At 41.2% G+C, this 288,358-nt stretch overlaps 2 long non-coding RNA genes across 2 annotated transcripts; both read right to left on the bottom strand.

The window, feature by feature from the left end:
• Positions 1-90,644: 90,644 nt before the first annotated feature.
• On the bottom strand, positions 90,645-96,665 carry LOC131406817 (uncharacterized). The gene is made up of 3 exons (XR_009220356.1): positions 96,449-96,665; positions 95,059-95,196; positions 90,645-90,903 (listed from the first exon to the last, which is right to left on the bottom strand). It is a non-coding gene; the product is annotated as an uncharacterized LOC131406817 (long non-coding RNA).
• A 33,447-nt stretch (positions 96,666-130,112) lies between these two features.
• On the bottom strand, positions 130,113-274,342 carry LOC131407446 (uncharacterized). The gene is made up of 3 exons (XR_009220492.1): positions 274,255-274,342; positions 132,776-132,925; positions 130,113-130,963 (listed from the first exon to the last, which is right to left on the bottom strand). It is a non-coding gene; the product is annotated as an uncharacterized LOC131407446 (long non-coding RNA).
• Between the last annotated feature and the right edge of the window lie 14,016 nt (positions 274,343-288,358).

Genomic DNA, 288,358 nt, shown 5'->3' with positions numbered 1-288,358 from the left:
TATCTTCTTTCTTCTAGGTTCTCTACGTGAAGTCCCTGTCATTAAGCAAAGTACCTGGACCAAAATACCTTGGCATCCTACAAAAATGCCTTTGTGGATTTATACCACTCTTAATTTTTACAGACAGCTGGCCCAAGAAACATTTATTTTTAATTGCATTACCGTCTTTCTTCCTTCAAAATTTTTCTCTGAATGTATTGCCCACATAGCCGATGTCCCCTATGCAAACATCAACAGGATAAATTCCTCTTTCAGTGGAGTTCAGAAAAAAAGTTTATCTCTATAGAGCAATTCTGATGTTTTCTTGCTATCAGACAATAAGCTTCATGCAAACCACCATTTTCCTTCTGGTTTCAGTTTCCAGAAAATTCAGGGGCAGAATTTAGTCATTGAGTTCATCTACTGTAAAGTCATTCCCTTTTGAGGGATGAAGAGATTCTTACCCTCTTTTCGCCATCCCTTTATTGCTCTATTTTGTGCAGTGTTTACTTTTTGAAGTTGTCTCAAATGCCTTTGTAAGAGGTGAGGGATAAAATTTAAACCAACACAGATCTAATTTCTGATCCTTCCTGCATGAATTCAACCTCTGTCAAGATCCAAAATCAGGGGTAACATCTCCTTGGATGTTTATTCAAACGCTATTGGCACTGGGAAAAAGTAATCTGTGTTTTACTTTCTTGGAGATACAGCCAGTAAGAACATTTGTCTGAGCAGCAATAACAATTAGATCTTAATTGTAAGGATATGTTCCGAGTAACATTCCACTCCCGAAGGGATAGGTTTGGGTAATTTGAGCCTCCGATTCATTTTGTCATCTACCATGAAAGTCGTGCTGAAGTGGCTACTGAAGTTCAAAGTGATGAAGTGGAGGTATAGATCCGGAACTTGCCTCAAATCTTTGGAGGCTCTTGGTTAAATAAAACCAGACATATGGGATGGGAACATTATTTGCTTACTGTTATATTATATTGTTATTGCATGGAATATTTGCGTAATCCATAACTATACAATGATAATTTAGTAAGTAGGGCTAGTCAGTTCGTGTAACTCTAGTATAATTTCAAAACTTTTGCTAGCCTCTCTTGGTACTGAAAATAAAATCTGAACTTCCTCTCATGGCCTGTAAGGCAAGCATGATCTACCCCTGCTTAACTTTCCAGCCTCATTTCTTTCAACTGTCTTCTCACTCACTCTGCTCCATTCATACTGCAGTCCCTTCTGCTCCTTTGACTTCATAATCTCTTCCCCATTACAGGCTCTTAGGTGCTCCCTCTTCCCTACCCCTCTCCTTTTCTCATGTCTGGTTCCTTCGATCTCAGTGAAAACAACATTACTTCTCCGGAGAAGATGTTCAATCATCTCTATCACAACACTTTCTTTTCTCCTTCCTAGCACTCGTCATGTCTGTTCTTGTTTCTAATCTCTAACCTCCAGTAGACAGTAAGCTCCATGAAGGCAGGACCTTACATAAAATTATATCCTTGCACCTGGCTCAGAGCCTTGTCCCTCATCTTAGCTTATTTTGTGGATGGATACAATTGGTCCCAAGTCTCAAATGACAGAACAATCCACAAATCAAAAACGATAGCATATTAGAGCTAGAAGAGATAATCTAGTCCTTCATTTCACAGGGAGCGGAATTTAGGCCTAGAGAGGTGAAGTAACTTATTCAAGGCATGCAGTGGTGAGACTGGACCAGGGTTCTAGTCCAGGGCTCTAATTATCTTTCAATAAATGCTCTATTTGCTCACCGCATGTCACCACTGGTCTTCCAACAGGTGAAATTTGGCCCATTTAGGATGATTAACTTGTCCTGGTTTTCCCAGGACTTTCTTGGTTTTAGCACTGAAAGTCCTATGTCCCAGGAAACCCCTCAGTCCTGGGCAAATTGAATGGTTGGTACCCTAAATGGGCCAGTGTGTGTGTTGTGGCTTCATTCCCAGTGTGTGTGTTGATGCATCCTCCTTCCTGCCAGTGTGTGTGTTACTGCACTACATGCTCAGATTGACTGAGATGGATAATTCTTCAAAAGTTGTAACTAGCAAATGATCATTGACAGAAAATCAACATGACCATGTCAGCAAACAAGCTTGAATTCAGAAACATTCTCTTTTTTATCAGAAATCTAGGGTCCAACAGTCCATTCTCTTGGGATAAATGTATCTTAGTCTGTTTGGGCTGCCATAACAAAATACCATAACTGGGTGGCATAAATAACGGAAAATTATTTTCTCATTGTCCTGGAGGCTGGGAGTCCAAGATCAGGGCGCCAGCATGGCCAAGTTCTGGTGAGGGATCTCTTCCTGGCTTGAAGACAGTCACCTTCTCTCTGTGTTCTCACATGGCCTTTCTTCAGCGTGTGTGCATACAGATAGATCTCTCTTCCTCTTCTTATAAAACCACCAATCCTATCAGATTAGGACTCCACTCTTATGACGCCACTTAAGCTTGATTATCTCCTTAAAGATCCTATCTCCAAATACAGTCACCTTGGGATTAGGGCTTCAACGTTCGAATTGGGGTCAGGAGGCACAATTCAGTCCATAGCAAAGTGCTACTATATTTCCAAGTGGTGATCACATCAAGTCTGGAACCTATACATTTACTTGTCAGTGTTAGCTTATGGCTTCAAGTTCCCTGGCACTGGGGATGGTCCTCCAACAGCAGTGACAATTCGTTTGATGCTGGGTTTTTGTTTTTTGGTTTTTTGTGAGGAAGATCAGCCCTGAGCTAACATCTGCCAATCCTCCTCTTTTTTTGCTGTGGAAGATTGGCCCTGGGCTAACATCTGTGCCCATCTTCCTCTACTTTATATGGGACGCCACCACAGCATGGCTTGACAGGCAGTGAGTCTGTGCGCACCCAGGGTCCGAACTGGCGAACCCCAGGCCACCGCAGCGGAGAGTGCACACTTAACGGCTTGTGCCACTGGGCCGGCCCCGATGTTGGGTTTTAAACACAAGCTGAGAGCAGCAACTGGTTGGTGCCCACCTCTTGCAGGCAGCAGAGGCTTGAGAAACAGAGCTGGAAGGGGGAACAGAGAACTCTGTGGAGCCTGTACTACTTGCCCAGAGTGGCAGGTTTCTGACAACAGCAGCAGTGGCAGCCTGGGAACCCCTCCCCCGAACAGGCTAGGCATGCTGTTTGCACCTTCAATGGGTGCTGTCTGCCGCTGCTGTGAAGGCCAGTCTGGTGACAGTTGGATCTGAGACAACCTCAAACCCATTTCTGCTCTCTATGTCCTTTCCCCTCCGCTTTGTTCGACGGAAACGAAGGAAATGAGGGATAGGAAGGCCTTGAGTGTACACTCAAGCCATGGCAGAATGTTTCAACCCCCTTTTATATCCATCTGGCTGTATAATGCTTCAGAGAAGAGAAACTCAAAATTTCACAGCCATGGATATCATCTGGGGACCTTGTTGAAATACAGATTCTGATTCAGTGGGTCTGGAGATCAGCATTTCTGATGTGCTCCCAGGTTTGCTGATGCTGCTAGAATGAGACACTTGAGTAGCAAGCCTTCAAAAAATATTAACAAATTGCCTCGGAAACTCTCCCTAGTTTGGTTTCTGGAGATGGAAGTAACCTAGTAGTTTCAAGTCTAGGTCTCTCTTCATTATGGCTCAAGCCTTGCTGTGGTTCACTCCTTTGCTTCCTCCTGAGATAAGCTTCACCAGGGACCCTGCTTCTCTTCCCCAGATAGCCCCCTGATCCTTGTCCCTCTCCAGCTCCTCACTCCCCGATTCTCCAGGGAAGACTATGTTTGTGGAGTTCACTTATGGTTTAGAGGACTTGGGCAGGTCTCCAAGGAGAAAATGTGAAACAGTTAATCCCAAGGAGATCCTGAATTGCTGCTCAGACCCCAAGAGGACCCAGAGCAATGCCACTGCAGAATATCAATTCACTTCTTAAAATTGTCTTGCCCAAAAGCATTCACACAACAGCTCTCAGGATCCCCAAACTGGGATGGACTACCTGAGCACTTCTGACTTCTTTGGACTTGATTTTTAGCATCTTCAATAAAACAATACACTCCTAATGATACCGACACAGAATTCGTGTATCTTGGTGGGTGAAGGATTTTAAGGTTCAGGAAATGCATCCAAATTAGACTGTTAATAATTTTCTATGCAAAATGGTCTGCAGAGAGAAACACACCAAAAAGTAGTCTGCTGATCTGCTTCCGTTTATGGTATTGTATCTTTTCTGAAAATCACAGCTGTAATGAGGAAAAAAAAATAATCTTAACAGTGACTTCAGCCAGCTAACAGGCAAATTTGAAAACTTGGAAAACTTTATCTTCAGTGCCCTCAAGGCCCTCCCCCACCATACACCTCTTTAGAATCTCTTCTTTTATGAATACCCACTTGTCTTGTTCTGTCTTTCTCCCAACTTCTTACAACTTGCTCTCAAGAAAATCTGATATCTGCGTATGAATCTGAGTCATTGCTTTTTTTTTGTTCTATCTCATGGGTGGGTTTATTCCTCATCTCTGATTATGGAAAGGAGCTGGTTGCCTGGTAAATAATTTCAGGGACTGGGTAGTTCATGGGGGTAACCTCCTGCCACTGTCTTTGAAAGGATCATTGACCATTATTGGAAGTATTGTGCTGGTGCCTTGGATTAGTCTTCTAGGACTGCCATGATAAAGTATCACACACCAGGTGGCTTAAACAACAGAAATTTATTTTCTCACAATTCTAGAGGCTGGAAATCCAAGACCAGGGTGTCAGCAGGTTTGTTTCTCCTGAGGCTTCCCTCTTTGGCTTGCAGATGGCCACCTTCTTGCTGTGTCCTCACGTGGCCTTTTCCCTCTGTGTGGGCATCCCTGATGTCTCTTCCTCTTCTTATAAGGACACCAGCTACATGGGATTAAGGCCCCAGCCTTATGACCTCATTTAACCTTAATTAGCTCCTTAAAGGCCCTATCTCCAAATGCCATCATGTTGGAGGTTAGGGCCTCAATATATGAATTTCTGGGAAACACAACTTCATCCGTAACATGCTTCTATTTATGCCTTCATCACTTATGTGACTGGTCAAGGTTTCCTTTTGGAAAATACATGAGCCTGATGCCAAATGTGTCCCATACTTTTTAATTTGTTGGCTGGTGGATTCCTGGGTGAGTTGGCTGGTAGATTCCACCCCAGTGAAGTCATCAAATGCTAAGTGCCAGCTTGTTTCTGTTGCCTTGACTCTAATCTTTTCTTGTCTTTAGGATAAAGAGAAGGGAACCTAAAGACAGCAACTTATCACTCCTCTTACACAGTCTGCCTGCCAGTTGCTTCTGTTTAGGAGGGACCTGTTGAGGCGGTAGTCACATAGTCAAAGAAGTCGGTAAAACAAAGATAATTGTGTAGGTCAATGCCTGTTTGCCCTCAAATCCATCCTCTGTCCTTCCTCTGCTCCGCTCTGTATTTCAGGGAGTCGTATTTCCCAGGTTCCCTTGCTCTCCGACTCCTAAGTAGGTCCAATCAATGGGACACACTAGTGGATAGCCAGAGGGTGGGAGCTGGAGAAATGCCAAGGTATTTCTCCCACTTGTCTCCCTCTCCACTTCCTGTTATATCTCTGGCAATACCAGTATCTCTTCCAGAGCTCCAGCTCCCACAGGGCAGCCTTCCTCTCAGAGAACCCCACTTTTGAACTCTGGTGACACCACTTCCTCATAGTGTGCCTCCAGCCCCAGATAGGGCAGCAGATTCCTGCTGTTACTAATCTCTGGGTTGCCTCACTGTCCCCTTTTAACTCTCTCAGCATTCCCACTCTGGTATAAAAAATTTCCTGAATCATATTCCTTATGCTTGAGGGTCTTAAAGCAGTATCTATGTCCTAGCTGATACAATAATCATTGTACCTACTTCACACTGTAAAAATTAAACGAATGAGAGAGTTCAGCATACAGTAAGTGCTCAAAGCATAGAAAATGTTAAAAGGAATGGTAGAGCCATTAATGAACTTTGTCATTTAGAAGAGTAATTTTAAAAATAATGAATTTCAGAGAGAAGTCAAGATGGTGGCGTAAGCAGACCCTGAACTCACCTCCTCCCGCGGACACAGCCAATTAACAACTACTCGTGGAAAAATTACCCCTGAAACAGAACTGAAAACTGGATAAGAGGAACTCCTGCAACAAACGACAATCCTAATTGAGATGGAAGAGGCAGAAATTCCCTTCTGGAGAGAAAAACGCCGCCTTCACAAGGCACAACACCTCATGGCTGCCCGAGAGCAGCCCACAGGTACGCAGCCCTCCCTGGAGGAGCGGGGCCCTGAGCCAGGGAGCGCCCCTGCTGTGGGCATTTTGTGGACCAAGCACAATCAAGACGAGTGGCATAATATCTGCCTTTGCCTGCTACTAAAACATTGGGGAGTACCCCCAGAAAAGCTGGTTCACAAAGAAATTAGAACCGGTACTTAAAGGGCCCATGCGCAAACTCACTCATTTCAGAAAGCAACCTAAAATCACTAGGAAGAAGGTGCAAAGTGCTTTGGTGAAAAGAGATTCACTTGATAGGCCCTGAGTATATCTCAGTGAGAGATGAGACCTCTCCAGAGACTGGGACATTGGCGGCGGCCATTGTTGTGGCCTGGTGTGGTCATGCTGACACAGATGCCATTGGCGTTCTCCCTGGGGCCTGCTAGCCCAGGTCTGCCCCACCCACTAGAGCACTGATTTAATCCAGCTTAGCCAGGGCAGGCAGCCCACCCTAGAGACTGGCCCCACCCAACAACAAGCCTGAGGGCAACTTGTGGGCCTGCATAGATTGGTGACTGGATTCTCTACAGAATGGCGACTGAGCCGACTTCAGTGGGGCAGAGCGTGCACAAGGAGCGAGTGGAGAGTGTGGGGTGGTGGTGGAGTGTGTGGGGCTCCCGCTGTGGAGAGACTGGGTCCACTTCAGGAGGTTGGGGTGTGCACACAGAGCAGGACTGTGTTGACAGTGTGTGGGGAACTGTGGGTGGTGGGGCTTGTCAGCTGCTTCTCAAAGACCCACATGGGGGTTTGCCCCACCTTCCAAAGCCTGAAACAATTGGGTGCTCCTGTGCCTGAGGCCAGCCCCACACAGCTGCAACCCTCACAGAGCTGACAAGAGACCTAAAGGCTGGAGGCTTATAGCAATTGTAAACCCCTGAGCCTAACAACCTGCCACGCTGGGGACCTACCCACTTAAAAGAAATACTGCAACACAAAGGTGGTATTAGAACTTGCAGCCAACTGTGCTGGGGCTCCCCACACCTGATAAAAAGACTGAAGGGCTCATGACAACTACAAGCACCTGAGCATTACAACAGCTGGCCAGGAGCATAACTCAGCCTCCTTGGGCGCCTACAGGGAGAGCAAACAGGCCACAACAGAAGGACACACATAGCCCACATAGGGGTCACCCCTGGAACATTGAGAACTGAGGGAAGCACACTGCAGACCTCCTAGGGCATCACTTATATAAGGTCACCTATCCAAGAGCAGGAGACATAGCTGACCTACCTAATACATAGACATAAGCACAGGAAAAGAGGCAAAATGAGGAGGCAAAAGAATACATTCCAAGTAAGGGAACAGGACAAAACCCCAGAAAAGGAACTAAGTGAAACAGAAATGAGCAACCTACCCGACAGAGAGTTCAAACTAAGAGTGGTAAGGATGCTCACTGATCTGGGGAGAAGAATAGATGAACTCAGTGAGAATGTCAAGAAAGAAATGGAAGATATAAAAAAGAACGAATCAGAAATGAAGAATACAATACTGGAAATGAAAAATTCATTAGAGGGACTCAAAAGCAGAGTAGAGGATACAGAAGAACGGATCTGCAAGCTGGATGAAAGACTAGAAATTACCCAAGATGAACAGGTAAAAGAGAAAAGAATTAAAAAGAGTGAAGACAGTCTAAGGGACCTCTGGGACAACATCAAGCACACTAACATCTGTGTTATAGGTGTCCTCGAAGGAGAAGAGCGAGACAAAGGGGCAGAGAATCTATTTCAAGAAATAACAGATGAAAACTTCCCTAACCTAAGGAAGGAAAGAGACATCCAGGTACAGGAAGCACAGAGAGCCCCAAACAAGATAAACACACAGATGCCCACACCAAGACACATCATAATCAAAATGTCCAGAATTAAAGATAAAGAGAGAATCCTAAAAGCGGCAAGAGAAAGACAAGTTACATACAAAGGAAACCCCATAAGTCTATCAGCTGACTTCTCAGCAGAAACCTTACAGGCTAGAAGAGAGTGGCACAATATATTTAAAGTGCTAAAAGGAAAAAACTTACAGCCAAGAATACTCTACCCAGCAAGGTTATCATTCAAAATGGAAGGAGAGATCAAAAATTTCCCAGACAAGCAAAAATTAAAGGAGTTTGTCACCAAGAAACCAATGCTGCAAGAAATGTTCAAGGGACTGATTTAAGGGGAAAAGAGAAGACCACAAATAGGAAAAATTATCTATTTCCATGATAAGAGGGTAATGGATACAAATGCACAAAAAAGAGGTTAGATGTGATATCAAAAGCATAAAATGAGGGAGGAGGGGAGTAAAGAGTAGAGCTTTCAGACAGAGGTCAAACTAAAGAGACCATCAATTCTATATAGAAGAAGCAAGGAACAGAGAAGGACTACTAAAACACTGAGGAAAAAAAAAGTTAAAAATGGCAATAAGTGCATACTTATCAATAGCTACTTTAAATGTCAATGGACTAAATGCTCCAATTAAAAGGCATAGGGTGGCTGATTGGATAAAACAACAAGACCCATATATTTGCTGCATACAAGAGACACACTTCAGACCTAAAGACACTCACAAACCAAAAGTGAAGGGATGGAAAAAGATACTCCATGCAAATGGCAATGAAAAGAAAGCTAGGGTAGCAGTACTCATATCAGACAAAAATAGACTTTAAAACAAAAACTGTAAAAAGAGACAAAGAAGGGCATTACATAATGATCAAGGGAACAATCCAGCAAGAGGATATAACACTTGTAAATATCTACGCACCCAATGTAGGTGTACCTAAAGATATAAAGCAATTATTAACAGACATAAAAACAGAAATAGACAGTAACACAATAATAGTAGGGGACTTTAACACTCCACTTACACCAACGGATAGATCATGCAAACAGAAGATCAATAAGGAAACATTAGCCTTAAATGACTCACTAGAACAGATGGACCTAGTAGATATATACAGAGCATTCCATCCAAAAACCGAAAAATACATGTTGTTTTCGAATGCACATGAAACATTCTCTAGGACTGATCACATATTAGGCCACAAAACAAGTCTCCATAAATTTAAGAAGATTGAAATAATACCAAGCATCTTTTCTGACCACAACGGTATGAAACTAGAAATCAACTATAGGAAGAAAATCAGAAAATCCACAAATATGTGGAGATTAAACAAAATGCTACTGAACAACGACTGGGTCAACGAAGAAATCAAAGAAGAAATCAAAAAATATCAGGAGACAAATGAAAATGAAAATACAAAATGCCAGAATGTATGGGATACAGCAAAAAGGGTTCTAAGAGGGAAGTTTATAGCGGTACAGGCCCATCTCAACAAACAAGAAAAATCTCAAATAAACAATCTAACAATGCACCTAAAGAACTGGAAGAAAAAACAAAGCCCAAAATCAGTAGAAGAAGGGAAATAATAAAAATCAGAGCAGAAATAAATGAAATAGGGACTAAAAAAACAATAGAAATAATTAATAAAACCAAGAGCTGGTTCTTTGAAAAGATAAACATAATTGACAAACCTTTAGCTAGACTCACCAAGAAAAAAAGAGAGAAGGCACAAATAAGTACAACCAGAAATGAAAGAGGAGAAATTACTACAGACACCTCACAAATACAAAAGATTATAAGAGAATACTATGAAAAGCTATATGCCAACCAATTCGACAATCTGGAAGAAATGGATAAATTCTTAGAATCATACAACCTTCCAAAACTGGATCAAGAAAAAGTAGAGAATTTGAACAGACCAATCACCAGTAAAGAGATCAAAACAGTAAGCAAAAACCTCCCCAAAAACAAAAGTCCAGGACCAGAGGGCTTCCCTGGTGAATTCTACCAAATATTCAAAGAAGACTTAATACCTATCCTTCTCAAACTCTTCCAAAAAATTGAGGAGGGGGGGAAGTTCCCTAACTCATTCTAAGAAGCCGACATTACCCTGATACCAAAACCAGACAATGACAACACACACACAAAAAAATTACAGGCCAATATCACTGATGAACATCGATGCAAAAATCCTCAACAAAATACTAGCAAATCACATACAACAATACACTAAAAAGATTATACACCACGATCAAGTGGGATTTATCCCAGGTATGCAAGGATGGTTCAACATTCGCAAATCCATCAACGTACTACATCACATTAATAAAATGAAGAATAAAAATCACATGATCATCTCAATAGATGCAGGGAAAGCATTTGACAAGATACAGCATCCATTTATGATTAAAAACTCTGAATAAAATGGGGATAGAAGGAAAGTACCTCAACATAATAAAGGCCATATATGACAAACCCACAGCTAATATCATCCTCAATGGTGAAAAACTGAAAGCTATCCCTCTAAGAACAGGAACCAGACAAGGATGCCCACTGTCACCACTCCTATTTAACATAGTACTGGAAGTCCTAGCCAGAGCAATCAGGCAAGAAAAAGAAATAAAAGGGATCCAAATTGGAAAGGAAGAAGTGAAACTGTCACTATTTGCAGATGACATGATTTTATATATAGAAAACCCTAAAGAATCCACCAGACAACTTTTAGAGGTAATAAACGAATATGGTCAAGTTGCAGGATACAAAATCAACATACAAAAATCAGTCACATTTCTATACACTAACAATGAAGTAACAGAAAGAGAAATTAAGAATACCATCCCATTTACAACTGCAACAAAAAGAATAAAATACCTAGGAATAAACTTAGCAAAAGAGGTGAAAGATCTGTACACCAAAAACTATAAAACATTGCTGAAAGAAATTGAAGACACAAAGAAATGGAAAGATAGTCTGTCCTCTTGGATTGGAAGAATTAACATAGTTAAGATGTCCATACTTCCTAAAGCAATCTATGGATTCAATGCAATCCCTATCAAAGTTCCAACAACATTTTTCACAGAAATAGAACAAAGAATCCTAAAATTTATATGGAACAAGAAAAGACCCCGAATAGCTAAAGAAATCCTGAGAAAAAAGAACAAAGCTGGAGGTATCACGCTCCCTGATTTCAAAATATACTACAAAACTATAGTAACCAAAACAGCATGGTACTGGCACAAAAACAGACACAGAGATCAATGGAATAGAAATAAACCCCCACATCTATGGACAGCTAATCTTTGACAAAGGAGCCAAGAACATACAATGGGGAAATGAAAGTCTCTTCAACTAATGGTGTTGGTAAAACTGGATAGCCACATGCAAAAACATGAAAGTAGACCCTTACCTTACACCATTCACAAAAATTAACTTCAAATGGATTAAATACTTGAATGTAATACCTGAAACTATGAAACTTCTAGAAGAAAACATAGGCAGTACGCTCTTCGACATCAGTCCTAGCAACCTATTTTCAAGCACCATGTCTGACTGGGCAAGAGAAACAATAGAAAAAATAAACAAATGGGACTACATCAAACTAAAAATCTTCTGCACAGCAAAGGAAACCATCAACAAAACGAAAAGACAACCTAACAATTGGGAGAAGATATTTGCAAACCATACATCTGATAAGGGCTTTATCTCCAAAATATATAAAGAACTCATGCATCTCAACAACAAAAAAACTAACAACCCAATTAAAAAATGGGCAAAAGACCTGAACAGACATTTCTCCAAAGAAGATATACAGATGGCCAACAGACACATGAAAAGATCTTCAAAATCATCAACTGTCAGGGAAATGCAAATCAAAACTACAATGAGATATCACCTCACGCCCGTCAGAATGGCTATAATTAACAAGACAGGAAACAACATGTGTTGGAGAGGATGTGGAGAGAAGGGAACTCTCATACACTGCTGGTGGGAGTGCAAACTGGTGCAGCCACTATGGAAAACAGTATGGAGATTCCTCAAAAAATCAAGGATAGAACTATCATATGATCCAGCTATTCCACTGCTGGGTATTTATCCAAAGAACTTGAAAACACCAATGCGTAAAGATACATGCACCCCTCTGTTCATTGCAGTGTTATTCACAATAGCCAAGACTTGGAAGCAACCTAAGTGCCCATCAAGGGGCGAATGGATAAAGAAGCTGTGGTATATATACACAATGGAATACTACTCAGCCATAAGAAACAATGAAATCCAGCCATTTGTGACAACACGGATGGACATTGAGGATATTATGCAAAGTGAAATAAGTCACAGGGAGAAGGTCAAATACCGTATGATTTCCTTCATTAAGTAGTAGATAATAACAACAATAAACAAACACATAGAGAAAAAATAATGAATTTATAATATATTATTCAGAAATGGAACATTAAATATATTTCTATGTATAATTCAACAATAATTCAAAGCACCTCTGAAACCCAGTTTCCCAATTCTGACTTTGGTCTTTTCTAGAAAGAAAGGGATGCAGTGGAAAGAGCCCTCGATGGGGAGTTCAAAGGTGTGGCTCTCCACCAGCTGGTTGCGTGATCTTGAGTTTCTCACCTTCCTCCGTGGGCCTCAGCCTTTACATACGTAAACTGAGGTAGTTCAATAAGATCATTTCTAAAGCCCCTGTAGTTCTAATTTTTTATGGTTCTGTAACTGGTTTAACTTATTATTCCTCTTTGGAGGAGGGTGGGGAGTAAAATATCATTATTCCTTTAAAAATAAAATGGCAGTGACTCTGAGGTCTCATATGTCTAGCCTGGTCAACAATCCAGTTTTTTCCTGGGGTTCCACCCCACTAGTATTTCTAAGGATGATACCCATTCTCTAGGAGGGTTGGCAAAACTTGTCCATGCATTAATCCAGAACAGCATAATATGTGAATTGGCAGAGAGGTAAAGGATGGGTGAGTGGAGGCAAGGGGATGAGCAAAGGGGTGGATAAGACAGCTGTACATCTCTTTCAGATGGGAGGAGCTCAGCCTGCTAGACCAAATGATGTACATGGGGAAGAGAAGGAATTATGTTTGAATAGGCAATAGAGAATATTAATTTAGAGTTTTAAAGACAGGCAAAACTAGATTGAAATCTTGGCTCTGTCCCTTACCAGCAAAGAACCTTTGGGCTATTAATTAACTTCAAACCCCAGTCCCCTTATCTGTAAAATCTGTCTAATGCAGTGGTGCTCAACTGGGTGTGATACGGAAGCCCATTCTCTCCAGGGACATTTGGCAATGTCTGAAGACATTGTAGATTGCCAGAACTGAGGGAGAGGGAGGCTACTGACTTCTGTGAGTGGATGCCAGGGATGCTGCTAACCATCCTACAATGCACAAGACAGCCTTTCACAATGAAGAATTATTTAGCCCCCAAATGTCAATAGTGCCAAGATTAAGAAACCCTGGTCTAATGATAGTACCTACTTTTTAATGTAGTATGAGGATTAAATAAGATAATGGATATAAGCTCCAGTGCATTCTATGGCACATGGTAGACCGTTTTGGTAATATTAGTACAGATGATGGTGAACTGTGAAATCTTGGAAAGTTTTAGATTTTTATGCAAGAATAAATAATCTAGGGTTAAGGTTAGAGGACAAAGGTGATTTTTTGGGATCATACTCAGAGAGGAATCGAATGAAAGGGCAGAATATCTTTTCTAACTGCGATGGTATGAAACTAGAAATCAATAATAGAAGGAAAGCTAGAAAATTCACAAATATGGGGAAATTAAACAACACACTCCTAAACAATTAATGGGTCAAAGAAGAAATCAAAAGGGAAATTAAAAAATATCTTGAAACAAATGAAAATGGAAACACAACAAACTAAAACCTATGGGATTCTTCAAAAATAGTTCCTAAAGGGAAGTTTATAAATAAATGCTTACACTAAGAATAAAATAAAGATCTCAAATTAACAACCTAAATTTACACCTTGAGGAAGTAGGAGAAGAAGAACAAACTCACACCGAAGTTAGCAGAAGGAAGGAAATAACAAAGATCAGAGCAGAAATAAATGAAATAGAGAATAGAAAAACATAGAAAAGATCAATAAAACTAAGAGCTGCTTTTTTGAAAAGATAAACAAAATGAAGAAATGTTTAATCAGACTAACTAAGAAAAGAGAAGACTCAAATAAATAAAATAAAAAATTAAACAGGAGACATTACAATCAATACCACAGAAATACAAAGGATTGTAAGAGAATACTATGAACAATTATATGCCAACAACTTGGATAACCTGGAAGAAATGGATAGATTCCTAAAAACTTACAACCTATCAAGACTGAATCATGAAGAAATAGAAAATCTGAACAGACCCATAGTGAGTAAGGAGATTGAATCAGTAATCAAAACCCTCCCAACAAAGAAAAGCCCAGGATCAAATGGTTTCACTGGTAAATTTTATCAAACACTTAAGGAAGAATTAATGCCCATCCTTCTTAAACTCTTCCAAGAAATTAAAGAGGAGGGAACACTTGTAAACTTACTTTACAAGACCAACACTACCCTGATACCAAAACCAGACAAGGATACCACAAGAAAAGGAAACTATAGGCCAATATCCCTAATGAACATATATTCATATTTCATATGAAACTGACAAACTGTTTTCTAAAGCAATGTGGAAGAGGTCCAGTTGCTCCCCATCTTCTCCAACACTTGGTATTGTCAGTCCTTCTAATTTTAACCATTGTTAAGCGTGTGCAGCGTGTCTCTTTGTATTGAGAGGAGAAAACCTTTTCCAGAGGCCTCCTAGCAGACTTAATGCACGGTCATAGCTGAATCTCATGCTATGTCTTGCAAGGGTTGCATCTCATGCCCATGCCTTAGCAAGGCCTGGGCACTTACAACCTCTGGAGTGGGAGAGGCTTCTCCAGCAAAAAAGAAGGAAAATGGAATGAGGGTTAGTTGGTTAACCAATGTGCTTCCCTGGTGTGCCATCATTCACTGATTTAGATCTACTGCAAGCTGCTGAATACAGTGATAAGGACTTGATAATTAAGTTCATTTGAAAAAGGATAAGGAAAAGTCAAAGCAGACCCAAGTTTTGAGGTTGGGTCATTAGAGACAGATGGCATTGGTGAGAAAGGTGTGGAGACAGGTTTGGTTCACACTGTTTGCAGAACCTGACTCCATTGACCCACTGCCCTTTCAATAGTTCCTGGGATTTTGAAGTACAGTTCAGTCTTCCTGGGTCTTTAAAGAACTTTGAAAGTTGTCTGGAGTGGACAAAATTACCCCTTATCCTGGGGAAATTGGAGAGAGTGTGTCCACCAGAATTAGTTGCAATCACAGCGTTAGTTCAAGGAAGAGATATAGCAAGAATCCACGTCCCTCCCCGACCCCTCTGAATCCTGATGAACACTCTAGGCCTCTTTCCTATGGAGAGAGCCTCCTGGCGGCACTGGCATTTGAATGAAAACCCCAGGAAAAGCCAGGGAGAGACTCTTTCAGTAGTTTCCAGTGTGTCCTCAAGTTTTAGGCCAAATATTTGTAGAGAAATACTGTGTCTACCTTGCTAGTACATTTCAAGTCAATCATCTTCTCCACTCTCAGAGTGTTTCAAAGGACGGTGACAATATAATGGTAAAAAAGCAATCGTTACAGTCCATGTCACAACATTAAAAATATGAGCATAATAGGAAATGGTCCCTATTAACCAGAGTTTGATCTCCATTTTCATTTATGCAGATACAAAGCGCTATTCTATTAGTAATTATGTTTTTGGCATTTCTCAGAGTTTCAAATTACTTACTGGAAATGGCTTGCTGAATTCAAATACTGGATTCTAAATTCCTTATTCATCTATAAGCCATTGCTCAACACAGATAATGGAAATGCTGCACCAGTAAGCAAGAACTTGGAATGAAAAGTAGATCATTGGAATTCAGAGTGAAGTTTTAGGATTTTGGTAACAACTTCTTACGAAAACTTTAATGGACTTGCCATGTAACTGAGATGGACTTGGAAGTTTTAGTTTATTTTTTTCACTTCTGTCATTATGGAACTGTTTATTTCTGGGAAAAATCTAGCATTTTTTTCAAGTCTTGCCAAGGATATGTTTGCTTTATTTAATTTACCACAGTGTGCTTCAGTTCAGTTTTCAAGTTTCATTATGCATATTAGTGTCTATAGCTCTGTGTGTGTGTGAGTGCACGTGTGTGCAGAAAAAGAAAGAGAGACAGTTTCAAAATTGCCTCAAGAAGATACTTAGTATCCAGCCAGTAATAACATGTGAGAGCCAATTTCCTGATAGGGAAATAGATAATTATGAGCATAAACGCAGCACTTTAGGGCTTCCTTCTCTCAAATTCCCTGGAGAACATATGTTTTCAGAACCCAGAGGGAGATTATTGCCACCTCCACTCAGCGTGGCCTCTATGTAACAGGTTGACTCCGAGATAGGGAAGAGAATCATTCCTCCAACAACCCTCCTCTCCCTACCTTCGTTAGGTAATGGCAGCTTGGACTCATTACTGTCCTACTGTAGGTGTCTACTCTGAGGGGTGTGTGTGTGTGTGTGTGTGTGTGTGTGTGTGAGATCATCGTTTTCCCAAAAACAGAGGAAAAGACACAATGCTACTCTCTCTTCCCATTACAACTGGCTTCATGTTCCTGGGTCAGGGAGGAAGGAGGCTTTTTAACCATAAGAGGGTCAGCTCTAGGCAAAATATTTACATCACCGCATTTTCATTTTTGTCCCTTCATTCTTCCCCTTCCCTTTCGCAATGTTCTGATCACATACACTCTTTCCTGCTTCACCACTCTCCCTCCCTTTCTCCATCACTGGTGGCTGGAGGGGGTCTGATTAACACAGCTGGGCAGGGATCTGATCAAGTACTAGTTCCTGTCATAGGGCTGTCTGGTTGACTTAAAGCAATGATTCTCCACCTTTTCCCACATGTGATGGATGCCACTCACATATTAGACAAACCCTGCTGAGTCTGAAGGGTTATGGGTAATTCCCAGCCTACCAGCTAGCTGTAACTCCACCCTTTTCTCTCACAAGCATAAAAGAAAATCCAAATGCAGATGCGTGAGAGAAAGCTATTGCAGGGATGATCTTGAATCTGTTTTAATTTACAAAATAAAATAATTTGCAAGCTTCATTACCTTAAATGAAATTAGTGAAAAATTACTTCTGTCCTGCCTTACCACTATAGCTCTTTGTGCTGGCCATTCTCCATTTGCCTTTCCAGATCCTCTCTCCATCCTTCCCCATTCTGCTTTGTGCCCTGGGAGGGTAATTTTTTGACCTGCTTCACCTGTGTTGCCTTGCCCTCTGGCCAATGGAGACGTCATCAGGATACTGGAGGGAAGAAGGAAAGAGAGGTTAGTGTATTTGTTCTTGTCTCTTTCTCCATTGCCCTGGGATCCTCTTCCAAAGGCCACCAAACTCTTGGTAGGCAGCCTTCTTCTGTATCTGAAACCTGAGTTCCAGCTACAGCTCTGTCAGGGATGGAGGATTGGTTCCCTCCCTGCCCCCAAGGGGGAAGAGAGGAGGGTAGATGGAGACCTCCCTTTTACTAACCGCAGGGTACTTAACCAACCCTTGTTGGTCCCTCTTAGCTTTGTTCACACCTTTGTAACAGTCCACAATTGAGTGTGCCACCGTGCCATCTCTTTCCTGCAAGAACCCTGACTAATTTCACAGTGGAGAACCAATTGTTAGTTTATTACCTCTCTCAAGAGTTTTGATGCTTAATAGGACACTTTTGTTAATAGCATAAAGACTGAAAACCCTTAATGTCCAAAAGGAATAGCCCTCATAGCTCTCCAAAGGTGGACTTGTTGGATTTTGGCAACTGAGAGTGAGCTATTTGGATGCAAGATATACCTTCTTCAATGGTAATGCCTATGTGGACTTCTCCATGAACTCTTAGGACACATTTCTCTTTCCATGCCTTTTCTCTTTACCAGGATACTCTCCCTCAATTTATTTTTTAAGGATCAAATTTATTGCCAAGAATTCATAAAGCCTTTCTTTATCCATTTTTTTCCTCCTTAATCCACTATCAAAGAGTTTACAGTAATCCTTCAGGAAACACACACACACACATACCTCTTATAACAATTATAATTTTCACATTCTAAAAATATAACTATCACTACTTGCCAGATATTGGACAATGATTTTGTTTATTATCTGGTTTTGTTCTTGTACAAACTGACATTATCACATATTAATTAAAAGCATGCCGTTGACTTTGGAGTCAGATAGACTTGGTTGGAGACTTAGATCTGCCACCAGCCCATTGTGTAATGTTCACATTATATAACTTTGCTGTGTCTCAATTTCCTGAAAGGAAAATGGGGATAACGATATTCTCACAGGATAGTTGTGAAAATTAAGCAGGCTATTTGTCTTGCTTTTTAAACATAGTGCTTGCTGCATAGTTAATGCTAAGTAAATATTAGCTAAAACAAACATACAAAGAACAGATTGTGTTGCTTCCATTAAACTCCTTGAATGTAATATCCTGTCTTCACATCTTTTTGTTCTACTCAGTAGAACTCCAGTATATGTTATGGATGGATAGATGATGGATGATGGAAGGATGGATAATAGGTAGATGGATGATGGATGGATGATGGGTGGATGGATGACACTGGCCTCAAATAAATTTTTCTTCAGGCTACTTAGACCTTATTTGGCAGAGATCACATTTTAAAATTTTCCAACCAATCCTTTGGGTCTCTAGATGTGCTTTTTTCTTTCTGCTTAATTAATTCCAATCATGGATGCACATTATTCTATTTACAGGTTATTTTTTCATTTTTTTTTTAGCAAGAAATTTAAATTCCTTCCTCTATGTTATGTCAGCTTCATTCCAGTCCTTTGGGAGCTTCACACAGGTATTTATCCCCCTTGAGGATTATTTTCATGTTTCTTTAAAAAGAAGAGGTGCAGTTCCTGCCAAAGCTAACAGCAGGGGATGGAAGACATCATTAGTTGACTAAATATTTCCACAACAAAAGTTGGGAAATTTAACCCAAGGGTATCGGTATTTCTAACCATTCTCTATGGATCAACAATTAGGCTGTGTTCATCTATCAATTATGAAATAGCCCAAAAAGAATTTGGACTTTTATTTTTGCCAAGCAACAAAACAAACTAAAAAGTATGGAAAATACCACACAAAAGCCAAGATTAATTATTTCTATGTCTATTACTGTTTTTTCCCTCTTAACCAGTCAGAATTACTTAATCCAATTCAACATTCTTTTCACTACCTACTATGTGATAGGCAGTCTGTATATCCACTAGAAGAATGCCTTTGAAATAAAATCTAGTGTAATTAAAATGATCCTTCTGATGCATTTGCATTATTCAGCAAAAGCAGATTCTTTTTTGGCCAGAATGGTCTCATCTGTGGTTGAATTCACCAGCCACAATGGCTTCAGTTTTTCCAAAGCTGGGAGAGTGGTCAGGGCATGGATTTTAGAGTCACTTTTAATTCTGGCTGCAGTTACCAACTCTATGGCTGAGCAAGTTCTTTTGTCTGTGTAAGCCTCTTTCTTCCACTGAGAAATGGGTATAATGGTATTTACCTCACTTGCAGAGTTGAGGAATGAATGCAATAGTGGGTGTGTCCGAAAAATGTCAGTTTCTCTTACCACATTGTACTCTTATGCATCTTACATGGCATCTATGACAAGCTGGAACAAAAGCAAGCACTGCATAGCTTGGTTTTTGCTTATTTATTTAATGACCACTAGAGCAGAAGTTTGACCTGATTCATTTTGTGTATCTTCCATTCCTATAAAAGAAATAACTTGGGCCTTGATATGAGCTTCTTGAAACTTATCTTTTGATGACAGGAAGGGAAGTCCTTGTCTGGACTCCTATATGTACATCTACCTCAGATTAGAGGATTACTAAAGATAGAGTGATGGCTAACATAACCCCTTAGTGTTAAGGTTCTAAATATACTAAGTTATGATGTGTTTTGTCTTTTTCTTCCTATTGGGTAGAAACTCTGACAGCCTCTCTTGGGGGAATCTCCTTTGAACACAGACAGTAATATGTGCAAGACCCCAGGCCGTGCTGGTGGACATTGAGGTACACATCACTCAGGGTGCTAACAGGCTAACTTAAGTAACAAGAATTTCCTAGAAAACTATTGGATAGCTCACATTGAGGGCCTGGAGAACGGAGCTCAGAAAATGGGGAAAAACCAAGGGAGGTTGGGCACCATCAAGATCCTGTGATAGGAACAGTCTTTCTAGACTCTGCCACCAACCTTGACACTTCTGGATAGACTTTAGGCTCCAGCACAGCTCCCATAATTAATCTCTAACTGCTCCTGTATAGGTGTATCACATTCTTGAGATTCAGAGTTCTGGGTGGCAGTATCTAATTGGCCAGTTTAGGTTACGTGACCATTCCCAACTTGCCATGGGGCTGGGGGAGGGACTAAGATCTGTAATAGAGATGGAGGGAAGAGGGGTCCTGATTCCAAGCTACCATGATTCTTTAAAAATAGGTAGGTAGTTAACAATATTGTGTTGTATCTTTGAAAGTTGCTAAGAGAATAGATCTTAAAAGTTCACATCACAAGAAAAAAAATTTGTAACTATGTGAGGTGATGGATGTTAACTAAACTTATTGTGGTAATCATTGTGCAACATACACATGTATCAAATTATTATGTTGTACACTTTAAACTAAAACAATGTTATATGTCAATTATAGCTCAACAAAACTGGAAAAAAATATAGGTAAGATGTTACAATACCTGGCAGCCAAAAATAACAAGTATCCTCTACGGAAATGTTCATCTCATCTTTCCCCCGTCCTGTTGTTTCTCTCTTACTACAGTGCCTAGCCCTGACTATTTTGGGGGTATGGTCCTTTCATAAGCTGGCATACAGATGTGCTCTTTGCAAGGGCTGTAGCTGCATTTTGATGGACATAAATTTTCTAGAATGATCTGGCTATGCAGCCTGCTTTTATCTAACTCTGACCTCTGAATTCTTGTTATGCTCAGAGCAGGGAGTTCTCTGGAAGCCAGTAAAATTACTGGTGAGCACATCCCCAGAAGTGAGGCATCCATGATGGAGATATTGCCTGTTGACTTGCTCAAATATGAAAAATGGCATATGAGCTGCTGAAATATTTGAGGACATCATATTAAAAGCTTTTTGCTTAATTTTAGGCACTGAACAATGTTTGTTTGTTTCCTTCATTCAGGCCACAGAGGATCAGTTTTACCAAAGGAGAAGAGGTAGCTAAGAGGTAAAATAGCAGCCAAACTAAAAGCACTTTGAAGAAAGTTGTTGTCCTGATAAAAGCACTCATTATCTTTGGAGTTGGTCAGGCCTGGGTTGCAGTCCCAGCCCCCAAACACTTTCCAGAACTGCAGTCTTGGGCTGGTGACTGAAACCTCCCTGAACCTCAGTTTCCTCATCTATAAAATAGAGATAACAGTGTCCCTAAAAATGGATGATTGTGAGGATTAAAGATGACCTATTGAAAGCACTCAGCCACACTACTGCTCAGCCAATGTTTGGTCCTCTCTGCTCCCTGCTCGTCCTCACTCACAGAAGAAAATAGAGAAGTCAGCATAGTTACTCAGCTGTAAAGCACAACGTTACTAGAAGCAGTTTGAGTAAAAGTCAAAAGTTAGATGTCAACAGTGAAATAAAACATCAATGTGGAGAAGAAAGGGCATTGAACTCAAGCAAAAAGGAGGCAGAGCTATGGTGTCAGCATAATTCCTGCACCGATGCTAAAGCCATTTAGCGTTAGAGTCACCAGGGATGAGAATGAGGGAGGAATCCTAGAGATAAGAGAAGTAATCTTTACAGTGCCACTCCTGTGCTCCGTGCTGGGTGCTTTACATGCGTTATCACATTTAAACTTCACACCCACCCCATGAAGTAGGTACAGTATTTCTCCCACTGCGTGGACAGTAAAATTGAGGCACAGAGAGGCAGTGAATGGGTTCTTTCTGACCTCAATTCTCTTGCTTTCCACTTGAGGTGGCAGAAAATGACCTCCTCCATCAGACCCAAAGGTTACACCTCTTCCATTCAAGAAAGCAACCAGCCCGAGGTAGGAATCTCTTAGTCCCATTCCAAACTTGGAGACTGGGTCAGGTGCCAACTGTGGTCCGGTCCAGTCAGCACTGATGAGGGCAAGCAGGGAGAGAATGGGATCCATCTAAATAAAGAAAAAGCCTCCGCCGTGTCCCCGTACATGGCAGGGGGACAGGAATCTGCAAATCCAGCAAATCCAGGAGGCCTCATTCACATTTTAGTGCTGTTAAGAAAAATAAACTAAAAGTTAGAGATAAAGCAATAGGGTAACTGCATGTCCTCTCAATGTCGCCCTTAGGCACTGTTTAACTGGCTCACTCAAGAATTATTTAATCATCTAGGATAGGAATAGGCAAACTACAACCCATGGCCATATGTTTTTGAAAATAAAGTTTTATTGGAACAACTACATCCATTTGTTTATGTATTATCTAAAGTTATTTTCATGCTACAATGTCAGAGTTGAGTAGCTTCGACGGAGACCATATAACCTGGAAAGCCAAAAATATTTACTATCTGGCCCTTTAGAAAGTTTACTGGGTCCTTGACCTGAGAAAACGTGCTTGTGTTTGAATTTGCTGTTTACTATTTGATTAGAGTCCAGATGTTCTGAAATTATATGTCTACCGGTCAGTTTGGTCCATTCATTAATTAATACATTGAATAGATTTTTGATTCATGTTCATTCTGTTCTGTATGGGTCATGTTTTTAACTTTTGGAAAGTTATACTTTGACAATTCTGAGGGGCACCATTGAACACAATGTGAATGGAGAGGGTGTAGTGATACTGGATAGCCAACACTATTGGTGCCCACTACAATATTGTACCTCTTTTAATCCCTATAAGGGAATCCCTATAATGTACCCTATAAGGTACATTAACCTACAGAATGGAGAAATTGAGATAATAGCAATATCTACCTTGTAGGGTGGTTTTGGTAGTCCAAAAAAGATAGTGCAAGTAAAGTATTTAGCACAATACTTAGTGCTTAATACTTATTCATTAAATGCTAGCTGTGATTATTATTATTAATGGTATTATCCTACATATTAGCTGTTTCTTTAGTTGAAAGTAAGTGACATTTGACTCCTATCAGCTGTAGCAAATCAAAAAAAATAAACAGGAAATTATTGGAAGAAGCATCTTGAGTTCACAGAATAAAAGCAAGGAGCTGAACCCCAGCGCCGTCTCTTCTCCACATGGTCTAAGACTCAAAGGTGTGAAAAAGCCTGTCATGTCTAAAGATCCAAGTGATTTGGTTTTGCAGGACTGTAAACTCTGATCTGATAGGGCGTCAGCCTCATACCTTCTACCCTATAAATTGAAGCAGAGACTACAACTTCCTCACCTGTGTGTCCTCATGTTGCTCAGCGCAGTGTCTGCCATGTGGTATATGCTCAATAAAAGTTTATTGAGCTAAAGTACCAGCATGTTGATGGGGATGATAAATAGATATGACTGGTAAAAAAGTCAAGATCATCTACAGGAATAGTAATATATCTGATTTGGCAGTGCAGATGGAGGCCAGGTTGGGGTGGGTGGCTTGAGTGGTAGACTAGCTCTGCTTTTCCTCTTCACGACTGTAAAATGAGACGAAGCTAACAAGCTAGCATTCCCAATACATCTTGAGTGTGCTGAAGTCATGGTTGTGTTCTCTTCTTTCTGTCATTGAAATCTTCCTTTGCTTCTGGGGGGAGTTGGGTAATGAGACCGGTTCCCCTTAACCCCTGGGGGCACAGAGTCAGCTAGCTTTATTGCATTACAGGAGCTGTCTACCCCAATTTCATTGACAAGACATGCCAGGCCTGTGCACACACCCTGATCCTTCTAATCTCTTTAGTTCCATCACCTAGACATTTTATTTGAAATTGATTTTTAAATGTCTGAGTAATTGAGGTTTATGTGTAGTTGCCTCTCTGCCACAGAGGTAAGCTGAGGCTGCTTATACCCTCATTAAACACTGATTAAAAGTGATTGCATTACTGGAGGCCCTAGTTGGTGCCATTCCTCAGGGCTCCCATCAGGTAACAGCTTCTGCACTTGGCAGATCTGAGCATCTGGAGAACAGAAGCAGTGGAGTTGGCTTTGCATCCCCTGTACATATTTTGCAGATGACCAGCTCTAATAGGAGGCTATTTCCCAGGTTTCCTGTGGGTTGCATCTCTGGGACATGTACAAGCCATGCCTGTTGAAGGCAAAATATTCACTTTTCTCCAGAATATGGGACTCTCATTGGAGTCAATCTTGTGACCAAAGTTTTGAGGTAGGAAGTCTAATTTAGTCTTTTGGTGCTGATCCTGTGTCCTTTGGTAAGTCCTGGAACCTCTCTTTCCCTTTTTTTTTACCCCCCAATGTCCCACTCATACCCTGTATGTGTGGTCCTGGACTTGTTCTTTACCAAACAAATTGGCTTTCAGATTTGGCACAAACAAGGCCTACCAGGGAACAAAAGAGACCAATAGGAAGCATTGTGATCTTAAAAACATCCTCTGTCCTCCATGGTCTTGAGAATAGCTTTGCCACTGCCCATTCCAGGAGGAATAGAGTTTTGGAGTTGGAAGTGATGTGGGGAGACAAGCTCTGACACTGAAGTCAGAAAGACCCACGTTTGAATCTTGGCTCAACCCATTAAAAGCTGGGTAGTCATAGGTGAAATCCTGACTCTCTCTTTGGTTCAGTTTCTTCATCTGTGAAATGGGGCTATCAAAACCTACTTTACAGGGTAAGCATGAAGATGTAATGAAATAAGGTGTATAAAGGGCTGGGCATAAAAGAAGAGTTCAGTCAATGTGAGTTTCTTTTTCCCTGAAGGGATTATAGAGGTCATCTAAAAAAATAAAAATAAAAATACTCCACCTGACCCTCACAGTCTTTCTTTTTTTTTTTTGGTCTTGGATTCTCCATTATGGTTCATGACATCTGAGTTCCATGACAGGGCATCAGTAAAATTCTGGAGAAAAAAGTAAAGCCAAAAGGCAGGACGTCGAGACTTCCAGCCTCTGCTGGAACACACACTATCTGGAGCAACTCGTTTTTTGTCTCTCTCATATATTGGGGTTCTATGTAATATTTCCATTGAAAAATTTCCACATATTTGAAGAAAAATTGACAACTATTACTGTATTAGAAAATTCATGGAGTTCACAAGGTAAAGTAAAACCTCCCATTTCCCATCACACTACAGTGCCGTCTCAGCACACCAGGTGGCAGAAGCTTCTTGGCATGTATGTGAGGAAATCTCACAACCTGTCTGTACTAGTGCATCACTAAAGCTTTTGCTACAGAGAAAGGAAGATGCACACAGATTCAGATAAGTAAGGGGTAAGTCTCTAGGACTTGGAGTTCCTCTCTTCTTTTAAGCCAAAACCCAGAGCAGCAGGTATCGCTCTGTGTTTTGTCATTCCAAAGTTGTCCCTAACGTATTATTAATCTCTATTCCAGCATCTTGCACTGAGCTGGGCTCTGGGTATGAATTCAACAAATGTTGGTCAATAGAGGGGTCTCCATTCCAAGTAGATCAGACCTCAGTTCTCATGGTCTGTGCTTCTCTGCCCTTAAAGGTCCAGGCAATGTATGTTCTGTGCTGAATATATGCCGAGAGAACAACTAACAGTCAGGAGAAGCTACCGGAGGAGGGAGGTAGCGGGAGGACCTCACAAAAGAGGTTATGATTGCCAGAGGGTTGGGACTTGGAAGGACAGAGAAAAGGCAAGCAATTCTTGGCAGGATCCAGAGTCATAGAAAAAGTGAGAGGCAGGACTGAGCAGAGTCTGTGGGTAAGAAAAAGATGCCCATGCTGTGAGTGAATGGGATTCAAAAGAAACGGGAAAATGTGTCTCCCCAGGTGATGCTAGAAAATGTTGGGTCCCTATCCTCACTTTTGATCAGAGAATTCAGTCACCACTAAGCAGTGCAAACAGAGATATTCTCCCCCCAGTATTTAACCAGGAAATTGTGCCCCTTCCCAAAATGAAAAGAGACATGTAGGGGCAACAGCTTAGTCCAATAAATTTATTGGACATTAGTATGTGCCTGACACTTTACCAGACACTTTAAAGTGGGCTCATTTAGCCCAAAGAGGAGCCCTATTCATAGGTTCATTTATTCATTCTACATAAATGTATTCAGTGTTAAATTTTTCTGGGCTCTGAGGATATAGCAGTGTATAGAATGCCTCAAGTCTCTCTCCTTGTGGAGCTTATGTCTACATGAGAGAGAAGAACAATGAATAAATAAACTAGCATTTGGTAGCATTAAGAAATGTCAGGTAGGCATGCTTATCCCTCCCTTGGAGGGAGGAGACTGAGGCATGGAGAACTTATGCAGAATGCCCATGGTCACCCACAGTCCACAGCAAACCCAGACATGGATGTCTTCAAATCCTGTGCTTTTAACCACAAGGCTCTTCTGTCCTTCTCATTCTCTTGGCACCATTGGAAAATTTCTAGCCTTTTCCCTTGAAATACTCTCATCCTTTAAGCCAAAGCAACCAGCCAACATCCGCTGAACACCTTTGAGAGATATACCAGGCCCCATTTCTGCGTAGGGTGATTTTGAGCTCTGTAGAGCTTACTTCTTTCCGGAGCCCTGAACACGACTTTACATTCCCTCTTCAGATCAAATCATGTCATTGCTTTTAACCCATCTCAGCTCAGCTCCAGGTATTAATTTATAGATTGTTGCTTCCAGGCCACTGCGGTGGTGTCGCTGTGACTTAATGACCTGATTTCACAGTTTTTCTGGTTTAGTCACTTACTTGAGCCTTTGAGTATTCTGCCCCGCCCCTGCTTCTTAAAGAAACACACTCATATCCCAAAACAGAAGTAAACACATTAAAGTTTGAATCTGTACAATTAGGGACAAAGTGTTCCCCCCTGCAAGCTCTGTCCTGGGAATCAATTTCCCAGTTAAGCATTTTTAAGGAAGGTTCAATTGGAGACAGAGGCAAGATTTCCCGTGAAAGTGAAGAGCCTCCAACCCCAGAGCAGAACAAATGGTACATAGGGTTTCTCAAAATGATTTCAAATTATTTACGTATTATTTATGCATGCGTCTCTCTCTCTCTCAATATAAATAAATGCCACTGAAATAAAAATTTGGGGTCTTCCAGACGGTAGGTCCAACATGAGTGTGTGTGTATCTGTGTGTGTTGGGGGATTAGGAAGAGGTTTGCGTTTCCCCTCAGTTGTAATTTTCCTCTGTTCATTAAAATGTGGCATGCATATTAAAGTGGTCCTCATCCAGAAGAGAAATCTTTAAAATAAACAAGAAAGAAAATTCTCTCTCTTCCTTAGCACTCCTTTTTAGGGAAAAAAGAAAAAGTCTTAAATACTAAGACATGCAATATTTTTAGAGGAAAAAACTGTGTTAGCCCCAACATCGAACATTCAAAAATCATTGTCTCTGTCTTTAAAGACTGACCTCCTATCTGTAAGAAGCAGACCTACAAATTCTGTAGAAAATATCAAGGAAGAGCATTGGATAAAGAAACTGAAGCCAAAGAGAATGTCCACAGTATCTCCCAGCTACAGTACACATACTTGTCAGCGTGCCTGTAGGTGCTCCTAACGAGAACACAGACCCCTTAAGACCCACACACTCAAGCCCCCCACACACACCCTCAGAACCACAAAAGTTGCCAGCTCTGTCCCCTTCAATGACGCTCAACTGCAGATGGAATAAAGACTCAACTCCTCCTCCCAACCTTCAAAGTTTCCAAAGTTGAGATCCTACCTTCCTTCTTCATTTCTGAACTTCCCCTTCCTGAAATGCACCCTCTCTCTCTCATATATCAAACTTCAACCACCCCAAGATATCACCATCTTCCAGACTCTCTGTATCTTTTCCTGCCTCTCTACTTCTCACATTATTCCCACTCTTGACATATGTTCTCTCTTCAACTATCCCCTCTTCCACCTATCAAATTCACATTCATAAACCATGATCTAACATTCAAACCTTCTAGAACTTTAAATAGAATCTCTCTAATTCTTCCTTGTCTGACTCTGCTGGGAGGTATGTGCTGCATTTAGCCAATTATGCCCTGTGTAGTTGTGAATGTATCTGTGTCTCTGTCTCCAGCATGTGAGCTCCCAAAAGACAGTCATATTTCTTACACATCTTGGCATCTCCTGTAACATCTAGCACATTTCTCACTACATGAACACTTAAAAGACTCGGCTTAACTGAATTCTGGAGGTCAAGGACAGCCTCAAAATTGTAGCCATATGGATGATAGTAATATTATTGACCCGAATGTCCATCAATGGGTGAGTGGATGGATAAACATGCTGTAATCACACAATGAAATATAATACAGCAATGAAAATAATTGAACTAAAGTTGCAGGCAGCAATCTGGATGAATCATAAAAATATAGTATCAATGAAAAAGTAAGCCCCCCAAAATTACATATAGCATGACCCCCTTTATATAAACTTAAAAACAACTTAAATAAAAGATATGCTTTTATGCATGCATAAAGATTTAATAGAACACTATAGAACAGAAAGCAAAAGAATGATGAACACAAAATTTGGATTGGAGTGGGCCAGCCGTGAACCAATGAAGAGAGTGTGTCGTGAGCCACAGATTCTGATTAATCCAATGCATGTGATGTCTATTTAAAAAACAACAACCAAAGAGAGCTAGATAAACTTTTGGCATTTAGCCATTCATGACCATTTAGAATAGAGACTTTCCTATCCACCTGTGGAATCCATCTTCTTATTTTGTTCTTAAGAGAAAGAGGAAGGGTAGGTGGGGTCTTTTTCAAATTTTCCTGTAGAATGATCTTCACTGATCCTCATACCGCACACACATATAACATCCCTTCATCTACTTTAGATTCTTGTACATTCTTAATGCACAAGTGGGCACAAAGTACTCAATAAGAGCAAAGGCACTAATTGAGTTACACAGAACTGCATTCATGCATTTATTCATTCAACAAATATTTACTTATGTATCAGGCACAGCGTTACACCCTGTATATAGAATGGTCTTCAAAATCAACATGAACCCTCTCCTCCTAGAGCTTAGAGATTAATGGAAAAGATAGGCAATGCACATAGAAACACAGGAATTGGCTATATAATTACAAACTGAAAAGCTCAGTGAAGAAGAAAAATGGGTGCCAAGAGAAAACAACAAGAACATTGTCTGTTTTGTTGTTTGAAACAGAGTTTTTAAGAGAGGGTAAGCAATGCAGAAAATAGTCTGATGTTGCAGGGGAGGCCTGCAGTTGACCATCTGTGCCCCTGCATGAATGGGTCCATCTGTCAATCTAAGGAGTGTATATCAGACTTGGCTTAGCTGAGGGATCATGATGGGTTTCTGAAGTTCTCTCACCAGCCTTGCCAATGTGGCTGCTGTTCTTGCTCTCCAGCATTTTGATTCCTGCTCACTGTGGCAGGGGAGGCATGAGAGGAGGAGAGGGATAGGATACCAGGACACAAAGGTAGGTCAGAGTAATGAGTCTGGATTTATTATGGGTTAGATGGAGGAGCCATATAGGGAGGTTAGGCAAGAAAGTAACATATTCTCATTTATATTCTTAAAATGATTACCCTGGCTGTTGTAGAGAAAATGGAGTGAATGGGGAAGAAGCAGAAGCAGGAAGTCCAATTAGGAGTGCAGAAGTCTAGAGAGGGATGATGGTGCCTTCAGCTGGGGTGGTATCTGTGGAGATGGCAAAAAGAGGGCAAGATTGGGTATATTTTTGAGATAGAGTCAATAAGGGTTATTAAAGGATTGAAAGTGAGAGTTGAGGGAAAAAAAGAGAAAACAAAGATGATTCCTAAATTTTTGGCTTAAGAAATTGAATGTTTTATGGTACCGTTTACAGAAATTGGAAAGAGTTGGGTAAAAGGAGGATTTTGGGGGGGAGGACATTGGAAAGTTGTGTTCTGCTTTTGATAAGTTAAATTTGAGATACTCATTAGACATTTAAATGTAAATTCAAGTAGGAGGTTGGAAATTTAATTTAGGAGTTTAGGAAGAAATCAGGGCTAGAGACATAGATTTGGGAGTTAACTATGCATAGATGGTATTTAAAGTTATGGACTAGATGAGATTAGCTAAGCAGAGAGGGCAGATAGAAAAGAGGAGACCCAGGATGAAGCTCTGGGGCGCTCCAGTATTTAGAGGTCAGTCATGGTTGAAAAAAGCAGAAAAGAGACTGAGAAAGCACTATCCTTGAGATGGGAGGAAATATAGGAGAGTATGGATCCCAGAAGCCAAGAGAAGAGAGAGTTTCAAGAAATAGTCAACTGTCAAATGCTGCTGAGAGATCAAGTAAAGTGAGGAAAGAGACATGCCTATTGATTGTGTTTACATGGACATTTTGGAGTTGTCTTCATGGGATGTGGAAGCAGGAAATCCAACTAAGGGGGTTCAAGGGAGAAAAGCAGATGTGGGAGTGAAGCTTTCTTAGGAATTACATTGTGTGGGGTGTTTTACAGGACAACTAACATATATCTTTAACAAGTCCATGGCATAAAAAATAATTTTTAAATCTATGTAGTGAGTACATGAGAGCTCATTATACAATTCTACTTTTACGTACATTGGAAATTTTTCATACTAAACATTACAAAACAGTTGTACCGTGAAGGAGAATGGAGAAATAGGACAATAGCTAGAGGAGAATGTAGGTCGAGGGAAGTTTGGGGGGTTTTTTAAGACTTTTTTTTAAGATCAGTTTTAGGATCACAGCAAAATTGAGAGGAAGGTACAGAGATTTCCAATATACCACCTGCCCTCACACATGCATAGCGTCCCTATTATGAACATCCCCCACCAGACTGGTACATTTGTTACAACTAATGAACATACATTGACACATCATAATCACATAAAGTTCATAGTTCACCTCAGGGTTAACTTTTGGTGTTGTATATTCTACGGGTTTGGACAAGTATATAATGACATGTATCCATCATTATGGTCTCATACAGAGGATTTCCACTGCCCTAAAATTTCTCTGTGCTCTATCTATTCATCCCTTTCCCTGCTGCCCAACTTGTGGCCACTACTGATCTTTTTACTGTCTCCCTAGTTTTGTCTTTCCAGAACGTCATATAGTTGCAATCATGCTGTGTGTAGCCTTTTCAGATTGTATTCTTTCACTTAGTGATATGCATTTAAGATTCCTCCATGGCTTTTCATGGTTTGATAGGTTCTTTTTAGTGCTAAAAAATATTTCATTGTATACATGGATGTACCACAGTTAATTTATCCAATCACCTATTGAAGGACATCTTGGTTGCTTCCGCCAACTTGTCAATTATAAATAAAGCTACTATAAACATCTTTGTGCAGGTTTACCGACTCCTTTGGGTAAACACCAAGGAGCATGGTTGCTGGATCATATGGTAAAAGCACGTTTAGTTCTGTAATAAACCACCAAACTGTCTTCCAAAGTGGCTGTATCATTTTGCATTTCCACCAGCAGTGAATCAGAGTTCATGCTGCTCCATTGCCTCATCAGCATTTGGTGTTGTCAGTGTTTGGATTTTGGCCATTCTAATAGGTATGTAGTGGTATCTCGTTGTTTTAATTTACATTTTTCTGATGACATATAATGTGGACATCTTTTCATATGCTTATTTCCCATCTGTATATCTTCTTGGGTGAGATTTCTGTTAATATCTTTGGCCCATTTTTTAATTAGGTTGTTTTCTTATTATTGAGTTTTAAGACTTATTTGTATATTTTGGATATTGAGACCTATATCAGATGTGTCTTTTCGCAAATATTTTCTCCCAGTCTTTGGCTTGTCTTCTAATTCTGTTGATATTGTTTTTTGCAGAGCATAAATTTTTAATTTTAATGAAGTCCAGTCTATCTATTATTTCTTTCATGGATCATGCCTTTGGTGTTTTATCCAAAAAATCATTACCATACCAAAGATGATTTAGGTTTTCTCCTATATTATCTTCTACGAGTTTTATAGTTTTGCATTTTACATTTAGGTCTACAGTCCATATTGAGTTAATTTTTGTGAAAGGTATAAGATCTGTGCCTAGATTTATTTTATTTTGCATGTGGATATCCAGTTGTTCCAGCACCATTTGTTGAAAAGACTCTTTGCTCTGTTGTATTGCCTTTGTTCCTTTGTCAAAGATCAGTTGACTGTATTTATGTGGGTCTATTTCTTGGCTCTCTCTTCTATTCCATTGATCTATTTTTCTACTCTTTTGCCAGTACCATACTATCTTGATCACTGTAGCTTCATAGTAAATCTTAAAGTCCAGTAGTGTCAACCCTCCAACTTTCTTCGTCTTCAATCTTGTGTTGGCCACTCTGGGTCTTTTGCCTCTCCATACAAACTTTAGAATCAGTTTGTCAATATCTACAAAATATCTTGCTGGGATTTTAATTTGGATTGCATTAAATCTATAGATTTAGAAAGTGAGAAAGTTAGAAGTTAGAAAGAACTGACATCTTGAAAATATTGAGTCTTCCTACCCACAAACACGGAATATCTCTCCATTTACTTAGTTCTTCTTTGGTTTTGTTCATCAGAGCTTTGTAGCTTTTCTCAAGTAGATCTTGTACATATTTTGTTAGCTTTATACTTAAGTATTTTATTTGAGTGCTAGTGTAAATGGTATTGTACTTTTAATTTCAAATTCCACTTGTTCATTGCTGGTATATAGGAAGGCAATTGACTTTTGGATTTTAACCTTGTATCCCACAACCTTGCTATAATTGCTTATTAGTTCCAAGAGTTTTCATTTTGCCTATTTTTTCTTTCAGATTTTTTACATAGACTATCATGTCATCTGTGGAAAAAAAAAATGTTTTATTTCTTCCTTCTAAATCTGTATACATTTTCTTTTCTCTTCTTGTTTAATTGCATTAGGAAGGTCTTCCAGTATGATATTGAAAAGGAGTAGTGAAAGGGGACAAACTTGCCTTGTACCAGATCTGAGCGGGAAAGCTTCAAGTTACTAACCATTAAGTATAGTAGTAGCTGTAGGGTTTTTCTAGATATTCTTTATCAAGTTGAGGAAGGTCACCTCTAGTCCTAGTTTACTGAGAGTTTTTATCATGAATAAGTGCTGGATTTTGTCAAATGCTTTTTTGCATCTATTGATATGATCATGTAATTCTTCTTTAACCAGTTGATATGATGGATTACATTAACCGATTTTCGAATTTTGAACCAAGCTTTCATACTTGAGATAAAGTCCACTTGGTTGTGGTGTATAATTCTTCTTATACATTGTTGTATTTGATTTGCTAACATTTAGTTGAGGATTTTTACATCTATGTTCATAAGAGATATTGGTCTGTAGTTTTCTTTCTTGTAATTTCCAGTTTTGGTATTAGGGTAAAGCTGGCCTTCTAGAATGAGTTAGGAAGTATTCCCTCTGCTTCTATCTTCTGAAAGAGATTGTAGAGAATTGGTATAATTTCTTCCTTTAACGTTTGGTAGAATTCACCAGGGAACTCATCTGGTCCTTTGAGGGAAGTTTTTAAATTGTTCTTGAAAGAAGAAATACTAGATCATTTCCGTGATGACAATGACCCAAGAGAGATGAAGAAATTGATCATACAGGAAAGACAGGGAAAAGTTGTGGTTCCAAGTACCTAAGGAGACTAGAGCGGACCAGATCAAGCCCAAGTGTCAAAGTTGGCCTCTGAATTTTGGGAACAAAAAAGAGAAAGTATAAGTACGGAGGCAAGTGAACCGTGGGTTTGGTAGTGAAGAAGATGCATTCCCTCAGGTGGATTCTGGCTTCTTGGTAACCCATGAAGTGAAGCCATCAGTCAAGGAATAGTCCACGGTGGTATGGAAGGTGAGAAGAGAAAGAAGAATGTATGAATAGATAATATGGAAAGGGGAAAGTGTAGTTGGATTGCCAAGTGGCGTTAAGGATTTATTAAAGATGTTGAGTCATGAATTGATTGCAATTGGGAAGAGTCAGCACTCTTGGTGATATTCTCTGGCAACATCCAGTTGTTTAGATGAAGACATAAAGTAAGCTGGTAGTTAGGAAACCAGGTTGAGGCTTTGCTACATACAAACATATATATTGGGAATAATAGAATGAGAGAGTTAAGATGTTTGGAAAGACCCAAATATAAGGCTGGATGATGGAATTTACATTAGCTAAGGATGACAGTAAAAACATGCAGGAGGGAGGTAATGGAGAGTGAGAAGTGTTAGCTCCATGGATTGGAGAGCTTGATGTGGCCTCCACATTGACTGAGCAGTTATCATGTGCTTAGCACTGTTTGAAGCATTTTATACATATTAACTTATCAAATTGTTCCAACAACCCTAAGAGATAGTTATTGTTATTGTTTACCTCTTAAAGGTGAGTAAACTGAAGGGCAGAGAGGTTAAATTACTTGTGTACACAGCCACAGCTGTTAAATGCTGGGATTTGAAGCCTAACATTCCAGGTCCAAAGCCCATACTGAACCACTAATGACACAGCCTCATTTATAATTTTTGGAGTGGATATTATGAAGTAGGTAAGCTGGAAGGCTAGGAGGTGGTGGTCAGAGAATGACATGCTTGATATAGAGAGTTCAAGGGTTTGAACATGAGAAAATGACTTGGGGTAGAAAAAAAGACCACTAGAGATGAGAAGGTTAAGGAATAAAGAGCCAGGGAGTTTGATGAAAGATTATCACAGATATTGAGGCCTTCAAGAAGGGTGACGAGAGGTAAGTGAACAGATTTCTTTACTGCAGTACTTCTCAAAGAGAGCTGTACGTACTGACCTATTTCAAGACATGCCAAAAGGGAGAAGCATGCCTGCATTTCTCATATATATTCACCGTGATATCCTTTATCTCAAAACGCAGAATAATGTTGGGATCTAGTCCAAGAAACAATGCAGAGAAAAAAAACTCCAGGGCAAAGCCCAGATCACATCCCCACCCCGTCCCTAATGCCCACACACCTAAACTTTACCCTCCCCTCAATTAGCCAAGAAACAGTTATGAAAATATTCATACCCCACCGAGGGGCAAGCATGTGCCTTTGAAGAATTATTCATTACAAGACTCTGAAAGTTACCATTTTCTTTCATCTGAGCAGCTTCTCTGCCCACATTGAGCTTTAGTCCAAAAGGTCAAATGAACGGCAGTTTTGAGTGCCAGGAAAATTTCAGCTGCAAGCTGCTCTCCCAAAGCACTGCAGGCCTGCTTTCCAGGCTTCAGAGTTTGAGATGAGGCAAATAATCTGCAAGATAAACATCTGACCTTCCCCCTTGCTGAAGCCAACCTGAATACTTGGTTTTTGAGATTCACTCACCACCAGTCATTTACAATTATGAAACTCTGTACTGCCCTGTACTTGGAGACCTGGGCACAGTACAAATAAATAAAAAGCAACCCATCATTTTCCTCCCATTTCCTCTGCTTTATTGGTTATTTGTTACTGTGATTTGCCATTGTCTGTTCCCAAGATGATGGATCTGTCATTAAATCCACTTCTCCCTAAGCCTTGGTCGGGAATTGAATTGACATTCCAGTGCAAACAGCCCAGCCACTGACCACAGTACAATTCCATCCACCATTATCCCATGTCCAGATTAATTTTAATCATTTGTAAACTACATATGAGTGTTAAAGTCAATAAGAAAGAGGATAATATTGGCGTTAGCAGGAATCAGTAATTCCCTCAATCCACTCCCAACCTGCCTCCCCAATGTTACATATCACTTCACCAACTGGAATGTATCTTGCCACCACAGTTTCTTGTGACTTCAAATAGGCTTAGAATGGCCATCTTTCATATTGCCGTGGGCTATATTATTATCATGGTGTTTCTGAAACATCATTCTCTCTTCTTTTTTGTTTCCACCAAAGAAGAGCCATGGAAAATATCTAATAAAAAGTATTAAACTGCAATTCACAGCTCTGGGTCAATATAAATGCTTGTCAATAACTTATAGCAAATAAACTCAATGCCACTGGTTTCTTCGCATTGTTTTGTTTTTCTAACAGCAAACCACTGCAAGTCTGTCTGTCTATCTATGTATCTATCTATCTATGTATCTATCTATCTATCGTCTATCTATCTTGTTAACAGTCATTGACAGTGCATTGGGAAACTACACTGAACACAGAATTAAGTTCAGTGATCTCATTGAATTCTGGTGTCGATATGGGATGGACTTAGAAGTGTCCAAAATATTTGTGGAAGGAAAGTCCACTTATATTCCTCCACAGGGAACTTTCTAAATCAGCTCTTTAAAATCAACTTTATTGAGATGTAAATTACAAAAAAATAAAAAGCTTATGTTTGAAATGCACAATTCAATGAGCTTTCACAAATATATAAATCCGTGCAACCACCAGCAAAATCAAGATATAAAACATTTCCGTCATCTCAGAAAGTTCCCTGATACCCCTTTCCGGTCAATGCCTACCCCCATAGGAAACTCCTATTCTGAATTCTATCTCCACTGAGTGTTTTGCGTGTCACTCACTTTATATAGAAGAAATAATATAATATGTGCTGTCTTGTATCTGGCTTCATTAGCTCTTCATAATACTTTTGAACTTCATCTATTTTGTTGTTTAGCTTTTACATTTAAGTCCATGTTTCATTCTAAATTAATTTTTATATGGTGTAAGGGAGTGGTTGAGGTTCATTTTTTGTCCAATAGGAATAAAAAAATTTTCTTTCTGTATAGAATTACGTTAGTGCCTTTGTTGAAAATCTGTTGGCCATATGTGTGGGTCTATTTCTGGAATATCTGTCATGTTCCACTGATCTAAATGTGTATGTTTACCCAATATCACACTGCCTTGATTACTGCAGATTTGTAGTAAGTCTTAAAATCAAATAATCTAGGCACTTTAACTCATTCTTCTTTCTCAAAATCATTTTGGCTATTCTAGATCTTTTGTATTGCCATATAAATTTTAGAATTAGGTTATCAATTTAAAAAAAAAAAGCCTGGTAGAATTGTGATTGTAATTTTGTTGAATCTATACATCAATTTTTAGAGAATTAACAATAACATTGTTTCATCTAATTCATGAACATGACATATCTCCCCATCTATTTAAATTTTTAATTTCTCTCAGCAATGTTTTGCAGGTGTTAATGTAGGGTTTTTGTACATACTTAGATATTTTTATGGTATTTTAAATACAATTTAAAAAGTCTTACTTTTAATTGTTTATTGTTAATATATAGAAATACAGTTGATTTTTGTATTATGACCACGTGTCCTTTGACTTCATTACATTCTTTATTCATTCGTGTAGCTATTTTTTAGGATTATTTAAGATTTCTCACGAAGACATTTATTTGTATGTGAACAAAGGCAGTTGTTTCTTCTTTTCTAATCTGTATAATTTTTTCTTGCCTATTAAACTGGCTAAGATCTCCAATACAATGTTGAATGAAAGTGAAATCTCCAATACAATCAAATCAGGTTGATTTTGACCTTTAGATATGTTGTGTTTTTGTTACTATTCAATTCAAAATATTTTCTAATTTCTCTCGGGATTTCTTATTTTATGTATTGGTTATTTAGAAGTAGGTTGTTTAATTTATAAACATTTAGGAATTTTTCTAGATATTGTATGATTATAAATTACTAATTCAATTCTGTTGTGGCCAGAGAACATATTTTATAAGATTTCTATCTTTTAAAAATCACCGAGGCTTATTTTGTGGCCAAGTATTTGGTCTTTATGAATATTCCATGTGCATTTGTAAAGAATATATTTTCTACAATGGTTGGATGTAATGTTCTGCAAGTCTCTCAATCGGGTCAAGTTGATTGACAACACTATTTAGGTTTTTTATACCCTTACCAATTTTTTTGCCTACTTGTTATATCAAGTATAGCAAAACTCCTGAGACAACTCCAACTATGATGGTAGATTTGCTCATTTCTTTGATTTTTGGCTTCATTAATTTTGCTGCTCTGTTCTTAGGTGCATAAATATTTTTAAATTTTTATGTCTCCTGGTGAATTGTAACTTTAATCATTAGGAAATGTCCATCTTTATCCATTGAGTTGTAATACTTATTATCTTGACAACTACTTGGCCAAATATTAATATAGCCATACTTACTTTTTTATGCTTACTTTTGGCCAGATATATCTTTCTTCATTCTTTATCTTTCAACTTATCTCTATATTTATATTTAAAATATGTCTCTAGTGTACAGAACATAGTTGGGACTTGCTTTTTGATCTAGCCTGCCAATCTCTGCATATTAATTGGAATATTTAGTTCATTTACATTTAATATAATTATTTATATGGTTCTGTTGAAGTCTACTAACTTGCTATTCATTTTCTATTTCTCCCATGTATGTGTTTTTCTTCTTTTGCTCATTTTCTGCCTTTTTTCTCTTAATCAAGTATTTTTAGTGAGTCATTTAGCAACATCTATTGGATTTTTAGCTATAACATTATTTTTATTTGCCATTTTAGGATTAAAAATATATAACCTTAATATACCAATGTTTGTTTAGAAATCAATACTGTATCTCTTCACAATTCACATCTGACACTTCTCATTTCCTTCTTCCCAATTCCCATTAGATGCTTCAAAATAATATAATTACATTTACCCAATCCCACATTTTTTGTGTTATTTTTGTCATATATTTTATTTCTAGATACATTATGAACCTCAAATTACAGTGTTATTACTTTTCCTTAAAATGTCAGATGTCTTTTGAGGAAAATATAGTCAGATATTTACCCAATTATTTACACTTCCAATGTTCTTCTTTCCTTCCAGTGCAGTCATGCATTGCTTAATGATAGGGATACATTCCGAGAAATGTGTCATTAGGCAATTTGTCCTTGTGTAAACATCATAGAGTGTACTTATACAAACCTAGATGGTATAGCCTACTACGCACCTAGGCTATATGGTACTAATCTTAGGGGACCACCATCATATATGCGTTCTGTCATTAAACAAAATGTCATTATGTGGCACATGACTGTATATCCAAGTTTCCATATGCTATCAGATATTTTCAGCCTGAAGAATATCTTTCTTATAGCTTGGGTCTGGTGATATGAATTCTGTCAGTCTTAATTTTTATGAAGATATCTTTATTTCATGCTTGTTTATAGAGGATGTTTTCTCTGTTACAGAATATAGGAGGTCAGATTTTTCTTTTTCTTTCAGCATTTAAATAATGTCATTCCATTATCCTCCTACTTCCATTATTTCTGATGACATCATCTATCATCCTTATAGTTCCCTTGTAGGTATTGTGCTTTGCTTTCAAGATGTTTTGTTTCTTTATTTTTGAATTTATGCTGTTTGAGTCTGATGTGCCTAGGGATGGTTTTCTTTGCACTTATCCTGTTCTGGGTACACTGAGCATCTTGGGTCTGTAAGTTGATCTTTTTCATGAAATATAGGCAGTATTTGGCCACTAATTTTCAATTTTTTTTCTGCTTTCTTGCTCTCTTCTCCTTCTAAGACTCTCATTACATGTTTGATAAGGTGTCCAAGATTATTCCAAAAGTTCCTAATGCTTTGTTAATTTTGCTTCAGTCTTTTATTTTAGACTCTGTTAAGGCAGGTCTACACTGAGCCTTATTCTAAAGTATGGTCCCTACTTTTAAGATAAAGCCTTCCTGATGTCTTAACTGAATGCTGGAGTGTTAATGAGGTTTCGCCACTCTAACTGGACTGGATCTCCAATGTTTCCCAGCACTGATTTATATCTAGAATCTCTGTTCCGTTCTTAATGCCAGTAACAGCCACTTTCTCATGTGCCTGTATGTAATCTCAACTTACACATATGCAGCCTAGCCTTCAACCAAGGATTCACCAAGAACCGCCATGCAAACTTTCACCACCGCCCACCCCCAAAGTGCAGCTTTTTTGTCTCTGATGCCTTACCTATAGCATCTAGCTCTTTCACCTGCCCTAAATTCTAAGCTTTCTTTGCTCAGTGTGACAACTGTCCTCTGCCTAGACTCCAGATCACTGTGTCAAGGTCAGAAAATTGTACCGACAGAAAGCTGGGTGATCTTGGGGCTCACCTTGTAAATTTCCCTTATTTCAGGGCTTGCAGTTTTCCGTGCCTATTGTCCAATGCCTGAGAACAGTTGCCTTATGTATGTCATTCAATTTTTTGTTTGTTTGTTTGTGTGTTTGTGTGTGTGTGTATTTTAAAGCAAATTGTGTCTAGAAAAGGGATTCCCAACAAAAATTGTTATGCATTTGCTATCTGCTTCTTCAAATTGTTTTCATAGAACCTCTAGAAAAGCATAAGATGAAATGGTCAGAGTGTTCTTGTGGGAAGAAAAAAGAAAAATTGAGAAACATTTTTGGCTTGAATCTTCAAAACGACTATGATGCTATATTTACATATCCCATCCTATGGGGCAAGACAATCTATAAATATTCTATACAGTGACTCATTTTTTTTCAATTGTCAATATTCTCTGGAAATTCCAAGATTCCATCAGTCTAAGCAGGCTAGATTTACTATTTTTGTAGCTTCTTCTAGATTTTCAACAGCAATTTCCCTCTCTGATAGCTCAGGGCCTACTTCCTTGAGATGTCAGTGCTCCTTCCTAAATGTTAAATCCAGAATGTTATAGGAGAAGGAATTGGTGGCTATTTCTTTTGAGCATTGTTTGTGAATAAGAAATACTAATATTCCTTAAACGTCTTCTCAAGCTATAAGAGTAAAGCCAACACTCTTAACTGGCTGGAGTCTCTTCTATTGTGGTGGGGGCATTTTGTTTTGTTTTGTTTTTGCTTCCAAAGTATTATTGGTTATGTATCAGGACATTTTTTAAGCAGGTTTCAGCCAGGAGCTAACTATGCTGACAGCCAGCTACTCATCAGTAGACAGCGGAGGGAAACCCAGCTAAAGATAAGAAATGCTGTATATATTCATCAGGCCAGATGGTCAAACCGGAAGGTTGAGCCACCTGAACACTCTGTGTTATTTTATTGCCCATTAAGCAAAGTGAAATTTTGCAGTAATATTTAACAACATGTTTTTCTTCTCCCTCATTTAAAACCACCAGGCCTAAAATGTGTCAAATGAAATTTCAACTCAGAATGCAGTGTGTGTTCCAGGAAATGTCACTAAGGGTTTTGAAGCAGCTGTCACTGTCATCACAGTTTTATGAGAGCAAGATTATAGAATTCATCAAGCGTTCTCTGCCTGATCAGATGAGTTGGATATATGTGAAATCTCTAGTGTTTGTTAGACTTTACTTTTACTTCAAGTCCAAGAATGAGACCATGAAAGTTCCCCCCAAAACTGTCCTTGCTAGAAAGTGATGTGAATAGAAATCATTATAGGCCTTCACATCACCTGAAACTGAAGTAAAGCCCAAACCTCAGTCCCTTCCCTTTGAGATTCTATTGCTGTCTGTGCATGCACCAGAATTAGTCTTGGGATTGAAGTTCTGTATCCCAGATCTCCCTAAAGTCTCTCTCTTTCTCCTGCGTAGAGAACACTTGTGTTTTTTTCAGGTTGATGTTCTTAAAAGCATTGTTCCCAAGAGGAGGCTGTGAATTGGCTTCAGAACTGCTGTGAAATGTCAAGGGGGCTTCTAGGATCTGGATATCTTTCATGTTTCCTGCTGCTCACCATGCAGCGTGGTTTGATCTTTCTTTCCTTTAATGGTGCTACTTCTCAGCTGCCCCTTTCCGCCTCTCTGGTTTGCATGGGTCCTGGCCAGCTCGTCACCTCAGTCGCTTTAATCTTCACTGTGAATCCTTAGTCACCTTTTAAGTGGCTTCAGGTACTAACTTTAGGGTGAACTTCTAATGTGTTTGAAAGACTGGTAGGTTTTCTTTTTCTATACTTCCAGTTTATTGAGTTAGAGATTTAAAGTATTACCCAAAGGCCAAGAGGCTCCAAGGGTTAAATAGCGAAATGAAAGAACTTTTCTGAAGTTTCAGCAAATTCTTCTGCCCAGAAAATGTAGCTGGACTCTGTATTCCTGAGTTTGGATTCTGACTAGCATCTTACTTGGGCACCCCATTCTCAGGGGCTGTTTTCCCTACTACCTCATCCTCAATGAAATTCCAGGTTGAAGACAGAATAATGAAATGAATGCCTAACTATTAATTTTATGTGCTACATTAAAATGCAGAACTTCGTTATTCATACTGATGCCATCTTCAATGACTACATTAAAGTTTCTGGTACAGATTTAATAAACTTTCTACTGCCAGCCGGGCAGAATGAGACATGTGCTAGTAACACCAAGATGAACGAGATGATGCCCTTGCCTGCAAGGAGTTTACACAGAATTCAGTGGTCCAAACAAGAAGAATCTTAAAACTGTTTTTAATGAGTCCTTTTGACTCTGCAAGAGATAGGAATCTCCAGACAGGAAAGCCTTCTGCTGGACCACATTATTTTTATACCGCCAGATGCTTCATGCCTTCCCACCTCCATTCCAGTAGCCCCAAGGCCCAAACATAATTTCCACATCTTTCCCTCAGATGTGGAGTCTTCATTTGTCCTAGCTCAATTTTCGATGGTGAAATTGCACCTACCTTTGCCATCTAATGCTCTGCCAGCATTGTGCTAACTGACCACTCTACTTCAGGGGGGAAAATTGCTTCTGCTTTCTTAGAAAATAAGGACCAAAAAGGATGCTGTGTGGATGCTTAGGGTTTCATAGGCTGTTTGACTAAGGAAAGCAAGGCAACTGAAGAAAGATCTGTGCAATGCCTGGTTAGCAAGACACTGGTGCCAGGCACTAGGGTGGATGCAAACATGAATTTCCCACGAAGCACATGAGGCTTAAGCCTCAGGGCCCCTCACCTGCATGGCTTTGGGAGGAGTCCTAGCAATGTCCCATGGTCACTCTGCATTTTTCTCTGTAAAAAAGGGGCTACCCAAATTGTGTATGCTTCTGTTCCCACAAAATCTACATCTATGTTTGTGTGTATTTAAAAAAGAATCAATAGGACATAGTCTCTGTCCTTAAGGATCTTAATTGTAGCAAGTGAAAAAAGAAAACATACATGCAACAAAATGAGGGGACCACAAACATAAGGCAGTCCTTCTATTTTACCACTGACGATTTTTTTGGTGAATTTTAGTCTATGAGTGCTTAGAGGTATAGTTGAAATAATAAATATTTAATTTCTTCATTTAAATTTAAATACTTTTAAATAAATTTAAATTCATGATACCTAATATAGTGATCAGGAAATGTTACTTTTTCTACACTCAAATTTCATGGGACAATTTCATTCAAACTTTTCACATGCAACTTGGACATCAGTGTCTTAATCATCACTAGAGTCCCTCTTTGAATCATCTAACAAAGTTTTCTTACATATCATATTCACTGCTGACTAAGTCATTTCAACTACAGCACTTTTTCATTCCATGCATAATTCTGTCACTGGAAATTCTATCCTGTACCACTAGAACCCACTGACATAATATAAGAATGTGATTTTCATTTATTCTGTAGGTATGTATTTGACATTCCCACAACTTATAATGATGATGTGTCTTTTTTAATGACTTCAAAAATTTTTTTTATAATGATAGCCACTATTTGCAACTGTGAAGATGTTCCTCCCAGGAATACTCAGTAAATCTGTGTTGAATCCCTCCTTCTGCAAACGACCTTTATAAGCATCAAGCACTGGCACTGAGGTTGTTTCAGGTTATCGGTGATTCTCAGACCTCGCTGTACACTGGAATCGTCTGGAGAGCATTTAAAAAGCACTGATGCCTGGATCCCCTTCCAGAGATTCTGATTTAATGGTCTGAGATGCAGCTTGGACACTGGAGTTTTTAAAAGTTCTCTAGGCAATCCGAATGTGCAGCCAAGGTTGAGATACACTGTCTTCCCCAAGCAGTCCTTTGTTAATCAAAATAAAATAGTTGGGAGAAGGAAGAATGTCTTAACATAAGAGACTTCATAAGGACTTAAATATGAAATAACTGCTTCTTTTTTAAGTGATAATTTAGAAAGAAATATAAATGTCACTTATATAGATATACATGTATAATATATACATATATGTGTTATACACACACACACACACACACACACACATACACAGGAACTACATTTTTAGTATGATGGATTTTTCCTATTTTAAAAGTTACACTTGTTCGTTAAATAAAATTTAGAAAAAGCCAGACTATCTGCCTCCTATGAGGATTCAAAGATAGAAGAGACTCAGGTATGACTTCTGTTAGGAGAAACTGACATCAGAGGATTTGCCTGGATAAAGAGTGAGGATTCTTGTAAGCACAGATATTAACGGGAGGCAGATGCACCAGGCACAGGAAATGAAAATGTAATACCCAAAGTCCCCCAAAATGTGGTATCTTAGAGGTGGCAATAAGAATTCCTTTTAAAAAACAAAGACAAATGTTTTCGTGATGAACAAAGCTATGTACTATCTGGCTTCTAGAGATGACCAGCACTTATAACTTACTTGGTAGTTTTTGGCATGGAAGGATAGACTAACATCTGGAAATGATGGTCCAGTCATCAAGTGTGTTATTTACTGCTTTCCCCATGACATAAATGCAATGTCCTGCCTTGACAGGCCTGAGTTCATGGGTAATGTCTTTCTTTGGTCAGTTAGGGTATTTGACTTTCTTCTCCTTTCCCGCTCCTTTGTTTTGGTTTGTAAGACCAGTTGACAGCAAATGATATAAAACCAGGAGCTGATCATCCTAAATATCTAAATTGAGAGTTACATCAAGCTTAGTCACTCCTAATATGACAGCAGATGTTTCCAGTTGAAATTCACTTAGAAATAAGAAAAAAGAGAAAACAAATGCTATGTAAGATCTACGTATTGATTTTTTGTTGTTGTTTTTGTGAGGAAGATCAGCCCTGAGCTAAGATCCATGCTCATCCTCCTCTTTTTGCTGAGGAAGACTGGCTCTGAGCTAACATCTATTGCCAATCCTCCTCCTTTTTTTTCCCTCAAAGCCCCAGTAGATAGTTGTATGTCATAGTTGCACATCCTTCTAGTTGCTGTACGTGGGATGCAGCCTCAGCATGGCCGGAGAAGCGATACATCAGTGCGCGCCCGGATCCGAACCCAGGCCACCAGTAGCGGAGCTCGCGCACTTAACCGCTAAGCCACGGGGCCTGCGCAACGTATTGATTTTCTTTGTAACGGGTACAGATAAGAAAAGAAATAGGATGAAAGTGGGAGTGATTCATGACGAATCTTGGTTTCCAACCCAGTTGGCTACATCAGCAAAAAAATAGGTAAAAGGGGCAGAGTTCAGCCTTTAAGGAGATGACAGCCTGGAACAGAAAGTAATGTATGTTTGTAAAGCACTTTACATTTATCAAAGTCTTTATTCAATCTTGCATGATATTCTTGTTAGTTGTTGTTAGTTGTCAACTAACAACTATAGTTGTTAGTTGACGAGATGATCAGTCAAGTATTGTCATTCCCATTTACAAGAAGAAATAGAGGTCAGAGAAGTTGAGTGACTTTGCCAAGGTCACAGAGCAGGAGGAGACCCAAATCTTTCAACTCTCAGTTCTGTGCTTTCTCTACCACCCATAATAGATCCCTACAGTTTCTGTTTTTCTTCTACCGGTAGCACTCATTGAATGGATACCCAGAAAGATCACCTGCCAAAAGGATGAGAAAATGTAGGAATGGATTATTTTCAATAAACTAAGAGGTTTTTCTTTATTTTAAAGATTATGTATACTTATTAAAGAAATTTTAGGAAAAAAACAAAAGACAAACACATCACTAGTTCTATCAATAATACATTTTTACTCGATATTTTTTGTATATCCTTCAGTCTTATTTTTTTTTCTGTAATTGTTATTTTCTTAATGTGGAATGCTACATTGTCTCACTTTTAAGATAGCATAAGCATTTCTCCTTGCTTTTACACAGACTTTCTGAATATTTAATGGCTCTGTAATAGTAGCTCTCATTTATGAAATGTACACTATATTCCACACACAGTGCTACAGTCTTGGTTAGATACCACGACCTTATTACACAAGAGTTTTTATAATCATTTTATAGATAAAGAAACATAAGCAAAAGCGCAACCTCCCTGTAGGTTGTAAACTAGAAGGAGTGATTGTGGAATTCATCCCCAGGGGTCTGTTAACTCCACTCTGCTACACAATTTGTAATCCAGCAGATGTCCTCTGGTTTAGTAGAACATTCCCATAGAGTTGAACATTTAGATTGTTTCTAATGTTGCCTATTACAAATAATACTGAGATAAATGTTTTAGGACTGGCGGTACTTTCTCAATTCTAATATTAACCAAATATTTCCTTAGGATAAATCATAGAAATGAAATTCCTAGATCAAAGAACATAAACAATTTAATGTGATTTAATTGTCATCCTCCTCCCCAAAGCAATATTTTCTTACAAAAGAAAATAATATTCATTTATGCTCCCAGCTGGGAGTCAGAATGCCCATCCCACAGTGCTTTTTGCCTACATTTAAGTTTATGTCAATATTTCCTTACTTTTTCCTCTCTTTTAAATTACAGGTAAAAAATATTAACTAATTTTTTATAGTTTTATTGAGGTATAATTGATATACAAAAAACTACACATATTTAATGTATGTAATTTGATAAGTTGGGAAGTATGCATACACCTGTGATGCCATCACCACAATCAAGGCAGTAAACATATCCACTACCTCCAAAAGTTTCCTTATGTACCTTTGCTTTCAGTGTGTGTGTGGTAAGAACACTTACCATGAAATCTACTCTCTTAACAAATTTTTAAGTGCACAAAATCGTATTGTTAACCATAGGCACAATGTTGTAAGGCAGATCTCTAGAACTTATTCACCTTGTCTAACTCTAACTTTATACTCATTGAACAACAATTCCCCACATCCCACTCCCTCCTTCCCTGGGTAACCACCATTCAATTTTCTGCTTCTATTAGTTTGAATATTTTATATACCTCATATAAGTGGACTCTTGCAGCATTTGTCCTGTGACTGACTTATTTTCTTTCTTAATTCATCTGCCAATGGACATCTGGATTGTTTCCATATCTTGGCTATTGTGAATAACGCTGCAATGCACCTTGGAGGACAGATATGTCTTCGAGATCCTGATTTCCATTCTTTTGGATATATACCAGAAGAAGATAACCATATGCAAGAGGATGAAATTAGACCCCCATCTTACACCATATGAAAAATCAACACAAAATGAATTAAAGACTTAAACATAAGACCCCAAACTGTAAAATTCCTAGAAGAAAACAGGGGAAAATCTTCATGACATTGATCTTGGCAATGATTTCATGGATATGACACCAAAAGCATAGGCAACAAAAGCAAAAATCGGTAAGTGGGACTATATCAAACTAAAAACCTTCTGCACAGCAAAGGAAACAATCAACAAAGTGAAAAGACAACCTACTGAATGGGAGAGAGTATTTGCAAACCATATATCTGATAAGGGATTAATTTCCAAAATATATAAGGAACCCCTCCAACTCAGTAGCAAAAAATCAAATAACCTAATTAAAAAATGAGTGAAGGACTGGAATAGACATTTCTCCACAGAAGACACGCAAATGGCAAACAGATCTACGAAAAGGTGCTCCACATCACTAATTATCAAGGACATACAAATCAAAACCACAATGAGATATCACCTCATACTTCTTAGGAAGGCTATTGTAGGGGAGGAAAAATACTTTTTTCTTCTACCCTTCTAAGTTCTCAACTGGACCCCTGTAGAAAAAGACAGATTAACAAGAGAAAAGCATACAAATTTATTTAATATACATTTTATGTGATATGTGCAAGTTCATAAGGAAATAAAGACCCAAAGAAACTGTTAAAGCTGAGTTTCTATGCTAGATTTGATGAAGAGCTGTGGAAAGATATGATAGGACAAAAGTGAGCTAAAAATGTAGCAGGGCCTGTTCATTTGGATTCCTCTCGTGTCCCTTTGTCTTCCGACATAAGGACATAAGGATGCTCCTTTCTCCAGGGTTAGGGAAGGCACTTCTCACATGAGGCTCTTATGACCTGCTTCAGGGATGGGCAGAAAGTCCTTCCTACACCTGCCATTTCTAAAATTCTTCCAGCTTGAAATATTCAATATGCTAATGTATTGTATTTGGGGGGTAGTGTGTCCTTAACCTCATCACTATTATCCAAAAAAACTAAAGATAAGTGTTGGCGAGGTGGTAGAGAAAAGGGAACCTTTGTACACCATTGCTGGGATTGTAAATTGGTGCAGCCAACTGGAAAAGAGTATGGGGATTCCTCAAAAAATTAAAAATAGCACTACCATATGATCCAACAATCCCACTTCTGGGTATTAGCTATTTATTTTAAAAGAAAATATTCTGACACATTTTGGAATACCTAAATAGTCAGCATCAGCACTTGCATTTTCATCCCAAATATACTTCTATCTCTTTTACTTGAGATTTTTTTGCTCTCCTTTTCTTATTATCATGAACAAAAATCATTCACTATTTGCAAGGCTTTATGTTTGATGATTCTGGTGGACAATTAGACATATAGCGCAATCACCAGTCTGGAAGAGCTTAATGTTTAGTTGACACATGGGAAGAAAATTGACAAAACAATTGCCCAGTGAGCACCTAGTGTTCAGAGGAGGGCAAGATTAAAGGGTCCCACCCCCTCTCTCCCTCTCTTCTCTCCCTCTGACATGGGCAAATTTTCTCCCCTCCTCCAACTTCCTTCCAAATTGCTGAGTCATGTTACTGAATAATTATGAGGCAGATGCCAAATTCCAGTATACATATGCATATATGTATATGCATACATATTTATTTTTTTATTTGAGCGGGAGTGAGTGTAGGAAGTGTGGTTGGGAGGTCTGCTTATCATTTAAGTAAAGATTCTGGAAAATTTCTTAGTATAATAGACAGTATTCACGGTAAGAGTTTATTAGAATAAGCTCAAAAGCTTTCCCTAGTGAAGCATAGCCCTTAAGAAGTGCCGATTAGGCCAAATTCAATTGCAAATTGGAAAGTGTCTGTGAGACCACAGGAGAAAAAAGGTTGCTGGGGGAGGGTTATCCTGACTGTGGTCATTACTGAAAGCAAGGACAGTAAGTGGAGCTACTAAGATGATTTAGTATTCCAGAGCAGCCCTGGGAAGAGAAGCACCCTGTGCTTTTACAAGGGCATGGTTCTGGACACAAGAAACAGCAGCTGAAAAAGGAATTACCTAACCACAGAGTGATGTCAGTTACTTTGCTGTCATTTGAATGGTGACAGGGTGAGGGAGGAGGAGCGAGTCACTAAGAGTGGAAATGGGGAGACTGAGAGGAGGGTCCAGGTCTGTTGCTATACTGGATGGGTGAGGGAGCATGTGTGGAGTGGGCTTAGGGGTCAGGGAGGGTAGCCAAAGGCAAAGGGGAGGACATGCTGAAGAGTTCTAGTCAGGGTAGGGGGGAGATGGAGACAGGAAGGCAAGCCTTTGTGAGGGTGGGGACCCCAGGTGTCCATCACACAGTCATGAGCTCCATAATTCCTCATTCCTTGGTTTACAAACTTTTACTCATCCTTCAAGCACCTGGTTGCATGTTTTAAATCTCTCTTCCTTGAAGAAGCCTGTCCTGACCCTTAGGGGACAGATTTGCTACCCTTCTAAGCCCCTCCTAGGATGCTGTATTTCCAGTACCGTCCCAGCGCACTTCACACAATGTTTTCATTGTCTTTCATCCTCTCTAGATTGTAAACTAGTGGGGCAACTGTATCCCCAGGGCTTAGCATAGTACTTGACACAAAAGGGCTTAAGAAATATTTGTTGAGTAAGTGGAGTGGTTTATGCAACTCAGTAATTCCCCCTCTAACCCACCTATGTGATCACAAGACTGCAAGCAGCCCAAGAGGAAGGCCTTGGGGGACTCACGTCCACACCTCAGTTCCTGGCATTCTATCTGGGTCCCCGCAGGCCCTCAACGATGTAACTGAACCAAACTGAACTTGTGGGAACCAGTGTCACGCGCAGGGCTGTGGCAAGAGCAAACTCAGGCAGTTGGCTCTACCTTCTTTCCCTTTTGTTTTAAAATTCCAAATCTGAATTTTCCAAAGACAGACTACAAAAGCAAAGTCCTAGAGGCAGTTTGTACCTGGTGTGCTAGTTCTGGTGAAGCCCACAGTAGGGGGAGTCAGGAGATAACCCACTGAGATGTTTTAGAATAGACAACCATATAAAAATACCTTTTCCCTCAGCTTAAGTTTTGCTGTGATTGATTTTTCACAACTTTTCTGTTTTGTAGAGAAAATATAATGCTGAGCAAAAATACTTTTTTAAGTGTGTCTATTCTGGCTAATTTGTTTGATGATATAATTAAAAATCCAATTATTTTCCATCGTTTATGAATAAAGGCTAGATTCTAGTTAGTGATGTGATCAATATTATATAGAGATCTCAGGATAATGTAAAAATCTGATGAAAAACTAGTGTAGGCCAATAAATACATATCACTGAAGAGCTGAAATTTTTAGCACTTTATTTAAAAATGATAAAAGGACTTTCCTATATCTTCACAAAATTTAATATGAGTCAGACCTGAGTTAATGATCTACACATTAGCCAAGGTCTGGATGTGAGATGCAACATCTGCTATCCCTTAAAGTAATTGTGTACTCAGAAATGTGCCTAATTAGCTAACGGATTGGTCTCTGGCATTGACATTTCCAAGGATAAATCCTAAAAGGGGCATAAAGAGTTTGTCGTGCAGGAGGAATGTGCAATTATACAATGTAAGAAAAATATCTAGATCAAGCTTTTTGTAGGCCTGAGCCATAATCTTGTATACCTGTATACTTGGATTTTTGTTTGTTTTAGTTTACAATTAATTTTGTATTGTTAATCATACAATTAATTCAAACATTCTTATAAAAATTCAAACAAATAAATAATTCTACAAAAAGATCCACTTTGCCATACCAATCTCACAGCCTTCTCTAGACATAATTTTATGCAGTTTGGTATATATATGACCAGATCTTGTTCTATTCCTTTACATGTATGTATGTTTAAATTTAGAATTGTGTATTTTTGTTTTTCTGCTTGTTTTTACATAACGAGGATAATATTATGTATTGATTTATAAATTGTGGGGTTTTTTTAATTAACAATGTCTTAGAGATCTTTCTATGGCAGTAAATACAAATCTACCTCCTCCTTTTTCATTGCTGCATAATATTCCATAGAATAGATCGTGGTATACTTCATTTAACTGTACCCTATTGACGGACATTTAGTCATGTTCAGTTTGTCACTGCAATAAACAACATTGCAACATGTACACAAGCATTATGTATTGCACACATGGGAATTGTGCACTGTGTACATATGGGGAATTTTCTAGGAAAATACTTAGATTTAGAATTGCCAAATCATAGGATATACATATTAAATTTTGATAAACATTGTGAAACGTTTCTCCAGAAGAGGCTGTATCAATCAATATCAGCACCAACAGCAGTGTATAGAAGTCTTCATCATCTTCTTCTTCCTCTTATCCTCCTACTACTCCTACTACTTTTCCTCCTTGTCTTCTAATTTTATGGGAAAAAAACTGATATTTCATTGTTGTTTAATTTGTATTTCTCTGACGATAAGTAAAGTTTCATACCTTTTCTGGCCATTTGCATTTCTTTTTCTGTGAATTACTAGCTTATATTTCTTTGCCTCTTTATCTTTTTTCTTATCGATCAATAGAAACTCTTTATATATTTTAAGTATTTACCTGCTGGACTGAAAGCAAATATTTGCAACATATATGTTATTGTATTTTAACTTAGCTAATGTCTTTTGTTAGATAATTTGTGTAGAATCAAATTAATCGACTTCTGTGTCTAACAAAATCTCCCTGCTCCAATATTTATTTTTAATTCTTTCTTATATTTTCTTTTCTTATAATTATGCTTTTTACGTTTTTATCTTTATCTGGAATTAATTTTGTACACTGTTTTAGATACAGATCACATTTTTTTTTTCTCAGATGGTAGCCAATTGCCTCAAGTTCTTTCATAGTTATGTGAAATGCTATCTCTAGAACATATTTATCTCTGGTTTATCTCTGGATTCTTTCAAGTTCCACTGATTATTTTTTAGCTATGTTTATTCCAGTACCATATCTTATTCATTATTATAGCTTTATAGTATATTTTGATGTCTAACAATTCATATCCCCATCAGTTTTCCTTTTAAAAAAATTGATTTATCTTTATACATTTTCTATTCCACAAGAATTTTAGCATTAATTTGTCAATTTCCATAAAAATTTGGTTGGGAATGCACTAAATTTTTAGATTAATTTATGAAGAATTAATTGAGTCTTCCTAAACACAAACATGGCATATTTCTATTTTATCAAGTCTTCTTTTCTGTCTCTAAGTTTTATAGTTTTCTTCATGTTCATATTAGAAAATTACATTTTATAACTATCACTATTATACAGAAAGAAATAGAGAGAGAGAGAGAGAGAGATCTGTTGAACTTGCTGAATTTTCTTGAGTTCTAATAGAAAATTCAAAGGTTACCTGACTAACTACTTAGGTTTTCATATAAATCCCAAATAATATCAGCTGTATCTCTTTCTTTGTAGTAGTTATTACTTATTTTCCATGTCTTATTACATTGTCTAGAATCTCCATTATAATGTTGAATAGTAGCAATCGTAATAGCCATAATTCTCTTATTCCTGATTTTAATAAGAATGCTTCTAATATTTCAACATAAAGTGATAAGTGCACTAGAGGTACGTAAATTTTTCTATAGTTTGTATCCCACAAATAAAAATAAATGTGTGTGTGTGTGTGTGTGTGTGTGTGTGTGTGTGGCAGCTTTAGTCTCACAGGCAGTATTGGAAAATAATTTTGGAAAACTTCCCAATCTTCAGTTACATCCTCTTAAGGAGCCGTCCAAAGCTCTCTGTGAAGAGAGTTCTAATTAACATATCCTACCACTCTTTAATGACCCAAATTGTTTTTCCGTTAACCCACAAATAAAAATCATTCCCCTTTGATTAAAATCACCAGAATTGATCTTGTTTCTGTCCTTTCCTTCTGTGTTTTAATTCTGTCACCACTTCAACTCTATGCAGCTTTAAAGCACCCTAATGTCCTCATTACATGAGCCCCTCTAGGCACCATGCCCAATCCCCTAAGAATCCCTCTTCCACTACTGTAATGACACTTGAATTTTTCAAGAACTCTTCTGAACTATGTCCAGATGGACCTGATGGTTATCTCCCTGACCCTAGAGAACTTCTTCTCTCCACATCTCTCCATTCTAGGCAGCTAGCTTTGATGTGTATACGATCTATTGTTTCATGAGTTGTCTATCAGGGTGATTCATTCTACACTCACATAGTATCACTGTATGCTTGGTACTATACTAGAATATTTAGGGGCTAACAAAGGCATAAAAGATATTGCCTTTTCTCTACAATATTTCTACAATTGCTTGTATTCTGATTGCTTAATAAATGTAAGCAGGACCTGTTTCCAAGGCTAGAAAGTTCTTGAAGGAGAGGCATTCTTGAATTAAGTCCTGAAGGGAATAACATAGATGAGTATAGAAGATCAGGAAACGTGTTTAGTTTTTAACTAATTCATCTTCATTAGTGTGTCTTTTTTAGCTGAAATCTGGATTGGGACACACATTACTACATGTCTCTCCACATTGAGGCCCTCTCTGTAATCAGACACTTAGTCACATGCCCTTATCTCCTTCTTACTCATATTCTGACAGGTGCCAAGCCAGCCTAGGGCATCTCCATAGAAAGTCCATTCCTATAATCACATTTGTCCCCATCTGGAGTATTATAATCCCCATCTAAGTGGCCTCCCTACCTCTAATTTCTCATGTCTCCAATCCATCATATACACAGCTACCATCTCAATCTTAGAAAGAAGCTTCAAGCATGCCAATCCACTCCTCAGAACCTTAATGACTCCCCATTTTCTACAAATAAGCCCAAACTTTTCACACTGGTATTTAAAATCTGGGTGACCTTTCCTACCTCTTTACAAAGAGCTTGTTTTCTATAATCCAACCACATGTAACTGTTCAACTGAGTTCTTACCATTGCTCACACCATTATATCTGCTGAAATATCCTCCTCTCTTCTTATTATTCCAAGGCCTAACTTCAATACCAAAAAATTTTCTGCATTACTTCCATCTCTCATTAATTCTGTCTTTCACTAAATTTTACAGCCCATTTAAACTATGTATGGCAATTAAACTATACTGCTGTGGTTTATTTATATGTAGCCATGTTCCTTACCCTTCTCACCTAGATTGTAAACTCTCTGAGGAAGGCATTGTTATCTGCATCATTTCTATATTTTCTTAGGATGATCACAATGCTAGAACACAAGAGGGCCTTTGTAAATTCCTTCTGGATTGAATTGATTATGCTGAATAATAAACTGAGATGATCAGAGGTCATAAATCTACCTCGGATTGGGGTAATTTCCATTCATAATATTTTGAGTTCATGGTCCAGAAGAGTATGTATAAGCCAGATTTAGGCACTGAATAAATCAAAGAGAGAATTGTCAGCTTTTCCTACAGATATGCCTAGACCTATCTTTGTTTTTTTCTTTCTCTTTCTTAGAATATCTACAACATTGTCCTTCCCTTATCTTTAGGGAATGCCACAGCTTCTTTCATTAGCATTCTAATTTTAAATTTAAAAAAAGATTCATTGGGAGAATCAGTTGCATTTCTTTTCTTTCAAATTTTAATAATACTCAGTATGAGTTCCAAGAACAAGATAAACATTGTAAACCTACAATGAGACAGAGAGAGCAGCTTGCACCTATTTAAATGTTATTCTGGGTGTTATTCAGAGATGCTGCATAGAGGATGAACACTGCCAGAACCTCACATGGCTTTTACTCTCTTTATTCTAACTGTGCCTCAATCCCAGAGAATCCCACAACCACAAATTTATGCTGTTAAAGACCAACAAGAAGGAAATGGTTAAAAGGGACTTCTGAGTTCATTGCTTTTCTTCAAGTATTTGTGAACAAAAAGTAGGAAAGAAATTCACAGCATAAGTGCATTTAGAGAAGGCTAAGAGCAGCAGAAAACCAGATGACACATTCTGGAATGGGAGCAATCAAGGTTCTATTCAATCCTTTCCCCCTACACCGTGCATCAGAGTATTTCCCCCTTTGAAACTTCTTGCACAGTTGCACAGGTGTATTTAATTCACACTGATCCACCAAAAAAAAAAAAAGAGCAAGCAAATTGTTCATATGTCAACAGCATCTAGAAATTTCAGCAAATTCTTTAAGATGCAAAGATTAAAAATAATCCACTAAGGATTATTTCCTACTATCAGGACAATGGTGATGCTTTTCAGCTGTGAATAATCTGTTGCTCTAACCATAAAGTATTTGTTGAGAAAAAAATTGTGCCTACCTCTGTGCCAGGTACAGGGATGGTATACAGCTAGGCCAGGAGTCAGCAAACTTTCTGTAAAAGGCTAGGGTGTACACATTATGGGCTTGGCAAGATATACAGTCTCTATTGCAACTACTCAACTTTGCCTTGTAGCTGGAAAGCAGCCATAGATACTACATAAGCAAAGGGGCATATCTATGTTCTAATAAAACTTTATTAGACAGACAGACAGCCTGCAGCCATAGTTTGCCCTGGGTTACATCATATGGTCTTTGACTACAGTAATCATATCTTTCTTAGTAACCATTGCATCTCCAGCATCCAGGTTAGTGTCTGACACATAGCAGATGCCAAATAAATATAAAAATTAATTAATGTTTTAAAAACATATTTCTTGTCCTCACTTCCTTACCATTTAGTTTTTCGTGGAAGATAAAAACAGGAAAATGTAGAGTAAGAACAAAAAGTTCAAGGATTGTGGATTCAAGTTTAGCTTCTTGCCTCACCATCAACTTTACCAACTCTATTGAGGGCTTATTTTTTATTTTATTTTATTTTTTTTTGTGAGGAAGATCAGCCCTGTGCTAACATCCATGCCAATCCTCCTCTTTTTGCGGAGGAAGACTGGCTCTGAGCTAACATCTATTGCCAATCCTCCTACTTTTTTTCCCCAAAGCCCCAGTAGATAGTTGTATGTCATAGTTGCACATCCTTCTAGTTGCTGTATGTGGGACTCCGCTTCAGCATACCCAGAGAAGCGGTGCATCAGTGCGCGCCCAGGATCCGAACCCAGGCCACCAGTCGCAGAGCGCGCGCACTTAACCACTAAGCCACAGGGCCGGCCCCTCAAGGGCTTATATTTTAACTGATCACGTCTCCATATCTTGAGGACTCAGTTTTCCTAACTACTGAGATATTGTGGACAGGGTATAGGAAAACCACAAAGGATGGTACAACACCCCAAGGTTAATAAGAGAAGAGAGTCACCACCTGTAAGCCCAAAAGGACAGGGTAAGAGTTATGTGAATCCTGAAGGAGAGAGTCATCTAGAACAGGTAACCATTTGAGAAGCAGTGACCTTGTTTTGCGGGACATGGCTAGATGGAGGTGACTTCACAGGGAGAGAAGAAGGGAAGCAATTCACAATCCTTACATCCCTTCCTTCCTATGATTTCCTGTTGGGGCTCCTGACTGGCTGAACTGAACCATACGCCAAAGGGCAAGGAAGCTTGTTGGTGTGGTCCACATAGATCAGCCTCCAGGGGCAGAGAGCAGGGTGAAGATGATGAAGAGCCGATCTGGAGGGACAAACAGGAGATGTCCAGTACAAATGGAGCCCAAAGGAATGGAAAGCTCATTACACTGAAGCTGTCCTCTGTGAGGGTTGTTAGGTACATCAGGGTGGCATTACATTGATTACCCACACACTCTCATTTTTCTCCTGAATGAGAGTTTCGCCACTGTCTACAAGGAAATGAATTGAGCAATTTTCTGTTCCCTGCAGTGTAAGGAAAATCTCTTGCCAACCACTCTCATTTAGCTGATGGTAGGGGTGATACCATGAGGCCTGTTTGTCTCCTTCTAAGGCAAGCAGCCAGGGAAAGAGCACTGGAGTCAGGAGTTCCAGTTCCCAGCTCTGGCTCTGCTCCTAAGTGGCTAAGTGATCATGGGGAAGTCCCTTCTCTTGGGGCTTAGCCTCACTTTCCTAATCTAAAAAAATAGAGTCATTGGATCTGATGATCTGTTGTCAGGGTTCTTAACCTAGAGTCCTCTTGAAATTATTGAAAACCTTTGAAAAATTTGTGTTTGTGCACATGAGAATTTTCCATCAGAAAAATAATGGTTCCCTTTTATCAAACACTTACTGCCAACTAGGCGCTTAGGCACTGTGCTTAGCTTGTTCTCTGAACTTCTCTCTCTCTCCCATTCTTCCTTTAGAAAATCTCATTGAATCCCCCAACAGTCTATGAAGCTCATGAGTCTTTTTCTATTTTATCTTTGAGTGACTTGGCCAAGACACATGATTAGGAAGTGTCAGAACCAGGATTCTCACCACTGTCTGTAACCCCCAAGATCATGCCCCACCTACACCCGTGTTGCCTCAACCCCATAGGTCAGACACATATGGCTAAGAATGCCAAACATTCATTTAACTGCTCCCAGAGGACAGGCCTCAGGGCAACATGGGGGGGCCATTTCGAAGAGGTCTGGGAGTTTGGTGTTGGGGACCTCATTGGTGGCTCATAATGTGGGAGAGTTTAGGGAAGGATAATCCTGAACTGAATGAGTCAAGTCCTGCTGAGCTGAGCCCTGGGGGTAAGCGAGACACCTCACAGAGCAGACCTGAAGGCCAAGGAGGCCTTGAAGCTCATTCTTGGTGTCAGAGTACCTTGGGAGCTTCACAGATGGGATACTTGGCCTCATTGAAGATGGTTTTTCCTGTTAACCTTCTGTAAATTTTGTTGGACCATCAGATGAAGAAAGCATTTCCTCATTCTCTCTATAGTAGCCTTAGAGGCTCCAAAGGAGAAGCTCCTCCCTCATAAAGGGAGAACCCACCCAAACTTTCCAGAGAAGAGAGGCGACAGAAGGTTGGGGTTCTTGGTGCTCTGCAATCTGGCATATCTAAGATGCTTGCGCTACCACAGCCCCGTGCTGAGATTGCGGCTGGCTGCTTTGCCACCATCTGGAGAGCCTCTCCACCAGGCCTTGGTTGCCCTTTGAAAGCCACGCTGCTCTGTTGCTTATTCCAAACAGGGCAAATGCTTAAAGAGCAACTGTGAGTCCAAGTACCCCATCTGTGAAGCTCCCAAGGTACTGTGACACCAAGAAGGGCTTTTCTGGCCCATCCTCTGAGCTTCAAAGTAGGATAAATCCCTCTTAGCCAACATGCAGCCTTCTTGCTAGCCTAGTCAGTGGATGTCACTTACTGTGAGAAACTAGGGACATAATTCCCCTGAGGAAATCCCCTTCCGAGGAGAAAAGGATTTGCTGGCATCTCCGCAAGGGAAATGGGACTTGAGAGTTCATCAGCCCTGCACCTGGGTATGGGATACTCTACTGGGTGCAGTAAGGCAGGCTTATGTCTTCCATGCTGGTACAGCCATAGCAACAGCAAACCTTGGCAGCCCTGTTTGACCCGGATCACAGATGTGAACTGCTCTGCATGGCCCGATGAGGCCTCTAGATTCCACTTTGTTCTGCCAGAGCCTTTCTCTGCACACGGCATCAATCCCTGTAATCCTTTCCTTATTGCCTGGCTGCACGAATGGCTTAGGTTGCCTCTGAGCTGCCTGAAGCCTGCAGTCTGCCCCACTGCTGGTCCCAGAAACCCCAGTCTAGTACCCAGGGCGCAAGGGACTCTGAAGCTCCCCATCTGAGCACCAGGACGGAAAGGGATACTTGTCCTTGCTCTTCTTGACCTGGAGAAATATGACGATCTTTCTGAGTAGCCCAACAGTAAGGAATCAATTGATGCAGTATGCAAACCTGCTCCTGATTTGGCCTGATAGCCTATGCCGCCAGGTCAGCAAGAAGTATATTTTCCTTCAGCTGGTTTGCTGATTCCCACAGCTTCCTACCAATGAAAGTGACTTTGAACACCTGGGAACTTCATTTCCTCTTTAAACTTTGGCACCTGGCTATTCGAATTGCTTTCAGGGAGGGATTTTACAGATAAAGAAACTGAGACACAGGGAGATGAAGTAAACCATTCAAGGTCACAGAGCTAGTCAGTGACAGAGCTGGAAAGCAAAAAAGGAAAAAGAAGTGGACCCAGCATTTACTATATGGTTAGCAACAAGGGACTAGGCGCTCTACACACATTCCCTTCAGTTCCTAACTCACTCTTGAGATGGACATTGTTCCCCTTCATTATTGCTGCCACTTACGAGAACACATGGTCCCGACCTTTAAGAAGTTTGCAGTCTGAAGTTCTTGCATAATACCACACTGACTTGTGTTTCTTCCATCCATTTTGAAGACCTGCTTCTTTCATATTCCCTTCTTCAGAAAGCTTCCTTCTTATTTAGGAAATGAAATCTGTGGATGACTTATTTTGCATTTTGCTTCTTCCTGTCAAGGCCAAATTTAACCAGAAACTCATGAAATTCAACCCTAACCAGATTCCTTCCAGTTTGTCCCTTTAACCAACTTTGCCCAACTCTCATTGTGTGAAAGGCAGCAATAAGCAGCCAAGAGAAGGGGCCCAGTCCTCTAGAAATATATCAAGTGGATGAAAAAATGACCCAGAAGTTTCACTTCTGCAGGAACTCACGCATAAGAGAACTGGGAGACAGTTTCAAGAATGATCAAGGCAACATGATAATGATGTTTTTAAGTGAAATAACCCAAATGTATATATCAATAGTAGAATGTACACACAAAGTGTGGGGAAGTCATACATGTAATGCTACCCAGCTGTGACAACTGGGTGAACTATAACCCTAAGTGTCAATGAAGATGAACCCAAAAGCATAGTACAGAGTGAAAGAAGTAAGTCACAGAAAAATGCAGGTACTATATCCATTTATATGTCATTAAAACATGCAAAACCAAATAAATTAGTATTGAGTGTTGAATATGTAGGTGGTAAAACTATAAGGCAAAGCAAGGACATGATTAACTTACTAGCCAGGATGATTGGGTCCTTTGGGCCTGGGGGAAATGGGGAACGGTGTGACTGAGAAAGGACACCCAGGGTCCTTCCAGGCAAAACATTCTGTGTCTTCACTTGAGAGATGGGCACTAAGTGGTCTGTCTTACTCTTATTCTTATTCTTATTCTTTAACTGTACACCTATTTGTCCAGACACTTTTATATGTTTGTGTGTCTATCTCATCCCCTGGAATGTAAGCTCCATGAAGGCAGAGTTTTACCTGTTTTGTTTATTGCCAGATCATCAACATCAAGAAGGGTGCATATATAGCTGATATTCAATATGTATTTTTTAATAAACGAATGAATTCATTACTTAATGAATATTTTCACAATATAAATTTTAATAAGTTAATTTTTAAAATAATAAAACTCATAGACAAGAGTGCTTTTGCAATCAGGTCCACAGATGCTGATAAGAAACACGAAGAGAATGGAGTGAAGTGAGGGGAGGGAGCGTTCACCGTGACCAGTGTCATCCGGCGAAGACATAAGCCAGACATTGAGAATAGGAGGGAGAGAAGGGAGGGGAGGGGAAATTCTAGGCTGAAGGACCAATGCAATAATTATTGCTATTATCTGAATTTTTACACTGTGCCAAGATCTTATTTGATTTTCACTACAAGCCAGGAAGGTAAATACCATTATTACCTCCATTTCACAGATGAGCTCATGGCTTTCACAGAGCTGGTAGGTGGACTTGTGGCCTGGTCTGTCTGACCCTAGTACATATACAAGCAGAGGCGGGGATGGACAGGGAGTACTCAGCTGGGGGCGTGGGCAGTGGCTCCTGCTGGGCTGGGCTTATCAAATTCAGCTCTGACCCCACTGAGCTCACTCTCCAACCAGGCTCCATTGTTCTGTGCTAGGAACAGACTATTTGTAGGTGTCCAGCTCCTCTGCAGTGGAAGTGAGTGGGCAGCAGAGAACCAGTGGTGAGTCACCTGCTTCTCATTCAGTGGTGGCAGCAAAGTCACGATTATCTCAACAGAGATCCTCTTTCTGCAAAAGGCAAACGCAGGCTGAGGAGCTGGGGTTTTGCAGCTCAGATTTCCATTTAATGCATGCGCACCAGCTAAGGTCGATGGGATCGCAAAGTCTCTACTTAGACACAGCCTTGGAAACTTCCACTCTTCAAAGAGAAATCCTCTTGTGTGCTCCAGGGAAAATTAATAATAATAATCAAAGCAATAATGGTAGCACTTACCCAGCACCAGGCTCTGTGCTAAGTGCTTTATATGCATAATTGAATTTTCATTAGAGCAGTATGAGGTATTTAATATCTGCATCTTACCAATCAGAGATGTTAGATGACTTGCCCAAGGTGATACAAACTGTAATCCATGTATGTAGGCTTCAAATCCAGGTTGACGGGCTGCAGACCCGAAGTTCCTGACTACCTCTCTCTACTGCCTCTTGGGCACAACAATGCAGTGAAAGGGTCAGGAAATACCTGGGAAAGTGTCAAGAGCGGGCAGGATGGTATTGCCCACCACGCTGAGGACTCTGGATATGGATCTAGTAGGGTGTCCTTGAGTTACTTCAGCAAGATCTCTCTCTCTGATGTCATCTCCTCTATCTGCCCCCACATGCTTCCCAGACCTCAAGAAAATGTGAGTGTCTCTGAAATTTCATCAGATTAGCAAGGGCCAGCCTTAAGGCTGTGCTTCTCCTTGCAAGATTAACAAGGATGTGTGTTAAATTCCCCCTGGAGCTCATTGTGTTTCCCTTTTGCATTAAGTTAAAATTCGGACACATTTTCATCTTCATTTCACCTTGAGCATCTATTGGCAGTGGTTCCTACTGCCTTAAATTTCAGTTTCTCGATTCTTTCCTCCACACTACCCTAATTCCTCTAAGACCTGAGCAGGAGTTAATGCTCCAAAACAGATATGCAAGGCACCCAAGAAAGTTTGCAACTTTAAAAGATCCCTTTTAAAATTTAGAATAAAGTGAAGAAGCAAATCAACACTTTCTGATTTTGTCTTATTTTTGAGTTTGGTTTTTCTTAAATCAGGACTCCTCCTCTTTAATCAGACCGTATTTGTGTTATGAGAAAAATGTGGTTGAAAAAAGAAACCCTATAAATAGAGAAAAAGAATATTCAAAGCTCATAACACAAAGATCCTAGCCCCTCTCCTGACTGTATCTTTGAAACCTGAGATGCTAAATTCCATTAAATTGTTTCCAGTTTATATATTTGAAACAGAGTCCAGACAGACTCAATTGTAGTCCTTTCCAAATTTGGATTTATGTAGTCTCCACCCTTGGCTCAGACCAAATTTGGTCTCTGAGCCCTGCCTCCCTTGTGCACACAGCAATTACATCATTTCTCCTGTGGGCTTCATGGATGTGGTCAGAGGGCACTGGGCATGGGCAGCTGCCCTGATTCCAGCAATTATCTCTGTGTGGTTGACCCTGCCTTGTCATTGCTGGAATGTGGAACACAGGTGAAAAGAAAACAGACTGGACTGTCCTGATCCTGCCTCTCCTTAATGCCACAGAGGGCTTACAAAGATGTTTTTGGTATCACGTGGCAAGAAAATTGCCAAGAAGAAAACTTCAGAAGAGTCTCTGAGAGACTTAGTACTGTGATCAGCGGGAAAGCTATAAAAATGAAAGAAGAAAATCAAAAGAGAAGGTCAGACAGTACAAGCAGAGAGTATCAAGATAGTGTTACATGAAGATTTAAAATGTTTAATGATGGATGGTCCAAAAAGAGGGATCATTTTTAAGAATAGACAAAACTGAAAATATGCACCATGAGCTGCAATACAAAGAAGAGAATTCTTCTATCTAAATGCTGATCAGATTTGGTGACTGTTTGACAGGTGCAGGATTTTGCAATGAAGCTTCCACCTTTCCCCACCTCTTCCTGTACACCACTGTCACATACATATATGAAACTGAGAGAGCTTGTTGACCTTGCCCGCTAAGATTTACATCTTCCTTTTGCTGTCTCTGGAGTATCCATTTTATTCCATTGATTCTCAGATACTTAGTAGTGTACAATTAGGAGTTAGATGATACTATTACTGCTACTACTACCAATAACAATAGTAGCTAAGATTATTGAGTGCTTACTGTACACCAGGCACTGTCCTAAGCATTTTATAAGTATGAACTCATTACTCTTCATAGTACCTTCCTCACAGGATGAAATGCCCACCTCACATACAAGAAAGCTGAGGCATACGCAGTCTCTATTACACGCCCAGTGTCACACAGCTCATAAGTAATCGCATAGGAGAGAAGCTGGGGGGAAGATCAGAAGACTTTGGCAAGAAGGCTCAGAGAGTGGGGAGGAAGGAAAAAGAGAAAAAAGCCAAATGGGCCAGGCATTGAAGAAGACTTTGGGGATACCAGAGCCACAGCAGTTGGGAAAGAATTAAGAAGGAGAAAAAAGATGCCTTCCAGAAACATTGCTATAGATTATGAATTGGATCAAATTTAATATTCTTCAAGGGCCATGAGCAAAAACTGAACTTCTTTTTGTAATACTCTATGGGTTAGAGTGGGTTCTCAGACCACAGCTCCTAGAGACTGGGACACATAGGACCCTGCTTGTATGAGGGTTACACATCTAATGTGCTTTATGGCTTCACACATGTGATCTCACCAGTTAAGCACAATAATCTTGTGAGGATAAAATGTAGTGACAATGTGTATTTTCAGGGAAAGAGCGAGGTGCCCCTAAATAGCTTATAAACAAGATGGCTTCTCTGATAATTAAACTATGAAATCCACAAACAATCAATTCATTCATTTAACATATATCTTTGGAGCATGTACCATGTGGCGGGAACTGTTCTACACAATGGGATATAGCAGTGAACAAACAATCTTTTCTGGAGCTTAGTTTCTAGTAAAGAAAGAAAGAAAATAAGCAAATAAATGAGTGAATATTTACCATAATGTCAGTTAGTAGCTGACCCAGTGGTTCAGAGCAAGGATCCACAAAGTCATCCTAAGAAGACTGAATATCTACCAGCTCTACAAGCTCCCTTTTTCACCTATAGGGTTGAATGTGTTGCCCACAGGAAGGGGCGGGGTTTGGGGAGCTATAGAAGAATGGAAAAGGGTGAGTTACAAGAGCCCAATATCAGCAGAGCCTACAAAAAACTGTAAGACAGACATGTTTCAAATCAAGCTCTGCCCCCTCCTAGCTGTGTGATGTTGCGCCAGTTACTTACTCTCTCTGTACCTCAGTTTCCTCAATTACAATAATACTGCCTAGATCTTAGGTTTGGGGTATGCATTAAACAAGGCAATAGCTATAAAGTGCTTATCATAGTGAGCCCAATAAATGTTGCTTGCTATCAATATTGTTGCAGTCTTCCTATGACGAAGCTGCTGACTCTATGAGAACTGGTGAAACTCGTTGACTGCAAAGACAGGCTAACACTTATGACAAGAGGCCAGCTTGGTGACAGCGGTCCTTACTGTTGTTCACAACCCCAAACACTTAGGTTGAGGGCTAGTATGGAGCTCAGCATAGAAAGAAAATGCCCTCCAGAGATACTAGAATCAGGTTGTCTGTACGCTATATCCAAAACTCTTATTATTTAATTTTCTTATCAACAAAAAGAAGCATCAGCAGTCATTATCAAGCATTAGCTGGGTGCCAGAACTAACCCCATATTCTAGAGAAACAAGGACAACAACAGAAAGCCAAACTTCGTCCTCTGCCTCAAGCTGCTCACTGCCTAGCTGGAAAGCGAGATCTGCATGAGGTCTTGGATCAAAACTCCCAAAGCAGCACAAGATAAGGGCAAGCCTTGGGGTACCCCTGAGCACCACAGAGGAGAATAAGAAAGATATTCCCTTGAGAGGAGACTGAGTCACAGATGATGAAGAGAGCACAATTTTGTGGGGCAACTCCTATGTGCCAGTCACCAAAACACACATTCCTGTTTACTCCTCCCACATGCTCCACTGGGATAGATTCACAGGCCCACTTTTTCGATGAGAAAACTAAGTTTCAGAGAAGTTGAACAACTTGTTCAAAGACTGTCCCAGGATACAAATTCATGTCTGACCTCAAACTCTTTGTTATTTTCCCTATTACAGGAGGCAATATGGGGTAACGGCTAAGATTGAGGTGGGATCTGGAAACAGCCGGGATTTGAATTCATCTAACTGTGATTTGGGCAAATTATTTTACCTCTTTGCATTTGTTCTCTCAGTTACAAATTACGTTTCGTGACAACATCTCTCTCACAATGGTGTTGAGAATTAAATGGCATAATCCTTGTTTAGCACATAGGTGGCATGAAGTAAGTGTTGGCTGTGATATCAAATAAGACAATGCCACTACTTCCTCCCACTATCCACTCTCCTCTGGGCTGCCGCCCTAAGACAGCTCTGAAGATCCGAAGACTAGAAGCCTCAAGCAGAAGAGGTACTTTGAGAAGGAAGGGAAAGTAGCCATTGTGGGGAAGACCAGGGTAAATGCCTGGACAAAGACTTCCCAGGGTCCGGCAGATATCACTTGCCAGCTACCCGGTTTCCTTCAGGAGCTGTGTTGCTCAGCATGGGCTCTTTCGGAACTAATCGTCCTTATAGCAGAGTCTATCATTGTTCCACTCATATGGCCCCCGCACTCACCATCATTCAACCCTGTGCTATTCTGCCTAAGACCTCTCTGTGGCTACAGGAGCAGCCAAGGCTCCTACATAGAGCAGGCCTGAAGTAGGTGGATGTACCCCCTAGCTTCCTTGCTTCCTGGAGTGGGACAAGTCTGAAGCGTGTTCTCTATCATGTGTGAGAGGTCCCCGGCAGGCGTGAACTCCAGCTGCCCACAGTAGGCTGCTCATTGACACAGCCTTTATTGGTTTCCTTCCCTTTCCTCTCTCACTTGCCCGCATCCCGACTTGTGCTTCTGGAGATCCCCCAAATCCTAGTTGCAGGGTCTGCTTCCGGGGGAACCCAGCTCACTAGCTCAGTGCACAGTTCTAGGTTTGGTCTCTCCATTATCCTTCTCTTAGTTCCTTTTCTTACTGGGACTTATAAAGACAGCCTTCTGGCTTCTGAATAGAGCTTTTACCAAAACACCCAGTCTGCTTATAACAGGGACTGGAACCGAATCAGTGTCACCAGCCAGTTTACCAGTTTTTCACAAATGCCTTACTCTCCACTGCGCCCAGTGCCCCCACCACCCTGATCATCTGCTCAGGATGGGATCCTCACATCCCTGGTTACCAAGATGCTCTTCTCAGGGCAAGACTAGAGGAAGTAGTCAATTTCTGTAATACCTTTGAAGCAAGCAGTGTTTGAGCTGAGGATTTACGAATAAACAGATTTCCTGAATCAGCAAAGATTTATGCTAAAGAATCCTTTTATGAAATGACCCACTGAGAAAGGAGAGCTTCTCTGTAGTATTTTAAGAGATTTCTTGGGGGAAGAAAGAGGAGTCATATTCTGTCTCATTAGCTGACTCTAAGTACTTAGGGAAGTCTCCCATGCTGCCAGCTGGACTCTTAGCAAAGTGCAAAAACAGCTCTTTGTGAAGATGTTATCAGATATCATTGATCCATTTAGAAAATATTTACTGAGTACCTACTATGTACCTTGATATACACTGATCTAGGTAATGGGGATATATTAGTGAAAATAAACAAACAGCAAGAAAAAATACCCACAAAGTCTCTGCCCTCACAAAGTTTACATTCTGTATCAGTTATCTATTGCTCCATAACAAGTGGTTCCAAAATTTAGTGGCTTAAAACAATAACCATTTACTCTAAATTCTGTGGGTTAACAATTTGAGCTGGGATCTGTTGGGATGTTCTTCTGCTTGTCTCACCTGGGGTTCCTCATGCAACCGCAGTCATTTGCTGCCTTGACTGGGGCAACGTGGTCTAAGATGGCCTGACTCTGGCCATCTGGCAGCTGGTACAAGCTATCAGCTGGTTGGTCTAGGGGGCATCTGCTGGGACAGCTTATGTCTGTTCCACATGGTCTTTCTTCCTCCAGTAGGCTAGCCTCAGAAGTTCTACAATGTCATGTCTACAACATTCTATTGGTCAAAGCCAGTCACAAGACCAGTCTAGATGGTCTCGTGCACTCCATTTCTTGACGAGAGATGCTTCAAAGATACGCTGCAAATGGCAGGTATACAGGTTGGGGAGGAATGTGTGGCCTTATTTTTTTCGCAATCCACTGTATATTTGAATAGTTGAGACAAACAGCAAATATATAACAGTGCTTAGGCAGAAGTTCTCAACCTTGGTTCCACATAAGAATTACCTGGGGAGCTTTTTAAAGAAATACCAGATCCTCCACCACAGACCAATCAAACAGGGATCAGATCTTGGGAATCACTTGAAAGACCAGCACCCCAAGTGGTTCTAACTTGAGCTAACTTTGAGAATTACTGGTTAAAGTGCACTGAAGGAAAAATAAAGCAGAGTAGGAGAATCTAGAGAAATGAGAGAGTTGTGTAAGATGTGGAAGTCAAGGAAAGACTTTCTAAGGAGGAAACATTTGAGCTAAGACCTACATCAAACAAGGGAGCCTGGGAGCTTTGGTGCCATTGGAAGATGAGAGGGAAGAGCAAGTGAAAATACTTTGAGGCCAGAGGTGGAGAAGAGGCTGGGGCTGCAGGAGCAGATGTGGTAGAAGACGTGTTGGGAATGGTCCAGACCACGGAGGCAGTGCCTTGGAGCGATGTTCTGCTCACTTTCCCAGAATCAAGGTCTTACAGTTTGATCAATCACTTCACTTGGTTTTTGTAAAGAGACGAAGCAATAAAGAACTGACTGAATAGATCTTCTGTGGAAGGGTACATAGCTTTTAGAAAGTTATTTTTTAGAAGAACTCACAAATTCAACAGCTGTCTCTAGGAGATGGGAAACAAAGCTGGAGAGGAGGAGAATGTGGACAGGAGAAAACAAACAACAAAAAGCATTGCTTAGGAGATGACAAGAAGAAAAGGAACTCAACACTGAGAGTTCACCAGTGGCAGTTCTCTATTTTGCAGGAGTAAACGGAAGCCCTAAGAGCCAAAGGTTGGTACCATGTCCCACAGCTGATTAGTAGCTGAGAGAGGATAAGGATGCAGGGATTCCAGCTCCCATTTCACTCACTCATCTTCCTTCCTCTCACTCTTCCCCACCACCCACTCTCCCTGCTCAGTCCGTCCTTGTCAGTGCACATTGATGAACCACCAGAGGGGTCTTCAGCATCTTACTTCCCACCCCCCACCCACTTTCTCCAACAAAGTGTCTAACTTACTCCCTAGGTTGTAGCTTCCCTGGAAGAAGCCAGCTCAGTGCAGAGTTGTTACTCCACACACCAACATCTGTGTCCTCACTGGAGGCAGTAGTAGTGTCCTCCCGTCCCCTTCATGGAGCCATCTTAGAAGGTATGAGAATGTGGTGTGGTCCAGGTCTCAGTGACGGGGTCCCTGGCAAGAAGGAATAGTTCTGGGGGGGAGAAAACAAAGGCCCAAACAGGGAACTCCAAACCCACCAAGGGATGGCCACCAGATGAAAAATGGTCAGTGTCCTCCCTCCAGAAACTGTATGGATGGAGGTACAACCAGCCTCTTTCCTCTTCACGGTGGGCCCCAAGTCAGCAACAGAGTTTTCACTGCATTGAGAGGGGCCAGCATACAGCTTCCCCTCTCCCCCTCCCTAAGGGCCCAGAGGCCAGCATCAGAATTAAGCAGGAGGAGAATGGCTGTTAAATGGGCAGAATCCTGGGGCCCTCTCCAAACCCACTGAATCAGAGTCTACGGGCTTGGGAACTCAGACTGCTCATTTTAAACAAGCTCCCCAGGTAAAGCTATTACGAGGTGAAAACCACAAGCTTAAATGAAAATTTAAATGCAATTCTCAACCCCCCAGCAACCAAGCGAATTTCTCTCTCATTGGTCTGGTAGGAAATCCCAAACCCAAAACACTTTTCCAGAACATACCACTAAACAGGAGGCTCCAGAACAAGACTGTGAACACCAACTATGGCAGAAAGAGGCCATTTCCCTGAGGAAGAACTTTTAATAAGCTTGGAAAACAATTTACTCTGCAGCCTGCACAGCCTGCAACAGCCTCCCAGTTCTCCATGGATTAGAACGATCTTACTAAACTTGAATGAGGAGACTCCTATGACCAGGGGTCTCAGCAGGCTTGAGCCCACTCTCCAGATTTGAGCCTTGGCATTGTTGTTGGAAATCTCAGACCATAGTTCTGGGAGAGGAGAGAAGCAAGACCCTGGCTTGCTGCAATTCTCATAGGTGAAAGGGTTTTGCACAAGCTACTTCTGTTAGAGACACAGACTTTCATCAGATGGAGTGTGATGATGATGATGGTGGATAGTGAGGAAGGAGGAGAAGGCCAGTGAGCCAGGCAGGGCCCGCAGGGAAGCCGCGCTCCACCTCCTGGGCAGCTAAATTCTTTTCTATTTTTTCTCTCTTTCTTTCCCATCATTTTTCTCTCCTTTTTCTTCGCTTTCTTCCTTTTTCCTTTTCTCTCTTGTATCTCTCCTCCCCTCCGCTTTCTCTTTCCTTTTCTCTTCCTCTCTCCCTTTCTTTCTGTCTCTTCTTTTCTTCCATTTCTTTTTCTCCTTCTCTCCTCCCCTCACCTTTCCCTTCATTTTGCAACAAACATTTACCAGGTGTCCACTCTGTGCCCAGCCCTGTGGACAGCACTGAAGGAAGAGAAACACACCATTAGCGGCCACTAGGAGCTCCCAAATCACAGGGAAGCTCCAAAGAATAGGCAATTGCCATTCAGTTACAAATGGTAAGGTGGGGACACCGAAAATAGGCATCTAATCCAGGCCGCAGCTCAAGGAAATAATGTCTACGCAGAAACACCTAAGAGGTGAATATGCAGCAGACCACAAAGAGCTGGAGGAGGGGTAGAGAGTGCTCCAGGCTGGCGTAAGGTCCTAATTCAAGAGAAAACATGGCACCTCTGAAGGACTGTGTGGGTCCAGGGCTGCCATGCATGGTTGTGTAGGTTGTGTTCTGCACAAAAGGACTGTGTCAAGGCGCAAGGGCAGAGAGCCACCCTGGGATATGGGCCTTCCTTTCACACAATGAGTCACACCAGTTTCTCCCACTGTTATTCTTCTTCGTGGTGCATTGGCAAATGATTGGGACAAGAACAATATAGCAGGAGCTTAAGTAGAAGCATCTTTCTCTGTTTGCTTGTTCAGGGATGTTGCATGATATTATCAGCCTCTGCCCAGTCTGAGGCTCACCCGAGCTAACCAAATCCGGAATTCCTTCCCCAACACTTTATCCTTACTGGGTGTGTTTGGTACCCCTGCCTTCAAATTAGCCTCTCTTCCCTGAAGTCACCCATGGCCCTGGGTTGGACTGCACGGAAATGTTTGTTTCCCAATATTTCCAGCCAACATTTACTTAGTGATGCCTCATTACCAGTTAGAGAACAACCTTCACAATGTATATTGGGAATCATCACTTATTCTTCCCTTCAGAAAGAGGAGGCATTTTGATAGATTGCATTCTTTTTCAGAGTTTGGCTCCAAGTCTGGTCCAAAGGCACTTTAAACAGTTAGATGCATTTAAGAGACATTTGCATACTTTCTTAGCAATTAAAACTCATTTAACTGGTCAGGGAGATGATTCTCAGCTGCGACAAAGATGGCCTCAAGACACCAGCAATACTTCTCTTCACCTTCAGATGTAAAACCACAAGGAAAACTAAGCATTGCCTCTCAGTGTCTTTTTCCTCTACAGTTGAACTCAAAGATAGACTTCACTCTGACTGAAATAGTACTGATTCATCTTTGCCCATCAGAGTTCTTTGAAGGAAGGGTTACTTGGCAGTAGAAATGGGATTCTGAAATATTTAGGAAAATTAATATATACTGTTGTCTTTGGGGAAGATGTGTTGAAGTGAGTGGACTTCACTTTCTTTGCATAGAAGAATCTATTTGTTTGCAAATAGAGTAAACGAGGGAAGAGGGTTTCCCAGCCTTTAAAGTCTGCACTCTCACAAAAGGTGTTTTTGCCCTCCAATGGGGATGACTGGTGAGAGAGATGCATACTAACACAGTGTCCTGTCCCCAAGCATGGAGATGTGGCTGGAAGACATCATAGTCCCAAAGGCATGGCTGAATGCCATAGACATTATGAAGAGAACTGGAGGATTGTCCTGCCCAACTTCTCATTCTAGAGATGAGAAAACGGGTTCAGCAAAGGCAAGTGACGTTCCCAAGTCACATAGCAAATCAGTGGCAGTGCTGAGATGAGTCCCGAAGATGACCTAATCTTCTGCAAAGAACTTTGTTCAGCACCATGATGCTCCCTGATTTATTATCTTCTGTTTCATTAATTCATAAGGGCTCAGTTCTATGTGGATCCAAAGAAAGTAAATGACATGGTCCCCACTCGTAAAGAGCTTTTGATTCTTCTGGTCATCCTGAAATAATATCATTACCGTTTTTGAGCCAGCCCACTGACCTGAGGAAAACCCTTTAGGTTGTATTTAACACAAGCCCTTTCTTGCCTACAAAGAAAAAGCTTAAATCATAACTGCTCTTTCCTGGCATTTACTTGGATCAGCAGGAGAAAAAGGCTTTAAGCAAGGAGGTCAGAAACTGACAGAGAAGGGAGGTGCTTCATTCTCTCTATAATAGACCAGAAACAGGAGGCAGGAAATTGTGTGTGCATGCAAGTGCATGTGGCGTGTGTGTGTGTGTGTGTGTGTGTGTGTGTGATTTTATGCAGAAATGGCACATATCTAACACATGCATGGATTTTGATATCAGACAGATGGGGCTCAAATACTGACTCTGACAACATTTATTGTGTGATCTTGGCCAAAGGAGGTAACCTCTTTCAATCTCGGTTTCTTCGTGTCTGAAGTGGGGATAACAACCTAACCACCGTGACATGGAGACTTGGTGTGAAGATTGAGCGAGGCAGAGGATGTGAAGTCCCTGCCCCCAATGGGTAAAGGAGAAGTCAGTTTCTCTTTCAGGGGGCTATTATTATCAGAGAAAGTGGAAAAAGGAGCTCTATACTTCCTATTTTCCCATATTCTTTAAATTCTCTAGGATTGAGATGTTTTCAATTGTGAAACAAAAGGGAGGAGACAGGAAGGAGACTTTATTAAGGATGAAAAATGACTATAATTTTGAAAGGAGGCTTGTTGACAGAATATGAGTATGTTTTCAGAATAATTAACAGGAAAGACAGGACTGAGGAAATTAATGCTATTGGTACAACTGCCTTCCAAATGGCAGCCTTGAGGCTGATGCACAGGGAAAGCCTCTGTTGATAAGTTGCTCTCTGCCCTGGGATACTGAGAATGCAGCTCTGTCTGCCATTACAGTATCTTCCTAAGATGAGAATGAATATTTATTAAGCCCCTACCATGTGCTCATCCTGTACTAGCTGCTTTCGCATGTACAAATTTAAATATCTTATCAATCTCATAAATTAAGCATAATTAACCCTATTTTACAGACAAGGAAATTGAAGGCTGACAACTTATCTTGCCCAGGGACATGCATTTGGAAATTAACTGTCATTTAGAACCCATGCTTGCCTAACTCCAAAGCTTGCACTCTTCCCTCTCTAAGAGACCACCTTCCACAAAGGGTGCAGCGGATGTGAGGGGAAGTAGACTTAGGACACTAGGGACCAGGGTCTCACTTTATTGATGATTATTCCATTTGTCCTAGGTTTTAGAACCACCATTTAGTAGCTGAGTGACTTTGGCAAGTTACTTAATCTGTCTGATTTCCACCTCAATTTCCACATCTGTAACCATTTTGTGATTTCAAAGATATCATTTTCATCCTATGCAACACCTACTCTCAGTCAGACTGTTGCCAAAGCCTAACTTCATTGGGTAAAGAATAAGAGGGGATGCATATAGGAAAGTGTGTGTGTGTGCATGTGTGCATATATGTTGGGATAGGGGGTATAAAACTCAGTTCCATATTATTTCCCTTGCTCAGAGTCAACTGAGTCCTTAACTATGAACCTGGAGTTTAGACATCCTTTCATGTTTCTCAACCTTCTTTGTCCAAAATTTCCAGAGTCTCTTGACTGCAGGAGACCCAGAGACCTGAATAAATGGCTGAGAGCCTGGTAACCCACGGGATCTAGCATCTGCTAAACACCAGTGAACTTGAGAAAAGATTCAAGGTTGAGGCCAGTCCTTGGGGAAATCACAGGGAGAAATTCCCGATGTCAGGGGACTGCTAATTCTAACTGGTGGATGAGAACTTGTAGCAGCTATGGTGGAAGGAAAGCAGCATGGACTTTGGAGACCCTAGGGTTGAATCTCAACTCCAAAATTACTAGCTGAATGGCTTTAGGCAAGGACTCTTCCAATGGGCAACCTTGCTCAGAGACTCCTCTTTGGTTTGGCCAAAATTTCCTCAGAATTGCACTGTCTAAACTCTTTTGTCTTAATCCTCCTTTCTCCCCTCTCCTTTTTCAGATGTCAGCCCTGTACCGTGGGCTGAAGTCTTCCCTTGCCCTGTGGTGCTCCTTCCTTCTTTATCCTTTACAGTTGTTTCTTCCAAAAATCCTTATATATCTAATCCCATCTCAGTATCTGCTTCTCAAAGGACCCAAATTGATCCAGATGGTACTGGAAGTGGTCTGAGAAAGCTTGAGGACAGGTGCATTCACTACCCAGCTGGTAATGAGAACCTCATCCTGAGTGGGACATGAGACATGAATAGTCCTGGCACAAGGTGGTGGCCCAATAACTGAAGATTCGTTGAGGCAACCTGAGAAAACGTCTTGATGGAGGGGAATGCCCTTGCCAATGTGATAATTTAGGTGCTTCAAAGAGGTGGAAGAACCAATGCCTACAGGACAGGACACTAAAAATTTGTACTGATGCCCTACAGAGGGATAAAGAGAAACTAAAGGTGATCGACAAACAGCTGAAGGCTGAGTGTGAGAGCCAGAGGGCCTATTTGGTAGCTTAAAGGAGGTTCTTATCTCCTGCAGAGGAAGAATAGACAAGGATATTCACTTACAGTTTTGTCCTAGGCCTATTTTAACTCTCTTTCTCTCTATGTTAATACAGTCCAAAGAGATCTGGACCTTGTGGGTATCCTACATAACGTCACATTGATACATTATGTTGACGTCATCATGTCGCGTGAGCAGCACAAGCAAGAAGCAGCGCCCATGCTAGAGGCCTTGGTAAGACACATTACTAATGACCATAGGAGATAAATCCCATGAATTTTAGGAACCTTCCATTTCAAAAAGGATCCTAGGGGTCTAGTGGTCAGGAGTATACTAGGATATCCTCCAAAGTAAAAGACAAATGGCTGCATCTTGCACCCCCTACCACAAAGAAGCACAGTATCTAGTAGACCTTTTTGAGTTCTGGAGGCAACACATTCCATACCTAGGCATATTGCTCCTGCTGAATCCTGAATGGCATGGTGTGGAGCCAGAGCAGGAAAGAGCTCTGCAATACTTCCAGGACACAATATTAGCATTCCCATAAATTGAGCCAAATGACCCTACAGACCCTGTGGGATCAAATGTGTCAGTGGGAGAAAAAGATGCTGTGTGGAGTTTATGGAAAGTGCCAATGGGAGAACAACAATCCTGGTCCCTGGGGTTTGGGAACAAGGCCATGACATCTGCAGGGAGACTTATATACATTAGGAGAAACTTCTCCCCTCATGTTACTGGGTCCTGGTATAGATGGAATGCTTGACCATGGGGTGCCAAGTGACTATGTGTCCATAACTACCCACTCTGAACTAGATTCTGCTAGACCCACAAGTCAGAGTCAGACAAGTACAGCAGTAGTCCACCCATAAAACAGAAATGGTACAACTGAGAACAAGACAAGGGTCACTAATAAGCTGCACAGGCAGGTAGTCCAAAGCCCCATGTAACCCACCACAGTTGGATGAGTGGTGGCTTCTAGCTGCACATATGGCTATAGAAAGGGACCTATACAGCCAGCTAAAGAAGGAGGAACAGAACCCAAACTTGGCTTACAGGTGAGTCAGCCTGGGATATGTGTATGACAATAACGAGCAATGGCTGCATTATAGAAGTGGCCCTGAAAGACAGTGAAGAGTAAAAGTCTTCTCATCAGATAGGACTGTGAGCAGTGTACCTGGTCATCTACTTTGTGTGGAAAGATAAGTGGCTTAAGTTGAGAATATATTCCTTGGCTGGCTGCTCAGAAGCATGGAAAGAAAAAATCTGAAAGATAGATGATAAGGATGTCCATGGTAGAGACATGTGAATGGACATATCAGTGTGGACCCAAAGAAATCTGGTTGGTTCACATTAAAGCCAACCAGGAAGCATACACCATGGAAGATGCACTGAACAGCCAAGTAGACAAAACGACTCTGCCATTGACATTAGCCAGCCTTCCACTTCAGCCATCCCAGAATAGGAGTGATGGGCACATGAGCAGAGTTGCCATGAGGGCAGAGATGGAGGCTACAAATGGCCCCAACTTGATGGTCTCCCACTGATGCACTCCTTTAAATTCACTCTCATGGTGCTTCATACTTCTCCTGTGCTGTACTTACCACAATTTTAGCTAAACCTCATCCCTTTCCCCAAATGGAGACTGAGGAGGAAAGGACCTCTTTTGAGATTAGACATTTCACAGTTTCTCTTTGTGTAACTGAGAGAGCCTTTATGAAGGGGCATATGTTCTCTTTCTTATTTTAGCAGGCCCCAGAGCTTTCAATCTGGAAGGAGAAAAGAATAATAATTGGGTTTACTAACTTTGTGGAAAAGGAAGGGCTTTGCAGCTTACAGGTGCTAGAGAAGTTACTTTCTTCCTTTCATGGCCTGAGAATGTACTGTTCTTGAGAACTAATAATGTCCTCAGAGATGTGGATATGTGCCTGGATCAAGTAATACCAAGTTAATTAAACAGGCGTATCTGCAAATAATCCCATCAGGAAAACCATGCAGGAAGATGTAATCTGCCCCCATGCAAGCCTGTGAGATCTGGAGCTCCAAATTCCCTTCCTCATACTAGAATGTCAATAGGTATCTCTACTTGTTCTGCCAAATTGCTAGGAAACTAGTCCTGACGCAAAGACTCAGCCTTTGAAAATTATCCAATGAGAATAAGAGACAGGGAATTGGGTTGCTGATCACGTCACAGGAAGAGATGGAGCTCCTCACAGGGAAAGATAGAGGAAGAGAATCCAAGGGCAGAGACCCTGAGGGAAGAACTGAAGATCCTTTATGAAGGGGTTGCCTTGAAAGCTACTTTTCCACTGAGTATTGGAAAAGTTGTATTCAGCACATAGCTTTATGTTTTCCTCTCCTGTGTTGCCTTTGCCTTTTTTAAAAAGTACACATTTTATTGGAAATATAATATACACGCCAGAACATGTATACCTAAGTATACAACTCAATGAATTTTATTAAAATGAATACACGTCTGTAACTCTAACTCCCAGGTTAAATCTCTCCATACCACCTACCAGTCACAACCCATCCCTTCATTATAGGTAACCACTGACCTGGCTTCCTGATAGGATGAAGAAATTCATGCAAGCCAACATTCCCACAGAGAATAGGAAAAACTTGATAGGTTGGTTGTAAAAGTCAAACATTTAAAGGCACCAGAGAGCCGCAGAAACAACAGGGACTAGAGGGAGTCAAATCCAAGGGGGAGAACATTGCAGACGTGAGCTAGGATTTGCAGCTGCCCCTGGGGGCATTTGCCAATTCCGGGTATGGGCCAGAGGCTGATATTTGGTTATCAGAGAGAGAGTGACATAAATGGAAAGTAGAGGGGCTTTAAATACACAACATTTTTCTCTTAAAACATTTGCTGAATTTTGAAGCTGCATGGAGCAAGAGTAGAGGGGGCTAAACTCAAACTCAGAAAAGCACAGTGGTATTTCCCACAGCCCGTCAGTGTCTAGGAGACAAAAAGGTATTATGAGGAAGAGCCGTGAGGACTACAGACAGGACTTGAAAGCCCTTGCTATGGGCTGAATTGTGTTCCCCCAAATTCATATGTTGAGGTCTTAACTCCCACAGAACGTGACTGTATTTGGATGTAGGGTCTTTAAAGAGGTAATTAAGTTAAAATGAGGTCATTAGGGTGGGCTCTAATCCAATGTGATTAGTGTCCTTATAAGGAGAGGAAATTAGGACACAGACATGTACAGAGGGAAGATGATGTGAAGACACAGTGAGAAGGCAGCCATCTGCAAGCCAAGGAGAAAGGCTTCAGAAGAAACCAATACTGCCAACACCTTGATCTCAGACTTCCAGCCTCCAAAATTGTGAGAAAATAAATTTGTGTTGTTTAAGCCACCCAGTCTGTGGTACTTTGTTATGACACCTGGTGAAGTCACACTGATTATCTGAAACTTTTTTCCCCAGGGCACTTGCTGATCTGGGCACATCTAAAGTCTGCAAATCCAGGCTTGGCTTCTGGCAGGAGGTCACTGCTTTGGGACAGATTAATTAGCAGAGCTGAGTTTTGACAGTTACATTAGGCTAAAGTGACGTAATTGAAGACTTAAGGAGCCTCAAAAACACACCAGTCTCCTCCTCAGTATATTTTCCAAATTCTGAGACTTTAAAGGGAGGGGAATCAAGATGTTAAGCCACAAATCTCCATAGAGTGGAGCAAAATTTTCTGTGGTTACTCAGTGTTGAAGGAAAAAGGAAAGTCAGGCTCTTGATTGAAATATCTGATGGCCACAGAGGAAGAAATCAGATTGATACTGAATCTTAGCAAAACTATAACCTGGGCTGAACCATGCAGACCATCTGGATTATGAGATTATCTCCCCCACACTATTTGCCTATCAGAGGAAAGGGTGAATTTACCTGTGGAAGATAACATCATCTGAAACTCTATAATATTTTAAAGATATTTAATTAAAATTTACTACTCATGTAGAAACAGAACCATATAACTAATAACCAAGGGGAAAAACAAATGATAAAAGCAGATCCACAGATGAGTCAGAAACAGCCAGTTCTTGTTATTTGCAGTAATAATGTTCTATAAAGTTGCCATGAACACTGAATGAATTAATGAATGAATACTGAACTATTTCTCCAAGTGGAAGTATTGGGTTAGGTTCTAGCAAGCATCTGATCACAACATTTTTGTGAAACAAAATGCTATTTGCATTATACAGGTTTGTTTGACAACATACTTGTAAAACAAACCAACCTCATCAGCATTGAAAACCTTCTCTTCCACATAACTCTTTTCCTGTATAACACTTAGCAGGTATTTTTAAATTTTTCCACAGCCTCCTGATCTGCAGAACCTGTCTTACCTGCAAATTTAACATTTTTTGTGCTATATCGCCTTTTGAAATATGCGAGCCATGAGCAGTAGCTGATATGTATTTAACAATTTTCTGACCCTGAGTAATGTGATAGTAAATTTCTTTGGTGTTCAGTGTCACAATAGTGCTGTCTACTACGCTTTTTTTTTTCATCATTTCATGAATCCACAATTTTCGCTTTTTCATAGCTTCATCACGCACTAGAGGTGTTACTTTAGCACTTTCCGGAGTGGCCTCACCCATAGATTACCAAATTTCCTCTTTCTTTTTCTGGATGTACCATATTGTTGATTCATTAACATTGAACTCATGACAAACAACACTTTAACTTATGCATAAACAAAGTTTGTATAGCACACATATTTTCTCCATAAGGTACTTCACAGCCTTCTGGAATACTTAGGAATACTAGACAGCACTTTAGCATTATGCTTGGGGGCAATTTGAAACAGCTAAGCTGCCAAATAAAGCACAAAAATGCAAAAAAGGTGGCAACAAATAGACCACAAAAGGAACATTTGCTTACAGTGTGATAGCTGAAACAAGAAGGCAGAGCATTGAATTTTTCAGCTTTCGTTGGGAATGTATGCACCAAGTGAATCAAATTTTTCACCACTTTGCACTATCCACAAATGATCATGAAAGTGCTGTGAGTATAATTTAGTGAGTAAGCAAATTTCCAAATATGGAGTCTACAAATAATGAGGATCTACTGTTTTAGTGTTAGCAGACAAAGACTTCAAAATAACTGTGATTAAAGTATTCAAAAGTATAAAGAAAAAAATAGAAAAAAGGTACAGAATTTCATCAGAGAATTGGGATCTATTAAAAAAAGAATCAAATGGACATAAAATTGGAAACAATGGATAACAGAATACTGGATCCAGAGAAGATAACATCATTTAACTGGAAGAAAGGACAAACAGGATGAACTGAGGAATAGAGGAGGGATAATTTTTTAAAAGACAGAACAGAGCATAGTAGACACATGAAGAACACCAAAGTCAAATTGCTAAAAATGAAATATAAGGAGAAAATTTTAAAAGTAGATAGATAAAAAATATATTACCTCCAAAGGAGTATTAATAAAATTTATAGCTGACTATATAGTGAAAACTATGGAAATCATAATTCAATGGAATGATATCTTTAAAGTTCTGAAACAAAAGTAGTAATTATCCTCACTTCTACCACAATAGATTAATTTTTCCTGTTTTTAAGCATTATATAAATGGAACTATACAGTGTGTTTTCTTGTGGGTCTGGCTTTCTTTGTTGAACATTATATTTGTGAGATTCACCTATATTGTTGCATAGAGCAGTAGTTCACTCATTCTAATTGCTGTATAGAACACCATTGTAGCAGACAACCACAAATAATTTAACCACACTAGTATTCATGCACTATTTGGTTGTTTCCAGTTTGTGGCTAATATGAAAACTACTGCTGTGAACATATTTAAGCATGTCTTTTGGCACCACGTTTCTATTAGGTACCTTTGAGCAGTGGAATTCCTAGATCATGGAATATGCAGATGCTATGGACTAAATAGTGTCCACCTCAAATTCATATGTTGAAGCTATAACCTCCCACGTGACTGTATTGGAGATAGGGCATTTAAAGAGGTGATTACAGTTAAATGAGGTCATAAGATCTGATCTGATAGAACTGGTACCCTTCTATGAAGAGGAATAGATACTCAAGTTTGACAGTTATTTGTATATTTTGGATGCCTTCTTGCCTAAACCTATTTTGTCTCATGTAAGTAGAGTTATACTAATTATGTGTATATATATATATGATATATTTATATATAATTTTCATCTTTTTACTTTTAATTATTCTATGTCCTTTTATTTAAGGTGTGCCTCTAGTAAGCAGCATGTAGTCAGGTCTTGTTTTGTTTTTAGTAGTCTGACATTTTGTTTTTCTAATGAGTCTATTTTTGTCATTTATATTTAATATATACATTACAAAATATGATTTATTATCATAATATTATGCCATTAAAATTATGTAATTACTGATATATTTGGATTTATACTTATTGTCTTTTTTACCAGTTTTGTTTCTTTTTCTTTCTTTTCTTACTTTCTTTAGGATTAACCAAGTATTTTTTTCAAAATTCCATTTCCCTCCTTTATTAGCTTCTTGGTTGTGCATTCTTTTCTCATCTTGTAGTGGTTACTCTTGTCTAGAGATTCTAATCATCCTTGACTTATTATATTCTAATATAAGTTATTACTTTTATCATTTTCTAGGTGATGATGATATATAATATATAAATATAAAAATAAAATCTCCACATTACATCATTATTACTGTGTTGTACTGTCAGTATTTATTTAGAGTTATTTACACAGTCCTCCTAGCACCTTTTTAAGTAGGTTGGAAACAATTTTTTGCTGTTTTTGGTTGTTAAAGTAAATGTCCTAATTTCTCATTCACTTTGTAAGGATATTTTTGCTGGATACTGAATTCTAGGTTGGCAGTTATTTTCTCTCAGCATTTTGAAAGTATTGTTCTGTTTTTTCTGATTTCCATTGTTTCAGTTAGAGACATCAGCTGTCATTGTCATTGTGGGTCCTAAAAGGTGATTTTTTTTCGCCACCACTTTTAATATTTTCTCTTTCCTTTGGTTTTCAGAAATTTTTCACTGTTTTGTGCCTATATGTGCTTTCATTTAATTTTTCCATGTTTGGGATTAGTAGAGGTTCTTGAACCTATGGCTTGATGTCTTTCATCAACTTTGATAAATTCTCTGTCATTCTCTGTTTAAATGTTGCTTCTGCCCCCACTTTCTCCTTCCTGCCCTTTTGTGCATTGAATTACATGAATGTTAGACTATATGCCATGCCCTATATGTCTCATATTCCTTTTTTATGCTTTACACTTTATTCTTTCTGTGCTCTGAATGGATGCTTTCTATTAAAATTCCTTCCAGTTTACTAATTGAGAATATTTCACCCTATCCTCTTGACAGGTAGCTAGAGTGGGGGCATAATGCCTCAATCCAACGAGGGATCCACTTCTGTGAAGCTCAATTTTAGACCTTATAAGGCGTGGTCTAGCTTCAATTCAATGCTACTTTAATGTTGTAGTTCTTGAAGGGTCCTACCTGAAGGCCTTAGATATTCTCCAGGATCCCTCATCCTCAGAGGGTCTTGAAATTCAATTTTTTATCTCTCCTAAGTGTTAGACTGCTGGAAGTGCCACTTAGCTCTTCAGCTACATTCTGCTCTCTTCCTTAGGCTCACTCTCTCTCTCTCTCTCAGTCTCCAGCTTAAAAAAATGGTAAATGTTTCAAGGGAATGACTACCTCAGACTCACATTCTTACATCTTGGCCCCTCAAGTTCTGGTAACCTTAGAATCTCCCCAGTGCTGTCAAGTAGAATATATTTTAAAATGTTATCCAACTTTTCCCACCATTCTTGGTGAGAGTATTGATTGCTACGAGCCATCTAAATAGCCATCAGACTTTATTTTTATGATCTAAAATCTTCAGTAAAAAATCCATGCTAACATAAAGAGGAAGATTGAAAAGACTCAGCAACAAAGCAAAAGGATATTTTGGTCCCTGATACACATTGAAAGGGCACAGCTTCCTATGGATGGGACTCTGCCCCAAAGTTCCAAAGAAGAACTATAACCTGAGCAGGATCCCACAGCAGGCCTGAGAGAAACCAAGCAGAATATCTGATGCTAAAAAACAACTTCCAAGTGCCGGACATAGTAGAGATGTAAGATCAAAACCTCCCTTTGGGTAAAAGTGGTCAAAAGGTACAAACTTCTGGTTATTAAACAAATAAGGCTTGAGGATGTAATGAACAGCCTGGTGACTACAGTTAATAGTGTATTGTATATTTGAAAGTTGCTGACAGAGTAAATCTTAAAAGTCCTCATCACAAGAAAAAAAATTTTATAACTATGTATGGTGATGAATGCTAACTAGATTTATTGTGGTGATCATTTTGCAATATATAGAAAAGTCCAATCATTACTTTGTACACTTGAAGCTAATATAATGTTATAAAGTCAATTATAACTCAATGAAAACAAAATGTAGTATGTTTAAGATCAGAAAATAATTTCCAAAATAAATTCTTACTCTATATTAAAAAAAAAAAAACTGCCTTTGGTTACTATATAATACACACATATACACTATATACAGAGGCTGCTCACATCTGAAGGAATGGGAAAAGCAGATGTTTGGAATACATAATTAATCAATAGAATGTGTGATATCTTTCTTGATATCTGTATTGTATGGCAAGAGTATAGTCTCCCTGAGGCCAGGACAAACTTGCCTTTTGTGCTACAGTAATCTAAGTAGTTCAGTGCTTGGCACATAGTATGCACTCAGTAAATTTTAACTACCTTTTGGAAAAGACAATCAAAGGAAAGAAGAAAAGAGGGAACTTTAAGAGAAAGTGCCCCTTAGAGAAGCAATAATATAAAAACAAACCACAATTATCAAAGATTCTTGAAGCTGAACAAGCTTGAGTTATATGTAATTGTCAGACCACTCTGGAGTAGGAATCCAGCATTTCTGAAACTTAGCATTTCTTTCCATTCTCCACCTTCCATATTCCTCTGTCCCAGTGGAAAGGAGAATGTAAATCTTCCCATATTAGAGGCTCCTGGCTTTATTGGATTCCACGTAGGATTGAGTGGATTGGTAAAAGAAAAAATCAAAGAGGGACCAGGTTAGTGGTTTACGTGAAGTAACTATAATATTCAAATTAAAGCTATAAATCAACTATGCAAATAAGCCTGTGCCCAGGGCAGATCTGCAGTCAAACAGTCTGCAGAAGGAAACTTAATAAGCCCTGCCTCTCCTTCCATTACCTTGTGAGTAAGTTTCCTGAGAGTCCAGGTCTTGTGGGGATACTGAGAGAGTGTAGCTCCAGGCACTCCAGTAGCTCTCACAGCAACTGTACTGGGACCTGGCAGCATTCTAAAGCTCCAGGAAGGGTTGAGCAGTTTGCAGCTGTGTCTCCAGCAAAAGGCGTTAAATATGCATCTGATCGAGATAGTAGTTAAGAATATGAAGCACCTGTGGGGGAAATTTGCTTGAAATTATAGCCATATGTATATGCTTTCCTTCTGAAATGGCTCTGGGATTAAAATTTTCACAAGAGAGTTGGTTAGAGAATGGGAGGCCATCCAAAGAAGATTGGCTGTCAACAGTTTTGGGGAGGAGGTAGACCAGAAGTCAGGGTTAGTTACCAAAGATGGGACTCACTCTTACCCATGGAATTTAATTTGTACCATTTGTTGGTGGCCATAGAATCCCATAGAAGCCAAGTGACCATATATGCTGGTTTACCCAAGATGGTTGTGCTTTAAACCTATTGTTCTAGTATAATTGTTACTAGTACCCCCTTTCATTCTTATATGTAGACGATAAATTATATGGCCGTTCTACAAAGTAAGGATCTTCAAAATCATTCACCCCTCAGGTAGGTCAAGCACTCCGGGCAGTAGCACAAGAAGTCTCACCATCATAGCCCAGATCTACATCCATTAACGATGGGGTTGGTAAATTGCCTGTCTCTGGAACTATCGAGGCAAAGGCTAGATAAGGAGATGAGGTAAAGGAGATTCCGACAGCAAACAGGGGCCTAAGACAACGGCTTTAATGAGTTCCTTCTTTCCCTGAGATTCAGCAAGAATCGGAGATTCAGCAAGAAACACACCCAGAGGGGAAATAGTTTTTCAAGTTTCTGCAAGAAGTTGGCAGCTGAGGAAGGGTCCTGAACTCAAGTATCCTCTCTTTCTTTACTAGATGCTAATCAGGGGAGAAGAAGGGAGACAGACGTAAAAAGCGAGAGAAGTTACAGGTACTTCGTGCCCACTTCAACTGAAACCTGGGCCCAAGCTCTAGCTTGGACTCCGAGGACAGCAAAGTCTTGCTAGATGCAAGAATTCAGGTGTGTGTCAGAGCCTAGGGGTTTGTCTCAGCCAGGACAGAGTAGGTTTTGCTGCTGAAATTAAACAAAATTTCACTGGCTCAAAACAACAAAGTTTTATTTTTCTCTCTGCCAGACTTTCCATCACGCACTGGCTGGGAGCTCTTGCTCGTGGCTTACTTACTCAGGAGCTCCAGGTTTCCATGGTTATTGAAGCAGGGAAAAGGGAATGTGGTGAATCACCCATTAGCTCTGAAAGTTTTGGCCTGCTGTGACACTCATTAATTCTACTCACATTTCTTTGGCCACAGAAAGTCACATTTCCATGGATATGCTTAATTTCCTATGGGAAGGGAAGTCCTACCGTGTTCACGGAAGACAGGGAACAGGAAATATTTGCAGAATAGCACCAACTACAGGTGTATGGGAAAGAATACGCAGAAGGTATGTCAAAGTGTCCGGTATACAGCAGGAGCCAACCACATGCCAGCTCCGTCCAAATAAATGTCCCCCCTTGAAGCTCTTCCCTCCCAGCTCCTTTCTTCCTCTCTTTGGAGGAGGGAAGCCTCTTGGAGATTGTCTAGTCTGGGGACTCAGAAGGGGAAGAGATCTGGACAGTACTCCTCAAACGGGTGAGGAGTTATTATACGAATTGTAGGCAAAGGCTTACTTGTCATATTCTGGCCTGAGCACATCAAAACAGCAGCAGAAGTAGCTGCAGCAGCAGAAGTAGTATTTATTTATATGGCACTTACTATGTGCCAGGCACTGTTTTAAGTATTTTACTATGCATTTAATCCTCACAACAGTTATTTGAGATAGTTACTATTAGTATTCTCTTTTTACAGATGAGAAAACTGAGGCAAAAGAGGTAAAGTAACTTCTCTGAGGTCAATGGTTAGTAAGTGTCCTAGCTGGGATACAAATCCAGGCAGGTTGCTGCAGGGTCCATGGTCCATTACCTGTGCACTAGACAGACTAGTCGAGGAATCAAGACATACATGTCTTTAACTATTGAATAACAGTAAGTGCAATTGTAACAACAGCATCTAACGGCATAGCATGTACTAGAATGTTGTTTCCTGGGGAATGGAACTCCTGGGGGTTTATGGGATGATTTTATCAATACCTTAAGAGCATTAAATAACATTGAATCATGTGGTGATGAGTGCATTTCCTTTTCATTGCTTTTTTCTCTGTGTTTTTCAATCCTTCTGATTATGTCAGAAAGAAAGGTTAGATGTCAAGAACCTACTGGTACTAACCCTCATGTATTAATCTCACTTTGGAGGAAGAGAAAGACGGCCTCAGGCACAGAGCCTTCTACAGGTAACAGTGTTTGCTGAGAATTAAAAAACATTGTCTTTGCATTGTATTTCTTTTTATTATTATTTTCTATTATTGAAAAGTGATGCTAGATTTCTGTTTATGGCAGTGATACAGTTTCATTTTAAAATACAAGTTTTCAAAAGTGAGCTGATATGGTAAAATAGAAAATAAATAGCATGGATGGTATCCAGACAGGCCCAAAATGGTTCAAGTGGTGAGGCAAAGACTAGAATTTGGAAAATCATATTCTGAACAGGTCGATTTGCAGGGCAGCAAGCTGGACTTAGGGTAGATGGTAAGAAATTCTTTTCCTCTCATTAGTTACTACTCAGTGGTCAGTGAACAAAGAAAACAATAATAATCTCCTCTTTCCCACCCATGACTCATGTTAACGTGTAACTGAGCCCTGAGAAGCTACAAATTAAAGACGAAAACCTGGGAGGAAGCAGTGATGAGAAACAAAGAGGGTGTTGGAGGAGGCAGGAGGAGAAGAGACTTAGATAGGTAACAAGCTCTGTGACCCTGGGTGAATTTCCGACCAACCCAGAGCCTACAGGCTATCATCTACAAACCTGGAGAAATAAAATCTACCTCCCAGGGTCCTTGTGATTATGAAGTCATATCATGGGGAAAATATTGCCTGGCTCACCTTGCTGGCTGTTGTAAAGATCAAGCACTCATTCCACAAATATTTGACACACCTACCATGTGCTAGGCATCAGAAGACAGCCCCAGCTTTTGCGCTTGCAGAACTGGGTCTAGTGGGAATTTACACTAAGAGCAGCACCAAGAGAAAAAACCAAGGAACTTCCACTTATTGAGGATTCCCCAGACCTGGGTGTGGAGCTAAGTGTCATGCATGCATTATCCCATTTCATCCTAACAATAGTTCTGCGAAGAAGGTAATTTTCATTCCCATTTTATAGATGAGAAACTGAAGACTTAGAGGGATAAGGAACTTACATAAGGTTAGGGAATTGGTGAATGGCAGAGCCAGGACTCAAACTCAGAACTGTTTTCTTCTTAAAACAGACATTATCCGGGAAAATAGAGGTGGGATGGACTTTAGCGAGGAGGATGGAGCTGCAATAAAAGCGCTTAACTGAGTCAGCCTTGCATCCACCCAAGCACTTTGTGGATTGAAACATTAACGGGAAACCGGTTGGTACTCATTGTTCCTACTGCATTATTTTTAGAGTCAGATCTTCCCTATGGGGTATTTGAAGTTCTCCAAGCACCCTTGCAAGTACGTGGGGGAATTCCATTACTAGAGCAATGCTCCTCAAGGCTTCCCGAGCTTTCATGCATACAGGAATCACCCCAGGTATCCTGTTAAAATGCAAATTCTAAGTCTGGAGTGGGACCCGAGATTCTGCATTTCTAATAAGCCCCCATGGTCTATGCTGCTGGTTCACAGATTACAGTTTGAATAGCAAGGCAGAAAAGCCTTCAGAGGCCATGGGGTGAAGGTCTTTTCCCCACTTTCCCATGCAAAGTGCCCAATTAAGCTCTAAATCAAGGTGTAGTCTGTGCGGCAGGGTGGGTAGCCTCCCTGTCTCGTGGAAAATGGGCAAGACCAAGTAGAGCTGGAAGCACAGCACAGCTTCATCTCTGAAAGGAAGAGAGGGAGCATGCTGGCTGTCAAGCCCCACCAGCGATTAACCAGAAGGAAGCTGGATGAGGAGCCATTAACATTTACAAGTCGCTCCAATAGTCCTCCCCACGCTCGCTCCCTCAAGGGCACCACAAAGTGTGTTATTGAGGCTAATGAAAAAGCCTATAAAATGTGCAGTTAAATTGCAGTTACTCGGGGAGTGGTAGCTCATTCGGGGGTGGAAGTCTCCCTCCCCTTGATGGTGGCCTTTTTGCTGAGTTATTTCATTGTTGTCCTCTCTCTAGCTGTCCAGGCACTGGGCCGGTGCATATTGAGCAGGTAAAGGGCATCGGGCTCTTCCTTGGGGTCATCTCATTTCATCCTCACTCCTACCCAGATTGACAGAAGAGGATGCTGAACCTCAGACAAGTGACAACTTAAGCAGGTGACAACTCAGATTCAACCCCAGGTCTGTGGACTTCAAATTCCAGTCTGGAAATGGACTGTTGGAGGGTGGGGGGGACACATCCACGAACTACCTGAAATTATGTACAAAGTTGTGTGTGGGTGTGTGCCTGTAGCCTTTTCGTGTGTGGAGAGGATAACTCTATTTCATCAGAGTCTCAAAGGCACCTGTGATTCTCCCCGGCTAGATTGTACAGCAGAAAAAGAAGTGCCCTGGGGCAGTGCTTCTCAGTCTTTCTTAGTGAGAGGGCTTGGTTTTTAATGTCAAATTTTTCAACCATCCCCTCAAGAGATAGTTGAGATTTCAGAGTCTATTACTTGAGAGAACACATAACGACAAAAGGAACTCTAAATTCAGGCCTGCTTTCAAGTGACTTTGTATTTTAATCATTATTCTAGGACCTGCACACACTTGGTAAATAGGAGGAAGTGAATGTGGCAGGTATTGTTTCTTTTCTTCCTCCTCTATTCCCAGCCAGTATGTGGCACAGCTGAATCTAAATGACAGGGCTCCCTACCCCTAATCCATAGCTCACGCCACAATATCATATGTCTACAACAAGCAGCTGGAGGACGGTCCCTGTCTTAATCACAAGAAGCAGTTTATGACAGTGAGTAACAGCACCAGCTGTGGTTGGAGCCAGACAGACCTGGGTGTGAAATGCAGCTGTGTAACCGTTGGCCAATCACCTCAGTTTACCAGTCTATAAGATGGGGATAAGAATAGTACCCAGCTCCTAATGGGTGTCGTAAGGATTAAAGAGACGATGTACATAAAGCATCCCTACCATTAATTTAGCACTTTCAAGGTGCTGGCCACTTTCCGTTACCTCATTTAATCTTCACGTTGTGAATGTTTATGTAGCTTGTTCAAAGTCCCAGGAAGAGCTGTGATTTGAATTAGGTCTGTCTAGACTCTAAATCCGTAGGCAGTATGCTTTTCGCTCCCTCAGCCATCACTCTATGCCCCGAACACCACCATAGGGCCATGCACACATAGGCACTGATGGTGCTCAGGGCAAGCTACCCCAGGAGGCACCACTCTGGTATGCGGATTATTTCAAGCTGAAGACAATAAGGACTCAGAGAACTCAGGAAGAATATTTGAGTTTCCCCTCCCAAACTGCCTAAAGAATTTAAAACAAAAGATCTGTTTCAAGAAAGAGTTGTTATCATGGTGGCTGTAAAGATAATGTAGGATAGAGGTTACAATAGGAAAGGCACCAAGCCTCTTTTATCAAAAACTCTGTCTCTCCCTGACCACATTATCTATAGATGACCCTGAAAAGAATTGTCTTCCTGGCCTCTGAAGTCCCAGGCCACTACCCACCCCCAACATGCTCCTCGCCTTTAGCTGCAATACTTAAGCAAGCAGCTTAGACAGAGGGACGAGTTGCTCATTTCTGAGTTTCTCCCATGTATACATGTTATTAAACTTGGTATTATTTTCTTCTGCTAACCTGTCTTGTTAATTATTTGGCCAGCCATAAGAACCTTAAGGAAAAGGGCAGAGGGAGATTCTCCCTCTTCCCCCGACAGCACTTAATAGGTATTTGTTCACTTGAATTGGTCTATGTTCTAACCCAACATACATATTTGGAAATGAAACACCAGAACCAGCTGGAGGCCTTCTCTGAACATGGGCTTGAGGTACACCCCAGGGACTGCTGAGAGACAATGTGCTATTGTCCCAACAAGGCTTGTTGACAGGCAATCATAGAAAAGATTCTGGGGATGGCATCAGATAACGCAGATGCTTGTCCTGACCGGATGACACAGCCATGAGTTCACCTCTCTACACTCAGCTGTAATGTCAGAGCATCAATAGCCACCTTGTCTCCCTTCAGAGCTGGCCATGGGGAGGGAGTGAGATCACTTACATGAAAGTGTCTGGCATTGTAGGTAAGGTTTCTCATCATTGGTGTTACAATCAGAGTGACAGGTAGAAATGCCCCAAGGGAACTCCAAAACAATTCTGCTTTGGAGGAAATCTTGCATTTGAAGGGGACAAGAAGGAGCCAGGGCTATGGAAAGATTTATTGTCTTTAGTGGAAATCTAAAAGTAACTGATTCCGGGTATTAAGCCCACTATGGAAAAAAAAAAAAAAAGGCTAAAATCCATGGCCTTCCCAAATTCATCTGGTAGGAATAATTAAAAATGATTTAAATAATATATTTAGCAACATTTAGACTTTACCCACTAACTGACCCTGTTTTCGTGACAACACTTGCAGCCCAGCAGCAGGGAGACAGGAGAAGTCCCATTACTTCAACACAGAAAACCAGTCAAAAGATCTGTAAAAACCAGAAGCCTCCATCAGAAGCCCATTCAAAAGCCCTGAATTGGATTTGTACAGCTCAAGAGGTGACAGAGATCCGTAAATGATTTCTAGCACAAGACAGCACAATCAGCAAGTCTGCTTTTTCAAGCTGACTGAACAAGGCACTCCAGAAATGCCCATTACAGCTGTTCCCAGAGAGAAGGAGCACGGAGCCTGGACCAAGGCCAGGTCAGCCTCCCAGCACACCCACACGTGTCCTCAGGATTGGCCAGGCCACCAGATTTAGGTAATCAGGCTGCAAATATTGTAAGCGGTCCCTCCCTTGGGAGGCTTCCCCAGCAGTGACGAAGCAATGTCCTATCAGGAGCTTATGGAATAAGCCACTGACTTTCCTGGTAATTCATTTTCAAAGCCACACTTAGGGATCAGAGCGAGCCCATCTGTATCCTACTCACTCCTCTGTTTTCCGAGCAGAACTCTCCTCAGAATTACAGAAGCTATAATTAAAGTACCTTATTTGGGCATGCTGTAATTAGTCGCCAATTCACAGTGCCATCAAATGTAATCCGAATATAAACTGCAGGGCTGCAGGTGCCAATCCCCCCGTGAGTTCTGGGAGCTAGTGAGTCCTGCCTGCCTGTCTCATAAGACCTTGTCACCCCTGAATGGCTCACCTGGTAAGGCAGAGACTGGATCTGACCAGTGGGAGTGAGCCCCAAGGCAGTCTGTCTTCCCAAACATTTCTCAGCCTTGGGAGTTGGACATTCAGGGAGCAGATTTTGTCTCATCACCACATAGAGAAACTTCGGATGAAGGCAGCTTCTTCAATCTACATTTCAAAGGGAATAGTGTGTTTTATGATTAAACACAAGCTTTGAGGCCATTTTTTATCCATCAAACAAATGTTTACTGAGCACTTGCTAATATGCAGGACAGGGGGGATTCGACAAGGTACAGGACACAAAGATGGCTGGAAGGTCCATGAGACTGAAACCATGCACTCAAGCTGTGCGACCTTGGGTACATGAATTGATGTCTCTGAGACTCAGTTTGCATATCAATAAAATGAGAATCTTAGCATTCATCTCACAGTGTTGTAGTGAAGATTTAACATGAGAAAAGATGTAAATATCTAGTACTTTGCCCAGCACAAAGCAGAGCTGGGACAAGAAAATCCGCCTCTGAGGATGAGTCCAGCCCTCTGATTCTAACCTGCCCCCACTGGCTACTCTGCTGCACCTCAAAGCAAGTTGCAGATGAAAAGAGGACCTGGAATTGTGGGCCAGGGTCTTGTGACTGCCCTCCCCCTATTAGGAGCTCCAGAGTTTTTCTACAGCCCCTGGAAGGGTGTGGAGTTGGCCATACGTGAGCAGGAATTGTCTGCTTTGTACTGGGAATGCCTCCACCTGATGTTATGTATGTGCATGGCTATTTCCTGCTGGACCCTTTGCTCCAGAAGCCCCCTCCCCACTCATGCTTCTCACTGATCAGGGCGTTTCCCAGTTCCGCGTAGAATTTTGCCCAGTGTCCTTGCATAAGGGAATTGAGCCTGGCTGCAGTAGTAAGCGGGCACGTTCAGCCAGGCTGAGGAGGTATCTCAACGTGTATTCTCATGGCACCTGGGCAGCCTTTCCTTTCAAGTGTGTCTGGTCCCCTTCCTGCCTCTAATACTCGGCCCGCTCCCTCAGTGCATCCACACAGATATTCACTGAGGAACCTACTGCATTAGACACTCCCAGGACTGCATTACATACGTTATTTTATTTCTTCCATGATACACGATACTATCAACTGCCATTTGTTTAAGCTAAAAATCCAGATTCCATCCTTGATTTCTCTGCCCTCAACCATCACATCTAATCCATCAACATGTCCCGGGGACTTGACCTTCAAAACGTGATCCACTATCTGTCCATATCTTTCCATTTTCAAAATCACATCTGTCTAAGTCAGCGTGCAGTCGCCTCCCAATCAGCTTCCCTGCTTCTACTCCATATGATCTGTTCTCCACACAGTGGCCAGAGAGATCTTTTTATAAACAAATCAGATCAGGTTATGGCCCTGGTCAAAACCCTCCAATGGCTGCCATCACACTTAGGATCGAATCCAAACCCCTTGCTCAGACCTCATACCCCAGCACCCTGCTCCTGCCCCTGCCCTCACTGTGGCTTCTACAGCCCCAGGGTCTTTGCATTAGTTCTTGACTCTGCTTAAGAACCTCCTCCACAGATGTCAGCATGGATGGAAGCTTCCTGCACGTTGACTCCTCAGAGAAGCATTTCCTGACCTAACGTAGCCCAGTCTCCTCCCAGCCATTCTCTATCACATCAGCCTTTTAAATTCTACATCCCATAAATGTCTGATGACTTCCTGTTTATTTCTTTAGTCTGCCTCTCTCCCATCTAGAATGTCAGCTCCCTTAAGGAGGTTCTTTCTCCTTGTGTTCCACTTCCTGGAGCGGAGCCTGGCATAGTGGAGACACTTGATATATTTGCTGAGTAAATGAATCCTCATAACAATTATCTGCGAAATGAGGATAAACCCACCTGAGAGAGCTCAGGTGACTTGTGTGTCACCGCCGGTATGCCACAGAGCTTCAATTTAAACCTAAGTATTTGCTGCTCTAAAGTTGATGCTTTTTCCACCCTCACTGTCTTCCATTTCATTTGTCTTTCCCTCCGCCTCCCCCAGCAGCTAATGCAGTGTCATCTGACATTTCACATTTATGATAAGTGCCTGAACAGGACCTCAAGCCTCTGCCTCTTATTTCTGTGCTGGCTTATGGCTCACGCCCCACATGTTTGTATTTTCAGCCCCCGAAGCTTTTCTAAATTAATGGGAAATACTTATTCAAAGTAGACCCAGCTAGCATCCTTTACCTTTTATCAAGAGATGCCCACCTCTCATCAGGCATCCAGCATTTCTGTCCATCATGCCTACAGTAAAGAGGTGTCTGCCAGTCTACAAATCAGAACGTGGGCGGGAAGTTTCTCTCCTTGAGGAAGATTCAACCATGATTGCCACCCTGGGGCTGGTTGGCCAAGCTTTCTGGAATGGAGGAAACATGAGAGCTTCAAAAGCCAAGACTGAAGCTGGGGGCAGGAAAAGGGGTGGGGTGAGTTGAGGTGGGAGCATGGGGCAGTTACAGAAAACTCATAAAGGGGGAAAGGACACATCTGTGGGGAGTGCCCAATAGTTCTGTAGTGTAGGAGTGAATGTGTGACTAGAGAATATTGGGTCACATCTACACACCTGTACTCACCTTTTTAAAGCAGACATGAACAGCACTGGACTGGGAGTCAGAACGTTTACCTTTGAGCACTGTCTATGATTTGCTTGCTGAAGGGCCTTGGGCAAGTCTCGTGACTTCCCTGCCTCTCAGAATCTTCGTCTCATGTGGTTGGGAGCTCAGCACCCCAGCCCTGCTCACCCCAGAGCTTTTGTGGAGACAATTCCAGATGATCAATGGAACAGGACCTGTGCAAGAGAAAGTAGTTTTTATTGTGGTTGTTATACTAATGGATCCCACACTTTGCAATTCAACCCACAGAATATAGTGACACGGCGGTCAGTGATAGGGCACCCAAAGATGGGAACATTGGAGTTTCCTCCCCATCTCACCGTCTATGCCTTTTCATCACTCAGCCCATACCTTCCACTCACCAGAACTAAAGGCCCCAAGGCCCCATGTTATGTCCCACCCATTCTGCAAACTTCCCTCAGACTCTTCACTCATCCAAAATATGGCCAAGGATAGTACTGTTGCTGAGGGGAGGAGATTGCCTTAGGCTTCTGAAATCACACCCTGTCCTCCCTGAGGGAAAGAAATCCAGCCCCTGCCTCATTCCAACATGGAAGCATTGAAAGAGGCTCTGCTGCAAAAGGTTTACTCTGAAAGGGGACGCCAAATCAAGTGCATCTTCCTCAACGACCAGGAGGCTAACACATCTGATATGACCAAGGCTGACTCCTGTGCAGGCAAAATGGAAAAGACCATGGGCATGGCGAATCTCATCACCATAGGAACTGGGCTAATGATGGACATAAATCCAACCATCTGGGTGATTTCTTGGCACCATATTTCACAGCCCTAAAGTCATTTGGTTGAGAAAGAGCAGAGGATTACATTATTCACAAGGGTATAAAACTAGGAATAATACCACTTCTGCCCCTGACTAACATGGTTAAACCTCTGTGGGGGGTCTGAGCATACAGACCTCTGACCCACCCACGTCTGAGTTTGTGAAGCCGTTTTTACAACTGGTCTTCAGGGAAGATATTGAGTCTCTCTGCAAAGTGGACACCCAATGAAGGGCTGTCGGAGCACTGTTTCTTGTTGGTCTCTGCCTGTGGATACTGAAGCTATCTGCTAGAAATGCCGAGGGCACTCACCTGGGCCGTACTATTTGTGGGGAGCACCCACAGACATTTCCCCAATGGGAGCCAATGTTGGGGCTGGACTGGCCCTTGTGGTTCTTATTATGATTGTAAGATGCACCTCAGCAACAACTATCAGGGAACTTGGAAAAGACAAGATTAATGACTCAGAGGTCCTGGAGGGTGCACGGCATGCCTGAGGCCACACAGCAAGATCACAGGGAGAGAGAGACAGCAGACCTGAGCTCTGCCTTTATTGGGGTCAGGGATGGGGGCCTAGTGTTTCAAGGGTTCACTGTTTATTGGTGAATTTAAAACATAAAAGCAGGAATTAAAGCGTAGGAAGGGAAAAGCAAGCGGTCAGTCAATTGGTCAGTTATCTAAATCAGCCAGAGCTCTCTAAAAAGGGAAGTTCGCGGGTGGGGCAGCCTGGTTCTTTATCTAGTTGTGTGGCTGGCAATGTGTTTATTCGAGATGGATGTCCTTGAAGTGGACGCTCAGCAATCAAAAGCTTAATATCAGGGACTTATGTTACAATCAAATGAGCTATTGTCAGGCGCTTACACTACAAGCACACTGTATTCAGTTCAATTCAACATATACTTACGGAGCACCTGCTAGACCTGGGCTGGATGCCAGGAGGATGTTGTTACAGCTCTAAGACCAAGTCTTGGTTCTGTTGATTACGGCCGTGGGATCACGATCACGTGTGTGACTTAACTTCTCCAAACCTCAGTTTCACCATCTGTGAAATGAGGAAAACGATAAGGTTTAATCATAGGGCTTCATGGTGTTCCAATAAAAATGCATATAAAAGTGACTATAAATAAAAAATGCTATTAGAATGTTAAGTAACTCCATAGATATCAGCAGTGGGAACAGGAAGTGTGTACTGGGAAGGGAGAAGGCAGTGTCTTCCTCAGCTGGCTGGAATGACAGCACGTCTTGAGAAACCTCCTTGATTTCAGAAAAATGAAATGCTTCCAGTGGTGGATTTACTGACAAGCTTACTTACGTAGTTCTGATCAAAAGCTCTGGAGCCAGACTCACTGACTACTTCACCACCTACTCACTGGGTGACTTTGGGTGAGTGAGTTACCCTGTCTGTGCCTCAGTTTCCTTATCTGTCAAATGATATGAAGATTAAATAAGTTAATATGTGTAAAGTACCTAGAACAGTGCCTGACACAGGCAAGTTCTGTGTTTGTTTGCTGTTCGTTCTCATCATATAGACATTTAAAAGGCAGGTTGCTCCCAACTTGAAAAGGTCTTGGAAGCAAGGCCTTGGAAGAGAGACCATCTTTTTTTTTTTTTTTAGTTTTTTTGCTGAGGAAGATTAGCCCTGAGCTAACATCTGTTGCCAATCCTCCTCTATTTTATATGTGGGTCACAGCCACAGCATGGCTGTTGAGTGGTATAGGTCCGAGCCCAGGATCTGAACCCACAAACCCAGACTGCTGAAGCGGAGTGCACTGAACTTAACCACTAGGCCACAGGGCCAGCCTCCCTGACCATCCTATTTTATGTTGCCTCACCCATATCTTACTCCTTGGGTTGTCAGATAAAATACACAATGTTCAATTAATTATCTGAATTTCAGATAAATAACAAAAAAATATTTAGTACAAGTATAGCCCAAGTGACTTGGACATACTTATACTGAAAAAATTATTCATTGTTTGTCTGAAATTTAAATTTAACTGGGCATTCTATATTTTTATTTGCTAAATCTAACAACCCTACCAACCCATTATCCTGTTAAATAATCCCAGGCAGTGAAAAGTGCTATAAAAGTGCCATTGTTGTTTATAATACTGTCTTCCTCACTAGGCTGTAAGCACCATGAGAGCAGGAGCTTGTCTGTCTCATTTCTATCTGATTCCCAGGGCTCAGCAGAGGATCTGGCCCATGGTAGGAACTTACCACGAAGGTGTTTTTACAACGACTGAATAAGGGGGTTCTTGAAGAGCAAAGGAGAGACCCTGGGAAGCACCCACCTTCTCGTCCTTCTTGTCTTTCTCAAATCTTTCCAAGCGGCATTCCAGTCCATGTACCTAGGTCCGAGCACTCTATGTTGGCAATCTAGGGACCCCAGTCCTTCTCAGAGTGTGGACTTCGATCTGGGCTCCAGCGTGGGGTTAGGAACACGTTAGATTTTTCCTTTGAACTGTGAACAACCAATTCTGTGCATTCCAATTCTGTCACCGTCCTGGGCTCCACAGACTGCAAGAAATGGACTTGCCTTATGCTAATGGCATTTCATTTATCATTATAGTGCCGAATGAGGGGAGACAGTTAAGCTGAGCGTGATGTTTTATTAGTATGTTTTTCTGAGGTCTGTGACTCTGCATAACACAATGAATAAAAATGACCTAAATTTCACTTCGTGAGACATTTTCAGGCTACACTTGCTCAGCCACCTAAGCCTGGTGATGCGTTTGGTAAATCGCGTCAGACTTCAAGTCTTCCCTTTTAAAGCATTAGTGCAAGTGTGGCTTTAACTTAATTTAATTTGAATGTTTTGCATTTGGTAATAACTCTGGTTTCCCATAAAATGAAAATCACTCAATTCTTTTTGATTTTTAGTTTAAAACAATATAGACTTTAGGGACTCATGCAACAGAATGCCTACCCTCTGCGTCAAATCGGCAACATTTGCCACAGTGTTAAAAATGGTGTTTCTAAGTGTGGTTGAAATTGTTCACAGCGCTTGCTGATTTGGAGTGTCATATTTGCTGTGTCTGATGTACTGCATTTAAACAGAAATGGCTCTCTCTTTGTTTTGGAATTAAGTTTTAAACTGAATGGGTGGTTATTCAAGCAGCGCTGTTATACAAAAACACTGGTTTGCAAGGGACTGATGTGGGGTGGGAGGAGGGTCACGCTGTCTTGCCTTCTGGATTGGGCATTATGAGGACCTAATTGTCTCCATAAAAGTGAGCTACTTTGCCCACGAGCTCCTGTAACACATTTTTTAAAAGAAAAAAGAGGGACAACGAAATAAACTGGCTTGCCCAAGTGCCATTGGGCAGTTTTCACAGGTCTCTTCAAAAGGAACAACTGATAAGAACACTGTCCCAAGCCACCTTCTCTTGCTGGCAACAGGAGGGAATTCTGCAGTTTATAAACAACCGTATTTCAAAGACGTAAATACTGCTTCACAGATTCCAGCAGTTAGTTTCACAACACACAACAGCTTTTGGTCCCTTTAAGAGTCAATTACTCATCAGGAAAATAAAACGAAGCTATATACATAAAGATATTAATTAACAACGTTATCAATACTAGCAAGAAAAAATTGGAAGCAAGCTCTATGTGCAGCATTCTGGAAATTGTTAAGTAAATTATGGTGCATGGACTATGGTGAAACATAATGCATTCATTGAAATGATAATTAGAAAGACGGATACATGGAAAATGTTTAAGCTAAAGTATCAAGCGAGAAAAAAATGACTGAATTATATGGACATTGTGATGGCAACTCTATCAGTATAACCATGTGGATGGATAAAAATTGGAAGAGGAGACAAAAATGAAAACCAACCGTTGTATAGAGTTAGTTGGATTGAAGGTAGTTAATTCTATTTTTTAAAATTGTTTTGAAAAGCTAAAAATTCTTTTTAAAATAATCATTTAAAAAAAGCAGTGGAAAAATATGCAATCAGTTTAAATCTTTGAATCTAGAGTTTACTCCTTAGTTCATCCTGGAGCCCATTAATAGGGTAATATCCAACTTGTAGAATCAATTAAATTCTCCAAATACTTGCTTAGAAGGACAAAGTGGAAACTATTCAGAGAAAGACTTCTAAAAAGGAAAAAAAAGTCATCTTATTTTAGGATGAGAAGCTCTCAGGTATCACTCGTATAAGCTCTTTATCTCACTGATTAGGAAGCTAAAGCTTAGAGGGATTGGAGAGTCGGTCAGGGTCACACAGAGAGTAGCAGGACTGGGGCTGGACAGACCTAGCATGTGATGTGTCCCTCTGGTGGGGTTCACACAGCCACTGAAAAGCCCAGACGGGGACCTGAGTTCAGCCCCTACTCTCCTCCCAGCTGGCACACGCACTGCTGCGCAGCTGTGCTCGGTGGACCTGCCTAGGAAGAACGAGGCTGGACGATATGCCCTCGCCCTTTCTATGTGTGTGGAGTGGTCCTTTCTCTTCCCTGTTCAAGGCCAGGTTGCTTGTCTGTCAGCCTTCACTCTGCTCTGCCCTTGACCCACAACGGCATGCCCGGAATCAGCACAGTCTGCTCTGTTCCTAGAAAGCGTTACCTCTTGTTTGACAATGTGCTGTCCACACAGCTCTGGGCCCCTGGGCAGAATGGAGAGGGATTTCTCTCAGGGTCATTCACTCTTTACTGTCGTGGAACTATAACTGGAGTCCTGCTGGCCGCACTGGATCTCCCATAGGCAGAGCCCGAGGACAGAGGTCCTGATGGGAGATGTTATGCTTTTCTCCATGACATCCTAGGTATCATTGCTGTTACCTGGTTCCAAGTCAAGGCCTAGAACTTCTGAGTTCAGAAGACCTCTTGCACGTCCCCATTTGCCTTTTGGCCCAGCTCTGGATTAAAAACGTCCTTTCTGGGGGCCGGCCCAGTGGTGTAATGGTTAAGTTTGCGTGTTCTGCTTCAGCGGCCGGGGGTCTGCAGGTTCGGATCCTGGGCGCTGACCCACGCACTGCTTATCAAGCCATGCTGTGGCAGGCGTCCCACGTATAAAGTAGAGGAAAACAGGCACGGATATTAGCTCAGGGCCATTCTTCCTCAGCAAAAAGAGGATTGGCAACGGATGTTTGTGCAGGGGTAATCTTCCTCACCAGAAAAAAAAAAAAAATGTTCTTTCTGACATGGCTTGTGCTTTGTGCCCCTCAGCCTCTGAGTACAACAAAACCACTCAACTAGAGTCTGTAGAAGATGAAAGTCCAGATTAACCAAAAGCTTTTTATCGCAGCTAAAATAAGAAGAGGCAACACTGTTACCTACCTGCTCTGTTACTTGGACAAGTTAACCTCTAAACTTTAGTTTTCTTATCTGCAAAAAAATAGGGATAATAATGGTAGCCACCTCATTGGGTTACTATGAGAATTTGATGAGAGATTGTATATAAAATATGTAGGACTGTGCCTGGCGTACCGTAAGCATTTGCTATGAGTTAGCTATTATATTTATCCTAATCTTCTTGTCTATAAAATGGGAATTGTAACACCTTGTCTTCACCATCACCCTTGGTTTTGGTCTTCAAATAAATTCAAGAGCTGAACCTGCTTAGTCAAGAGTGGAGCACTGTGCAATGCCAGGCCATGTTGTCACAGTGAGGTGAAGCCTACCACAGTGACATGAGCATCACAGAGTCTTGGGTCATGGGGCCTTTCAGCACCAAGCAGCTCATGTCAGCCTCATCACACCTGCGCGAGAGGACCATTATCCCCACATCAGAGATGAGGAGACTGAGGTTAGTGGGCCAAAGTGTTGAAGGGACTTTTGCCCAAGACCACCAAGCTAATTAGTGACAGGACCTGGTTTAAAATCAAATTTGTCCAACTGTAAAGCCCATATTCTTAACCATTATTTTGTAGCTTGCTATCAGTCAAAAAGTCAATTCTGCCCTATATTATGTGAAAAACACGTGAATTACACTAAACGGCTTTTGAATTCGGGGTATATAACACAAATTTGATCTTTTTAATAATAGGTGGGTTTTTACGTTTTGTCTTATTTGATTTGCTTCTGCTTTACCTCTTTATCCTGAAATAGAGCATGGGTGCATGTGTGTGTGGCTGGGCAGAGGTGGGGATGGTGTGGAGGGTCATTCCAGATCATAGAAGGCCTTGCATATTTAGACCTGTGATTGATGATTATTGCAGACGCTTTAATCAAGATTTCAGGGCCCAGGGGGCTGTGGCTGTGTATCTCCTTTAGGAAGTGTTTGATATTAAAGAATCTTCACAGGCTGTTTGATCCGATTGTCTTGCCCTGTTGGGTCAGAGACCACTGTGACCTTAAACTCTTCTTACCCTAAGCCCATTAGAGTGAATTGTGATCCCTCTAAATTGCATTCAGAGCCTGTCAGTCAGTCTGGATACAGATTTAAAGATCCTATTAATGCAATTTTTATTTTAAGATTTGGAAAAGGGGGAAAATAACGTATGCTTGCGTTAATGGGAGAAAACAATAGCAACTGCATCTGCATATTATGGTTGGGTCTCAGATTCAATGAACTCTGGAATGAGATGGAAAATATAATAAGCATGATTCTGAAAATTGAATAATCAGTGTTCCACATGGTTCAATTATAACAGATGGAAAGACATAAGCAAAACAATAGGATTGTTTGCTCTTAAACTTTTCTGAGACTGTCACCATAAAAATGGACTTATGTTTCCACACAACTGCCAACTGAACTGTGAAATAAAGAACACAACTTCCAAATTCGAAGTATCACATTTTAGGCCAAATTTGGAAAAAAAAAATCAAATCCAGACTCTTCTGATTTTATAGGATTAATCCTCTGTCTTCCTCCAATAACAAGTTAATTGAATCTGCAAAATTATGTTCAGTATATGATTTTCAACTGTGTAATTATTGTTTAAAGATACATGTCTTCAATTTCTTCTGTTCCTTTTTGAAACAGTCCATTTCGAATCTTTTGTTAATAAGCAATTTAGTTCTCAGAGAATGGTTTCTTTGTGTTGGTAATTAAATGTTATATTTACACAAAGGAAATAGTGAAATATAATCTCTTCCAAAAAGAACATTCTAAAACATTCCACTGAGTGTAAAAGCATGACCCTGCAATGTCAGATTTTCTTCTGGTGATGCCAACAAAAACTCCTTGAGCTATTTTACAAGGAACTAAAAAGAAAATCTGATTCCTCTGAATGATATGTCTGCCCCTTTTAGGTGTGCTGGTTGAGGAAAAATTGAAACAACTCAATAGCAATTGTGAAAGTGAATATATAGTAACTATAAGTTTATTACTTGATACTTTGGCATTAGATCTTGCCACTGTGGCATGAGTTTGCTTCATAGGGAGCAAATATCTGCAGGGCAAGTGTGTTTTTTGCATATTTAATTTAGTTACAGATGTGAATTTTTTCCTAAGGTGAAAAATGGACGTGAGTTAATATACCAACAAACATGCTTGGGGCACCCCCTGACCACGTGACAGGCAGTCTGCCAAGAGCTGCAAGAAACCCAAGTCTGAGTAAGATGGGGCCCACCCTCACTAGTGTCCAGTCTGGTCAGAGAAATAAGATGAATAAGATTTTGATAAGCAAAGGAGAGAGGGTAAGAGATTCCAGTGGTGGGCAATGGAGTGGCAGAGGAGAAGGAGGAGACAAAGTCTTGCTGGGCAGAAATGCAAGGCGTGTTTAGGAGAGAACAAGTAAAGTATATATAATGATTGTTACCATCATATTTATTAGGTGCCAAGCACAGAGCTAAATGTTTTATTTGCAATGTGTCATGTAGAGTGACCAATTCATCTCAGTTTGCATGGGATTTTCCTGTTTCAGCACTGAAAGTCCCGCATACCAGGATGCCTCTCAGTCCTGGACAAACTAGGACTGTTGGTCACCCTACATGCTTTCCTTACAACGACCTTATGATATCTATCCTACTATCATCCTCAGTTTACAGATGAGGGGATGGAAAGTCAGGAGGCAGAGGAACTTATCCAAGATTGCATAGTTGCTGATACATGGGGAGCTGAGATGTGAAACAGAGTGCTCTTAACTACTAGTGCAAGACATGAATCCTTCGGCAAAAATGGAACAATTGCACGGTACAGTTCCAGGTGTCAAATATGAAAAAAGGAAGTTGGTATCAAATTGTAGTGGGATCCAAATTCAAGGATTTTTCCTGTGGGTACTGGAGAGTCATTGAAATTTCTGAGTAGTAGAACATGGTAGAAGATTTCCTGATTAATTGGATATTGGTGGTACCAAAGCAATTATTTCAAATTGATGATTTTTCCAACAACTCTTCCTATCTCTACAAATCTACAACCTCACTCCCCTTAAGGCTACTTCTCCCAAATCATAAAGAAACCAAAGAAAGAATTTTGGAGATCAAAGAAATGTTCCCCTATCCCCAATCCATTTCAAGATTTTTTTCCCTTTACTTGTTAGTATTATCCCCATGTTTCTCTCTATAGCAGAAACTAGAAATATTTGAAAGGTTGTAAGCAGCTTTGCTTAAACACACTTCTTTTATAGTCTATCATGCCTCAGATCTCGTTTCCTTAAAGAAATAATAGTTAGAAGAGGTGCTGGATCTAGCCTTCCCTCTGAGAGATGAGAACAGAAACAGGGCAAATAACGCGCTGTGTGGTATGATTTAGAGTCTGTGTGCGTGCAAGCATCTTTTGTCATTTTACCAATTTCCTGTGAGTCTGCTTATTCTCTTTCATTGCCTTTTATTCTGAACTGTTTTGTAGTTTATTTGAGAGGGGAGGTAGGGATCTCCACATGTTATCTGTTGAGATGTATGCCATCTGAGATCAGCATAATTCCACGGTCTAGTACAAGACAGCCAAGCAGAGAAAAGTCCATTCAAAGAGAAGGTGGCAATTTTCATGAAGTGCCTCTCCCTGTGTGATTCATAGAGACACAGTATGCAGAAACCTGAAACGGTGAGTCTTTGCACTGGGAGCATCCATTTAACTGCATTTCATAATGTTTCCTGCCAAGTCACCAGGTCCATACATTCCCAAGCTCCTGCTTGTTCGACATTGAAATCATTCCCTTTGTAGAAACAATCCATCATTCTCTTTGAGGTCCCATCCAGTTGGTCAGAGCTCCTTTCCGGGAGTTTATTTGATGATAAATTATATTGAGAAATTAAACAGAAATCCCATTAGTAATGTTGACAATATTCCCCCCCCACACATGAAATATTTAATGAAAATCAGGAGCTAGGGAGTTGAATTTGCAGGCAAAGAACCTGTGTAAGATGGATGTTCTCTGAATGCAAATGCAAGTTGTTGTTTTTTTTTCTAAAGACCTTTGCAAATACCCAACAGCTGTCCTTTGTTTTGCTTTGAGTGATAGGGAAACATCCATTTAGTAATTTCCTACCTTACTTGATGCCACCCAGAATAGGCTATCCAGAGGTATATTAGAAGTCCAGGGACATTCTGAATATAGGAGCAGAAGGGTGGACCCAGCCCAAATGGTTGGTACCATCTGCTAAGGAGTTGGAAGTGTGAATGGCCAAAAGAACTCCTACTCTTTAATGGATGAGTGGACTCCATCAAATTAAAATGAAGGTGGTCTCTGCTAAACACGAGTATAGGCAGCTGAAGGAATTGTTTAAAATGGGGACAGTTCAGGGTCCTGCTTTGAGTACATCTCACCTCTACCTTTAAGTCAGTTGAACCATTATATAGAGGTAAACAAGAACATTCTAGCATGGTGTTTCTCTACCATGGCTGTGTATTAAAATCACCTGAGGACTTTTAAAATGCCCTGGGTCTGATCACGCAGACCAATTAAATCAATATTTGGTTATGGGAGAATTCAGACATCTGTATTTTTTATGTGCCTACAGTCAGGGTCCTGTCGGGACCCAGAAACCAGAAACAAAGAACTTAGTTAAAATAATTTTTAACAAGTTAACCAGTTATTGAGGAATGCAAGAAGCAGCTACTACCTCTACGGACGGGGGAAACAAAGGAACGAAGTCAAGACTGTTAAAACCCAGAGCGTGGAGGAGGGGCCCTGCAGAGCTGAGACCCTGAACTCTGTGCTGTCCTGCCAGTTGCTGCTGGTGTCTGAGCTCAGAGGAAGGATCTCGTGGAGCAGATGGAACCAGACTTCGAAGGAGGAGGCACTGGCTTGCTAGAGCCTGTATCTCAGATACCAATGGCTCTGGGGTTGTGGCAAAACTGGAAACTAAAACCGGTTGTTGCTACTGGAACCAACTGCTATAGCCAGGCTGACACTGATAGGAACAGAAAGCGAACAGGATGGAGCAAAATCCCTCCTCCGTATTCCATCCTTTCAGTCTCTTCTAGTGCCCCCTTTTGGCAGAGCTGGTAAAGGAGAAATGCTGTTTATAGAATCCCAGCCCTAGCATTTCAAAGTGGAACATAGAAGGGTAGTTTTGAAGTAAGAAATAAGAATCAATAACCATCACTGTTCGCCCAGGTGATTCTGTTGGGCAGGTAGGGTTGAGAACCATTGACTATGGAAAGCTGAGATTTATTACTCTCCTCAGGCATTCTTGGTGTGCTTTTGTTTTTGCCCCTGCCCATTATCAGCCAGCTCCTTTGGTCTCCATGTTTGCCTTTGGACTCTTGACCTTTAGGTTCCCACAGTTATGGCTTAGATTTGACCCATGGGTTCTCCCAGCTTTGAAGCGCTCCAGCCCTCATTGCCCTACAAGACCCAGGGCTAGCAATTAGAGGAGAGGGGTTGGACTTTGATTTCCATGGAGTTTGTTTTGGCTCATAATTTCTGGGACCATATTTCTCTGGAGGCAGCTAACCCTGGTGGTCCATTACCACTTTGTATTGATGACCAATTCCAACAGTGGTCTGCTTCCATTGGCTTTGGTGAGAATCTAAATAGGAAAAATCTGTTATCCTGTGAGGGGTTGGCTGAAGGAAAACATCAGCTTTCATACCTATTTTTGTTCTTAGGAGAGCCTGATTGTGTTCTTCCTATTAGTTGTGGGGTTCATCACTTACAAAACACCCAACTAGTTAAATCAGAAGAGAAATCAAGCCAGTCCTTCTCATCCCAAGGACGTCTCACGTACACGGAAACACTATAAGTCCTCATTCAAATCATTAGAGTGAGTGTCAGCAGGCTTCAGTCATTCATTTAACAGATGGTAAACAAATTCAGCACCTACCATGATCTAGGTAATGTTCTAGGCACTAGAGGTACAGCAGTGAACAAAGCAAAGTTATTGTTCTCATGGAGGTCATATCTTACTTGGGAAGAGAGACAATAAGTAAATAAATGAGTAAAACTATAATGTACCAGATAGCATATTACATAACATAACATGATATTACATAATGTAATAGAATTATGTATTACTGTGTAATAAATTACCTCAAATTAACTTAAAACAACAAAAATTTATTATCTCACATTTTCTGAGAGTCAGAAGTCTGGGAAATAGTCACCTGGTTCTGGCTTAGGATCTCTCCTGAGGTTGTAGTCAAGTTGTCATGAGGGTTGTGGTCTCATCTGAAGGTTTATCTGGGTTGGGGAAATCTTCTTCCAAGTTCACTCATATGGCATTACCATGAAGTTTTGTTTCCCACCACGAGGACCTCTCCAGAGAGCTGCTCACAACTTGGCAGCTGGCTTCCCCCAGAGTGAGTAATCCAAGAGAAAGAGAGAGTGATCAATATGGAAGCCATGGTATCCTTTTTTACCTAATCTTGGAAGTGATATACCATTGCTTCTGTTGTAGTCTATTGATCATAACCCTGATAAAATGTGGGAGGGGACTACATGAGGAGGTGGCTACCATAGATGGTAATAGTGCCATGGAGGAAACAAAGCAGGGTAAAGGATAGGGAGGGCAGGGATTTGGGGTGACTATTGTTCTTGATACAGATGGTCAGAGAAGACTTCACTGATACAGAGCATAGACCTGAAGGAAGTGAGGGAGTAGCTTTGTGGCTTGCATTTTAAAGGATTCTACTTAAGGGTCACCTTTTCTTGAAAGACTTCCCTCAGCTCCTGCCCTACCCATCAGGTTCACTAAGAATACCTACTGTGTGCTCCCAGAGTGTCCACACTTACTCTCTGAAAGCTCTCATCACACTGCCATGTCTTCTTTCTTCCTCTTCCTCTTAAGAGTGAGTTCCTCAATGCCATGGACAATGTTTTATTCATCTTTGTATCCCCAGTAAAAGATCAGTAAATGTTTGATGAATGAATGAATGAATTTACTTTCTCTGCAGTCTTTTTTTTAGGAATTTAGCTTGAACTCCTCTTTAACATTACTTTTTTTTAAAAATTAAGCATCAGTTATCTTTTGTCTAAAGAAAAAATCCTTGGACATGGATACATACAGCCACTTTAAACATATAAATCTACCCTTCTGCTGCTACATCAATTGCATTGCCTACAAACACTGTTAGTTTATGAAGCACCATATGGAACAAAAATATGTGGCAACTTATTGAATGGGAACATTTTGTGAGAAAAATATTTTTGTTCCCATGTGGCAAGGTTTCTATTAAATACTTTCTAAATATGTTAAAAAAAAAAAAACTCAGAGTGACAATAAGATACCCTAAGGAGGCTAGAAAGCGTGCAAAATAGCAATATTATTTTCTAATGAAAACCAGACATGGGTGATATTATTTCTTCAAACCCCTTTTGGCATCGTTTTCTTTCTAAATATTTGTCCCTTGTCCAATAAATTACATGCTCTGATTCACCCACAGCCGTGGCCAGAGGCAGCCACTTATACAAAAGGACAGTTGCTCATTCACAGAAATATGTCTCCCTTGTGTTTGGGAATTAAATTGTCATTCAAAATATCAGCAGTTTCTCTCCTTGTGACTCTAGTCTGGCATCTAGTTTAGGATTGCTCCCAGATTTCAGACCTGGGAACTCAAAGTACCAAAGCCATGGAAACTGCAATGTGCATAGGAGTCGCCTAGGTAACTTGTTAAATGCAGATTCAGATCCAGAAGGTCTGGGGTGGGCCCTCAGATTTGGCATTTCTACAAACTCCTAAGTGATTCTTTGGGTCTGGTCCTCATATCATGCTTTGAATAGCAAGATAGTAAAATCTGTTTGGACAGTCCAAAGTTTACCTCTCTGCCTACATCTGTAGATGGTTTGAGATTTCTTTTCCCTTCTTTTTCTTTCTTTATTTTTTAATCATCCTAATGAGGAACCACCTAATAACCAAGAGAAAAATTTTTTTATCAATTTGCAAAGTTGTTAAATCATTTATTCTCCACAAGGTAATTTACATTTCAGGTCTCTGTTCCTTCAAAAGCTTTGTTTGAAAAACAACATGTTCCACCATACATTTTCAATTGAACAAGTGCCAATGCCAGGGAATCTACAATTCATATTTCAAACCAAAGTAAATCCTTAACTCTTACTTCCAAGTCAAATGTTCTGTTTCAAGCATTTCCAAATTGGAAGAGAGCAAAGAAAAATGTAGTCATTAAAAATAAAATTTAAAAGTTATATTCATCATCCCATATAAAATTCCAGGTCCACACCTTTCTCCTACACTCCAGGGGCGTAGGAGAAACAGAGGGATTTCACCCATGATTTATTTTATTTTTATTATTTTAAAATTTATTATTTTTATATCTTAAAATTTTATTATTTTAGATTAATAAAAATATTTTTTGATGTGATAATGATCTATTTCTCAAAGTGGTGCAGAGAGTGTGCAGGGTTATTCACTAGCCTTTGGCCTGTGTATATTCAAATTGTCTTATCAAGATATACAAAGATGACATCATATGGACTGGAGGTTGTTGGCGTTTGTTTATTTTTTAAAGATTTATCAAAGTGCAAAAGTGTATCAGAATGAATAGGAGCTCTCCTGGCTTATATCTCTTAAGCAGCTCACCTTATGCCCCATTCCCTATACCAACCCTACCCCCATCCCTAAAGCCCTCACCTTAATCTAAGTAGGAAGGTAGCACCTGTGCCCAGGAGGCCTTTGAGACCCACTAAGCGAGTCTCTACAGCAGCCAAGCCCGGCTCAGCATCCTTCCATCAACAAGCTACCAGCTGTGAGTCATTGCCGTCCCCAGCTCAACGTGTCTCACAGCTCTTTCGTAGACAACAACTCACAGGGTGACTTCAGATATTTGTAAATGTCTATACTTAGTGAATTTGTAGTAATCACAGATTTGCCATCTTACTTCAGTTGTGAGCTTCATTGCTACCTCAAAGATGTTGAAAGTACTTCTGACTTCTGAATATCCAAAAAGGCAGTAAAAATGGAACCCCAATGGATTCTTTCCTTTGGTCAGCGACAGAATCTTTATACCTGCTACCCTCCTCCACCTGCTTTTGGTTGCTTTTAGCTAGTTTCCAAATTTTCTTTGGATGATGTAAACTAGAATGCACCTAGCACACAGATGAACTTCAGTTGGTTAAGTAGGTAGATGAATGAAAGGGGGCATGTGTAAATATCTTCAACTCAGCCACTTCAATGGACAGAAGTAGCCATGACAGTAACAAATAACACATATATGTGAATAACATTTTACAAAGCTTTCATATATGTCATCTCAAAGGATCTTCACTGTGTCTCTGTGATGTTAAGAGGGAATAAGTTTGTTTCATCGATGAGAATGCTGAGACTCCAAAATTAAATGATTTGTCAAGGCCACCCAGCAAGCAAATGGCAGAGCTCTGATTTGCATTTGAGTCTTTTAATTCCAAATCTCATACTTTTCATACTACACCACTTTGCCTCAAATTAGACTGGGAGACAGAGTTTTGAACCTAGAATTGATGAGACTAGTCTGAATACATTTCCAGTATACCACAATTCTCAATCTTAAAACTTTTTTCTTGGCCCAAACAACCAGACTTTAAAATCAGAAAATACATAATCAGAATCCAGTCCGGGTCAGTGCATGCTATAGACGTCGTTTTGGGGGCTGCCACAGGAAGGAAAGGGGAAGCTAAATATGAGAAACTCTCAGTTTCTACTCTTTCCGAGTCCCTTCTACTTTTTTTCTGTTTTATATGTTGGGATGCAGTTTTTAAAATACACCCACTTTCATAGTGTAAAGAGATCCAGAAGTCAGGAGACCCAGACCCATGTTTAACACTAGTTTACCCACCATCTATACCTGGTTAGCCTAGGACACTGCTCATCACCTTGCCATCACTCAGTTTCCTCATTTGGGAAAATGAACCAGCAGAGCTATTGATAGGAGCAAATGAGGTAATACAATCTTACGATGGGAGTCAATACAAGGCATTCTCAAGTGCATGCCCTTGCTAGGGGAGGGGCAGCAAGGGGGTGCAGGGGTGGTGGTTAGAATGAGGGGAAAACAGTCAAGAATTCTCTACAGCCTAGAGCATGGTGGAACCTGCAGGGAAATTCCCATAACTTTCCCAAGGATCATCCTGCTCTGGGAAAGGGCTTGAATGGTCCTACAGAGAAATTGGACCCCTTTCCTGTTCCCCATTAGGAAAGTTGGCGTCATCCAAAGAAGTGGAATCTTTGGGGAAAGGAAGGGTGTTTTCCGTGTTATTCTTCAGTTCTTTCCCAGCACGGCTGATGAGAAGACCATGTTAGAATATACCTCGTGGGAATCAACCAGAGAGTGTTTCCTGAACTGATAGCCTGGGAGCAAGCAGGACATCAAAAGCTGTCTTAAGTGAATCCATAACTTGTTGTAACTGGAATCACATAATTTCACTATGAGGCTTTGTTTTTTTTTTTTCGTCAATATAATTTCAGCCTGAAGAGGCAGCATGGTGGATTAGAAGTAGAACAAGAAGTCTGGGTTTAAACTCTGGTTACTCTCTGCTCTGTCATTTACAAACTAACTGAATTCAATTTCCTCATATATAAAATTGGCATATTTTGGGGATTTTAACAGGTCAATAAATAATGCTTTTCTCCACCTCCAAATAAGAATCTGAATCAAATAAGAAATAGGCACGAGCTAAATTGGAGGGTCAACATCAGCTTAATAACTGGAACATCTGGATTTCGCAATTCAGCCTAGATGTATAACCAGTGATTCCTAATATTTCTAATATTTCAACTTTTCCAAGAACTGAGCCAAATTTAGGTAAAATATCTGGACAGTCATAACCATCTACCTTTCCCCAAAGGCAACAAAGAGGACAACAGGGATCAGACAGGGGATCAGACCACTTTCAAAACAAGAAGAAGAAATAAGGACTCTGTGGCCTTAAATCACCTGGGAAATGAACAATGGGCCAATGGATGTGCAGACCCTTGGCACCCCATCGATCAGAAAAAAGAAGCAGCTTCTCTTGGAGGTGAGAGTCTGAAAGAGAGGCCAGACAGATCTGTGATGGAAGCCTGAAAACATGAGAACAGAGGAAAAGGTTCCCCAGTCAGATACCACTCCCCCTTGTAGAGTTGGTGAAATAATTAAATGAAATCAAGTAAATGGAGCACCAATCAGAAAGACATTGACCATTTGTGTTTTTCTTTCCTTCTTTTCTGTCTCTCCCCCAACCTGCTTTGGAAAATGAGGAAGGCCAAGTTCTGTGGCAGCTCCCCTGAGATAGTTTGCCCAGGGCAACACTGTCTACCTCAGTTTGTTGTTAGGTCAAGCTAAGACGACCACATGTGCTGGTTTCCCCAGAGCAGACTGGGCTTACTGCCATGGTCCTTATGTCCTGTCCAGTTTAGCATTTGCTGGACAAAGGAATCCTAGTTGGGTGATATTTATCCAGCCACCTTCTTTCTAGCAGGAAATTTTTAGGCAGAGAAACGTAACCAATTCTCCTCTTTGTTTCCAAATCACTGCTTTTTCTTGTCTATTTTCCCATTCCTTCTCAGGCTCCTTTGCTGGGTTCTTTTTAATAAAGGTTAGCACTTCTCAGGTGTGTTTCCTTTCGCTTTTCTTATTTCCTTCTGCCTGTCCTCTCTGGATGGTCCCACCCACTCCACGTCTTTAACTACACAAACAACATTTGAGCCTACTTTCAGATCTCCATCTCCTGCCCTGACTTTCCATCTCACACCTCCGTTAGGAGATCTCCAGCCACCACACCTCTGCCTGGATTTCCTTCAGACATGGCAAAGGTAAATCATTTTCCTATCTTCCTTCCCTCAAACCGCTTCTCTTGTACTTTTACAGCTGTACTTTTCCACTCACGTTCCCCTAACTAAAATCTTAAAGCTATCTTCAGTTGCCACTTCTCTCTTACTCCCACATGTAATAGATGCTCTGTTCTCTCAGTGTCTCTTATATCTGGCTTCTTCTCTCCATCCCGGCTGTCCCTGCCATAGACTAGATCCTCATGCTTCACCTGCCTCCTCGAATGGCCTCCTAAGTGATCTCCCAGCTTCAAGTGTCAACTCTCCAGTATATAGTTCACCCTCATCCACAGCTAAGGTCCTTTGTGAAATCTATTCCTCTCTTTCTGTCTCTCACACACACACACACACACACACACACACACACCCCACGTAACATGCAAGACACTCTTGATTCCTTCCACCCAGTGCTCTGAGTCCAAACTTCTTAGACCCCAAAGCCCTCTAGTGTTGCGTCCCTTCTGCCTCATCTTCCATTCATCCACCCTCCAATCCTTAGGACCCCACGGCACTGAATTTATACCCCCATTCCCTGAAGATTCCAAGCCGTTTAACACTTCTCTGTTTATGCCCCTCCTGTCCCCTCCACTTTGAATGTGCTTGCCCAATATGCACACCCATTCCCTGGCTTGTAAATGTATTTTTTCCTTTTAGGATAATCTCAGATGTCCCTGCCTTGACAAAGCCTTCCCTGATTTTCCTGCTTGTTAGTTGTGTCCCTTCTGTGTGTCCTGAGTATTTAACTGCTGCAACAGAGTTATGCATAATCAAATTGTAGGTAATCCATTGGCTTTATGATTCTCCCATTATAATAGTAGCTTCTTAAGAACAGAGAATCATTTTTTTCATCTCTGTTTCCAGCATCTAGATATTGACCTTCTCTTAGGTACAATGCCACTTATTGCATGCAGAGATAAATGAAGTAATGAAGACTGATTTACTTTAGTGTGATAAAGCAGTCCCATTAACCACAGGTCTGGGAATCAGGAAACACAGCCCCAGGCATCAGTGTTGCCTCTACTTAGCCTTGTGAACTTAGACAAGTCCCTCCTCCAAGCTGTGTTTTGGTTCTTCAGTCTGAACAGTGGTCAAATAATAACTTAACAATTCTCATAGTGGGTAGTAACAGCAACATGAGATATTACTTGTCTCAGAGTATTCTCGCGTCTAATGTGTAAGTTGGATATAACGAAATATATCACTGTTATTACCATGAATTAGAAATTCTGGCTAAACATTCAGGTGACTCTTTCATCTCAGATACTTTGTAATAAAGGAGTAAAAAGATGATACATATGCAGAAGAAAATTTAAAGTATTAAACATACAGAACTCAATTTACAGGTTTCTTATTATCAATTAGTAGTTAGTAGCATTCTGACTTTATATCTGGACTTGCTTAGATTTTTTTTATTTTCATAAATCTTTATTTTGAAATCAGACCCCTCCAAGGATATGACTTCACATCAGCTTGTCTTCAAAAGCTTTTCCTAACATTTTGAGAAAGTAAAGTAAATTGAAGACAATTTACATTGCTGTGGTATTGGAACTCAATCTATATTAGAATCTCTCCTAAGAGAATAATTCTAAATACGGAATACTCTTTGCACACTGAAGCTCATCAAGATATTTTTTCCACAAGAGGATAAAAATAGAAACAACCAAAATGTCCAAGGAGAGGGCAATGGTTAAATGAATTATAGTGTAATTGTGTGATGGAAAATAATGCAGCTATTATATATTATGTTACAAGGATTTGTAGCAACTTCGGTAAGCACTCGTGTTATAATGTTATGTGAAAAAACAAGGTAAAAATCATGTATACAAGATGAGCACAAGTGTCTAGAAAATAAGCACAAAAAACTAAGAAGTATACCTGTATACCCTTTGCTTATTTCTGTTCCTTCTCCCTCTACCAGCTGTGAAAACTGGTTAGAGAGAACTATGTTGGTGTCAGGAGTGGGAACCTCCACCAACAACTTTTCAGTCAGAACTTCCACTACCAGTTTGCCCTGTGGGGAAATGATTTCAATACTCTCATGTTTCCAGTCCTATTTCATTTCTCTGAACTTTTTTTTTAATAACTTATGTTTGATTACCAAAGTAATTTATGTTCACTTGAAAATCTCCCTTAATTTTCAAGTTTGTTAACTATGTCTAGTTTGAAGTGAAATTGGAAAATGATTGTTCTTTCAGCAACCAAAATTTTTGGCAGCTTGCCTCCAAACAGAGCTTGGAATTACGTAACTCTCAGTTTGGCAGAAAAACTTTTCTAAAAGGGCCAACTTCTCTTCTAGAACCCATCATTTCAAAACAGGTTTTAAGCAGATTGTAAATGGATTTTACTACCGTGGTGGTATTTCAAGCATACACACTTAAAAGTGGGATACAATTTATCCTCCTCCTCCTCCTCTTCCTCCTTCTCCTTCTCCTCCTCCTTCTCCTTCAACTCCTCCTCTTCCTCCACTTTGACTTCCTCCTCCACGTCTTTCTTCTTCTTCCTCACATGCTCATCACTCAGGAGGTCATCTCCATCTCAGAGGCCTCGTCCTGTCTTTAACAGCAGGGCCTTGACAAGACGACACTAGGAGTTGGTTGTGATACAAATACAGCAACTAAGGCTGACAAGCTAATCCTCAAAATGCTGCAACATCAACATTCTCTTGTCATTCATGACAAACACTCAAAGTATCAACTGTAGAAGTTATTGACTCAGGGATGAAATCTTTCTCTATAAATTACAGGTCAGTCATTCATGTAATTGATTTCTTCTCTAGAGACATTGACATTGCTACTACTGTTACTAGTTAGGTGGCAGAGAACAGAACAGTTTCCTTTGGTTTGTGTTCCAATGGGTGATTCTCTGACCAAACACACGTCCATCAGTAGCAGCCCCTCCCCTCCTCCCTAAGGGAGGGACCTCATTGTAGGGGAAGGGGATGAAGGCTAGAAATGGAGGCACGAGGTGCTGCACAACGACCTTAGGGAAATAGCCTTCGATGCATGTCATTGGCTCTGGTAAAGGTTGATCAGGCACCGTGCTTCATTTATCTCTGTGTCCCTCACAGTGTTTGGCACAGATCCTGCCACCTCCTAGGTGCTTGAGAAATATTTCTGAATGAATAGATGAATAAATGAATGAACTCTGTCCTACAACACCTCAGCATATTTTCTTTGGTTTAAAGGGGCCTCCATGAGCCATCCTTCTCACCCATGATAGGCCACATCCTACCATGAGGTTGAAAGTTAATACAAGAGATCATTAATACACTCAGAAAATGAGGCAGTGGAGGCCCAGAGACAAATAGAGCATTCTTTTGACTCTCAATGATCTCACTGTGCAGTAGGGGAAATTTAGTGGGCTACAAACATCCCAGGGTAAGGCCGTGGCAACATGGGGATTCATTTTATTTCCTACAATAGATTTTAAGCTCCCAGAGGGCAGGAACCATCTTCAGTATCATCATTAACATCATCATCGTCTTCATCTTCATCGTCATCATGTAAGCTCCATGAGGACAGGGATTTTTGTTTTGTTCCCTGATGTATTCCAAGCATTCAAAATAGCTCTTGGCACATATTAAGTGCTTTTTAATCCTTGGCCAACATTGAATAATCATTATCAATGCTAGAACTGACCGCCTACTTCCTTCCTTCCAGGCACTATGCCAGGTACTTCACATTCATTATTTCAACAAATAATTTGTTGAAATTATTCAACATTATTTCAACAGCATGAGGAAACTGGGAACCTGGAGCATAAATAGGTGCATAAATATCATAAGGTGATGGAGCCACACTTCATACCTGGGCAATCTGACTCCAGAGAACAGTTTCCTGTTTTTCACATCCCTTTCCATCACACCATCCCCAGACACCTCTATGCTTCTCTGTGTCCCTCACAGTTCCCTGTGGGACAAGTGGTGAATGTTTGTCAAATGAATGAGAGCACAAGATTCCAAACCAAATTAATGGCCCTGGGCTGTTGACTGTACCTGATAGCTCTGATCTTGAAAGAGCCAGCACTTCAGCTGTCTGACACCAAACCAGGGTTAATAAAGGAACAGAAACAGGACTGACCAAATGAGCATGCCAATGTTAAGCCCTGCCCAACCAGGCAGCTAACAAGATTTTTATTGACAGGAAAAGAAAGACTTCAGAGAGAAATATGATTCACTCTGCCCTGTCTTTAAGTGAAAATGAGTTGGGCAAGAGAGATAACAGATCACCTCCCCCTTTCTAAGATACTCTATAGTATCTCTCCAATGATACTAACACAACTGAGCAAACGGCAGGGCCACTGATTCAACTACCACCTGGACAGGGGGACAAGAAGCCTGATGAATGAGGGACAAGAGAGAGGGAGCTGCAGTTTCCCAGACCATGAAGAATGCCTTAAGCCACCAGGAGGGACATCCCTGTATGTGCCAAGAAGTATTCCGAGCACTTTCCACGTGAAATGAAAACAGGAATATTCACAGGGGCCATACCCGGTACCAAGCAATTAGAAAAGCCTCCTGCTCTTAATGATTATATTTAATTCATTTCAGCAAATATCTACTAGTCACCTACATTAGAGGTGACTGCCAAGCCTGCATTAGAGCTTTGTTTCTTTCATGTCTGCATTGCCTATTAATCATAGAAACATCTAATCATGTGTGACAATTTACAATGTGTTTTTAACTTCTGCTAATTGTGATTTGGTACCCAAGCCATGCCATGGGATAAGCATGGCAAGATTCATTACGCCTGTTTTACAGTTGAGAGAAGTCAGGGTTCAGAGAACAGCCACTAAAAGTTAACATTTACTGAGTGCTTAACCCGTGCCAGGCACCGGGCAAAGAAGTCTGCACACATTATTTTTACAACAACCCTGTAAGGTAGATACTTTATTACCTCCACTGTACAGATGAGAAAACTGAAGCTTTAAGAGATTAAGTTTCTCAAAATTGCACATATAGTGGGTGACAGAGTTCGTTCTCAAATTAAGGAAGCCCTGTACCCTTGCTCTGAAATTCAAGGCTATTTTGTCTTTAGACGTTCAATAATTAGCCCAAGATCATGAAACTTGCCAGGGATGAGCTCTTTCCTCTATCCCTGCTGCTTGAGGAAGTTGTTTATTAATATTGGAAAGAGTCCCTATTTTAAAGGCATTTATCATCTGTTAAAGGAAATAAACATAATACAGAGCTAATATCAAGGCAAGGCCAACGTCTGGCCTTCAGTCAATTAGTAAGATTTCCAGGCATAAAATATCGTTTGTATTCAGAGTAGAAAGAAAATCAGTGGGTACCACATCCCACTATGAGCAGATCCTCGCTGAGAATGTAATGTGCATTAATGTTTTACTCTCCTTGGCAGAGGCATTTACTGCTCATGGAGTATCCAGAGCCTGCCCACATCTCCTTGTCCCTTTGCATGTAGGCAGAGCCATGTGATTCATTTAGGCTGTGAGTGGAGGTGATGTGTATCACTTCTGGACCAAAACAAGAAGAGCACCTGTGAACTTTCTACATGCTCTTTTTTCCCAGAAACACTCCAGGTTATGGAGCCTTTGTCAGCTTGGGTCCCCAAGTGTCTTTGAGGAGAAAAGCCTCCTGCTGAACTGCACTGGATATGTATCATGGAGGAGAAATAAACCTCTATTGGGTGCTAAGCCACTGCAATTTGAGGTAAATTTGTTATTGCAGCATAGCTTCACCTATCCTAACTAACACAGAGGCCTGATAGTATTTAAAAGGAGAACACACCAAGGAAAGGTTGGGATTTGAATTATGCCTTGGCAATTCTGCCAGGGAGAGATGAACATGGGAAGTTGGAGGCCAGAAAAGAGAACAGTCCCCCCAGAGCAGTGGGTGCGTGTTGGGAAAAAGTGTTGGCTACAATTGGATTAGGAAAGTGAGATGAGGCCAGAAAGATCCCTCAGGCCACACCCAGGGGTTAGAATTACAGCATGATGAGGCTGGGAAGTGTCTTAAAGATTATTTTGCATTTGAGGGAAAGGATACTTTGAGAGGAGGATTAAATTGTCCTCAGTCATACCATGGGAGCTCCATCCTGTACGTGGAGGGGACATTGTTGGGTTTTGCGCAAGAGAATGACAGATTGAAGGCTCTGCTTCAGGAGAATGCAAATAGCAATAGTGTCAGGATGGTTGGTATTTGGAGAAACTGACACCAGGAAGACAAGTAGGAGGTCATTTCTAACGCAAAATCTAGAAAGCCCCTAAGACTGAAAGCTGGATCTAACTCTGACTTTACTGATAACAAGATGGAAAGGATTTCTGAGGTGAGAGCCTAGTCTGAGGCAGGCCACATGAAGTTCAAGCCCCCATATCCAGGCAGGGGTTTGTTCCCAAGCATCACCTCCCTCCCGAAATTGGAGGCAGTTCCTTGTCCAGGGCTTGACGTGCCCCTGTTCTTCGCAGCAGTCACACTCTGCCGGCCAGGAGAGATCTAGAGAAAAGAAAACAAACCAGAGACCAGCTGTCTTTGGTCCTTATTTATAGCTATGTGGTTTATTTGCCTATTAATTTATCAACAAATTCATTCATTCATTATAAATGTGCATTGAACACTATTAGTGGTCAGGAACTGTGCTGTCTCCCAGGAATACAATAATGAGAAATCAGCCATGGTACCTTCAATTCCTGACGCAGTTTCTGTCTAGTAGAAAAGGTGTATTTTTTTCATTGCTTAATGTCTAATTATAAACTGTGATGAGAAGCACGTGCTACTTTGGAGCCCGTAGAAGGACATGGTCTAGTTTGTTGGATAAAGGAAGACCTCCCTGTGGAAATGATAATTAAACTGAAAACTAAGGACTAAGCTGACACTAAAATTAGGTACACATCCTAGGCAGAGAGAAGGGCAGTCTGCAAATGCTCTGAGGAAAGGCCACGGCATTTGGAGTTCAGAGAGACTAAGAAAGTCAGGGCAGATGAGACTAAAGAGCTAAAATGGTTTCAAATGCCTTGCCATAACCTACTTGGCGGCATGATTGGTCCCCACTTGAGAGCAACAGGAAGCCCCCGCTGGCTTGGAGCAGCGACTGAAAGAACGAGCTATAGGTTTGATATCAAACTAGCTGACGTGTGAGGATTGGACATGAGGGAGGCCAGACAGTATGGGGGTAAAGAGTTAGGAGTTACTGAGATTATCCAGGGAGGGGACGATAATGGCTTGGTGAGGGCGCTGGAGGAAAACGTGAGAAGGGGATGGATTTGAACGCGGTATGTAAAATTTCAAGACTTGACAGTAGATTGGGACTGGAGGGTGAGAGAGAAAAGGAGCGAAGGATGCCTTCTGGGTTTCTGCATTGCACAACTGTGTGGATGGGGTTGATGTTGACTAAAATGGCACCAACAAGAGAAGAAGGCAGGTTTGGGGAGAGGGAAGGTAATTGTTTTGTTTTGAACAAGTTGGAAGGACCCAGCTGCTGTACCTTTTAGTGCATTGATCAGGAGACTCGAGGATTTCTTGTTTTCTGGGTGGTGGTGCATCCTGTTCTCAATGCCTCCCTGGAGGACCCGGGGCTTTTGGACTGACTGGTCCCTTCCCAGACGCCTGATGAGAGGAGCTGGAACAATGCTGTCACACTCGATCAAAGTTCAGAGTAACAGCATTTGACCCTTCAATCTTTTCTGTTTTATACATTTTATGCTTATTAAGCCCCAGTTTGGCAGTTGACTTAAGATCTATATTAAGAACTTTTTACAGGAATAGACACTCAGAGACTGTACAGAATTGGGAGCTGGGGGACAGCTAATCATTTGGGGCTGTCTGCTGTTTACAGGAGATTCCCATCAACATCCCACAGGAACACAGGATTTCAAGGTTCCAGAGAAGGAGTAGTTGCTTCTGGCTGGGGACATTAAGGAAGAATTTCCTGTGAAACTTGCATTTGAGTTGCATCTTGGAGGTTGAGTAGCATTTAGACAAATGGTGATGGGAAAGGAAGAAGAGTTCAGGCAAAGGAAGTACCTTGGGCAAAGGCAGCTCGTAAGTAGGTAGAAGACATGTTTCCTCCCCTCTACATCCTCCAGAACCCTCCACTTTGGTGCCCTGTCCTGGGCACAGAGCTCTCACCAATCCTCACTTGGTGAGAGTGATTGTTATCTGGAAAAAGGGTTTCAGATCAGCACTCTGGGGCGTGACCACACTGGACTGAAACAGAAGTGGTTGAAGATGAGGAAGAAAGGAAACAGAGAAAACATATTTTATTTTCCACCACTTTCCTCTCTTTTACATACACACATGTCCCCATTCCCTAGAATAGCCTTTTCATTACCCCTAAGCATGTCCCCCTCTTTTCTCTCTCTTTACCTTTAATTATGCTGTTCCCTCTGCCAGAAATGGCCTCCCTCCTCCATCATCTTCTGTCCAAATCTTACATCTCCCCCACGATGCAACTCAAAGGCTCGACCACAATGCCCCTTCCTCCTTCCCCAGCAGAGGAGACACCTCCCTGACAATAACTTCCCTCAGTGCCTCTCACGTGGGACCTCTTACTTTCTGAGCTTGTATTCAGTCTACTTGGGGTCATGCTTTGATGCTGCTTGAGGCAGGATCTATGTCTGATTCCTCCTTGGAGACCCAGAACAATCTCACACATAAGTGAGAGATTCACAAATGTTAAACAGAAGATGGAGCCTAAATCTAGAACTCCTGGATCCCCTTTCCAGATTTGCCTCTGGACTGCAAAATACATAGGAGCAATGCAAAGCCAACTACATCCATGAAAGACTTTTATTCCATAGCCCGAAAGCACTATAGTGAAATTCTGAGCTCCTAGGAGGTTTATAGCTAAATTTACTTTTACTTTGTCTGAATTTTACAGCTTTATCTTGTGGGACAAATTGGTTCCCGCCAGTGTATTGGTAGTTCCTCTAGGACCCAATGTGCTCTACCTGATGGTAGAGGAAAGATGATCATGGCAGTAAAGTCTTGTTCTTCTGCCCACCACACTGCCCAATCAGAGGTCCCAATGCCACTGCATGCATGTGTCTGTGTATCCCCTGTGTACATATGTGTATGTGCGTGCAAGTGAGTGCACACGTGACCATGGACGTGTGTTGATGTGGGCATATGTCATGGCCTTACCAGCTCAATCCTCTATTTTGGAAAATTTTTGTTTTTGGCTCATTCACACGCTGAGAGGATGAGAGACACAGAAAAAGGGAGAGAGATCTATTCCCTAGCGATAATCATGTTACTGAAAACCACCAGCAGTCATCGTGTTTATCTTTCTCATTTATCCAAACCCCAAACAGCCTTCTGCAGCAAATCACATTTCAGCAGGGCAGATTACTCTGTCTGTAGCATAAACTTCTCACTGCATCTCTCTCTGGAGCAGCCTCTCTAGGTAAATATAAATCTCATTCTAATAGCGACATTTGGAGAAGTAATGTTATTTGCCCTGATTTAGAGAAAACACAACATAGGCTCTGGCAAAGCTGATCTTTTCCCTTAGAAATTAATCAAATGCACATAATTCAGAGGCAACACGATGCTCCTCTGGCAGAGCGGAGTGCCGGTGTGTGTGTGTGTGTGTGTGTGTGTGTGTGTGTGTGTGGCTGAAGAGTGGGGGGCCTTGATGAATTATTCCCCTTCTAACCCCTCCTCTGGAGAAAAGGAGTGGGCTCTCCCCTTATTTATTTCCTGTCGTGCAAGTGGTTTCTGGAGACCAGTTCATGAGATTCATTCAGAGTTGAGAGAGATCAAATGGCTCTTTTTCATGGCACAACTGAGAATCTGCAAGCTTTACCCCAAGGGAATATGAAAACTCCATCCAGTATTGACCTCCTCCGCCTTTGGAGGTGACAGTCTGAGAGCGCTGTGCTGGGGCAGGCAGTTACCTCCTGGGGGAGGGAAGATGGGGTTTTAATGGCCACCGCACAGTGGGAAAAGTGGAGGGAGGGAAGTCATTGCCATTCTGAGCCCATTCCACCTCTAGCCCCTGAGGACAGGGAGACAGAATTTGTAATCAATGATAAAAAAAAAAAAAAATTACAGTGCAGCCCTTTCTAAAGTGCCACTCACTGCCACCGGGGCATAAGGCATTGTGCTCAAAAGATGGGCTCTGGAGTCAGACGCGCTACCTTCAAATCCCAACCCTACTGCTCTCAAGCTGTGTGATCATGGGCCAGTTACTTAAACTTCCTGTGCCTCAGTTTCCTCATTTATAAGCTGATTTGATAGGATTGTTGTGAGGATTAAATGAGCTACTACATGCAAGGGACTTAGAATAGCATCTGGCGCAGCAAGCAGGACTTGCACTATCGTACTATTATCATTATTTGTGGTATTAATTCAACCACCCATATGAATCTCTTTCTGGTCCACGTTCCTGTGAAAACCATATTGCAGGAGAGGATCAAATGTGTAAGTTTACAAACCTCATAGTTTACAAAAAAGTAGCAAAAGGCTCCGGATGAAAGAGTAGTAAGAGTTCATCCATCCAGCCCTCCATGGTCCAGGATCTCTCTGGATCCAGGCCAAAGACATGCTGAAACATTTTATTTTTCTTGAATTGGTTGTATAAAATCAGTTTTTATGGTCGGAGGCCATTTTCTGTCTTTCAGAGCGGAAGTGGGCTACTAACTACATTTAGGATTGGAAAGAGCATAAGATGGAGAATTAGGTCCAAATTTAACATCAGTGGGCCGTGTGATTGGTACAAGTCCCTTCTCCTCTGTGGGCCTCAGTTTCACCATCTATACAATGAGGAGGGTAGCGTCAATGACCTCTAAAGAATCACCCAGCATCAACAGTCCTTTCACCACTCTAGTCCTCTAAGTAGGCTTGACGTGGTAACTGGACCAGCAGTGGGCAATATCTTGTGGGTCACCACTGGCCTAGGACCCAGGGCAGAGAGGTGAGCAGAGTCAATGACTTTTTGGTTATTGGCATCTCAGTAGTTTCATTTGTATCTCAGTGGGGACAGTGGAATCATAACAAGCATGAGTCTCCTGCCTGATCCTTACTGTAGACTCTCATAGTGAAACCCATAACAAAGACCAATCAGAGTGAAGGAATTGGCTTGTGGATCAGCCTTGATCCCTTCTGAGACTGGTGGTTCTCAGACTTCTCCACTGCGTGACCCTCTGAGGGCTCTGGAGTGCCTGGGCTCTGGTAGTCTCACCTTCCAGAGGACACTGCTCACGGTGCAGGCCTTGCCACCCGCAACAGCCTCTGACAACTCTGCACTTTGTCTCCTTCTTGCTCTGGCACCTTGTCGATCCAGGGGCTGGTGACCACCCACAGAGAGGGGAGGCTGGCCCAGCTTCCCTTGGATTTCCATGAAACCAGTGGCTTCTCCTCCATAACAATTTCAGAGCAACGTTTGAGAAACTCCAAGTTTCAAATACAGTAGGAGCACTGCCGTCTAGATAAGGTGAGAGAGTTGAGTCTGTTCTCAGCTATCAGAGAATGGCTCATTCAATAAATCCTCAAATAGGGATTGAGCACTTACCACGTACTAATAACAGTAGAGTAACCTTTGAGTACAAACTTGTACTGGATATTGTAGGAGACACTTTATACTTTTTATCTCTTTAATATGTACAATAACCTTATGAAGGAAATACTAGTACAGCTCACATTTTACAACTGGAGAAACTGAGACTCAAAAAGCTTTAAGAATATGCTGGTAAGTAACATCACCAGGATTCAACCCAGTGATATTATAAGTACAATAGGGCACATGAAAAAGCAGAAAGCTTGGCCTCTGCCTCGTGGGATGCACATCCTATTGGGGAAAAAGGATGTAGGTTCTGCCCGGCTTTATCCTGTTCACAATTTGATGTTTTAATGCTTATGATAGACAAGATAATGTACTACACAGATTATGAGCTATAAGAGTCAGCTCATTACAGCTGAGGGAAGCGAGACAAGCTGAATGAGCTTCCAGCCAGGCTTTGGAGGATAGAGGGAGATGCTCTAAGCAAGGGGAGACCAGATTAGGTGAAAAAAAATAGGACTAGCAAAGGCCACCCAACTGTACATTCAAGATTCAATTTCCTTCTAGTTATCCTGGACTAAGGATGCTGATTTGGCTCATGGAAAAGGAGTTAGGAGACAAATGCCTGGATAGTCCCTCTCATTCAGAGCTGCAGCTGGCCTGGAGACCTGGGAGCTATCTGCATAGGAATGTGTTCCCGGAAAGAGGACTAGGAAAATGTCTTAACAATGATATGTGGTGAGGCTCAAATTAAAGTCAGGTTGGATACTCCTAAGAGACAGCTCCTTAAACATTTTCAGCAAGTGTCATTAGTGGTAGAAAATATAAAGACACACTTCCAGTATGTTCATCTGTTTAGATTTTTAAAATTCATACCATGCTTGTGTAATTCTAAAACATATCCATGTTTTTGTCAAATCCCTTATTTATTCATTCCACGGATATTTTTGAGCCCCTGTTATGCGTTAGGAACTGTTCTGGGCACTGGGAGAGAAGCAGTGAATGCAATGCAGTCCCCATCCTCATGCAGCTGCATTTCAGAGTCTCTGCCCACATTTTGGTAGAAAGCAGTAGTTCCTTGACGATGTAGCGCATCCATTCTGCACTTTCTGTACCTGTAGCACATTGCCCATGGGGTTTCCCTAGGGTATACATGTCCACATTTGAGGAGCAGTGTTCTCAGGAGCGACTCTGGCAAGCCATGGAAGCAGGAAGGACTTCCCTACTTTAAGGATTTTTCTGCCAAATCTGGGGATGGATCTTCCAAACCTGCACATCAATAACAGAATCTACTTCTCTTCCTCTCTTGTTATCAACAACCCTTAGGAAGAACCAGAACCCTGCTCCTATGATCTCTCATTATCACTATGTTGTCCCTCTATCAGTTAGGATGGTCTGAATGCAATAACAGAAAATCCAACCCCAAACGGCTTGAACCGTAAGTATCACACTCATTATCTCACCTAAGAAGGGATGTATGATGGGGTGGTTCCAGGGTGACTAATTCAGTGTATCAACAAGCATCATGAACCCATATTCTTTCTTCTTTCTACACTCAGCACGCTGACTTGCCCTTTATGTCAGCTCCTTCATGGCCCCAAGAAGACTCCTGCATTTTCAACTGTCACATGCAAGTATCAGGAGGAGAAAGTATGGCTTGTTTTCTCTAAGTGACTTTTGTTTGGTTGGTTGTTTTTAGAGAAAGGAACCTAACCCAGAAGTCCCCTTCCACCTCAGCCAGAACTGAGTCACACGATTTCCGTAAACCAGTCCCTGGCAAGGTGAGCAGGATTACCATGATCGGCTGGGATACTTTCCTATGCTGGAAGATGAATCTTGGGTTTAATAGGGATCTGGAAGCAACGAAGAAAAGAGAAATGCCTGCTGGGTAGGCAGCGAAGAGTATCTGACACCATGGCCTCCTCTCATATGTTGAATTCCAAGATGGTGCTACCTGATATTATGTAAAATGAAAGCTCCCATGTATTGATTGCTTCCTACATGCCACATACTGCCCTTGGCACCATAAAAGTCATTAATTCTACTTGGCCCCAACCCTTTGTTTTCTTTAAAATCCTTCTTGTAATCTGAAATTATTTTGTCCGCTTATTTGTTACTTTGCCTCCCCAGTTAGAATGCAAACTCTACAAGGGCAGCACTCATATTTCTCCTGTTCATTGTTTCAACATCTAGCACATGCCACACAATTGGTACTCAGTGAATATTTTTGAAGAAGTAAATAAATGCGTTACATAGAAGGTACAAGATTCTCCCTATTCTTCTATAGCCGTCTTCCTATCTTGCATTTGGAAAAACTGGCTATGGTGACTTGAGGAGCACGTAACACAATCAAACTTTAAACCTAGTCTGTCATATTTCAAGTCCTTGCTCTGTCCCCAGTGCTATAACTGCTGTCCATGTGAGAAGACAGCCTTTGATTTAATGAGTCCTCTTCCTTGTGTAACTGCAAACCTTTTAGCCACTAATTGCAGCCATGCCCTTAGTCACTTCTGTTCCTGCTCTTTTCCTGATCTAGAACCTTCTCTACCCCTCTGTGCAGAGCCTCCCCCTACATATGCACATCCATGACCAGAGTTCAGTTCAGACCTCTCTCCCTTCCTGTAGTCATCACTCTCTATTCCCTTCCTCCATTGTTCCATCCTCTACCTGTAGCTTAACTATTCCACAGACTCAGGCCTGATCTCCCCAGGAAGATGTAAATACTCAGGGGTGGGGAATACCCCATCGCCTTGGGAGGCAACCTAGAATAATGGTTAAACCTCAGATTCTAGGGCCAGACTATCCGTGTGCAAGTCCCAGCTCCTCTACTTGCTGATTGTGTGACCTTGGACAGGTTTCTTCACTTCTTTGGGTCTCAGTTTCCTCATCTGTAAAATGGGGATACTGATGGTACGTGCATCATAGGGTTGTTGTGAAGACCGAGTTAATATGTATAAAATACTTAATGCAAAGCACATAGTAAGAGACATGCAAATGTCAATTACTGCTTTTCATTTTGTTCTTTTCTTTTTCTAACAGTGCCAGGCACCTAGAAGATGTTAAAGAAATTCCTGCTGGCATGAATTCTCCACTTCTCTGGCTGCCTCTTCAGGATGTGGTATTTCTCCCCTACTAGACTGCAAATTTCAAGGACAAGCATTGCTAGTGTTTACTCCTGTCAGGGTCTCCTACAGTAGAAAGAACTCGGACAGGTCTTTGATAAACCCTTATGGAAATGAACGAACCAAAAATGCCTTGGGCTTTGGGGAAAATTCTCTTTTGGATTTCTTTTCTGCTTTTCCTCTCTCAAAGGAGAGAGATTGCACATCTCTTCTTTCCTCTTGAAATCAGATTAAGCACCACTGATCCTAAACTGATAGTGTTGCAAGTCATTTTCTTAACGGATATGAATTGACTATAATCCTTTTGTTTCGTGGCTACTGGCAGTTGTCAGGCAGGTGACTGAGATGAAGGTTTTAATCACTTCCAAAATATGGTATTGACTTACAAAATGTCAGCGCTCCACTGCACTGGAGAGTCATTTATGATGATATTGGAGCTGAGGGAAAGGGCCCCAAGGAAACTTAATTGGCCTTCGGCTGATTTTAGGAACCAGAACTTCCTTGTAATTTGCTGCAAAACTCGTACAGTTCTCTGAAATAAGATCAGTCATGGGACACTGCAGTGAGAACATTACAGAAAATGGCTCAAGGCCAGATCTGTGCACCACAGATTTGTTAAGGAAGTCGGGGCCAGACCCAGCCTCCAACGCGCTTGTCTTTGGGAAGACTCGTTTCTTATCGGCACTTGACTTTTAAAGGCCAAGGGAAGAGGGGGCCCAACAGGGTTTCTTAGCTGCTCTTTGATCTACACTCAAGTGAGCCAGAGAGAAACATTGGGAAGAGGGAAAAACAGGAGGGCTGACTCACCTTGGGCAGGAAACTGTGTCCCTAAAATGGTGAGTCCAGAATCAAAATTAAAAATATGACAGCATTTCAGCTGAGGCTATCCCAGGTAGCACCTGTGCTCACACACATACAGTAGACCTCATGAACTTAGAACAAGGATGGCAAATGGGTTTCATTTTGCATGGCATTTCTGATCGATTATAGTGGCTGCTGAGAACACCGTGTTCAGAAGGATTCTCCCACTTCATTTCAGCTCGACAAGAAAAAGTGCTGTGATCATTCAGCAATGTCTGCTGTGGCAGAGATAGAGGAAGTGAAACCCATGTACCAAGGGCTTGCCATCCTTGACTTGGAATAATGGGAGTGAGGTGGACTTCTGTCTGAAACACTGAAATATCTCTAAAGCTCTGTTGCATTGTTTTCAATTACTGTTTTCCATTGCATATAGTAACATAAGTCATAAATATGAATACCCAGGTTAGAGCACTTATTTCAAAGTTTCTAATTAGTGGACTGGCATTCCTTATTTCCTTATCATGAAAGCCACTTCGACAGGTTTGCCAGTGAGAGAAACAGGTCTATATTGAGGAGCTATTCTGATAATAAAGGAAAGAAACCTAATCCCAGAGTCACTCATGGCAAACTCTTCCCTGAGTAAGATCGCCTTGAAGCAAACCCTGTACACCCACTCCCTATTTCCGTAAGTGGGTTCGGGCAGGCCCTAAAAAGAGAGATCTTGCTCATTCTCACCAGTTACTAGTAGAAGCAGCTGGTGAGTAACTTACCTGTTTCCTGGAGCTTGAGGTCTTTGTCATTGGTTCACAACAGCAGAAGGGAACCCAAGGGGATGCGCAGGAGAAAAGATCATGTCACCGAAGGCAACTCAGGTGCCCTGCTGATGCTGCCCCAGATGTCGTCTCTGACAGCAATTCAGCAAATCCACCCCTCTCGTACTGTTCACAGTGACAGCTTGAGATAGGGCTAGGGAAATTCTTCCTTTCTGGAGAGGAGTCAACACAGCAAGAGACAACTTCTTTGCACATTTTGTGGGGATCTGCAGCTTAATGAAAAAGGCGCCATTGATTCAGGAGATGAGAGGTTTCCCTGTGCATCTGATCCTGGAGTGCCAGAGACTAGCAGTAACCCTGGAATAAAGACAGTGCAAAGATTTCTAAAGACATTCCACTCTTTTCAAAGCCTGGCCCTGTAGGTTTCCACGGAAGTCTTAGATGTAAGGGATGTAAGATGGGTTTCCTGTGAAACACCCGCCAGCAGTTCCACATTCTGGCTGATCAGTTCCGCTTTCTAGCTGATAAAATAGAGAAAACCTCTTCAGCATCATCGAGAAAGACATTTGGAAAGAGTCAACAGAGTTGGGCTAGATATCAGCTCAGAAAAGTCATTGTCCTCCTCTCTCCCTCCCTACTCTGACATCAATAGCTGCAGAATCATCTCCGGTTTCTAGCAAACTTCTTGATGAAAATCTGAACAACAATTTTTCTGTTTCATCTTCTCATAAAGTGGAAAATTCCGAGTGAAAAAAAAAGAGACTACAGTCTAGTTGGAAATTAAGTTAAACTCAATTAATTTACATAAATACATTGGGTTGCTTTGGTATTGTAATTAATTCTTGGTTTGTAAAGTGAGTTCATCCCTACAGACTGTGTCCCAGAATGCACCACATGAAATTGCTTTAATTTGGTTGGCAGCCTAGCTTCAAGGGCATGAGTAGATTGATTGTAAGCTCTTTGAGGACAGAGGCAAGGCTGAAACTGCTCTGTTGGGTAAACATGTGTTCACTTGATAAACTTTTATAGAGCATCCACAGTGGTTGTACAACAGCACACCAAAGGTGCCTAAAAGTGAATGAAACAGACGGATGCCTACCTTCATGGATCTTGTGATCTGGCTGGGGAGACACAGATTATAAACAAGTAACCCAATCAATAAACAAGATCCTTTCAGGTGGTGACAACGCTATATTGTACTATAAGGAAATAAAACAGAGTGAGAAAATAAAAAGCAATGAAGGGGAAGACTTCCAAGAGCCAAGAACTAAATGGTAAGGAGTCAGCCATTATTCCTAGCAGAGGGAGTGGTGGGTGCAAAGGAACCATAGGTGGGCAATCTTGGCATGTTCCAAGAACAGAAGGCAGACCAGCATAACTGGAAGCTGGTAAGTGAGAGAGAGAAAAACATAAGAAGAGACTGGTGGAGAAGAAAGGGCTAGATCATAGTATAGAGTCTGAGTTTTATTCTAAGTCCAATGAGAAGCATTGGAAGGTTTTAAGGGAGAGAATGACATGATCTGATCTATGTTTTAAAAGATCACTCTGGTTTCTATTTGGAAAATGGAATATAGATGGTAAGAATAGATACATCTTATATGTATATTCTCATTATAAATCTTGGTTAGTGGGGACAGGTGAGCGAGTGTTGAGCAAGAGTAAACAGGCAAGATATTAGGATAAGCTGCTATAACAGAAAAGATCCCCCAATACAGTAGCTCAAAGAAGATACAAGTTTATTTCTTTCTCATGTAAATCCACAATTGAGCAGTCCAGGGTTTGCAGGATGGCCCTTGCCCTACAAAGTCAACAAGGACACAGCCACTGAGTTGACCCAGCTATGCCCAACCTACGGCTTCCATCTCTGGATCCCAGGCAAATGCTCTAGTTTCACCATTTCTCAGCCATGAAGAAGGGGCAAAGGGAGACCTCCAGGAAATGATGTGCTGGTTTAAAAACTGGCTTTCTTGGAGGGAAAAGACCTAATTTATAGCATTTTCTGATTTCCATAGTGTAAATACTTCTACCATGGCTGATTTCAAACTATCAACTGACCTCACTGAATTCAGAGTTGGAAAGAGATGCATGCAATGGTGTCTCACAGGTGATGATGAGCTGGTTCCAGCATAACTGGCTCCAGGGCAAAAGCTTCTAATCTGAGCTAATCCTATATGGGATAGCACACCCAAGAACACTAGGGTTTTGGGGAAGTCACACATTGATTAGTGCAAAAAGGCCCCAAATTTGACTAAAATTCACAGAAAAGGAAATTTTAAAATGATAGAGGTAGAGTATAGGGGATTTTTACAGCAGTAAAACTATTCTGAATGGTACTGTAATGGTGAATACATGACATTATACATTTGTCAAAAATCCATAGAATGTACAACACAAAGATGTAAATTATGTAAATAATGTAAATTATGGACTTTAGTTAATAATAATGTATCAATATTGGCTTATCAATCATAACAAATGTACCACACTAATGCATATGTTAATAATAGAGGAAGTTGGGGGAAGGGGTATGAGGGAGTATATCGGAACTCTGTACTTTCTGCTCAATTTCTCTGTAAACCTAAAACTGCTCAAAAAATATTCTATTAATTTAAAAATCATAGAGAAAGAATTGCCATGAATATGTATATAAATGTGAATGTGTAGACATGGGTATGTATGCGTATGTGTGTGTGTACGTGTTTATGTGCACGTGTATACGCGCATGTGTGTGTGTGTGTGTGTGTGTGTGGCATAATAAGAGGGATCTCATAGATCTGATAGCAGGAGACCTAATTGACTCATTCCCCTGTGCCTACACCTCAGGCCTGGCAGAGTAAGACCAAAAGCCAATCCTGTGGAAAAAATATCCATCTTTCTTCAGTCAGCATGCTGCCTTCTTCTACAAGGTCACTAATTTGGAGCTTGTTAATGTAGGCCTGCCTGAAACCACACTTTCATTGACTGGATACATGTCCAGTGGGAAGAATTATAAATCAGGGGTCCTCCTTGTCTTTTATCCCTTTGCTTGCAATTCTCCTTTCTGCAATCTTATTGGAAATAACTATCCATGTGTGTTCTACTGGGGCTGGGAGGAGACACCAAGATGGAGCATGAAAGGGGTCCGTATCCACCTCTCCCTGTCCCTACCTCCAAAACAAATAACTGTAAAGGACAATCTATCATGTCCCCAAATATTCGATTTCCTTGCTATTGGATTACGGTAGGCTGAATGATGGCCCCCTAAAGAGGAGTAGGCCCTAATCTCCAGAACCTGTGAATACATTCCTTATATGGCAAAAGGGACTTTGCAGATGTGATTAAGTTAAGGCTCTTGAGATGAGAGATTATCCTGGATTATCCAGATGGACTCAACGCAATCACAAGGATCCTTATGAAACAGAAAGCAATATAACAAGAGAGGTAGAGAGACAAAGAGAGAGATTAGAAGATATTATGGGGGATGGGCCATGAGCCAAGGAATGCAGGTGGCCTCTAAAAGCTAGAAAAGGCAAGGAAACTGATACTTCCCTGAACCTCCAGAAGGAATGCAGCCTTGCTGACCCATTTTAGGACTCTGACTTCCAGAACTGTAAGAGAACAAATTTGTGTTCTTTTAAACCACTGAGTTTGTGGCAATTTATGGCAGCAATTTGAGACACAATAGAAAACTAATACACGTACATTTTACCTGGGAATCTGCTCTCTCTCCGCCATCAAATGACCTGGGTGTCCCTCTTTCTGCTTATCTTTTTCTTTTAGCTCCTATCTGAAATCTGTGCTTCCTGGGCTGAGCCCAAACAGCACACACACCACCATATTGCCCCTCTATTCTTAGTCTGGCACAACTGCTGGCTGGCAGATGAGGGCACCCCATAAGCATTTGTTGAATGAGTAAATGAATGAATGAGTGAGTGAATGAATAAATTTTGTTTTCCAAATTCATTCCATGCTTAAAGTGATGTCGTAGGGGTTTCTGTTTTTTAGTATTTGTTTTTCAGTTGTGCTATTTGCTTTAATCTACCCTCTATTCCAAAAGAAACCACATACACATAGTGGTTTCTAGATGTAAGTTCACACAGATTCATTTTCTTCTTTTTGACCTGGCCCCATGGTCTGAGCTCTTTATGAGGCTCCAGTTCCCAGGACTTCCTGCTGTAAATGGACATCTCAATTCTTTTTATGTGGGGCATTAACCTAAACTAGAATCAGATGGGAAGCTCTATAGAGCCCTAAAATATACAGCTCAGGGTTGGGGTCAAAAAGAGACAGTAGCTGTATCTGGGACAGCACAACTGTTAGCATGTGGAACTAATAAAGGAAACCTGGGAGCTCTACAGACCTATTGGGTTCATAAAGAGGAAAACTGTTCCCATGTCACAGATTGTACCCCTAACCCAGCCATCCGTCTCAGATATGCAACGTCCTAGGTCACAAGGGGACTAAGCAACAAATTACAAGCAGATGAGATCCTAAGTTGAAAAAACAAATCAAAGGATGTCTCCTTCTGAGGGTGGGTCATAAAGTCTAAGAATACACAAGAATGCATTGCAAAGAAATTTAGAGACCAATAGTTCAACTTCTCTTTTGAGCTGGGCAAATTCTCCCTCAAGCCTTGGTTTTCTTAAGACCACATAGACAGCAATGCCTGGGTCAAGTCTTGCCAGCACAAGTACAAGGAGGGCACATTTGTTTTTAATTCAGGATGAGTCAGAATGCAATGAGATGATGAAATGATCACATCAACTTTCTAGACTTTAATATTGATTAATTTCACTTTTTTGATTCTTTACAAAATAGTTGAATTCATTCGACCAAGAACACACACACACTCACACACACACACACACACACACACAATTGGGAACAGTGCTGCTCCACTGAGGTGACAATAGCTGTGGTAAAAATCAGCACTTCTCACCCTCGTCTCTCTGATTCCTTTCCACGAAGCTGGGAAATGCCAAGTGTCAAATATTTCCTATTACTTAAGGCCCACAAGATGGAGCTTTTATTTCTCGGAGCTAACACTGAGCAGGAGACTTCAGAGAAGACACCATTTAAATGTCCCAAGTTGATTTGCCTTCGATGGGAACAGAGAAGGAGGAGGAAGATACCAATTAAATTGAACCCTCAGGCGCAGACATCTCATTACGTGCATATGTCAAGTGGAGATTGCTCAAGACCACCTCCACTGTGCTAGACTGCATCACCAGTGATTGCCCATATCATAGAACGACCTCCAGGCTAATGACGGAACATTATTTCAGTCATTCCAAATGAGACCCCACTGCTAGTAACCAACAGTGGGTACTTCTATAGGGGTCCATTTAAGACTCATTCCACACAGTCATAAGCAGAAAAACTTACATCAGCTTAAGTACAAGGAAATGCCCCAAACTCACACATCTCTAAGGAGGATTGGCAGAGTCCACTTGATATGAAGAAAGGCACTTGTGGTTTTCAGGTTCTGCTATGTTCTATACAGACAAGCCTCACACAATGGCATTCTCATGATGCTCAACTTCAATCTTAAACTACAACCCATGAAATGACTGGAAAAGAGAGTTCATAGGAAAAGAAATACAGTTAGTTAAAACCCATATGGAGCGCCGGCCCGGGGGCGTAGCGGTTAAGTGCGCGCGCTTCACTGCTGGCGGCCCAGGTTCGGATCCTGGGCGCGCAGGGATGCACCGCTTGTCAGGCCATGCTGTGGCGGCGTCCCATATGAAGCGGAGGAAGATAGGCACAGCTGTTAGCCCAGGGCCAGTCTTCCTCAGCAAAAAAGAGGAGGATTGGCATGGATATTAGCTCAGCGCTGATCTTCCTCACACACACACAAAAAAAAAAACACATGGAAAAAGTTTGATCTCACTTGTAATCAAAGATGTTTACATAGCAATGCGATACCACTCTTGTCTATAAGATTTGAGAAGACATATGCATCACAGCTGGTAAAGCTGGGATACAATAAACATTCTCATAGTGTGCTTGTGAGAGTGCCAATGGATTTGACTATTTTAGAAAGAAAACTGGTCATTTATATCAAGAACCTTAAAAAAAAAAACCTTTGAACTAGTTATACCACTTCTGATAAAGTATTTGAGGGCAATTACCCAACACTTAATGCACAAAAATCTTCAAAGCAGTATTATCTACAGCAGCAAAAATAATAAAAGTATTAAAAGGAAACACTCTAACGTCCAGACAACTATGACGCACCTATGTAATGGAATATTATGCCGCCCTTAAAAAACAGTATATAACACCATCTTAAAATACTGTGGAAGGCAAATTTTGTCATGTTAAATTTAAAGGAAAGGATAAAATTGTATATAGAGTATGCTGACAACTTCTGGGGGAAAAGCCTCGTAGTGACATAGGCACATCAAAATGCAGTTGAGTGGTAAGATTTTGGAAGAAGTTTTTATTCTTCTTACTTTGCATTTTCTAATTTTTGCAATAAGCACATACTATTTTTATAAAAAAAATAAATAAAAACTAAACTATGTTTTAAAACATAAGTAAAAATGACAGTGCAAGGAAAACATAGTCAATTTATAGCTCTACTTCAGGGAACATGAACTGCAGGAAAACCCACATCATGTTTTAATCCATATGCAAATAAAGCCCTAGTTTTTATATGCAGATATTCATGAATATGGAAAGTCTGGCAGCTGAAACTAGCACTTTGAGGTATGCCACTGCATGCAGAGCTATTAGAAAGAGGATTTGTGATAATCCTGTTGACACAACCCAGAGAACCTTACCTATTCCAGAGCTCAACTTGAGCACAAAAATACCGTAGAAAGACAAACAGCAGGGGGTAATTTAGCAATTAAGGGAATTGCAGTAAACGGATGGGAGGATGGGCTCGCTTATCTCTGTTTGCAAAGTTTCAACAATAGATTTCTTTGGAAGGTAAGAGAGAAGAAAACACTGCAAGCTAATGTTTGTGTTGAGAAACACTAGGTTGCAGGGAATGTCTCATTTGCCATTTTGGAAAGGTTAGGGCGATGAAATGCTACAATAAAATGCTTTGGAAACCTGCAGAGTCACATGTATCGCAGGACAAATTGTGGCCCTGCCCGTGGAATGATCCTCTGCAGCAGTGCTGAGATGAGACCCCCATGGCAGAGGAGCTTTCTTCACATCCAACCCCAAACAACTTGCCCATAACAGATTGAGGAAAATTCACTTTAGAAGATTTGTTTTCAGGAGGCGGTTTTGACTTCCCTGCAAGGGTACTGCCCCATTGAATCTGCTCTGACTTGAGACTTTTAATAATATGTTTTCCCATAAAATATATAGGGCAATAGAAGAGAATATATTTTAATAAATTGCTAAAGAAAAAAATCTTTATAAAGATGGTATTTTGTTTTAAAGGCCCAATAAACAGTAATATTATGAATGACACAGGCTTGGCGCAGTAGAACTGAGTTTCAGCACTAAATTTGCACACACCTTGAGTTCATCACTTTTCCTCTCTGAGACTCTGCTTCCCTAAGTATAAAATGGAGCTAGAGGAGGCAGATAAGCAGGGCAGATGGGATTGGATTTGCCCTAGATGAATTCTGAGTCCCTTCACAGAGTTAATGTTTGCTGACTCTAAGAGGATGGAAAATCTTGCTTGGGGGGAAGCATCTTGCAAAGAAAGAGATTATACAAACCACACAACTGGCTCTGCCAGCACTGTCCACATCGCTGATTCTTAAGGTTGATGAGGTTGCATAGTATCATCTGGATGGTATGGTTTAAACCACACTCAACACTCGATCTGATTTGAAGCACTTGCCTAGGAAACCAGAATCAATTGCTCTGTCTCCCAGCAAACCTCAAACTGCACATTACTCAAGGAATCATCGCCGAGCTCTCAGTTGTTGGTGGTCAGGCTGTCTACCCTAGGTGCCCTCATTTCGTATTCAATCTTGGATGCCCGCTCCTTCTATGGGCAGAGAACAAAGTTGCTGCCATGGGCAGATTGTGGCCGTGCCTGCCACTTCAGCCTGCTTGTGGTTAAGTATTTGGCTGGTCCCCAGGCCTTTTCCCATCTCAGGAAACATGCGCCTCTGAACATAAGCCCCCAGGTGACAGAGAGAATCAATTGATTCATCAGATCAGCTGTGTTTCCAAGCTAGAGTGGTTGGTCAATATTTTGAATACAACCCCTGGCTACATGTCACTAAAAAAGCAAGTCACTAAAATCTGGAGGAAACACTACTTAGTAACTTGAATTCTAGTCCCAGCTCTGTTGCATGCTTGCTAAATAGACCCAAACAAACCACTTATTTCTCTAGACCTTGGTTTTCTTTTCTGGAGAGTGTTTGGGCCTGTTCAGACAGATTTTTGCCTTTTTGTTTTGTTTTACTTTAACCTGGCTTTAGGGGCTACGAAAACCCCTTGAAATTGTATGTCAAAATGTATCTGTGCATTTTTTTCTTGCAGAGGATTCAAAGCTTTCATCACAGTCTCAAAGGGATCCATAATCCAAAAGTCGATTAAAAGCCACTTCTCTAGGCAGATCCAGCATTTGTACACAGGAGGGGCTTGGTGGCAGCATGCTGATTGGCAAACAATTGTCTTGAAGCTGTGTTTGCACAGTAAGCACACTCATTTTACTTACACCATATGATGCAAATCAATAGGAATGGCAAAATTTTCAAAAGATGCTTTACATCAGGCTAAGAAAATGCCATTAGTCCATGCAGCTGCTGTTATTTTCTCACCAATAGTATTATTACTATTGAGGATGACTTTGGAGATGAAGGAGGGGCCACGTCACCTCTTGGCTGTATCACTGGCTCCAAGGTCTCAAAATGCTCCATAATTTCCATTTGAGATTGTAAGTTATAGAGAAGATCTAAAGAATGAGGTGGTTCTCCATGGAAGGCAAGCCCAGGAACCCAGAGGAGCATGAGGAGACAGAGGCATGCTGCCAGCAAGGCCAAAGAACCTTGATGGGCACCTCAACTGAATCTGGCCCATTTCATAGCTGTCTCCTGAAAAATCTCCTGCTTTCCTCTTCACCCTGTCTCAATCTCCTTTTTAAATAAAGATATTGCAGTAACTTTACCAGCCTACTCTATTGGGCAAGTGGTAAGAATAAGGTATTAAATTAATTAAAAAGGATAGTAACAAACTTTGCCAGAGAGAAAGTTTGATTGAATTTACATATCATGACATTTTCGAAAATGACAGTCTCCATTTCAGGCTTGGATGTCAACTCGCCTAGAGGTGTTAACATCATTATTCCACAGGAATAATCCACAGGAAAGCACACAAAAGCGAGAGAATATTATTTCCTAACCTCTGTTGGGTGATGTGGAAATCAGCATTAAGTGAGCTGATGGCACATCATTAAACGAGAGATCTCGTCTCCCCACAGTCTTCCCTGGAGAACTGCATTAATTCAGAACACTTAGTTGGGAGAGGACGGTTCTTTCCCGGAAAGCATAAGACTGCCACAGACTATGTTTAAAGTCCTCATGAACCATTGTTCAGCTATAATGACCTCCTGGGTGGGTTTCCCAAGCACTCACATGGTATCATTACATGACAATTATATGGAAATTCAGAATGGCTATTCGCGATGGCCTTAGGATGATTAACAAGTTGATGACCTCTCTGTGATCACCATGAAAACAAAACCACCACCACGGCTATTCAGTGAAACATAACATGGAAATGAATACAAGTGTCCAATGTTAGAAAAATGGTAGCAAATTACGGTATGTCCTTAAAGTAATTATGATGCGGTCAATGAAAGTTATGCTCATGAGAAATATTTAAGTACATGAGAAGAAAGCTTATGATGTGTTAAATGAGTAAAACAGGATTAAAAATTGTATATAAGTGAAGCATGATCCCAGGTATGTTTAAAAAATAATAATCTCTCTAAAAGAGATAACCACTAGTAACATTTGTTGTAGCCTCTTTCTATACAAGTAGCTCTTATTTTCTTTACAATTCTGTGTTTAAAAAAAAAGATAAGAATAAATACCATGGTGTTCTTTCTGATCAAGAAAGAACTTTTAAATGTGAGTCTTTATAAATAAAGAGTTATTCCTAAAATTATGAGGACAGATGTCTTTTTTCCCCAGGATGCTAATCTGCTACATCTGATGAACTCAAGAGAAGAGATATCGAGTCTACTGCTGGCAGGAACTTTAAACTCCTTACCATCCTCCTCTCCCTGTTTCTTCCTCCAGCTGCCCTGAGGCCCAATACAAAACAGCAGAGCAAAACAACCCTTGTCCTGTTCCTAGCCGGTGAATTTTGGCACAATTATGGGGACCCAGAGCTCCCCGACTCATGACCTCCTAATGGGCCCTGAGGCGGAGCACCGTCTGTTGCTGGCACTTAGAAGCCAACCTGAAGCAGCAACACATGCTATGGATCTGAGAGTGGAAATAGTTTCAGAAGCAGGATTCCATGTCCGCCATCAATGGCCACTGAGCCTGGCTTTGAGTATTCTTCTGCCAGAAGCACATTCTCCAAGTCAGGAACAGGAGAAAAGGCACAGGATGAATCCCGATAGAGTCCTCGTTCTGCCTGTTGTGAGCTATGTGGCTTTGGGCAGATGATTCGACCTCTCTAACCCCCAATTTTCTTACCTGTAAAATAACATCTATGCCTAGACAGTTGTCGCAAGGATTAAATGAGACCACATCTATATACTGTGGCCAGAGGTATCTGTGTGCTTTGACTTCAGTCAGTCATCAGATCTGAGGTGAGGGGTCAGCCTGGTGCTACTGCTGTGGAACTCCATACTGCATGGCATCTATCCATAGTAAGCAAAAAGCCCACTGCAGAGACATGACAAAAATGGCACTAAATCAAGACAGTCTTCAATTAAGGGCTCAAGTTAGAGGTACCAATTCCATAGGGAATTTAGAACAAGAAAAACAAAGGCTGAGGTCTTCAGAAATGACCAGGGAGGAGGTGACATTTGAGCTGGGCTCTGCTGGCTAGGTAAGAACAATATATTTTTCCCTATCTCTCTTAGCTAACACACTTATTCTTGGTAAAATGCACCCAACATGACCATCCTGCAACCCCAAGTCTAAAGTAATAAAAAAGGGGAGGCAAATTTGTTTCAAATATTTATCCTTCCCTCCCTCCCTCCTCCTCCTTTCCATCCTACTCCTATTTTTCATTTTAAGGAGTTTAGGGTTAATATCCTTGGGGAGTTTGGTAACAAAGAAAAAAATGAAAAAATGAGAACATTCACAGGTTACAGAAGTCTACAAGAGTTATTATGGTGGGTCTTCTCTTTTAGATGGTAGATGTACTTGGCAGTCAGATAGTTGGATGCTAGTCCAAGCATCTCAGATTTTACCCTGAGATACATCTGGTTTGGTAGAAAGTTGGCCCAAGTGGGGTACTCACAGTCACTTCAGGTCCTGTGTAGAGCCCCATAATCCCACAAATATCCCTAAGAGAGGAGGCCACTTCTTCCATTGGCTCCAATGATTACTGAAGTATGTTCCTCATTGACTTTTTTGTTTTGTTATCCAAGAAATATTTACCAGCTGGTAAGCCTCGGAGCACATTACGTGCATTGTTCCCATGCCTGAGGACACAGTGGTAAATAAGAGACTAAATCCTTGCCTTTACAGAGCCACATTCTGGGGAGAAGTATGATGCACATGGCTGTAAGCAATCAAATGCAGAAGATGATTTCAGATGGTGCAATGTGTCACAAAGAGAGAAGGCAGGGTAATGGGTGACTCTAGACAGGTGGTCACCAAAGGCCTCTTGGAGGAGATGCCATGCGAGCAGAAACCTGAGAGATGAGAAGGAGACTTGTCCCCTTACTGACTAGCAGCAACATCCCTCACTTCTCCTGGAGGAATGACAGACTCTAAGGAATAACACTCTCTAGCCTGTTCTGTTTGCCTGCCATTTTGTTTTTCACAAGCTTTGATTGAGGACCTATCAGACTATTTGTAAGGAGAGAATAGTACTGCAAGGGCTAAAGCACAGAATGTGCAAAATCTTCATTTACTACACTGTGTAGGATTTCCCTTTTAAAATTTTTATCTCCCCAATTAGACTGGGGTCAACAGGACAAACTCTGAAGAAATCTACAAAGATTTCTCAGAGAGAGTAACATTTGCATTGTATCATAAAGAAAGAGTTGGAATTCTCTAGGCAGAGAAGAGTAGAGCATTTTGGCAAAGGAAACAGCTTAACGCGTATGACTAGTCAAAGGAGTATTTCCGAGAGAATGGAGAGGCTGAGGCACAAAATGGGACTGGGAAGGACACTTGAGCTCCAATCACACAGAGACGTGGTTGCTTCACTAAGTCATTGAGACTTAAATCAGTTGGCATAAGAGACCATGGAAGGATGCTAAATGGGGGCATGAAATGGCCAGATGGTTGCGTTGGAAAGATCACAATGAGGGCTGGTTGGAGGCAGGGAGAATCCAACCAACCCAGGGGTGGGAAGTCAGGTCCGACCAGGCCATCTCTTTGCCAGACAACATTGAACACCCTCAGCCTGGCAGAACTTACCTGATTGAGTTGCTTGATGAATTGCATGAAAGACAACAGGCAGGTGTTCTAGCAACATGGCTAAATCATGGCCATCAGGGTTTGTGTCCAGGGAAGCCTGCTTCCTGACTCACATGCACTCATTCATCCCATAATTCATCTTTCATCCAACAGGTTGAACTGAACCCCTCCTGTGATCCAGATGCAGGATTTGGTACTGGAGACATGGAGCATCAAAGTTGACCCTGCCTGCACTCAAGGATCCTTTGGCCCTGAGAAGGAAGTGAACTCCTAAACATTTAATTATCTGTGTTGTGACACTGCAAAGGAAGCTCAGAGGAAGGATGACCAATCCAGTCCAGGGAGAAAATCTTCCCAGACGGGGTAATGTTTTAGCAGGGACCAAAAAGACCAAGGGTAATTAGCCAGGTGCAAAGCAGGGAGGGATGCTCCAGGCAGAGACTGCAGCACAATTTGGCGGACACTTCAGGAAGACAATATGACTAATGTGTGCACTTTAAGTGCAAGGAGGGGTGAAAGAAAAGCCCAGCAAAGTAGATAAGGGACATTTTCTGAATTTTTATGAAAGAAGCAGAGGGTAGAAAGGAAAGAATTCAAGTTGATGATGGAAAGTTCATTGTGCATTTTCCTAAACTCTGAATCTCCTGCTGCTTATCCCTGGGCAAAGTAACTACAATATGACAAAGGAGAAAATGGGGGTGTTCTTTTTCTTTCTTTCTTTTTTTAAATACCACACTGATGGATCAATATGTCTGGTTCCCAGTGCAGGCTCTCTATTTTCTTTTCAGTGCATTTGTTTTACACTTCAAAATATGCGGCTGAGGGATCTTACTCTTCTCTCGATTTGAGTTGGTCCTCTTCAAAGCTGGCTGTTGCTCAACCAAGCAGGACTACTCTTCCAGGGGAAATTAAATTGATAGACTCTCTCATGTCCTGCAATTTCACCTGTCATAAATTCCAAGCAGCAAAAATAAATTCCATCATTTTCAAACAGAGGAGCTTTATTGTAGGCATTGTTGGAGTTTGCAGAATACACGAAAAGTTGGGGCAACCCAGAGCCTCCGTGAATTTGCACCTGGTGGCAAATCCAATGAGTATTGATTATCTGCCCCCTCCGGATATTACACAGTGTGTTAAATTGTCAATTTACCTCTTCCTCTGAAACCACTTATTGATGCGTAGCTAAGACAGGAAGCCAGCGGCATTGGATAATTTGAAATAGTCTTGCCTCCCCCCTACCCCGCTGGCAGCATTCATTTTGCAGATCAAGGATAGAGAATGGAATTACTGATCTACATCAAACATTTTTATAATCTTATGTGTCTGGACTGCCCGTACAACTTGGGGCAATCTGAACAGGGAGAAGAGAAAGTCTACAAGAATCAACCTGCTAATTGTGCCTTTATCCTTCTCTGTATCCCAGAGTCTGACATAGAGCCTGGCATATAGGAGTTGATTTTTTTTCATTGAGGGTCTTTTTGAATGACGATGGGTAGGTGGGTAGAGGGTTGAGAGAAAAATTAGGCCGCTATGTTTTAACTATTTTTAGCCATAAAGTCCTTTATTCAAAAAAAAGGGATAAATACTAGGAATTCTGGTTAAGAAAGGAGTAGAGGCCCTGAGTCACACAAGCCTAGCTCCCCTTCTATCCATGTCTAGTTGATTTATGCTAAACTCACATTATTTGGCCATGCTAGTTGCTCCACTGCTGATGTCTGTCTCCTCACTTTCGCCTTTCTCCACCTTTCTTCTCCCACTACTCAAATAAGGCACAAAGGGTAGGCCATCAACTGCACTAATTAGACTTGCAACAAGGAAATGTGATGCCTCCCTCCCTCTTCTTAGAAGTCTCACCCTCATTCAAGGAATGATTCCTTTGGAACAGAGCATCCCTCTTACTTGGTATGACTTGGGTATGACTACAACCCTCTCCATGTCCACTGAGGGGAGAAAGGCTGACAATTTACTACTCCAGCAATTTTCCTTGAGTCTTACTCCTCATCTCACTCCACACCCGGTTGTCAGATTTACATAAATTCATATAAAATGGAGGGAGGTGACGAGGTGGTAAATGGTAGCAGAGCTATTAAAAACCCCAGAGGCATTTGCCTTCCAAATGTTTTTCGGCTCACTACAGAGCTTGGGGTACAGAATTTTGCCCTTTTTCGTAAGTCCTAATTGTCCATTTCTAGACAACAGGAAAAGTCCCATCTAACATCCCGTTATACAATGAACATAGTGTTAGTGACTGTAGGGATTTTCAGAAGATGGATGGTACATGGTCCAGACCTTAGAGAACTTCTAAGTCAGTTGGCAGTCGAGACACACATACATGTGCATACACTCACACACACACACACACACACACACACACATACACATATGTGAAATGTTAGCAAGACAAGTCAGTAGGCTATGAGTTCTTAGAGAATTCTAGGAGCACAGAATAGACTGTCCATGTTGTGGTTCAGACGAAAAATATACCCTTGTGGCTTGGGTGATCAGGAAAGAGTGGGACTGAAACTGTACTCTGAAGGATCACTGCCAAGGTTAGGGTGAGGTGGCATAAGAAAATCTGAACAGAACATGTTTGGGTGGCAGAACTGCCATCTGGCTGGCTTGGAAGGATCACACACGGGAGGCATAGGCACTCAAGATGCAAAAGTCTCGGTGCCTGACCGTGGAGTCTGGACTCCATCCTCTAGGCAGCTAGAGAGCCACATGGGTTCTTGAGCTGAGACAGGACAAGATGAAGGCACTTGAAAGAGGAGAAGGAGAAAGGCAGCAAGTTCAAGTCTTTCCTTCAGTTCTGTCTATATCACAGTTAGGGACACAGTTTCATCATTTCAGCAGTCATGCAAAGACCATCCCTGATGAAAAGTCTGGACGAGACAGTCACATGGGACCAGGCTGGAAAACAGGAGATGTCACAGAGTGTAAGAAGCCGTGCCCACAGCTGGGCATTTGCAGACATCCAGCATGTACCCGTGGGAGAGGCTGGTCCAGCTACAGAGGCCAGAATGAGGCAAACCCCAATCCTCTGTTTCCTTTCTTTTCACCTAAATCCACATGTGCTTCCTTCCTGGCCCTGCTTTCCATTATGTGCTCTAGCTGACAGATGCCATGACTCAAAACAGGCTCCATTAATCATATCCAATATTTTCCTCAGCATTGCATAGATGTTGGAGGCTTGAGCCATGTGGCATAAAACTCCACAGGGCTTTTCATGACCTGTCAGAGTGATACAATGACAGAAGAGTGACAGAACACTGGGATGAGGATGCTGTTGAACTGTCTAGGAACATGGTCCACAGAGCTGCCATTTTGGGTCACTAAGGCCCATGGTTTTTGTCAGATGCTTGAGTGCCTTCCACTTACATGTGAGTCTGACTTCCTCCTCTCTGAGGCTCAGATGACCTGTGCCTGTGCCCTGTTCTTGTACTCTGGCATCTCATCCACTTCGGCACCGCTGCCTGCCTCTTGGACATCGTAAACAAGAAAGGGAGACAGGAGATGATGGTGGTATAGAGAATGTGTGGTATAAAGCATGGAGCTGTCTGACCACTTGATGCCGGAGGCTGTTTCTAGACTTTCTGGTCCCAGAAGTTGGGCCTGGGAGGTGGGCATAATGGTAGCCACCAGCTGAGTAAGAGGCATGGACATGTTTCCTATTAGAGAGTCTTTATTTCCAAGAGCAGATTTACTCCAAACTAATAGATAAGGAGAGAATGTCCCCTAGCCTTTTGATACAATGAATTTCTATTTCCTTAATTGCTTGAGGTGGGCTTCTGTTGTCATCTCGAGGGAGGGACAGAGAGGCCACATCACTGAAGTATAATTCCTTAGGCTCACATGTGAAATAGCCATAGTTGAAGGCTAAGACCTCAACCCGGACCAAGATCAAATTAAACTTCTCTGGTTTGCTACTATATCAATTTGTTGTTGTTAGTGTTGTCAAGTAAATTCCAACTCCTAGTGACCCTGTGTACAGCAGAGCAAAACCCTGCCCAGACGTTCTGCACCATCCTCTCACCTTCCAGTGCCATATCAGACAATGCTCCACTGCTACTCATAGGGTTTTCATGACCAATTTTTTCAGAAGTGGGTGGTCAGGTCCTTCTTCCTAGTCTGTCTTAGTCTGGAAGCTCCACTGAGACCTGTCCACCATGGGTGACTCTGCTGGTACTTGAAATACTTATGGCATAGCTTTCAGCATCACAGAAACACACAACTGCCACAGTATGACAAGCAACAGACAGGTGATATGGTTCCCTGATGGAGAAATGAACCTGGGCCACGGTGATGAGTGTGCCAAATCCTAACCACTAGACCACCAGGCTGGCTGCTATGTCAATAGGAGGTCCTAAATTCCAAATGGACATGGCAGTGTGTGTAACAGACCTGTTTTCTGGTGAGGCTCCTTTATACCACACGTTCTCTTACACAGAAAAAAACCCAGGTGCCTTTTATAAGGCACATCCCTCATAGGATAAACCCTAAAGACAAAAAGAAATGCTAAAAAACAAAAATCCAAATTTTAAACTGTTTCCAGTAATCACATTGTTAGTGATGGTGTTGAAATTGTTATTTTGAGATTTTTATGTGTATTGTGGGATAAAGCAAATAAGTAATTATGTGCTATTCTATTATCTCAAGTGTCCTTGAGAACTTGGATTCTCGGAGTGGGAGAAAGAGATACAGCTGTGGGATAGAATATCTTAAGAAAAATAGTACTGGTTTAAAGAACTATCAGTGTGAGCTCAAGATATATTTTATTTTAAAACAAACAACGAAATAAAAAAGAACATATTTCCTAGTTCTGTTCACTAAAAAGTCTTAGATAGGCCTGGAAATATTGAGCTATTCCTAAAAGCAGAGCTTGAGAAAAGGAACTTGGTTCAGGTAGTTGGGAGAGAAGCGATCTTAGGAAGTAAAAGTGAGGCAATGGGGAGAGTAAGACAGAGAAAGAGCAAAAGCCAGTCAAAGGGCTTGTTATCAAGGTCACAGCCATGGGCAGTGGGGTTTGATTCTAAGCAGACCTCCAAGAAGGGTACAGAATGCCCCCCCAGAATTGTCCATCTGCAGACCAGATGCCACGACCTTATCTCCCATTCCCATTCCCCATTGGATGAATTCATAACTCCAGTGTTGAAAATTCCCAACATTTCAGAGAAGACTGTGAGGCAGAAAGTAAAAACACACATGGCACCCACTTGGGGAGTGACATTTTTACTATCAGTGAGAGTCTGAGCTCCCACATAAACTTCTGCCACAGCTGCAGCTGAAATCAGAGGTGGACAGGCAGATGTGACACAGGGTGCCAAGAGCTTCGACTACAGATTTGTATTGTAGTATTTACAGAAGAAATGCTATATGCCTGTCTGGGATTGGCTTCTAGGTGATATGGAAGGGGGTACGTGAGGGTAGAGATGAAATGAGTGTGGCCAGAAACTCGTAACTGTTTTAGCTAAGTAAAGATTATGCGGGCATTTGTTAAACTATTCTGTCTACTTTTGTAAATGTTTAACATTTTCCATAACAGAAAGTTACAAAAAAAAAAGAAGAAGAAGTGGAAGACTGGTGTGAAAGAAGAAAAAAAAGAGCAAAGATCCTGGATTCCAAAATTCTGGCTACACTACATTAGGCAAGTCAAATTAATCCCTCCAAGTCTTGGCTTTCTCATCTGAAAATGGAGCTGGTAAAGAGAACCTACTTCTCTTTAGAGTAAATATATAACTAATGAAAGTGTACTCATTGTATCAGACAATATCATGCACACAGTAAGTGCTCAATAAATGTTAGCTATTACATTATTATTGTGAAAAATCCATGTCCAGAGAGAGCAGGAAAGAGTAAGCAGGCCAATTTTGGTTGACTAGGAAGAGTGTCAGGGGCAAAGTGATTTCACAGTAATGCTGTGATTCTGCTCAGCTAATATAATTTGACACGCTCAGAAGAAAAACCCAGAACAGTGTTGTATGTGCACCTCTGAGGAAGAAACTTATAACTGAGATATAAGGTCCCACTGCCCAGCACACTGGCATGCTCCCCATCTAAGAAAAGTGTAGGATGACACCTGCTTCTCCTCATCAGAAGGAGACAACCTGAGTTACCTCATCTAGGGGTTGAAGGCGAAGGGCATAGCATGGTGTCTCGCATGAAGTGTTCCAGAAATGGTGGTCGTCTTGAAATAATTACAATTGTGTTGGCTGCTGCTGCTTGACAATGAAGCTACCACGAATCATGCACCTCGAATTCTTAAATGAGATCATCCCCTCCTCATCAAATGTCTTCCATCCGCAAAGAGCCAGCATGAGGACTGGAAAAACTAAGTGAAGAATCCCGTGAGATATCAAGCCCTATAGAAATAGACCCTCTTATTGTGATACCTTTACCAGCTAATGTCATTCAGGAAATGAGAGACTAAACTTTCTTATTCTTTGAGAGTTAACTGGAAACCTCTTTTTATTTCCACCCCTGTTGAAATCTTTCTAATGTGCATCAACCCAATTTGCTGCCTTCGAAACAAAGTTTAATCTTGAAAGACTTTGATCACATTACGCCTCAGGTTCATCTTTCTGACTATAGTTCTGTGCAAGAGGAACCAACAACATGGAAGTCACCTGACATCAAAATACTGCAGAGTCATTGTTTTGACTAATCAATAATAATTTCTTTCTTGTCACTTTCCTCCTACATAGGAAAAATTGAATGCCAGGAAACAGTTTGGCTATTTGAACATTCTAATTAATTAAATTTTATTCCATTTCACTGGCTTATATGAATCTGGTGTTAACTTAATATAGAAACCCCTATCAGTCAAGTCCAAGTTCATATTCAACCATTTTAGAGTCCCAAATGGATATGTTAGAAATGGTGCCTGAATTACATTTATGGACTAAATCTTGTGAAACTTTATTAAGCTATTTTGAATATTTTCTCTATAACTGGAGAGAATAATTCTTCATGTAAAAGTTCTTAAGCTCTTTTGGGCCACAGCCCCTTTAAGAAGCTGATTAAAACCATAGACCTTCATCACTGGAAAATGTATGTCTGGACCTAAAGCACATCCATAGACTCCTCGGGATTCCAAGGACGCAGAGTTAACAACCACTGGTTTAGATTTTCTTTCACTGCCGAATGGTTAAATCCTTTCATAAAAGCAGTGGTCCTGGATACTTAAATGGTACAAGTATAAAATTGTTATTCTAAGGTCTGTAGGCCTCACATAGAAAGCACTGTTATTGGATTTGGGCTAATTGAACATTTTTTTTGACTATTGAATTTTGCTGAGAGGTTAAATATTAATTAACTAAAGATAAGCTCTTCCTGGGGCCAGCCCGCTGGCGTAGTGGTTAAGCGCCTGTGCTCGGCTGCAACAGCCTGGGGTTCACGGGTTAGGATCCCGGGTGCGCACCGACACACCACTCGTCAAGCCATGCTGCGCCAGCATCCCATATAAAGTAGAGGAAGATGGGCACAGATGTTAGACCAGGGCCAATTTTCCTCAGCAAAAAGAGGAGGATTGGCATCGGATGTTAGCTCAGGGCTGATCGTCCTCACACGCACACAAAAAAAAGATAAGCTCTTCCTTCTTATAAATGGGGCCACATTGGAAAATGCCCCTACCTGTCTCCCTGAAAAACATGACACACTGCTATCTGTCACCTCTCCCACACTCAGCAGCTATTCCAGCCACCATGGGAGCTTCCTGGCGGTCTCTGGAGGGAATATATTTCACATCACAGTCAAACCGAAACTTCAGAATAGAGAAGAAAACTGATTCCTAGATGAAGAAGCACTAAACAAAAAAAGAAGAATTGGAGCATCTGGGAGAGGAAGGACACCAGAGGCAGCATGGGGTCCATTCTTTCATTTTTGAAAGCATTCATATCTACCTGGATCTTTGTAGTCAAGAGACTTTATTTATAAGTTTAAAAATGGATAAAAAGTACAATTTCACTAACTCTTTCAGATGGTCCCTGAACACTGGGGATTTATGAAACAGATGGGGAGCTTTAAAGCCAAATCTCTTTAGGTAAAATGCTACACATAGTCATTTTCCTCTTTACTAGCCTATAAACTTATCAAGGTGAAAAATAGTGATCTGTCTCGTTCTTCTTCCCCCAAATTTAAATTTCAGATATGTGTCAAAAATGGTTGATTGATCTTGAGAAAACTATGTAATTCTTCTAAGTTTCAATTTCTTCATTGTGAAAACAGGGACGTGAATACCTGCCTGACATAAAGTTCGTAGGCGGTCAACTAGATTACATTTGTAAGACACCCAGAACTTTACTAACATAAAGTAGCCAAATATTAGTTGAAGGTAGACAGCGGTCAGTTAAGGAGGTATACTATAAGCCTAAAGCAACTGCTAAAATGACAACAACAAAATGTTATAGCTAATTAGTCAATAAAGGAGATTAAAAAACCATAACAATATTTAATTAATCAAAAAGAAGGCAGAAAAAGAGAAAAAAGATAATTAAGAACAGATGGATAAAACAAATGGCAAGATGATAGATTTAAACCTAGCCATAAAAATAATCACATTAATTGAAAATACTCTAAACATCACAATTTGAAGATAGAGATTGTCAGATTCAATTAAAAAAATAAAAGCAAAACCTAACTGTATTCTACCTTCAGGAAAGGCACTTGAAATATAAATACACAAATAGTTTTTACGGCATAGTACAAAGATGGGAGATGATATACCATGCTAGCACTAATCAAAAGAAAGCTGGCATATCAGTATTAATATCAGACAAAGTAGATTTTAGAGCAAAGAATATTACCAAGGATAAAAAAGGTCATTTCATAATGATGAAGGGATCAGTTAATCAAGAGTACATAACCATTCTAAACATTGATGCACCTCATAACAGAGCTTCAAAACACATGAAGCAAAAACCAATAGACTGTAAGATGAAATGGACAAATCCACAATTTTAGTTGATACAGTTCAATGTAGGGATGAAGTTCAATATTCCTTTCTCATAATGGATAGAATAATCAGACAAAATCAGTAAAGATACAGAAAACTTGAACATTATCAATTAACTTGACTTAATTGACACTTATAGAATTTTCCACCCAACAACAGCAGAAGACACATTCTTCTAAGTGTACATGGAACGTTAACCTAGATAGCCCATGTTCTGGACCACAAAAAAGTCTCAATAAATCTTAAAGATTTAAGTAATATTAAGTATATCTTCTGAACACAGTGGAATTAAATAAGCGATCAGTAATAGAACAATCTCTGAACAATCTCTAAACATTCGAAAACTAAATAACACCCTTCTAAAAAATCTAGATACCAAAGAATAAATCAAAAGGGAAATTAAAAAGCATTTTAAACTGAAGGAAAATAAAACACAACATACAAAAATTGGTGGGGTACTACTAAAGCAGTACGTGGAGGAAATTTATAGCTAAAAACTTTGAAAAAGAAGAACAAAAAAGGAGAACTAATATGACCTTATTTCAAGACTTAACATCAAGATATAGTAATCAAAGACAGGCTGGTATTAGTGTAAAGATGGACAAATACTGTCGATCCTCATTTTTCACAGATTTTGCATTTGCAAATTCACCTAATTGCTAAAATTTACCAAGAGCCATGAGAAAACTTTTGAGATAAAAGAGATGATCATTATCTTGGTTGTGGTGATAGTTTCACATGTACGCACGTATGAAATCACATTCTACACTTTAAATATGTGCAGTTTACTGTATGTGAATAAAGCTGTTAAAAATATTGGAGGATCACTCAATATTTACACCTGCTTTCTACCTTGCTGGACTGAGAGTTTCACACATCCCCTGCAAGTTTACTCATTTGTAGAGAATTTGAAAACAACAAAATATGCTGAATATTCCACTGAACAGAATATAAACTCTTCTGTGATGTTTCAGAGGGTATATTGGACTCCATTAGTATCTCCAGCCATCAATATGTATATGGATTATCATTTTCTTATGGAGCCAGAAGTTTGGGATAAACCAGTGATGGCTTTGTTTTGAATTTCCTTGTTAATATTCACATATATACAGGAGGATCAAAATTCTTCCATATACAGATAATTAAAAATATGAGAGCTATCAAAATCTTTCATCCCTGAGCCAGGTTTCTCCCTGGCAGGGAAAGATGTTACAAATAAGCAAGGGGGAAAGGAGAGCATGAATCTTCTGGTACTTGATTAGTCAGACATCAGTATGAACTCACATGCAGCTTAAGAAATATACAGATAGACACACACAGGAAAAATTACAATCACAGGTCACTTAACAATGGGGATACATTCTGAGAAACGTATCATTAGGCAATTTCATCACTGTATGAACATCACAAGTGTACTTACACCAACCTAGATGGTATAGCCTACTACACACTTGGGCTATATGGTACTAATCTTATGGGACCACGGTCGTATATGCAGTCCATCGTTGACCGAAATGTCATTATGAGATGCATGACTGTATAGATATGCATGTGTACGCTGGTTAGTACACACACATAAATTTCCTAGCTCTGTCCTTCAGAGGGCCTAGAAGCAATGACACTACAACGGCAACAAGCACATCTGTGCCTAGATCTTGGTTTCGGATACTATTTTCCAGTAAAAGGAACCAGGACTTCTTGGAGAAATGACTGATTCTAGGGTTGAGATAGAGAACATACAACATGAGCCTGGAGTATCTGATAGTGCCAGAAAGCAAGGAAGTGTTCAAAAAAAAAAACAAAAGAATGGGGGCTTGTCAAAGGGACATAGGAACTGACCTGAAAAAGCTTCTGATGGCTAAAGCTGGAACAATTTAAGCAACAAAATTAATAACATAGTATTGGATCATAACTCAAAGTATAAAATTAATATATATGAGTAACGATAATATAAATAAATAACTGAATAAATAGATAAATGAGGGGAGACATATCTTCTTTATAGAATTCCGAATAATATATATAGATACTCCCCTATCCAGAAAGTGAAGTTTAATTCCCTCTCCAACCTTGAATATTGGTTGGACTTAGTGACTCACTTCCAAAGAACAGAATATGGAAAGGGAAAAATAGTAACTTTCCAATGGAGAGTCTTGGAAAACACCATCTTAACTAAGAGATCAAAGTTGCCATCATCAGGGATAAGTCATGTTGTCAGCATGTATTCCCTGATATGATGTGATGAGAAGGGCACTTCACCTCTGTGGCATTCATCCCAAAAATTCATAATCCCAGTCTATGCATGAGGTAACATCAGAGAAACCCAAATGGAGGGACATCCTACAAAATACCTGGCCATTATTCTTCAAAAATATCAAGGTCATAAAAACATGGAAAGCCCGAGAAACTGGTAAGGACCAGAGGAGACTAGGGAAACATATGACATAAATGCAATGTGGTATCCTGGACAGGATCCTGAAACAGAAAAAAGGGCATTAGTAGTAAAATAGGTGAAATCCAAATAAAATCTGGAGTTTAGTTAACAGTAATGTGCCAGTAGTTATCTCTTAGTTTTGACAAACAAACCACAGTTACGTAAGAGGTCACATTAAGAAAATTTGAGTGATGGATATACAGGAACTCTCTATGCTCTTTGCAACTTTTCTAAATCTAAAATTAATCCAAAAAAAGAGTTTATTTTCAAAAATTTCCATCCTCTCATTAAATTGGTTAACAGCCTTCAAAGAGTGACAGAAGGTTGTCATCATGAAACTGTTCAACTGGACAAATGAACACTGAGATTTGATTCTGGCCTGTGGCACTGAGAATATTATTCTGAGTAGGAGATGGTAAGTCAGTTGCTCTCTTCACCTTAGCCCCAGGCACACCAAAAACTGCATCTGCCCTTGCAATGGTCCTGGCCACCTGTCATATCACCTTTCAGAGAAGAGAGAAGATCATGGTCTAGAACAGCCACGGACTGCATGTGAAATGACCTCTCATGACAACCAGGCAGCCAGGAGCTGGGCCTGCCTGGTGGGCCACAGCACAGGGTTCTGACAGCCTCGGTGGTGGCAGCTGGGGAGGTGAGCTGGCTGTTCAATGAATCTTTTCTGTTTAAGCAATCTGAGCAGCCCAGTTAGCTTGATATTTTAAATGCACTGAGGATTTTAAAAGACAAGTCTTAGACGTACTCAAACGTATGTCATCCTTCCCAAGAGGTGGAATCACATGCTTATCCAATTTGCTAGCTGACAATCTGGCATCTCACTGTCTGCGTCTCAAAACCAATTCAAACAGACACATTGCTCATTCTGAGTGATGCTCGATGGACGTGTCAGCAGCTAGACCGTTCTGCTGCTCACGGTGCAAGTTCCTCTGTGTTTTATTTTTTAACATTCTAAGAGAAGAGCCTACCTTCAAAGGATGCGAGATGCCCAATCAACTTCAAATTATGCTCTCTGGAAATGTCACCCATCTCACACAGCTCCAGGAATTAGTTCATGACAAGCTTTAAAGATTGCCCAGCACTTACCCCTGTAATTCATCACGGTACCCAGGTGCTGATCTCTTCCGTGACTCCTTTAAACATCTTTTCTTCATCACAGAGACTGACTCTACATGTAAAAGACCTCGCTGATTCATGAAACATCATTTGATCAACTGAGCTCTGTTTAAATTCTGCAGAAAGAAACCAGCCCCTCCGAGAGTGAATTCCTATTTCTGTGGCCTACACCTGAGGAGGCATCAGGGCCTGAGTTTCCTAGCAGGGCAAGTTTTACAAAAGGCCCTCAGAGAATGTCCACCTTCTGCACCCCTGCTGATGCCACCTGCCTGCCTGGATGTTTGGGTGTGGCTCTCCCCACATACCCCTCTCCTTTCTTCCCCTCCCTGACTGATACCAGCCCCCAACACTGTGTCATGGATTCATCACTCCTTTGGTGACCAGATGTCCCCATACTCTGTGCTCACCCACTAGACCAGCCTTTGCATCACGGGCTACCACATAAAACAGAAGAGAAGGAAAGTAGAGGAGAAATCCTCATCCTTGACTTGGGTTTGCTGGTCTACCGTCAGAAATGTACACAGGAAGTTGCTCAGTTCTTGTCTGTGTTGGGGATTTCCTTCTCTTTTAGGCAAGAGAATTGCCCTTTTTTCACCATGTCATTGTGTGGCTTCAGATTTATTTAGTGTGACACAGTCTTTACCTCAGCCTGCATTGACCAGATTTAAAAGAAGCTCATGTTCTTGGCAGACAAGATTGTTGTCTCTCAAGGCTAGGGGATGGGCAGTTGGCGACAAGGCCAGGTGGCACCACAGGAAGAAGGAGAACAGCCTTGCCCTAGACTCCCCAGCGAAGCGGGGCAGGTGACGAGAATCTGCTTTCCCAGCAGCCGATGCTGACAGTGGTGCTCATCCAGGGGACAAACACGGAGTAAGGACACGTCTCATATCAGTCTGGGCAGAGTCATCAGAAAAGGTAGTGAATCTATGACAAAGCGTTGGTAGTATCAGGTAGGGAGAGGGGGCAGGGGTAGGATATCCAGGATCAGCTGCACCCAGATGTCCAGGCAGTCAATTGTCGGGAGGGTGCAGCAGATAGACACTCATCTGTACACATGGCCATGAGGGGCACTTGCTCTAGAGACAGGCTGCGGAGTGTCATCCCTTCTGACAATCTGTCAGACGATTCTGTTTTGGTTGATATATGTCATTCCACTTGTTGTCTTTCTTTTACAGTGATTGTACTCCGTGGATATCTAGTCATTTCAGCCTGAGAACTCATGTCTCCTAGGGAACAACTGCTCTGTCCAATAATGTGTAGAGGGGAAGGACTGAAGTTCAAGCCCTAGTGTATGAAGTTAAGGAGAGAGAAGATAAAGAGAGCTCCAAGCGCTAGAGAATGATCATGTGCCCCTCCTATCTGCTGCCTTTCCGTCAGGCAATTTCTCTGATCATAGATTCATTTTTAAACTCAGTATTGGAAGGAGACATCCTTAGAGTCTAACCCACCAACTCAAGGTGCCAAGAGGAAGAGGAGGTTAAAGAGAGACTGCCCAAGAGAAAACAGCCAGCCCACAACTTTTCTCCATCTCCTCACCCCAGCAAGACATTGTATTGCCTAGTTATTATCCCACTGTCAACAATAGTGACTGTCAATGTCATCAACAGGTAACTGTCCAAGATAGGGGCAGCTGTGGCTGCCTCAAAATAATCCCGGAGAGAGGCGAGAGCAAGAATAGAACTCTAAAGCCTTCTTCTCTTCTACCCTCTCTGCTGCCTCTGGCTGATGTCTGCCCCCTGATATAGCCATCTCCCTATACCCCACACCTGACAACAGCATCACACACACACTCACACACATATCCACGGTATTTTTGTTAGTTCCTCTTAGCCATGCTTTCCTTTCACTTCTATAATTGTGCCATTTGTGTTCCTTCAGGGTTTGTCCCATCATTATGTAAATTCAAGTTTTATTTCAGGGAAGTCTTCTTGAATTGCATCTTCAATATTTGTTCTGGAAATGATTTCTTTTTTCATTCCTTGGAAGGGGACAACAATTGTGCATATGTTGGATTTAATTTGCCTGTCCACTATCTATCATTTTCTCTCTAACTTGCTCTAATCCTCTATTTCAACTTAATGTTGTTACTTTTCTTATTTCTACTATCTTTATTCTTTATCATGTTTTCAGAAGAGTCTATTCTCTCTTTTATTTTTTCTAATTTCTTCTTCATTTCTAAGATGATTTGTGTCTTTTCTCCCCCACATACACGTACACATGCATACTTCTTTCCTGAGTTTTGACAACACGAATTTTTCTCTCTCTCTTTTAAACATTATGGTTAAAGTTTTGGTCACAATTTTTATCAGTCCTCTGGCAACATTTTTCTGATTACTGTCATAGTTTATCATATTTTTTCTTTTCTAGTATCTTTGTATAGATTTTGTGCTTGTTTCTTTCTTCTTATTTGTCTACAAAAAAGGGAAGATTTTCCTGGACCGGCTGTTGGCCAAAGGTTCATGTATGGGCAGAGCTGGGGCCATGCTCCTGGCTAAACATAATCCTTTTTGTCCCCAAGTTTATATGTAAGTTTTTGAGGCATAACTTCTCCTCAAGTAGAGAAAGGCAGCTGTGAAGTTTCTCAAAGTGCAAAGTTTTAGCTATCTCCTAGCTTTACCAAAACTAAAGTCACGCGTTCACTCTCCTTGTTGCTTTTGAATGCTTTCCAGGAAGAAAAGGTGGAAAATACTGACTTTACGCTGCCATCTTTAAACCAGAATTTCACGTACCTTCTCTGAACCTCAGACTTCTCCTCAGTAAAATGGGGATAAAGCAAATAAGTTAAAGCATGCAAAATGCTTGCCACAGTACCTGGTACCTCACCAACAGGTGTTGAGTGCTTACTATTACTATTGCAGCAGGGTCACAGCCGAAGGCCATAGCTGAGAGGCAGACTGGGGCTTCAGGGGCAGGGACCGGCAAGAAGAAGACAGAGGTCTAGGCCTGGGTGAGGAACACCTTCCACAATAGAACCTGGAAATGTCAAATATTCACTCTCCAGATTGCTTTGCATCTTGGGCATGGACATGTGACCTCCACATTGAATTATGCTGCCCTCAACTTTGAATTGGAGGCTAGTGGCATGATGCAGCTGGGACTGCTCAGAATCCAATTTGGTGACAGGTAGTGGCAGTGGCAGCTACTGCTTACGGTGTCTAGACACAGCATGGGCGCCAGTTCTAGGGCCACCATCCACGGTCCTATGCTATGGTGACAAAGGCCAGCAATGGTGGTGACATAGCTATCCCAAGAACCATTCTGAAGTGTGATCTGGGGCATTGTTCGTGGCTGGATGGCATACAAGCCTGATTCATCACCACTTCTGGAAATTCTGTGAGGTACCTATATCCTTTCAATATATGCTTTTCTACTTAAATCATTCCAAACTCAGTTTCTAAGGCTCACAAATAAGAATCCTGACTGGTACAAAGTAGATCCCATTTGTAGAGGAAATTAACTGGCTAATTGTGCATTTACTATGCACTAAATATTGTGCTAAGCATTCTACTTGCATTATCTTGTTTAGCCTTCTCAACAACTCTATGAGGTAGATGTTACAGTAACTATTTTACAAAAGAGATAACTGAAGCGTAAAGAGATTAATTACTGTGCTCATGGCCATGCCTAAATTGGGACCTGGACTGGACCTGCTAATCATCACTTAAGTCTCTAATACTTGCATACGCTGGACCTCCAGAACTATTTCCCAAAGTCTGCCTTTTGAGGACTGAGTAGATAGAATTGATTTGCCTGATTCTCTGCACCCCTGGGGATGAGTCTCTGCTACTTCTATGGTCAGCCCCTGAGCTGAGAGCATGAGAAATGGAAGGCCATGGATAACCATAAGTCACTGCAATGGTTAAAGGAGGTTCTGCACTTAGCAGTCAACTAGAGTGCTAGAAGTCAACTAGAACAAGCTGGAAATAGAAAATATGAGAATGCAGCAGAGAAGCCCAAAAGGAAATAAAACCAACGCAACTGTTTTCTTCTCAAATTGTTTTCCTCACTTATTGAGAAAGGAAGTCAACACCTTTTCATGAGCCTAGGACACATGAGATTTCATAAGATAAACTACATTTTCAAATGCTGATGAACGCCAAAGCAGAGACTGCTATGTGTCCCATGGTCTGTTTTCTTTTCCTCCTCGCTACATAGCTCGACTGCAGTCTCTCCATTCCAGGTAGGCAGGGCCATGGTACGGAGTTTTGACCCATGAAATATGGGCAGAACAAAGTCATGCCACTTCCAGGCCTGACTCCTAAAATGACTGTGATGCCCCTCGTACTGTATTTTCCCTGAAAAGAAAGACCCCAAGGATCCAGAGGAGGTGGAGCCACAAGGTAGATGGAGTCTGGGTCCCTAATTTGTCACTCAAAAGAAAGTTCCCCACAAGATCCCCTATAAGGAATACTTGAGTTGGACAATTACATGAATGGGAAATTAACTTTCATTGTGTTAAGCCACTGAAATTAGGCAGTTGTTTGTTACAGTTGTTAGCCTACCTTAACTGATACAAATATGTGTGTCTAAAGTGTAGCTGTGGGTTGGTGGGGGGGAAGTTGTTCTCTTCTCTTAACTCTAAGGACCCCTGACCCTGAAATGCAAAGTTTAAAAAAAAAAAATTAAGGATCGAGGAACTCTTATTTTTTGAGGCCCCACTCCACAGAATATCAAAAACATTAAAATGTGCTACCATCCTACATTAAATCTAATTTTTGTGTACAACACACAAGAGTTGAACGGAATTACAGTTGACATGATCTTACCATATTTAGTCATTTAAATGCTTATTATTATTGATTTCACAGTTCTTCTTTTTTTATTTCAGACACAATCCCTTTCCCAAATTTCAAGCATTCTTTAGGTCCTGTAAAGGCTCTTAGTTCCTTGACACTGTGTCCATGGTGTCCCACCTGCAAACATGGTGACAATAATACATGAAATACCGAATACGAACAAGCATCTAAGTTCTGTCTCCAAATCTGCTCTCATAATCATTTCTAACTGTCTTCCAAGCAAATACCAAAAGTCATAAATTTTCCCCAAAGCTGATGAAAGTCTCAAAGTGTGCACGGCACACCTTCCCATCAGACCTAATAAGCGCCTTCCACTGTCCTGTCAATACTGAAGCCCCTTTACCTGAGAGGAGATGCTCTGCCTCTTCCTTATCCTTTTATGCTTCTGTAATGTATTTGGGATACTATAAAACTGCAATGACCATGATTCTCAAGGGCAGAAGGATGTTGGCTTATTGTGTCACCTGAGTAGTTGGCCACTGAAGAACATCTGAGTGGAGACAGAGGAGATAATCTGCCTCCAAAAGAGATGATCTCCACCGAGTGCAAGTCTGCAACATCTCAGCTTTGCCACAGGCAAGGGGAGAGACAACTCTCAGAGTAGAAATAGCAATACTCCAAAGCTCTCCATATGCTCCTCTCTTGTAAGGCATGCACTCTCTTTCCTAGGGACCCACACAGAGCTTGAGCCATTGAGTGGAGCTGAAGTAATTCAATGGGTGGATGGGCATGGGCTTCAAGACAACACAGCAGGTCAATGAGCAGGGATTGCTCTTCACAGGAGCCAGCACTGTAGAGCCAGCCTCTACCCAGAAGAAGAGGGTAAGAGGCCTCAAGTCTTATTTCCCCCTTGGGTCTACAGGCAGTCATAGAGCAAAGAGTAATAACATGACCCTGGAGCAGAAGTTGGAGATAGGCTGTAGAGCAGCTCCTGTGGAGGGAGAGAACCCTGAACCTGGAAAGCACAGCCTCCTGCCTGGCAGCCATCTCCTCTCCCCTACTTCATGACATGCTTGGCAAGCCACACCAGTCAGGCAAGGCAATTACTGCATGACGGATCAACATAATGAGAATTTTGTATCCTCTAAACCTGTCCCTTTCCATAGTTTTAGAAATCCTGTTTTTCCATGGTGGGCAGGTGTGTGTGTATCAGGAGAAAGATGGGGAAACAAAAAAGGCAGCTAAGGGTAGGGACAGGACTGCAAACTTTGGCATTACACAGATGGAGAATCAAATCCTGGCTTTTCTACACATTATCTATGGCGATGACTTTGCCTACGATATTTAATACCCACCCATAGCATTGTTCTGAGCATTATTATACCCTCTCTACATGTGAGGAAATTAAGAAATGGTACATAGTAGGTGCTTAGTTAACAGTTACATATTTCTTCTTCCATCCCTAATTCCTTAGCAGAGTTCCCTTTGCTAAGAACAACTTTTTCTAAGCAGAAATAATAGAGTTCATATATTCTGGTTTGGAAAATCTCCATCTGCTGCTGCTGACATAGACAATGAAAATGTAATATTTTGGTTCAGATTATGGACTTTTGCACCAAACAGACTTGGTTTGAAATCTCAGTTCTGTGACTTACTGGCTCTGTGACCTTGAGCAGACTACTTAACTTCTCTCTGCTTCAATATTTTTCACTAGTAAAATGAAGATAAAATGAGATAATGCACACAATGCACTTATTAGAGCTTACTCTTATATAGATGTCAATATTTATAACTTGATTTATTATTTAGATTTTCTCCTTACCCATCTCCACTCTTCTCCTTGGATCTAAATACCAAGTTAACAAAAAGGATCCACAAAAGAAGGGCTGGTGGAAATTTTAGTGTATTTAGGACCAATGTAATGGAATCTTTATGCCAAATCTGGTGGCTTGCCCTGCTGTGTGGCACATATTATCTTCTGTCCTGGCTTAAAAAATGGTTCCCAAATTGCTCCATGCAACACAGTCTTCCATGAGATCTGAATAGACACTTCACCAAAGAAGATATACTGATGGCAAATAAGCACATGAAAAGATGCTCAATATCATTAGCCATTAGGGAAATACAAATTAAAACCACAAGATACAACTTCTCACCTATGAGAAAGGTTTAAAAAAAAAAAAAGCTGACAATACCAAGTGCTAGAGAGGATATGGAGCAATTGGAACTCTCATAAACTGTTCTTCCAAAAATTACACAGCCACTCTGATAAACCATTTGGCAGTTTCTTATAAAGTAAAACATACTCTTAACATATGAACTAGGAATCCCACTTGTAGTTATTTCCCTTAGAGAAATGAAAACTTACGTTCACACAAAAACCTGTGCATGAATGTTTACAGCAGTTGTTTATAACAATTGTATTCATAATTGCCAAAACCTGGAAACAACGCAAACGTCCTTCAATGAGTGAATGGATAAATGAATGGATAAACTAACTCTGGTATGTCCATAAAAAGAATATTACTCAGCAATAAAAAGAAACAATATACATACAACAATATGGATGAACATTCAAGGCACTTTGCTAAGTGAAAGAGCCAGTCTCAAAAGGTGACATACTATATGATTCTATTTATATGATATTTTGGAGAAAGCAGAACCGTAAGGACAGAGAAGAGAGAGTAGTTGCCAGGGGTTAGGGTTGAGGGAAGTGTATGTCTACAAAGGGGCAGCAGGAGGGAATTTGGGGGATATCTTGATTGGGGTGGTGGTGATTAGATGAATCCATACATATGAGTTATGAATGTGTTAACATTCATAGAACTGTACACTAAAATAAAGTTAATTTGTTGTTGTTAGTGCCAAGGGGTGGATTCCAACTCCTAGTGACCCTGTGTACAGCAGAGCAGAACCCTGCCTGGTATTTTTGCACCATCCTTTCACCTTCCGGTGCTATGTCACACAATGCTGCACTGCTCTTCAGAGAGTTTTCATGGCCAATTTTTTCAGAAATGGGTGGCCAGATCCTTCTTCCCAGTCTGTCTAGTCTGGAAGTTCCACTGAAACCTGCCCACTATGGGTGACCCTCCTGGTATTTGAAATCCCTGGGGCATAGTTTTCAGCATCACAACAATACGCAGCCTCCACAGCATGACAACCAACAGATGGGTGGTGTTGTTCCCTAACTGGGAAACAAACCTGGGCCTTGCTGGTGAAAGCACTGAATCTTAACCACTAGACCACCAGGGCTAGCTAAAGTTAATTTTACAGTATACTAATTTAGACAGAAAAAAGAAAATCAGTCAGAGAAAACTACAGTGTATGTGGCATCTTTTGAGATATTTTTATGCTTTCACACAGCTAACCTTAAATACATGCACATCTTTTTTTCTTTCTTTTACTTTTGACTGAATAGCAATATTGTATTTTGAGATTTTTATAGGATCTTCTTCTCTCAGAATTAGAAATTCTTATGTACATTGGACCAGGATGTCTTCCTCTAAAGATCTTTTTTGGTACATACATTGTATTCTACTTTGAGGTAGGTGAATATATTGAAGCCAGACAGAATCAAAAGCCCCTTATGCTCAGGAACAGCATAAGAGCTTCCACAGTGATGTATCATGAGCCTCGCCGAGAGATGCAGTGGACACTGTTGGTGACATACTCTGCATCCTTTCCTGACTTCTTTCTTCTCAGAATCCCAATTTTATTTCGGCTGCTATTCAAAACTCTTTCAAAATTCTGTTCAAGGTTCTGTAAGCAAAAAATTTCACACATTTAAGTTGACTTCTAAAATTTGTCATTTTATGTTTTATTTTTTTGGTGAGGAAGATTGACCCTGAGCTAACATCTGCTGCCAATATTCCTCCTTTTGCTTAAGGAAGACTGTCCCTGAGCTAACATCTGTGCCAATCCTCCTCTATTTTGTATGTGGGACACTGCCACAACATAGCTTGATGAGTGGTGTGTAGGTCCACACCCAGGATCCAAACCTGCAAATCCCGGCCACCAAAGTGGAGCAGGCAAATCTAACCACTACGCCACTGGGCTGGCCCCATCATTATATGTTTAAATAGTAGCAAAGAATGAATTTTCCAGCATGTTGCAAATACTGACATTTTCAAATAAAACCATTAGATCTCTTTTTCAAATCCATACATTGGGATTTAATACCATCATGATTTGGGCCTCATCATCATCTATTTTAAAAATACCTAAAGAATCTCTTTTTTTTAATAGGCAGAAATTTATATCATTGATTTATCTCCTCGAAATTATATTTTTATTCCACTTCTACTGCAGAACTCTATCTTAATATATTGGCTTAGAGACTTTTTTAATGCTCATAACATTGACTTTTTCCTACAAGGTGGACCTAGAAATGACTTCAAGTCTCCCAGATTTTGATTTCAGGCTGCGTCCATCATAAGTTTCCAGTAGACACAAAATAAAATGTGCTGATCATCCTTTCATCATTCATGATGGTGTTTACCAAAATGTAAACACTTTCTCATTTTAAGGGCCAGGAGCAGAACTTGTCAACCAGATCCCAAAGCAAGTATATTTAAGCATCTCATCAGTAACAAGAAAGCAACTCCTGAGTGATGGGCTGGAGATAAGATAAACAGAAGTATCTCTCACAACATGGAAACTCACCAGTTTTGTAGTAATAAAGAATGTAAATTCAGACATTTAAGAAATAAATCATAACAATAAAATACAAACTTAAAAAAAAAAAACAGAAAAACTCTTCCTCATTTGTTTTCTGATGCCAGCAAAACTCTGATAACAGAACCTGACAAAGACATTACAAGAAAGGAAAATGATAGGCAAATATCTCTCATAAACACAGGCATACAAATTCTAAATAAAATATGAGCAAATTAAATCCAGCAATTTACAGTAGTATAACATGTAGGAGAGGAAAATTTTTCTGACACAAAACAGATTAATAAGAGAAAAGGAAAGAAATTTTATTTGATGTTAAATGTTTTGTGTGGCAACAAGATGGGGGGGCACTTCATAGAAAGACGAGAGAACCCCCAGAGAAGACACTTGGCTTGGAGGCCTTTATACCATTCTGACAAAGGACAACAAATTTGTAGAGAAATGACAAGACAGAGGAAAGGGGCTTCTGGGCTCTTAGGGATAGTAAATATATGGGGGACACTAATGGTAGATAAGCGCTATATAGCGAGGTTTGTTTCTGTAGACTCTTGTCGGTGCCATCTCATCTCAGGCGATAAGCTTGTTCTTCTCTTTCCGGGACAGGAAAGGGTGGGGGAAGAACTCCACAGGGGAATTTATACCCCACTTTTCTGGCAGATGGTGGAGGGCAGAGAGCTCATGCTGTGTCTGCTTTTTCTCAATTGCCTTCAGCTCAAAACCATCCTAATGCAGTGGCACATTTCGGGGTGACGTATTCTGATCCCCTACAAATACACCATGATGAAGTGGGCTCTCACAGAAACGCAAGGTTACTTTAACATTTGAAAGTCAATCAAAGCAAATCACCACATTCGCATAATAAAGGAGAACAACTATCTGATCCTCTCGGCAGAGGCAGAAAAGGCATTTGATAAAACTCAACACCTGTTCAGGATTAAGGACAAAAGCTTACCACAAATTAGGAATTAGAAAGGAACTTCTTTAATATGTTAAAAGATATCTACAAAAAGTCTATATCCAACACTATACTTAATGGTGAAATATGAAAGTATCTCTCCCTGAGGTCAGGAACAAGAGATTATCCATTATTACCACACTTTTTGACATTGCACAAGAGGTTCCTGGCAACACTATGAGACAAGAAAAATAAGCATACAAGGATTAGAAAGTTAGAAGAAATATTGTCATTATTCACATACGATATGAGTGTGCACATCAAAAATTCAAAACGATACACAAACTACTATAGTTAATAAGTGGATTTATCAAGGCTGCTGGGTTCAAGGTCAATAACAAAATCAATTGTATGCTTCAAATAATTGGAAATAATTGGAAAGTGAAATTTAAAAGTATCCTTTACAATAGTATTAAAAACATCAAATACATAGGAATAGATCTAATTATAGAGGAGAAAAACCTCTAGAGTGAAAATTAACAAGTAGTGTTGAAAGAAATTTTAAAAGACCTAAATAAGTGGGAAAATATTCCATATTAATGGATTTAAATTCTCAATATGGATTGGAAGATATCAATTCTCCCCATTAATGTGTAGATTCAATGCAATCCCAATCAAGCCCATCAAGACGTGTGTATGTGTATGTTTGTGTATGTAAATTAAGGAGCTGATTCTAAAATATCTATATTGAAAAGCCAAGGATACAGAAAACAATCTTGAAGAAGAACAAAGTTGGAGGACTACCACTACAAAATATTGAGACGACCATAAACTTATGGTAAATAAGTTAAACTAAATAATTAAGACAGTGCCATCTGGGTACAAAGATAGAACGGAATAGAAAATTCAGAACCAGATCCACATATATATGGTCACCCGACTTAAGACCAGGGCACCACCTCATATACACATACTATGATTCCATTTATGAAAATTGCAAGAACAGAAAAAATCAGTTTTTTATCATAGAAGTCAGAATAGTGGTTACTTCTTGGGGGAGAGGCATGACTGGAAAAAGTCACAAGGGAACCATCTGCACGTTGGAAATGTTCTATATTTCTTCTGGATTTGGTTACACGGGTCTATATGTATTTAAAAACTTATAAGCTGTCTGCTTGAGATCTGTGTACTTAATGTATGCATGTTATACTGCAGTAAAAAAAAGTTTTTTAAAGAATATAAGCCAGAGTCTGACTCCATTATTTTATGTTTGTTTTAAGTTTTAAGCCTCACCATCTCTCTTCCCCTTCCGCCCCACATGTGGGCAAGCTGATAAGAAAGGGTGGGTGCTCCCTACTTTGGTGCTGATGTGAGGTTCAAATCACACAAGCCCCTGCCCAAATGTGGAAATCCTTACCCCAGCCCCTCCCCACCATCAGAAATGCAGGCCAGTCTCCTTTCCCAATTCTCTCAAGCCAATTTTGGACCTGCTATTCCCAGAGAGTCTTTTATGTGAATAATAAACCACTTCATAACCTCTTGGTGTGTGGATGGCATTATCAATCACAACATCCAAACCAAATTTTGACCTGGGAGTCCATCCTCCTCTGCAAATGACCACACAGAGGGAAAGCGATTTAGCTTTTGTATTTTCTGCTGCATCCTCAGCACCCACAACAGCGCCTTGCACATAGCAATTACTCAGTAAATAAGTGTTGAATAAATGGAGAGCTATTTGCTAAGTGTAAGGTTAGAAAACAAATAATTTGAATTGGTAGAAGGATAGATAAGAGGATGTCAGGAGAAATCTCAATGTACATTTCTAAACCAAAAAAATAAAGACCCCCAAATTAAGCATGAATGTTGACTATAGTGGAACTACATCCACGGTAAAATAAATCTCCTTAGAGTTATGAGAAAAGAAACCATCTGGTAAATGAATAAAAATGACACAAGTTCTGGGGTAAAGATGTCAGAAATTTCACTTCTCATTACGTGAAACAGCAGGCAAATAGGTCTCTATGGAAATACTCCATCCTCCGGTGAGCACAATGTGGCTCTTGCTTGAAAAAATAAAACAAAAACCCTGCTGCTCTGTAGCCATTCTCATTGCCCTCTCCATAGGATGTTTTATTCAGGGTCAGCTTAGTGATGCTTCATAAAGGGAGACTGGGACCCAAGAGGCAGGAGCTTGGGCAACCAACGCTGAGTCAGCAGGTAAGGACATCTCTGACTGGAAATAGCATCTGTCAGAATTGGGGGGCTCCTCTGGGCTCCCCATCGAAGCTCCAGCAGCCTGGTGTCAAAGCTGCTCTGGAGAAGATTCTTCCCCGGTGGACTCCACGATTCAGCGACACAGCCTTCCCTGTGTTCCCCTGCATTTCCTCACCTGTGAATGGAGCCCCATTGCAAACCCTTTGTCTTGGAGGAGTTTAGCCTTCCTCTAGGTGTCAGGTGGCATCTTTGTAATTTCAAATGTATGTCCGGCCTGTTTGTTCTGGGCGTTGGGGAACGTCCAGAGCCCCTAGGGCCTGGCCGGCTGTGGGCAGGAAGGGAGGTCCAGATCTTAGCTGGCTTCATGCCTGAGTCTTTGCCTTTCTACATAAGAAGTGAAGTCTGTGCCTATGGAATGAAAATGCTCAAACTCACTGGGAGGTGCTCTCAGGATGTCCACTAAATGAGGTCCATGGTGACAGCTCACAAATAGCCTTATTTGACCAGTAATTTGACCAGGCACATAAGCATGGACTCCTTTTCCTGAATTTAGAGTAAGAATTTTTAGAACCACAAGAAGGAAAGGTGAAACTCTTGGTCCCCATCTCAAGCTGAGAGTAAAAATAGAAAGAACTACTTCAGAATGAAGGGGGATCATCCAGGCAGAAGGTCACCCAGGCTCATTTCGTTCCACCCAAACTGCAAGTCACTCTCTTTCCAGATTTAAATTTTTACCATTTTATATTTCAGGGTGGGATGAAAATCTACAGATGCTGGCCTTGAATGTAACTAAGATGCAGGATTTGGGGGAGGCGGTTACACAAATTAACACAGGCTACACCAAAAGTTTGCTTTCTGAAAATAAAACAAAAGCATTTCCAAGGATCCTGCAAATTAATAGCTACTAATGAAAACTCAGAGTGCTGTGCGAGCCACTTTTGGAATGGAGCTTCTGGTATGCAAGGTTATTAGCAGTGCCAGAGCTCTTCAAAAAGGGTTGCAATTATCTGAGCTAATGTTTTCTTCTTTAACTCTTTACTGTCCCACCAGAAAAAAAGGGTTGGATATTAATAGCCAGCATTTACGAAGCACTTAGAGGTATTTCAGTCACTGTGTTAAATGGTTTACATGCCCTACCTTAGCTAAACCTCACAACCATCCTATGAGGTAGAAACAGAGGCACAGAGAAGTTAAATGATCCAGCTAATAAAGTGTGAAGCTGGGATTTGAACACAGGGTCTACCTTCTTGACCACTACCTCATTCTGCCTCTGGTGGCATAATGCATATTAGAATTCAGTTATAAAGGTGGAAAAATTCAACCCTTAATTACCTGAGCATGACCAACAGCATTCCATGTCTCATTTCAGCATCTCACGTACCCTTCCTTTATCCCATTATACATGCCTACACTAGCAGGTCAGTATCGTTGTTAATCTATGGAGAGAGGTGCAGCTGATCTGAAGCCTCTGATTCTCAGCCTGAAAATATGCCCTGACCAATTAGCAATGTCTGTGAAGGATGCAGGTTGAGATGAAGGAAGCATACTTGCCAAGAATGTGCCATCCCTGATCTAATCCAATCCCACTGTTCTACAAAGAATAGAACTGAGGCCAAAGAGAGGAAATGAACCGCTTAAGGCCACGTGAGTAGGAAGTAGCCAAGCCCAATAAGAGCTCAGGTTTTCTTGATTCTAAATTCAACACTCTTCCCATCAAGTCCTGCAGCCTTCTGCTTGTAAAGCAACATCCTAACCGCACTCCCTATTTGACAATGTTGTTGTGAAAACCCATGTGCTAATGTTCAGGAAATGTCTTTGAAATCCATAAAGCCTGATTTTCTAGCAAGGGACTATAAAGATCAGCAGCATCATCAAGCTATTCCTTACCTACAAGATTTATCTTTTGGAAAGGTTCATTTTCAAGAGAATTATATAGTCAGAACTTTTCTTCCAGTAGAACTTCCCAGGCCTTCGGCACCACAAAGATCTTTACTAATTATTCTAACTGGGGCACCACTTTACAGTCATGTGAACACTTGAGTACCTACTTAGCAATGGCTGCTTAGTGGCCAAAAGTAGTTAATGCAGCTTCCCAAAGTGCCTAAAATTACCCCCAGGGAACAGTTTTAACGCTAGGAAAATCACCCTCGCTCATGTAACTGTCTAGCAATTTGAGGAAGGAAATCCATCAACTCTTCAGGGTACCACAGTCATTTTTGTAATATACCATTTGGGGCAGTAGCTAGCACTTGAATGCACCAAAAAATGAGCCTAACTTTGTTTTGTGCCCCATCTCTCACTCCGTCATCTATTACAAGTCCAATTTTGCAAAAAGCATCATCTTAATGCAAGCATCACTAAGAAGAGAACAGACAGACACAAAGAAGAGAGAGAGACAGATGTACCTTTGGACGGGAGTTGGGTGTGGAACTTCACGCCACCAGAAATAAACAGTAATTTTGACACCAAAACTAGTCATTTGGAAGGGCATCCAAGGAATATTCAGTGAACTCAAAACTCTCACAGATGTTGGAGAAATATCTCATATAGAACTCTACATTCACAAATTTAGCTTGAATTTGTTATAAATATTAAAAGGCTTTTTACCCAGTTTTCTGCTTCACCAGCTGAGAAGGTCAACAGTGGCACCAAAAGCCTTATTATCTTTCAAGACAAACTTTGATACCCAGAGAGGTTAATTTTGTGCCTGACACAAGGTCTTGTATACAGTAGGCATTTGTTAATTATGTATCATAAATTGACCTTGACTCTGTGTTAAGCATACTAAGTGCTTAGCACTAAGTGCTCGCCCACACTATCTTACTCATCAACAGGGTCTGCCCCACAATTGGCTGTGAAGATTGTCTGCATTTTACAGAGAGCAAGAGGAGTTACTCACCCCAGATCACACAGGTAAGTGGTGAAGCCAGGACTCCAAACCAGCCTCTCTGGTTCCAGGACATCCTAAGCACCATGGTATATTTTATGAGTTTGATAAAATCTGACATTCCAGTCATTGAATATTTGGGGAAGACTGCATGTGAACGGTGTTCGATCATGAGATATGAAGGCCCGATATAATGTGGCCAATGTACAATGTGTTTTAGCTTTGACCTTTGAAAGCAGCTTTACAAAGGATTACACTGTTCTGGAAATGTCATTTCTGATCAGTTATTTATGTGTCACATGAGGGCTTGTGCCTCTCACACCACTCTGCCCTTTTGGATTGTTTGGTATTCAGTTTACAAACTGGAAAATAGATCAGTGAGGGGAAGGGAGGTGAAATAGGAGATAAGATTGAATACAGAGGTTTGGTAAATAGAATTGCAACAATATCCCTCCCCCACAACCACCCAACTATGCCCTACTATTTTATATGGAGGAAAAAAGCTCTAAATCCGCTTTCCCTGGCCAGGTTCCTCATCATTGAAATGGAGACAACAAGGAGAAATACTGAAGGAGTCTTCCTTTTGAAAATTTGTTCCCTGGACAACATCAGCTCATCTCCCACCCTTTGCTTGATCTGTAAATCCTCAGTGCAATATGCTTCCTGCATCAGAACTCAGCACCATCCTATTATCCTATCATGGACAGATTAAAGCCTCCCTGAAAAACAGCAGTGGAGAGGAGAGGAAGCTTGCACTGTTCTTCTTCTAGCTTTTCGGTCCCTCATGAGAGAACAGCATAGGCCCTGCAAAGACAGACAATAAAAATGGCAATAGCCTGGCCCAAGAAAATTGTGTCTTTGGAATGAGAGAAGAGTTTCCTACATGCACTGTGCTCCCCTCTGTTTCAGTGTTTGCTCAACTTCTGCTGCGCCCACGTGATCTGGTGAGATTGGTCTGGGATACTTAGCACAGTAAGGTGGTTTGAGTGGCCAGCCGCTGTTCAGATCTACTAATCCCTATGGGGGCAGTGGGTTTTTTTTTTTTTCCCTATTTCATCAGAAATCAGTAGACTAATCTAACATGAGGATAGTTTTCCTGGTTGGAGACATCAAAGAAAAAGCCATCTATTTCCCAGTCATGCTCAGATTGGGTCAACCAGTGAGTCTGTTTACCAGGGACTGGAAAGTGTAGAATAGAAGCTGCCAACTCCGCAGCAGTTTATGATAACAAGATGTTTATATTCTCCAAATTAATAGGTGTCGAAGATGTTTGGTCCAGTATTGGAGCCAGGAATCAAGGGCTCCATGATCAATTCAATACTAGAGGCACCTGACCCAAGACGTTTTAAGAGGAATCTCTTAGAATTAACAATGCCATGTTCTTCCAATGCTGTTGACAGGTATAAATCCTGAGGAATATGTTGACAACTCTTTGTCAGGGAGAGTATAAGAGCTAGTTTTGTCTCCAGAGGACTCTGACATTGCCTCTGTCCAGCAATAGAGGAAAAATACTTGGGTTCACAACCCTCTAAGACCCAACATTGGCATAAATAGCATTCCTTGGTTAAGCTAAAGCAGATTAGAGTAGAAATCTCAGGAGTTACTCCTGAAGTTCTTAGACGTCTGTTACCAAGCTGGGTGCTGCTGGCGAAGACAGGTTTCAACACCGTGACTGGAAATGTGTACAACTTAAAGGTGATGATGAATATTTCTCAAGCAGGTGATGTTGACCTCACACTTGCACCATGTTCCCAAAAAATCATCCAAGCTTCAAAGACACTTAGAAAAACTCACTCCAGAATCAAGTGCTATCCCAGCTCCATCCAAGACCAATCTTAAGGTGACATGCTCAATCATCTCCACGACCACTTTCTGGAACCACTTCCCTTGGCTTCTCTCCAACCTTTCCCTGATCAAGCCTGGGAATTGGTCATCAAGGCCCATGAGTACTTGGATGGGATGCTCAAATACATCACTCAGAGGAAACTAGTCACACAGCTGACAGGAGCCCCAGAGATATAATACGAGAGAGTTGCCACCACTGTTTGGTAATTCTTCAACTTGCTATAAGTAAGCAAGAGAGTTTGAAAAAATATCACTCTCAGATGAATTGAATAATCTGTTCAAGGGGAGACCCTCAGTCCATAGAACTAAACAAGAATGACACAATGTTTCAGACAGAGAGGGATTCCCATTCTGTAAAACACGATGAAATTCATTGTCGGAATTACTCCATTTACAGAGGGTCAGCGTTCCCTCTCAAGTTCCTCTGAACAGAATCTAACTTGGTCTCCGCCTTTAGTGTTAAAGCAGTTGGGTCTCCTTCATGCTCTCTCACCAGAACTGAGGGAAATCAGCACATGTGATTCAAAATTTTTCCAAGTTCATCTTTTTGATTTCTTTTTTTTTGCAAAATATCTACATGGATATGAAGAAAAGGGCCAGAGGTTTCTCCTTGCCTCAGAACTGACTCTTTGCCTTTCTGCCTTACTTTTTGCTCCACTAAAACATTTCCAAGCAAAATTTCTATCTTTCAAGCCTTAGCTAGCAATCAGCAAACGAATGTCATTGAGGGACATTAAATGCTGGAGTTTGCCAAAACTCTTCACACGTCTGGTCAATTTGTTTTGTGTTGGAAAGACCTTTAATCCATATCTGTCTGATTCGCTTACACATGTATCATCCAAAAGTCATTTTGAAAGAACCATTTCACTCTCAGGAAACATTTATACATCTGTTTCTAGAGAGATATTGTAAATCTCCTTGTACCGGGAGAATGACCATTCAAATCCCCCACACATCAAAAACTTCAGGAAACACAAGATTTAGGACTGCTCTAAATATATAATATCATAAAGATTCTTCCATTGCTCCTCAGTGCATAAATAATGACCCCATCTTTTATTTTTATGTAGAATCAAAGGCAGTTCTTAGAAGAAGGAAGAGAGGGAACTGACCAATTCCTAACCAACCAGCTTCCCAAACCCCTTAAATATAAAACTTTACATGTTCCCTCACGTCCCCCCAAAAAAGGGCAAGTTCAGATTATAAATAGACAGAAATAATCTAATTTTATTCCCCAAGGAAACGATATTTTCAAAACTCTACAATTTTGGCACAACATTTGGGCCCCATATTAATCGACAAATATATCTGTCATGAAAAAGCTATTAAACAACATGTTTCAATTGAGTAGTATTAAAATTTAGAGCAAAAAAGACCCTTAGAGATCATTCAATTTGCCTTTTTTCCTCAGTCATTGGTGTCCAGCTTACATTAAAATTTCTCATAAAAATAATAACTAATATTCATTAACAGATTTCAACCAATCAAGCACTGTATGAGCACTTACCCTCTGTTATCTTATCGAATCTGCACATTTCGTCATGGAATTTATCCAATTATCACTCCCATTTTACGGAGACAGAAATTCAGGCAATCACATTGCTTGTAAGTGGCAATGATGGGATTCAAATCTAGTCTGGCTGACACCATGGTCTGGCTCTTAATGCTACTCTGCCTCCAGTAGAGTAGAAAACAGTAACATAAACATATTTCCAAAACTTCAGAAAATAGAGAAAAAACAACCCATTAATCCACACTAGCACAACACTTTTGAGCATTTCATTATTTTCTTCTATGTTGCTCTCTTCTCATTTGGATGATAATAATGAATATTTTCTTTTTTTCAATTAGCGTTATATCAAATATTTTCTACGTTACTATAGAAACCTCATGATAGTCATTTTCTTTATCGGCTGCATAAACATTTCACTGTGTGAGAGACCATAATTTAACTATTATTCATTTGATCCAGCAGTTAGGTTGTTTTCATGTTTCATCTAATATTAAAAATATCGTTGAACATCTTTGTGTACATAGATTCTTTCTTAGAATATACTTAGAATTGGTTCCCAGAAGTGGAATCACTGGGTCAAGGAGCATGGATCTTTTAATAGCTCTTAATAACTCATTACATTCCTTTCCAAAAATGTATACCAATATCTATTTGAGATTGCTTTTTTCAGCACGTCCTCATTAGCATCAGGCACTATCTTTTAATGTGTTTTTGTTGTTTCAACAAGTAAAAACAAAAATAATGACTCAGTAGTGTGTAAAATTGCATTTCTATGATTACTAATGACATCAAAAGTTTTTCCATATATAAATTATTAGATGTATTTCATTACCTTCATTTATTGTGAGGAAAGAGAGGATCAACAAAAATGACACAACTAGCACTAGAATTGGTTCTAGAATCAGTATTTCCACTCAGTATTTGTTAGTTGAATAAATATATAAATAAATGAAAAAACTCTCATTCCAAGTTTCCTTCCGCAAACCACCAACTTCCCTGTACCCCTCTGGTCCTCCTCATCTCTAAACTATTTTTCCAAGGCTGCCACAGTAAAGTAATAATGTTGTGAGTTACTTTCCCACTCCAGAGGAGCAGCGTATCTGACGTCGTGAACAGAGTATTGGAACAATCTACACACACTGGCCTGGGTCTGGTTCTAACTCTGCCTGTATTGAGCTGTATGACCCTGGACAAGGCATGTGCCACATTTTCCTCTACTACGGAAAATGAGCCCTTGAGTAAATGATTACTCAGATCTTTGCCATTACCAACAGACTGGTTGTAAAGCAAAGAGCCACATCAGGCACCAAAACAGATCATCCTTTCCCCCTATATCTGAATGACATGAAGGAATGCCACAGAAAATAAGACACAAAGCATGTTTTGAAGCCCCAGAAGCTCTCTCACCAGGTCATCATGGTGAATTAGAATGTTTTCTGTCAATCACTAACACAAAAGGAGTGGTTTTTAGCCACATCAGAGCCCAGTTACACTGCTCCCTGTGGCTTCATGTAGTCAATGGATGGATTAATCCCCTTTTGCCTAAAAGGGAAGAGTGACCTAGCAGTTAAAAGCATGGACTTGGGGTCAGAGAAGCTTGGGTTTGAACCCTACCTATACACCTTCCTACTGTAAGGCCCTGGGTGAGTTGTCATCCTCCCTGAACCTAAGTCCAGGCTCAAGTAGGTCCAACTCCCAGGTGTCTGTAACATAGACAAAAATTGCACCTTTTAATGGAGGATTTTTAAGGATTCAAGGTAATAATGTTTATAAAGTTCTTGACACGTGCCATGCACTGTGAAACATGTTCAATAAAGGTTAGCAACAATTGTCATCCTCATCATTAATTTTATTAATAAACCAAAAGATATTTCTCAGTATCACAAAAAGGAGGGTGACAAGTGGACTATTTAGAGGTGACTTGGTACCCACTCACACAACAAACTCTTTTTTTTTTTTTTTGGTGAAGAAGATTAGCCCTGAGCTAACATCCATTGCCAATCCTCTTCTTCTTGCTGAGGAAGATTGGCCCTGGGCTAACATCTGTGCCCATCTTTCTCTACTTTATATGTGGGATGCCTGCCACAGCATGGCTTGATAAGCAGTATGTAGATCTGCACCCAGGATCCAAACTTGTGAACCCCAGGCCACCGAAGCAGAGCACACGAACCCGACCACTATGCCACCAGGCCAGCCCCAACTCTATAGGCCAGATAGGAATGGCCTGCTTTCTCCTTTCAGGGAACTATCTTTGAGGAGCCCAGGCCTCTGCAGATGTGAAGCACTGCTCTGGGGCATGTTGTCTGGGGCCGAGGTAGCTGTCCTCTCTCATACAGCGAACACTCCACAGTGCAAACGGAAATTTAATCTCTGTGACCCTTGCTACTTAAACTGAGCCCTCAGTCCTGGACCCAGTCTCGGCTCATTATCCCAGGTTCCAATCAGCTCTTTGAACTATTATTACCCTGATCCTTCTACTTAGATTCCATAAAGTGGTTGAAGGTGTTTTCAGAGAAAACTGCTAGAGGTTGATTCTGGAAACCCTCGGCATAATTAAACACAAGAGATTCAGTGACACCCAGAGGGGTTCCAGGTCACAAATTGTCACAGTGACTGTTTACATGATATTTCACAGAATATTCATCTCAATTCCACAGAGGCAAAAGTATCCCTTTGTTAGCAAACATGCCTGCCTTCATCACTTGGCCAAATTATTTCGTTGGATAATTGGGAGACAGAGAATTAAAGAGAAGAAACTTGAAGGTGCGTGCTGATTAATGATTAGCTACAGAGAACAGAAGATCTTCTACTCAGTGGCAGACGGCAGAGGAGGATAATAGCAAGAAAAGTCCCCTCTGTCTCACCGGATAATAGGCGGCTGCACAGGGACTTGGCTGCAAAGGTTTTTGTTTTTGCAATTTGTTTGGGCTTGGTTTAATGCAGTTTAGATTGATACAGTTTGGTTTTGACTTTTTGTATGTTTCGTTTTTGCCTATATGTAAGTCTAGTATCTACTTCAATTCATCCTCCTTCCAACTGCCTTTATCCTAACATAGATTGAGCACCAATGTTTTGGGCCCTGTGTCTGGCACTTGCTTATGTTAACTCTCAACCTCTTTTTTCTGAATGTGTTAAATGCAATCATAACACCTACCTCCCAAGGTTGTGATGAGGTTAAAGTAACTTGCCAAAGGATATGATATGGAAGAGACATAGCCAGGATTCATACCCACACCCTTCTTTCAACCACCGGAAGGTGGATGCCCACACAAGAATAGGAAAGGAACAAGAAGAATACTTTTCCAAATTGCATATATCCAAGTTATAGGACTTATATTTCTGAGGGTGGCAAGCAGGAGGTTCTGCAAAGCCTTTAGCCAGACACTGGATGTAAGATGAGAATGAGAAAATGCCCTAGAAGCCTAGAAGATGAGAGGTGAATCATCCATTTTTGTAGCTAGCAGAGAGTCCAGGCATATGGACCATGTGTCAGATAAGATTAATTGGAAATTGTTGCCTGAAATCCCATCTTGAGAAGGTTTCTGGAGCTGCTGTATGGCTCAATGGAGAAGAGTTTTGTGATCATTTGTTGATATCTGCCATGGAAGACAGGCCAAGGGAGGAGAGAATAGAACCAAGCATGTCATATACTTGCCTTCTGTGGGAATCACAACTATACTATGTTCCTAAAAAGACCTTGAGATCTATGTTAAGAATGGTGAGACAGGCAATTCCCTTCTTTATCTATTCATAGAGGCAACTCGTCTGCCAAACACTACCCTACTTCTTAGCACATAGTGCATTGACCTCATGCCTTCAACCAGTCTTCACCTCTCCAGTTTTTCAGCAAGTCATCAGGAATTTCACAGAGGGCAATCCTTTCCTCCAGCTGAACTTCTAGAAAGTTACTTGCAAAGCAGAGAAGAATCTGGGGAAGTAGGGAAGAAGAAAGATAGTTTTTTCAAGTGTAATGCACAAAAGTATGACATGACTTTTTCAGTCTACTGTTCAAAATTTTTTGGATTATAGCAACTCAAAGATATTTGGCCCCTTAAACCAAAAATGGATGGATTGCATCTCTCTGTCCCACTGTCGACATGATGCAGGCTTTACTTCATTCAACAAACAGCTATTGAACGCCTGTGTTTGCCCAATATTGCTCTAGGAACTAAGGACACAAAGACATATATTGACAGTCCTTTTTCTCAAGGAGCTCACGTCTTGTGAGAAGGCAGATAGCAAACAGCAAAACAAATTCAATAAGGTAAATGCTATGGTAGAGTCTGTTCAACATGTTAAAAGAATAGTAAGAAGAATGCAAACTACTTTGATGAGAGGAGCCAGGGAAGGTTTCACAGAGAAAGAGATCATAAGATCCATGGAACTGAGTCTTAAAGAATCATAGGAATTTTCCAGATGAAGAGGAAGAAAGAAAATAAACAGCATGTACAGAGGCAAGGATGAAAGAACAGAGTGCATAAGAATTTATTTTGGCTGCAGGGTACTCTTGGGAAGGGATGCGGATGGGAGCCAAATTGGACCAACTTGCGATGGGCACTTAATATTCCACAGGTGAGCATGAACCCCTCTCCATTGGAGTTCTGATAAGTTCTCCACTGCCTCCCCAATCATTTTACCCTAAATAGCTGTAACAAAATTGGGAAAATCAAATTTACCAGAATTCCTTTGAGGGGCACCAGTGCATTTGTCCAGAAGAAATTCCTTGGCAAACTACTTCTAGTTGAAGCTGAGATTCCAAGGAGCTCAATGAGTGGAGAACTTTGGGTTCAGGAGAATGAGGAGGCTTTTGCACCAAAGAAGAGAAAGAACCAGTAGAGTAGAGATGGCCAAGTGCTTTGTGATGAGATCCCTCCCTGTTGCCCATCAGTAAAGTCTACCAAAAAGTAAAATAAAGATAGATTGATAAAACCTCCGATCAGAGCAGATTCCTTGGAGGAGTAAAGTTCAGTTTTATGGCAACAACCCATAGGTGGAGACAGAGAGCAGCACGAGAAAGCAGGAGGGTGCCGGATGCTATGCCCCACAAGGCTGTGGAATTTCAACAGATCTCAAAAGAGCAAGGGACCTCAGTTGACATCTGAGTTATAGGTCTTGTCCTCCGAAGTGTGGAAAATACAAGAGAAGAGGAAGCAGAACATTAATTCTGCAGGCGTCCCTCCTTCTGTCTGAAACCTCACGAAAGGTCAACTGCTGTAACAGGCAAATGTCTTTGGCATTGGGACAGGCATCAACAAATGTCTTAAGACAGCTGAGTGATTTAGGCTCACTCATTGTGAACATAGAGTGAATACTGAGGATGTCAGACATCAGAAATAGTGACCACCTAGGCATCGTCACTAAAGATGTACATTCAACGCAATAAACAGGGCATTACAAAGTGGAGATTTATGCCAAACTTCCTAGAGACTGAGCTACATAAGGCCCCAGCCTCAGAGATGCCAATTTTCTGTTCTAAAGAACTGGGTTGGTATGACTGGCCCCTTTCGCCAGTATTAACCATAAGAACAAGTTGATTAAAAAGCAATGAAACAAACAACCACAAAGACTGTAGTGATTAAAAGGTCTACTGAGTTATCTTGCTGGTTGGCACTGGGACGTGCCAAAAAGGAGGGAGAATCTAGAGAGTAATGAGGACTTTTAAAGCCCTTTGCAAATAGCCTCTAATCAAAATACTTTATTGTCATAATCACTCCATTGCCAATTTGCAAATAACAATCTAGAATGTTCTTTAAATGTTTAAAAAACAAAAATTGCAAGAGGGAAGTGCTTGGTAGAAATTTGCATGTTGCATAAAGTCATAAGTCATATTTAGACTTTGCCTTCAGGAATGTCTACGGGGTGTTCAGTTTTATCCCACCACCAGAAGCTTTGTATTTTTCTTTCTTCCATTTTTTTTCCTTCTTTTGCAGCATTCCTGTAGGGTTGCTTTCCAAGTTCAGAGGTCACTGAAGGTTGTTCACTTTCACCTATTCTTACACGCACAGATTTGTTACAAGGACAGTGTTCACGCCTGGCTTTTCCCTTCTTCTCACAGAATATCTGAGCACAGACAAGGGGAAGACCATGGCTGCAGCTCCATCTCCTCCTCTTCTCTGAGTTCCTGCAGGGCAGGGCCCAGTTTGATTCATTGCTGCAGTCTCAGGGCCCCGCCCCGCCGTAGGCACCGAATGACCAGTTACTGTCTTGCTGTTCTTACATGTCCATTCTGACACCATACTGTCCAGACCCTCCCTCCCCATTTCTTGCTTGGGCGGTGGCGGCGATCTTCTCTTTGCTTCGTTACTTGATCCTTCCTGATATCCCTTTACCCTCCACCCCACACTGGGGCTGCTAGACTCATCCTGTTACATACCATTCTGTGCTCAGCTTCTGTTGGTCTCATCCAGGAAGCCCAGTGTGATTATATTGAAGGAAAGAGTTCCTCCCTCTGAGGAACCCTTCTTTTGTGGAATGGATATCCTTATAAGCTACTTGGACTTGGGCAAAGAGGTCCTCTAAGGAAGAGACTTGAGGCGAAAATTGGACATCCTTTTTCACTTTTGTTTTGCTGGGAGGATCATGATCATAGAGAGCAAGATCTGATTGTTTGGGGCTTTGGAAGGGGTTTACAGAGGCTGGCAGGAAAAAGAAAAAGAGGGAAAATAAGGTGGTTGATGCAGGCAGGAACTATGGTGGGGAGGGAACTCATGAGGAAGCCTAAAGGGAATTTTATTAAGATTCAGCTCTGTGGTGGGCAGCATGATTCCTCTTCCAGATCCTCCCAAAAATTCTTGGTAAATATCTCCATTTCTCAACCGTGCACGTGGAGTCAGCATTTGAAGGCTTCAATGCAGAAAGAAGGCAAGAAGAGAAACTGCCCAAGGGAGGATCAGCCAAATTTGGGTTACACACCCTACACACATATCATGAGATAAGGCCTAAGCCCCTTCACCTGGCATTCAGGGCTGAGACAGGGCCAGGAGACACTAATGACAACTTGTTCACCACCCAGCAGGCAAAGTCACAGGCGCCCATGAGAGGAAGTCCAATGGCCAACATCATAGCCTCAGAAACTTGCCCAGGCTCTGCCTCCCATTTTCCTTCCAAAAGGACTCCCTCAATCTTACTCGCCTCTCCTCCTATCTTATCCATTTCACCTTACCCTTCTCTTCTTTGCTTCAAGACCAGCTTTCTTCTTTGCCACTAAGATTAGAGACCTCTTTGTACTGTCCCTGTGGACAGAGCCTATATTAGAGGGGCTCATTTGATCACATACTTTATCCAGAGCACCGCTGTGGTTCTCTGCTTTTCTTCCACTCAGGACACCACCTTGGGTTGCCCCTTTGCAATATGCTGCCATCATGAACCAACCCCAGTTTAGTCCTAGCCAAGCCCCAACTCCAGTCCTGACTCTAAGTCCTCTGCTTACTAGGAAGGGGAGTAGAAAATCCTCAGCTTTGCCCTCCAATTTTACCTCCTACTTCTCATTAGCACATGGCCTGTACTCCAGCCACACACTGTTCTTCCAGTCAATCACAATCTTTCCCAGTTCCAAGCCTTTGTTCATTCTATTGCACCAGCCCAAAACACTCCCTCTTCCCTTCTCCTCCCCTTTACCTATCAAAATCCTATTTATCTTCCACAGTGCAGCATAATTCTGATCTCCATCACAAATCATTTCCCAGTCACTCTATGTTCAGCCTACTGATACTGACTGCCTAGGAAACGCATCCAAAACATGTCACTTCCTATTAAGAAGCCAATGGCTTCAAAACCTGGCACTAAAAACAGTGGGTAGATTCTAGTCTGTGGCAGGCACTGACTCTTTCTTGAGAAGCTTACTATCCACCAAGAGGTAAGAAACACAGGTGTGCTGAAGACATTGGTGTGAATACAAAAGAAAAACGGTTTAAATAGCCACTGATATAGAATTGTGCAAAGTTTCTGTGTGTTTCTTGGGAAGGAGAAGAAATACCTGATTAGAAAAAGAGGAAGAAATCAACTTTCTCTTATGGAAATGACTGCTCCTGGCATGCGTGGAGCAGAAACTAACAGGCAAGAATTACTGGGGACACAGAGCTGTTAGAGGCAAGGAAAAAATGGTTAGCTTCCAAGTCCTGCCTCCTTACACCATTTCCTTCCCACTCTCTATTCCATGAGAGTCTTAGCTCACTTGTTTAGAAACAGCTATGTAGTGAGTTAGTGTGGCCTACCTGTCCTCTGGTCCTCTGTCCTCCTTATCTTTTGGATCTAAGCAAAGGGAGGTAATCGTGGCTAGAGTCATGAACCTCCCCAACCTCCCCTCTGCCACACAAACATGCACAGCAGTCAGCAATTTAAAAACGAAGGATGATATAGTAAAATTTTATTGATGCAATATTCTTACCAGTCAAAATCTCTATCAATTATAGGATTCAAGGTAGCAATGGTTGAATGCATCGTGCTGTACAATAGATTTTATTTAAGGCATTGTGAAAGCCAAGAATATCTTCTGAATCTTCAAAAATAAAATCTTCAAAAATAATTCTGCCTGCACTCACTCCCCTCCAGCCATATCATCCTCCTTGCAGTTTCTCAAACTCTCCAGGCACACTCAGATCTCAGAACAATTGAACTTGTTCTCTCAACCTGGATAATGTCAGCTCGCTGAAGTCCTAGGCTGGATATTTTCTGTTTTCTGTCCCTCCAGATCCACTCTCCACTGTCAACTATACAGTCTTAAGAGGCTGATCTCTACGGACAATGTCATACAAGCTCCCTTGTTTTCTGGTTTCTGGTTGGGTTGACCAATGGGAAGCATTGGCAAGAAATAGAGGTTGGGGAGAAAGAAGGATGAGGTATTTCTTCCTTCAGCTCCCTCCCTGCCAGACACAGTTTGGCAATGACTGTGATCTCTCATTCGATGCTATAGCTCATGCCAAGCACGTCCTCTCCCATGGCTACAACTGTCATCAGGCACCTTTAAGCCCTGGAGTATAATCATTTCCTGCTGGTCATAGACTTTGAGCACTTCACCAACCCTCTTAGGTTCCCTTAACTGTATCCTCATCTTTGTAAGTTGTGTTTTCATTAAACTTTCTTAAGATATTCTCTTGAGCTGGCTAACTGTTCCTGTAGACACCTTGCCTAATAAACCTTCTTCAAATCTGTGTACAAATGTACACTCATGAGGTCTTCCCTTACCATTCTATTAAAAACTGTAGTTCTGTGAAATAGATTGTAGAATCCAACTCATTTAACTTAAAGATCTAAAAGCAAGAGAAGATTTTGAGAGGTGAGTATCAGCTGATGGAGCAATACTGTCAGCTTTTCTTCTTTTCCAATGGAAATAGAAGATAATGAGATCAACAGAGAGCAAGAAAGATTTTGGCAGGACCTTGGGAAGATCTTGAGGACCGTGTGGATTGGCAGACCTTGAACAGTGTAATGAGACAGAATGTGGAATTTCTGAGAAGTAACTCCCAAATTAGAACCTTCTTTCCAACATGAGGAGAGGCTCAATGGGAAAATGCCACCCAGGTGGAAACATCTCAGATATGCATATGCTCACTTCACGCAAGGGAGCATCCAGTGAACAGTCTTCACCGAGGTTTCAGAGTGGGAAGAGGGACTCTCTTAGAGGAGGAATCAGAAGGAGGAGACAGGTTTATTCGCATTCCAGAGGAAGCCAATTCTGGATTACAGAGCACATTGATGTCCACTTAGCTTCTCAAAAACTGAAAAGTGTGCACCAGAGACCACATCTCTGAGAATATTATGGAGTCTAGCATGCCTCAAGTTCATTATTTTGTTATACCTCATCTACTCCCTACATTGATCAGAAAAGGGCCTACAGGCTTCCTTCTGGAGTTCACAAGGAGATAATTATTTTAACCGTCCCCCCCTCTACAGGCCTTTGTCCTGGAAAGGAGAGAATCCTTAGAGGCAGTTACCAAGAAGTGAGAGAGAACATTGATCCCTGTGTGTAAGAAACCCTGGTAATCCTCTTACTCAGAGATACTCAGAGATGAAAATAAAGGTAGGCAGTTGTCTTCTATTATTCAGCCAGAGTTTTGTGTTGCAGAGTCTCTTTAAGAACCCTCCAGTCCTCTAAACATATAAGGATACAAACCAAAAAATCAATTCTGATTAAAAAATTACAAAGGAATTTTGAAAGCAGTGACAAATTCAGTTGACCCTTATCTTCTTCTTTGTCCTGAGTTCATCACTGTGCTCAACTGAGACCAGACGAGGGATAATAAATACTCAAGCATTTATTCACTCATTAATTCACCCATTTATTCAGCTAATATTTATTGAATGTTCTTCGGTGTGCCATGCACTATGATAGACGCTAGTGACATGTTGGTGAACAAAGTAGACATATACTCTGACTTCACGGAGCTTACAGATGTTTTTGTCCGTCTTTTTAAAATATAAAATGACAAATTGTGAAAAATGGTATTACAGTAAACACTTACTGGTTTTGTCTGCCTGGCATCCATTTTCCCTTCTGATAACCACACCTCCTTCCTCATTTCGAGTCCCTGTCTTCCAGGGAACTCCCAGTCTCTGATTCTAGGAATAGTTAGGGAACCCAGGCTTGGCCAATGAGGGTATAGCTTCACCTGGCCACAGTGATTGGTTCTGTTCAAGGTGTATGTATTACCCAAGCCAGGCTCTTCAGAGCCAAGGACTTCAGGCATGGGCACTATAATATTGGGAAAGGGGACTCTCTTTCCATTAGGATTGCCAAGCTGGTGGGAGATAAGTATGAAGCTATCATGGGACCACCTAGTGGAGAGAGCCTGCAGAGAATAAATCAACATGAAAGAAAGTGAGCCAAAGTTAGAAAGAGGACAGATTCTAATAGTTGGATTTAGTATCCTAAAACCTAATTGGATTTAGTATCCCAAATCCAATCATCCCTGAACTGCCAGGTTACATGAGTCAAGCTCCCTTTATTGAGTAGTTTAGGTTGAGTTGGGGTCTATCACTGTGAACAAAACTCTGTGCTCAGAGGACAGGGCACATGGAGCTAGGGAAGGACACCAGGTGGGCGACTGCATTATATCATTAGCAAAAGGAGGTCTCTTTGAGTCAGTAGCATCCAGCTGACTGTAAGAATGTGGAGGAAGGAAGAAGAAGGCCCATAACATTGATTAGGTGCCAGGCAAAAGTTCTGTCATGTCTATATGCAATTACGGTTAAGATAAAATATACCTTTCTGTTTTGTCTTCTAAATCAGGCTCTATTCCCCTGTACCTGCCAACCCACTATAACTCGGGTTAATCACTCCTTCTCTGCTGTCACCTTTTCAAGTCACCAAAAGGGAATAACATGACTCAACACTCTCCCTGGGTCAAAAAATTAATCTGAGTGACCAGCAAAATGGACATGAAGCTGTCCTCATGCCTGAGTGCTTACTTCTAGCTTAAGAACTCTCCAAGGAGCTAGCACTTAGCAGGTAGGTATTTGTTTGAAAACTTAGGGAAGAACAAATAAAAGTGAGAATGCCTGGCCTCATCCATAAGCAGCCGTTGGCAAATAGAACACAACCCTTCACCACTTGGGCAGCCCTTTAAAGCTGCTAACATCTGGACAGGAGATATTCTAGCAGACAAGAAGCATACGGATGTTTGATTTCTATCTACTCCAGATTTCTTTTGGATCTAAGATAGATGGATGATTCTCTCCTGCATGTGTACACCACCCTCACACACACAAACACACACACACACACACACACACACAATGACATTATGACATCTTACTTCTCAAACTTGAGGTTGTGTGCCTGGAAGCAAGGAAACTCTAGTTTCAGATTCCTTCCCTAGAGACTCTCTGTCACAGACTGAGAAAGCAACCAAAACCAACATAAAGTCAAAAAGCCAGCTCTGGGCCAGCTCAGGGAAGGGGACATCCCTGTGGATGGTTCAGCAGCTCACACTGAGAGCAGGTGTCTTTTCTCTCATTGATAATCTTGAGTGCAGTGATTTGGACAGTGCTGAGGTCTTGCCAGCTCAAGGATCAATCCTCTGCTCGGAGACTTGGCCTCCTTTTTCTTCTCATAAAGAAGGCCAAGAAGCTGAATTCAGTCACAGGCCAGGTGCTCAAGGCTCAAGTTCAACATCAATTGGAAATGATTATATTGTGCAGCCCCAGGAATTGTTTCCAGGGTGACACTAGGATTCCTACATGGCTCTCCTCCCTGGCAGGCACCAATGTCCCCAGAACACATCAGAAACACCTGACAGTAAGATTGATCTGCTCAGGGGAGAGAAAACAGAGGCACCTTCAGCAGAAAATTCCTCTCTCGGGTATTTGCTTCCTGGCCAATCAAGTGGCAGCTGTAGTACATTGATCTGCACATTTTCAATGCAGGCTTACTCACCCCAGAGAAATACAGAAACCTCACTGGCACAGGTGACTAAAGGAACCTAGCCTAGGTCAAAGGCCCACCACTGCCTAAGTCCATTTCCAAACTGCTTTGCTTACAGCAACCCCAAGGGCATCTGCTCTTACTTTCTTCACACAGGCTCCTGATAAGACAGACGTGACACCAAATCCCATTCCAGCACTTACTTACCGAGACCATAGACAAGTTACTTAATCTATCTGAGCTTCTGTGTCTTCCCATGTAGAACGGGGTTGGAAGTCCCTGCCTCATGGATGGTTATGTGGGTTAAATGACAAATGTAGGTAAAGTGGCTCAAAGAATTAGGTAGTAAAGATTCAATAAATGTTGGTCCTCCCTTTCACCTCCTTTCCCCATATCAGAAATTTATAGGTTCACCCCAACCAGAGATAGTCCCAGCTGTGTACCCTATATGTGTGCCCATTGAGGCCTAGCACTACGATCTTAAGGGAGTGGCCGGGGGGAGGTTACCTTGTTTTTGTACATCTTGTCAGAAAACATTTGAAACAAAAATGAAATTAATTGAGATGAACAATAGCAACATCAGATGTGCCATCATGTCTAGCTAAGGTACACAGATAGTTAGTTGTTCCCCATATAGCCAGACGTGGTTATCCTTATTCACTAAATCCCTCTTTAGCAAGAGATTCAGAAATTCTTCTGGCCTCAGACAGCTTAACATACGCTCCTCATCCAGATCCGGCCCCACATGTGGTAATATAGTTTGGGCCCTGCTGTAGTGCGAGCCGAAAGCTAGCCTGGGGTCCACTCACCAAGCCAAGAATCCTGGCTGCAGGTTCTGTCTCTCAGAGGAAGAGGCCCCTTTTTCTACTTCGCACAAAGGCACCATATGGACCAGTGGCAGCCCTGGTGCGGATCAGAATCCTGACTCTCTCTTAGTGAATATTCTTTCTTCTCCTTGACCCTCAGTTCCGCTTTCCAGTTTCATATGGATTTACACCAATTGCTTTCAGGAGTTCTGGGGGTCTTGGGCCTCACTCTGTTTTGGCTTAAAGTCAATATAGTCAATATCTTTCAGTAAAAGAGCTTGTCACCATTATATAAAATTTCCCTGCTGCTCTCCCGTTTCTCTGTCACGGTATATCTGCTCTACCTCAGGGCACATTGTTCCTTCAGCCTAGAACAAACACTCTTTCTGTGGCTGAATCCATCTTGTGTTTCAAGTATTGGCCTAAACATCAACTCCTCAGTGGGGGACTCCCAGGCACTCTTATTTAAATGGGTCTCACTCCTAACCCTTACTATTTTCTATTGCCTTATGCTGTTTGTGATAAGTACAATGTAATAAACAAAATATAATTTAAAATCACATACTGATTATTTGTTAATTTTTTGCCATCTACTTTAAACTCAACTCCCCGAGGAAAGCAGCCATTTTTGTTTTATTGACCAACTAACATTGTATTTCTAGCACAATCCATGGCATAGCCCTCTCCTTTCTATTTATTGAGTAACGAATGACTGCTGGAATCACTATTCCTCAAGAAATCTTTTCTGGGCTGCACCATACATACTTTTAAGGCAGACTGTTCTCCTTGGAATATATGAGACTTGACTCTCACAAACAGGCAACCAAACTTCAGAGGAGCCCTCCCCACTGTGTCAGCCAGGCCCAATTGGGAAAACAAAGCACTCGAAGTAGTGTGGAGATAAGTTTTATTAAAGGAATTAGACCATATGCAAATGCGGGAAAAGCTGGGAAAGTGAAAGTCTGGATGGAAGAGTCAGAAAATCAAAGAAATAGTTACTAACCAGTCCATTTGAAGTCCACGTGGTGCAGGCGGACAAGCTGGAGCTAACCGGGAAGTTCAAGGAGCCAAGCCCCCCGAGCTGCTGAAGAGGATCTGGAAGGGGGATTTCATGGAAAGTCTGTGGAGCTGCTGCCTTTGTGGGTCAACGCCAAGCACCTGGTGGTGTGCCTGGGCCACTAGCAGTCAGAGAGGCCAGCAGTCATTAGGATGAGCTGGGCATAGAGTGGGGAGAACATGGCCAAGCCAGGACCCACCTGTCTGGCACCTGGGTGTCCATCTGTCACCACGGATAATCATGACCACCTTCCGAGAGGAATGGCTGCTGCTTCACTGCCACTTCCAAATCCACACAAAATCCTCTTGGGCCTACTCTGACCCAGAACCTCACAGTGAAGGGGATTCTGGAAACATGGCTCCAGCTTTGGCTAGGCTGACATGATACTACCCAACGAACACACTTTGCCATGTCAATGCCACCACTTCTCTGACCACATCTCTCTCTAAGGGGCCTATCAACCCTGATGGCTCCTTGGCCCAGTCCTGACCACACGTTGACCAATAAAGATCTTTTCTTATCTCTTATGACTGGCTTCCAGAGCCTCTGTGACTGTGCCCCACCATGACTTTGCTCAAGTTTGCAGTCTCACTGAGCCCCACTAAGGGCAGGAGGGGCTTAGTTCATCCCTGTGGTTTGGAGAAAGGAGGAAGAGCTTCTGGGCAAAGTGCCTCTGGAAAGACTGAAGTAAAGGAACATACAACTCAGGGTAGACAACATAATCTTGTCCTATTTTCTCATGAGAACTGCCTCTTAGCTGTATCAGGTGAGCAAGATTAAATCCACACTTCTACGCTGATCAAAGGTTTTCCTGGTCTGTATAAACACCCTCTGTTCCTTCAAAGTCTCTAACTCCCCTCCCAATCCCTCCCTCAAAGTATGGCAGGTTCCTACTTGCAGGAAAGGCCAGATAAACCAAACTTCAGTGTCTGTCTGGTGCCTTCCCCCTGCTTATTTGCACATGGCCCCTGATCCCTTGGATTGAAGGGATTTTGCCACCTATTCTGCAGTTCTCCCCTTCAGCTATTGGGTACAGGCCTCTGTTCTTCCCACCTGGCCTCCCCGAGGGCACGTGACAGCACTCCTGATGCTCTGGAACAAATGAGAGCATCCAAGGCAGCTGTCACGTCCCCACTCATCTTTTCCAGAGGTGACAACCTGTCTGGCTCAGTCCGTCATCCCGTTGCTCCAGAATGTAAATCATAGGAGGTCTCCTGCCTGAGGAAAACAATTAACACGAAATACCAGGATTACCGTCTGCCGCATTTACAAATCTCTCCAGCTCACATTTGTCTCTCCCAACAATTTATGCCTTCACAGTGTCAAGCTGTTCAAATACCCTGTCTTTTCTCCAAATAGACTGATTTGTCATTTTTGGCACTGCTTGGGTCATTTATCATAAAAACTAGAGCTATCAATACCCTACCAGCAATACCCCACCAGAAGAGCTCATGCCATAGAAAGGGTCATCATATTTATCTTCCCTTGTCCCACCAAAGTGAAGGCACGCGTCCTCTTTCCAGTGAAATGGAAACACAAGGTTCAAATCCTTTCTTTCCTTACCATGTGCTTTGCATGGTTCACACCTCCTTTCTGAGCTGCTCAACGTGACCGACTATCCATGGTCCAAGTCATGAAGGTAAGAAACCATCATCACGATGGGCGTGTAACAATAATCCACTGGTTCCTAACCAGGGGTGATTTTGTCTCCCTAGGGAATATTTGGCAATGTCTGGAGAAATCTTTATTTGTCACAACTACAAGGTTGGATGTGGGGATTCTATTCGCATATAGAAGGTAGAGGCCGGAGACGCTGCTAAACATCCTACAATGCACAGGACATCTCCCTCCACACAACAGAGAACTATCTTGTACAAAATTTCCATAGTGTCGAGGTTGAGAAACATTGCAAATAACCCAATGCAAGTTGGCTTCTCTCACATTCTGCTCCATGTACCTCAGAGCATCGCCTCAAAGCAAGATGGAATTTGGACCAGAATGAAAGAGAGCAGGACTCAAGTTAAATGGTTCATCACTTCCTGATCTCTCCTCTACCTCCAAGAAACAGCCCGTCTTAGAACAAGATAAGGCAGAAAGAACATTTTACCAAAACAAGCGATGCACATTTGGGCATTTATCACCTGGAGGCTCAGGTTCCTTATCTATAAAACGTGGCCATCAGACATGGCTGCCCTGCCTGGCTCATAAGGTTACTGCAATACTCACCAGAGGTTGTGTGCTGGAAAGCTCACTGGAGCACCAGGTATTTTAAGTGGTAATTAGGAGAATACATTGTGGTGATAATGAAGCGAAAAGAAGTATTATCCTAGCAACCGGCACAAGAATTCCTATTGAAGAGAGAATTCTCTCTTACCTCTCCCTCTTCCTCTTCGTCATTTAAAAAAAAAATTGTTGAGGGGGCCAGCCCAGTGGTGCAGCAGTTAAGTGCGTGCGCTCCGCTTTGGTGGCCCGGGGTTCGCAGGTTCGGATCCTGGGTGCGCACCGACGCACCGCTTGTCAAGCCATACTGTGGCGGTTTCCCATGTAACGTAGAGAAAGATGGGCACGGATGTTAGCCCAAGGCCAATCTTCCTCAGCAAAAAAGAGGAAGATTGGCATCAGATGTTAGCTCAGTGCTGGTCTTTCTCACAAAAAAAAAAAAAAAAATTTGATGAGTGCGCTTGAGGCAGAAGAATCATTAAGTTTCAGAGGAGAATTATGAAATTGCTCTGCAGAAGACAAAGAGTAAAATGTGTTGTTCCTCACCAAGTGGGCTCAGCTGGAAATAGGTAGGGTGAAGAACATCATGAAGTGGGGTTCCTAAGGGACAGCTTAAGACCGTGATGACAACTCTTCCCTTTGAACTTGTTTGGGGTAATGGAATGTAAATCCACCTTCTATCTTGTCCACAAATTCTCACAAATGCTTTGGGAAAGTGTGTGTGTGTGTGTGTGTGTGTGTTAAAAACAAAAAAGGTGCTGATTTTTACACCTGAATCAACACAATGTAGGGCAGAGGCAAGATACATGGTCATAGGAAAAGCCGTGAGCATGTAAACTATCACACACACACACACACACACACACACACGCAGAGATTCACAGAAATCTTGACAAAAGTCATAGGAGTTTAGGAGAAGATGTTTGAATTAATCCCTAGATCCTAGGGACAGGAAGGCACCCTGCTCAACTCTACATGTATTGCTGGCATCAGAGCAGGATTTTTGTACATTTTAAAGTTGTCCTGCATTTCTAGCCTAGTCCTCAGCATACATCTCTGGTTTGCCAACCCCTACCACTACCACGTGCTATGGATGGGTCACTGCAGAGATGCTTGCTGGTCAGTTACAAAATCTGTCAAAGCATATCCAACCAAAAGTGCCACATGGCTTTTTGCCAGTACAGAGAGCCTCTCCCTCCCCGGAGAAGAAATGAAAGAATTCTTAAAACTGGGGGTTGCTTCCTCTCTCTCACCAACCTCGGATGGACTTGATGATATTCATGATTTCGTCTAAGGAACCATTGTTGGTGTTAATTGGATCGTAGCCAAGATGCCTTTTAGAAAACAAAGTTTTTCAAAGATCAACATTCATTAGTTTGGTTCTACATTAAGTGAAACACATGTGGTGAAGGAAATAACTAGTGAAGTTAATTGTGGCTTCTCAGAGAACCAAGAGGAATCCAGCGAAACGTCCTGACATTCAGGAAGAGCAATATGTTCAGTGCTCCTGCAACTAATTGCAATTAGCAAGTGAGGGAACATGCACACGTTCTCTATGTGTAATTAATCACACACCTTTATCACAGAAGACACAGGCTGCCGAGTGACAGGAGCCACTTGCCATGTGCTGTGCCTCTGCACTCCTATGTTGATTCCTGCTGTATTTCATACCTTTCTGATACCTGTCTTGTGCCTCTTGCACATTCTAGTCCTATCTTTCTGTGGCAGGGTTTCTCAGCTATGTCCCCACTAAAATACACATCTACAATCTTCCCGGCATAAAGTAGGTGCTCAGTAACTATTTGATTAAGGAATGAGTAACAGAATTGTGAGTAAGTAGGAAGAGTCTTCTCCCATTTGTAGATTCCAATGACCATTGACTCTTTGCGAGTCACAGAAAGGCTAACTCTGAGGATACCAGGTACAGACAAGGAGATTTCAGCTGACAGGGGCTAGGATGAGGCTGCCTGTCTAGAGATGGTATCTCCTGGGGTGCCTGGGTTAAGTGAACAAGAGGACCTTGAAGAGAGTCCCTTCTCTTTTTTCTGGCACTATCTTCTCAAGCTTGACTTTGAATGGTTAGACACTAGCTTTCCTGTTGCTACCATTGTTGACCCCAAATTATATCTTCAATACTTCCCACCATCACCCAGAGAAATGTGATTCACTCATAAGTAAAATATAGATACTTGTTCACTTGCTTCTTCATTGATTTTGCAAATCTTAAACTAGCAAAGGAGGTAAGGCCCTGGAAAAGATTAGATCTTGACTCTTTGCTACCTGAAAACTTGAGAAGTTATTTTAGTTCTGGAGTGTTTGAAATCTTAGATATTGAAGCATTCCAGAGTTGAGCTTGGAGCCAGAGTTTGTCTGACTCCTCTATCTTCAGGATCTCATGTAGCCAACAAAACCTTCTAAGTTTCTGCCAGTCAAATGACTTTCCTATTATTTTGAATTACCTCACAACCTCAAAAAAGGCATGACTAGTTAATTTGTTACAATAGAAGCTATAATAAGGAGATTCCCAAATTCAGTGGCTTGAAGTACTTGGAAGTTCATTGCTTTCTCATGTGTCAGTCCAGGGAAGGTGGCCAGCTCTTCTCCATGGTGTCATCTGGGGAAGGAGGCCAGCAGGGAGGTTCTGTTATCCTCACCAATGCCTTCCAATGTTGTTTGGCCTTGCCTTTCCAGACAGAGGTGAAGAAAGAGTAGAAATTCATCACAAAGGATTTCCTTCTAAGCATGGGGTACAGAAGCTGCACCCATCATTTTTGCTCAAATCCCAGTGGGGAGAACTCAGTGACATTAAGCTGCAAGCACGACTGGGACATGCCATCTCTCTCCGGGTATACTCTTTTATGTCCAGGAAGAAGGGAGGACAGATTGGAGTGGGAGTCAAATACTAAAAAGAGAGGGCTGGTCTTAAGATATTTAATAAAAGTAGCTTTATCTCCAGTATTTTAGTTAAATACAGACACACATCCCATGGTATATAATTACCATTTCATCACTCTACCATAAGCTCTTTGAGGCAAGGATCAATATAGTGTCTAACACAGGAAGTGTTAAATAAATGTTTGGGACATGAATGATTGAATGGATTAATGAGTTAATGAATGAATGCAATATCACCTAGATTCTCCAGCCTTGTTTGGAGGACATATTTCTAATCATTTCCATGCTACATTTTCCCCTGCCATACTTCAGTTGCCTCTGAATAAATGTGACCCTGAGTCTAATAATCTGGCAATCTCTTAAAGACTCACTCAGTCTGGAGGATTCTGGACTCTGCCCACCTCTCCATTCAACTAATCCCCGCACCCTGGTGTCACTAAGGTTTCACTCTTTTCTCAGCTCTATTGACGCTTGATTTTACCGAGAAAATCTCAGAGTAACAGAAATGCTGGGAACACTTTAATTATTAGCATCAAAAGAAAATCAAATCAAAACAAAACACAAGGGCCGGCCCCGTAGCTTAGCGGTTGAGTGCGTGCGCTCCGCTGCTGGCGGCCTGGGTTCGGATCCCGGGCGCGCGCCGACGCACCGCTTCTCCGGCCATGCTGAGGCCACGTCCCACATGCGGCAACTAGAAGGATGTGCAACTATGACATACAACTATCTACTGGGGCTTTGGGGGGAAAAATAAATAAATAAATAAAATTATTAAAAAAAAAAAACATAATAAGACCTTACAGCAAACACAAGGAAGGAAAGGGAAAAGGACATTTACTGGCTACCTATTGCATTAAGAATGTGGAAAACATCAAGATAGATCTTGAGGATCAAGAATATTTACACCATCCCAAGGAGGTAGTTATTATTGTCCCCAATTTGCAGTTGAGAAAATGAAGGCTCAGAGAGGTTAACTTTTCCAAGGTCACCGGTTAGTAAGAGACACAGCAGAATTCAGACCCAGAGCTATCTAAATGAACCAGTTCAATTCCCACTGAACAAAACCACTCACTGAAGGCCAGCAAACCCAAAGCTCATTTCTGAGTTGACCTGCATAACAATGGCTTGTCACTTTGTCTTCAGGCTAAAGAAAAAAATGCCCCCGCAAAAATGGGCAGAGCCAAGTGTAATAAGAGACCTCAGCCTCACTTTTGTAAAGGGGACTTTACTGAAAGGATGGAAATACCACATAAACCTTCTTTATGGTCAACAGAGCCTCTAGACCAGGGGACTTTTGGATCACATGACAGTCCAGATCATGAGCAAGACAAGGTATTCTTTAGCGACTGACTCAAGAGTGACAGGTGACAGCTTCCCAGCTTGGGAGGCACCCTTCAAGGAGCAGACAACCTGATTATTTAAAAAGAAAGCCAGCCAGGCTTTCAAATCTGACTAACAAATCTTGTTCCTCTCTTCCTTCGGAAACTATTGCCTTTTTAGAAACGTGCATGGCATTGGATAGATGATAAGAATGAGAAGACATCAAACAAAATCATATCTGACTGGGTAATTAGAAATATCTCCTGAGGCCAAAACTTGCACATTACCCTCCAATGCAGGTGCAATGGTACTGATAACAAGGAAGTATAGGGAACCAGCGTGAGAGGCTGATTCTAGTGGTTACAGGGCTTAGGGCTAACGAACCAATGTCCCACCAGCCTGTCAAGGAGTCTTCTGCCTTCTAAGGCTGGATTAGGGATGGCAAATATCTGACACACGTGCTTCACTCCTACCCACTTAGCAGACATAGTTTATGAATCTTAACCAAACTTTAGAGTCTTTCTCAACATAGTAATCTCTCGGCCACCAAAAATCAAACTGAATTGGCAAAAAATAATACCTAATTGTTACCCTTGCCTAAATCAACCTCCTGTAAAGTATCTTTGATGAAGGGGAGCCAGAACAACCCTAAGGCCTGAGGAGCCTGAGAAATTGTACGTGCAGGGAAAAGCTACCCTCCTGTAGATTGGTCAACAGCTGCAAAGCATGCTGGGCAATTCCCATAATTCCAAGCCTCTAAGCAAAATCCAAGAAGACAGCCACAAGGTTTTCTCCCCAGACTTTCTAAAAGATAAATGACACCATGAGTATGTTCTAAAGCACTTGAAGCTTTGAGGAGAAACCAGAGAGAATTATCACAATGTTTACGTTCTTCTAAAGTTGTCTCTAGCCCACCTGAGGTAGACTGATGGTAAGCTTAGTCTCTTTTTCTTGTTCAAAGGACTCTCCCTTGCCCCCAAAATTTTCTCTTACACATGTTTATTGATTCTAAAGTTTATATGGAAATGTGAAGGACTTCTGAAACACTTCTGAAAAAGAAAATCAAAGTTGTAGGGTTTCTGCTACCTGATTTAAAAATAAAGTTACAATAATCAAGACAGTATGACAGTCTCAAAAGGATAGACACTAGATGAATGGAACCTAATAATGAGTCCATAAATAGACCTGCATGAATATGGTCAATTGATTTTTAACTAAGGTGCCAAGGTAATTCAATAAGAAGAGTAAGTTTTTTTTCAAGGCTCCAACAACTGGACCTTCACATAAGAAAAGTAATTTAAAAAAGTCTCAACTCATACCACACACTGTATACAAAATTAACTCAAAATGAATTGTAAGTAAAACCTAAAACTATAGAAGAAAATCCCTTAAAAAAACATTAGATAAAATCTTTATGACCTTGACTTAGGCAAAGATTTCTTAAATTAGACACAAAATTCACAACAAATAAAAGAAAACCTGATAAATTAAACTTAATAAAAATTAGCCTTCTCTTCAAAAGACACTGTTAAGAAAGTGAAAAAAGTCATAGACTGGGAGAAAATATTTGCAAAACACGTGTCTGATAAAGGACTGGTAACTAAAGTATATAAGGAACTGTTACAATTCTTTAATAATAAAACAATTTTATTTTTTATTAAAAATTTTTAATAAAAAAATTTTTTTAAATAATACAGAATTTGAACAGATATTTCAAAGAAAAGATGTAAATAGCAAATAAGCATGTGGAAAGATGCTCAACACTCTTAGCCATGAGAGAAATACAAATTAAAATCATGAGATATCATCATACCCTATTAGAATGACTTTTTAAAAAGATAAAGGAGACTGACAATTCCAAATGCTGACATGGCCATGGAGCAATTGGAACTCGGAAGTCTTTTTTTTTTTCTTAAATCTCTTTTTTTTTTTTTTTTTTTGGTGAGGAAGATCAGCCCTGAGCTAACATCCATGCTAATCCTCCTCTTCTTGCTGAGGAAGATCGGCTCTGAGCTAATATTTATTGCCAATCCTCCTCCTTTTTTTTCCCCAAAGCCCCAGTAGATAGTTGTATGTCATAGTTGCACATCCTTCTAGTTGCTGTATGTGGGACGTGGCCTCAGCACGGCAGGAAAAGCGGTGCATCTGTGTGCGCCTGGGATCCGAACCCGGGCCACCAGTAGCGGAGTGTGTGCACTTAACCGCTAAGCCCTGGGGCCGGCCCTGGAACTCTTATACATTGTTGATGTTAATGGAAACCAGTATAGCCACTTTGGAAAACACTTTGGCAGTTTCTCACAAAGTTAAACACAGAGTTACCATATGACCCAGCAATTCCATTCCCAGGTATTTAACAAATTAAATTGAAAACTTATGTTCACACAAAAACCTGTGTGCAAGTGTTCATGTCAGCTTTAATCATAATCATGAAAAACTGGAAATAATCCAAATGTGCATCCAGTGGTGAATGGATTAACACACACAATGAAATGGTGCACGGCAATAAAAAGAAACAAACTACTGTGACATACTACAAAACGGAAGAATCTCAAAAGTATTAACGCTAAGTGAAAAAAATCTGACTCGAAAGGTGTTTATCATCTTGTGTGATTCCATTTATATGACATTCTGAAAAATGCAAAACCATAAGGACAGAAAACATGCCAGAGGCCAGGCTTGGGAGATGGGGACTTGCCACAAAAGGACACTAGGGAATCGTTCCGAGTGATGGATATAGACTACATCCTCCAGGGTGTTGGTGGTTACAAAATTCTGTTTGTCAAAATTAATAGAACTCTCACCTAGAAAGGGTAAATTTTCCTGCATTAAATAATACCTCAATAAACCTGACTATTAAAAAGATGTTTTCAGTGTCCAGTTCCCAATAATCACAACAAGGTTAAGTCATATTATTCTTTATCCTCTTTTCTATTTTTTAAATTTCCCCAAAATTCAGACTTTACACCCACTCTTAGAAATTCTAATTTAATAGCTGCTTGATGAGGCCCAGAAATCTGTATGTTTAGCAAAATCTTCAGGTAGTTCCGATGTAGGTGGGCCTCAGAACATGCTTTCTTCCCCTGGTCTTGGGTTTTGCAAAGATGGACAAGCCAGTCTCACCCCCACCTCCCGCCGAGAAGCTCATTATCTCACAGGAGCTTCCCGTCCAAGTGACTTTCAACACAATTTACTTCACATCTCTGAACCTCAGTTGTCTCATCTTCATAATAAAAGTAATAAAATCTAACTTAAAAAATCTGGGAAGGATTAGATAAGATAGAATATATGAAAGTGCTTGGTATAGTGTCTGGCACACAACAGATGCTCAAAGAGTTCCATTTCCTGTCCATCCTTTTTCCCTGATTGGCTAGACATGCCTTATGTCATACCTTAGGCTATTCTATCATTTTTTTGATCCTCGTGTGACTGTATTTTTTAATCCATATGTTTATGATCTATGTCCCTAACTGAGTTGCCGCCTCCTTGAAGGCATAAATATGATTTCTGTGTGTCTTCTGTATGGTAGAATGTACACCGTGGTCACTTATCTTATCTCATTGATTAGAAAAATGCTAATAAAAACCACCCATCCATCCATCTACCCCAGCAGCCTGCCTGAAATTCCTCCATCACCAGTTAGTTCCTTAAGTTAAGCCAGAGCTCAGAGCAAATGGAAAAATATTCATGGGTGGGGAGGGAAAGGAACACACTGAGTTATTCTCAGTCTGTCCTATTTAATGAGGGAGGCTTTGGTCCTCAATCACTGAGTTCTTCCTCATGAAGCTAGAGATCTGGATCAGGGAAATCTCAAGGAGGTGGGAATGAGAGGTGAGGTGAATAGATTTGAGAAGGGGAAGAAACCAAAGCCTAGATTCAATGGAAGGGAAGGCCAAGTTGTAAAGAGAGAGTTGGGCACCTGAGAGCTAAGCGGAGAGAGGAGATTAACCTGGTCCCTATAGTCAGCTCAGGACCACACAGTCCTGAGAAGAGATGGGGCATCATGGGTGGGTGGAGAGTGTAGTAGGAGGGAGAGGGAGAAGCTCTAGGAAGCCCACCATGCTGCAAAGACACCCTTCCATTTGCCCAGGCACCTAACAGCCACTCAGGTGGCACCGGCCCCTCACTGGCTTCTGCATAGCAGTTCCGTGTAGACACACTCAAGCCTGCAGTGGGTAGTTTCAGGCTGCCTTCTCCCACCGAAGTCGGAGAGGGCACCTGCATAGAGATTTGGCAACTTCCATCCCAGCACCACATTAGAGGAGCCATTCGTTGGGACATCTAGTTCCCTCTGTGGTCAGTGTTATGTCAGCATGAGCCTTTCTTCATGTCCTGTGAGCTCAGAAACCAGTACGTGGAAAAATACACAGGCTGTATTTTAGCTGAAGAAAAGTAAACTGTGGTATTTTCCACACAATTCAACTAGAGCCTTCAGTCCTCTCTGTACCAGCTGGGTCACATAAGTGGCATTGACCCACCCCACAGCCTCGCCATATGCTCATCTTCCTCCTCACTGCCTCAATGAAGAATGGCCTTGACCAGAAAGGAAGACGTCTTTGTTCAGGCTTTTGCAGGAGCCAGATTTCTGTGAAGAGGAAATGCATATCCTTCTACATCTGAAAGTCAACATCTTTCTAGGCTTCTCCTACTCAGAGTCAGGCCCTGAATCCATGGCCCTTTCGACCTGACAGTGGCTGTAACTCCATCCACATGGAGGCTGCAGGCCAGGGCCGCTGCTCATCACAGAGGAGGGCCGCAGAATATCGCCGGAGAGTTCACGACTGGTCATGCAATGTAATCCAATTTTCTAGTGTTTATTATATTTACGTGTATAAAATATTTTTATTTAATATTAATACGCTGTGAAGGACATTTGCTTGCTGCTAGGGGATACAAAACTAAGCAAGCATAGTCCCTGCTCATATCAGGTAGGAAGGGTTTAGGAAGGTTAATAAATATAGTTTATTGACCACATGCTAGGCATCCTACCATGTTATGATTTTAAAGCTTTCATATATATGTGTGTGTATAAATATGTGTATGTGTGTGTATTTATGCACACATATATATGAATACATATACTTACATATATATCTCTACAAATTAATTTTTACATATATAAACATATATATCATTTCTATATACAAATATATTTTTATACCTATATATCTTATACATAACAGACCTATTTATGTATATATCGTTACATATATATAGAAAATGTATGTTTATGTCTTGGAAATGACAATGGCATTTTTTTCTAATAATAATAGTGATAGAGGAGTGGTTAAGAGTACAAGATTTAAAGTCAAGTTGCCTTTGAGCTTGGGCAAGATACTTATTTGTTTAAAAAAAAGAAACAGTCAAGCAATTCCCAAAAGGCACAGAGAAGGAAATGAGAGTGTCCCATAAGCCCACCACCCAGAAGTAAAATAGTTAATATTCTGCTAAATACAATTTATGCATATTTTCTCTGCATTTCACTCCCAAAACACTCATACACTCTGCTTTTACAAAAACATCATGTTCTACTTCTATTCATATCCTACTTTTTTCTCTAATATGAAGTAGACATCTTTATGAGTCAGAATATGGAGAACCCAATTACCTTTTTCATAGCTTCATAGTATTTCACAGCCTGCAAATCACGATATTATCTCCTCAACTCACTTTATTTCTTTTCCTAATAGAATTGGCATGTCTGGAAAAAACACCGACAGATAATAGTTATGACAATGAACATTCTTTTTGTGTTTCTATTTTTTTGTTGTTGTTGTTAGGAAGATCAGCCCTGAGCTAACATCTGCCAATCCTCTTTTGCTGAGGAAGACTGGCCCTGGGCTAACATCCTGCTGATCTTCCTCCACTTTATATGGGACACCGCCACAGCATGGCCTGACACGAGGTGTGGTGGTGCGCGCCCGCGGTCTGAACCCGGGCCGCCAGCAGCAGAGCGCACACACTTAACCACTATGCCAGGGGGCCAGCCCCTGTGTTTCTGTCTTTAATGGGGGTTTTACCACTAAGCATGAGGCTAGCCATGGACTATAAGTATACATTTAATAAATGCTTTGAGCATATCCATTTATTGATATTTTATGAGAGTTTTTGCATCAGGAATGGATGTTAATTTTATCAAATGCTTTTTCAGCATCTATCAAGATGATTAGTTACACTATATTTTCTTTGAAGTTAATAAATTAAATTATATTCATTTCCTAATATTAAATAATTAATACAGTCCTAAAATGAACCTTACCCTGTCATGGGGATTTTTCTCTTAACATACAGCTGGATTCCATTTGCTATGATGATTACAGATGCTCAAATCCCAAGTAAAACAGCTATATATATATATAATCTTTTTGTGTGCTCTTTGCATTCATATTAGGGTTAATGCTATTTTTTAATAAAACAATTGGAAATATTTTGTTCTATCTTTATGCTTAAAAGGCTAGGTAGATTTGTCCCCTGAAGGTTGAAAATGTTTGCAAGGAAAAAATAATCCTTTGACAAATTTCTCAATTTTCAACCCTAGATATTATGTATTTTAGTTTTCTACCTCTCTTAGAGTATTTTTGGATCGTTTACTTCTTTTCCCATTTGGGGATGAAATAGTCACAAAGCCCCAAGTCTCTCCAGCTATTTGGTGGAGTCATCTCATTTTCCTCCACACAGCCACTTTTGTCTAATAATAGTGTTTCTCACGCTCTATGAAAATGGCTTTTCCCATCTCTCCTACTATTTGCTGGAACCTCCAGGTTAAAGAGTCATTCCCTGGGCACCGGCCCCATGGCCTAGTGGTTAAGTTCAGTGTGCTCTGCTTCGGCAGCCGGGTCAGTTCCAGGGCACGGACCTACAGCACTCATCAGTGGCCATGCTGTGGCAGTGACCCACACACAAAGTAGAGGAAGATTGGCACAGATGTTAGCTCAGGGTGAATCTTCCTCAGCAAAAAAAAAGAATCATTCCCCCTACAACATCAGAGTCAAATTGCCTGGCTGTTGAAAAGCTGGATCAAGAAACAAAACAAAACAACACAAAGTGTGTGGTGAGGTGCGACCTTGAGTTGTGGCCTCCATCCCCAGTCACAGTGCAGAAAGAAGATTGGGCATTGCCTGCCTCTCCCGGCCTTCCCAGGCCTCCAGGCCTCTATCCTTTAAACCTGTAGATCTATTTTATCTCACTGAATGCCCACCTTATGAGGACATACCTAGGACCTCCATTTTGCAGAGGGAACTGAGCATGGGAGATTTCTTAACCAAGCTGAGCTCACACAGGTAGTTAGCAGTGCAGCTCCAGGATTTGAAACCAAGACTGTCTGCCTCTGAAGCCCGTGGCCCTTCCACTGCTCTCACCAGCACATTTGGGTTCTGAGCTCCAGTGATCCTTGAAGCACTATTGCATTCTTTGCCTCCCACAGAGTTGGGGACATATGGCACTAAGTGACAGGGTTAATTCTGTCACTTGCAACCAAAAAGGGCCCAACTAATAAAGCTGCTAATGTGTATTCATCCAGCCCTACCTGATTGCAAATCTACTTAACGGTACATTGTGCTCCCTCCTTAGAGCCTGCCTCACACAGGGACTCCCATAAAAATGCAACCAAGAAAATCAAGTTGCAAGCGAATTTGTAATCATTAGATTGATTCTGGGTTCTAACTATAAATCATAGGAAAACTAATTTAAAATGTACAACATAATTAAACATTAATAAATATAATATGCAAGTGGAGAAAAATAGCAAGCTAGAGGGTTGAACCTTAGTATCCTACACAGATACTCTGTGGTCAATCCTGGCTAATTTGATTATCTCTTTGGATTTTAATTTCTGCAGCTGTAATATAAATCACTGAACTTATATTGTATGAAATGTATGCGAATCCTTGAAGATTAAGAAGTGCTGGATGCAACCAAAAACAAACAAAAGAAAACTTTTCTAGAGACAAACACCCCAAATCTCAGATTCCCTTGATGACAACAAGAACATGATAAGAAACCTGTTATCATCACTTCTCGGATGAGAAATCTGACCTTGGGCAAGTTTCTTTGCCAAGTTGGTCTATCTGAAAGAGCTCAAATCATATCTTAAACAATTCCTGAGTTCCACGATGTAAGAGAACCTAAAACCTCCAGAAAAGCCCTTCTTCCTCTTTTTTTACTCATCTGGATTGGCATAGATATCATCTTGCGAGTGTGAAAAATCAGTGCTGAGGGAACACTGAAGTTTTTCTAGGGTTTTCTCTTCCACTGTGCAGGTATTTTCATGTTTAGAGTTCTCTGTCTTCTTTCTTTCTAAAGGAAAAATTTGTATCCAGAGGCGTGCTGCATTTTTTTGTAGTTCTCATTTTGCTGACATTGCTAAACACTGTCATTTCCTTTCATGATATTATTCGTAAGAACAGCAATTGCCTCTATAATGCCCTACTTTCCCTGGCACAATAACAGCAGCACTAATGAAATGTGCCCACCTCTGAACACTGGAAGTACCCTTCCCCACCCCCCTGAGAATCACTTGGAGGATATTTAATACTAAGGGCTCACTGTTAAGCAGAAATGTCAAAACGAATCATATAAGAGTGCAGTTTATTGGATTTACTCATCAAAAACATATAAGATCTACTTAAAAATTGAACAGCTATTTCTACTTCTTCCTATCTTCAGGTTTGAAAAGAAAATTATTGTCTTGCAACTATAGCCGAGCTTCGGTCATCATCTGATGTACTGGAAATTAATTATGCAGCAAAGATTTTTGCTGCATCAGGCCTTCTACAATCCTAAGAAATAAATGTTGTCTATAACTATATAAAAAGAAAAGATCAGGGGATGATGAGCTCAGCTTTATTTCACCAATATCTGCAATGGAAAGGGAAAAAAAGTACCTTTTCTTGAAAAACAGTTTGCCTCCAGGGGCTAACACTGTACTCTCTATGCCCAGAATAACAAAGTGGACATTGCTGGGGAAATCATGAGAATGTCTTTGCCTTTTTCTAAAAAGAAAAAGACCCTTACTGAACATAGCTCCTAAGTTCCAAAAGAAGTCAAAATATGAGTCTAGCCAATTAGTGGGAATTTCAGGGGAAACAATATGTTCTCCATATTCCTGCCTGGACTCCTGCCATTCCACAGCCAGATGTCCTTCCCCCATCTTCTGAGTGATGGAAAATCCCATCCATCTTCTCTCCATCTCTGGTCTTCCCCCTTCAGGAATAACCCAGTGATGGAGAGGCTTCTGTGGGCTAGGTGCCAGGTCCTTTGTCTGTGCGACATCTAATCCTCACGACAGGTCTACTGTACAGATTGAAGAAAGTGAAGTCAACCGGCTCAGCCCCCACCTGAACCAGGCAAAAGTTAGAAAGGAAAAAGGAAGCCCCTAACATCCGGGAACTGATAGTTGAGCCCTAATCATTTTACAAATGGATCTGATGCTTACAGTGAAATCATATTGTTCTCCTCTTGGTCACAAACAGTCTCACAGAACATCCACTCAGACAGGTCACTGCACACACCAGACACCAAACACCCCTCCTCCCCTCAGCTAAATGAGTGACTGCTACTTCAGTAGCGATGACAACTTTATCCTCTCTGGTCTGCCCTCCTTCTAGATAAGATTTATTCATCAGTCATAGAATTGCTCAATCAAGAGAGAATTTCTGCTTCCTTAGACACTTCTCAAATTTACGCATCTAAACCCCAAATCTTGTCATAGTTCTTTCTAACATCCTCCTACTGAGACATCCCACGTTCCCATGGTGTATGTTCTCCCACCGCTGCAAGGAGCAATAGACTCACCTTTCTCAACTACAGGTGTGTTCCCGGGGTCTAAAGCCTGTGATTTCTAGTCACTGTATCACATTACCACTTGTTCCCTGAACTGACCTAAGCCTCTATTTTTCTCATCTCTAAAATGGGAATAATCAAAATATCTAATTCCTGGGGTGATTGTAAGGATTAAATGAAATGATGTGCTTAATAAATGTGAGCTCCTCTAATTATTATTCCCACCATGATCATAATTACTACTATTTTTATTACTATGACATCTTACTGCCTCACCGAGACCTTCTGAGAGCCCAGTTTCAAAGGAGTCTCTCCTTCGAAACCTCACACATATATTAAGCTCCTGCCGCATGCAAAACCCTTTTCTCTATCTCTCAAAATTCCTTTTGGCTGAAAACTTCCAAAATTTTCATGAAGTGAAAAGCCTTTTCTCACTCTTATAAATTCTTTACATGCTTCCTTGTATATTATTTCTATTTTTATGCTCTTTGTCTCCAACAAGATGGCTTCTGCCTTCAAAGGGCTTACCATATCTGGAAGTTGCAACCCCCATGGCTCCTGACACATAGTAAATTATCAATAAAACATGGGTTGATTGATTGAAGCAAAAGGCCAGTATGGACAGAAATGTACCACTAAAAGTGTAAAGGAGCTGGCTTTTTAAAACTGCAGGCTCTGAGGCCTGGGGACAGGTAACAACAAGCAACTGAGGTGCCCTGTGGCTTCAGGCCCCTCCTTGCTGCCTGTTTCCCTCCTCTCAGGGCTCCTGGTTTCCGCATCCTCCAGGTTAAGAAGATCACAATGCTTTAGGGGTTTGCATCTCTTCTGGTTAGGAAAGAGTCTTACAAAAAGAGTAAATTTCACAGCATTCCCTTTCGGGAATTTTTTTTTACACTTCTTTTCTTTCCCACTCTGCTACCAAACATTATTTTCTTGGCTCCAGATAACATAAATTTCTATTAATAATGAGGAAGTTTCTTTCTGATCACTAATGTTTAACACACAAATGACTTTCAGTTGTTTTTTTTTTTCAAATGGGGGTGGGGGGCTTTCAATAGAATATGAATGCTTAATTTGCTATGTGTAGCAAGCCACTCCTTTGATGTCCTAAGACTACTGGGTTAGATTTTCAGTATTTCTCAGAAAGTGGGGTAGGGAAACTCCTTTTCCCACCAGTAAATATACCATTTTGTTTGAAAACTATTTGGCTTTTATTACTAAGGAAATAATCATTTTCTTTAAAACTAATGAGCAATGTTCCCTACTCATACCCTGACTGACTGTGGACACCATCATGATTGAAGGGTGCTGATGTGCGTTCTAGCTGAGCAATGATGTTTACCTGTGCCACCACCATGACCCAGTTCAAACAAGGCCTTCTCCCCCCACCTCCCCACCAAGCCTTTTGCAAGAAGGACAGTTCTTTTCGTATTCCACAACTGTTTGCATTTCTTCCTCACTCAGTTCCAGGAATCTGAGGCTGGGAGGTTGGCATCCATGTCACATCATGTCCTGTGGCTATTTGCATGAATGCATTCAATCAATATCTGTGCATCTGAGATAGCTGCAATGTATTACTTTAAATGAGAAAAGCTAGACAGATATACATACCATATTCCCACTTATGTAAACTATCACAACCAAAGTCTCTATATATGTGTTGAAATGTTTATGTATGATTATTGAAACATGAGAAAGGTATTGATGGATATATAGTTAACTGTATTGGTTACCCTGGGGGACAGAGGACATGGGAGGAGCAGGGGCAGTAGGGCAGAAATTATAATATTTTCTTCATATATTTTTGGATTTTTTTTTTTACTTCTTAGAATAAAGCATATGATTTTTTAAAATTAAGAATGAAAAAAATGTAAAAGCACAAAGATATCTTTTAGTCCTTTCTGACTCTTGAAGTTGTACCTGCAGGGCTGTCTTGACATGAGTACAGCCATGTTTGGCCGCTCCATTGACCTACAGCCACCAGCACAAAAAGAAATATAAAAGCTGCTTTCTGCATGGTGGGAACAGGCCCTTCTCTCACGGAGGGAATTGCAAGTTGTAACATTTCAAGGCTCTTGGAGCGTCGTAGCACGGGATGGACTGGCCATCTGTGCCGGGCTGGGACGATAACCAAAGAGAACAATGCACGTACACAACTACTGGGCTGGGACGTTAGCCAGGCGGCTCAGTGCACATACGCCACTGATAACCATTTTGTGCATGGGAACACAAAATGCGTGCTCTGCAAACTCTGTAATTGCTTACTCTGAAAATTACTGATGGTATAAAAACTGCTGGAAACTGAGCCCCGGTGAGAGTTCCACCTGTGGAAGGGACACCTTGCCCAGGACGTGTGATCCTTGCCCAGCCGCGTCAATTGACAGGGCTCTCCTGGCAGTGGGGCGTGGATGTTGTGAGTAACTGATTTGATGTGAAGTAATTGATTTGATATGAAGTAATTGATTTGATGTGTTCTCTTTTTGGTCAACCTGGTGTTTCTCTTTCTGGTTGATTTGTGTCATTTCTCTTCAGCCGATGTGGGTGTTTTCCCTTTCCAGTCCGGCTGATGTTTTTTCCCTCTTAATATTTGACCTATTTGGATCTGTTTGCAGACTGTCACCTTTACTATCCTCTATATAATAAAATATACCTTCAGTCCATTTGTTTGGAGTGGAAAGTGTCTTTTACGTCTCCGATCGAATCCCCGAACCTCTCATAACAAGGGCACAAAAACTCCTGGCAAGAGGAAGAAATAGAAACCTCAGAGGACCACAGCGTGATGTGAAGAAAAAGGCCCTGGGCTTGAAGTAAGAACATCTGGGTAGAAGGAAATTTGAAACAAGCAAAATAGATCACTGGATGTCTCCAAAGGAACCGTGTGCACTGTTTTGCTTAGACCCCTCTGGAGGATCCGATTTCCAGTTTTCCATTGCCTTTGAGCAATTTTACAGCTCTGTAAATTGTAGTATACCTGACAGCAATGCAAAAGAAATTTTTCTATAGACATGCAATTGTATTTTTTCTGGTAGAAGGACAAATCCCCCTCCCCTCCCGACCCACCCACTTTCTTGATCTATCAACGTGTCTATTCTTCAGATTTTTCTTTGAACTACTTACAACATCTTACCAGTTCCCTCATGAGTGATGAGTTAAATACAATCTTTAACACGTGTTTATTTTATATCTGAATGAGAGTCATCATGATTTTACTTTTTTTTTATTAGCCTTTAACATGGGATTGAATCTGTGGTGCCCAGACCAGCTGTGTCCCCTAAGGTAAGTTCCTTCACTTCTCTGTCCTCGACCATCCATCCCATTACCCTTCCTTCTGTTACATTCTGTCTCTCTCTTGCTCACGTCCCTCTGTCCACACGGCATCAGAAGGCTACATCTGTAATGATGCTCACTGGTTATCTCTGGATGGCTGGGTTTGAGGAGTTATGTAGCCTTTTTCCACTTGTCTGCATTGCTTGAATCTTTTATTATGGACATCTGCCACTTTTATAAATCAATACAGTATGTGCGAGCAAAGTTCTGACACTTGTCCAAATTTGCCAAGTGCTTTTTTCTCTCCTAATTTTTTATATCTTTGATCTTCAAAGAACTAGAGCAGTGAGAAATCTGAGATATTATTAGAAACCAGTGAACTTTACCAAAGAAGAAATTAAAATATGAGCAGAGTTCGAGGAGCGAAGTTTCTGGGAGAGGCTGCTCTACTGGCACGAATGCCTCAGCATATTGTGGTCTTTTCACCGGAAGGTCTCATCCCTGAGACACTCCTAGAGCCCAGCCCTCCTGCCCCTGGCTTCCTGCTAAACTATATATTGTCTTCGTAAGATCTTTTCCAGGTGGCCAGCAGTTTGTTGGGGCAGGTTTGACCCCCTAATACATTCCTAGCTGCACCATGGAAACCAATACATCCATTTTGTAACAGCATCTACTTCAAGGTGCTTGAGGGAAATACACCACTCTGACAGGTATGTGCAGCACACCCAGGTTTGCAAAGGACATCGTAAGATATTTAGCTGCATCCCTGCTTCTCCCACTAGATGACAGTAGCACACTCCCCCTTCTCCACTCCCCAGTTGTGGCAACCAGAAATGTCTCCAGACATTGCCATATGTCATCTGGGGAGCAGAACCACCCCTAGTTGACAATCACTGCTCTAGTGCATTGAGCTGCTACTCTAACCTATCACTGTGCTAACTTCTGGAATTAGAATGTTGTAGACAACACAAGGAGCAGTCACCGGGGGTTATCCACCTGCAAACTTTGATCATCATTTTAGCTGAAAAGAGTAGGACTTGTGTTCCATAGGACTCTCTTGGAAAAACACTGTCCTGATGCAGTTCCAAGTGAACCCACATACTCTGTGACGCTGTCTGGAGCACAATGTCAATGCTACAAGGGAAAAATCCCTTACGACAACCCTGCACATCTGCCCTTCAAGATAATGTTCATCTATCCTTCTGGGCCTAGCTCAAAGGATTATCATTTACCAGAGTTCACAAGAGTTAGATACCAATGATACTGAAACTCTTCGTCTGGTTGGCACATCAGATGAGCTACTCCTCTGCTTCGGTTGATTGAGGAAGCTGAAGGAATTGAAATAAGGCAGAAAGAATCATTTAGGCACAGTTCATCCAATGAGAATGTCCAGTTCTCCTTCAACTCAAGCACCAGTGCCTAGGGCTAAAATAGATGAGGGCCACCAACCCTTCCAAGGGCTGAAGCCTGAATTCACACAGTTAATTGACAAAGGGCCACAAAAATGTCCTTTTAAAAATACCAATGCCTACTTTTAAAAAAATTGTCCTAGACAGCACATGCAAATGATTACTTATTCATCTTCTTATATACACTCATGAAAAATCTTTTTTTATTTTTGCTTGGTTGCCTTTTTTATCAGAATTTTTTTTCCTTTACTCTTATACCAAGATCCACAAAGCCTTGGAACACAAAATAAATCCTAGCACTGATCTCTCATAGAATCAACCATCTAGGTAAAATTTGTAACATAAGCAATTCTGCACCCTTAGTTGTGCAAACTCCAACAAAGGGAATTAGATCATCTCCACAATGATGCTCTCCTTCAAACAAGTGCAATGCCCAGCTGATGCAACAGCCCAGCTTATGTTGGCTAGGTTGTGATCATAGGATCAGCCTGCAGCTTGACTAAGTCCTCAGCATTTAAGCTTAAGAATCCCAACCTTAGCTGACCAACAGAAAGATCTGGGCACTTTTCAAAATTTAGTTTCCAGGTTCCTTTCCAAATTTATTGAACAGATTCTCTGAGCGGAGAAATTTAAATTTTTGCAAAGTTCTGCAGGTGATTTTGATGACTGGCGAGATTTTGAAATCATTGTATTAAGTTTTCAAATTCTGAGACTTGGTGATGTTATACTATCTTCAATAAGGAAGTTCATTAGTAGCTGGATTAGCAGCTACCGTGTCCCCTAACTCAGAGATCAAATGTAGTGAAAAATGGAAAACCAAAATACATTAGCATTACCAAGTGTTTTGTCCTGTGACAAATACAGGAGAGGTATTGTAGAAAGATCTTATGCCCTGATTTTCCTGAAATATTTCTGAGTTAAACTCTTGCCTTTGTCAGTAAACAATCAAAAATGACAAAACATTCCATTTAATATCTATTGAAATATCTAAACCAAATATTGCAGACAGCTTCTCATACATAGGAACAACACAAAATTCTCCCCAAACTCAGCATCCCAAATTTTGGTTCATTCAACTCATTCAACAGAAATTATGGACACTTTTACTTCTAGGAGTTGATCTCAATAATCAATTAGCTTTTGTTATATTTGTGGGAGCAAGTGCTCAAAATTAGAATGCAAAAGGTTATGCATAAGTGAGTGCTGAGTTATGTAATGCCCAATAATATCAAAGAACATTTGAGATTGGTGAAGACTAAGGCGGTCAGAAGAGGCATCCCAGAGAATAGAGGTGGGTTCTGAAGATTGGAGAGGATTAGGAGCAAACCTGAAGAGGCGCTCCAACCCAACCCTTTACAAGTTTTCCCACTGCCTGAGTCAGTAGCAGATAGCTAAAAAAACACTATGGTCCTTAAAAAGTTGATGCTTAGAAAATAGCAGGAGTAAGCCTATGTGACATCTACCACAGCACCATCCATTACAGCCAATAACCATCTCACCATTAGTGAGTACATCTCTTTAACCCAAGACCTGATCCCATCCACATCATATCCACTGCAGCCAGCTCCAACTTCACCACTCACAGCAGGATGAAATTAAAAGAAACAAGCAAAGTAGCCTATAAGTAAAGCATATAACTAGTCATCTATAGAGACAGAGTGGTTGCTACACTGCTTAGCTCATCCTAGCTCATTGCTGTCCAATGGAATATACCGGGTCTTTGTGGGATACTGAGTTTTCATAGATCAAAGAACACAAGAAATGTGTGCATTTAGGATCTTGGCCAATTTACTGGAAAAATGCAACATCTCAAATCACTGGAGTGTGGTGTATAATATAATCCCTGGAGGGAATGCTGACCAACACAAAATGTGATGCTCATTGTAGATAAAATTAAAATTTAATGTGAAATGTATCAGCTGGCTAATTTCTCTTTACCTTATTAGAGAAACAGAAAAGCTTTTTGTTGCATTACTGCCAAAAGCTTATCTAATTGTCACGTTTAAAAGCTTATTATGGATTGATAGTTTTACCTAAAATTATTAAAAAAGAGTATTCTTCCCTCTTCCCAAACTTCCCTTTTAAATTTGTTTTGATTTGTTTCAGCATCAACACGGAAATGATAATTTACACATGAAGTTATTTTTGAAAACAAAGTTTATAGATATCTGGGATTTTCTTGGACTAGACTTAGTGGAAAAGCATTCAGAGTGGCCTTATTAATATCAGAAAAGTAGACTTCACAACAAAGAATGTTATCAGAGATGAAAGCTAGTTCATAATGGTAAAGGGTCCAATTCATCAAGAAGATATAACAATCTTAAAAGTATATGAACCTAATAACAGAACTTTATAATACATGAAGCAAAAACCTATACAAACAAAAGGAGAAACATACAAATCCACAACTATTCTTGGAGATTTTAACACTCTTCTCTCAATAATTGATAGGTCAAGAAGAAAAAAATATCAGTAAGCACATAGAAGACTTGAACAATACTATCAACCAGTTTGACCTAATTCACAATTACAGAATACTCCACCCAGCTGCAGGAGAATACACTTGTATTCAAGTGTACAAGAAACGTTCACCAAGATAGATAATAACGTGGACCATAAAACAAAGCATAATACATTTAGGATAACTGACTCATACAAGGTGTTCTCTATGTTCACTAACCATAACAAAATTAAACTAGAAATCAATAACAAAAAGATACCTGGAAAATCCCCAAATTGTTGAAAATTAAACAATATGCTTCTATTTAACTTATGGATCAAAGAAGAAATCAAAAGAAAATCAGGAAATATTTTTAACTGAGTGAAAATAAAAATATATCATGTCAAAATTTATAGAATACAGCTCACACGGTGCCTAAAGGGAAACTTACAGCATTAAATGCTTGTGTTTAAAAAAAGGAAGAAAGATCTCAAGTCAATAATCTAAGCTTCCACCTTAGGAAACTAGAAAAAGAAGAACAAATTAAAGTCTAATAAAGCAGCAAAAGGAAAATAATAAAGATAAGGGTAGAGATAAATAAAATTGAAAATAGAAAAACAATAGAGAAAATTAATGAAAACAAAAGATGTTTCTTGTAAAATACCAATAAAATTGATAAACATCCAGCCAAACTTATCAGGAGAAAAAAAGAGAGAAAACAGAAACTAGCAAACTCACTCAAGAAGAAATAGAAAATATGAATAGTCCTGGATCTTTTAAAGAAATGGAATGTGTAGTTTAAAACCTTCCAACAAAAAAACCACCAATCTCAGTTGACCTTATGGAAGATTCTACCAAACATTTAAGGAAGAAATAAAATCATTTTAATAAAAATTCTTCCATAAAATAGAAGAGGAGGGAACACTTGTACCTCATTTTATGAGGCCAGCATAACCTTGATACCAAACCAGATAAAGATATTACAAGAAAATAAAACTACCGATCAAGATCTCTTATAAACATGGATGCAAAAAACCTTAACAAAATTTTAGCAATTTGAATCCAGCAATATATCAATAGGATAATATGGCACGACCAAGTAGAATTTATCTCATGAGTGCAATGTTGATTTAACATTTAAAAATCAATTGATGGAATTCAACATATTAACAGATTAAAAAATAGATAATCTCAACCCATAAAGCAAAAGTATTTGACAAAATTCAACAGTCATTCCTCATAAAACTCTCAGTCTACTAAGAATTGAAAGGAATTTCCCAAATGGATAATGGCCATCTACCAAAGACAAAAACAAAACAAGAAAAAAACCAACAAATAAAAACACTTTGTAGTTAATGGGGAAAGACTAAATTATTTTGCCTGAGATGGACAAAATGGCAGAATGTCTACTTTTACACATTCATTCAACATTGGCTTGGTGATCATAGCACGTGTGGGGCATGAAAAAGAATTTAAAGGCATGGATTGAAAAGGAAGAAGTAAAATTGTCTTCGTTCACAAATTGCATGATTATATTTAGAGATTCTAAAGGATTTGCAAAAAAGTTACTAGAACTAATAAGTGAGTTTAGCAAGATCACAGATTCACTGTCAATATACAAAATATCTTCCTAATCTTTCTATATGTAGTAATAAACAATCATTAAATGAAATTAAGAAAAACTATTCCATAAATAATAGACATGGAAAAATACTTACAAACACATTTTTAAAACATTTGCAAGACCCGTACACTGAAAACTAAAATAACAATTCAGAGAAAAATTAGAGATCTAATAAATGGAGAATATAATATTGCATTCATGGGTTGAATGACTCAATACTATTGAGATGTCAATTTTCCCTAAATTGATCTACAGATTCAATACAATCCCAATCAATACTCTAACAGACTTTCTTGTAGAAACTGGCATGATGATGTCCTAAAATAGCCAAAACAACTTTTTTAAAGAACAAAGTTGGAGGTCATATACTACCTGATTTTAAGACTTTCTATAACATTACAGTAATCAAGACAGCGTCGTATTTGCAAAATAAAATATAAATGTGTGTGTATATACACAAACAGAACCCAGAGTTCAGAAACAGATCCACACATATATGATCAACTGATTTTCATCAAGGACACCAAGGCAATTCAATGGAGAAAAGGAAAACCTTTTAACAAATGGAGCTGGAACAACTAGATGTCCAAGTGGGAAGAAATGAGTATTGTCCCTCACATGACATCACACACAGGAAAAGTAAATTATAGAACTCCCAGAAGAAAATAAAGGAGAAAATATTTTCAACCTTGCAGGAGAGGAAAATATTTCTTAGTAAGACACAAAAACCATGAACCATAAAAGACAAAATTGGTAAATTGAACTTTGTCAAAATTTTTAAAATTTTGCTCTTTGGAAAACAACATTAAGAAGGCAGAATGACAAGCCATAGAAAATATTCACGATACATGTGTCTGACAGCGGACTTATATCCAGAATATTTGAACTCTTACAACTAGATAATAAGAACACAAACCATCTAATTAAAAAATGAGCAAAAGATTTGAACAGACATTTCACCAAAGAATATATTCAGATAGAGAATAAGCATATGAAGAAAGGCTTGACATCATTAGTCATCAGGGAAATTAAAAATAAAACCACAAATTGATACCACTACATATCCACTAGAATGGCTAAAATTTGAGTGCCTGTATTAGTTTTCTGTTGCTATGTAACAAATATCATAAAATTAGAAGCAAAATTTTTATCTCACAATTCTGTAGGTCAGACGTCCAAGTGGATTTCACTGGGTTGTCTTCTCCAGGTCTCACAAGACCAAAATGAAGGAATTGGCCAGGCTGGGCTCTTATCTGGAGGTCAGGGGTGCTGGCAGGGGAGACAGAAGGAAATATCTGCTTCCAAGTGCATTCAGGTTGTTGGAAGACTCCAGTTCTTTGTGGTTGTAGGTGTGAGGTCCCCATTTTCTTGCTGGCTGTTAGGTGGGAACCACTCATATCCTGAAGGCTGCCCTCGTTTCTTCTCATGTGCTGCCCTCCAACTTCAAAGCCAGCAAGAACATCAAGTCCTTCTCATGCTCCGAATCTTTCTGACTTCCCCTTCTGCCTTACTCTTCCACCACCAGGCAGAGAAAACTTGTCTGCTTTTAAGGGATCATGTGATTAAATTAGGCTCATCTGGATCATCTCTCTGTATGAAGGTAAACTGTGCCATGTAATATAACAATCCCAGAAGTGATCTCGTCATATTCACGGGTTCACAAGCAGGATGAAACTCCACAGGCATGGTTAAAGCTGTCACTCATAGGTAGGATTTCTTCTCTATCTTTGGCTTCTCCTGACATGACTGAGGAACATACTCTTAAGTGTCCTAGATGTCTTCTGGTTTGATTTAGAAGATATATAATCTCTTGAAGGGTCCTTGTGTAGCAAAATATTCTGATCATTTGATCCTTCTGAGGTTTCAGCAAAAGCTCATGTAACTTCACCCTCAGCCTTTTCTTTATGCCATGCTTTCAGCAGCTATTTCTAAATTGTAGCGTCTTCTGTCATCTGGATATTCTGACAATTTCCCAATTATCAAGTCCTTGTTCCTTTTTGTTTAAAAATTCTTCACTCATTCTCTCTCTCCTCTCACATTTTGCTAGAAGCAGCAAGGAGAAATTAGGCTGCACCTTCAACACTTTGCTGGAAAATCTTCTCAGCTAAGTGTCCGAGTTCACCATTTATAAGTTTTGCTTTCACATAACTGTGGGAGACAATTCTGTGAAGGTCTGTCACTATATAGCAGAATTTCCCTTCCTCTAGTTTCCAACAATATGTTCCTCACTTTGTTCCAAGTCCTTAGCATTCTCAATGTCTGTTATGTAATATTTCTACTAAAGTCTTTTCAAGGTAATCTAGGCTTTTTCTATTATGCTCCTCAAAATTCTTCCAACATCTGCCTGATTCCAAAGCCACTCCCACATTTTAGGTATTTATTACAGCAGCACCCACTTCCCAGTATCAAAATGTATATTAGTTTTTTTATTGCTACCGAAAAAATTATCAACAGACATAACAGCTTAAAACAACACCCTTTTAATATCTCACAGTTTTATAGGTCAGAAGTCCAGGGAGCTCAACTGGGTTCTCTGCCTGGGGTTTCACAAGGTTGCAATCAAGGCTCAGTTGGGCTTTCCTCTGGAAGTCCTGCGGAAGAAGCTGCTTCCAAGCTCATTCAGGTTGTTGGAATATCTGTGTGTTTGTAGGACTGAGGTCCCTGATTCCTTGCTGGCTGTCAGCCAGAGGTCACTCGAAGCTTCCTAAGGCCATCTGCAGTTCCTTCTCATATGGCCTCCTCCATCTTCAAATTAGCAAAGGCACGCTGAATCCTTCTCATGCTTTAAATCTCTCTGATTTCTTCTCCTGCTCCCAGCCAGAGAAAATGCTCTGCTTTTAAGGGGCTCACGTGATTAAGTTAGGCCAAGCTGCATGATCTCCCTTTTGCCATACAACATATAGAATCACCTCAAAATAGTCACAGGTTCTATCCACACTCAAAGGGGAGGAGATTATACAAGGATGAGCTCCACGGGGGATTCTTAGAATTCTGCCTACCACCAAATTTTTGGTAACGGAGGTGACGGAAATGGTCATTATCTTGATTATAGTGGTGGTTTCACTGCTGTACACAATGGTAAAACTCATTGAATTGTACACTTCAGATGGATGCAGTTTATTTTTGGTAAACTATATCTCAATTAAAATTTAAAAATTTCATCACAAGAAAAAAATTTTTTTAACTATGTATGGTGATGATATTATTGTGATGACCACTTATTGTGGTGATTATTTCTCAATGTAGACAAATATTGAATCATTATGTTGTACATCTGAAACTAATATAATGATATATGTCAATTATACTTCAATAAAAAAATTTCATCTATCTTATTTAAGTAAGAAATATTGAAAAAATTCCCCCCAATGTCAGAAGAAAGCTAAGGATATACTTTATTGACCTATGCATTCAGGATTGTGCTAGAAGTCCTAGCTAGTGCAATAAAGCAACAAAAAGACATACAAGGTATAAAAATTAGAAAAAAAAGGATAAATATCATTTTATGCAAGTGACATGATTGGGTATGTAAAAGTTCCAATAGAATCTACAAACACATCATTAGAATTAAGAAGTAAATTTAGCAATGCTGCATGACTGAAGTCAACATACCAAAATCAGTTGTGTTAGTATACATTATCAAGAAAAACTGGGGAAATGAAATCTTAAAAGAATATAATTTAAAAGTAGCATTTAAAAATATCAAATATATAATAATAAAAAAATGTGTATAATTTTCTACACTGGAAACAAAACATTGCTAAGAGAAATTAAAGACGACTTAAATAAACAGAGATATATACTATTCTCAGGAATTATAAGAGTCAATATTATTGAGATGTCAATTCTTCCCAAATATACTATAGATTTAATTCCAATCAAAATCTCAAGGATTTTTTTTTTGGAAATTGACAAGCTTATTATAAAGTTTGTATGAAAAATGTATTAAATCTAAAATAACCTAAACAATTTTGAAAAAGAAATTTGGAGGACTTACACTACCTAATTGAAAGACTTCTTAAAATGCTATTATATTAATGTGCTATTATTTCAAGAATAGACAAATGAACTGATGAAATAAAATAGAGTCCAAAAATAGAACACATGTATATCGTCACTTGATTTATAATAAAGACATAACTACAATTTAATGGGGGGATGGTTGGTCTTTTATAATGAATATTGCTTGAGCAATTAGATATCCTTATGGGAAAAAAACTTTAACTTTAATCCCTATTCATGCTATACATAAATATTAATTCAAGAAGAGGCCTAAATGGGAAAGCAAAATGTATAGAACTTCTAGAAGAAAACATAGGAAAAAATCCTCATCACCTTCGAGTAGACAAAGATTTCTTAAACAAGATAAAATTGGACTTCAACAAATTAAAAACTTTTATTCATCAAAAGCAACCATCAAGAAACCTTTTGTTCATTAAAAGCAAACCATAGATTGGAAGAAGATATTCTCAATACACGAAACTGACAATCCAATAATAAAGAGACAAGCAAATCAAACAAAATAGGCAGAAGTCTTGAAGAGACATTTCACAAAGGGGATATCCAAATTGCCAATAGACCTGTGAAATGGTGCTCAACAACCAAGAAAGGCACATTTAAACCACAATGGGATTGCCAATACATACTCTCCAGAATGATACACGTTAAAAAGACTGAAAATATCAAGTGTTGGGAAGATATGGAACAATTAGAACTCTCTCTATACTGCTACTGTAATTGTAAATTGGTACTACCACTTTGGAAAACTGTCAATATGTAACAAAGTTTAACATATGCTTACGCTGTGATCCAGCACCTTCACTTCTAGGCATTTATCTAAGAAAAATGAAAGTATATGTACAAACCCAAATACACATACAAAAATGTTTCTAGCAGCTATATCCACGACAGCCAAAAATTGGAAGCAACCCAAATATCTACCAAAAGATGAATAGATAAACAAATTGTAAGATATCTAGGCAATGGAACAATTCAGCAATAAAAAAAAAAAAAATACATGCAACAACATGGACAAAGCTTACAATAATATGTTGAACAAAAAAAACCAGCCATAAATGGGTCCGAACTCCAACCACATGCTGTACGATTGCATTTACGAAGATCAAGCACAGGCAAAATAAACCAACGGTTATAGAATCAGATTAGTGCACTGTTTCTCAGTCTTTTTTCCTTTATTGCCTATCCCCTCACAGGAGCCTTTTTAGACATTGTTTTTTCCCTAAAACACTTTCCCTATTAAATTTTAATGTCACAGGTATATTGTATATCTGTTTATGTACTGTGGCCCCTTGGAGGGACACAAATCATTGTAACAGCAAGGGGTTGTTTGCCTCCCTCCCCCAAGAATCAATTCTCATCCCCTTGGTTGTTATCACCCCATTGACAATGCATAGATTAACGGTACTCTCTGGGAAGTTATTATCTAGGAAGAGGCACGAAAGAACCATCTGGGATGCTTTAAGTAGTCTATGTTTTGATCTGTGTAGTGGTAACACAAATGTGTACATATTTACAAATATGTACAGATATAATGAGTTGGCCCCTTGAGATTAGTGTACTGTATTGTATGCAGGTTATACTTCAATTACAAAGTAAAATAATAACATTGGCAAAGAGGAGAAGGAATCAGGATCCAATTTCTTACCATCTCTCAACTGTGTTTTTCTCTGCTCCATTTTCAGACACACATTTTCATCATGGTGGGAGGAGGGAGCTGTGAGAACACAAATCTTGGAAATGCTAGCAGCCAACTCCAGCAGAAAATAGAGAACTTCTCTGTTGTCACAGTTAAAGCAAAAGTTCTGTACTGATTCTCTTTGGTCCAAATTGGGTCATATGCCCATGTCCTAAACCATTAACAGTGATCCAAGAGGGAAGTGAGATGCTATGGTTGGACAGGCCTGAGTCATACAATCACTTTTAGAGCTGGAGGCAGAATCAGCGACATCCAGACCACAGGGACCCAGAGTCAGGGAGGAGTGTCCCCAGGGGAAAATGAGAATGCTGTTGCCTGAAGGGTAAATGGACACCAGACCAAAAAAGAGCCAACAGGAAGATAAAAGACTTCAACTTCTCTCTCCTCACAGTGTCAAAACTAACAGCAGGTTTTCTCAGAGCACTGCATGCAAATAGACCAACGCGATACCTGCCTAGGATCTCAGGACCAGGTGGGAAATCTTTAGCAGCCAACTAGAATTTATTCAACTGCTCTATTTTCCATCTCTCTGCTCCCCCAAACTCTTAGAAACAAAAATAAAATGTCGTTTGGGACAACAGATAACAAACTTCAAAAAAGAGGAAAGAACATGGAATCAAAGAGTCAGGTAACATGGACTGTAGTCACTTTCACATGACTAAACCTCAGTTTCCTCTTCTGTAAAACCTGGAAAGTGCTGTGCCCTGTCTCACTCACAGGAGGTGGTGAGGAGGAAGACGATACAGTGAGGATGGCATTAGTGGAATTAGAGGAGGATTCTAGGCTTCAAGATCACAGCTGCTCCAAGGTCAAGAGTTGTTCCTGATCCCCGCCACTCTGGATTAAGCAATCCTATAAATGTTTCCCTATTTAATAAATAGAACCACTAGATTATTGCCGCTTTATTCTCCACCTCTCCCCTAGGTGATGTTGGGTAACCTTGGATATTTGCCTGCTGAAATAATAGTTCTGGAAAAGGAGGAGAATCCCACAAGCCAAGATGTCTGGTAAATCCAATTATTTGGTGTTTATGCTCAGATTCTGAAGATGCCAAGAGTTTGCAAGAAGAAGGAGGACAGGGAACCCCCAAGTCAAAAGTCAAAGGTCGTTACAGCAAGCACAAGGCTCCATCTCTCCCAATAATGCTCCCTCTGATCTTCCACTCTCTTGTCTCGCTTTATGTCAATATGCTGGGAAGGGTAGAAATTTAGGAGGACAATGGGGAAGGTCAGCTGAGAGAGTGACTTTCAATGTTTTATATGTCAAGCTTGAACCAGTATACCCACCGGCTCTCACAGTTAACATAAATATCACTTCTTAGATCATCCTCCGACTTGCTATCTTAAGTTATCTCAGAAGCCAAAAAGAGTTGCAATTACTTGGAAGATAGGTCATACAGAGAAGACAACCCTGAAGTTAAAAACCAAAAGCTACCAGATATAGGTGATATTTTTACAATCATCTCTGCTTTACCTTTAAATACATTTTTACTAGTACAAGAAATTACTCTTAAATGCTGGAGCTTGCATTAAAACAAGGTCAATGACTGAAGGGCAGTAGGTCAAAGAGAAGAAAGGACCAGTCCTGATCTGGCCAGCTCTTGTTTCCCAGTGGTATAACCGCACTCCTGGAGGAGATACCCCTGCCTTTACAGCCAGACAGAATTATGCTCTTGGAAGCTTGATTCACTGTCTTACACACGCTGAGAGCCTGCCCCTGGTGGCCTCCAGAGCAATAATCCACAATTTCCTAACAGATGACTGTGGGAGGTTTTATGAAATGAATAAAAATCTTACACTCAAGGATGTGTGTGGGGATGTGGGTTGGAGGATGAAGAAGAGATGGCAATTTAATTGCAATGTTTGAGTTTAATATAGAGATGAGTTTTTCCCCTCCAGAAGCCTATCACTCTATGTACACTAATCTGTCTTCATTTCTAGCACAGAACCTGCTAAAAACTTTTAAGCTGCCATAAGGGACAGGAAGTAAAGTAGAACATGAACTGAAAATAGAATGAATATACTCATTTGCTAAATCCCACAGCGAATCCAAATATTAACTTTCTAATCGAATTGAAAGTTTTTTTAAAACCAGTGAACCAGCTTAAATTGGAACTGAACCTATATATTTTCTAAAACTACTAAATGGAAAAAAACTACTAAAGGAAAAAAGGGGAATTTAAGAAGTCTCAGAGGTGTCTACCCAAAAGAAATAAAAACATCTGTCCATACAAAGTCTTGCAGGCAAATGTTGACAGCAGCATTATTCGGAATAGCCAAAGACTAGAAACAACTCAAATGTCCATCGACTGAGGAAGGAATAAACAAAATGCAGTATATCAATACAATGGAATATTATTCTGCAATGAAGAGAAACAAAATACTGATCCATGCTATAACATGTATGAACCTCAAAAATACTATACTAAATGAAAGAAGCTAGACACAAAAGACCACATATTGTATGGTTTCATTTATATGAAATGTCCAGAAAAGGCAAATTCATAGAGAGAGAAAGTAGAATTGTGGTTGCCTGGGGTGTGGGTGTGGGAACAAATGGGTGAAAGGGATCTTTTTGGGTGATGGAACTGTTCCAGAATTGCCCTATGGTGATGGTTGCATAAATCTGTAAATTTACTAAAAATCAATTAATTAGTCACTTAAAAAGTCTCAGAACCAATGGATATTGTTCCCAGTTGCTGATTCCCACCTTTGTTTGTTTGCAAAGAAAACCTATCTGAAAAGGCCTTGACCCACTGGGGCCTGCCCATCAGTTCTGTGAACACCCAGCTGTAGTAAAGCCATGTTGGAGAAGCAGTTTACAAGTTTTCCCAATGATCACGTCTTCTGGTAAAACATCTGTTCCTCACACCACCAAGGTGGGAATATAAGCAATATGAGGCCAATCATTGTATCTCTCAGGCTGGGCCTCAGTGATTGGTCCAAAGAGCAGGCATAGAATCCGAACCCAGCCAGTTAAGAGTCTTGCCCTATGAATTTTTTTAAGTGGAAGCTAGAAGCATCTCATTTCCCTCTCAGCCCAAAGCTGGAAGATGTGAGTTCAGAGCTCCCTTGTGCCATTTTCCGTGCCTCACAGTGCAAGTCCATTTGCAGCAGAAAATGCAAACAATCCATAAAGAAGCACAGACATGAAAACCAGCAAGCAAGAGGCTGAGAGCATCCAACTCCAGGAAGCACACCAACCTTCAAACCAGCTCCACCTTCCTGGTTCTCTGAATTTTGGTTACATTTGCCAATAAATTCCCTCCATTTATTTGCTTAAGCTAGTTTGCTTTGAGATTCTGTTACTAGTAAATAAAACACCAGAGACAGAAATAGAACTTAAGGTGACCTCTCCTGGGGAAACTCTCAAGTAATCCCTTCCTACTAGAAACAACTCTTCAATCCCAATGCATTCAAATGTCAACGTTTTCTTGGGCTGACCCCCTGGCTAGGATCCAGTGCTCACCATACTCATACACTACAGCACAGGTCGGCAAACTTTATCCGTCAAGGTCCAGAGAGCAAATACTTTAGGTTATATGAGCCATTTGGTCTCTATCACAGCTACTCAGCTCTGCCATTGTAGTGTGAAGATGCCACGACAATACACAAATGAGTATAGCTGTGTTCCAATAAAACTTTATTTACAAAACAGGTGGCGTGGTGAGTCAAATTTGGCCCTCAGACCATAGTTTGCCAACGACTGCTTTAGGGGATTCTATTTATTTATTTGACCTCAGATTCCCAGAACTGGATTAATCATAATCCTTAATTCATGACACACTATTACCATTGGTTGATGATAGCCTTCTTTTTATTCGAGTTATTGATTAATTTTAATAATATAACGAACACTAGTGAACCCACCACCCACGCAAGACTTGAAACATTATTAACAAAACTGACCTCGGTCTGGTGATCAACAGAGGGCTGGCTTTCTAGGCAGAGGGAACAGCATGGTCAATAACACGCAGACGTCAGAGCGTGGCGTGGCTGAAGTGTACAGTGAAGTATGGAAAGCAGTAGGAAATGAACCAGGAGGGGAACTTTGGTCCCAGGTAATAAAAGGTTGCCCAAACGTTGCTTGACATATATATATCACATGTATCATATAGAGAGAGATATATACATATATATATATCATATATGTGTACTATTCCTTGAAGAACTACTAAAGGCCAACCCAGCCAAAATAATCCCGCAGCCCTGTCCTCTCTAGGAGTCTGGAACTTGAGAACTTGAGTTAGGACGCACCTTTAACAAACTGGAAAGTCAAGATTTTAAACAAGTTAGCCCATTCAGTTGTGGGGTAACTCGTCCTCTAATTCTAACAGGCTCTGGCAATCAGGAATGCCAGCCAAGCTTTGGCACGGGTAAGGTCCAAGTAGAGGCACCACCCTGAGCTTCCAGCAGGCGGTAAAAATGTTATGGAAATGCTGACTCAGGCCAGGCCGCTGGGAGACGAGCTGACCTGAGGATGCTGAATGAAGGGCAGGAAGCAACAACTGCCCCACTCTGGTGGAGCAAGAAGAAAACAGGGGCATTCTTGTGAACTTTGGTCTCCCTACCTGTGGTGCTCATTAGTGCAAATCATCCACCCAGAATTCTGGTTCTCCCTCTGTGCACACAAGATTGTACCTCCCTATCCCTTTGAAATTAGATGTGACCATGTGGCTTACATTGGCCAATGAAAAGCGAGTAGAAGCGACACGTATCTCCTCCATGTGGCAACTCCAAGGGCCAGTATGCAGTCAACCATCTGTCATCTCCTTGCCAAAGTGATTGTGGAAGCTCTGTTGAGATGGAGCCTCTGTCACCTGAGTCCCTGAGTGACCGTGAAGGCAGAGCTACTCTTTTGACCTACACTAGATGTTTAGGATAAGCCAGAAATAATCCTTTCATGTGTTAATCCATGAGATATGAGGGGTTTTTTAATTTTTTTTTAAATCAAGAAGAACCTAGACCAGGGTCAACAAACTACTGCTGGCAGGCCAAATTCAGCCCACAGCCTGTTTTGGTCAATAATTCTTTTGGAACACAGCCATGCCCATTCATTTATGTATGCTTATGGCTGCTTTTACACACCAAGGGCAGTGTTGAGTAAGTGTGACAGACACCATCTGGTCCACACAGCCCAAAATATTCACTGTTTTGCCCTCTACAGAAAACGTTTACTGACCCCTGATCTAGACTGTTCAAACTGGGAAGGAATGATCACTCTGAGGAGCTTTTTGTCTACACTCCCATCCTCCTCTTCCTTCCCTCCATGTTCTCCTCCCCTCAGGGGGGTCCTCATTTCTCTCAGGAAAGTATTTGCCATCAGTCATTTGTACCTTGGTCGAAACACATTTGAGGTACCTTGTGACCCCTTCCAGGAACAACATTAGGCCACGCCTTTAAATTCATAGACCCCACTAAAAAAGGCATTCCTGAGGAAATATAACGATTGTTTTAGGGAGAATATAGGGGTCCCTCCAGTGTTTCTTCAAGTCATATCATGCAGGTGACTGTTTTTTGACTGTTTTTTTTCAACTCTGCATTCAAGAGCAGTCCTGGGAGTAACCTAATAATAGGTGTCTTTCAAAATGTGACCAGTTTACCTCCAAAACAGATGCATTCAGTTCTCTAACAGTTCATCCACCATAGCTGAGAACCAGGAATTAAACTAAAATGTCTTCAGGGTAGCCGAAAAATTAGTATTATAAATCCAATATACTAGAAAACAAGGAATTTACATCTAGGCAATTCACTGTAAGTTTACACACAATTTTAACTTGAGGATCTGGCTTGTAAGATCTTATGAAGAACCAACTCACAAAAATTCCCTCACTAACTCCACCCATTCATCATCTATTCATTCATTCACTCATTCATTCAATGACAAATTCACCCATTACCTCCTGTGTTTTCAAACGAGACAACATTTATAGAACAATATGTAATCTAACACTTCTACGTATTTGAGCTGGCTTCTATGGGACACACAAAGATGAGTGAGATTGTGCCCCGTCCTCAAGGAAATGATAACCCACTGGGAATGCAGGACTGGCAGCTACTGACCCTGACTCAAGGCAAGACGAGGGAAAGTGCTAAGAAATGTAAAGGAGAGTTTCTGTGGGAAAGTAGAGAAGGAACAAAGTCTGACCTAAAGGTCTGAGCAGAACCTGGCAAGGCAAGACACTGGCAGCAGTCAGGGTGAGAGAGAAAACAGGACCATCCAGAAGGGCAGACAGGGCAGATGTAAGACCGCAACCTTGTTCGCACATCCCCCATGCCTGGACCACCACCCTCAGGAGCCTCCTCCCGCAACCCCCTACTCTGTTCTTCACCTGCAGTTCACGTGACCTTTCCAAATATAAATCTGATCATTCACGCCCCTGCTCAAAACCCTTCAGTGGTTTCCTGTCCCTGTGAGCATTTTAGGCCAGGCCACTGCGGAGCCCAGGGAGGAGCGGCCCTGCCCCCATCAAGCACCCCCCTGGCTCGCTAGCCCAGCCATGGCACTCCTTTTTCAGGCACTCCGGTACAGCCTGCTCCCTCTAGCTCTGGGCCTTGGGGCCAGTTAGTACAAGAATAAAGCTCCTTGTCCTTAAAAAACCCAAAAAGCATCACACACAATAAAATACAGTGTCCATGTTAATGTTTAGATATCAACGTCCATGCTTTCCATGTAGAGAAGAAAAAAAAAGCCTAGCACACAATAGGTGCTCAATAAATTCCACATGCTCTAATACAGGAGGCAAGGAACAGCCACATCTGAGAAAGATTTCACCAAAAAGGCTATATCATTTTAAGTCCTGGTGTTTAAAAGAATAAGTGTCCATTTGGAAAAGTGGCTTCCACACTCATCACGTCTTCCTCTGAGGCGGGATGCCCAGCAAACTTGCTTGTACTCATAGAAGTTCCCACCATCTCTCTCCTCTCTCCCTGCTGCCCGCACCCAGAATATTGCTGAGCAGAGCAGCTCTTTCAGTCCAGGCAGAAGAGTGTTGATTCAGGTGGGAAGTGAATTACAAGAACAGATGTTCTTGAAATCAAATATCTGGTTTTCATGCAAATATTGTCAGAAATAGACAATGAGAGAAGCACAGAGGAAGTGCAATCGACACATAAACCTTGTTTCTAAAACAAATTTCTAAGCCACCCACGGGCCTGAAGTGAGCCTCCAGGAATGTGATTCAGAGGCAGCCTGACATGCAAGCAAAATACTCAATAGCCTAAATTACACTCTTTTAGAGATACCAAGAAGTTCTCCCTACTCTCAAATAGCTAGACTATCCTAGGACCAAAGCACTAGAAATTTCACAATTAGAAATTCACTCCTTTGGATTTATTTTCTCTAGTCCATTTTTAAAAGAAGGGGGAAGGGAGTTGTCATTCCTGAATAAGATAAAACACTAAATTAAAAACATACAAAGTATTAGATAATAGCAATAATCATGTTTTATGTTGATACAGCATGTCACAGCTTCCAGATTCCCTGGGAAGTGGGTAGAAGAAGCACGCTTTATCCACATTTTACAGATAAGGAAACTGAAGTTCAAAGAGGTGATATGACTTGTTCGAGGACACAAAACAAGAAGTAAAAGAGAGCTGAAGCAGGTCTCCTGACTCTAGCACAGTGCTTTTACAGAGGTGGCAACAGTGGCAGAAGCAAAGGGGCAAAGGGGGCGTGGGCTGGGGAGTGGTCTTCAGCTCACCAAATAATGTCCATCACCACTTCTTTGATCTACACAAAGGTTTCCTTAATCGTAGATGCAGTGCACTGCACACTGCCACATCAAGACCCCTACACACCCACCTCCAGCCCTTCCAAGCAGATTACACCTGCAAAGCCCCTTCTCTGTAGGGGTCAGGGCATTGAGGGACCACTAAGCCCCAGGTCCACAGGGCCCAGAGGGGAGGAGGGGCAGCGAGTTCAGCAAGGGAAAGGAGAAGGAGCAGATGCAAGGTGTGCACCACACAGATTTCCCCAGGGCTTGAACAGTCATTGTGTTTCCTGCGGGCCAGGTTCATTTGCCTCATGTGAATGCTCACAATCGCCCTATGAAAATACATTGTTTAGGGGCCGGCCCGGTGGCGCAAGCAGTTAAGTGCACGTGCTCCACTGCGGTGGCCCAGGGTTCACAGGTTCACGGGTTCGGATCCCAGGCGCGCACCGACGCACCGCTGGCAAGCCATGCTGTGGTGGTGTCCCATATAAAGTGGAGGAAGATGGGCATGGATGTTAGCCCGTGGCCAGTCTTCCTCAGCAAAAAGAGGAGGATTGGGGGATGTTAACTCAGAGCCAATCTTCCTCACACACACAAAAAATACATTGTTTAATTCCCATATTAAAAAGGAGAAACTGAGACTCAGAGAGAATTGACTTACCCAAGACTTGCACAATGTGTGAGCAATATGTGAACTCAGGCCTTGGGCTTTCCATACCAGGTCTCAGCCAGAAAACTTTTTTTTTCCTGAGCTAACATCCATTGCCAATCTTCCTCTTTTTGCTTGAGGAAGATTGTCCCTGAGCTAACATCTGTGCCAATCTTCCTCTATTTTGTATGTGGGATGCTACCACAGCATGGCTTGATGAGTGGTGTGTAGGTCCGTGCCTGGGATCGGAACCCATGAACCCCAGGCCACCAAAGTGGAGCATGTGAACTTAACCACTATGCCACCGGGCTGGCTCCCAGAAATCCTCTTGTCCCAAGAAACTAAGAGGATGCTCTATTCCACACCTTCTAGGCACAAATCAAGTCTATTATAAAAACTGTATACGCTAATAATGAACTATCAGAGAAATTAATAAAACGGTTCCATTTACAATTGCATCCAAAAGAGTAAAATACCGAGAAATAAATTTAACCAAAGAAGTGAACGACCTGTATACTAAAAACTACAAGACATTAGGGAAAGAAACTGAAGAAGACCCAAATAAATAGAAAGATATTCCGCGTTCATGAATTAGAAGAGTTAATATTTTTAAAATGTCCATACTACCCAAAGCAATCTACAGATTCAATGCAATCCCTGTCAAAATTCCAAAGGCATTTTTTACAGAAATAGAACAAACAATCCTAAAATTTGTATGGAACCACAAAAGACTCCGAATAGCCAAAGCAATACTGAGAAAGAAGAACAAAGCTGGAGGCATCACTCTCCCTGATTTCAAACTCTATTACAAAGCTAGAGGAATTAAAATCGTATAGTATTGACATAAACAGAGACACATAGATCAATGGAACAGAATAAGAGCCCAGAGATAAACCCACACATATATGGTCAATTAATTTACCTCAAAGGAGCCAAGAACATACAATGGGGAAAGAACAATTTCTTCAATAACTGGTTTTGGGGAAACTGGACAGCCACAAGCAAAAGAATGAAACTGGACCACCAACTTACGCCAGACACAAAAATCAACTCAAAATAGATTAAAGACTTGAACATAAGACCTGAAACCATAAAACTGCTAGAGAAAACATAGGCGGCAAGCTTCTTGATGAAGATTTTGATGAAGTTTTTTTAATCTAACACCAAAAGTAAAAGCAACAAAAGCAAAAAAAAAAAAAAAAACCAGTGGGACTACATCAAACTAAAAAGCTTCTGCACAGCAAAGGAAACCATCAACAAAATAAAAAGGCATTCTACAAATTGGAGAAAATATTCACAAATCATAGATCTGATAAGGGGTTAATAGCCAAAATATATAAAGAACTCATACAACTCAATAGCAAAAAAACAAATAATTTGATTAAAAATGGGCAGAAAAACTGAATAGACATTTTTTCCAAAGAAGACATACAAATAGCCAACAGGTACATGAAAAGATGTTCATCATCACTAATCACCAGGGAAATGCAAACCAAAACCACAATAAGATCACCTCATACCTGTTAGAATGGCTATTATCAAAAAGACAAGAAATAACAAGCGTTGGCCAATATGGGGAGAAAAGGGAACCCTTGTGCACTGTTGATGGGAATGGAAATTGGTGCAGCCACTATGTAAAACAGTATGGAACTTCCTCAAAAAATTAAAAATAGAACTACCAGATGATCCAGCAATTTCACTTCTGGGTATTTATCCAAAAAAAAACAAAAACACTAACTCAAAAAGATATTACACTCCCATGTTCTTTGCAGCACTATTTACAATAGCCAAAATAAGGAAACAACCTAGGTGTCCATCAATGGATGAATGGATAAAGAAGTTGTGATGTGTGTATATACACACACACACATACACACACACACACACAATGCAAAATTATTCAGCCATAAACAAAGAATGAAATCTTGCCATTTGCAACAAGATGGATGGGCCTTGAGGGTATTATTCTAAGTGAAATACATCAGAAAGAGAAAGACAAATACTGTATGATCTCTTCCATATGTGGAATCTTAAAAAAAAAGCTCATAGATACCGAGAACAGATTGGTGGTTGCCAGAGGCAGGTGATGGGGGATGGGAGAAATGGGTGAAGGGGATCAAAAGGTTAAAAGAAATCTGTTAAATGAATGAATACATTGGCTGAACTGCAATCTGAATTATCTCTTATAAAAAACAAGAATACGGGATTGACTTTTTTCATTCAACTTTCGGTCAATAAATATTATTTAGTATTTTTTTAACTGTAAAAGAAAGATGGAAGAAAAAACTACTGTAAGCACAGGTTGAACATGGACCTACACCTGATTCATTTCTTCAAAGACACAACAGCCACAGAAGCCACTTGGTCGCATCTCAACATTCACAATCCCCATGGCTGGAAAATCAGTTTCTTCCATCTACTGGGACTGTGAAGCATGTGAAGGAGCAGAGGAGAAATGCCCACCCTTCCTTGCCATTTGCATGTAGTATCTCAATGCCCCATGAGCACAGAATTCCAGTGGACCCAGGATGCTTGGAAATTTAGTGAGACTCAAAGCGAGTACATGGTAAGCATATTTCACCTAAGATAGAGTAGAGAGGGGCATTGACAGCCCTGAGAGACCACACTTTCCATTTGAACCAGAACTTACTTTGAACACAGAAAGAGGGTATTGGTATTCTAAGAAACACTAACACAGGAACCCTAGCATAGCTTTTCTCAACTTGTGTATTAGCCAACCACTCACACTAAACACCAGTCTTGTGTTCCCCAGCTCTCTGAGAGGTCCTGCTGAAGCCCACTCTTTAAGAATCACTCAGCATAGAACTCTCCAAAAAAATCATCCTCACAAATGTTCCTCAAGAATCCTGCTCTCAAATAAAGTTCACACAAAAATCAGTACACAAATATTTATGGCAAATATTTAGCAACAAAAACTGGAAACAATCCAAATATCTTCAACTGGGAATTGAAAAACAAACTATAGTACATCCTTACCAGGGAATACTACTCAGCAGTAAAAAGGAATGAATTACTGATACACACAACATAGATGAACCTCAGATGCATTATGCCAAGTGAAAGAAGCCACACTCAAAAAAACTGTATGGAAATCTTCTGAGATGGGCTCCATCTGGGAAAACAGAGGTTCAGATTGATTAAACACTCTTTGGAGAGGTCGGGGCTCAACCTTCAAGGGGTCCAGCTATGAAGCTTATAGCTGACAAGAAAAGGCAACATGCAAAATCAGCCAATGATTCAGGTAAAACAAGGCCATTTGCTCCTTCCACCCTGGGCCATCCCAGAGCAGAATCAGGTGAATGTATCAGGCAGCAGTTCACAACAGCTGCATAAGACAGTTCTCTGCAATTGTCAGCTCACCCCATCTTGATCCAACTGACAAGCCCAGAACTAGAACTTTGCCTTAACTATGAGCTGTAACTTATCAGGGTTAATAATTAATAACGAAGAAAATCTGCTGAGCAAATAGATTTCATTTTCCATCTCAGGGTGACTGAAGCTATTTTTATTCGGGGTAATTTGAATTCAAAGGCAGCCACAGAAAACAGAAAGAAAAAGAGACCCTCAATACAATTCATTTTTTAAAGTGTATCAGAAATTATGAGAAATAATTCAACCATTTCAGCTACAATAAGGCTAAGCTAGACCTTGGCTGCAGCCCCAGATCCAATAAACTTGCTGTTCTTAATCTGTTTTTTAAAAATCTCCTTTAAAAAGGAATCTTTATTCTTGGCATCATTAGAGTGTGCCATTCCCTTGACCTGGCCTCAGCCCAGCACTTTCCAAGCACTAGGCCATCAAATGGAAACTGCCAATAACTGTGTTCTTTGTCAGAGCTGCAACTGTAGTCAATCCAGGAGAGTTTATACCAAGTGTCTTCCATTGGTGGTACTGAGCTAGGTGCAGTGGGGGATACAAGCCCTCAAGAACCTTATATACTTATTGCCTCATGCGTGGAATAACTTTTGCCAAAAGGAAAATATAAACCCAAGTACTAAAATTTCACACTAAGGTAAGAATATTGAGTTTAAAACCAATGGTTCTCAAGCTTTATTGCCCTTCAGCATCACTCAGGATGCTGGTTAAAAATTCAGACTCTTGAGCCCCACTCACAGAAGTTCTATATCTGTAACTCTGGAACGGACCTCAAGAATCTGCATTTTTAACAAGCCTCTTGCAGTGCCAGTAATTCTGATGCTAATGGTCCAAGACCATACATTGCGGCCCTCCACTAACTAGTGTTTCTGCAAGCGGCAGGGCCACTGCCAAGAATGATCGGGAAAGGTCACACAAAGAGGCTGAGCATCATTAGGATAAGTTAGAAGTGTTTCTCCTATGAAACAAAACAAAACAAAACAGAGGACCTGACAAAAAGGAAACAAGCAAACACTCCCTCCTTTCTCATTTCCACCAATTTCAGACATTTAAATCTCTGGTCTCATCTCTTTGATGAAGATGTGGTGTGATATGGGAAAGGTCAATCTCTGAGCCTGCAGCTAAGAAAATATTTGCACTAGAAACATGATGGCTAAGGGAGAGGCCAAGTGGGAGACCCAAAGGGCAGGTCTGTGGTTAGCAGATGCCATTGTTGGTTTGCTGTTGGGTGGAGCACATCTTGGGTTTTGGCTTTGAATGAGGGAAGTGCCCAGGAGGCCCATGTCATTGTGAGAACTGCTGTGGAAGGTCTCCACAGGCTCTGGGAGAGGCAAGGAAGGTTAGAGGGATGACAAAATGGCTCCCAAGGACACTGGCAGCCATCTTCTAAGTCTTGATCACCTCAGTGGATCTCACAGGTCCTTCTTTCTCACCTTGAGTTTTCCCTGGCAACTGACCCATGAGAACTGGCAGGAAAATGGCTTCTCTATGAAAGTTGCTGTAACAGATTTCCACACAAAGGGAAAAAGGGAGAAATCAAGGCAAAAATTCCTGTAACAGTTGAAACCAAAAGAAGAGAGTCAACCTGGAAGTTTCTGTCCAGGCAAAGGAAATTTAGCACAGGCGGTTTCACTTATGAATATTTTTGTGGCATTTGGTTTCAGTCTATGTGAATTGCCAGTCAAAAATGAGTAATGATGATATGTAAAAAATGCTTAACACAATGTCTGTCAGGAAGTAAACCCCCCATGAATCTGTTTGTCTCAACCTTGGCTGCACATGGGATGGGAATTTCCTGGGAGCTTTAAAAACACTGATGCCTGGATCCCACCTCCAGAGAATATGTTAATTAACGTGGGGGGTAGATGGGCATCATGAATAATGCCATTATCTCATTCAGTTCACACAATCCTGCAAGTTAAGTATCTTAAGCTCCCTTTTACAGGAGAGAAACTAATATCTTAGTAGTTAAGAGATTTGTCCAAAGTTATTCACCTGCTATGTGAGTAACATAAAAAGGACCTGAACCTGAGTCTGTCTGACCCCCCAAATATTTATCCACTATGGAGATATTTAGATATTGAGCCACTATGGAGACATCTAAATATCCCTGTTGGAGATATGTAGAAAAAGAGGGACTTAGGGTTTGGGAAAAGCAAAAGCAAGTGAAGTGCAGCTGGTGTAGAGGTTTTGGCAATATAGCCTTGAGAGAAAAGAACTAGGATAGGGAGAGTGAAGCCAGGCCCTAAATCAGCCTTCTGGAAGCTTCTACGAGGGAAGGACTGAAGCAAGAGTCTTCCCTTGAAGTTGTGAATTTTGTCTCCTAAATAGCTCTTGAATTTCTTTGCCTCTCCCCATCTCCACTGCTGCCACCCCACTCTAAACTACCATTTTCTCTCACCTAAGCTACTTTAACTTACATTTAACCTACCTTTGGTTGCTTACCACAGAAACCCAACCACATTGCTTAACCAAATAGAGTCTCTCTTTCTCAGTAAACACACTGTCTAGAGGTAGGCTGTGTAGGGTGGGACAGCATGTACAAAGTTATCAATGTCCCAGGTACCCTCTCAGTATTGGATTCATGTTTCATGCAGAAAGAGGCGGGGCCTAAAGAAGGAACAGGTGGCATCTACATCAGGAGAGCCAAAACTTGACCAGAAATCTTTGGCAGATTTCAGCATATGTCTCGTTGGTCAGATCTGTGTCACCTGGCCATCCATATCTGCAAGGGCATCTGAGCAGATGAATATTGTGTCAGATGCATTTCCACTCTGAAAACGAAAAAAATACTGAGGTTTGGTTGGTAAAGTGGACAGCCTAAAGACTAGTTCCCCTGTTTCCATTCTTGCCTGGTCTTTTTCCCACATAGTAAACAACGTGATATTTCTAAAAAGCAAAAGTGAACCCACAACCGCTCCTGATTAAGATCCTTCAAGGACTTCCCACTGCTTTGGTGCAAAAGCAGTGTGTCATACAAGGCACTCCATGATATAGCTCCTGCCACCCCTCTGCCCCCAGCTCTCGGCACCCCATCCACTAGTCTTCTTTCAGTCCTTTGAACTTACCAAGGTCCCACCAGCCTCCAGGCCTTTGAACATGCTGTTCCTTCTGCCTGGCATGCTCTCAAATACTCTTTCTTCCACCTTGTATCTCAACTTGAATGTCCCGTCCCTGACTTTCATGGCACCCCTAGACAGATCCCATATTTGCGTGATCTCAAAGCACCTTATGTTTCTGTTTTGTCATTCTTGCCACATTTTATTAATTGTGTAAGTAGTTGTTTCAGGTGTGTTTTCTCCCTTACAATGTGACTTCCATGAAGGCAGAGTCCTCATCTGTTTTATTCACCATTATTTTCCTAGCTCAGTGCCAGACACATGGCTGGCATTTGATATTTTTAGGAAGAGTGAATAGATGGATGAATAAATGAGTGGGAAAAACTGAGGCAAAATCACCTCGAGTTTTAGGGAGCAGCTGGAGAGACATAGCTGAGACAAATAACCAAAGCTTTTGTCTCAAGAATCTATGTCATTCTGTCTTCACGGGACCTTGTTGACCTCTAGAAGGAAGCTTCTAAGAGGTAGGAATTAATGAGTCCAAATCAAAAAATCCAAAAGCATTGAACATTCATGTGGAGAGTTAGACTCCTAAAAAATCCCATTACATGCATATTTTCTGCAACGAAGCAAAATAAATTTACAAATATCTTGTCAAAACTATAAGAGAGGAAGATCTTGAAATGTTCCTAATAAGAAAGTGATAATGAAGGAAAATTAATTATCCATTCAGGATATGTAAAATGTTGTTGATATGCCCTTTGTTATACAGTTGCTATCATTGGATTTTAATAAATGTTAAAAAAAAATAGTATGAGACTATTCTTAAATTCACTCCTGGCTTTGTTCTCACAAATCCCAACTCCCCACTCCTCATCCCCAGGATCCTATGCTCCTAAATGATTTATTCTACAAACTATGGAGGTCTCCATGAATTTAAACCTAAGAGTTGGAAGAAAACTATAGCATGTCAAGGTACTGAGACGAGGAAGGGTCAACAGGTAACACTACCAAGAGAGGACCCCAAGCCAGATCATACTTAGGCAACTTCATTATTTTTAATCAGGTTTACTGAGGTACTTCACTCACAATAAAATTCACAATTTTAAATGTATAGTTTGATGGATTTTTGACAGTTGCCTAGAGTTGTGAAACCACGACCATAATCAAGATACAGAACAATTCCATCACCACAATAAGCTCCCTCATAACCATTTACAGTCAATTTCCTCTACCCAACCCAGGCCCCAGGTAACCATCGATCTGCTTTTTATTGCTATAGTTTTGCCTTTTATAAACATTCGTATAAACAGAATCATAAAATATGTAGTATTTTGTCTGGACTTTTTCACTTACAATTATACTTTAAGAAAAATCTCTGTTGTTGAACGTGTAAGTAGTTTGCTCTTTTTTATTGGTCAGTAGTATTTCACTGTATGGATATACCACAATCTACTTATCTATTCATCTGTTGATGGATTTTTTTTTCCACTTTTTTTGATTATCAATAAATCTGCTATGAACATCTGAGTAAAAGTCTTTGTGTAGACATGTGTTGTTATTTCTTGGGCAAATACATAGGCGTGAGATTGTTGGATCATATGATAAATGTGAATGTTTAACTTTATAAAAAACTACTAAACTCTTTCCTAAGGTGGCTATACCATTTTGCATAAGCACCGGCAATGTATGAAGTTATTCCAAATTATAGCCAGCGTTTGGTATTGTCTTTTTAAATCATAGCCCTCCTTGTGAGTATGTAGTAGTACCTCATCATAGATTTAATTTTCCTTTCTCCAATGACTAATGATGTTGAACATCATTTCATGTGCTTATTGGACATTCATATGTATTCTTTGGAGGAAGTGTCTGCTCACATATTTTTCCCATTGTAACTGAGTTGTTCCTCTTTTTATTATTGAATTGTAAAAATTCTTTATATATTCTGGATACAAGTACTTTCTCAAATGTATATTTTTCAAATTGTCTCCAAGTTTGTGGCTTGAGTTTTCATATTTTAAGTAGTTATCTCAAAAATCATGAGTTTTTTGTTTTGATAATATCAAATTTATCAATTATTTTATAGTTCACACTTTTTATGTCATATGTAAGAAATCTTTATCTAATCCAAAGCAATAAACATTTTCTTCTTGAAGTTTTATGATCCTTAGCTTTTACTATTAGATTTGTGATATGATTTTTGTTCAACATTGTATATGGTATGAGGTAAGGGTTCATGCTCATTTTTTTCCATAGGAATATCCAGTTGCTTCAGCACCATTTGTAGAAAGACCATCCTTTTCCCTCTTGAACATACCTTGACACCCCTGTTAAAAATCAGTTGATTTATGTGTGGGGTCAACTACTGGATTCTCTTCTGTTCCGCTGATCTCTATGTCTACCTATCTGTTAATTCCACACTGCCTTGATTACTGTAACTTTACAGTAAGTCTTAAAATCTGACAGTGTATGTCTTACAAGTTTGCTCATTTTCAAAATTATTTGTCTATTCTAAGTCCTTTGAGTTTCCATTTAATTTTATAATCACCTTGTTAATTTCTACACAGAAAAAACATCTTATTGATATTTTGATTGTGACTATGTTGAGTCTACATATCAATTTTGTAGAGGTGATATCTCAACAGCTTCAACACCTCCAGTATATGATGCATCTTCCTATTTCTTCAAATCTTTTTTAATTTCAGTAATAGTTTATAGTTGTCAGCAAACAGCTCTTACTCATATTTTATAAAAAAATTTTCCCTAAATATTTCATGTTTATGATGATAAGTGCAAATGGTGGTGTCTTTTAAATTTCAATTTCCAGTTGTTCATTGTTAGAATGTAGAAATATAGTTGATTTTTTGATATTGACCTTGTATCTATGACCTTGCTATATTCATTTATTAGTTCTAGTAGGGTTTTTTGTGTTTTCTTTTTTGTTTTTTGTTTTTTTGGTAAATTCCTTTGAATTTTCTACAGAGACAGTTGTGAGGGGAAAAAGCAGTTTTGCTTTCATCTCAATATGTATGACTTTAATTTTTTTTCTTGACTTGTTATATTGGCTACAACCTCCAATACAATGCTGAATAGATATGGTGAGACTGGACATTCTTCTCTTATGCTCAAATCTACAGAGAAAATATTCAGTCTTTAACCATGAAGTATGATGGTATAGACTAGACACCCTTTGTCACACCTTAGTGGTAGGGCTAAATTAGCTCTAGACTAAAGACTGCTCAGGACATACTTTAAGAAAGCTTAAAAGCAAAACTTGTAGACAGCAAACTAATCCACAAGTAACTTACAGTATGCCAGAACAAAGCCCAACACTCAATAGTTTTTAATTTAGGGCTGACGTGCTCTCTCTCAAACATTCATTTATGTGACAAACACATATGGTTGGATAGTTTATTTAAGATATGAATTACCGTTTGTCCTCTTTATATCCCCCTCTGCTCCACCCCACATTTCAAGCTTTTTCTAGTTTTTCTGGAAAATTTTAATTTTTTTCTTCCTGGGGAAAAGGTGTAAGATGCTTGAAGTCAGTTTTTCCTATGTTTTACAAAAGCTTAAATCCATTGAAGAGTGGTGCATGGAGGGAGAGGGGAGAGAGGAGTGTAGCAAGAAGGGAGAGGGAGTTGTTTTCCCCAGACTGGGAAGTGGGCAGACGACATGGACCCCAAGAGCAGTAGGACCCCTCATCTTGCTCCCTGGTGAGGTCGGTAAGACATAAAAGGAGAATGATATGTGACCAATCCAAGGATGTTGGCCCCAAGAGCCTAGATTCTCAGCTTCAACAAGTCTTCCTGTGCCCCAGACTTGGCCTGGAAGTTGAAAGCTGTAGGGCCTCAGGGAACCAAGCAAGCTGAGACAATAAGGAAATCAACGGTGAACCCAACGGACCAAGATCAGAGGCCCTTCCCTCATCTGGAAGCACTACTAAGTCTCCTAGATTCTTGTACATCCCCAGGAAGGGTCAGGAACTGAAGTAATAAATAAATATCTACTCTGCTAGCTTGGGTGGAGAGGAGAATTCAGTGGAAGAGTTGGATTGAAGTTGCTTTAGAGAAGAAATCATTAAATGCCATGGTTCTCGGAGGTCTCATTTCATGACCTATGATATGTATTGGCTATACAGGTATTGAAGACCTAGAGAAGAGCATGTTGGGCTTAAAATCAATTTTTACATTGTTCAGAGATAAGTTGTAGCACTTTGTCAAACATTCACTATCTTTGTTCAGGCACAATATTTTGGTTTGAACATGTGCTTATGCGATTGACCTAATGTAGACATCCAGGGAGAGACAGTAAATGACACGTGGTCCATCCAGTACAGACAACTCCCCTGAACAATACCTAAAGGCTTTCCTTTGGAACTTTATAAGAAGAAATAGGACTTGTTGTAAAGAACTGTGCCCACACATCCAGAGGCATCATACGCCTCTGGAGATGCCTTTGAAAGCCCTCTGCTTTGTGCTAGTGGGGTGGGGTGGGTCTATACCCTCCTCCTTGGACAAGCATTAGGGTACCTTCTGTGCTGACCTGTCTGAATGCCTCTTCTACATTATTCAAGTGCCATTCCCTCTGGAAGTTTTTTCCTGCCCTCTCAGTCCTTCTACTCCAGCATCTGGCCTAGCTGGAGCACCTTGGATGAAAAGACACTCTTCTTGTGTCCCTGGGTATATTAGGATTCTTTTGGCCACAAGTGACATAAATCCAATTCACTTAACCAAAAAAGGGGATTGGTGGCCTCAAGGAATCCAAGGAGAGGGTGAACTAGAAGAGGAAAGAACAAGGATGCAGCTAGGACTTAAGGCGGTCCAAAGTTGGACTCAGACATCCTCATGACCATCTTTCCATTCTGCTTCTCTCTGTAGGTGCCAACTTTTTCTCTTTCCCTCAGACCAGCTTTCTGCACATGATGGAATACATGGCAGCCGACAGCATCTAGACTTTTACCATACAGTTTCAACTACCAGAGACACGGCTTTGTTGATCTTTCTGGTCTTAACACCAAAAATCTCAAGGAAATAACTTATTGGGTCATGTGTCCACCATTGGATCAATAAACTGTGCACAGAAACATGCAGCCAGTTAAGAAGATGGAAACTCCTGTGGGGATGATACAGATAAAATGGTAGAATGGTGGGAGGATGCAGGGATGATAGAAGCAGTAGTCAGAAGAAATGGGGGCCAGGAGTACTGACCGGATAAAACAATAGCTGTCCCTACATAGGGGCTCTGGAATAACATTTTGGATACTTGTTAAGTAAAGGGCAAATCCATGCAGTACTCATAGCTGAAATACTCACAAACACACACATACACACGCACAGAGAAAATGAAGGCAGCAAATTGCATCAAGTTACTAAACCTTTTGGTCACTTTCTTAAGACTAAGCAGGCCAGAGACCAACACTACTCAGGAATCTTCTCAGAAGACATTGGCCTCAGTTTCCATTTCTGCCCTATTAAGGAAGTTGGAATGGCTGACCCCAGAGCTCTAGTCTGACCTTCAGCTCTATTCTTCTGTCTCTTTCAGAAAGGGTCACCTGCAGGGAATCAAGCCAGACCCAGATTACAATTTTCATTCCAAAATAGACACCTTCCTAAATCCAACATTTGGGGCCTTCAGTAGAGGAGTGGCACATTTCTGAGGTCTTCCTCTGTCAGGGAATCACCTAATGGGGGGAAACAAACGTCTTCTAATTAAACAGTTCTTTAGGGAATTCGTTTACATATAATTTGACTTTGTTAATAAAAATGGATTAAATTCTATCTCTTCTGGGGCTGCAAAGCTTCATTGCAGTCAGAGCACCAGAGAAGGACAAAACAAAACGAAATGTGTTTCCCAGCCCTCCATCGACGTGAAGTCAACTCAGAGAACAGAGTAGGGAGGGCTGTCAAGACAAAGCAGGCAAAGGAGGGTAGGCAGAAGTTCAAAGGTCAGGGATGGGACGTTCAAGTCCACTTTCTCAAAGCCACGAAGTAGACCAGAAGCTGGCCATCACTCACAGCTAATTCCTTGGTAATCATCCTGTTCTTGTTCATACAAGTTGCCTTGATGTGGGGATTACAATAGGTAACACTGCTTTTGTTCCAAAATTCGTTTTAAAAATAATTAACATCACTGGAACAACCAGAGCCATTTCAACTGAACCTCAAATGCAAAAGTTCAAGTTCAAACTTAGGCAACTGGTGATCCTCTAGGGGTTTGAGTGGTCTAGCCTTAACAACAGCGGTGAACATTCCCTGAGCTCATAGCCCGTGCCAGACACAGTGCTCCACAGACACAAGCCTTCTTTACTCCTCTCAACAACCCAGTGAGGTGTGTTACTATTACAATTATCATCAAAGCAGTATGGTGCCCCTGGAGCCAGACCTCCAGGTTTCAGATCCTGCTCCACTACTTTCCAGCTCTGTGACATTAAGCAAGTTAGTTAGTTTGTTTGCGCCTTGGTTTTCCTGGTGATAAAATGGGGATGGACAGACTAACACCTATCTCAAGTATTGTTGAGAGAATTATTAAGTTAATAAACATAAAGAGCTTGAAGCACAGCCAACACTCAGTAATGTGCCCCATAAATGTGAGCCATTGCTAGTAGCTCCCTGTTATTTATTAGGGCAAGAAAGGCTAGGGAATCTGCCCAAGGCCACTCAGCTAGTAAACAGCAGAGAGGGGATACAAATTAACCCACGCTGCAGAGCCTCTTGCCCTGCTTAACGAAAACTGATACTGCACAAAAGCTACGTTTGTTGTTACTGTTTTTGTCAATATAAAGTGCAAACTTAGAAATGCATTTGGTTCCGTGGGTGTTCCAATATTTTATTTGCATGCCAATTCTTTTTTCTCCATTGATTATCGTGGCAGGCGATGCTTTCCAAGTGGCCTGGAATTGATTTTCAATTTCAAACTATGGAGAAATGTTTCTTTAAGAAACTAGATACTGCGCGTTGATATCTGCTGTTCTTAACAGATTACTAAAGAGCAGCTTTCCCAACGTCGAGTTCATGTCTGAGTGGGTAAATTCAGAAGCGCTTTGAGATGCCATTAAAAGGGAAAAAAAAAACAGATGCTCAACTTGGAGGAAAAGCTGAGGTAAAACAAATGCTCTGTCGAGCGAATGATTGATGCCGACGCAAAGTGTAAGACAGCAAAATAACGCGAGGCCACTGCTTCCTCCAGCTCCGAAGGAAAATGAGGAATCAACGCAGCCAGAGGAGGAAAGCAAATTTGCTGGAGGACAGAGAAGAGCTGGGTCAATCCTGGTTTTGCTGAATCTTAAATGAAACAAATAAACAGCTATCACCCCCAAAATTATATTTTCCTCCCGGGGAATTTTTCCTCTGTGTCTCTATTTCCGGGCAAGTGAAACAAGAAGCAAGAATCTGAAATGCCCTCTAGGGGATATCTCTGTTTCATTTAAGAAAAAAAACCACAGAAGGCCTCTGCTTAAAATTGCTCTGCAGCACAACGTTTCTGACCTGAAGTTAGGGTTGCAAGTCTGTATGGTTTCAGCTCACTTTTCAAGTCGTCTGCATGACTAGCTTGTCATCGCCTCCCCCTTTGCATTACGCTAGTCTCATGTCTCATTAGGCAGCTCACACCACTGCAACTCAGGGTGCAGGGCAGCACAGTGGGGCTGGGCTCCAAGAGAAATGCCACCTGGGTCCGGATGACGCTCCTTCTGAACTTAGCAGGCCTTAAATCAGAAGTCAGGGGTCACCTCTTCCCAAAAGCACTTCCTTATTAACCCCATCTCATCCTGAAGCCCTGTCATACATTGAGATCCATACTTTCTTCCTCATCCCTCAGTCCCAGACACATTGAGGGTGACAGTAAAACCAGGGTGAACTGTTCCACAAGCAGGCAGCTATTGTCACATGTCTCTCATTTTTACAATTAATAATTTGATCCGTCACCTGTATCATGAGCAAGAAATGTGGTGTGTATGCCTTCCTCCCTTAAGACGCACCTCTTGGGGCTTACACAGTCCAAAGATGATCTTTCCAGCGTCTATCTAAATAGAGACAGCTCATCTATTTGAGCCGCCACTGCTTCTTCTTGCCACAAGGTGTCACTGTTGGAAACTGGACCCATGCAGTCCAGTGCTTGCCCCTTGGCGCTGATTCCTTGCTGTGGTAGACATTCCCACACAGGCTGCTGTGGATTTGAGGGAGGAGAAATCTCTCCCTCACTGCCAAAGCTGGCCAAGGTTCCCACGCTGGGTCTCCAAGGTTGCAGCTCTCACTATCCAGTTCTGTGAATACCCACAGAAACAATCAAGCAGACCAAAGTGGTGAGCCAAGACAGTTATCCCACACCCAGTGGGGGGCACTGCAAAGTTACATAGCAAAAGTGATGGAAGGGGGTGGGAGGGTAAAGCATTAGGGCCAAATTATGCAATCTACTACAGCGTGAGAATAAATTATCACACGTCATCATGTGTGACCATGGAGAAGAGACAGCTCTAGATATCCATACAGGACTCCTTGTGTTTGGTCAATCCAGCCCTGTGTATTAATATGAACTTGCATAAGACTTTAAATACTAAAAATAAACATTCATAACCTTTTCCAATTTTATATTCTACTTATTTCTAAAATTTACTTGAAACCATCCATAAAAAATATCTCAAACACAATAAAAATTAAAACAAGAACCAAGTAACAATGGCAAGTAAGGGAATAATTGTTTTAAAAATCCTGGGCTATGGAAGGTCCTGCAATGAGCTCCAAATTAGCCTTGAGCTTCCTGGCAGCCAAGGCAAAGAGGGAAACCCCATGGCTTACATATTTCCTATTGTTTTCTAAAAGGACAAATTCTACTTCATCATGACAGACAACATTTTCCTACCTCTAAGAGCTGAGAACATGAATGTGGTAATAATAGTTCGGTCCATTAAAAATAAATATTTAAAACATTTTAAAGGAAGATAGACCATGATGTTTTAGACAGGGTGACCATATAATTTGTTATCTAAACCAGTACACTTTTGAGAGTGAAATGGAGTGCTATAAGTAATAATGTTGGAACAATTATGTTTACTAGAACTGTCCTATGCAAACTGGTATATATGCTCATCCTAGCTCTAGGACATGTGATAAGACATTAACTTTGGGTTAATGCAGTTGGGTTCAGCACAATATACTATTTCTTTTCAACAGATATTCTCAAAAACTAGGTGCAAGCCCCCAAAGCAAATGCTATACTCCCCGAAAAAACCTGTTAGGCACTTACCTCAGAAGATGGGAAAGTTTTATTTGCTCTTAAATGGTTATCTTAAAAATATGGACCAGCATCATGACCAACTCAGATGATTCTGGATATTTATCCCAGAACCTATATATATCCCTCCCTATTTTGATTTAAAGTAGCAAATAACTGGGCCTTTCTCAACTGCCATTTCCTCTTGACAAACTGTGGACAAACTTTTCTCCATGTTTAAAGTCCAACATTAGGACAATTGTCTTCAGTTTCTCAATACAAATGGCCCGCTAATAAAAGCGTTTCTGAAAGTCATCAATTAACACTTACTCTGGAAAAGTAGAGACTGCCTTAAGATTTCTGAATTACATTAAAAATCCAGACTGATTTTTCTGCCCCATGACAGCATGCAAACCTTCTTAGATAAATTAAATTGTATCTAATTAAATTATATAAATTAAATACTGCAATAATAACGGGTAACATTTATTGACCACTTAGTATGTTCTAGGCACAGTGCCAAATACTTTGTTTGTATTTTCTCCTTTAATTTCACTACAATCCTAGAAGGTATTATGATCTCCATTTTACAGATAAGGACATTGGGGAACAGGAGCTAGGCAACTTGCTATTGTTATGTGGATGGTAAATGGCAAGGTTCCAATTCAAACTCAAGTCTGTCTGGTTCCAGAGCTTAAACCTTAGCCACTACGTGCGTTCCCCTATCATCTTTATCCCCTCCGATCCAGTGGGAAATGGCTTATGAAAATTGTGCAAGGGAAAAGGCTCATAAATGGGAAAATACAATATCCTACTTGACTATTTTCCTCTGTCTTCTCGAGGGAAGGGCTTCCCAAAGGCCAACCCAACAGGAGTCCCCAGCATCACCTCCACCACACAGGAGGTTTGGTTACCCAGCTCCAAGAAACAGGAGTACTTTCCAAGGTTGAATCCAGAACCTGATGCTTAGAAATATTTATTGTTTATGAGTTGGACCAAGAAAATGCTGCGGTGAGGTAATGTGGTTAGAGAATTAAATTATAGAATACTGAAAGGTCAAATTCATGGAAAGAGGTTTGCTAAGATAATTGGATAATGAGATTTTACATAAAACAAAAGAAGTCTGAAGATGAAAAGGTATGTGTGATAGGCTGAGTGGCTAACTGCAGAACATGATCATCATCTACTTTGTGGTTATTAAAGATTGCAGTTTGCTTTTCATTTCTGAAGCACAGGATTTCAAGGTTTTAAAGTCTACAGTCTTAAAAGACCACCAAACTCTCTCGATCCCATTTATCTCAAAAAGATGACCCCAGAAGAAGGAGGGGCTGGAATTGATTTGTTGAGAGCCCTTTGAAATCAAGTCTGGTTTATTCATTGCTATAAGAAGTTAATCCAAAATGGTAACAAGACTGTAGATTCTGTCATACTGTTGACCCAGATACTACTGGAGCTTCTCCAGGTCCAAACTTGAAACTTGTTGTTGAGAAGAGAGGAAGGAACCTGCATGTGTATGCTCTCACGTTCTTCTGATGGTACCATTCAAAACCTAATTTTTCACCAAGATGCTGCTTACTGGGAGCTCACAGTCATTTTTATCCTCAGAATAAGAGTGAATAATGGTGGCGAGAAAGTTGCCAGCCTATTCAGTTTTGAGCTGGCAAAAGGTGGGGTGTGAAAAGAGAGGGCTGCTGTGCCCATGCACATAATTTAAAACTCATAGATCTCTACTCCCAATTCTTTCATCCATTCTCCAAAGGGAAAAGTAATAAGTATGTATTCAGCTGGTGTCCTGGAGAACACATGACAGAAACCCAATTTAAACTAGATTAGGAGGGAGGGGAAGAGGATTAACTTGTTCATGCAATCCAAACTGAAAGAACAGACAGAGAGTGGCCTTAAGAGCTGATCCTTTCAGAGCCCTCCAGGTCTTGTTTCTGCTTCTCTCCAGCACTCAGCTCCATTCTCATCTGCTGCACACTAATTCCTTTCACAAGGCTGGAACAACAGCTGCTAATGAATTTTGGCCCCAAATTTTTCCAGCTTCAGTTATGTAGTAGATCATTTGCAAATATTACTGCAGTGAGTTCTTCCATCCCTATACACAAGATCCTTTGCACTATGATTTTTTGGTTCTTTCCATTAAGAGGTGAAGTATATTTCCTTTTGTCTTCAATCCAGGCTAGCCCTGTAATTTACTGCGACCAAAACACAGTAGCAATAATGTTGCTCGATGTCCAACCCTTGGCATCAAGAGGTCTTGAGCTTCCATTTTTGCCCTCATAGAGTTCTCCCACTGCCACGAAAGGAAACTCAGGATGGACTTACATGAAGAAAGAGGCCCAGACAATGTCCAACACCAAGCCCCTAAAAATATAGTGAGGCCATCATGGACCCTCCAGCCTATCTCAAGCCATCAGCTGACTTCAGCAACATGAGAGAATGCAGTTGAGAGCAGCACAAGAACCACCCAGGTAAATCACACAGCTGTGAAAGTAATGTCATTGCTATACCAAATTACTATGTCTTGGGGTGGTTTGTTACAATAGAGTGTTAGCAATAGGTAACTGATACAGGTGGAATGCCATCTTTAGACCAATCACTGCGCCCAAAGAGGCAAGATTATCTTCCAAGATGTCAGGTCCTATTGGACCACATGTCAGAGTGAGAGACAAGGAAAAGCAATTCCCCCAGAAGAGTAATGCCAGTCCCAAAGCAGAGAAGTGGGTCCAAGAGGACACATAAATGCCAACTACCATGCTGTAGCACTTTACAGTTAGTAAATACCTTGGTTGAATTTTCGCAATTATCCAATGATGTGACAAGATCAAATATTATTCTAATTTATTTATGAGTAAACTGAGGCTCAAAGAGGTTTCAAGTCTTTCCCAAGGTCACAGAGCTATTATGTAGCAAAGCCAGAGCTCAAATCCAACACTTCTGCTCTCTGTCCACTGTTCTTCCTCCTAAAGAGAGTCCTGGAATGAGGAGGTGGTTATTCAGTCCAAGAACATTTCTTCTGTCCAAACTGGAAGACTGGTGGCCAATTCAGCCTCTTAGCCGTTGGCCAATGCACATGGCCAGCATCACGCTCCCCACCAGCTCAGGGCCTCCATGTTAATGGATGGGATCCATCAGCCTAATGTATTACTAGATCCATCACCAGTGGCCATACTGAGGAATAAGCAAACAACAGGAAGGCAGAAGAATAAATCACAGAAATGGGGAGCTCCATTAGATTAAGGTACAAGACTGCTGCTGCATCTAAAAGAAAAATTATTTCAATTTAGACTGAAAATCAAAGGCCCTTCAGTGGGAGCCGCAGAGGAAGAATCCATTCTGTGATATCGCCTAGTGTCCCCAAGATGACCAGAGGCGGGGCAAATACCCATATGCCCAGTATCTTCACTGCAACAAGCCCCTGCCATTTTTTTTTCCTCCGCGAACACAACGCTTTGAGAGTCCGGACTTCCCAATGGACTGCAATTATTAATTAACAATTTATTTCCTGAGTTTTTCTGCATCAAAGACATGTCTGACTGCAAATTAAACAATCTAATCAGCATGAGATAAAGTGTTACCACACTGAGTTGCTATAATTTCAGCCAAAAGCAAAGAAAAATTTTAGTTTGCATATTTATCCACAGTTAGACTTCACAGGCTATTTCTGTTAAATTTCTTTTAAGTATTGAAAAGAGTTAAAGGACTCTCATTAGTACCTTCTATAATTTATAAGGGCTTAAGCTACTAAAAAGAAATAAAAGTAGTGAAAAGAAAAATAATCAACAGTTTTTGACTGTCAAAGATTCATAAGTATTCAAAGAATTATATATATACATATATATGTATATATGTAGAGAGATTGAAAGTTTTACTTAATGCTTCCCTCACTGCCCCAAAACTGTGAAAGAGAAGATTGTCAACTTATGATTAAAATGGGCGCTCTGCCCACTTCCCAAGAGATTTGAGATGGTTTTAAATAAGATAGTCCTATATAGTAAATAGAAAAATAAAATTAAGTTCTTTAAATACAAACTTTAAAATTGGGAGAAAGGAGAGGAGAAATAAATTAATCAAAACCAAGGTTGATATAATTACTTCGTTCAAACGGTAAACTAACCTCTGAGCTTCCTGGCAACCAAGGCAAAAAGGCAAGAATAGGAAGCATATTTAGGGAATAACGCATAGTACCACATTAGGGAGGGAAAAAGACAACTGTATCAAAAAGAGAAACTTTTTGTAACATTGGTACATATCTAATATAAGTTAATGAAAGCTTTTTTTTTAAGTATTGCAAACTTAATATGGAAAATCTGGAAAAGAAAAAAAAAAGTAAAAATAGAAAAAAAAAAGTTACCCATGAACACATCAGCCAATCACAAGCCCTATTAGCTTACGCTTTGGCATTTTTCTTCAGCCTTTTTCCTATGCATGAGGTGTTTTTAAGCTCAGTTTTAATCCAAGTTTATGCAATTTTATGTTCTATTTTTTTCACTTTATATTATAATGATTACCCTGTTTAATCACTTAGTAATGTCAATAAAAACAATGATTGCAAAATATTGCATTGTATAAATATTCCATATTTTACTCAAAAATTGCCCAATTGTTGAACATTTTACCAATTTCTCCCTATTTTTAATAAAACAGCCAGAGTAACTTTGTATGTAAAGCTCTTCCTAGTTCATATAATCATTTTAGGATATGTTCCCAAGAATGGTAGAACTATACCTGAGCATTTTTTTAATTTTATTTCTGGTTTCAAAAGGAACACATGTTTATGATGGACAACTTGGAAAGCTTCAAGAAGCATGGAGAAGGAGGAGGAGGAATCACTGTACACAGATGCACTGGCTATTGACTGCTTGTCAGACGTCTTTTAGGCACAGTTCTGTGTAGCTGGGGATCACAGCGTATCAAAAATGTCAGACCCTGCTGTATTCACTAATTATGCCACAATGGTTTTCCCATCACTATAAACTCTTCCTAAATAATGCCATCACAATCTTCTGCATATGGCTAATCACAATTTACTCCACCAAAAACTTCCTCAAACCAAACCTCAAAAAGATCAAAATCAAAACTCTCAATGATTCTTTACAACAGAGATTGCAAATTGGAAGCGAGATGCCAAATCTGGCCATGTTTTGTTGGCTTGCACAGTGTTTTTTGGGTTGGTTTGTTTTTTTAATTTTTAGATTGCCAACATTTAAAATGTGGGAGATTCCATTTCAAATCTGGACTTCCTATTTCCCTTATACAATCAGAAGTTCTGAGAATGCAGGGCCACATTCCTCTTGGCAGCAATAAGCCAGAGCTGAGGAGAAGGCGGTGGCTTCAAAGCACATGGGTGATCTGGTCACCTACAGCCTTCATTGCCTGGGTTCCGGAGGCATTGGGGAATGTCTTCAGTTATGGATTTGTCTGGGTAGAGAGTGTGGCGGTGTCCAGCTGCACCCACAAAAAGTTGCCTCTTGGGCCTGGAATGCAAATGTTTTAAGTATAGTGAAAGTATGGGGTGGTAAAAAGAACCAGGATGGCAGATTAACCATGTGGCTTCTTCTCTAGACTCCGTCAACCATTCACTGGGTGACCTTAAGCCATAGAGAGTTTCTCTGAACCTGGTTTCTGTATCGATAGAAGGAAATTAGATAGAATTTATGGTTCCCGATGCCCATCCTGTATATAAATACATTAATTAGCCAATTAAGACAAACAAAATAAAATACATGTGACGTGATATCAAATATTTAAGGAATATAACATTAGTTTTTTTACAAATGCAGAAAAAAACGAAACTAATTTTACTTTAAATTTTCTGAAGTCAACATGCATCCTCAAGTCATTTAAATTGATGGTGTCCTTTATAACTGATAGCACCTTAGAACTGAAGAAACACTGAACATCATTTCTCTTTAAATGCCAACGTAAAGTTGCCAGCTCTCTTTTCTCAACAGAAACTACCCTTTGTTCTGAATCTCTATCCTTTCTAAACTTTTTAATGTTAAAGTGTCCTTCCATTTAAGAAATGCTGGTGGCACTATGTAGTTACTTTGTGAAAGAATATCCTTACTAACAAAATTAAAAGTTGTCAATTCGATCCACCCAAATATTTTTTAACTGGCCTGTGAAATCAAAACATCCGGGACCCACTGACCTGGATGATCCCCAGCATCCCTTCCGGACCTAATATTATATTCTGTTCTTTCTGTGATCAGATGATTTATTTGAAGAGTCCTCTCAAACTTGCACTTCATCTGCTTCACTAAAGTGGTTCCCTTTTTTAACCAAAGTGGCTCATTCCAGAAGGTTCGCCATGATTTATACTTTACTTACTAAGTACAATGACTAAATAAAGTCCCTCCAGAATGTGAGAACCCCCAGGACCACAGATGGTATGACAAGCCTCTCTCTGTTCCACTCACTCGCCATCTTGGCTACGTGGGAATGTAGCCAAGTAGTCTTCACAACCTAAAAGCTCTTTCCAGCTCAGCCCAAGGCTTTGGGACGCCATAAATGTTTTGGTGCAAGTCTCAGCAAAGCCATTTACAAAATTTGTCATCTGGGACAAATCTCTCAGCCTCATCTATAAAACTGAGAGTAACATTAGATTCTACCTCATAAGAACAGAAGGATTAAATAAACAGTTGTGACTAAAATGCTTAGAAGAGTGCTTGGCACACAGTAAACTCTCAAATGTTCTACAGAAACAAATTAACTTCTGAGCCTGTTCTTGGTAAACTTCAAATACCCACAACTAATGAAGCCATTAATTGTACACTTCAAAGGAACCACAAATTCTCATTGTTTGCCATTATCTCCTAGGAAGGCTAACTGATGCCATTGGTCACAGCTCTACATCTGCTCAACAAACACAAAAACTTGATCAAGTAGCATCTGGTGAACGTTTAACTTAAATGACCCTTTTGGAGAAAAGAGAAGAGAGCTGGTAGTTCTCAGTAGACCGTTCTTTCTTCAGCCCTAGACAACATGCATTCATTTCTTCCCTCCACTGAATCACTCACCCAATGCACAAGCATAGAGCAAGTGCTTACCAAGCTCCAGGTGCTGTGCTAGGCATTGAGAATATAAAGAATTAGACACAGCCACTGCCCCACAGGAAGAGGCACCATCAGTGCCAACTCCTCTGGGAGGACTTGGGTGCCATATGTCCATTCAAGCCCTGGCAGACACGTACCTAGAAGGAAAGGACAATTTTAGTAGAAACTTCCACAAAGGATATGATTTCCTTTGCCAATTTTCCCTCCTGGCATCACAGAAAGTGACACACTGCTGGTAGGAAGCTTTTCTTTCCTGGGGGAGCATTAATAACGGGGGTAGCACAAAGCTGCCTCTGCTCGGCAGTATTCACTATAGCTGCTGCTCTGTCAATGTGCAAACTTTTAGGGTTTTATTTCTTCTTCTTCCAGTCACGTTGAAAGGATCAGATCGCTTACCATCCTGCTTCTTCCATCAGGCATTTTTTTATTTGCAGATACAGGACAAAGTGCGTAAATGGTTATGCAACGGCAGGTTTGTGCAGCTTGCTGAACTTGGAGAGGGAACAAAGAAACAAGGTTGCAGAAAGGCCTTTTAAAGCAGAAATTACAGCAACAAGGGGACAAGTGGCCAAGACAGCAGGAACACAACAGCCTGGGTGGAATGACCATTAAAGGGTAATCATTTCTCAGTTCTCAAGCCAGATCCAGGCAACACAAGCTGATCCCTTCTCTCCACATTCTCCCAGCTCAATGTGCATTTCCTGCAGCCTCCAACGGAACTGCCACGGTGACGGCCAAAAATAATATGGGAGCGTCCACTTGCCTGCCATTTCAGCTTTTGTGACATCTCTGTGATCCTTACAAACCTCATTTCAGAGATATTAGGTTTCTCTTTGTTATTGCTTCTGCTGTAGACACAGCCACTGAGCAGAACATAAAACAAACACTTGTCCCAAGGACTTCTTAGGCTCCTCTTAAGTTTCTGAACATGTAGAGATTGCCAATTGTCAGAGTCTTTCAGAGACATGAGATGGCTAAGCCATATCTATTTGGGTTTTTGTTTTGTTTGCAGCTCTCAAAATGTTGAAAATCATATCATAAAATTATATTTTAAATGCTTACATTTCACAAATTGTCATCTGATAAAGGAACACAATTTTAATATCATATGATGAATGTCTTCTATCAGTCTTGTCAGAGCCGACCAAGGATTGTTTCTACACATCAATGTAGATAATGTAGACAATGACATCAAAGTCTAAACTTGAGGCCCTTGATGAACGTGAGTTCCTCCTGCCCCATCTAGAGATTCATTCAGCCCTGTCTGGAAGAGGCTTTCTGGGGTCTGCACTTTAACTTACTTGAGATGAGTGTCCATCTCCTCAGTTAGGTGTCTTGACTTCTTTTTGTGTCTTGAGCCAGAGGAGGTACTCAATGAAACCACGAGGGTGGGGTGTCTCTGCATCTCCTGGGGGCAAACCATGCTGCTGGGATTAAAGGGGAAAGACAGGAGTTGCTGTTACAGCATGGAGCTGCACTCAAATGACACTGAATCTCTCTTGATATGACTCATTGCTCCTTCCAGTTATGGAGATCATTATATTTCCCAGATTTCCAAGAGGAGTCAGGGGAAGGCAGACTGCAGGGCTGTTTCCTACAAGAGATGCAAATAAATTAGGGGCCTGACTCCCCCATGCAGAGGCGGTGAGCAGAAAGAGGTTAATGAGGCCAGAGTTTGGCCTTTGGAAGGGGGCACCAATCAGTGAGAAGGAAGGTGACACAGCCAGGAAGTCACAGGGTGTTGGTACACAGGACTGTGTGATGCTCCTCAGAGCACTCCACGCATGCTGTGAGGCTGACACCTTCACTGGAGATGTGGGAATCTGTACGTTGCTGAATTTTGCATTGGAAATAGTGCACAGGGAAGAGTCTGTGTCCTTGGGCATAGACACTTCACGGCAGAGCAAAGCCCGTGAAGCAGGGTATGGGGCTCTCAGATATCCGGAGGAAGGTCTTTAGCCATCTTGGGTTCAGAGCAAGTTTATCCACATCTCTGAGGGGCAGAGGGCATTAGCCAACATCTAGATTACCTAAGTCCCACATTTCCTAAAGAAAAACTCTCACCTTCCTTATCCTTTCCCAGCATTTGTTGCCTTGTTCTCCATCTCTTCCACTTTTTTTTCTTGGCTCCCTCTCCCTACCAACTACCCCTAAATCCAGTGAACCTGGGACTGATAGGGAATGGTGGGTTGGTCAGCTCAGTAAGGGAATCCTGCCAATCTCCATTTCCCTGGAAGCTGGCACAGCCCCAGTCCCGGGGTGTGACAACGAGAGGACAAACAAGGCCAGCACAGCAGGGAGGGAAGGAGGGAGGACCATCAGTTATCATCACCCCCAGGGGCCCTTTCTTGTGTCCACCGCTGACTTAAGGAAGCAGAGCCTCTCAAAACGGATATCCTCAACCTGACACAGGTATTCACTGTGGGGGGCATCTTGTGCGCAGGAAGAACCATGGCCCCCAGTGATCCCACTCGCCTCAGAGCTGCGACAACAGCAAGGGAATCTCACACTGGCCCTGCTCCACTGGCTGCTCCGTTAGGATGGAAGACCAGGGAGCCAAGTCTTACAGGTAAACAGCAACAGCTGTTACTCTCTCATGTATTCATTCATTTAGCAAATGTCAGCTGGGCTTCTGCTATATGCTAAGTACTGGGCAGGCACACAGTAAAAGTTTGTTGAATTAGCAAATGATGAATTAGATACCATCCTCGCCCTGATGAGTTAAGGAATGTGAAAGTGTTTTGTAAATCTTATTCCATTTATTCTCCTTTGATTTCAATTGATCTTTACAACAAATCTGTAAAAGGAGTATTATTACAAACGAGAGCAAACCAGGCTTAGAGGATTTAAATTTTTTCTATCATGCAACTAATAGTTTAACCAGAGTTCAGACCACTTCCTTCTTTCTTAAGGTGGAGCCTGGCACAACATAAAAGCTCAGTTAATATTGGCCAAGTGATTTGAATAGAACCAAACTCACCATGTGCCTTTTTCAAATCAAATGTCTGCTCAAACTTTCTCGTTAGATAACTCAGGGACCAATCCTGCTCTGAAAGCCAGAAAGAATCTATTTTTCCACAAGATTTCTAGAAGCTTCAGCAACGGGGAAAGCCCAGCACACCCAGATCTTCTGTAGAACGGTTGCTTGTCGTAAAGCCTAATATGCTGAGATGCCTCCGTTTCATGTAGCAAGGAATTCAAAAAAGGACGGTTTCACCTCTGGGAACCTTAGACTTTCAACAGTGGTGCTAAAAATCGTTACTCCTAAGAAGGATATTGAAGCTACAGTGAAAAAAAATCAAAGATACACAAGGTGAAGTGTCATACAAACAAATGATGTCCCAGATTTCTGATTAAAAAAGGTCTTGGGTTATTCTCCCTACGAACTTCCTTTCTGTTCTGCATCAAAGCCTTTGCCCACACCACTTGATGCCTCAGCAAAATCTTAGTGCCATGCTTCCTACCATAAACTGTCTTTCTCACCCATCCTGCAAAGGATTTTCTGCTAAGGCCACCATTCACCCAAAGACCCATACTCCTCCTCTCCAATGCCTCACTGAATCTGGACTGGAACGTAGCCCTGGGCCTTTCCTGGTCCTTGCCCAGGACTCCCTATTCTCCTTACATACTGGGAAAGTCTCTCTAGATGGCCAAGTCTCTTTGTCCATCCATGAGCCATGCAAAGGGCTTGCCCTAGCTTTCTCCAAGGAATCCCTTTGGTCCAGACCTCTTCTCCCCAAGCAAAACTCTTAGGCTTTTATACCACCTGACATGTTTTGGAAATGAGGAACAAGAAATTAAATGATATAGCATTGTTCCAGCTATCTGTTGCTGCATAACAAACCACATCAAAGTTTAATGGCATACAATAATAATCATATGATGCTCACAGATTTTATGAGTCAGGAATTCAAAAAGGGCACAGAGGGAAAAGCTCTTCTCACTCCGTGATCTTTGGGCCTTCAGCTTGGATGGTTCTAATGGCCAGAGTAGTCTGGAACAGCTAGAAGTAGAACAGTTGGAACAGGAGGATCCCCCTCCTTGATTGCTTTTCCATTCACAAGTCTTGAACCTGGGCTGGGATGGTGGAAGGACCAGATAAGCTGGAACTGTTGACCAGAGTGCCTACATGTGGCCTTGCCAGATATCTCAGGGGAGTTGGAAGTTTTACATGGATTCCGAGGGCTGCAATAGCAAACGTTCCTAGCAGTACGAGGAGGAAATTCATGGATGCTTATGATCTGGCCTCAGAAGCCATCACTTCTGCTGTATTCTATTTGTCAAGGCTGTCTAAGCCCACTCAGATTCAGAGGAGGGGACAAAGACACCACCTTTGATGGGATAAGTGACAAAGAATTTTCAGCCATGTTTTAAAATCACTGCAGTCCTGGCTCTAGCCACAAAATTATTTACATTCCTCCCACAGGCAATATATACTCAGCCCCCTCCCAAGGTCTCCTATGAGTTTCATCCCATTACAGCATCATACTCAAGCTCAAGGTTTTGAGTATCATTTTCTAAATCAGGGCCACGTGCAAATGAAGCTCTTCAAGTTCAGTGCCTTGACTACGGTTTCTCTTGATCCGAAAGCCTGCTAACAAAAGAGACTAGTTATCAGCACCACCCTCCCCCGCCAACACACACACAATGGTGGAACAGGCATGAGATAATGAACATAGACACTCCTGTTCAAAGAGGGGGAAAACTAGGGACACACAGCAGTCGCTGGTCCGTGGCGATTCTGTAATCCAGCAGGACACATGGTGCCAGTTTCTTTTCTAGGGCTCAGTTCTGCTCTTTGGGAGTGATTTTCCCAAGCTCTTGGCTCTGTCCCATGAGTCATCTTTCTTGTCCATTAAAGCTGCCCTTGTCTGTAGTTGAGTAGTTTCTCCACCTGCCTCCTGCCCACAGAACTTTGGGGAGTCTAAAGGCCTCTTTTCATTTTGTACTTTCTCTTTCCCTTTTAGTCCAATCTTATATAATTCCTTTAAAACCTTTGTGGGTCTCCTATAATCAATTTAAAATCTACTCCATTAGGCAGAGGCTGCATCCACACATAGCTTCAAGACAAACCTTTCTCTCTCTTGGGCTCCCTGTGAAGCCACTGTGGGACACAACCATTAACATTCTTAAGATCTGTGAAACACATCCTTAAGATCCTTAGAGGATTTTTGTCTATTTGAAAGTGTCTGTGAGGCATCATTTTAAACCATTCTGAGTCTTACCAAAAAAGGGAGGGTTTTACAGTCACACTCTTGGCTTCATCTTTACCCTGAGACCACATTTTCCTGACAGTGCCCTGGATTTAATTTTTCCCTTGGGGCTCTTCGTTAGTTTGAGAATATTTTTTCTGGGTGGAAAACTGTCCGGGGGCCGTAATATTTGCTCCACATTCCATTCAAAAACTGAACAGTTTATTCTTTAATTCATCTTTCTCCACTCACATCTGATCAGAGGCATAAGGAAGAAGCCAAGTGGCCTTTCCAACACTCTGCCTGGAATTCTCCTTAGTCAAATCATTGGCTCCATTCAGTACATTCCTGATTTCCACAGTACCACAGGTCATGGTGTTGACCAACTTTCTACCATTACAAAAGAAGGCCTCTGCTTGCTTCAGCTTCCGATAACATTTCTTCATTTCCCTTCCAGTCCTCACAACAGCCTCCTCAAGATCTGTAGGGCTTCTGCTAACAGTATCTTCAAGGTTCATCTAGGGTCCACTTACCATCCAGTCACAAAGCCAATGCTGCTTGTTTTAGGTTTTGTTTTAGGTTTTTGTTACAGTGGCACCCCACTTCTAGGTACCACCTTATGTTCTAATTATCTATTATTGTAACAAACCACCCAAAACTTAGTTGTATAAAACAACACTAATTTTTTATACTCAGGGATGCTATGGGTCAGGAATTGGGAAGTGGCACAGCAGGGTTGACCCTTCTCTGGTCCACAGTGTTTGACTCCTTAGCTGAGATGACTCATATGACTATGGGAGACTCAATAGCTGGATACCTGGTGGTTAGACTAGCTGGGTTTGGAGGATTCTATTCCAAGAGAGCTTCTTCACTCACGTGACTGGAGCATGGGCTGGAATGGTGGAAGGCAGGTTTGGCTGGGACTGACTACTAGAACAGCCTTTTGTGATTGCTCTAGCATGACAGTCTCAGGGTTGGACTTCTTCCCATGGCAGCCTAAGCCTCCAAGAACAAATGTTCCCCGAAGCCTAAAGCCTTTCATGACCTAATCGTGGAAGTCACATAGCTGTACTTCTAGTGTACTCTATTGTCAAAGCAGGAACAAGCATCCCAGATTTGAGAAGAAGGGACACAGACCCATCTCCATATGAGAGTAGTGTCTAAGAATTTGCAACCATATTTTAAAACTTCCAACAGCATTTATTGCCAAATACATAGTCTGCAATAAAAATGATCAAGTTGGAGTAAAGAAGCTACTTGACTAGTTTATGATAACTGAAAAGTTCATCATCATCCATCTGAAGAGATATAGGACCAAATCCAAGAAATCTAAAGGGCTGAAATAAATCTTCATCCCACAGAGACAGAAATCGAAAAGGAACCTTAAGAGTAAAAATCACAAAGGGAAGATGAATTTTCCAAAAGAATTAAGACTACTTCTTGTCAGAGATGTGCCACCAAAAGAGAGGAGATGGCGAAGGTTATGGAGGAAAGGAGGGCAGGGGAGAAGACAGTCACGCAAGTATTCACGTGCCATGAGTCTTCATCTTTAAGGAGGAAAAAAATCACAAAAATATCTGTTTGAGGATTTTGTTTGTTTATTTTTTGTTTTAATTTATAGTTCTATGTAAGGAAGTTTTCATCCTATAATAGTAGAGAAACAAGTAAGAAAATATTTCCTAAGGCTTAAGTGATTTATTGAGACCTTGGAAAAAGCTTCTTATCAGGAAGAATGATGGAGAGTGGTTGGGGCATCTTCTCAGGTCAGGCAGTGTGGTGCTGAACTAAAAGTACTGCACTGGGAGCTGGACAACCTGGGTCTTAATCCTGGCTGCATCCTGATGAGGACACTGGAGCCCAGTAAGAGGAAGTGATTAGCCCAAGGTGATCCCAGGTATCAGAATTTCTCACACTAAGGACCCATGGAACACCAATATGCTATGAGTATATGGAGGTATCCCACTACTAAATCAAACAATGACAGTCTTCCAGGTCACATCAGATTAAGTTAATGTATGATATTTTCTCAATTTAAAAGCTTTATCCCATAATTTTTTTTAAGCCATGGGTATATTTTACTACTTTTCTCTGCTCTAAGATGTCTAATTTATTAAACTCAATATATCACAAAATAATATATCTCATGATGTTCCAAAAAGCACCATGAATTCCAGATTCACTTCACCGCCAGACCAAGCTTAAAAATGATCTCAGCACTGATATTGTGTATTTGAGAGTATCTCATTTTTTTACTATTCCAGAAGTGTGACCTGGCACAATACCTCACAACCTGGTACTAGCAAGAGAATAATACATGAAAAAGATGCTCAGGTGAAAACAAGAGACTGGTTTGGGTGACCTTTCAGAGAGCATTTTAGATATCTGCTTTGTATAAAAGTATCTATTTAGTACTTCTAACTGTCCACACCCATTTTCCTATATCTCAGAACCATAATTATTATATGTATTATATATATATAATCTCCATTCTGGCTGCTATAATAAAAATGCCATAGATGGGTGGCTTACAAACAAACATTTATTTCTCATAGATCTGGAGGCTGGGAAGTCGCACTGGCAGATTTGGTCTGGTGAGGGCCCACTTCCTGGTTCATAAACGGCTGTGTTCCCACTGTGTCCTCATGTGGCAGAAGGGGTGAGAGGGCTCTCTGGGTTATCTATTATAAGGGCACTAGTCTCATTCATGAGGGCTTCACTCTCATGACCTAATCACCTCTCAAAGGAGTCACCTCCTAATACTATCATATTAGGGGTTAGGATCTCAACATAATGAATTTTGGGCACAAACATTCAGTCCATAACATATATATAAATTGTTAATTTCACACTTTGAACCAAAATGCTAATAAGTTTCCTGCCAACAGACAGACAATATTGGGAGACAATTCTCCATGGGTCCACGGGTCTCTCACGTTTCCAAACATCTTGTGAATACAGACATTGACTGCCTTTGTCCTGGACTTTCTTTTCAAGGATATATGTGTAGTGAACAGTCTTGGAAAATAGAGATGGTGTCTCCCTCCAGAGCAGAAGGTAAGTCTGTTTACTGTCCAGTATGATAAAGACTCAGATTCCCTTAGTTTGGGGTTCCTTTCCTGTAATGCACTCCACTGTGTGTGCAGCTATCATCTGGCCCTCTTCATGTGGCACAGTGGGAACTGGGACTCAGAAAACTGGTGAAAATGCAGATAATTGGGCCACTGTTATTGCATGAGTAATAAACTGTCCTTTGTTTCTGACCCAGGAATCTCATGTCTTCTGCCAGCCTCCATGAAACTGTGGAAGGCTAACTTGTTAGTTTATAAATAGACTGAATTTTCAGACCCTTCACAGTTCTTGACACAGAATGCCCAGCTACCAGAGTTTGCCGCCAAGGAAAAATTCTTCGCTGAACATTTGGGGCTAAGGTGTCCACTTTCTTATAGATGTTCTCTATATTTCTGTTCAGGGCCTTAGCTATGCAAAGGTATTGAGCAATTCTCCCATCGTAGAAAGAAAAGAGGTATATGCAAAGTGATGTTCCCTGCAGCATTGTCTATAAATGTAAAAATTTAGAAACAGCTGAACTTTCCAATAATAGGATATTGGTAAAATTGTGGTACAGCCATACAATAAAGATTGTTCATCAAACAAGATCTGTATCCATAGATGTGTGTCTGTTTATATGGTACAACATTCACACTGTGTCATGTGGAAAAAAGCAAGTTATGAAATAGAAGTAGTCCCATTTTAGCACCGGGAGTCATGTCTTTATACAGAAAACACTCCAAAATGATATATACCAAGATATTAATGGATATTAATTCAGGATGGGAAAATTTCAAAACTTTTTTTCTCCCTTTTGGCTTACCCATGCTTTATTATTTTTCTACAATGAACATGTATTTCTTGTTTTTCACAGATGGAGAAAAATAACCTGATCAATAGTTCTCTTCCTTCAAGTCCTTTTTTAAAAATTTTTGAAGGCCCAGAGAAAATGGTAGTAGGACAAACACGAGCAGTAGTAGGAGGGAGACCACCATGGGTGAACACTAAGAGCCCGGACTCTCAGGAGGGGGGTCTGCAGTCTAGTCAGAAGCACAGAGCTCTCCAGACAGTCTGCCGAGTCTTTTCTGGTTTTTGACTGTTTGTCCTCTAAGCAACCAGGCTACTTTTGTGACAAGATCCATGTGTTGTCTTTCTCTGGCTTTATTGGAAGAACCTTTTAAGATTGCCAGAATTTTAATGTGCTCAAGAAGCAGATCTGTAGACATACTATGCAATAGCCCCCCTCCCAAGCCTCCTTACCTTCAGCAAAAATAGCTATACTATCCTGTCTCCAAAGCCAACTCTCTGCTAGCTGGCTTCACTTACACTTATAGATTATTGTCAATATGTTGCTTTCTGACCCAAAATATGAAATTCATTTCTACTCTGGTCAAAAGTCTCCAAATTGCCTCTTACTACATGATTAGTTCCCCATTCATGCAAAGATCTGACCCTCCCGGGTCTTGTTGGTACGCTCCCTGACACTGAAGTATAGGATATGCTACATTGTGAGTCCTGACACTTGGGTTTGAATTCTGACTCTGTTCTTTACTGGCTGTTGGTCCTTGGGTAAACTGGACATCCTCCTCTGTAAAATGGGGATTACAATACTCTCTAGTTCACAAGTAAATGGGGTACTATGAACTCAGTGGCCCCAAGACCAAGAAAATCTTAAATGTATCCTCAGGGGCATTTCAAACCCTTTCTAAAGCCTAAGCACCTTCACTTCTGAAGGATTCATCCCAACATGGCATCAAACCCATTAAATCATAGTTATATCCTGTAATAAACATAAATATACAAGTGAATATAAACAAGTATTCACCATAAAAATATTTTGAAGAAGATTTTTATAATTTTGCCTTTGAAATCTGGTTACAAGCCATTTATCATTGACTATGGCTTCTTAATGATTACCATGCATATTCAGGAATTCTTGTGAAGTGAAGAAAAAAAATCTAGCCTACAAATTGTTCTCAAATGTAATGAAATTTTTATGAATACTAAATTTAATAATGAATAGAGTTGGGTTATTATGTTTGTTAGACAATTTTTATTTTGCAGTTTTCTCTTCCTATTTTGGAGCCCACACAATTTTTTCCAGTCTCAAACACGTCTGCCAGACCCAGAAAAGCTTTCAGGCCCCAGACACTGTGCCTAGAATGCCCGGTAGATCAATGACTAGATGCCCCAAGAGTGTCCCAGGGGTGTGGTAGAGCAGTGGCCCACCAGGGATGCTGGTTGAAACACAGATTCACAGATTCTCAGGCCTCACTCTATACCTGAGGAACTAAAATTTCTGGAATATGTGTGTATATATATATGTATATATATATATATATATATTTTTTTTTTAGTGAAGAAGACTAGCCCTGAGCTAACATCTGCTGCCAATCCTTCTCTTCTTGCTGAGGAAGGTGACCCTGGGCTAATATCCATGCCCATCTTCCTCTACTTCATGTGCAGGATGCCTGCCACAGCATTGCTTGATAGTAGATGCGCACCTGGGATCCGAACCTGCGAACCCCGGGCCTCCGAAGCTGAGCACGCGAACTTAACCACTACACCACCAGGCTGGCCCCTGGAATCTATATTTTTAATAAGCTCTCCAGGGGATTATTTGCATACCAACGTTTAGGAAGCAATGACCCGAGCCCATGTACAGGGAAGGTAGGAATGGCCAAAAGAAGTAGCTAGGCATCTTGGTTGCCACCCTCACCCCACATGACAACCCCTCTGCAGGCACTCAGCAGCACAAGCAACCTGCAAGTGAAGAGAAAGCAGGCAGCAGCCTATACGCCTCGTTGGAAACTGAATTCCATTTTTATCGAAATAGCATAAGCGGTCTGTATGCTGCATTCAGCCCCTAGATGTTGAGTTGAGTTCCTTTTTTCAACTGGGAATGAATAATTTACAATCCCATTGTGTTAAAGCCAAAATAATAAGCCTGTCTGTTAGCAATGCTGAAGTCCACGCTTTGAGGACATACTCATAAATCCTTAAGCACTTTTTTAACTAGTTGAAAAAATTTATGAAGTGGCTTTTGAGAAACACTGAGCTGGGGTTCTGCAAAAGTGTGATCCGGAGCATGCCTGCAACAGAATCACCCAGTACTTGTTAAAATGCAAATTCCTTGGTCTTGCCCCCAACCTCACAAACCAAAATGTTAGCAGGTGGGGCTTAGAAAACTGCGTTTTCAATAAGGGTTCTGGGTGACTTTTCTGCATCCAGATTGGCCCACATTTGAGCTCACCCCTGGGGGCTGATTTCCATCCTGAGTTAGCTCTGTCTTCTGGGTAGAGCTGTGGCCTCCACCAAGAGGTCAAACCTATTCCCAGAGTGGCAAGCATAACTCCTCCCTTCCTAGAAGATTCTAAAGGTATAAAAACTGCCAGCTAATCTCCCAGAGAGCAGAAAATGCCCAAGTATCCTCAGGAGAATCCCTCCCTGTTCCCAGGAGTCATTTTCCAGGTCTTTCCAAAGACAGAGGCCACCTCGTGGAATGTGCCATCAGATGCTGCCTGGGAGGTGGGGAGGCCCAGAGTTGGGGAGGGGAAGCACTATCTCTCAGCACTCTCATTTCTGAGCCGTTTGTTTGCCTTGGACAGATTTTGGTCCCCAGTTGAGTCAACTTCACCTTATTTGTCTGGGTCACCTTGCAACAAGTAAAGCAATTTTCACCTCATCGGTCAAGAGAGTAACTCCGGAAGTGTGACTGGCCACAAAACTACCCTGAGGGCTTATGCCCTCTCAAGAGAAAGGTTAATGGACCCAGAGAAGCGACTTATTTTTAAAGAGTAGTCGCCACACTTACAGGTTTGGTACCACAGGAGCAAAAAGTAATTGGTTCTTGCAAGAAGAGTGTTTTATTCCACATTCTAGAAGACATCCTTTGGGCCATTTAGAATTACCTTCACTCTTCAGGGAGACACCATTTGGCATAGGGATGTAAATGAGGATGGGGAAGGTCTAGAGAGGGAAGAGAAAAGAGCCAGCCTGACACACTGTTATTAGCAACAAGAATGAAGTCTCTCTCTCTATGAGTCATTTGCTGGGGCTGAGTCCTTTAAAAGACAGATAATGCATTTCTTTTAAAAAGTTCCTCCTCAAGAGGAGGGAAATCAAAGAGCTCTTTAAAACAGAGCTGCTTCTCCAGAAGCTCATTTGCAAATGCAGAAATCTGACCACTCCACCCTGCAGCCAGGAGAGCTGCAAGTGAGACTGGGTCAACTAGTCTTTTGACAGAGACATGGGATACAGAAAAATACTGCCCTATTATTTAAAAAAAGAAAACTGCTCAAGCATAGCGGTAAAGAGCAAGAGTTTTACACTTGACTAAGAGTTGAGGAGGGGTGGGGGCTGGGGCAAGCAGGCGAGCACAGGTCCTGCCTGAAATGGGACTGGATCCTCCTGGGCTCCAGTGGACCACTGGCATACAGGAACACGCACTGGGCTTTGCCCCGTCTTCCCAATTTGCAAAAGATACTGAATAACCAGAATTGCAAGTGCCTTCTCTCAATTCTTAATTATCAGCTCTAGCTTACTTTTTAAACACTGTAAATAAAATAAGTGTGTAGGCTGCAACCTCTGCCCTAAAGACTCAGGGCTGAAATAGGAGATGTCACGTTCTCTGTAGACCTCAGAGACTGAAGGAACAAAGAGGCTGTCACTGGCCAGCTCCCTCAAGATCCAGCGCTGGACTGAGGATCTGTCCCGTCTGAGGTGCCAAGGCCAGTGAGGGGTTTGAACCGTCTGATGACATGGGGGATTAGTGGTCAAGCAGTTAATGTAGGGAAAATGCCCAGCCCCCTACAGCAGATCCCCATAAGGGGGACTTCCTGAGCCCCTTTCACCACCAGCCAGGAGAGCTGTAATTACCCAGAACAATGCCCGGAGTGTCTGTCTTCCTTCTTCCTTGTCTTAGTGAAATCCTAATCACTCTTTAAGACCCAGCTCACATGTCACCTCCTCTGGGACACCTTGCCCAATGCTTTCCATTGAATCTAATCCCTCCTGCCCTCCCTCCTTCATGTTCCACAACAGTCCAGATAGATCCACCAACTAGAGCACCAGGTGACAGATGGAACAACATATTGGGAACTCCACGAAGGCTGGGGTTGAAGGTCAGGACAGAGGTCACCATTACTGAGCAATTACCATGGGCTTGGTGTTTCTCGGCCACTCTCTTATTTTTATCTCGTGTGCTCTGAGGTAGACAGGCTCTTTACAGAGAAGAAAGTGAGGCTCAGGGAGTTTCAGTCACCTGTCCACAGTCAAGCAGCTGGAATGAGACCACTGAACTTGAATCCAGCCCTGGCTCATGCTGAACCTGCGTTTTTCACACCCCAGGGCCCAGCCCAGCGCCGTAAGTATTTGTAATTAAAGAAACAACAAAAGCAAGCTCTATTCTATAAGACTTGTTAAGAAGACAAAACGTGGAGTTCTGCAGAGGTTGAAGTGTGTGCGCGCCCTACGACAGAACTCTAGACGAGCAAGCGTACTGGCGTGAAACAACCACAAGGACATTTGGTTAACGAGAAAAACGAAGGTATGGAAGAGTGGGCGCTGTGCACCGCCCTCTGTGTAAGGGTCTGTAGGTTCTAGCTCAGGTTCCCCCAAAAGCAGATCCCAAGTCAAAGATTTGGGAGCAAGTAGTTTATTTGGAAGGAAATTACAGGAAACCGTGTAAAAGGAGCGGGGAAGTGAGTCAGGAAAGGGAATAAAGCTAATAAAGGGTGTACTCATGAGCAGGTTTCCACTCTGGACAACCGAGATGGGATTCCTCCAGGGACCTCTGGGAGACTGTGTGAACAGGTGTCAGAGGCCAGAGAAAGCTTCTTTTGGAAGAGTAGGAGAGGGAAAGGGGGAGAAGGAGGAGGGGGAGGGGGGGTAAGATGGAGGCAAATCGGGAGGGGGAGGAGGGGAACAGCAGAGGAGGAGCGGGGAGAAGGGACACCCCTGACTACCTGGGCACGTACACCTAGAAATCGCCCAAGCCAAACATTAATGTTAGGAACCCCTGACTCTAGCTGGCCAAGGCTGGGCTTACTTGTGGAAGAGAAGGTCCCCACAGCAGACACAAAGGCTTGTCTACCTCATTTAAGGAAAGCTCATGTCTATTTTTGATAGCTTGCGTGGTTAGCTGCTCCGTTTTTCATGCCATCGTCAGCTCTGGGGTTTCTGGCCCAGGTTTCAGTGGTCATCCATGAAGAAAGCTTCAAGTTCCCACAGCAAGTTAGTGCCAAACTGAAATTCAAAAGGCACGAGAAACCAGTGCCACCGACAGTAGCTAAGCTTCATCCAGGCAGCTTAGATGGGAATATCCTTCTTGGCCTCCTTTCTTAGCTATTCGGAAGAGCCCGTATGAAAAGCAACAACATCAAGCCAGTGTAATGCTGAAGATAGTTTTGCCTAAATTGTGTTGGTGCTTGTTTATTTTCAAGGAATATCTGTAATAATGCAGTATCATAAGCCATTGCTCATCTATTCCCCTGTGTGGGCTCGTCTCGTCCCTCTTATGTGGCTAAACAGTAGAACCCTTTACACACTGATCATTTCCTTCCTTTCTGTGCAATCTCTCAGTTCATACATGACTACGTGAACTCCCCGCATCTGCTTCGTTACTTTGGTCCACCATCTGGGGGATCCCAGGCAATATGGTTATGTTGTCATGGGCAGGAACACTACTAGAGAGTGAAAACTAGCTAGAGGATAAAGGGATGGTGGGGGACTTTAGCACCCCCATGAGATAGCTACATGAGGGCTGGGGCCTTGTTCATTCACCACTGCATGCCAGGGTACACAGAAGACCTAGAATAACACTTGGTACATAGAAAACCTTCATTCAATATTTGTTATATAAATAACCTCCATCAGCAGCATGTTCATCTCCCAAATAAACTTGAAGTCCAAGTAAAAGTTGTAAGCTTACTCTGCAAACACAGGCTGGGGACAAGACCCCTGCCACCCAACACCCTTCCCGCTTTCAACTAGACCATTCCACCTCCCATACAGACATTCTAGAGCTTCCGCTGAATCACACACACATGCGCACACCTACCCCAGACACCGTCCTGTCTCCATTCACACGCTCCAGCCTCCAGCTAGGCAGCCAGTATGAATGAGTAAGTGGTGGTTTTCGAAATGTCTGGACTCCTGGATTCCTATAGCTAGAAGTTCCCTCCTGGGCCTGTGTGCCCTCTCTTCCACCTTACGGATCAAAAGATGCACACTCAAGGGCTAGCCAGCCTGGCACCGACATAACCCGTAGCATGACAGACAGCAGTAGGCAATACATGAGGAAGGGGCTTGATCCAGTTCCCACAGCAATGAGAGAATCAAGACCAAAAGGTGCTGACAGAAGAGGGAGCTAAGCTGGCTGTTCAACTGTACCTTGCTTCTTCACAGTCAGGCTCCCCACAACGCTAAACTGGTCAGGAGCAGTAGAAGTTTCATTTTGAACAGTTTAGGGGCCAGCCTGGTGGTGTAGTGGTTAAGTTTGGCACTCCATTTTGGCTGCCCAGGTTCGTAGGTTCAGATCCCAGGCACGGACCTACACACCGCTCATCATGCCATCATGCCAGTGGCGGCATCCCGTATACAAAGTAGAGGAAGATTGGCACAGATGTTAGTTCAGGGCCAATCTTCCTCACCAAAAAAAAAAAAAAAAATCAGTTTACAAATACACTACTGTGCTTAATCAGTGCTGCGAGACTGCAAAGAGTAGGGCCACTTATCTTATTTGTTGCTGTATCTCCAGGGCCCCACCCAGCATCTGGCATACAGCGGACACTCAATAAGTAGGGGTGAATTGAACAGAATCCACCTGAATAAGGAAGACAACTAGTTGAGGGCCTGCTAGGTGCCAGATACCAAGTGATATGATTTATATGTTATTTCATCCAGTCCTTGTATCACCTCTAGGATAAACATTGTCCTTTCACAGATGAGGAAACAGAGATTCAACAGAATTGATGAGTGATAGAGGCAGATCTCAAACCCAGATCTGAGTGACACAAAGAGAATTCTTCCAAACATCCATTGCCTTTTTTAAATGTTCTGATTCCCTGGAGCATTGCATCCTACAAGGTGCTCCCAGCTCCAGATGCGTTGGGGGCCCTATGTAATTTGGAATGTTAAATAATTAGAAGTTGCAGTGGTTCATCAAAACACGAGGGCACCTGGACCAAAGAAATGATGGCAACAGCATTTTGCTGGCTCTCGTTAGGGTGACAAATGGGCAGTTCACCCAGTGGGACCCAGGGTGGGAGAGAGCTTTTATGCACACTTGCACTTTGAAGAGAAGATCTGAGCACAATGCCGGATGCCCCTCCACATGAATTATGGCTCAGGCAAGAAACACAACAAAGCAATTTGCCTCTGTAACTAATTCCTCTTGTCTGGAGCACTGAAGGAGCAATACTTTAGCAGCCAGTGAGTTGGATAATTGGAAATAAGGGCAACTCTCTGAGCAGGCTGAGGAAGGCTGGTTTTTATCAACCTCAGAGCTATTTTTTATAATCAGTGTCTATGTGCAAAAAATAAAATAATAAATACAGAAGGAGAATGAGCAAGCCTTCCTCATCCACCAACACAAATCTTTTTTTTTTTAATACTACTTTGCCGCTCTAAAATAATAGTGAAACTTAGCTTCTTGGTTTTGGCAGGAATCTTGGAGATAGGTTATCAAACACACACTTCTGCAGATTGAGCAAAATTTTGCCAGAATCAATGTTCTTTCCAATATAGACAGAGAGGCCACAAGGCCAGGACACTTCTGTAAGGGATTTATATCTTCTGACTGCTAAGCAAGAGCCAAGCTCCTCTGTGCTTTTACCGTCACTTGCTGACTGGAAATGCTGGCAGACCTGTGTGCCTGGGGATTCGAAAGATGTGTATACACACACACACCCCCCGCTGCCAAACTCAGCCCCCTTCTCCACATCCTACCTCATCCTTTTGTGATATCAACCAATTTGCACCCCAAACCAAGCCAACTTCCAGCCCACGGTTTAGAAAGTATCGTGGAGCCCCACAATAAGAATCTGCATTTATACTCCAGGCAATTTCTCATTCCCCAGCTCATCAAATCATTTCTGATTTATGTAGCCAAAGATTTTTAAGTGTAAGAGCTGTAGGAAAAATTACGGGTTGGAGTCTTCCCTTGGGTGAATGATGAAGGAAACCTAGTCCTGGAGCAGAGGTCTTTTTCCAATTAGAGATTTTACACATTATGCAACAATTCAGGCATAACCTTGGGTACTGCATATAATATAGAAAGATAGAAAATATTCCATTCACAAAATCTTTTGGGGATGAATGTTGCATCTACTCTGAAGAAAGGCCTTGAGATCCTGCTGAGGGTCAAAGGTAAGCCTCCCAGAGCAAGCTCAAGACAGCGAGGTGATCAAGAAATTACTCTGGGTAATAAAGGAGCAAGAAATTTGAACTTCCTGGAGGGGGATAAAGGAGGAGAGAAGTTGATGCTGCCTGGCAGAAAGGAAGGAGGAAAAAAAGGAAACTTCCCAGGTGATAGGGTGACCACGGAGTGGGTTTGAGGCAGAAAATGTCTAACCGGGAATTTTCAACACTGACTTTTCAATTATTCTAAATAAAATATAGATATTGTAACATAGCTCCCTGCTCAGCAACCTTCAGTGGCTTCCAGTTGCTTCCAGGATACAATTCGAAAGCCTCAGTCTGCTGTCCAAGGCCTTCCCACTCCAGACTGGCTCCAACTGTTTCCCAGCTCCTGAGTCAGTACCCCATCGATGAGGATACTGCAGGCTGGTGGATCAGGGCAAGGGGGCTCCAGCCCTGGTCCAGATCCTCCTACGTTGGGCAACCTCTGGGTTCCTCGCTCTGCTCCAGCGTGAAGTGAGAGGGTTATGCCAACTGACCTCTGAAGGCCCTTTTTTCTCCACACTCCAAGAGGGTACGTGACTTCTCTAGAGCGTCCACCCCCACCAGCCTCTCCTCTTCTCTCGCTCTCCTTCGTTATCACTAAATCACACTATTGCTCACTCAACTCACCTTTTCCTGCTTGCCCTCCTCCTCTTTGAGAACTACCCATCCTTTGAGTCCCAGCACATTTCGCACCAACTAAAATCCCCAAATGCCACAGCACACGGCATCACGCCCTTCTGAGAACTGCTATGGCCCTCGCCATCTGGATTGTCGCTTGTTTGTTCTGCCCACTGCTTTGCATCATCGCTCAACCCTTCCACACAGCACTGTCCTGCTCATCTGGATCCTAAACCCTCTGAAGCCTAAAACAATTTAATTTTATTATTGTTACTATTCTGGTATCACCAACAAACTGGTACATTCTGAGTGCCAAATAAATACTAAATAAGCAAATGAACAGTCAATTAATTGGCCTCTCTCAAGCAGGCTGATTTTTTGGCTCAGATCCACAGGCTCCCTTTAATTTAGAACTTTCCCTTTAACTTTCTGAAACTCCACCTGCTGGAGAAAAACTTGACTGCTTTTCTGCTGAGCCCTTTAATCCAGATTTGTGACAGCAAGGGAACCTATATCAGCCCAGGGCATGTATTTATATGTGTACACGCAAAGTGAAGGAGTGGATGTTCGTTTACAAACTACCGAATAAATAGCTCAGTAATGGTAAAGAATGGATTCCCACAATAGCTGGAATGGGATGCCTTGCCTATTTGGAGGGTCACAGTAAACAGTGAGGGGGTGTCTTTCTTCCACTCCTTCCTTTGGGGAAGCCATGTTCTGTCACTGGCACGTGAGCTCCTTGGGAATGGAACCCTGGTCTGCCTGCCTCATTCACTGCTGTGTGCCCCGGCACAGATGGGCACTCGATGGGTAGGGTGAAGGACTGAATTAGTGAATAAATACAAGCACATTGAGAACCGTGGAGGATGTCCACAGCCTTCTCACTGACAGCCCCCATCGGATGGTGACTGTTGTGGGGTTTCTGTTGAGGAGAAGTGGGGGGATAGGAGCTGTTGCTCACTGGAGGATGTTCAAATTCTGGCCCTTTGTTTCCTCATTAGCAAAACGCTGCTGATGATCCCTACCTCACAAGTGCAGGAAGACATAGGGCAGGGCCTCGTGCATGGCCCAGGCCAGGCTGCAGCCCACAGGCTTTGAGCTTCTGACATTCAAATACATTTAAAATGATGCCAGCTTCCCTGCAGGCTTGAGTGGGGTCTCAGGAGACCTCCATATGTGTGGATGAGACACAGCTTCCCTCAGATCTGGAATAGGGTCTTCAGGCCCACAGCAGCAGGTCTCCGCCTTGCCCTGGAAGAGAACACGGTTCTTCAGGTGTAAGAAGGCCACACCCTGCCAGCACTGTTTCTGAATGGGCCATCCAGTGGTGGGGCTTGTTCACATGAGACACTCACTCTCACCTGTTCCTTCTCTGCCCTGCAACACAGTACCCATGGGATGGCTGGCCAGAGCAAGCCGTCAAAGCATGGACTTTGTTCAGGCCCAAACTAACTGACCCAAACACAATCAAACTCGAGACCGTGGCAAAGGTCTAAGCATCTCACTCAGGGCAGAAAAGGTGCAGTCACACCCAAAGGAGCTGGGAGAATCGGGGTAGTAGAGCACAGTGGTTAGTTACAAGCATGAACACTGGAGCTGGACTCCCTGGGCTTGAAATCCACCTCCACCACTGCTAGATGAGTGACCTTAGGCAAGTTTCCCAGCACCCCCTGCATTAGTTTCCTCTTCTGTAAAGCCCTTGTCTTTCTGGTTGTTAGGCCAGGTCATACATACTCAAAGTGAAAGGGTAAATGAACCACACTTACTCAGTGGGGCTATGTACTACAAAGGCTGTCATGAGAATTAAATATGGTAATACTTAGCATGCTCATCTCAGTTATCTATTGCTGTGTAACACATCAACCCAAAAGTTAGTGACTTAAAACAACATTTATTTGCTCATGGTTTTGCAATTTGGGCAGGGCTTGGCATGGATGGTTTGTCTTTGCTCTGCATAGTGTCACCTGGGTGGTTCCATTGTGCCAGAGAATCAAAGGTAGCTTCACCCACATGTCTGGCACCTAAGCTAGGAAAGGCTGGAATGGCATGGGGCTGGCTGAGTTTCTCTCTTTTTCCTCATGGTCTCTCACCCTCCCAAGTATTTGGACCCCTTTGCATGGCTTTCAAGAAAGCAAAAGTAGAAGCTGTGGGTCTCTTAAGGACAAGGCTGGAAACTGACACAGCATCAAGTCCACGCATTCTCTCAGTCAAAGCAAGTCACAAGGCCAGCCCTGATTCAAAGGGTGGAGAAATCGAAGTCCACGCCTCCATGGGAGGAGTGGCTTGTGAATCCAAGGAGGGCTGGAATTGCTGGCTGCTGCATTTGCAGGCAACGCACCACAGCACTCACTCTATAGTCATGACCACGAGGAAAACCTCAAGTCTAAACGCAGGGATGGGCAGGGAAGTAATAACGCTCTTGACCTGAACTATCTCAAGTGACCATGGGCTAAAGATAAAACACCGAGCTACAGCAAAGTGAAGTGCAAATCCCAGGACCATCACTTAACGTGCTGTGTCATGTTGAGCAAGTCACCTTATACTATATACTTAACATACCCAAATGTCCCCCTGCTCTCATGTGGGAGGAAATCTCACACAGCAGGTAGCACATAGCAGATGCCCTGCCATTTGTAGGTACTCAACATTTCTGGAATGAATCAATTCTAACATGATTTGTTGAATGGATGAACAAATGATTCAATCAATAAATCAGTGAATTGAATTAGTGAATAAATGGGGGGAAAAACCCCAACAACTAGCTACTCTCCAGGACTGATGAATTCAATTCCCAGAGGAACAAGTTATATCACGGATCCTCTAGGGGCTCAAGCTAAATGTCTCTGAGTCCCAAGACCCCTTTACCAGCTGAGTGACCTTGGGCAAGGTAAGTGTCTTGCACATAGTAGATGTTCAGTTAATACTTGTGAAATTCGTGGATTCTAAAATGTTTGTTAACTAGTTGAATGAATCAGTGAATGAACAAAAAGATGATCTCTACAACCAACACTCCCCCCCACCTCCACCCCCTGCTGGTGAACTCTGCCCCCTAAATGTCCTCCCTGTTGGAAACACCACTTGGTGGAAATTTCCCTTCCTCCCCTCCTGCTGCTTCTCTAATATGGCAGCTGCCAGACTCAGCCAGACATTGTCAGCCCACTGGATAAGGAAGTGCAGTTTTCACTTCTTTGCAGGTACAGAGTCTGCCCTCACTTAGGCTTCATTCTTGAGTATGCAAGTCCTGGCCCAGCGTCCAGAAAAGCTGAAGGTCTGAGTTTTGCACGAGGGCTCTGCAGGCCTCCTTGGCTGCAGTCAGGTTGAGCATCTGTTGTGCTTCTACCTCGCTAAGCACCCCGTTGAGCTGCCTCCACCAGCAGCAAGAGCAGCAATGAAAACACCAGTTAGTCATGTCCCCTAACGTTCCACTAAATCTTTAGCATCCCGGGAGGTGTTCTGTAAACTTGGGGCAACACTTATCTAATGCTGTTACATCTACTACTACAACCACCACTATTAGGACTTCTACTACTACTTCTACTACTGCTTCTACTACTCCTTCTACTACTACAACTTCTACTACTACTACTACTTATACTACTATTACTTCTACTACTGCTTCTACTACTGCTTCTACTACTACTACTACTTCTATTACTGCTTCTACTACCACTACTACTACTTCTACTTCCACTACTACTATTACTTCTACTGCTGCTTCTACTTCTACTACAACTTCTACTACTACTACTGCTACTTCTACTACTACTAATTCTGCTACTACAGCTTCTACTACTACTTCTACTAACACTAATAATAATAGTACTACTAATAAAAGTCTCAAAAAATTTGTACTCATTATTTTCTTAATCCTCTCATTAACTCTGTGAAATAGGCGTAATTATAATCCCAAATATATAAAGTCTTGAAGCCCAGAGAGGTCAGGTGACTTGCCCTAGTCCCACATTTCTAAGCATCAAGAAGAGATCTTTAGCCCAAGTAGCCTGACCTCAGGGCACATCACAGCCAGGACTACACAGTGCTCAGCTATTCATCTGTCTCTCCCTGGCACAGAGAAAGTGTCCAGTGGAAGATGTTAACTAGATGAATGAGGGCTCTGTGACCTGACACACGGGGCCATTCATTCAATGGCATTAACCATTTGAGAGAACATCCCATCCATCTGTCAGGCCTCATTGCTCCACTGGAAACGGCATTCTAAAACCTGGCCCGGGGACATAATTATCTTTTGGCTCTAGGAGATACTCAATTCATCACCCCTGGCCATCACAGGAATTGGATTGAGTTGGGCTGAGATACAACAAGACAGATTAGATTCTTCAAAGCTGCCTTTATTTTTTTAAGGTCCTCTTTCTTTCTCTCTCCTCTCTTCTCTCACTCTCTTTTCCCCTCTTGTCTGGTAGCACACAAGTGCCAAATACTCAAGCTTGCCACATTGGGGTAAACAATGTCTGCTTTAATTTATACCTGTCTGCCATTTCTACTGGGAAGCATGCTCCACAGAGATGTCTCCTCAGCTTGCCTCATCCCTCTCCCTCTTCCTTAAGCTGCTACCTGTTCAGGTGCACAACCCAAACAAGGATGGGAAGAACCCCCAGAGGAAACCCAGGCACCTTTTCCCGAATGAACCTCAGCCACCCAGGATGAATGCAGCATGTGGCTGGATCCCACAGGAGATAGTCTGGGATGGTGCCTGAACACCTAGAACATGTCAAGTGAGGTCCTCGATGTGCCAGGTTGTGTGCTGGAGACTTCCACACACACTATTTCATTTAAGCCCACAACAGGTCAGGGTATTATTAATGCTTTGTGTACAGGCGTGAAAGCTGAGGCCAGGAGCGCACAAATCTTAAGAGGCTAGCATTTAAACTCTGATGAACTGGCTCGCATCCCAACCTCTTTCCTCCTCACCTTGGAGAGTGTGAGATGAAGCGGAGGTCATGTCTGAGTATGTGGAAGTAAAGAGAGAACAAGGCCAAGTAATGAAGAATACAAACATGTTAGCCACCTTGGGAAATTGATCTTATTTCTGGCATGACTAGTCCATATGGAAAAAGATGGAATTTTTTCAATATGAGAAATCTTCCAGGAACACTCAAAGTGTGACCCATGAACCACCTAGGGAACTGGTTAAAATGCAGATTCTTTTGTCCCACCTCAGATCAACTGAGTCAAAATCTCTGGGGGCCTGGAAATCTCCATTGTTAACAAGCCTTTCCACCCCCTGGGATTCTGATGTCCTCTCAAGTTTGAGAACCTTTGTCCTAGAGGCAAAGGATGAGGTCCACTGCCCTGGAAAGACAGTAGGCCCTGGGGGTGGGGGAGGGACCACCACACACACAGTTCTCCCAGTTGCTGCAGGAGGTCCTTGGGACACAGGCCCAGAGAACCTTCCTCCCAACAATGCTGGGCCTCCCTCTTCAGGGAAATACTGAACTGAGCCTTCTCAACGCCAGAACCATTGAATCAGCACATGCACTTACCTTTAGCTTCAGACACATGAAGCTAAAGGTCAGAATCTCTAGAAAATTAACTTATTTTGTCTTAAATTAGAAGACTCTTGTAAACAGAATTTTCTAGGGCTAACTCATCTCTACCCATTCTGCTTGCTACGCAGGGAGGTTAACTGGGAAAAGGAAAAGTGTCAATGCATGAGCTATTATCTACAGTTTCGGGTGTTTATAGTCTTGTCCCCTCTGCCAGAGAAGTTTCTTGACAAGTCTCAGTATCTGCACAGAGCAGCAGAGTGTAAAATTTCACTAGATCTTCTGTGAAATTCTAGCAAACCAAGGGATAATTTTTTAACTCAAAAATTCGATTCTCTTCTTATCCTCCAATCTTCTCATTGGTTCGATTCCTCCAGTCCCTGCCGTCCCAGCCAGCCATCAGCCCACCTGACGTCAAACCGGGGCAGAAAGCACTTTGGTCAAAAGCATCTCTCTTTCTTCTTCTTTTGTCAGAGGGATGTAAAGGTTTGGCTTTTAAAATGTTCCCCAAGTTGAAAAATGTGATATATAAACTCAGTACCCAGAGAAATGAAACTTGCTTTAGTGTAGATCTAGCCATTTTCTATAATTTGCGGGAAGGGCAAAAAACATATTGAATTTCATATAATTTTTATCATGTCATAAAGTGAAAAGCCACTTTCCATTTATAAGATGAACTCTGACAGGCTGCTGGGTCCTCTGGAAGAAGGCCAAGGCCGAAGAGCCAAGAACAGAGCTGGGCATTCTCTGGGCTGCGACGACATTTCCTGGGAAAGGGAGAGTAGGAAAATGATTCAGGCAAATCACTACATGGTATAAAAACAATGCAGGCCCTTTGCTGTCTTTGGGAAATCATGTCTTACAGGTTGTCAACTGATCCGGGATGGTGATGCTTGGATCTTTTTTCAGTTGTGTGTTGATCATTTAGGGATGTGAATGCTACCGTGGCAGGATTTCTTGGCCCAGTCTCTCCTCTGGGACAGGGCTCCTAGGAATTCACAAATAGAGCTGATTCAACTCTTTGCCAGGTGCCAGGACCTTGGCTCAGAGATAAAGATCAGCTCACTCACCTCTGGAGCTTTGCTCTATTGGCACGGCCTAGAAGCTTTGAGAAATGGACTCCTGCTGTACACATGTGCTGGTTTCTATGGCAATGGTCATCAAGGCTTGGGCCAAGGGTATCAGGCTTAGTGAGTCCCTAGAGAGACTAAAGACAACTCCCTACCTGGTGCCTTCCCAAGAAGGATGGTTTCTCTTCCCTGACCTGGCCTCTGATAGTCACTGACAACTCAGTATAACACTCATGCTTCTGCTTCCCAAATATATCCCACAAATTCCAGCTTGTAACAAGCTGTTTTTCTGCCTCCAAATAAGACCACATCACAATGTAGCAAGTTGAAAAGACAGCATACTTTAACTCATGGCTTTCTTGCAATGGAAAGCTATTTACACTTATTACTACTATTAACTACCATTTAGTGAATACCTATGATGTGCCAAGCGCTGTCCTAGGCACTCAACATACACAATTTCATTCTTCAAATCAGTCCCACAAAATCAGTGTTACAATTCCCATTTCACAGATAATGAAACTGAGGGCCAAAGAAGCAAGTAGCATGCCTGATATTCCACAGTTATATATGGTGGATCCAAGATGGGAACCCAGTTCTTCCTCATTTCACCAAACTCATTCTATCTTTCCATCACTCCCTGCTGCCTACCTTGGATGACAGGTTACCTTTATCTTCCTTCTCGGAGTAGTTAATAACTTTTCAAAAGTCTTGTGTTGTTTCCAAGCTTCTTCTCTGTGCTTTAAACTATCATATCTCCTTTAAACATTTCTGTTGAATTAATATTTTTTAGTTCTTTCTCTATCACCCCTTTCTGAACCATCTTAACTTTTCCACCTGTCTCAGTAGAGCCCTCAATGAGAAATATTGTCTTAATGAGACTAACGGCAGTTTTCAAATTTGTACTTTTCAATGCCACAACATGTCAAGATCATGGCCTTCGGGATATCTCATGCAGACATCTTTGGGTTATATTTACTCCGACAATTATCTTCTGGGTTTCGATCTTCTGAAGGAAGCAGTGGTGGAGGAGGACTGAGGAAAGATGGGCAAAATAATAAACATAAATTGTCTGGAATAATTAAACAATCTGACGTATCAACATGTAGTGGAAATAATAGGACTCCATCTTATAAAATACTCTAAAGCAACAGATGAAGAGTGCTCACTGAATATCATAATTCAATGCTAATCTATCATTTTGGATGCAGGCTGGCATCTTTATCCACTTGCAAAATTTTCCCAAGTGCCAGCATCCTAAGCCAATGATCACAGCAAATAGGCTGCCTCCTAAGTAAATTTCACATCTACAAACTTGATCATTGCATTTTTCACGCATTAAGCTGCAGAAAGGCTGAGACTATTGCAGCTATCTCTCAGTGCAGTGGTTACAGTGACAGGGCTAGAGCCGGTTTCAGAGTTTTCTCAATTTTCAAGTGCTGTTATAGAGTTTACCTTTCTCTAGGCTGTGGGTTTATTTATGGCTCCATCCTCTTTTTATTGGGCTTTGTGGTTTCTGCTTTTGCTTACAGCTTGGCCTCCATTTACCGGGCTCCGACAAAGGTCGTCATCCAAGCCCCACAGGGAAACAACACACTACCGGGCATCAGGAACTTAGTAATTATCTGGTGGCTTGAGACACTCAAGTTCTTTCTACAAAAGGCCAACTTTTCAATTCATAATAAGCAAGAATGACACCAAATCAGCAACAATTTAGTCCTTGTTAGAGTCACTAACTTTTTAAATCAGAAAGTAAAATTCAGAGGCGGAGTCACGATGGCGGCGTAGGCAGACTCGGAACTCACCTCCTCCCGTGGACACAGCCAATTTACAACTACTCGTGGAAAAATTACCCCTGAGACAGAACTGAAAACTGGATAAGAGGAACTCCTGCAACAACGGACAACCCTAACTGAGGTAGAAGAGGCAAGAACTCCCTTCCAGAGAGGAAAAACGCCGCCTTCACAAGCCGCCAGCCTCACGGTCGCCAGGAGCAGCTCACAGGTCTGCAGCCTCCCTGGAGGCGCGGGGCCCTGAGCCGAGGAGCGCCCCCGCTGTGGGCATTTTGTGGACCCAGCACAATCGAGACCAGCGGCATAATATCTGACTGTGCCTGCTACTAAAACATTGGGGAGCACCCCCAGAAAACCCGGTTCACAAAGAAACTAAAACTGGCTCTTAAAGGGCCCGCGCACAAACTCACCCATTTCAGAAAGCATCCTAAAATCACCAGAAAGAAAGGTGCACAGTGCTTTGGTGACAAGAGACTCACCTAATAGGCCCTGAGTGCATCTCGGTGAGGGGTGAGACCTCTCCAGGGACTGGGACATTGGTGTCGGCCACTGTTGTGGCCTGGTGTGAGTGTGCTGACACAGACGCCATTGGAGTTCTCCCTGAGGCCTACTAGCCCAGGGTCTGCCCCACCCGCTAGAGCACCGATTTAATCCAGCTCAGCCAGGGCAGGCAGCCCACCCTAGAGACTGGCCTCACCCAACAACAAGCCCTCAGGCAACTTGTGGGCCTGCATAGATTGGTGACTGGATTCTCTGCAGCCTGGCAACTGAGCCAACTTGAGCGGGGCAGGGTGTGCACAAGGAGCAGGTGAAGAGTGTGGGGCAGTGGCGGAGTGTGTGGGGCTCCCGCTGTGGAGAGACTGGGTCCGCTTGGGGAGGTCGGGGCACGCACACGGGGCAGGACTGTGTTGACTGTGTGTGTGGACCTGTGGGCGGCAGGGCTTGTCAGCTGCAGAAGACTTGTGCTTCTCAAAGACCCACATAGGAGGTTTGCCCCACCTTCCAAAGCCTGAAACAATTGGGTGCTCCTGTGCCTGAGGCCAGCCCCACCCAGCTGCAATCCTCAGAGAGCTGACAAAAGACCTAATAGGCTAGAGGCTTACAGCAATTGTAAGGCCCTGAGCCTAACAACCTGCCACGCTGGGGGCCTACTCACTTAAAAGAAATACTGCAACACAAATGTGGTATTAGAACTTACAGCCAACTGTGCTGGGGCTCCCCACAACTGATAAAGAGACTGAAGGGCCCACAACAACTACAAGCAGCTGAGCATTACAACAGCTGGCCAGGAGCATAACTCAGCCTCCCTGGGTGCCTACAGGGAGAGTTAACAGGCCACAACAGAAGGACACACGTAGCCCACATAGGGGTCACCCCTGGAACATTGAGAACTGAGGGAAGCACACTGGAAGCCTCCTAAGGCATCACTTACATAAGGTCACCTATCCAAGAGCAGGAGACGTAGCTGACCTACCTAATACGTAGACACAAGCACAGGGAAAGAGGCAAAACGAGGAGGCAAAAGAATACATTCCAAGTAAGGGAACAGGACAAAACCCCAGAAAAGGAACTAAGTGAAACAGAAATGAGCAACCTACCCAACAGAGAGTTCAAACTAAGAGTGTTAAGGATGCTCACTGATCTGGGGAGAAGAATAGATGAACTCAGTGGGAATGTCAACAAAGAAATGGAAGATATAAAAAAGAACCAATCAGAAATGAAGAATACAATGCTGGAAATGAAAAATTCATTAGAGGGACTCAAAAGCAGAGTAGAGGATACAGAAGAACGGATCTGTGAGCTGGAAGAAAGACTAGAAGAAATTGCCGAAGGTGAACAGGTAAAAGAGAAAAGAATTAAAAAGAGTGAGGACAGTCTAAGGGACCTCTGGGACAACATCAAGCGCACTAACATCCGTGTTATAGGTGTCCCGGAAGGAGAAGAGCGAGACAAGGGGGCAGAGAATCTATTTCAAGAAATAATAGATGAAAACTTCCCTAACCTAAGGAAGGAAACAGACATCCAGGTACAGGAATCACAGAGAGCCCCAAACAAGATAAAACCAAAGAGGCCCACACCAAGACACATCATAATCAAAATGGCCAGAATTAAAGATAAAGAGAGAATCCTAAAAGCCGCAAGAGAATGTCAAGTTACATACAAAGGAAACCCCATAAGGCTATCAGCTGACTTCTCAGCAGAAACCTTACAGGCTAGAAGAGAATGGCACGATATATTTAAAGTGCTAAAAGGAAAAAACTTACAGCCAAGAATACTCTACCCAGCAAGGTTATCATTCAAAATGGAAGGAGAGATCAAAAATTTCCCAGATAAGCAAAAATTAAAGGAGTTTGTCACCAAGAAACCAGTGCTACAAGAAATGTTAAAGGGACTGATTAAGGGGAAAAGAGAAGACCACAAATAGGAAAAATTATCTAGTTCCATGATAAAAACATAATGGATACAAATGCACAAAAAAGAGGTTAGATATGATATCAAAAACATAAAAGGAGGGAGGAGGGGAGTTAAAGAGTACAGCTTTCAGACAGAGGTCAAACTAAAGTGACCATCAATTCTGTATAGAAGAAGAAAGGAACAGAGAAGGACTACTAAAACACTGAGAAAAAAAAAAGGTTAAAAAATGGCAGTAAGTACATACTTATCAATAGCTACTTTAAACGTCAATGGACTAAATGCTCCAATTAAAAGGCATAGGGTGGCTGACTGGATAAAAAAACAAGACCCATATATATGCTGCATACAAGAGACACACTTCAGACCTAAAGACACTCACAAACGGAAAGTGAAGGGATGGAAAAAGATACTCCACACAAATGGCAATGAAAAGAAAGCTGGGGTAGCAGTACTCATATCAGACAAAATAGACTTTAAAACAAAAACTGTAAAAAGAGACAAAGAAGGGCATTACATAATGATCAAGGGAACAATCCAGCAAGAGGATATAACACTTGTAAATATCTACGCACCCAATGTAGGTGCACCTAAATATATAAAGCAATTATTAACAGACATAAAAACAGAAATAGACAGTAACACAATAATAGTAGGGGACTTTAACACTCCACTTACACCGACGAATAGATCATCCAAACAGAAGATCAATAAGGAAACATTGGCCTTAAACGACACACTAGAACAGATGGACCTAGTAGATATATACAGAGCATTCCATCCAAAAACCGAAGAATACACGTTCTTTTCAAATGCACATGGAACATTCTCCAGGATTGATCACATATTAGGCCACAAAACAAGTCTCCATAAATTTAAGAAGATTGAAATAATACCAAGCATCTTTTCTGACCACAATGGTATGAAACTAGAAATCAACTATAGGAAGAAAATCAGAAAATCCACAAATACATGGAGATTAAACAAAATGCTACAGAACAATGACTGGGTTAATGAAGAAATCAAGGAAGAAATCAAAAAATACCTGGAGACAAAATGAAAATACGACATGCCAGAATTTATGGGATACAGCAAAAGCGGTTCTAAGAGGGAAGTTTATAGCGATACAGGCCTATCTCAACAAACAAGAAAAATCTCAAATAAACAATCTAACAATGCACCTAAAGGAACTGGAAAAAGAAGAACAAACAAAGCCCAAAATCAGTAGAAGAAGGAAAATAATAAAAATCAGAGCAGAAATAAATGAAATAGAGACAAAAAAACAATAGAAAAAATTAATAAAACTAAGAGCTGGTTCTTTGAAAAGATCAACAAAATTGACAAACCTTTAGCTAGACTCACCAAGAAAAAAAGAGAGAAGGCACCAATAAGTAAAATCAGAAATGAAAGAGGAGAGGTTACAACAGACACCTCAGAAATACAAAAGATTATAAGAGAATACTATGAAAAGCTATATGCCAACCAATTCGACAATCTGGAAGAAATGGATAAATTCTTAGAATCATACAACCTTCCAAAACTGAATCAAGAAGAAGTAGAGAATTTGAATAGACCAATCAAAGGTTGGAGATCGAAACAGTAATCACAAACCTCCCCAAAAATAAAAGTCCAGGACCAGACGGCTTCCCTGGTGAATTCTACCAAACATTCAAAGAAGACTTAATACCTATCCTTCTCAAACTCTTCCAAAAAATTGAGGAGGGGGGGAAGCTCCCTAACTCATTCTACGAAGCTGACATTACCCTGATACCAAAACCAGACAAGGACAACACAAAAAAAAGAAAATTACAGGCCAATATCACTGATGAACATCGATGCGAAAATCCTCAACAAAATACTAGCAAATCGCATACAACAATACGTTAAAAAGATTATACACCATGATCAAGTGGGATTTGTTCCAGGTATGCAGGGATGGTTTAACATTCGCAAATCAATCAACGTAATACACCACATTAATAAAATGAAGAACAAAAATCACATGATCATGTCAATAGATGCAGAGAAAGCATTTGACAAGATACAGCATCCATTTATGATAAAAACTCTGAATAAAATGGGTATAGAAGGAAAGTACCAGTACCTCAACATAATAAAGACCATCTATGAGAACCCCACAGCTAATATCATCCTCAATGGTGAAAAACTGAAAGCTCTCCCTCTAAGAACAGGAACCAGACAAGGATGCCCACTGTCACCACTCCTATTTAACATAGTACTGGAAGTCCTAGCCAGAGCAATCAGGCAAGAGAAAGAAATAAAAGGGATCCAAATTGGAAAGGAAGAAGTGAAACTGTCACTATTTGCAGATGACATGATTTTATATATAGAAAACCCTAAAGAATCCACCAGAAAACTTTTAGAAGTAATAAACGGATATGGTAAAGTTGCAGGATACAAAATCAACATACAAAAATCAGTTGCATTTCTGTACACTAACAACGAAGTAGCAGAAAGAGAAATTAAGAATACCATCCCATTTACAATTGCAACAAAAAGAATAAAATGCCTAGAAATAAACTTAACCAAAGAGGTGAAAGATCTGTACACCAAAAACTATAAAACATTTCTGAAAGAAATTGAAGACACAAAGAAATGGAAAGATATTCCATGCTCTTAGATTGGAAGAATTAACATAATTAAGATGTCCATACTTCCTAAAGCCATCTATAGATTCAATGCAATCCCTATCAAAGTTCCAACAACATTTTTCACAGAAATAGAACAAAGAATCCTAAAATTTATATGGAACAAGAAAAGACCCCGAATAGCTAAAGGAATCCTGAGAAAAAAGAACAAAGCTGGAGGTATCGCACTCCCTGATTTCAAAATATACTACAAAGCTATAGTAACCAAAACAGCATGGTACTGGCACAAAAACAGACACACAGATCAATGGAATAGAATTGAAAGCCCAGAAATAAACCCACACATCTATGGACAACTAATCTTTGACAAAGGAGCCAAGAACATACAATGGGGAAAAGAAAGTCTCTTCAACAAATGGTGTTGGGAAAACTGGATAGCCACATGCAAAAAAATGAAAGTAGACCCTTACCTTATACCATACACAAAAATTAACTCCAAATGGATTAAAGACTTGAATGTAAGACCTGAAACTGTGAAACTTCTAGAAGAAAACATAGGCAGTACGCTCTTCCACATCGGTCTTAGCAACATCTTTTCAAACACCACATCTGACCGGGCAAGAGAAACAATAGAAAAAATAAACAAATGGGACTACATCAAACTAAAAAGCTTCTGCACAGCAAAGGAAACCATCAACAAAACGAAAAGACAGCCTAACAATTGGGAGAAGATATTTGCAAACCATACTTCTGATAAGGGCTTAATCTCCAAAATATATAAAGAACTCATGCATCTCAACAACAAAAAAACTACCAACCCAATTAAAAAATGGGCAAAAGACCTGAACAGACATTTCTCCAAAGAAGATATACAGATGGCCAACAGACACATGAAAAGATGTTCAAAATCACTAACTATCAGGGAAATGCAAATCAAAACTACAATGAGATATCACCTCACGCCCGTCAGAATGGCTATAATTAACAAGACATGAAACAACATGTGTTGGAGAGGGTGTGGAGAGAAGGGAACTCTTATACACTGCTGGTGGGAGTGCAAACTGGTGCAGCCACTATGGAAAACAGTATGGAGATTCCTCAAAAAAGCAAGGATAGAACTACCATATGATCCAGCTATTCCACTGCTGGGTATTTATCCAAAGAACTTGAAAACACCAATTTGCAAAGGTACATGCACCCCTGTGTTCATTGCAGCGTTATTCACAATAGCCAAGACTTGGAAGCAACCTAAGTGCCCATCAAGGGACGAATGGATAAAGAAGCTGTGGTATATATACACAATGGAATACTACTCAGCCATAAGAAACGATGAAATCCAGCCATTTGTGACAACATGGATGGACATTGAGGGTATAATGCAAAGTGAAATAAGTCAGAGGGAGAAGGTCAAATACCGCATGATTTCCTTCATTAAGTAGTAGATAATAACAACAATAAACAAACACATAGGGACAGAGATTGGATTGGTGGTTACCAGAGGGGAAGGGGGGAGGGAGGAGGGTGAAAGGGATAATTCGGTACATGTGTGTGGTGATGGGTTGTAATTAGTATCTGGGTGGTGAACAGGATGTAATCTATGCAGAAGTGGAAGTACAATGATGTACACCTGAAATTTTTACAATGTTATAAACCAATGTTACTGCAATAAACAAAAAATTAAAAAAAAAAAAAAAAGAAAGTAAAATTCAGATTCCTTATTCTGCTTTCCAGGCACTGGGCATTCTGATTCCATCCTCTCTTCCCAACTCCTCTCCCCACTACAGATGAAAGAAGTGATTTGTTCTGATCTAATAGCAATTAGTTATCATTGAACCATTACTGTGTGCCAGACACTGTGTGAAAAGACATTACAGGGATTATCTTGAACTACTCCCAGTCACAGATGAGAAAACCAAGGCACAGAGAGGTTTTCCCGGCATCACACAACCTCCTAGTGGTAGAGTCAGATTTTGAACCCTGGAAAGTCTGTTCCCGAATGCTGAGCTCTTTACTATGACATCACTCTGTCTCTCAAGCCCCCCAGGACAGGCCGACCTTTCCCCTCCAGCCACCCAACTTTTGATTGACCTTCAAAGCCCTGCTCACACTCCACTGTTTCATGACACCTTCTCTGACCACTGCAAGGCCACAGTGAATTCTCTCTCTTTGGATCTCCTCAACCATTTGCTGTTACCACACTGGTTCTGGCAATGACCCTCTGCCGCCTTCTATTCGAAGACAGTGGAGTATAGTGGAAAGAAATTCTCCTGAATCACAGACTTGGATTCCAAACCCACCTTGGGCACTTGTTAGCTGTGTGACTGTCCACTCACTCATCCATCAAATATTCATCAAGCACCTGATGTGATAGACTTGGGATCTCAATGGTGGCACATCGCAGACCAGCTCCCTGTCCCCTTAGAAGTTACATGGATCTTGGGCAAATGACCTCATCTCTTTGGGCTTCAGTTTCCTCATCTGTAGAATGGGAATAATATTACCAATCTCATGTGCTCAGCTCATAACAGTCAAAAGTATAAAAGTACCCTGTAGAGTACCCGGCACATAGTGAGTGCTCAACAAATGGTTGCTATTATGATAACTACCATTGTAACTATTAAGTTTTCTTAGCTTCAGTCTTTTTTCCCCAACAAGGCTATAAAGATCCCTGTATTCAGGAATCACTACTCACAGCACCTGGAATCAAGCCACACACATGGATCACTGTAGAAAGAGCACTTGACCAGAGTCAGGAGTCATGGCTCCACCAGGAACATGCTGCATGGCCTGAGTGGATAAGTCATCTCTCTCTCTCTCTCTGTCTCTCTCTCTCTCTCTGTCTCCCTCTGTCTCTGTTATTTCCAAATGGCAGAGTCAGGATTTGGTGAGCAGAGAGAGACATTCATGGAGATGATTGCAGTGGTGAGGATCCTGTGGTTTCCAGTAGCCGAGAGTTAACTGCAGCCCATCAGGTGTTCTTGCAGCCAGACTGGAGCTGCTTCCCCTTATGGAAGGCTGGCCCAGAACCCAAAGTCTTGGGGCTCATTCAACCCAGTAGCATTTTCCATCAGCTTCTATTGGGCTGTAAGAATTCCCCAAGTCATCTCTTGGTTGGTGTTGTTCAAACTTTCTACTTTAAAGGGAGATGGTTCTCTAAGCCCCAAACAGCAATTGTCTAATTCACCCATAAACTCCGGGCCCCCTCACAGTCGCTCTTCTATGGTACAGCCATTCTGTGCAGCCACAGCTAAATAGCTTAGAGGTAAGAGTATAAGTGTCCAGGCCCCTGGCTAGACTCCAGATTAACAGTGCTCCACTTGGGAACTGAAGATGCTATGCCCACCCCAAGGCTGGTCATCTCACAGCACATGTGACTGGTCTCTAAGGAAATAGGGAGAAGGAGATAAGGGATTCATTTCAAACTCATTCCCACACAAGCCAACATGTTCTGCTGGTGGAAACTCATCTTCATCTACAGACTCATAGTGAAGAAAATTAAACACAGATGCAGATTTGATCCAGGCCCTTACTTGCTCAAAGTCTCCCAACTATCCGGAGGATAAGGTCCCGGTTCCTTCGCATGCAGGCGCTGCCTCTTCTCATTTGGCCCCTGCCTTTCTTTCCATGCTTGTTTCTTGTCAGCTCCCATCCCTTCACACTGCACTCCAGTCATACCTTCAGTCAAATGTCTTGCCACCTGCCAAATATACTGTGCAATGGCACTCTCCCACGTGCCATTGCCATTCTCCTCCCTCTGTCATTCTTCACCTTGCCCACCTGATCAATTCTCTCTCGATTCAGGCTAACCTCATAAGTGGAGCCCTCTCACACTTACTCAGGCAGAGCTGACCACTCTCCTCCTTGGTCCCACACGATCCTAGTCCTATTCCTCTGCAACGGCTCCTACCACACTGCAGGACACCTATGTGAGAAAGGGAGAGGGTGCCCCAAAATACATGGGATGCCAACCATGTACCTAACACAGCAACAGACACTTTTTATAAGCTCGTTTTGCTGTTTGCATAATGCTTTCCGCATTAGATTATAACAAGGTTGAAGGCAGGAAGCACTTCTTTTTTATCACAGCATCCCTAATGCCTGGCACTCTGTAGGTGCCCAAGGATGTTTATAAATTTAAATTCAACTCACGTAACAGTTGACAACTGAATGACCAGTGACTACTATAAAAGTGTTCAAGTGGTTAAGGTTTCACGTAGTAAGACCAGCAAGAGAGAGTTTTCTATGGCTTCATCATTAGACTGAGCCCAGGAGGCCCTCTTTTAAGGTCAGCTTTCAAGGCTGGAAATAACAGAAAGAAGAAGAAAAAAAAAAAAAAAAAAGCTCTCACTTACTGAAGTAAACATCAACTGCAAAAAGCAGGCAAGAGATAAGAAAAGGATATAAAGATTATGGCGATATCCTGGAGAATTCCATCCAAGCTACTTCGCTGCTGTGCTCTCCTAGCTGGATGGGTGGAGATATCATTTGTATGCCCAGACTTCAACATCCTGAATTTTTTTTAAAGGTGATAAGTTGTTTTAATCAACCTGGCTTATTCTTTTTTTCCCCATGTCTGATACAGTCAGAAGCTAGAAGGCAGTTTCGTGGCATTTCTCCTTCTATTTGGTTGATGTATTACGCTCTCTTCCAAGTTTTCTCTTGAGAGCATCCCTCTTTTATTACTTTTCTTCTCAGTTCTTATAATGAAAGTTTTTCAAAGCATGACTACTGTTTTTATTCCTGATCTAAAAGGGAGATGGTACAAAATAGAAAGAATATGAGTACAGCTGGAATGATTTTTGAGAAAAACATTGTGTTCTTAACAGATGAACATCATGCAAATTATAGAAGCTGGAGGTCTTTGCAATCAGGGCACAAGCCTCTCAATTGTGAGAAGGTCCTAGAAAGAAACAAAATGAAACCAGGCAGCCACTTGTCCTTCTTCACTTAGGTGATCTGTCTTCTCCTGCTGCTTTAGAGATCACTGCCTTTTTTTTTTTTTAATGAAGACTGCATCCATATCTATGTTTGGCACTGTGCTAGCCACACTGACAGCACACAATAAAGTTTTATCTTGATTAATGGTAATAATAATCACACAAGGTGAGAAAGATTCAATCAATTTCCCACAGCTTTATTTACCACCTCCTTTGCACCTTCCCTTAAGTTACTGAAAAGAAAAAGTCTTCATCTGCACACACATACACCCTGTGCCTCAACCATCCCACTTTCTTTATATGCCAGGTAAATTTCCCAGGAATGCAAGGTGGCAGGAGGAAGACACTGCAATTCTCCAACTCTGCTGCACACCTTTGAGCAAGTCACCCAATGTCTCTAAGATGGCTCGGCTTCCTTGCCTGCAAAGATGGGGCCCACACCTCTGGTTGTCTGCCATATCAGATGGCACTGCCTTGGGACCAGTTGCACTGACCAGTGAAATAATGCTGCCTTTCATGGTCTATAAAGGGGTTTCTTGTATTTGTCTTTTCTTTCACAGGGAAGGGGGTTGAAATAATGCTGGTCATATTTGCTGACTGAATGATGGAACCAAACTGAATTTATCATGTATGGCTAATCTATTACTCATTCCTAAAGGCTCAGCCCAACAGTCATCCCTTCCATGAAGACTTTCTCATAGGACCACCCTGTCTTACACACATACAAACAGACACAAGCCTTCTGGGCCCCCAACCTAACGTTTATACCTCAGTTAGCACTTGCTTCCTATCTGTTTCCCCCTTGAGGACAGAGACCATGTCTTACTCATCTTTGGGTGCTCCACAGCAATGTCACCCAAGGAGAACACAAAACAACCCTCGAGGATGAGTGGCTGCAAGGGTTCAAATAGAGATCAACTGTAGAAGCCAAAAATGTGATGTACATAGAGTGCCCAATTAGGCAGTGAAGTCATGCCATTCAAGGGAATTCACCTCAGCCAAGCTATGGAACAGAAACCAGAAACCACAACATAAACCAGATAGGACCAGGGAACAGAAGGAGGTGGGTTGGTGTTTGCTGTGGTTCCCTAATTTTCTGGCTCTTAAAGCAAAAGTGCACTGAAGTTCAGGGCTCAGGAGCGGTAACAGACCTAGAGGCTGAACAATGGTCCATGACTGTTCTCAAGAGAGAATGAGAAGATATCACAGTGGGATGGGGGCAAGAAGGTCAGAGCAGAGGTGACGTCACTAGAATCAAGAATATTGCTCAAAGCAGAAAAAGATCTATGAACACTATGAAAATTTTAGAAAACCTGTCCAGGTCTGTAGTACTGGACACTTAATAAAGAGATATCACAGGCTTACATGGCCCATAAGTTCTAGTAATAACGAATACAATTATTGTTTGATCAATTAGGACTTGTTTACTTGTAAGGAATGGAAAATCCAACTCAAACTGCTTTAACTTTAAAAAAAAAAGACACTATGATCATATAAAGGGCTTTAGACCTAAAATTTCAGGCACAGCTAGATCCAGGTGCTCAAATGAAACCATCAAAAATCTGTCTCTCTCCAGTTACTTCCCTGTATTAGCTTTCTCCAGGTGGAAGCAAGGATAGCCATCGAGAGCAACAGGCTGAGAAGCAAATAGCTGAGGGGACCCAAGGAAAAAAGAGAGAACTTCTTTCCATTAGCTTCAGCAAAAATTCTGAGACTGAGCCTCATTGGCTGGTTTAGATCACATATCAATCCCTAAACCAATCACTATAGTGACATGAATGGAACGTCCTCATTGGACAAGTTCGATTATAAGTTGGAAGAAGGAAGAATGGATGTAACCAGGGAGAAGAAGAGAGAGTGGATGTAACCAGGTCAGAACAAGAAAGATTGGATGGACAGGCAAACCTACCTCATCAGTATTTAGCATTTATTAGACACCTCTGGTGTCCTAGGCATAGCCAAGAAATAGCAGTCTGCGCTGTGTTGGCTTTTTCTAAGCCCTCAGTAAGGAGAACCATAAAGAAAAGCTCTCTCGTCCCAATCCCATCCCCTAAAGTTGCTTCAAAAATGGAGAGTAATTTATTCCAAGAGCGGTGTGACTTAGATTCCCTAGTCATCATGTTTGAGACGTTGTAGAAACCAAGATCAAAAGTTTAGCAGTAAAAAATGGAAAGAAAGAGGTAAAAACATCTCTACTTACAAATTGTATAATCATGAAACCCAAAAGAATCATGGATAAAACTATTACAAACAATAAAAGAATTTAGTAAAATAGCCAAATAGAAAATTAACATACCATGCCATCTGTGAAGCTATTGTCCTTTAGCTCCAAACCCACCCAAGTATACTCAGCTTTGTGATGCAGAAATTGGGCTCTGCAAACCCAATTTCAGTTTTGTCAGCTGAATGAATAATGTATTCATTATTACTAGAACGTATGGGCCATGTAAACCTGTGAGAGCTCTTTATTAAGTGTCCAGTACTACAGACCTGGGCAGATTGTTTTTCTCCCTGTGTGGCTTTAACAGTAGGGGGCCCTAGAGGGAGACTGCAAGCCTGGAGGAGGAAGGAGCGGCTCGCTTCTTTCTGTTGGTTTCCTGCCTACTTCCTGTTCCTATGAATGTCTCCAAGCAATAAGCCCTCACTCCAGGAGCAGCAGTGGGATCCACTTTTCAGTTTCTCTAAGAATTACAGAACCAGCCTCATCATGTACCCTTCAGAGACACCAGCTCCAGCCAGCCAGTGTCCTCTCCTCAGAGGTCCACTTCCCATGGGCCTTTCCTCTAAGCTTGGAGAGGCCAACACCAGCTGAGCTGCACCTTCCTCAAATTCTGAGTGTCAGCTCCACAGAGCTCCTCCCCAAACTTCTAGACTTAATAACTTCATCCTTTTCCCTTTTTACCCAGCCCCAGGGGTGGTAGCCACCTCCTGCAGTTTCTTCCTCTGTGATACCTTGGGGTTCTCTTTTCCCCTCTTCAGTTACCCGCTTAAGACCTTCATACTAGTTAACAATTTTTTGTATGAAAAAATCTCTTTTAAAATAATTGGTACTATCTCTGTCTCCTGACTAGACTCTGACTAATTCTATGCAGAAAGCAGTGGACTTCACATATATAAAATAACCAATTCAAAGATACAAGGGAAGGGAAGAGAAAACCCCATTCACAATAGCAAAAGGAAAAAAAAGTAAGATAAAATACCTAGGCATTAAACTAATAAGAGATATGTATACCCTATAGGACAAAACCCATAAAATACTCCTGAAAACACAAAAATAGTTTGAACCAATAGGAAGACATGTGCTCTTAGATACAAAAACTCACCATCATAAGTATGCTTATTGTGATCCCAACAAAGATTCAATTAGTTTTTTTTCTGGAGCTAAACAAGTTGATAATAAAGTTTATATGGAAGAATAAAAAAGCAAGAATATCCAAGAAAGCCCTGAAAAACAAAGAGTAATGGTGAGGTGGGGGCTAGACCTACTGGATATTAAAACATATTATAAAGACTCTATGAATAAAACAGTGTACTATTACGTCATTGACAGGCAGGCAGACCAATGATCCAGAATAGAAAACCCAAAAATAGACCTAAGCATATATGGCAATTTCATATATGATGAAGAAGTACCTCAAAAAGATGAGAAATGATAGAATTGTTTTAATAAATGATGCTGAGGGGGACGGCCTGGTGGTGCAAGCAGTTAAGTGCGCATGCTCCACTGCGGCGGACCAGGGTTCGCCAGTTCGGATCCCAGACGCGCACCAACACACTGCTTGGCAAGCCATGCTGTGGCAGCGTCCCATATAAAGTGGGGGAAGATGGGCATGGATGTTAGCCCAGGGCCAGTCTTCCTCAACAAAAAAAGAGGAGGATTGACAGATGTTAGCACAGGGCTGATCTCCTCACAAAAAAAATAAATAAATAAAGAATGCTGAGATTGCTGGATAGAAAAAATGAAACGGATTAATTTCTCATATCATACTTTAGGGTAAATTCCAATGGAATAGAGATTTAAAAGTTTTAAAAGAGTGACGTCAGCATCATGGCGGAGTGAGCTTTCCCGTGAACTCTTCCCCCGACAAGATACAACAAAAGCAACAGTCACAGACCAACAACGGAATCCCAGACAGTGAAAAGCTAGAGCGGAGGGATCCACACTGCCGCACATCTGAGAGCAGAACGTGCTGGGCCCCCGGAGGAAGTGGGGAGAGGTAAGGAGAACTCCTCTCCCTCCCCATCATATCAGCGATCCCAGTACGCGCGGCTCCCAGAGAGGGGGGAGGGGCGGCCCTCGGCGGAGAAACCGTGGCTCTTCGGACTCTCTCAGCCAGTGGGAAACTCCCGCATAGAGGACTCAGAGGAGCCACAGGGCTACCATCAACATCTGAGCACCCCAGAGAGCCGATAAAGAGGGGCAAATGAGAAGCCTCCCACGTCAGGGACCCAGAGGGCAAAAGAGAGCTCCCCACTCCCCGCAAACCGGACTCTGCAGCTCAACCAACCAGACCAGACCTAGCGATCTGCGGCAGACCAGACCAAGTGATCCGTGACAGACCAGACCAAGCGATCCGCGGCAGACCTGATCAAACAACTGGACCCATGGATCACAGCAGGGAAAA

This window comes from Diceros bicornis, chromosome 6 (assembly GCF_020826845.1).
Source record: "Diceros bicornis minor isolate mBicDic1 chromosome 6, mDicBic1.mat.cur, whole genome shotgun sequence".
NCBI classification, from domain to species: domain Eukaryota; kingdom Metazoa; phylum Chordata; class Mammalia; order Perissodactyla; family Rhinocerotidae; genus Diceros; species Diceros bicornis.
Note: the sequence above shows the minus strand (reverse complement) of the source record. Positions and strands in the feature narration are given on the sequence as shown.